The sequence below is a fragment of the Acomys minous genome, assembly GCF_964271855.1.
Source record: "Acomys minous genome assembly, chromosome: 5".
Lineage (NCBI taxonomy): Eukaryota > Metazoa > Chordata > Mammalia > Rodentia > Muridae > Acomys > Acomys minous.
Genome location: NC_140494.1, coordinates 15,745,564 through 16,033,921, shown reverse-complemented (window position 1 = coordinate 16,033,921; position 288,358 = coordinate 15,745,564). Strand labels below are relative to the sequence as shown.

Sequence of the window (288,358 nt, the reverse complement as noted above, 5' to 3'; positions counted from 1 at the left end):
GACATCATGACAAATTCTCAATTTTATTCAAGATTTATGTTTTTTTTTTTGAGTAAAATTTTATTTATATCATTTATTTAAAAAATGATGATTTCTCACATATACCAAACAGCCATGAGTATTAGTTTCTCATGATTGTATCCTCCTAAACACCTGTTCTCACAGTCTGTTTGCATTTGTTCTTTTTTAGATTTTTCTGTGTTTCTCTGCTTTTTAGGCTTTATCCTCCCATGCAACATAGTGGCTCCTTCCTCTTTTCTGCTATTACATTATGATTTTATTTTCTCATAATACAATAGTGGCTGATGCTTTATTATATCTTTACAGTTTATCACTTGGAGATTTCATACATGCATACGATATGTTCCAATCCCATCTAAACCCTGATGCCCCAATCTCCCACTCTATTTAAACTCCCTTCCAACATGGATTTTAATTACTTTTTTAATTCATTTATTCTCAACAATGAAAACATGTAAGTGTTCAATTTTTCATTAATATGGTTTAAAAATATTCTATACTTCTGAAATAGGACTTGTAAAATGTTTGCAATAAATCTTGTCATGAGCAAACATGTAGTGTTTGCTGAATTGGTGTCAACACTCACTCACTATTCCTCGCCTGCCACCCAACATTTATTATTCTCTTTTTTGTTCTAGGGTTCACAGCAATGCCTCCAAGTTTTAGTATGGGTGAAGAGGAAGATCAGTTTTCACAGATTTTATTCAGTAAACTTATTGTGATTTATAAATTAACCTACCAATTTATTTTAGTTTTCAAATCTCTCTCTCTGTGTGTGTGTGTGTGTGTCTGTGTCTCTCTCTCTCTCTGTCTCTCTCTGTCTCCCTCTGTCTCTGTCTCTCTCTCTGTCCCTGTCTCTCTCTCTCTCTCTCTCTCTCTCTCTCTCTCTCTCTCTCTCTCTCTCTGTGTGTGTGTGTGTGTGTGTGTGTGTGTGTATGTGTGTGTGTGTGCATGAGTTTGGGTGTAGTACAGGCCATAGGTTGAAGACTATTATCTTCCTCAATTTCTCATCCCACTGAGCTCAGTGTGTTAGCCACTCTGTCTCGTAGCCAGAGAATTCCCAGGATCCTCCTTGCCTGTCCTGCTGGCATTGTGGTTATAGATGCACACCATTATATCTGGATGTTATGTAGATGGTGAAGATCCACACTCAGATCTTTGTCTTTTCTTACAAACACATTTGACCCACTGAACCATCTCCACAGCCTCTAGATCTTCTTTATAGAACCACTGCAAATTAATTAAAGGAATGCCATCCAGGGCAAACTCTGTTCGAGCTGTTATTAATTAAAATTAGCTGACTGACAACCATCAGCAGCTTAATATTGGGACAATTTTTTATTATCCCTATCTGTGTGCTACTAGTTAGTGGTGGCTATCCAAAGTATAGAGATCTAGAAAATCACTTGGCACTCACTCTCTGATTGCCTAGAGCTGTGAATCCTCTAAATGCCGCTGAGGGTCAAAGGAGATAGTTATGGAAAACAAATCCATTATTTCCCAAAACACTGGCCTACAAATGACATGAATCCTTTCCATTGTACTGAGAAAACTGGCCATGTAGCCATTCCTGTCTGCAATGAAGAATGCAAGAGTGACAAGAATAGTCTCTGTGTGGACATGCAACACCCTTCCGTCGTAAGGAGGCTATCAGATGATGGTTGACAATACACAAACTGAGAGAAGCTATAAAGTCTGGTAGAAAGCCATCAGCCAGACTCTGGGAGGCCCTCTTTAGTTATTTTTCAGACCGACCCCAGCAGGAGATGGCATGGAATACATACGTAGGCAACGAGCTGTAGCCAAATGGCCCTGCTTTTTCAAGAACGAGAACTGCTCCCATGGAAGCCAAGGCTCTCACATCCAGAAGGCATTCATTCTTCTACTGAAGTCCACCGCCAGCCATAATTTTGCCACTTCAATCAGCGTCTTTGTCTTCCCAGGAATATGACAGGGAGGATGGCTTTTGGTGAAGGAGGAAATGAGGCCCAGCTGAGGATGCCAAACATAAAGTCCTTTATGGTGAGCCGTAGACAAGCAGAAGCACGTGGCAAGATGATGTTGCTGAACAACTATTTGGCCTTGGGGTTTTTGTTGTGGTGGTGGTTGTTGTTATTCTGAATTTCTTGTTATATGAGAAAATTATTTCTCTTTTTACATAAACCACTATTGCACCATTGTTTTGGAGTTTCGGTTACTTAGAGATGCAATCCCAACTGACAGAATTAATGCTATTTCCCACATTCAGGTCACAGTTTCTTGGAACAAGAGTTCCAAGAAACATACTCTTATGTTTTGAGGCAGGGCCCCATGTAGCCCAGGCAGGCTTCGAACTTGCTATGTAGCAGAAGATGACACTGAATGCCTGGTCTTTCTGCATCTACTTCTCAAGTTCTGAGATTGTAGGCCCTACATCACCATCCTTGTCTAGAATGACATTCTTAAAGTAACCATCTTCAGCTATTCAAAAATCATTAATTAACACTGTCTCACAAGACCCCCCAAATAGCAATATGTACATTTAGAACCCAGCTATTTCAAGAAAGTTGTCACAATAATTTGGTGATTTATCCTCTAGAAACTTAAAAACTAAACTTTGTATCATCGGTAAAAACAACAGGAAAAATACACAAGAAGAAAGTAAAATTTAAACAACATGTGATAATGTGGCCATTGTATATAATCAAAGGAAGTATACCAGAGGCAGGGAAAATAAGTATTTAATTGAATGGGAATAGGAAATGTTACATTAAAAAAGCAGACTATATTAAAGAGAAATGTAAGAAATTTAGCACACTATATTAACTAACTTTCTCAGTGCTGTGATCAAATACATATAAAATGTAAGCATGGAAGGAAAGAAAGAAAGAAGTAAGGAAGAGCGGGTTTGGAGGGTGGACCGGCTTGGAAGGGATACACTTCATCATGGCAGGAAAGGCATGGCTACAGGAACAGGAGGGGGCTGCTTACGTTGCATCCTCAGTCAGGAAGTAGAGTGGTCGCTGGTGCATCTTCTCCCTTTCCCCTTCACGTTAACTCTACACACAGAATGGCACCGTTCATTCGTGTTTATGCCGTGCCCTCCTTTTTCTGCTGGGCTTTGGAAATGTCTTCACAGACATGATCAGTGGAGTGTTTCCTGGGTGATTCCGAACCCTGTCGAGCTGGGGAAGACTAGCCATCACACAGACAAGTGGGAGAAGATCAACAAATGAAACCATAAGGTAACTGACGTGCCTTGTCTAGCTAGCAGGTAAGGAAGTGATACAGCCAGGTGGGAACCCAAGAGTGACTTTGTGAATAGATTTCCAATAGACTCCCCCCTAACTGACTTCCTCCCCCACCTTATGAGCAGAGAAGAAATAAGACAAATGAGAATCGCTTCCAAAAATTCCTCAAAATGGATGCCACAGATACATTTCCAGGCAGTGTCCATTTTTCAATTTGGGGATTTGGGTATAATTTTTCCACGTCTACTGTAGGAAGAGTCGTCCCCACTCCCTTTTATTTCTTGTGATGCTGATTCATTGGTTTTATTTTGGGGCCTCATCACTTACAGACTGACAATATGTGGAAAAAAGAAAATTCATTCCCTTCTGATTTCCCTGGCTCAGGGGGCCTTCTATAACAACATAGAAATAAAGCATGTATTGCAAATATATTTTTAAAAAGTCAATACCATGCTTCCAACAGCCTCTCATTAGTGAAGATAAGTCTATAGTTTGGATATTAATTTTCTGATAGTATGAGGTGAATCAATTCTGTTCTACTTCTTGCAATTGTAATTTATGACATTCTAAAGTTTAGAGCCTTGACGATCCAAACTCCAGAAACATGATTGGTGGGAAAACAGGAGTTCACATAATGAAATGACTACATTTTCCTGATGTATAAAGTTATTAAACATTTTATTTTTTTTAACTTTTCACTTAAATAAGCACTTCTGCTACCAGTGGGATAAAGTGTAGCTTCTTTGCCTACAGAGCTGCTTGTTAAAAATATGAATAAATGTTACCACATAATTAGAATTAATGCATAGAAGTATCTTTGGCATATAGTAACTTGAGGAAATAAACTTCAGGTGTTGCTTGCTCAATAAGAAATTTGTGTTTCCTTTCTCTTTTCTGTGAGATTTAGATAGATAAAAGAAATCGGTCCAATTTTTTTTTAATCTTTGTGAACTTCACTGATATCCACAGAGTCTGATTAATAATATGGAAGGGGGGGAAAACTGGAAGGACCAACAACGAGTTTGAGTGATCCTTGGCAAAATTAAAATATAAAGTTATGCTTAAAGTTGGGAGACAAAACCTTAGACAAAGTGTTAGAGCCAAGGTCACTTTATTTATTATTCACTTTAGAATGAATGGAAAATAATTGAAACAATATTTAAACACATCCATAGACACACACATACTTTTTCAAGGCAAATCCACAGATTACATGCAACTGCCACCAAAGAAGATAATAAAAATCTTACAATATATTTAATGTAGAATCAGAGAACTTATATAGCTGATAAACACCTTCAGCAAAGTGGCTTGATACAAAATTAACTCAAAAATGTCAGTAGCTCTTCTTATACAAATGACTAACAGTCTGAAAAAGATTAGGGAAAACACACCCTTTACAATAGCCACAAATAATATAAAGTATCTTGGTGTAACTCTAGCTAAGTAAGGGAAAGATATGTATGACAAGAACTTCAAGACTCTGAAAAAAGAAATGGAAGACGATATCAGAAGATGTAAAGACCTCCCATGTTCATGGATTGGTAGGACTAACATAGTAAAAATGGCCATCCTACCAAAAGCAATATACAGATTCAATGTGATTCCCATCAAAATACCAACACAATTCTTTAGGGAATTTGAAAGAACAATTCTAACTTCATTTGGAAAAAAACCAAGATAGCTAAAACAATCCTATACAATAAAAGAACTTCTTGATATATCACCATCCCTGACTTCAAGATGTACTACAGAGCAACACTAATAACAACTTCATGGTATTGGCATAGAAACAGACTTATTGATCAATGGAATTGAATCAAAGACTGAGAAAAAAATCTACACACTTACAGACACCTGATTTCTGACAAAGAAACCAAAACCACACAATAGAAAACAGCATCTTCAACAAATGGTGCTGGTCTAAGTGGAGATATACTTGTAGAAAAATGTGACTAGACCCTTACTTATCAGCCTACACAAAACTAAAGTCCAAGTGGATTAAAGATTTCAACATGTAAGTAAGTATATACCATTTGAGTCTTTCTGCTTCTGGGTTAACTCACTTATTATGATCATTTCCAGTTCAATCAATTTGTGCATAAATTTCGGGAATTCCTTGTTTTTAATGGATGAGTAGTATTCCATAGTGTAAATGTACCACAAGTTCTTTTTAAAATTAATTTATTCATATTACATCTCAATTGTTATCCCATCCCTTGTATCCTCCCATTCCTCCCTCCCTCCCATTTTCCCCTTACTCCCCTCTCCTAAGACTGTGACTGAGGGGGACCTCCTCCCCCTGTACATTTTCATAGGGTATCAAGTCCCTTCTTGGTAGCCTGCTATTCTTCCTTTGAGTGCCACCAGTACCACAGTTTCTTTATCCATTCTTCTACTGAGGGACACTTAGGCTGTTTCCATGTTCTGGCTATTCAGGACACTAGCCCAAGGGGCATGTCCCAAGAAAGTCTTCACTTGCCAGGAAAGTGGGACAGAGGGAGGACATCCTATTTGGTCTCTAGGTGAGAGAAGCATGGGAGAATGGGGAAATAGAAGGATCCAGAGAGTCCTAGAAACCTACAAGAAGAACATTATGATGGGCAGATCTGGATCCAGGGGCCCTGCTCAAAATACAGCACTAGCCAAGGACAGTACATGCAGTAAACTTCAAACCCCTACCCAGATCTAGCCAATGGACAGGACATTTTCTACAGTTGAGTGGAAAGTGGTGCCCCATATTTGACCATGTCCCCATGATGGGGAGGCCTGGTGGCACTCAGAGGAAGGATAGCAGGCTACCAGAAAGAGACTTGATACCCTATGACCATTTACAGGGGGAAGAAGACCCCTCAGTCACAGTCATAGGGGAGGGAGTAAGATTAACAATTAATAAATTGGATATCATGAAACTGAAAGTCTTCTGTAAGGCAAAGAATACTGTCAACAGAACAAAATGGCTGCCTACAGACTGGGAAAAGATCTTTATCAACCCTATATCCAACAGAAGGCTAATATTCAAAATATATAAAGAATTCAAGAAATTAGAAACTAACAAACCAAACAATCCAATTAAAAATGGGATACAGAGCTAAGCAGAGAATTTTCAACAGAGGAATCTCTAATGGCTGAAAAGCACTTAAAGAAATGCTTATCAGGGAAATGCAAATTAAAACAACTCTGAGATTTCATCTTATACTCCTGTCAGAATAGTTAAGATAAAAAAAACTTAAGTGACAGCACATGCTGGCAAGGATATGGGGAAAGGGGAACACTCCTCCATTGTTGATGGGAGTGAAAACTTGTACAACCACTTTGGAAAGCAGCCTGGTACTTCCTCAGAAAACTGGGCACAGTTCTACCTCAAGACCCAGCCATACCATTCCTGGGCATATACCCAAAAGATGCTCCAGCATAAAACAAGAACATTTGCTCAACTATGTTCACAGCAGCTTTGTTTGTAATACCCAAAATTGGAAACAACCCAGATGTACCTTAACCTAAGTATGGATAAAGAAACTGTGGTACATTTACACAATGGAATACCACTGTTAAAAAACAAGGAAATCATGAAATTTTAGGCAAATTGATAGAACTTGAAAAAAAACATCCTGAGTAAGGTAACTCAGACTCTGAAAGACAAACATGGTTTGTATTATCTTATAAGCAGATATTAGCCATATACTACAGGATAAACATACTACATTTCACAGACCTAAATAAGCTAAGTAACAAGGAGGGCCCAATGGAGGATGGCTGAATTTCACTCAGAAGTAGAATAGGCATCAGAAATGGTTAAAGAGACATAACAGGATAGGAGAGGGAGTAAAGAAGGAAACAAGGATAGTGAACAGGTGTGTATGGGGAGTGTGGGAAGACAGAGGGCTTAGAGAGAGAAGAGAAGCTTTGGGCAGGGGCGTTTCTGAGACAAGCTGGAGACTTGCAACCGGATAAGCACCAAGGAGGGTGTGGGGTGACTCTAGCTGAGACCTCTAGTAGCAGGTGCCATGGAAACTGAAGAGGCCACCCTCTAACTAGACAACTAGACAGGACTCCCAGTGGAAGGAGGTAGAACACCAACCCACCAACAAAAACTTCAACATAAAAATTACCCTGCCTACAAGATATGCAGGCATAAAGATAGAGCAGAGATGGAGGGAATGTCCAACCAATCTCTGACCCAACCTGAGACCCTATGGGAGAGAACCAGCCTCTGACACTAACAAGGACACTCTGCTATGTCTGTAAACAGGATCCTAGCATAGCTGTCTTCTGAGAGGCTCCACCCAGCAAAGGTTCCAAACAGGTGCTGAGACTCACAGACAAAGATTGGTCAGAGTACAGGGAGTTCTTATGGAAGAGCTGGGGGAAGCATAGAAGGACCCTCCAGAGGGGATGGGAGCTTCACAAGAAGACCAAAAAGCCAACTCATATGGTCCCAGGAGGGCGTGCAGAGACTTAAGCACCAACCAAGGACCATGCATGGACTGGATCTAGGCCCCCTACACATATATAGTTGATGGACAAGTTGGTCTTCTTATGGGTCCCCTAGTAAAAGGGAGCAGGAGATGTTACTGACGTGGACTCTTTTGCATGTTTTTCGATCACTTTCCCCTGGAAGGGCTGCCTTGCCAGGCTACCATGGAAAAGGATATGCTCAGTTCTGATGTGACTTGAAGTGCTGGGGTGGGTTAGTGGAGGGGTGAGGGCTTTCCTGATGGGTAGGGGATGAGAAAAGAGGGAGGAAGGGTGGGGCCAGAAAGAAAGGAGGATGAGGAACTGCGATCGGGATGTAAAGTGAACAACTAAATAAATAAGGTTTTTTTTTAAATAGGCATTTTGTACTAAAAAAAATGAATGAATAATAAAGATAAGAATAAGATTATTTTGTCATTTTTCTCTATCAAGTAGTCATTTAGTAAAATACATCCAAGAAAGAAGAATTAGTACTTCTTATTCCAGAAAGGAACAAGATTATAATATTGTTGGTTTTCTATAGTGTAATCTACCATTTACACCCATACAAGTTGAGAGCTTTAAGGTTGAGTAAATTTTTGAAGGGCTCTATTTAGACAATAATTTCTTATAGCTCCCATGTTGATGTTGCAGCAATTAAATATAAAATGTGATATTTTTACAAGAGAGAAATCGACACTTAGGAAAATAACACACAGTCCAAGTCTTGGGATTATGAACTTCCAGATCTTTGTCATGAATATTAGAAAAGTCTTAATGACACTTTTTACTGTAGTGTGCAAAAGTGGTTATAACAACAATCAACACAGCAGGCTAATAATGTAAGAAGTATAATGTTAATAATCTGGAAGTACAATTCAAAAGTAAATTCACTGAAAATTCTCATTTCAAACGACAACATTTCCTGCTTTTACTTTTATTGTCTCCTTGCTTGTCACCAGCTGTATTTTTCTATTTTTCTTTGCCAGAACACAAAATATATATACGTGTTATAATATTTATTGAATAACAAAAAGAGAAATTGTACCAACTTTTAGATCAATTCCTCTTTTCTAAGGTCCCAACAATAATTGGCCATACTTTCCCTGGAGGTTCTGACCCATCAGTTATTTGAGTTAAGCCCCTTAAGTATTTATGCTAAGCAAACAAGAGTGTTGCTTAACTAGAGCAAAGTGGCTCAGCCATTAGTTTTGATCAATTGCTTGGTGGTCCCTTTCATTAGACTGTTTAATTTGAACCACAATTAGAGTTTATCCTTTTAGAAGATAAAGTAGACTCCCCAGCTATTAACTAAAGGTTCTGACTACAGTGCATCTCAAGATGGATGTTACATACCTCTACTGATAGTCCAATTCAGCAAAAATGGTCCAGTTCTCTTTGGAGAAGCTGTTCTTGCAACTTTAATATTGAAAACTTAGGTTTCTTTCTGAAGAATGTAGAAACCCATGAGATACGTGTACATGTGTCTCCTTAGGATACAGATCACCTAAATAAAAAGGATATAAATACATACATAATTTACAAATTGGGGTAGGAATATTGAGCAATGCTTCGATGTCGCTTCTTTACTAAAGTGATGCAAAGCAATATCAGCTCTCAATTTCTCCAGCTCTTAGTGACCTATTCATCTCAAAGGCAATGAGTGTAATCCTGTGCCTTGCAATTACTGATGGTACTGGGGATATATGAAATGAAACATGCACAGAACAGAAAGTATCAAATTATTTCCCTCACTTATGATATCTAAAATGTTGATTTCATAGACATTAAGAATGAGAGGTAGTCACCAGAGGGTGCAGAATATGGAGAGGGGAGGAAGGTTTTGTGAGAAAGTGTTACATTACAGTGACAAAGGAGCAAGAATGTCCAGTGCGCTATTGTGAACATAGGTTGCAATACTGTACTGCACAGTCCCCAAAACTACAGGCAAGCCATAATTTATATGCAAAGATACAAGAAGTATGGATAAATCTGACAGATTAAAAGTTCCAAGTGATTATAACTGGACACCTGCCCAAGGGGCATGTCCCATGAAAGTCTGCACCTACTAGGAAAGTGGGATAGAGGTGAGGACATCCTATTGAGACTCTAGGTGAGAAAAATATAGGGGATAGGGAAGTAGGTAGATCCAGAGGATCCTAGAAACCTACAAGAGGAACATTATGATGGGTGGATCTCAGCCCAAGGGTTATGCTTGATCTAAGGCACCAACCAAGGACAAAACATGCAGTCATTATCAAACCCCTACCCAGGTCTAGCCAAGGGACAGAACATTTTCCACAGTTAAGTGGAGACTGGGGTCTGACTTTCACACGAACTCTGGTGCCCCATATTTGGCCATGTCCTCTTGATGAGGAGGCCCAATGGCACTCTGAGGAAGGATAGCAGACTACCAAGAAGTGACTTGATACCCTAGCACCATATTCAGGGGGAGGAGGTCCCCCTCAGTCACAGTCATAGGGAAGGGGGATTGGGGTGAAAGTGGGAGGGAGGGAGGAATGGGAGGATGCATGGGATGGGATAGAAAATGAGATGTAATATGAATTATTTTATTTTTCAATAAAAATGTGTTAAAATAGTAAATACATATTTTAAAATAAAATAAATAAGTGAATTGCAAAAAAAAAAACTCCAAGTGATTTCAGATGGTGTTGAGAAAACAACAGCAGCAGCAGCAACAACAACAACAACAACAACAACAACAACAACAACAAAGTTAAAAACCTACCAACCTAGAATCCTATGCCTGGCAACACTGTTCTTTAAAAGTGAGGGAAGAATAACCACCCTTTCTGACAAAAGAAAATAGAATGTATCTATAGTAGACTCACATTTCAGAAATAAAAGAAATTACTTAGAGAGAAAAAACATAGTACAGATCAGAAACTTGGATCTACACAAAGAAAAGAAGACTGCAAAATGGTCAACTGGAGATAAAAGAAATCTTTTTCTTATTTTTAATTGATCTAAAAAGACAATTTGTTTACAAGGTAATGGCAAAATTTTATTAAATTATATATATATTTATAATCCCATACAAGTAAAATCAATGACAATGACACAGAGTTAAGAAAGAAAAGTTTTGATTACTGTGTTAGTGTAAAGAATTATAAAGTATTCACACTGCCTGTGAAAAAGTCTAGTGTCCTTTGAAGATAGAGTCAGAGTATTTGCAAATTTATATTAACAATTCTAATAAAATAACTTAAAAGGTCTGTTTTATAATTTTTGACAATTTTGCACATCCATTCAATATATTGTGAACTTTCACCTCGCTTAGCCCCTTCTATTTGGTCCACACTCTGTGTCCCCTTATTCTCAAACAATGTCCTTCCTATTCTTTTATATTGTTTCTGTGGAAGTCTTCTACAGGTAGCCACAGCCACTGTGTGTTCACAGATACACTGGCCATGCCATTCTCAGGAGAGAGTTTTATAAGAAACACTTTCTGATTGGATTGAGGCCCTCTCTGTGGGAACACATACCTGCCCCAGCAAATCTAGGCAAAAGCCTATGACTGGAGATTTCATGGGACCTTTGGAGGAATTTACTACTGAGCTAAATGGATACATGACCAAACTTCTTTCTAAATATATATATTGACATTCTAGGACTAATGCAGCTATTTGCTTGGCCTGATATGATTTTTTAAATGGGCAATTGTAAATAAAAAAACAGATATTTTTGCATCAATGTCCAAAAGAGAAATTGGTCTGAAATTCTCTTTCTTTGTTGGGTCTTTGTGAGGTTTAGGTATCAAAGTGACTGTGGCCTCATAGAATGAGTTTGGTAACGTTCTATCCATGTCTATCTTTTGAAGTAGCTTGAAGAGTCCTGGTATTCGCTCTTATTTGAAGGTCTGATAGAATTCTGTGCTGAAACCATCTGGCCTTGGGCTTTTTTTTTTTTTTTGGGTTGGGAGACTATTAATGTCTGCTTCTATTTCAATTTGTTTATCTGATCTTGACTCAATTTTGGCAAGTAGAATCAATCAAGAATATTGTCCATTTCATTTAGATTTTCAAATTTTGTGGCATGTATGCCTTTGAAGTAGGATCTTATGTTATGGTATTTTGTATTCCTTCAGTGTCTGTTGTTATGTCTACCTTTTCATTTCTGATTTTATTAATTTGCATAGTGCCTTTTAGTTAGTTTGGCTAATGGTTTGTCTATCTTGTTGATTTTCTCAAAGAACCAGCTCCTGGTTTTGTTGATTCTTTGAATTGGTCTCTTTGTTTCTAATTTATTGATTTCAGCCCTGAGTTTGATTATTTCCAAACATCTGCTCCTCTTGGGTATTTCTGCTTCAATTTTTTAGGTTTCCAGATGTGTCGTTAAGTTGCTTATATGGGGTGTTTCCAATTTCTTTATAAAGGCACTTAGCCAAATATATATTCAATGGAAAAAGGATAACACCTTCAACAAATGGTGCTGGTCTAACTGGATGTCTACATATAGAAAAATGCAATTAGACCCATATTTATGACCATGCACAAAACTCAAGTCCAAGTGGATTAAAGACCTCAACATAAAACCAGAGATATTAAATCGGTTAGAGGAAAAAGTGTCAAAGAGCCTGGAACACATTGGCACTGGAGACAACTTCCTGAACAGAACACCATCAGCCCAGGCCTTAAGGTCAACAATTAATAAATGGGACCTCATGAGGCTGAGAAGCTTCTGTAAGGCAAGAGACACTGTCAACAGAACAAAATGACAGCCTTCAGACTGGGAAAAGATCTTCACCAACCTTACATCTGACAAAGGGCTAATATCCAAAATATATAAAGAGCTCAAGAAATTAAACATCACCAAACCAAATAACCCAATTAAGAAATGGGGCTCAGAACTAAACAGAGAATTCTCAACAGAGGAATATCAAATGGCTAAGAAACACTTAAAGAAATGTTCAACCTCCTTAGTCATCAGAGAAATGCAAATCAAAATTACTCTGAGATTCCAATCTTACACCCATTAAAATGGCTAAGATCAAAAACTCAAGTGACATCACATGCTGGTGAGGATGTAGAGAAAGGAGAACACTCCTTCATTGCTGGGGGGAATGCAAACTTGTACAACCACTTTGGAAATCTGTCTCTTTCTCAGAAAACTGGGAGTAGGGCTTCCACTAGGCCTAGCTATTCCACTCCTGGAATATACCCAGAAAATTGCTCTGCCACACAACAAGGACATATGCTCAGCCATGTTCATAGCAGCCCTATTCATAATAGCCAGAACCTGGAAAACAACCTAAATGTCCCTCAGTCAAAGAATGGATTAAAAAAAACTGTGGTTCATTTACACTATGGAATACTACTCAGCTATTAAAAACAAGGAAATTCTGAAATTTGTGGACAAATGGATAGAACTAGAAATGATCATACTGAGTGAATTAACCCAGAAGCAGAAAGACTCACATGGTATATATTCACTTATAATTGAACATTAGCCCAAAAGAGATGTCCTATGAAAATCTTCACTTACCAGGAGATGGGATAGATGCGAGGACTTCCTATTGGGACTCTAGGTGAGAGAAGTATGTGAGAATGGGGAAATAGAAGGTTCCAGAGGATCTTAGAATCCTACAAGAAGAACATCATGATGGGTGGATCCGGACCCAGGGTGGTCTGCTCAAACTATTGCACCAACCAGGGACAATACAGACAGTAAACATTGAACCCCTACCCAGATCTAGCCAATGGACAGGACATTCTCCACAGTCAAGTGGAGAGTGGGGACTGACTTTCACATCAACTCTGGTGTCCCATATTTGACCATGTCCCCATGATGGGGAGGCCCGATGGCACTCAAGGAAGGATAGCAGGCTACCAAGAAGAGACTTGATACCCTATGATCATATTTAAGGGGAGGAAGTCCCCTTCAGTCACAGTCATAGGGGAGGAAAATAGGGTGAAAGTGGGAGGGAGGAAGGAATGGGAGGATACAAGTGATAGGATAACAATTGAATTGTAATCTGAATAAATTAATTAAATGAAATTTAAAAAAAGAAACAGATAACTAATCAAAATATTGAAAATAAAGCACTCTTAAATTCTCAGTCCTAAGCAGGCCGTCTACCTCATCCCCTGCAAGACCCAAAGATTATCATGGAAAAGGAAGCAAACAGAATATAAGGCCAGAGCTTCAAGATAGGAAAGAGACCTGTGAAACTCTGTCTTTGCATCAAATATAATATTTTAGAGGACATATAACTTAGAGAGGGTGATATAGATGTCATGTTTAATTATCAGCACTCAAAATAAAAAATTCCTCTCAGCACTTTGCCTAGTTATGATCCTCTGCCTTAACTGACTCCCACTGCAAGAAAGAAGTTCCTCTGACCAAGGTCGAGAGCAGTACTGATCTATGTGTATAAACACAAAAATTAAGAAGATAGTTTAATAACATGTCATTTAGCAAAACAATAATTACACTGTCCTCTCTGTCCCCACCAGGATCTATGACATAGGACTTTTGGCAGGGTTTACAGTACCAAGTATGGCTTCTCTCCTGTGGAGCAAACAAAATTGAACCAGAAGGTGGTTGTTTACCTCCATAGTAGTCCTGCCACTACTGTAGAGCACATCTTGCCTGGCATATTAGTACTGTAGCAAATAGAGTCCACATCTGGGGAAGACTATTGATGAATTTTCTCCCCCAGCCAGCTGCATAGCACATTCAGACAGGATGAAAGCAAGCCAGCAGGGAAAAAAGTTGTATCTCAGTTCCAGATTGATTTTTCTCTTCCTTACCATCAACGTATGTGCTATTTTCAGCAATAACATCATCTACTTCTGGCACACAACTTGGAGCAACACAAATACCCTGTATGGTTTTGGGAGTCTTTGGGACCTCTTTGTGGTGTACTAATAGATATAAACCTAATAGCTCATCAAGGAATTTTTAAACATAGGTCATATACTGCAAAGTTGATTAAACTATTAGAAGTAAAAGTAACCAAACATAACATTACAAAGAAAATATATTAAGAGGCTGATATGAATAATTATAGTAACACATTACCTTGAGTTATATGCATAATTTTTAAGAAAATTAAATGTTTAAAACTAACCTGTGAAAAAGTAAAATTTCTAAATGGTAAGACTCAAAAAAAAATCTCTTTCACTCTATTACCACTCATAGATTTGAATCGTGCATATTAATAGTGTTATGTAAAAATATGTAAATATTTTGTTAATATTAAAACAGCACATCTTCATAAAAATAGGAAAAGGTATTCTTTCTGTAACAAATCATTTATTGGTAATACTGTAACTGTTCCTATAAAAGTAGACACAGTGATGGGTGAAGAAGAATAGTCATGGCAAACTATAATTATTGAAACATTGTTGCAAACAATATAAAAGAGAAAAGAATTAACAAAGGAAACATAGTAATGAATAAAAAAATAACCTGTCCATCCTCACTGTTACATTATCCCAGAATGTTAATCGGTTTATTATTAGCATTCTTTGCCATTGTGATTCACTGTACTCATATATTAAATTATTTACTAGCACATTAAAGAAAAACTAACCTGTTTAGTAGATGTAGTAAAAGCACATGATAAATCTCAATATCCATATATGATTTTAAAAAGACACTGTCTATGTGTTAGGAGTGAGAGAAACTAGTAAAATATACCTTAAAATACAAAATTCAGCCTCCAAGAAATGTGTTAAGTTGTAAAACATTTAAAATTCTGCTTGGGCTAAAAATCAGAAGTGCTAGATTTTTAATGTTTTGTGAAAAATTCTAATCAAAATGCTAATTAATGTAACAGGACATGGAAATTTTTAATATCCAAATATTTTTTTTTCTTTTGATTTTTTTAAGACATGGTTTCTCTGTGTATCCTTGGCTGTCCTGGAACTCGCTCTGTTGACCAAGCTGGCCTTGAACTCATAGAGATCCACCTGCCTCTGCCTCCCCAGTGCTGGGATTAAAGGTGTGTGCCACCATGCCTGGCCAAAGATAATAATTTCACAGTATTGCAAATCTATTAGAATGGGTTAAAAAGAAAAATATAGATGTGTGTGTGTGTGAGTGTGTGTATGTGTGTGTATGTATGTGTCTATATGTGTGTGAATGTGAGTTCGTGTGTGTATGTATGTGTGTTTATGTGTATGCTTCTGTACCTGAGTATGCACAAGTGTGTGTGTGTATGTGTAAGAGTATTTGTGTCACATGCAAGTCCCTAGATTCAATCATCAGTAGCACTGTGTTTGTGTCTGTTACTGATGATTTAATCTAGGGACTTGAATATGATAGACAAGCATTCCACCACTGAGGGACACTAAATTCAGTCTTGAGTGGTTTTGCTTGTTTATTGTTCTTGAGACGGAGTGTAGATTTTCTAGAAAGGTTTCCGGCATGGTGATCCTCCTGCCTCAGCTTCACAAGTGGTTATAGGGCTATGATACCAGGACTGGCTGTTAAAGCATTTTGATTTCATAACAAATGAAATTAAAAGGTATTAACATCAACATATAAGAAAATATTTGCGAAGTAATCGATAAATTTTAGTCTTTAATTTGCAAAGCTCACTTAGCAACAAATATTAAGCTATAATAAGTCTTTTCCAATCTAAGGATAATGAGTATAATTTTGATGTTGTCTTAATTTCTTAGTTTCATGCAAAGTAAAGTATTTTTAAAACTAATTGTGTCACATACATTTTCCCTTTCCTGTGTCACGTGTGTGCATTTTTGCTGGTTTTCCTTACTGGGCTGTAGAGCCAGGAAACATTGCTGTGTCAACTAGTTTACGCATTTCCACTTTTAAATACATCTAGCTGTCCATGACCATCTTTTGTAATATTTTTAAAAATAGAAATGCGTTAGTTGTTGTTTTATTCATTATTTGAAATTTTTGTGTGAACACTATGATGTACTTTGATGGTATCGATTGCACAGGACTCACCAATTCCAGTCAGTGCTGCTCTCCTGTGCATGCATGGTGGGCCACTCCTGTGCATGCATGGTGAGCCACTCCTGGGCATGCATGGCAGGCCACTCCTGGGCATGCATGGCGGGCCACTTCAAACTTGATGCTGATGCTTCTTTTGCAGCTTGTTTAGAAACCTTCCCAACTCAAAACCATATTTTTTTATTTTAAATGTTTGATCTTTTTTCACCAAACTTTATTTGCATATTCTTGGTTCTGTCTTTTATCTAAAATTCTGAATGTAAATCAATTTCTATTATATCTCATCTTTATCAACTTAAAACATCAATCTAGACCTAAGAACATCTTAACCCCTAAAAAACTTCATTGTAAAAGTAAACTATCTGATCTTCAACCTCATCAGAGACTTGAGAAGGAATAAAATTAATTACCTGAGTAGACAGGAAGTGCAGGTTAGCAGCTTCCAAAATGAGAAAAGGACAGAGACAATTTCGTGCCTGCTCAGTCACCCCAAATTTTTCTTTTACTAGCTCTCTGCTGTATCCAATACATATATATATATATATATATATATATATATATATATATATATATATAACCTATATATATATATATATAAAACCTATATATATATATAGCCTATATATATAGCCTATATATACATATATATTATTTATCATTACAGCTCACTCTTTCAGTTAGGGTTAGTTCCTGTTCTCTTTCTTTAGGCACCACATTTTATTTGCATATATTTGCATATTTCTGGCTCTGTCTTTTATCATGATTTTTCCAGTCCTCGATATGGGGTTCATGTAAAAGTGGTTAAGATTCTGCTTCAGTTCCCCTCGTTTTTCACGATGTCAAACCCACACACCAATATCAATTTACCACACTTCGCTTTCAGCCCCTTAAATAAAATTTTACAGTTCCTCACATTAAAGTCTCCTTCCCCTTTAAAAATGTCTACAGTTATAGCTTAGCTGTACTGGAGGTCCTATGTCTATTTTAAATGCTGTTTTAACATATACAATTGAATTATTATGTTGTAGATGTGACATGGGTCTTTGTACAGTGACCTTTCCTCTTTTGATTGCTCTGTGACAAAAAAGCACTTTGCTCCTGTTTTCACTGTGGGGAAAATAAATAATGTCTCCATCCTAGCAGTGTTTGATGAGGAGAATGAACCGGAAACACAATACACAAACTATCACTTCGCGGGAACCAAATTATATCTCTCCAAGTCACCTGTATGTAATTTCCTCCTTAAAATAAAAATAATTTTCTAATAAAACCAATAGTTTCAGTAGCAATAAATATGGTAATAAATTAGTCAGTCATTTAGCCATCCCTCTGTGAATAAAGAAAAGCTGGAAGAGAAAGAGGTGATTTGGTTATTTTATATAATCGTTTTTCCTCCGATTGTGAATTATTAAATGTGTTTCCTGAAAGATTGCTATATACTTGGAGCTGATGAAGTAAAAAGTCGTATCTTCATCGTCTGAATTTTTTAAATCCCTTAAGAATATGACCGCTTACTGTGTATCTCATTTCTTTGTCCACAAAGTGTGATTAATGGCACTAATCTGGGGACAATTTACAGCCAAGATGCAAGAGACAGAGCGGAATCTGAAAGGTAATTTTTGCCCCTTATCAAGGGGATCCTGTACAATAAGAGGCTGCGTTGTGCACTTGCTGAATGGCCCTGGTGTTAAACATCACTAGAGGGCACCATGTGCTGCAGATAGCAAGTGGTTCCCTGTGTAAATGCCACTTTTTTTTTTCTTAATTAATACTTTGTTTGGAAGGAGAGACAATTGAATCAGGTACCTCAACATCATCTCCATTATCTTTCACCCACCCTATTTATAAATGCTTTGCTCCTGGCTCTGCCTAATTATCTTCTCAGGATCCTGTGTATTTTTTAATGCCGCTGAAATAATGAGCATATTTCAAACCACTGATTGCTAACCACAGCCTCTTGTTGCCCTTGGAAAAGTTTCTGTTGTACTGAGTGGCTGGTATTTAAATTCCCATTATTTTTCCCTGTGTAGCTAAGCTGCTAAAAAGTAAAACAGAGCAAAGAGGCAATCTCCATCAGATTGATTTTCATTACTGAAAAAAAAAATTGAGAAAGAGCACATGAAGTAGCCCTGGACATGGAACAAACATATACAGATAGTTTTACTGAAGAGGCGGGGTGATGGAGCTGGAGAGTCATCTCTATGGTTGTGAGTATACACTACTGCTCTTGCAGAGGACCAGAGTTGGTTCCCAGCACCCATGCAGGGCAGCTCCCAACTGCCTGTAACTCTAGTCATGGAGAATATAGCTCCCTCTTCTGGCCTTTGCATGTACCTGTATTCATAAGCAAAAATAAATTTAAAAATAAAATAAATCTTGAAGAAATATGTAAAGATGATAGATGTGTCTGTATCCGGTTTTTAGAAGACCGATTAACTTCCAAACCGTACAATAATCTAGATACATGAGTGTTTTTAAGAGGATCTTGAAAGACAATGCTGACTCTTCAATTTCTATCACTTTCTTTCAATGACTGGACCAGCGCAGCTAGTGGTGTTTGAGATCAATCATGTTTCCAGTGTATAGGCATGAAGGAGAGACCAAAATTATTAAACAACAACAGAAAATGCTTGATAGTTTTGAGGATTGAATACATATTCATTAATATATGTATTATCACATATATATATAATTATAACAATAATAAAAGAATATAAGCACATCTGTGTTTAATCACAGTCATCATAACTGCTATTCTTTGGGGGACTTGTATAATTTTAAAAATGTATAATTAAATTAAGGCGTTAAGGATGGTAACTTCTAGAGATTGATGCACCATAACTGTAAGCATTAACTATCATAAGACACAGTAAATGTGGGACTGTTTTTCATAACTACTAATAGGGACCACCTTAAAAACCAGCACTAGAAGTGAAGAAAAACAGCACAATTCTCAATATCTTCATATTTATGGTTTCAACCACATTTAAGCTACAGTAGGGAATTACAACTGCTTCTTTCAATTGATAGAGTCACTGAGTAATTGACCTGCTGGACCATCCTGTGCCAGGTTGTGTTTGCTGTGTTTAGCTTTAGTCTTTTATGCCTGGTGTATAAGAGTTAGCAAATACAAATATCCAATCTAGCTGAGAAAATGCACATTCATCTCATACTGAAATCACTTCTGGTTCCAGGAGCAATACAAAGGGTCAAGTGGAGCTGTAAAACTGATACGCTCTCATTCAAACCCCCAAAGGAACCACAGAGCCGAGTGGGTTTGCTTCATTATCTGGTTGAGCAAAGGTCGGGCATCTTTAATCTCTTACGGCCTCAGGAACTATGGAAAGGATTTGGAATAGGAGAAATTGAGGAGTGAAGTGTTGCAGCTCAAGCAAGAATTAAAGAAACTTCTGCAGGGACTGTACATTGTACAATTCTTAAACCAGAGGAAAGGAAGAGACTATGGCTAAAAATTGGAGTAGTCCATAGGCCAGCAATACTTGAATTGGGAATCAATAAAGGAGAACTCCAATTTCGGACACACACCCCCAAAAAGAGAAAATACAGACTTCAGACTATTGCCTTCAGACTTGAAAGGTGATATACAAAGAGAGTGATCACTAGGAATTCAAAGGACATGGTAGAGGAGTCAGGAGTAAACAGTATAGCACAGTGTAACAGTGCTTAGGTCTCAGTGCCCTTCCCAGGCCACTTCAAGGGGCTGTGTGTGAACCCGTCACATGGCGCCATCTTCAGAGAGAGAAGATGAAGAGGATGAAGCATTTACTCAAGCACATTAAGTTGATTGAACAGAATGGTTTCAACTAGACAATATGGAAACATCTAAATGGCAAGTGCAATGATTTTTCTCCTCTATTTCCAGCTCTAATAGGGCAGTTCTTTGGAGGAAGATCAGGACAGTAGCAGAAAATGGACCATATTTTCTTTGCACACATAATAGCTAGTCAATGTCTTTTACATTCTTTGTTTCCCTTCTTGACCTCCCTTCATCCTCCTTTCTTCTTTCCTTTCTTCCTTCTCTTCTTCTTTCCCTCCTTGATGCCTTTTCTCTTCCATTTGCTGACCCTTCACTAAATCAATAGCTAATACCCTCCTTCCATATGTCTAGTACTTTAATAAGTTCATGGTATAATAATTAAAAAAAAAAACAGCTGCGGGTACTTTCTACAGAGTCACAACAAGGCAATGGAGTGAATGAATAAACTGTACTTTGAAAGGAGTATTAACCAACACTGTAAGAGATTAAACTTCCTGCTCACGCAAGTGGATGACTTCCCAGTTTATTTTTCTAAGCGTACCAAGCCAAACTCCAATGTTTATCAATTGTATTGTTCTATCTGTGATTGCATTTTGGGAAAGGCAATGCTGTAGGTGCAGGAAATAGTTGTAATAGTTTCCACTCATCTTGATGTGTTAACTCACCTGCCTAAATTTGGGTTCTGTCTAAGAGTAAATGTAAGGGGTCAGTGCTGCTGGTCTGATGTCACCTGAAAGATTCTCTGTCCATCTGTGGCCATGATAGCTTAAGCAGTCTCATTCTACTGATTATGTAACCCCTGTTCTAGAAAAACACAAAGCCCAGTTTTATAACAAAGTTTTTCCTTATAAAGGCCAGCATCTGGCCTTTTCTGTATTACCATAATCATTTTCTTTCTTCTGATTTGGAAATAATTCTTAGGAATAGTACAAGCAGTAGACCTGTAAAACTCGCAGACAGGAGGCAAAAACATCAGAGAAAAGACCAAGTGCAAATTAATAAAGCATAAAACACTTGTACCATATAAAAACTGGAAAAACATCATTAGTCTTGCAAATTACTGGAAGAGTAATTATCCCCAAGATGTTTAGGATCTTGCTACATCTCTCTTCACTGCAAAGCAGTGACGTATTCTGGTAAGGAGATAAAAATATTGCCCCTCAATGTTTGGAGCATAAAGGTGGGAACAGGACACAAAATTACATGTACAAATGAATTCTGTGATGATATAATGAAAACGTGTATGTTTGAGGTATGTGTGCTGTGGTTCATGTACTTGAGTGCATGACATAGATGACCTTATCTTTCTCTAAAAGCAGGAACAGAAGATTAGCATTTTCTTCAGATATTTCCTTTTGCTTTTCTTTCTTTCTTTCTTTCTTCCTTCCTTTCTTTCTTTCTTTCTTTTTTTCAAGACAGGGTTTCTCTGTGTAGCCTTAGCTGTCCTGGACTCGCTTTGTAGACCAGGCTGGCCTCAAACTCACAGAAATCCACCTGTCTCTGCCTCCCGAGTGCTGAGATTAAAAGCGTGTGCCACCACGCCTGGCTACTTTTCTTTCTTTTTTCTTTCCTTTGCTTTTTTAAATTTTAAGTCAGAAAGACCCAGGGGCAATCTATGTGTTAGAGGTTTGACTATAGACGTGGTGTTTGGATTGGACTAGCATCCTTGGGGTTAGAGGTTCTTCATAAGCCCCTGAGATGAGGCGACCCGTGAGCCTCCTTGATTCTCCACATTGAATAATCATGTTTGGAAACATACCGTATGTTGTGAGACTCATCCTAACCCCTTACACACCAACTTAGGGCCGGCCGACTGTGGAGAATTTTAATACCCCTTGACCCTATCATGAAATCTCATTTCCATTCAGTTGCATCTGAGGAGCTTTTAATAAGAATAACCTAATAAATTCTGAGGACAGTTATATCATGGTCCTGGTCTTCCTAGTTTTCTAAATCATTTCCTAACTGTAAATTATGGAAACCATACTCTCATTCTGTCCAGTGAAAACCAACTACTCGTTAATTTCTATTGCCTTTAAAAGGTCAGCAATATTACTGAGGTTGGGGAAATGGCTTCTCATTGGATTCGTCTGTTGGTATAGTACAAAATAAGAATTATTAATATTTACATAATCTTGTCTTACACAAAAATTGCAATTATATATTCTCCTTGATTTCTTCAGTCAACACTGAGAAGTTTGGTGGCATTTATATTATAGATGAGGACACTAATGAGCCCAAATCAATGTCCATAACACTAGGACTGGATTCACACCAAAGTCCAAAGTCCAAGATCTTTCTGGTGGGTAAGCCAAGAGCATTTGCCATCTTAATGTCCTTGCATAGAAGGATAGAAGTGATAGCAGGCTCTGAGTCCAGCACATAAACGAGCCGAGTGTCATCCCTGTACTTATGTAAAAACAAAAACAAAACAAAAACTGTCAGGTGTGAAGGCAGGAAGGTCTTTGATGCACCCTAAGCTGCCTCCCTAACTACTTGGCAAGCTCTAGGCCAGTGAGAGACTATGTAAAAAAAAGAAAAATCAGACAAACGATGCGTGAGGAATGCATGTACATCTCAACACACATGAACACACACACACAGTTGTGACCTCAGCCATCTTGTTGTTCCCCACCCCCCAAAAGAAGTCTGAATCATACTTGAAGCCTCATTTTGTGAGGCTTAGAACAAAATAGTCATTGAAAAGTGATGAAAGCCCATTGATGTTGGATGCAAAGGGAGCAAAGAATGAAGGGGAACTCTGAGCTGGCAACCATAAGGTTTGGAAGTCTAGATAAAGATGGAGCAAAAGAGACACAGCTCGACAGGGACATGTCTATAAAATAGTTTTTATATGAATGGTGTTCAGCTGAAAGGAAGACCAATATGTGTGCATTAGCTGCAGCCATTGTCCCCACTACCATGTCACAGGAGAAAACAAAGAAAAGGAGGCTGTCTTCTGCAATGGCTACCCAGTGAGCAGCAAAAAAAAAATTCTGTTGCAGTTTGCTATGTGCTACACAGTGATAAAACATGACATTTAGACTTAAGAACTTTAAATAGTCCCTTGGGCTATGTTTGGGGCACAGAACAGCTGTATGTATAATTAAATAAAGCTAATTTAAATAAATTAGATTTACCAGAAAATCACTCAAAGTTTCCATTCAAGAAAGTTTATTTTTTAATGTAAGGAGCTATTAACGTTATTTGTTAAATTTTTGTATTTTGAAAAACCATATATTCTGGGACCAAAAAAAAAAAAAAAAAAACCAAAAACCAAAACCAAAAACAAAAACAAAAACACAAAAGTAGTAAAAATGGGGAATTTTTTTTTTTTTACAATTTCATCTCGAAGGTGTAATTTTAGTGTGTTTTACACAGAGGAATTGCAGGTGGATGTTGGCAGTACAATTGTACTGGTGCACCGAGAAAGTGAAATTGAATAAAAGCATTCTTCTTTTAGTTTCTCTAACGGTGTGTGTTCCACATGCCACACATGCATTTCGGGGACACTATTACTCTCGTCTCTGAGCACACATTCACATCAGTATTTATGGGAGAATCTATATTCAAGAAATTGGTCAAATGTTATATTTGGTACTCAGCTGAAAAGAGGGGAGTGGGTGTTGCTTTAATAAGGCTGGGAATTTTTTAGAATAAAAATGAGCAACGGATGAGCTTTCACATTCCGGGAGGTGGTGTTGTTATAATGTCACCACCGGGGAGCAGGCGATCGTTTTCATCACAAAGCCCCGAGGGAATATGCCTGAGAACCAAGGTGAATTAAAGCTCGACCTTTCTCAATATTGTCTTGCTCGGCACTGTCTCATAGATTTGTTTTTAGGTTTCAGGAATGGAGCACCACGTTGTTTCTGCTCTTTGGGGTCTGTGCTTCACCAGCCCTGCCGCTGCTCACTCTGTGGTACGCATGACACCAGATGCGTACCAGGTGAGGACGCCGGGCATCACACCCAACAAGGAAAATTGCTCACTTAGTCCCCATTTCAGAAATGAAAGGAGATGCCGTCTGAAATTGGTGAGAGCCCAATATGAAGAAATCTAATATCTAGCCACTCCACAAGAAACAGTTTTCTTTCTTTCTTTCTTTTCTTTTCTTCTTTCTTTCTTTTCCTGGCCTTGTCTGTCTCCCTGTTCTGTCTCAATTCTTTTTAGGACCAGCCTAGTGCAAGTGTTTTAAAAACGGTGCTGCCTTCTAAAGATGGGTTGACATGTTTAGACTGCTTAATCCTATTCTAGAGCCAACTGTCCAGAGGAAACGGGAGCAACTAAAGTGATTTAAGAGAGAGAGAGAGAAAGCAAACCACTTGTATGGTCTCTCGCCAGTGATCAGTGACCAGCATGGTTCCCCTGAAGCAAAACCATGATATTATGTTCTCCATCTTCGTTAGTTATTTTAAGTGTCATGGATAGAAAATAAATGCAATAATTACAGACCAGGCATTTATCAAGACACATCCTTTGTCAATACAGCTCATCCAAATTGAGCTTTCTAAAGTGCTCCTTATTTTATACAGCATTGTCACTGCAGCTGAAGAGCCATCTACCAGTGTGTCAAAAGCTGGGTGCTTCGCGTGATGTGAATAAATGTTTTATATAGGCATAATGTATAGATGTGGACTATAACACAGCATATAGAGAAGCTAACCTTGAGCATCTGATCAGCATTAAATAAAGATGTCTTCCAAGGCTTAGAAATAGCTCGAAAGCCTTTGCAGTCTCTTTTAATTAGAATATACAAGATAGACTTTATTCTGCTCCCCTCAATCTGAATGGAGATTTTCTTTTCTTTTCGTGATTAAGATAATCCTCACATCTTCATTCTCTCCTGGGCTGTGCTTTGTCTCATAACCTGGGGGAGGACTGTCATGCTCCACTTCTCTTTGTGCTCAGTGTTGTTGGAGCCAAGTACTCCCGGTCAAATGTTCTCAGAGAATGAAAGTGTTTACTATCGACTGGAAGGAGACTAGCAGTGCTGACTTCCCATTTCCAGTGTGAGGATATTTGGGCCCATATTTTATCAGACCCTTGCAGCGTGGTGCTCATCCCTCAGTGTGTTTGTTGTAAAGACGTCCATCTCTCATAGGTCGAGGTGGGAGTTGGTCCATGCTCCATCTTTTGGAGGACTTAATGGCAATTTCATTGATTATCAGAATGTATCCATATGTCATGCTGAACAGGCCGATAAGCTTCTAAGTAAATGTCTAATATTTTTAAATGATATAATCAATGCAGCAATTTCAACTGCAGCCATTAACATTTTAAAAACGGGTGTTTTTTTCTTATCTTTAAATGTCTACTCATTTGTGTCTACCTGTGATCCCTGGTCAAGATACAAAAAAATACATTTAATTTAGAAGCAAAATTTCACTTTTGTTCCTGGAAGTTTTAGTTATACTTTGCCATGCTGTCATAACTGCCGTAAGTGAAAAATTATACCTCTATGAGCCAACCTCGTTGACTGGTAGGCCAACACCATTACCTTTCCTTCAGTCAATATATAGACTAACAAGATTTACATTAAAAATAGTATTATTCTGAATGTGGAAATACAGACTGCCATCTTAGCTTGTGGAGGGCTGAGGCAGGAGGATCGTCAGAAGTCTGAGGTTAGCCAGGAATGCATAACAAGATTGTTTAAAAAATATTGCCACAAAAATATTTTCAGCTTTAAAAACTACCAATCTCAATCTCTATAAAAGGCTTTTAAAAAACAGTAAACATTTCTTAATGAGGTTTATAAAACTTCCATTTCACAGGACTCCAGTGGCCTAGAAGTCAAACCCTAGGGACCACCCTTAATGCTATGTCCAGAGGAAGACTCCCCTCCTTTAAAGCTGGGACCCAGAGACTCTCACTGTAAGAGCAAGCCTGAAACAAACTCATCAAAGGAAGAGATTTTCATAAAGATTCTTCTTACATTGGACCTCTGTGTAGTCAGGGACACCAGTCACGTAACATTGCTAGGAGACTTTTGTCACCAGAATTCATATGACTTTAAGTCCCCAAAGTGTCCAGGAAAAAGTGACTGTGGACACTAAATGTCTCCAGACTTGTAAAAGAATTCACCTTCATGCTAAGAAACAACCTTGTTTACCTACAACAAACTAGTCTATGGCTAATATTAATTTCTAGTAGCTCGTGCTGATTTCAAGAGGGTACTTTCTTTTTATATTGCTTGCTATGTACATCATACCATTGGGTAAGTATTTTTTTTACATAGATCTCATTGGAAATAGTGTCAGTTTTGATTTCATAGTGCCCACACCGTAAGACTCTTAAAGATTTTTTTATTATAATCTTGACCAGCCTAAGTTATTGTCTGAAAGAAAGTTCTAAGGAATTTGAGCAATTCACAATAAAATCAAATAAATCAATTCATAACCAAACATACATGAAAACACTCCCATTGTCAACAAATGCTAAAAACACAGTGGGGAGGTCAAGGTTAGAAGTATATTCGACCTCAATGACAAACTCAAGACCGTAAAATATCATGTGTGTGCATAAAAGAAAAAAAAACATTGAAATGTGTAAGGAGGAGAAAAGCAATGATAAAACCCAAGCAAGCAGAGATTACTGATGCTGTAGACCAGTGGTTCCTTTCATAGATGCATCTACATGGGATGACATGAAACAGCTTAGGGCAGCTTCCTTTTGACATGAGTGATGGGAAGAAGACACTGGCATGGTAGCAAATAGAACCCTTATTTGGTGTTTTTCAGAGCACTGTAACAGAGAGTGGGGGAGAGGGAGAGAGGGAGAGGAGGGAGGGAGAGGGAGAGAGGGGGAAGGGAGGAAGAGAGAGGGAGGGAGAGAGACAGAGACAGAGATGGAGAGACAAAGAGAAAGAGAAAGAGAGACAGAGACAGAGACAGAGAGGAGGAAGAAGAGGAAAAGGAAGGGAGAGAGAGGGAGCGGGGTTATTTCTACTTAAAGCTTCAGAGGCAAGAGTCCATCATTGTGGGGAAAGCACAGAGGACCATGTGGATGATGCTAGGAGTAAGCTCCAAGCTTTGTTTACCTCCTGGCTAAAGACCAGGAAACAGAAAGCAGCTGGAACCAGAAGGAAATATCAGCTTCAAGACCAGTCCCCAATGGCTCACCTCCACCACCCAAGTCATGTGCCCAAACACATTCCAAACAAAGTTCCAAACCTCCTCTGTAAACAGTGTCACAAGATGGGGGCCAAGTGAGAGTTCAAGCATATGAGGCTGTCAGGGACATTTCATATTTAAAACTCAACAGACCCTTATTTTAAAATATAGAGAATTAGGAGAGCAGAACAGAATAGAGGGGCAGATGGCCCCCAGACTGTCAGGGCACAGAGAAAATAGGACTGAGACAGAGAAGTAAGAGAGGCCCAGAGGACCCACCTAACACTGGTCTCAGCACCAAGCAGAGTGCAGCCTGCTGAGGAGGAAATCCTGGAGTCTAGAAAACATTCCAACTCCTTGGCAATTTTTTTTTACTGGTGTATTCATGGCTATAGCTGAGACATCATCTTGACAGGGTCTATGATTTTAGGATCAGTGGTCTTTTCATTGAGTAAGTCTCTGGGACCTCCTAGCGAGGATCTGGAGCTAGTATGATCCACAGAGTGCTAGCCTGGAGAGCTGGTCCGGCAACAGAGGAAAAATGATGCTGGAGTCACAGGGACTGTGGGAACTGCAACCTGTGTGAAGCCATCAAATAAGACAAACAGCTCCAGGCGAGGCAAGTGATGGTTAGGTAGACCGTCTAAGCTGTAGAAAGTGAGAGACTTGGAGGCTTGCACAGCAAATGTTCTGCCTTGAGGCAAATTCCTGCCTCAGGGCTTCTCCTCTGAATAACCATGCAGGCACTTAGGGGACTAGCTGTTGGAACACCCACATCTGTCCTGTCTGGTCCAGGCAAGCAGGAAAGCAGACAATAACTGCAGCAGGCTCTGCCCAAAAAAACCATGCCCTCTGGTTGCCAACTATACACCAGGGAAGAACAAAGGGGCAATCTGACTGCCCACAGAAAGCCATGGCCGGTGGTACAGGACAGAAGCAGTCACTTTAAAAAAGAGGCAGCTGGCATAGATTGGGGTCATTTGTTGCTTCCCCCTCCCCCAAAGAGTGATCTCAGAATGCAAAGCTGTATTCTGTTTCTAAAAATAAATATTTTCTCTTATTGAAACAATGCTGGTTTTTTCCCCCCACACAATATATTGATTACAGTTTCTCCTCCAATTTCTCCAAAATCCTCCCACCTCCCTTCGCATCCAAATCCACTGCTCTCCTCTTAGAATACAAAACAGGCATCTAAAGATTAATAATAAAACAAAACAATAAAAAGCAAAACACAAACAGGAATAAGCTGAAACAGACAGAAAGAAGAACAACAACAATAACAAAAAATCACAAGAAACAGTATAAAAACACAAATCTGGAACCCATAATATATAAACAAAAGACTTATAAGGTTTAAAAGAAAAACACTGACGAAATATTATGAGACAGAAACTGCGAAATTGCCACTGAATTTGTTTTATGTTGGTCATCTGCTGCTAGACGTGGGACCTGCACCTGAGAGTAGTTTGTATTCCCAGTGGGACAACACGGGAGAGAACTAATTTTTCATTCGAGTAGCTATATAATGGTGATAGTTTCTGGGCTAGGGGAAGGGGTCACGTGTTCACTTCTGTCAGCACAGGGATGCTCTCCGGCCTGGACCGCTGCAGGGAACTGTGCACACCGCTACAATCTCTGTGAGTTCCTATGTAGCTATCCCTGTTATGGCTAGAAGGCCGTGTGTGTGTGTGTGTGTGTGTGTGTGTGTGTGTGTGTGTGTGTGTGTGTGTGTGTGTCCTCCATCCCCTCTGGCTCTTAGAATCTTTTTGTCTCCTCTTCTGCAAGGTTTCCTGAGCTCGGAGGGGAGGGAGTTGATGAATTCATCCCATTTAGGACTGAGTATTCCAAGGACTTTCACTCTTTGCATAGTGTCTGGCTGTGGGTCACTGTATTGGTCCCCATCTGCTGTAAGAGGGAGTTTCTCTGATGATGGTTGAGCAAGTCACTGTTCTATGAGCATAGCAGAATGCCATTAGAAGCATTTTATTGTTTTTTTTTTTTTTTAAAGAACAGGAGTATCTGATTTTTCCCCCTAGGTCTCTGTTCTATCTGGCTTTCTAGTCCTTGGCTACCCAAGCAGTATTGGAGAATTGGAGATGGGGGGGGAGGGTCCATCTTGTGGACTTGGCCTTAAATCCAGTAAGATAGTGATTGGTTACTGCCCAAAGCTTTGTGCCACTGTTGCCTAGAAAATCTTACAGGCAGGTTCGCATTGTAGATCTAAGGCTATAGCTGGGCTGGGTGTTTGCCTTTCTCCTTTGGTAGCATGTTGGGTAACTTCTAGTACCTAGTACTAGTAGGGGTTAAGGGTCTAGGTGTTTAGTGGGTTGTGTGGATGTTATTTTTAATAGGGCCTTACTGTCAGTTTGTGGAGAGCAACCAACAGCCTTGGCGATAGCCAGAGTTGTTTGGTCATTCCCATGGGGCCGCTTTGGCCAATAGCCCTATTAGATGTAACCCATTCCCAGTATTAGAAGCTACATTTGGTGACAAGAGATGTCCAGTTAGGGCTCTGTTTCCCCCATTATTTGACATCTTCATTGTGATTACCTTCATGAATGTGTATATGTTCGGGAAATTCTACTGCATTAGGTTTGAACCCTTCAAATGGCCCTTAGCTTTAGCTGCCTCTCTCAAACTCGCCCCCTTGTCTCCTCCATCTTGCATCCCCCTCCTTGTTTTAGTCTTTCTGTCCTTCTTTTCATCCTTCCATAACTATTCTGTCACCCCTTCCTAGGGAGATCTACCTTCTCTCTAGCTCCTTACTCTACACCTAACCTCTGTGGTCATATGGAGTGTATTCTGTTTATTGAAGACTTAACAGCTAACATGTACATCTAAGAAATGCATAGCATGTTTTTCTTTCTGGGTATGGGTTACCTCACTCAGGTTACTCTTTTTTTTTTCTAGCTACATCCATTTATCTGCGATTAATTTTACTTTTTTTTAAACACTTGAGCAATATTGCTGTGTAAATGTAGCATATTTTATCTACTCATCCATTGACAGGTATTTGGGTTGTTTCCCATTTTTGGGTTTTATGAATAGAGTGGCGATGAACACGGTTGAATAAGTCTTTCTATAGTAGGACGAAGCATCCTTTAGGTATATGCCCAAGAGCAGTATTGCGAGATCTTGAGGTAGATCTATTCTCAGCTCCCTGAGGAACTGCCACCCTGATTTCTGTTGTGGTTGTACAAGTTTATGCCTCCACCAGCAATGAAGGAGCATTCCCCTTATCCCACACCCTAGCCAGCACGAGCTGGCACTGCTTTTAGTTTTGCATTTTGTTTTTATATAGGGACTTTTTGTTAAGACCAATGTTAAATGTTTGCCAAATTTTTTTAAACTTTGAAATATTTTTTAATCTATTTCCTTTCATTTTCAGATATTGCTTTTTCATTCTTTCCTTCCATTTTGTCTTGTTTTGCGACATAGACCCCTATCATAGTTACCAGGCTGGCCTCAGGCTTAAAATCTCTCTGCCTCAGCTTCTTGGGTGTTGGGATTGGAGTCATCAACTACCACATCCAAGTTCAACTTGTAATGTCTGAAATCTAATCTTTTATTTTCTCTCTCCTTTGTCCTCCTCCTCATTTTTATTCATTAATCATGTAAATTTTGTCTCTCTGTTGCTCCCTCTACCTCAGCACTCCCTCCCTTTGGAGTTCCCATGACTTTTCCTCATTTTGTGAGCCAGTTGTCGTTCTCTGTAGTTGGATCTTCTCTCATTTTTCTGCCTTTCCCTCTTCCCACTCTATTTTTTCTAGCATTATTCTGTATTTTCTTATTTTTCTACCTTTACCATTAACCTTCTAGTTCACACATCATTTCTTCTAAGGTTATTGGAATTTGATAATAATTGCTTTTAGTAGGCCAAAATGAAGGTGTGTCTTCATTACCGTGGCTATCGATTTTATTTATTGAGAGAACTCAGATGCATCACTCCTGGATATATTCATGAAGGAATGCAAATTACTGTATATAATATCTATGTGCCATGTTATTGCAGAACCACAACAGCCCACACGTGACATCAGCCAGGGTGCCCGTCAGTGCAAGAATGGATGAGGAACATATGGCATATATTCACAATGGCGTACCATTTAGCCAACAAGAAGAAAGAAATCAGGCAAGTGTGTGGCACATTTTATAATCCAGGATTTCATAGGATGCTAGCAGTAGTCTACATAGTAGGATTCTTTCTCACACCTCCTCCTGCCCAGCCAAATAAAAATAAAAATGACATTAATAAAATTCTGTAATTTGCTTGAAATAAATGTGACTAGAGACAGTCACATTAAATGAAGTAAGTTGGATTCAGGAAACTAAGCATCAAGTATTTTCTCTCATATAGGAAAATAATAATTTTATGAAAGTAGAAGGACTTGTAGAAAGCAGAAAGGGCACCACAAGGCTGGGGTGTCGGTTTGGTGCTTGCCACATACTCAAGCAGGCTGGAGTCTGGATTCACAGAACCCATGTACAGGCAACATGATAGGCAAATGATCTGTAATTCCATCCTCAGATGGCAGAGCCAGGGATTCCCCTCAGCAAGCTGGCTAACAAGATGAGTGATGCCTTCTACTACACAGCATAAATCAGGACAATTGAATTGACTACCTCTTCCTGGAGACAGAAGTCTATCAAGCCTTTTTATATACTGTTTTTTTTTCTTTTCTGGGAATTTTCTATATTGGTTTTCAGCTATATTTACCACATTTATTTAAGTCTAAATCTATATTTATCTGACTGACATGGTTCCACAGTTTCCTCTTTTAAAACACTTCCTTCTGGACTCATTTTTTGGTTTACTAGAGTATAAAATTTGAGTAAGATTCTTTTTAGGAAGATGTAAGGGTTTTTTTTTATTTCAGGCCTTAAATTTCCAATAACATCTTTCTTTTCCTTCAAATGGGTATCACATGTCTGTGTAGAATTCTTGAATAGCAAACGTTCCATTCAGTTTTCTGCTCATTTTGGTTATCCTCTGATAGCAACCTGATCATTGTTGTAGGTACTTTTTCTTTCTATTATATCTATTGAACTCTTTAATTTCGACTATACAATTTCCTTAGCTAGATTGACATATAACTTTTTTATTTACACATCTATTTATTTTTATTTTCCTGTTTATTTTTTGTAAATAGATTAACATTTTGATATATGACTTTAAGTAATTTCTTTGACCTGGAAAGTCTGTTTTTAAATATATAAGTGAAAATGTCTTCTCATCTTTTTCATCTGATTTCCAAGAAAGCCTCTACATTGTAGTCACTACTCTATCCTGGGCTCAGGGAAGCTGACCTTTAACCACACAGATTGGTAAATATTTCACTCCCCCGCTGTGAGTCCAGTGCATTTTTCCAAATTCTATTATTAGCTCTACCTCTGTGCGGACTGAAGGAAGATCTTAAAACTTAGTGCTGCTCTTGGATCTCATCAAAGAACCCCCTTTATGCCATAGGCAGTGAAAATACAGCTAATCATACCTGTACAGAGAACACATGTCTGTGGGTCCCTCAACCACAAATGAGACAACCGTATCACTCTCTCCGTAAGGCTCAGAAACCGTCCTTGAAGAGGAGAAAGAAATACTGTCAGAGCCAGAAGTTAGGGAGGGCCAAAGAAAAATGGGTCTTCTGGACATGACAAGATGCTGTACTCTTGAACGCACAGCGCGGGACTTGCACATGATTGAGCCAGTCAGCCTGGTAGCACACAGAGAGATGAGGTTTGTCATCTAACTGAGGAGCATGGAATTAACAGCTTCTAGAAGGAGAATGTCTTCTCTAAGTGTGCAGCCCCAGTAGGTCTACCATGCTGCAGTGGATGGCCTCACACCCAAGAGTATGTGGGCAATATTATTTGGACTTGATGATTTTTTTTTTAATAAGACATGAAATGGGGTAGGGAGTTGAGAGTAGATCAGGGAAGGATTAGGGGGAGGAATAGAAGATGATGACGACACAAATACATTGTATGCAATTGTTAATGAAGACATTTTTAGATGTTGTAAAATGCATAAATTACTATTAAAGCGCACCATTGAAGGATGGGATATATTTTACTTCTAGGACAGTTACAAATTATTAATAACTGCCCAACTTTAATGAAATGGATAAAAACAAAGTGAAGTTTTCTGCAAGGCTCAATGGGGCAATTCCTACAGATCTGCAACCTTATAATGGTCCATCACTGGTCAGTAAGTGACAGAGTATAATGTCCCTCCAGTAACCAGTTGCCAGGAAGTTAGAACTAAATCAACAAGTGTGTGATGATAAGAAAGTTCCTACTTTGAGAAACACAAAAGTCACTTTACTGATGGAATTAGAAAAATGTCTCAAAAAATTAGGTTCATATTATGTATGTCTTCTAAAATAGTAGAACACCAAAGACAATAAATCTTCAGGTTTTTCTGTCTTTGATAACACTTACATGTGTGGGCTGGGAACAAAGTTCATGTCCTCAACAAATCAAAAAAATAAAATTGAATGTATAATTCTGTGCATGTAAAAAAATATGTGGGGGTGTGGGTTGAGGTTAAATATATGTACTTTTTAAAAGGTTTACAGAGGACTCAAATCTCTTAGACCTATGTGTTGAATTATGCTTTTAGTGTTTCTCCTTCAGTTCTAGAATTCTTAATTTTCCTCTAAAACATTGCCTTTGACATTACAAGTGTAGCTTTTCTGGCAAACTCAAACTAATGCACCAGCAGGGGTTTGTTCTTCAACCCCTTTCAGCTCCACGCAGTATCCCACTATCAGTGTTTTCTGCTGTATTTTCTTGCATCACATAGATAGCACGCATCAAGAATTGTCCCCTTGTCCATGTCCAAGCAAGGCACCTCCATTTTTGCTCCAGGCCTGGTAGCTCACGCATCTGGCATCCTTACAGCATGAGAGCTTCTGGCTTATAGCTGATTTTGACACTGAAACGGGATCTGTCGAGTACTGATGTGGCGCTCTGCCCAACTCTTTCACATCTCCTCAATGGGATGTAAAGTGTCATCACCAACTGACAATACAGCAGCCGGAGGAAGCAGAGCGGAAGCTGAAACCCTGGGCAGCCCCGGGCAGGCCTGAGTCTTGCTGCTATTCACCTTGCTTAGGAAACCGGCATGCTGGGTCCCAGCCCTGAGGATAACATTTCAATTTGGCAAGTCCAGGCCTCCGTATGAACTGCAGCGGTGCCTGGCTACAGTCATGGCCCACATCCTCTGGTGCTGTCATTGGATTTGCTATAGCCTTTCTTTCCAAGTACAAATTCAAGAATCACTCCCAGTAGTAGGCAGTTCCTCTAACAAACCGCATGATACAGGCAGAAAGCCGCCATTGCTTCACCTTTGCCCTCCTCTGTTTGACACGATGCTAGTTGGTTTCGACCAAGAGCACCTCACTTGCTTTACTGAGATGCTGTCCTTAGAAAGAAGATTTTCAGATTAGTTTTCCACAGTGTCTCCATTATATTTATTTAGTTGTTTCCATGGAAATCTGGGAAGTAGCATTAAGAAAAATCTTTATTTCTTTTTTACTATTTTACCGAGCTATAACCCTATTAAATTCAACGCTGGCAGAAATGCCAAGCTACATAACCATGTGGGAGCTGTGGTATTTAAGTGGTGGCAGGTATAACCATTGCCTGGAAGGTGGGGCCCAGAGCCCACTCTGTCAGAAGCACTTCAGCACCCCTGGAGAGAGGGGACATGGTCTCCATGTCCCCAGCCCCGTAGAAGAAGGTTCAGTGCAATGACTGCTTTGAGCCTGTGGCTCAGTGATCTGGTAGACAACTTCAGAGTCAAGGAAGGACATGTCTCAAATCCAAGGGAAGTGGGCTCCTGCCCTGGCTATTTCCCTTCTGGCTTCAGTGGCCCTTGGGTAGAGGTACATGACACTAAAACAGTAAGTCACTCGGTGCAGGACACTGAAGCCTTGCTGTTGGCCTGTAGCTTGTCATACACCCTGACTGAGGCCATACCTCAGCCACAGCAGCACTGTGACCTGAGGTCACTGCCACGCCTTGTTAGACAACACCCGTAGACTCACTTAACACTACTTTACTGCTTTATTGTCTTTTAGACAGGATTCTCTTGCTCCCTCACTTCCAAAAAATCCCAGAGGCTGACAACCACCAATAGGGACTGACTGTTCTTGCCAACAGGGCCAAAGCCTCAAAGCCTCTGGTGCAGGCAGCCTTCATGGGGACCCAACCTCTCCCAGGTGCCTTGAGGCCAAGCCAGCACCCATGGGCTTCCACTCCTCGGTGCTCTTGTCCAGCAACTCTTCCTGGGAGGTCCATGTCATTCCTGCCAGGGCCAGGACATGAAGCTATCTTCTGTGTGGGCTGGGACATGATTATAATTTAAGTGATTGTTTTAATAAAAAATTCTAAGCTGAAAAAAATCCAACACTGGCATCAACTTGCTGTAGATGTCATTTGCTTTACTTTTGTTCCTTTTTTTTTTTTATCTTCCAAGTACACCAAAATTTCTCTAGAGACTTGAAATCAAAGCACATTGCCCTTAGAAGCCAAAAGACCAGAAGTTAAAAAATTATCACATGAATTCCTGAAATAATTATGACAGCTTTTAACAAGCACACTTTGTCCTTTTCATTCAGTTTTCCATGCAACAAATATTTAGTCAACACTAACTACTCAGGTCACACACTAGGAATTAGGACTCGCGCAGTAAAATATCAAGCCTTATTAAAACATCATGAAATCAAGGTAGCATATCAATAGACAGTTATTATTGAGAGTATAAAGAGAAATAAAGGGTGTGGTTGGAACTGCTAAAAAGGGTGGTCCTGGCAGAGTGGTCCGGCACAGGACTGCCATAAGGCAAATTAACACAGAATCTTTGCATCTTTGGTTGTTGGAGCAAAACTGTTCACTACAGGGCCAAGAAACAAAAGAATTAGGAAGGAGGTACATGTTCTACCTCATCCATTCAGCCTCCCAAACCAACTTATGTAGAGAACACAGACAAGACAGTTTTTTTTCAAGGTTATTCAGCTACTAAACGTATGAGTCCAAAACCCAACCTAGCCCTGCTTGACATCACAGCCCAGTTTCTCCTACAATCTGTCTATCTGCTTCAAGACATAAGCTGTGTGGATTCCGTTTACAGCAAGGCCCCTTTCTTCATTGACCGTTCTAAGCTGAATCAGACTACTGTCTTCTGAGTGCCATTAGAAGTATTCTGTAACTATGAGGCAGTCACAGACCCCTACTAGGCACCTGTGATCTCAGTTTTACATAGAATTTTTAAGGAAAAGCTTGTCTCTTAGAAACTGAGGATGGAACAGTAGTTACAAGAGGAAATAGAGAGTAGAAAGGATGACCTATGTCAGGTTCTGGCCTAATTCTGTACTTAGCTAACCACATAAGGCTTGTCAGTCTAAATTAACAGTATATAGTAGATTATATCATATTTTCCCTAACATATCCCATCTCCATTCAAGACCTAAGGCTCCAGTATGAAGAAAATGGAATATATTTTCTAAAATTTGGAAATGTCAATTTCCCCAGAACTCTATTTCAGATCCCCCAGAGCAATGCTGAAGACCAAAGGTTCCCTGAAGTTTCCAGAAATAGTGATACCCTGTAGACAGACAATGAGACCTCCCTGCCCCTAAGACAGCACACCCTCCCTTATATAGACCTAACTCTGTCCACCTAAGCAGGAATGATCCCCTCATGAAGGACCAAATCACCAATTCTCTGCAGCTTTCCAGAAACAGAAATGAGACAATGATCACTCCGCCCACAACTGGACCAGAGCTGTTTATTATGCACACTTCTTGTACGCACCATGATTCCTCCCCCTTTTAACCTTGAAGCTCTTCTTGGTACACCCAAAAGAAGATGCTGGCCCTGACTTGCCAGTTCTGCTGTCATAACTAAAATCCCCTCCTGCCTTTATCTCTGATCATCTCTGTCTCTGGCATCTTCAGGTGAGCGGCAGAGCTTTGCCTATTGAGATCCTCAAAGCTGGAGCCTTTAAAGCCTAAAGCTCCAATGACAAGATTTCATCTGCCAGAATGACCTTTTACCTAAAGGATTGCTAGCAAAGAGCCTACCAACCTAAGGGAAAGCCCAGCCTTGTGACCTTGTGCTAACCCTTTTAATTCTCCAGCAGCCGAGTAAGGGGGAAAGCTCTTTGGCTTATGGTCATCCATCCATGCCTTGGATTACAACGAGACTATGTATGCTTGCGTAAGACTTCCTCTAGAAGCAAGGGGCTAAGTGACAGGCAATGAAGACATCCAACAGCAGGTGGTATGGGGGCCAGTCCATTTGTTCAGAGCCACTGGGAATTCATGTGAGGGGTCTGCTCTTCTGTTCCATCTTAGAAAGTGGGGGAAGCTCTCTTGAATAGTATCAACCGATAATGGTGTGTGTGTATGTGTGTGTGTGTGTGTACTAGGTGTACACACCTGCTTTATGATGACTTTCTTTTTCCCTTTGGTGCTATAGAATGATTTGCCACATACACAGGGGACTGTGCTCTGGATTTCTAGCAATCAGCTTATCAGCCTCCCTTCCAGCTCCTATTAGAACTTCTTGCTTTCCTATGGGAGTCCAGAGAGCAGCGAGAACAAACTGAGCATCCATTGAGGACAGCTCAGAGGCTAAGGTCACAGTCTGAAATCCATGAACAAATGTATCTGGATGCTCAGAATAACTGCTCAATTTCTCTCTACGCTGCTGGATGTCTGCCACCAACAAGGACACTTGTGTCCTATTTGACCCATTTGTTCCACTTGCTTCTCTTCAGTAACACTTGTTTTTGTTCCCGGATATGGGGTTGTACTGCAGGTATGCTGGGGACTTAGAAGGACAGGTTCAGCTTTGCCTTGTGAGCTTCAGAAGGGACATTGAGAGGTGCTGAGGAGGAGGCTGAAGTGATTGTTCAGAGAGGCAGGGTAGAGAGAGGGCTGGTGATGCTCCTGACAGAAAAGGAACTTTGAAGTAAGGGATCATCTAAGGTGTGTGTAAGGGATCATCTAAGGTGTGTGTGTGTACTCTTTAACAATTTCATATGTGTATACAGTATGCCCCATCTTTTTAAATATATTTTATTGATTTATTCATATTACATCTTAATTGTTATCCCCTCCCTTGTATCCTCCCATTCCTCCCTCCCTCCCATTTTCCCCTTACTCCCCTCCCCTATGACTGTGACTGAGGGGAACCTCCTCTCCCTGTATATGTTCATAGGGTATCAAGTCTCCTCTTGGTAGCCTGCTATCCTTCCTCTGAGTGCCACCAGGCCTCTCTCCAACCAGGGGACGTGGTCAAATATGGGACAGTATGCCCCATCTTATGACGACATTTAAACTCTGCATTCTAGTTTTCTCCATTGCTTCCTTAGGTCTTCCCTTCCTAGCCTCGTGTGCTGCTTGCTTGACATGTCAGCAGCACACAAGGCAGCTCTGAATCTGGGGCCTAGGGAAGAAAGTGTAAGAAGTTCTGCAGAGGTTCTGGGATCTGAGTTTGTTCAGCAAGCTGGTGCACCACGAACTGGTCTCATGCCAGGAGAGGAAGAGCCTCCTGTGCTGTCTTTTTCCACCTTGCAATGACACTGTGCGTTTTTTTTTTCTGCCTTCTCTACAGCAGACCATTCTTCGTGGCACTTCCCAATGCTCCTTCTCCCCCAAGGCTCTAAGAAGGTCTATGTGGAAGTCATTGTGAATTCAAAACCACAAATAATGCACATGAGCTTGAAGTTGTCTATAAATATCATTTAAAGACAAAACCATTAACTTTAGACCCATCACCTACGAACCACCTTGAAAGGACTGGTCTGGAATTTTCCTAATCTGAGATGGTCTTGACTTAAAGCCGTTCCAGTTTATATTTCCTGTCTCTTTGCTCTTTCATTATGTAACTATGAATATCGATCACCTTGTATTTCTGTAACTATTAGGTAGTCACAAACCCTGGTCAGGCCCTTGTGATCTTGGTGGGCCCTGCTCTGCCCCCAAGGCCTTTGTGAGGAAGAGTGGGAGAAGCCTGGACAGGAGCTGTGTGTCTGAATTTAGAGGTCAATGGGGTGGATAGTCTGAAAATTTCACACTTTCCTGACAAAATCCTCCTTGAGAGAGACAAGCGTAGGCCCTTCCAACTCCCACCCTGGGCTCTGTGGCTTATCCAGTGTGGTTGTTTTCTTAATCCTCTGATGCTTTCCACACTGTGCCCGAGAAGCAAACTTATTTTCAAAAGAGACTTAAATGCCATGAACAGAGGAATAACAGGATAAACATCTCAATGTGGGTGGGCAACCAGCAGTGGCTGCTGACTGGTCCCTGATAGTACCGCTATTTGGGAAAGGCTTAAACTGAGAGAAAACTGGTTATGAAAACTTTGAGTGAGACAAGACGTGGGCTGTGAGATTTATCTTGTACATCTCTGTTTAAAATGCAACTTTGTCACCTGGATGGCGATAGCCATGTGCCAGCCATCAGTTTGTTAATGAAGTGGAAGACTATTGAGCCAAATGATTGAATAATCACGTTTTATACAACCAAAACAATATTGCTTGTAATCCCAATCTCTCTTCTCTCTTCTCTGTCTCTGCATCTCTTTCTGTCTCTCTCATTCTCTGTCTCTGTCTCTGTCTCTGTCTCTGTCTCTGTCTCTCTCTCTCTCTCTCTCTCTCTGTCTCTCGCTCTCGCTCTCTTCTTTTTTCCCTTCAGTATCTGATTTGAACTAAACTATACCCTCATCCAGTGCCCAGTCTCATGAATACTGAAGCTACCGTTGGAACTGGAACTTGTAGTTGCAGAGGTTTCCAGAATTTGTGCATGATAGCTCTTGCTCCAGCTCTTTCTTGATTTCAAGAAGGTCCCTGTACTCCCAAAAGTATAAATTTGTGAAATAATTATAAAAAAAAAATTTTCTGTCCTTAGAATTAATGTTCCCAAGGACATAATAACCCCTGCCTATAGAAATGGGTAAACGAAAGGTTGAATGTCAGTCTGTGGTCTAAATGCTTCTATGCACGTTATGGACTAGACACAGCTTATTGGAATATCAAAATAAAGTGTTCCCTTCCAGTCACCCTCTGGCCGTAACATGTTGACCAGACTCTGCTGCTTTCTTTGGCTCACACACTTACTTGAGACTTCTTATTATATTACTTACATTGCAGGAGAGTTGGCTTTAAACATTCAATTCCACACATGCAGGTTCCTGAAAGGGCCACTCTCCACTTCTCAGGCTTCTCACACGGGCAGCTTCGTCCTCCTCACAGAACCCTCGGCTCAGGCAGGTTTTCCCATGGCTGCTAACAAGGTATCTCAAGTGGAATTCCAGGAAGTTGTCTCATAGCACAAATCTCAATTTCAACTTCACCTGTGAAAAATTAAACAGCTTTACCACACCATAATTAGTGGGGAGGCAAGCTGCGGCCATACTATACTCATCACCGGAATCGCCCCCGGCACCTTCCAACCCCGCCCCCACTCCATCCCGACCCCCGCATCGAGAGAGCGCACTGAGGCTATAAAACAGACCAGGTCAGTGGAACAGAGGTGAGCCCAGTGTGACTTAACAGCACTCCACGTGGCTTTCCTGGAGCTGGCTTCCCAGGCCTTCAGGAAACAGAACGTCTTCTTTTTCCTCTGAAAGGGGCGGTGACGTCAGGATTTATATAAAACTCCCTGAAGATCATGAGTGTCTAAGGAAAGCCTGAACGGCTGATTGTTTTTCAGGTAGGAACAAGAAGATGAAATGGTAAGGAGAGGTGAGAACACATAGATTTCTAGTCATAACCAGAGGACAAAGTCTCGCTCCCGTTGTACTGGTTATTTCAATGTCAGTCTGACCAGAAGACCTGACAAGAACAAATCAAAGAAGGAAGTGCTTATTTTGGCTCACAGATTTCATAGTCGGGAAGGTGTGGTGGGATGGCTCAGTGCTTCCTGTCCTCAACTTGAGGTGGTTTGTTCACATGGAAGCAGATAAGAAACAGAGAAGGTAGAGCCCAAACCAGGATACCTTCGTAGGCCTGCTCCACCACCCAGGCCCTATTCCCCAAAGTTTTCACAATGCCAAGCAACATTTCAGATTTAAGCCACAATACCCTCCAAACCCTTTTGATGTTGTTAGCAAAAATCAGTTATTCTTCTACTGACAGATGCCATCCTTTCATTTGACGGAAAGATTTTCAGAATTGCCCTGGCCACTCCCTGGTTGTTAAAAACTTGATATGTTCACTATGTTCCCAAGCCTTGCTGCTATTTTTGTAGACGCTCTCTTTGATGGCATGCGTTAGCGTTATCATTCCCACACCTGTTTACTTTCCAATCCCAACAATGTGGTTCTCTGTGCCTTCTGTGGCACAAGGGACTTTGGTGGATGTGATTAAGTAGAGGATCTTAAGGTAAGGTGACTATCACAAGCAATCGGTCAGACTCAATGCCATCACAGGGATCCTCTCAAGAGGGTCGCAGGAGGCAGTCACCATGGAAGCAGAAGTTAGAGGGGTGCTCCTCTAAGACTAATGACATTGTAGCTTCTAAAAGCTGAAAAGACTAATGACATTTGTCACCTCTAAAAGCTGGGAAGAAGTAAAGAAAGTATCTGACACTACAACTTCAAGTGGCATTTATGGTGGCTCCCTGACCCCTGCTTATTCCTTGTAATTAAATAAAACCAGATAAGAGGCCACCTCACTGTGTCCCCACAGATAAACACCATCATCGCATTGCATGTTCCCAACCAAAGCCAAAGCTCTAAGTTGCCTGTGTAGAGAGGGCAGAGGAAAGGCTCAATGCTCTCTCACACTTAAACTAAAATTCCGCAACACAATGGCACACTTTGTTTAGATACCTCAATTACTCTAAGAAATATGTATGTGCGTACATATATATGCAGATCGATCAATGCATCAATCAGTAGCTACATTCTTTTGTATATTTAATTAGACAATACATCAAAGCTATGAAAATGAATACTTTGGCAGTGCTTTTCAATTTCCAACGCCGCTCAGATTCCTACAGAGGACTCCCTCCCTTCATAAATACTGTTGAACTTGGGTGGCCACCCCCAAATTCATAACCTTTGACAGATTAGCAAACTCTGGCAATTTGTCCTGATAGCTCAATCAAACTCCTCTTCTACTTTCAGTCTGAAGATGTTTCTATCACTCTCAACAGGAACTCAGAGTCCACCACATGTGCTCACTCGCCCGCCTGTGCTCACTCGCCCGCCTGTGCTCACTCGCCCACCTGTGCTCACTCGCCCACCTGTGCTCACTCGCCCACCTGTGCTCACTCGCCCACCTGTGCTCACTCGCCCACCTGTGCTCACTCGCCCGCCTGTGCTCACTCGCCCGCCTGTGCTCACTCACCCGCCTGTGCTCACTCGCCCGCCTGTGCTCACTCGCCCGCCTGTGCTCACTCGCCCATTCTATGGACTTCATAGTTTAGCTGTAGATTTGAAGGGTAAAGGAGAGGGGGTTGTGATCTAGAACATAGTGCCTTCTTGTTTTACTTACGGTCTCCTTGCCAGGATTTCTTTTCTGCTTTTACCGCCTTTCTTCCTAATACTGCTACAAGGTTTCTCCCTTGCCCTTGGGAGCAAAGCTCAAGCCTTGTGTTATCCCATGATTGTATCATGGTTGACTTAACATTTTCTCAAAATGAGCATGGTGCCTTCCCTCAGAAGAGCATGGGCTAGTGGAGACATTCCGTTCTGCCTTTGACACACACACACACACACACACACACACACACACACACACACACACACACAATGTAAGAATCAATCATACATCTACTGATGTAGGAGAGAAGCTGCCCTTTCATTTCCTTCCCCTTAATTGCTATCGTAGACAAAGATAGATGGCCAAGTCCCAGCCATGGAGACTGCGGTGCAGGACACTGGATAGGAAGTGCAGAGATCTGTCTCCACCATCAGGTGCTTCTTGGCTTTGATGGATTGTGTAGCTTCAGAGTCCCAGGGCATCACAGTGTTCCTGCAAGATCCAATTATCTTGTATGCATGGAAGAATGTTGAAAAATGCACAACTATTCAGGTGTGTGGGGACTGTTCCTGTGCTGCCCATGTAGAGCAAGAAGCAGACCATGTATGCTTGGACACAGTGGTGGGAGAAGACAGAAGACTCCCAGTCTGCACTTGATAAGCTTCCCAGACTTACAAATAACTTGGCTGCCTGTTCAGCCAGGAAACTCTGAAAAGATCTGTTTTCTGGGGAGAGACTGAGGACTTCCTTCTCTTTTTAAAACTCAAATTAGTGAGACTGTCCTTTCTGCTTTTTTTTTTTTTTTTAACAAATCCACCTCCAGTCCAGATGGCATAAGGAAGCACAAGTTGCAGGACAAAATAACAAACAACAGTAATTACACTTTTCAAATATTCGTCCATTGGTATGCAATTCATGAGACTGGGCAATGTTTGAGGACAACTTCAAGGATAAACAAGATGAGCAAAGTATAAGATACCTGTGATTCAGAGGCAGGGGATAGGGAAGTGACACTTATTTATGCAGGGCTGGGACAAATCGGTTTTAATTTTGAGTTCGCTCTGCAGCTTCCTTTAGCTGGGACCTGCAGGAGAAAAGCAAAGGGGGAGCAGCGTCTGGACGAGAAGTGTGAATTTGGAAGGATGCCAGCATCAGAAGCAGCCAGAATGGGCTGAAAGGCTGACAGCAGCTGACAGTGACAGTCCAGGAAGCAGTGACTTGGTTCTGTCCCTTGATCCTTTCTGCATATTTTATTAGTCAGGTCATTGTCCTGATAGCCACCATGATCTCTCCTTCCTGAGGTCATCAGAAACCTGGTGGCTAAACTCAGCTTTCTCCATCCTCACACTCCTTTCTCCACAAAGTGGAGCATCAAAGATCACCACTCTGTGCCATTTCTGCTCCCACGGGCTTCCAGACCAGTTCCTCTCTGGACGTTTGCTTGCTTCTTCTGCTCTCCTCCTCCTCCTCCTCCTCCTCCTCCTCCTCCTCCTCCTCCTCCTCCTCTTCCTCCTCCTCCTCCTCCCCCTCATTCTCGTTACCCTCCTCATTCCCTCCTCCTCCTCCTCCTTCTTTCTCCTCTTGCTCCTACTCCTCCCCTTGCATTCTTCACTGATTTGAGATCGTGGCAAATCTATAGACCCACTTGTCAAGTCTATTGCTCTCAAACACTAGAGCATCAACCCCAACTCCCATCCCGCCCTGCTTTGACCAGTTTCCACTATCTACTGATGCCCATCACCAGACTCTTGTGTCTCAACCCAAACTCACTGTGTTTAAAACTTAAACTCCGTCCTCTTCTCTATGACCCTCTTGTGATTTATGTCTGTTTCTACCTTTATGCTCTCCTTTCCATGCCTACTTCCACCCAACCACTCCAATGTCCTTTTTTTAAAAATTTTTTATTAATTTATTCTTGTTACATCTCAGTGGTTATCCCATCCCTTGTATCTTCCCATTCTTCCCTCCCTCCCATTTTCCCCTTACTCCTTTCCCCTATGACTGTTCCTGAGGGGGATTTCTTCCCCCTGTATATGCTCATAGGATATCAAGTCTCTTCTTGGTAACCTGCTATCCTTCCTCTGAGTGCCACCAGGTCTCCCCCTCCAGGGGACATGGTCAAATATGAGGAACCAGAGTTCATGTGAAAGTCATACCCCACTCTCCACTCAACTGTGGCACTAGCCAAGGACAATACAGGCAGTAAAGTTTAAACCCCTACCCGGATCTAGCCAATGGACAGAACATTCTCCAGTGTCCTTTTTGACCTAATATTAATGTATGGTTTTATCTTTGATCTTTTCACCTATCTTCCTACCTCTTTTGCCTTTCCTTCTTCTCCTTCTGCTCCCTTTTCTGTCTCTCTGTTGTCTCTATCTATAACTTTTTCTCCTCTCATTAGCTAATCAAGTGCCAAGACATCAGTTTATGCCATTTTAGTCTCTTGAGTTGGTTTCCATTGATCTATTAGAATCATCATTATTCTTCTCCCCAATTATAAAATATTTCAAACAAGCAAAGGTGGAAAGATGAACTTAATATTTGTGAAAACATCCATATATTAAAATAACAATATTTTATCATGCCACTACAGATTATTCTAAAGAACATAAAACATTAAAATGTGTCATCCCGTGCTACATCCTTCAAGGCTTGGCCCTGGAAAGCTGACTAGGGCAACTAGGGATTAAGAAAGGAGAGACACTAAAAAATAACAGACACATATACAGAAAAGCTATGATGGGGCAGGCTGTGCTCACTCTGATGGAGGGTGCCTCCTATGAATCAACACAGAAAGTCAGCATGCTTATGAGGTACAGCACTAGAATGCAGACTTCGCTAATCTCAGTAGAAGGTCTTTGTAGGACATCAGGTTAAAGCTGCAGTGATCAGGAGGAGGAGCTGAAACTGCAAGTTTTGCACACACACGAAGCAGAGGAAGTTTTGCTAATTCCCTGAGCATGACTCTGGGAAGGCACTGTCAATTCACACAAGACTGAGGCAGTGAAGTTTTTGACATGGCCATGCTCATATCAATAATACACATCCATTTACTCGTCATCTGCTCCCTGTACTCTCTACAACCAAGCATTCTCTCCATTCACAGAAGTCACAACAGCATTCTGACTTTGAAAATTGTAGCTATTTTTTTTTTACAAACCATTCATAAACATGGGAACACTAATTAAATAGAGTATGGTTGTATTTTCTTTCATTTTATGAGTGATGTTCTATACCTATTGTTTTGCAATTTTCTCTCATGGAACTGGAGGTTGAATGAAATGCCTTGCTATGTCACATTATTCCTGGGAAAATGTAAACAAAATCTACTCCCTTCAGACAGCCAGATAACAACAGATAAAAATCAACTGTGAAAGTCAAACTTGGTAAACCAATGAGTATATTGGTGTTAATTATAGAAATATGAACAAGAGGCTGCTTACAGGAGTGCAGATAGCTCAAAGGCATCAATAAAGCTCACCCCAGCATGGGTGACAACTCACTAAATCTATAACCTTGAAGTTCTCTGTACAGTATAAAGGCAGCTCCATGGGTAAACGTGTTTTTTTTTTCTCCATAAAAGTCCTGACTATTCACATAGCCTTGCGATGGATGAGCATTGTACATTTGATCAGTTTCAGGGACTTCCTTAGATTTGTGAGTTGTTTACTTCCTGAAGCTTACAAATCCTCCCTTTAGAACTTCTTGAGTTCATAAGAGCCTCTTCCAAGAATGGGGTGTTTCAAATCAAGGAAATTTTCTCTTCAACATTTTTACACCTCAAGGGTAAGCAAAGCAAGCACTTTACTGTTGAGTTACATCCCAAACCCACGTAGCTTTCAAAAAACCTTACATAATACTAAGCATTGAAATAAGTCTATGGTTATTCTTCTTAGTTGATGTTATCTATTTCATTGAATAATTATACTACAATTTATTTGTTGCTCTACTGATGGCATTTAAATTAACTCCAGTTTTTTCATCGAAACAAGTTCACACTAAACAACAGATGGTATTGTTAGCGTTCTGAAGCATGTTGATTTGATGAATGCAAGATTGAAACTTTTCATGATTCACATTACATTTGTATGGCCTCCCAATGACAGTCAATATCATTTTATACATTTATTGGTCAGTTAAATATTCTTTTTACATAGTTTCTATAAGCATCACTTTTTTGAATAGGTTTCCTATAATCATCACTTGATATTTTTATTGAGTTATATGTGATCTTGATTTTAGACTTATTTCTTACACATTCCAAGTAAGAGCCTCTTTCGGTTACATGCTGATGTATGTGGAGACTTTATGGTCTATTTCTGTTCTTGATTTTTTAGCTTAATTTGTTCTACATTAAAATATTTTTGTGTGATGTTTGTTCTCATACATTATTTTCTTCCATGGTGCAAGATGCCTCCCTTCATATCCAGATCTCTCTGAAAAGAATTATCATTTCATGCTAGTGAGTGGAAGAGGCTAAGTGCCCATTATATTATATCATGTTTTATGTGTTTCACATAATTCTATGTTGACTGTTGACATGTTTCATTACTCAGAGAGAGCAAAGTCTCCCAAAATTTTGAGCATGTGCATTTCTCTTATGAATATGTAGAATTTTGTTTAGGTTGTTTTGCTGCACTGCTTTAGGTACCTACTTGGTCCATTGCTCTTATATTGTTGAATAACATTCTTCTCTTTATTTCTCAAAATATTGATTTCTAAGAACTTATACCTGTCTCATGCAATAGTCAGCTTGTCCTGGTTGTTTTTTGAATGAATGGCTTTATAAACCCCTTTCTTTTTTCACTTGTTGCTTTTCATTTACAGTGGACTAATTGTTATACATTGTTGAGGCATTTAACTTTAGTCCAATATGGCAATGTCTATTTTTAATTAATAAACAATATGGTTTGGCTTCAATGTAATTGTCAATAGCATATAATAAAATGTGCACTCATCTAGGTTGTTTTCTACATGCCTCACCTTTTCTTCAGACTTTCTTCTCCTTTTCTTACTCCATATTGGCATGGGCACTTTATAATTCTGCTTTTATCTTCACTATTAGCTTTTTAATTTATGATTCTTTTTTTAAAAGGTTTGTATTATGTTAAATTATGTGTACATGTTGTATCTTCTTTCCTGCATTCAGGAAAGATTATGATTTTATACTTTACAAGTTTTGGTTATAGGGACAATAATCTTATTCCTTCCAGCTTTCCATGTTTTATGCTGAAATCTCTGAATGTTAGACATGCAATTTTCTTTTAGGTTATAAGATATTTTTCCAGAATATTTTGGAAAAAATGCAGAGATAGGCTAAATGCTACAGTTTGCAAATTCTTGCTGAGTGGCCACGACTCCTACACCATGATTTAAAAGGCATTGTAATAAAACATGGCTGTTAGGTAAAAGGTAATGATTATGGCTAATATTTATGAAGTAGTTAAAGTGTGAGGCGTTGTACAGTGTGTTTCAAGTCTACTCTCACTTAGGTCACTCTTTCTGTCCATGTGATGAAGGAGGTGAGGTGACTCCCCTGTACTTCAATAAGAGACTGACATTCTGAAAGTCAGTGAGTGACTTCCCAATGTCACACAACTGTAGAATCTTCTGTCATGTTCCAGATGTCCCAGTCTTTACACTTTGCTATACTGTTTTCTTCTAGTATCCCAGGTTATTCTTTCTCTTCTTAAGATAGTCTCTTTCCTTATTTTTCAGTGTTTCTTCTTTTTAAAAAAATTTTTTTAAAAGAATAAAACTGTTAAGAACATGGTGAAGGGTAGGCTGCAAGTATGGCTCTGTGGAGATCTGATGTGCAATTGTGAGGGCTGGAGTTTAGATCCCAGCACCCATGTAACAAGCCAAGTGTCCAAGGCATGCCTGTGAGCCAGCTCCAAGATGCATAGAGACAGGGGGATGGCTGAGGCTTGCTGGCTGTCAGCCCACCAGAGAAAACACAAGCCCCAGGTTCAGGGAGAGACCCTGCCTCAAAGGAATCTTATGCTGTATAAGAAAGGAGGACAGCCAACGCCCTCTACTGGGCCCCACACTGTGTGCACAGGTGCAGGCACCACACACAAATGTGCATACATTCATACATGGAGATCGGGCCAGAGGTCTCTCTACCACTGGCTTAATTTTTACTTTCCTGCTACAGAAGATTGATGGATGGTGTGTCTGCCTTTTAAACCTCACACATCAGTTGCTGTATGGGTACACTATACGAATCGGCCATAAAGGTTATAAGGGTTTTGAAACAGGGGTACAGAGAAACTCCCTGATTTTACTCCAAAACTCATGCGTTTGTGTCTGTTTTAGGAGCGTTGGCTTACTCATAAATCTCATCACTCTCCCGATGCTATTTCTGCCCAGCAAATTATTTCTTTATTCACAAGGCAATAAAAGGTCACTGGAAAGAAGAATGTAATATTCACTCTCATAAAATAAAGTTAAACAGTATTTAGCATTTATATCTTTCCAGTATAGTAAACAAAATATGCTTTATTGGACTCCATGAAGACCTATGATATCAAAAAAGATAAATGTAATGATTTGCTTGAACACAGGAAGATAAATCTGCCACGGCGTGCCCTCGGTGGTAACATGCTGCCCTGCCCTACTTTCTGTGAAATTAGAGAGAAAGGCACAGCTGGGCTGGATTTGGGTCCACAGCATCCAGCTACGGCGCCAGGGTGACAGTCTGAAGAGCCCGGCGGAATAAGTCAAATTCGAGTTTTGTTGGCTTGCTTTGTTTTTCACACTACTTACTGAGACAATATTGACATGGTGTTTTATACTCACACTAGAGGATACGAAAAGTAAAGGTCAATTGCTCTTTTTAATTTGCTTTAATTTCAGGGGGTGTCAGAGAGAATGTAAAGTTTCCTGACCTTTCTTTATGCATATTATGAGATAATTATTTCCATTTTTCTAGACAATCAGATCTTTGGTGGAAAATTTAGGCAAGTGTGTTATTAAAACTCAGTTGGGATTTAATATAAATGCAAATTTCTTATTCTTATAAAAGTTCTATACATTTAATTTGTTAAAAATGTCACACAAAATCATGTTGATAAAATGCTTCTTTATAGTTTCTAATCAGTTTTGTCTCCATAATTAAAATCAACCAGCGGTAGTTCATTAAATTAGTGTTTGTCCACAATGTAGACAAAAACCAAGGTTTTTCTTGCCGTCAAATGCATGTGTTGAAATCTCCCCATGCAAAATTCTTCCTCAGAGGCAGACAGTGAGTATGAAATAGAAAAGCCAAGAACCCAGAGCCAAGTGATGGATACACGTACAAAATCTATTTGAGTGAGTTATTATAGCCTAAATCAGGTCATTTTCAACAGGTTTTTATGCTTTTCCACATCAAAAAATATAAGTTTCAATATGTGCTTGTTTCTGTTGTGTTTAATTTATCAGTATGGCTTAATAATATTTATTATCAGCCCTATAATTATTATTCCAGCGGTATTTTCTAACCTGCTAGCAATCAATGAAAAACAGACACCTGTTATATTTTATTTATTTATTTTTAAAGATTTATTATATATACAGTGTTCTGCCTACATGTATGCCTGCACACCAGAAGAAGGCACCAGATCTCATTATAGATGGTTGTGAGACACCATGTGGTTGCTGGGAACCAAACTCAGGATCTCTGGAAGAGCAGGTGGTGCTCTTAACCACTGAGCCATCTCTCCACCCCACCTGTTATATTTTAAAATAGCCTTGCTTCACCTTGGGCAGGGCATATATTAATTCCCTAAACTACCGTCTATACCTGCCCCAATCCTATGCCATCTGGTTCTAATAATTTCTTTCTAGCTACCTCCCATCCATAATCCCAAATACTTGCTAATGTTCTTCATCTTGGTCAAACCCTCCATCCACACTGGCCATGTGCTTCTTACTCCACCTCACCCATGGCATCTGCCTTCTTCCTCCTCTTCCTTCTCTAGTCTCTCCGCACAGCCCCAGAACCTTAGCCATGCCTATCTGCTCATTAGGGCAGCACCCAGACCAATCTCCAACATTGGTTCCTCTAAGATTATTTACAAAATAAAACAGTCTAATTACATTATACCACTTAGTCTTTTTTTCAATTTCTTTTCTTTCTTTCTTTCTTTCTTTCTTTCTTTCTTTCTTTCTTTCTTTCCACAATTTGTCTTACTTATCAAATAAGAGTCTAACTCCTGTTTTTAATAATCCATTTATAAAAGATTCTTCCTTGAACAACAGAGTCTGGCTTTTTCTTTTCTACTGCTTTAATTAAAACTTTGCAATATGGGGGAGCCTCTGGTTAGTCCTCAGCAAATGGCATTTATTTTGATCTCCTTTTGTATGGCAAGACAAATGATGAAGAGGACAGAAATGTCCTGGTCCCTAAAATTAGATATAAATTAACTAATATTCAACCTACAGGAATCTTCTGGGTCTTCACAAATGACACCTACTAATTTATTTTGACATAAATCAGCTTGTATTCAGTGTACTGCTCAATTGTGCTGGGCTCCTGTTTTGAAGGAAGTTATTGGTTCGAAATTGTTCATGCCTCCTGGAACATTTTCTCTTTTTACTGACTCTTTGAAGTTTGAATCAAAGACCGCGCATCATAATATAGCTCTGCAGCTTAGCAGACTCATCCTTGGGGCTGCCATTTGTGTTCTACAGCTTAGCGGGCTCGCCATTGGGGCTGCCATTTGTGTTCTACAGCTTAGCAGGTTCACCATTGGGGCTGCCATTTGCGTTCTCCTTCACAGTCAGCTCAGCCTTTTTGTCAACATGGGAGTTGGGATATGAAGACTTGGGTTTCATTTTGTAGTGCCATCTTTTGTTTTTGCTTTGAATACAGTGTCATGTGCTCTGTTAGTAAAATGGCAATCAGGAAATTAAAAATTGGGAACTCCGAATATTGTCATGAGGTACAAGATCTTCCTGCACACACATGAGGGCCTATGTTTGAACCCCTAGAACTCTTGTAAACAAAAATGCAGGGTGTAGCCTCATGAACACCTGTGACCCAGCACTGGAGGACACTGGATCAGGAGATCTCCAAGCCAGGTTCAGTAAGAGACCTTGTCTCAAATAAAGTCTAGAATGATGGACAAGACACATGATGTCTTCCTCTGGCTTTTGGGCATGCATGTACGCAGGCACACACACACACACACACACATACGCACACACACGGGGCGGGGAGAGAGAAAGAGAGAGAGAGAGAGAGAGAGAGAGAGAGAGAGAGAGAGAGAAGAATAATTGGGTTCAGATGGAAGAAAGATAAGGAGAGATTGTATGATTATTTTATGATCTCAAAAAATAAAAAATTGTATAAACGAGTATTTTTAGGTTTTTTTCTGTCTCTTTGGGCATAAATGAAGCCATAAGTAATGGACACACTGACCTAGTAATAGCTTTATTGTTTAGATGAGAGATATATTTGGCAAACTATATAGTTAATATATGTTTAATGAGTATTTATAAATATTATGGCTGCTTGAGTGTTCATAGGATAATCAGGATGAGATTTTCAGGCCATTTAATTTCTAATATAAGAAGATAAGCCATTCATATATATTAGATATAGATATAGACGTATTTAATAAGTAAGTGAATATATGTGCATATATATATATTGAGCATTAGAATACATGATAGCATCAGATGACATAACACTTGTGCTACGGATGGCTTGCCTGCCAGTTAGTAGCTACTGAAGAAACAGTCTCTCCAGGACTCACAGCCCTACCCCTAGCTGACACATGACTGGGAGTGATGGATGCTGGGGAAGAGAGTCAGTTTTCATTAAAAGTGTGGTCTGTGGTGATGAACGGAGTGAACAGAGTTATGTGTGTGGGTAGCACAAACTGGACTCGGTGGATTAATTTTGAAAAAGAGAACCACGAAGTTGGGAGGAGAATGGGTGGTGGAGTATGAATTAGAGTGGCCCGGAGAAGTTGAGGGGGGGGGTGTGAGGCAAATATGATCAAAACATTTTATATGCCCTCACGGAATTCTAAAGAACTAATTAAAATATTTGCATCAAAAATAAACAAACAAACAGAAACAACACTCTCTTACAAAAGTTAAGGATTAACGCAGTGACAGTGGACACTGTGGGATTCAGGGGCTCACCATGTAGCAGACTTTTATGGGTCAGGATGCAGTTTGTTGTCGAAAGTAATAACATATGTAACAAAAGTAAAAGGGAAAAACACAGAACGGGGGGGCCAGAACAGAAAAGATGCCTCAGTAGTTAAGAATGCTGCTGTTGCAGAAGACCCAGGTCCAATTCCCAGCACAGACGTGGTGAGCCACGCATCTGTAAGTCTAGTTCCAAAGCCTGACATCCTCCTAAAATCCTAGCAGTATATTTCTCAGAAAGAGGAATCCTGTCACCCTAAAATCATACAGAACCAGAGAGGATCCCAAATAAAGAGTTCCCTTAAAAAATAACTAAGCTGGAATAATTCCACCCTTGACTTTGACCTATGTTCTTCAGATCTACAGAAATATAGCCCTACCATAGAGGCTCACACATAGGCCAATAGAACAGGAGACAGATCCCAGACCGAGCCTCCACATGTATGCCTGGAGTGAGAATTTGGGGATTTTGGTTCCTTTAAAAACAATGCAGAAATATAAGAATATGTTTTCATAAGATTCCACAAACGCCACCTAATGTTTGGCTGTGGGTCTCCAAGAGAAAGCATGTGATGGATCTACACCCCCTCCGCCACATATGTAGTAGATGTGCAGCTTGGTTTCCATATGGGACCCCTAACAGAGTATGGGGCTGTCTCTGACTCTGTTGCCTGCCTTTGGATCCCTTTCCCCTAACTGGACTGCCTTGTCTAGCCTCAATAGGAGAAGATGCACCTTGTCTTACTGCAACTTGATATGCCAAGGTGGGTTGATACCCATGGGATGATCAACTTCTCTGAGGAGAAAAGGAGAAGGGAGGGAGGGATGGGAGATGAGAAGAGACTGAGAGGAGAGGAAGGAGGGTAACCTGTGATCAGGAGGTAAAGTGCATAAATTAATATAAATAATAAAATATGTTTTGTTTTCATCCCAGGTGTGGGAATATGGGACTGTTTCACAGAAGCTGACTATGATTTGCCCCTTGCTCCGGTAGGGGTGTGATTTTGCCGGCTGCAGACAGTTTCTGCAATTGTACGATATTTGGAATTCTGTGGACTTTTCAGAGGGTGCATAAATGCTCAGGGCTCCCGAGAGAGGGGAGTTTGTTGATTGGTTGTTAGTTGTTGGTGGGCACAGTTTGCTAAGTAGTCGTGTGCAAAGAAGAATCAAGAAGAAGAAATTAGATATCCTAATGGCGAAGATCAAACTTGACCCTCCTAATCAGCAGGGAGTAGTCTCACAATAAGGTCGCCCCTTTCCATCTCTTTCCTTTCCTCTCTATCCTTTTTCTCTCTTACCTAGCGCTGGGTGTTGAAAGGGAAGAAGAAAATGGGTGTGGAGAACTGTGGAAGAAAGAAGAATCCACAAAGTAGCTAACTACCGGCTACATACACTCAAACAAAACCTCTGCGATTTCTAATGAAAAGGGACAGCCTCTTCAAAAGATGTCCTTGGAAAATCTGGAGAGCCAAAACCAAAGAAACAGGAAACTGCCTTATACAAACTGTCAATTAGAGTGGACTAAGAACTTAAAACTGGAATCAGAAACTTACAGGAGAGACGGGAGGGGAGTTATGACACTGGCTTGGAAATGACTTCTTCTTGTGCATGACCCCCAAAACAGGAGCCACAAGTAAAACATAAACCAACAGGATCACACAAATCAAGCAACCATCTTCCTTGGAAGAGAAGTGCTCAATAAAGTGAAGAGAAAAACCTAAAAGTGAAGGGAAACATTTGCAAACATGTCTGCTGAGAAGTTAGTATCCAAAAGATACTATGACCGTTCTACAACATGATAGCAAAAACATGAAGCCAGTTTGTTTTTAACTAGGCAGAGGATTCAGATAGGTATTGTTAAGAATACATCTATTCAGCAAGAGGCATATGAAAAGATGCTCAACATTACTTTTTGCATGAAATGTGAATCAAAGATACAGATTTCATCTCACACTTTCAGATGGCTCTCACCAAAAGCGACAAATGCTGGTGAGGATGTGGGTAGGAGAGTAGACATGTAAAATTACGCAGTTACTGGGCACATGGATGGATTTTTTAAAAATTAATTCTCTGGTAGATTGCTCATGGACCCATGTCCATGGACATATAGGCTGCATTAGACTTTGCAAGTAAAAAGAAAAAAAAAGTTAAGAAAAAGTTGGAAAGAGGCCCAGCATGCAGGGAGGCAGAGGCAGACAGATCTCTGATTTGGAGGCCAGCCTCCAGTGTTTCAGGACAGCCAAGATTACACAGAAAAATCCTGTCTCAAAAAAAAAAAAAAGTTGGAGGAGGATGTGGTGGGACATCTGGAAGGACTTGAGTGGGAAAGTAAGGAGTGGATATGACCAAAATATATTGCATATTTGTATACATTCTCAGAAAATAAATTAAAAGTATTTTAAAAATCAAAAAGTAAAAAAAAAAATATTGCCCTGATCTTATGACCTCGAGATAATCTCAACAGAGGGTGTGGTTTGAGTATGCATAAAATTGAAATCAGTATCTTAAAGGGCCGGCTGGACACCACGGTCATTGTATTAGCAAAGAAAGGGAAAAAATTCAAATATGCATTGATTGGTAAGTAGATTAAGGAGATAGCATGCACAAAGCACTGGAATTTGCTTGGCCTTTAGAAAAGAAGAAAATTCTGCCTCTTACAAACATTTAAGAACGCGTTGGACATTGCTCAGTGACACAAGTCACAGAGAGACAAACCCTGTTGACTCCGTTTGCACTAGGAGGCTAAAGTAAACTCCCAGAAACAGATTAGAATGGTGAGTCCAGGAGATGTAGGAGGTGACTTTTTAGGGAGGGTAAAAAAAAAAAAAGTGACTCCTTCCCAAACTAGAAAAAGAACTCCAATGTTCCATCAACTGTATGTATATGTGTTGTCTATATACATGTATATACATATATGTTGCATGAACATATATACATGCATATGCATACATATGAATTAAAATCAGTATAATTGAGAAATGCATATGCTAATTATGCAAACTTTTCATTACAAGGGATACATAGTGCAGTGCCATACAACACACAAAGAATATGTAAAATTATTTTATTTCAATTAAAAAATTTTAAGAGAGCAAAAAAGGAAATATTGGGCCCTTGCTGTATTTATTTATCCATAAATAACTAAGAAAAATCTTGTATTTACCTGTAACTCAATGCAACTGTCCACCTATCCCAGCCCCTGATTCACGCCCCATCTGTGTCAAAGACCTCCATCTACTCAGCAGGCAGTGGCTGGCAGTCAGACTGGAAAGAACTCTTGCCTATCTCAATGTTGCTCAGCTGAACAATTGAGCGCGTCTGAGGAGGAAATGAGTCACAATATGTGGCTGTTAGGAAGTCTTTAGGGTTCAAGAAGGAGGCCACCCGTGAAATGTCCTGATTGCTCATCCCCACGTGTGGTTTCTCACGGGTCCCTGGGAAAAGATGCTGAGGTCACTGAGGCAGGCTTTGCTGAGATTGTTTTAAAACAGGTGAGCCCAGTCATCCCAGGGACAGTATGTGTAACTTTCCTGGTGCCTGATTAAATTTCCCAGCCTTTCCATTCATGCCTGGGAAAGCACAACTTGAAGTAAGAGCTGCTGGAAGGTGCCTATTAACCCTGCTAATGAGCAGATAGAATTTTTGTCACTTGCAGATGACACTCAATATGGCTCCGGGCTTATATTTTGGAGAATGTTTCCACATGAGGTTCATTGTAGCTGAAACAATACTTCGCGACTGTTGACCTGAAGGACTAGCCAGGGGGTGCGTGCTCCACAGCAGATGTGAAGGTGGCCTCCATCCATCCTGGGGGGGTTCATGAAAGCAAATTTTCTAGCTGAGAGACTAATCTTTTGTGATGTTTGACCATGCCTAGATGTGGCAAGGGCATCGATGTTTCTGTCTGTCTACAGCTCGCTTATCTGTAGTCTCACTTACCCAGAGAGAGAGTTTTGGGGAACAGATTGGTATAGACCAATAGGTTTCATGGAATACTGAGCTATTCAAACTTTGCTACAGAATTTGTGATGCTGTCAGCACTGATAGTGTTGACAGAATACACTATGACAGATTAGGGTAGCTTCAGAGGGAGTGAAAAATAGAATTGATAAGGATGTATCATCACTCAGTCATGGAAGCTCTGACCCTTATTAAAGTAAAATATTCCCATGCTATTAATGAAGCAATGACCTTCTCCTCCCCTCCTCCTCTTTCTCCTTTTCATTCCATTCCAGACCCCAGGAACATAGCAGAGTTTAAAAATGGGCTTGTTAGCGTTTGTGTTTTTTATAATTGCTGTTTATAAATTCCTTGTTTAGTTAGCATACAAAAAATTAAAAAAAATCATTGTGGTGTCACTATACTTTGTTCTTAATCATCCCCTACCCAAACGCCCTCACCCATTGCCCTTGTCCCTTTCTTTCTGGTCTCTTTTCCTTCTGAAATAGTCTTTCACTCCTATTTTCAGGTCATACATGTTCTCATTATTATTATTTTCTGTTCTTCTAAAATGTCTTCTTCACCTCTCATGGTTCCCTTTTTACTAGTGAGACCTGACAGACAGACAGACAGACAGACAGACAGACAGACAGACAGACACACACACACACACACACACAGAGAGAGAGAGAGAGAGAGAGAGAGAGAGAGAGAGAGAGAGAGAGAGAGAGAGGACATTTTATATAATCATAATATATTACTTCACATATTATAGGACAGACAACAGTATAACATATATTTTAAATACAGAGTCTGCATAGAAAAGAAAACATACAGGATTTGTCTCTCTGCCAGGCTTATTTTGTTTAACATGATTTTTTTCTACAGGTGAGATGATGCCTTTAGAAACAGGACAAATTACTTTCCCCAGTAATTTGAAACTGGAAACAAAGAAATGGAAGGGACAATCTAGACCGTGACTGCTGCACGCTCGTGCAAGCATTGGTTTTCCTGAGCAGCAAACATTAGAGAGCAGAATCCAAAAGAAAGGGTCTCTATTGTAAAACAGAAAAGAAAGATAATACGGAGAACAAATTCAAAGAACCCAAGGAGTCTCTTATATTTTGTAAATGCTTAAGGATCTGCACATTCAGGGGAGGGCTTCTTGAGATGTAGTCTCACTGTAGGGCTAAAGAGATGGCTCAGCCATTAAAGGCTAGGCACACAACCAAAAGATATAAGATGCAGTCTCACTATATAGCCTTGGTTGGCCTTAAACACAGAGATAGGGTCTGCATTTTAAATTGCTTCCCATGTTAAATAACGGTGAGTTTTATTCATCATAATCCTTATTTTTTATACAAATGAGAGACACTCTATGCTTAAGAATTAAAATCATCAGTTGAATCAGCGGTAGTTTCAGGGGCATGGTCATCATGTATAGACGTTTAGATACAGAGTGAACTAACAGCTTAGAACTTGATTCTAGACGTGGTTGATTAAAGCACTCAGATCAGCCAGCAGTTACTCAACACATATGGACAATGGATCTGGATCAGATCCATTCTCAACTTACATCTGACTTACAAATACCAAAATATCCTCAACAGAAGGTAAAATGTAGCCAGTGTCTGCGAAGGTAAAAACACACTCCTTTCAGACCACAAAGGCAGGAAACTGCATCGTGTCCAGGAGAACCCGGGCAGTACTTATGAAGAAGTGGTGATTGAGTTAAGCCTTGAGGAGTGGCTACGTTACTTAGATGGAGGAGAGTGCTATGGTGCGCGGAGTCGGGTTTCTGGAGTGGAGATTTGTAGAGTAAGAAGAACGAGAGGTGTAGCCAGGAAGTACATTATCACTATCTCGAAGAAATTGTCCTGGAGCCTGTTAAGCACCATGACCTTTATAATACAAGCACTAAGGAGTCACTGGGAACTATTCAGCAAGGGAGGGACTGGATCGGAGATGTAACCTGTGTACAACGTAAAACTGTGTGAGGCTTGGGACGCAGAGGCCCTAGGACAGAGGCAAGGCAAGATGTCACAGACACAATGAGACCAAACCAATCAGTGAAAACATTAAGAGTCGTTGGGAGCCAAGGCTGCCTACAGGGTGAAACGCATTCGCCTGTGTTTAATGTATGTACACTCATGTATTAAGTCAGTGAATATTTACCGAACAATTGCTCAGGGGGAGCCATTCCAGGTAAGAGTGCCGACTTGACCATGCAGAGCTGTGTGGTCTTTGCTCCTATAAGCTTATAGTATAGGACTGGGTAGAGGCAACTGGATGTGTTGTACCAGTAACTCTGTTGCTTAATCCTGATTGTCAACTTGAGAGATGCTCTGAGATTAGTAGAGTGCGTCCCCGCGTGTGTCAGCGCATCTTCAGAGGCAGTTCCCTCACGAGGGCGAGGGCTCTGGCCTATGAAATGGGCTAATCCACCAGAGGTGTCTATATGTGCATGGGATGCTGGGAAGAATTCCAGGGAGTTGGTGCTTAGCGAGAGAAAGCAGGCTGCTGAGACATGCCTTGAATGGTGTATCTCATTCCCAGCCCCTTCCAGTTGGTCCTCTCGCCTTTGTGACACTATGTGATGAACCATGCTCTTCTCTCGAGCCCTGTTCTGCCATGAGGCTGCCTCCCCACCATGAGCATAAAAAACAAGAGAGGCAGCCCACCTTCCCAGGCTTGAAGCATCTGAAAGCACGGGACAGCGCCAACCTTTCCCATTTTAAACTGTTCCTCTCAGGTATTTGCCATAGAAACTAAAAGCCTGACTAATGGAACCATGCACGCATAAACAGATCAATGATTTAACTACAGAGACAGGATGCTTCAGGAAGAAAGGCGTGTGCAAGGGCCAGAGAGGAAACAGAGTGGAGAAGCCTGCATGGCAGACAGCAGAAACTGTCGTAAGGAACAGCCTGTGAGCATGAGACACAGGATTAGAACTTTTTAAAATTTGTACGTGATTTAAATCTGACTATCACAAATGTGGTGGCTACCACCGTGGGAAGTGAAGCCCACTGGATTGTTTTTAAGTGGCTGCCTCAAAGTAAATGACAACTTCTTTTTCTTTGAACTGTCAAAGACTGAGTAAATTTTTTTCTCATTTTTGGAACAGTTCACTCATCTGCATGTTTTACCGTGAAATAGATTTAGGATGGACAGAAGGAAGGAAAGAATAAAGTGCTGGTACGTAACTCAGTAGTTAAGACTAAGTATTGCTTTTACAAGGGACCAGAGTTTAGTTCCCATCACCCATGTGAGGCAGCTCAGAACCACATGTAACTGCAGCTCCAGGGGACCTAAGGCAAGCACTCACTGTCATATGCATGCACGCATGACAGCCCACATACACATATAGGTAAAAATAAATTTAAAAATTTAAAGAGAATAATGCAATTGTAATAATAATAATAATAATAATGAGATATTAAAGGAATCTGGCATCATGAGAAATGCCACCACAGACTCTGGGGCTTGAGCTACTCACTCGTGGCAATGAAACAGAATGAGGAATGAGCCTTCACTCACCTAAGCTGTCTCCCGGTTCTAGCGATACGTGTGCTGTGCTCGGTGACAGATCGCTATAGAACCACAGAGCTATTTAATAAGTACAGAAACCCCAGGGAATTCTACTAGAAATTGTTGGTCTATTGTAAACACTGATCTGGATTTTTTTTCCACTGCTCCATTCTTTCTGACTTATAACTAGCCTTTGAACTTCATTTTACACTTGTTTCTTAATCGTGAATTATGTTATACATGGAAAAATACTGGAGGCCACTTTACACATTCCGTTGAAGTGTTTAAAAAAAAAAAGAATGGCATTTCCCTTTTTTTGGAAATAGAAAGCAGGCAGGTGGCAGAAGTCAGCCAGAGGCCACAGTGCTGTGGTGGAAGACAACTATGGCGCCGCTACGATGAGCAAATATGTGGTAGAGAGATGAGAGAGGAAGAGGAACAGAGTTGTTTGTGAGCTATGAAGAGAAGCAGAACTGGAGACGCTAATGTGGTGAGGAACAGCCTGATGTGAGAGGCCTGTGTTGCCACCTGATGTCCGGCCCAAACTGCCACTGAGAGTCATATCTGGGTCTGTGATCCTTCTGCAGCTAGGGCTTGTGTTGTTGACTGTGGTCTCTGTTACCTCCAAAGTCTATGCGGATGTCCTTGGCCTGTACTGCTGCCGGAAGCCATGTTGACGTCTAAGGGTTGCACTGAGCTGGATCCACTTCTCACTGGCCACTGCAAGATGGTGCCAGCGAGACCTGAGCTCTGGAGAGCTGGCCCTACCCCTCACTGGGGTGGCTGGGAAGGGCTAACCCCAAAGGTATGGGCATGGAAAAGTGGTAGAGCTGTCAGGTTGGTGGATTTAACTACCACCCAGACCCAGATCCATGACTTTGAGTTGGTCCATCCCAACATCTACCCCATCTACCAGCTGCAGGAACACATGAAGGGGCCAGTCTTGTGGATCCATAGCCACAGGATACCCACCAACAGCAGACTATCTGAGAGTCCCTATGAGGGTCCAGTATTGATGGTGTAGCAGAAGCCAGAGGCCTTGCGCTAAACTAATGACACCTTGTGATGAAAATTGAAAGTCAAGCTGTTTAGGCAAAGGGTACACTTGGTGACACACTGTCAATGCCACTGTGACAAATGAATATTTGATGGAAAACAGAGAAAGGTGGAAGAGCAGGATGGTACATACATAGACGACTTTGGCTGGTAGAAGAGCAAGTCATTTCCCAGAAGGGCCAATGAGGTTTTTTTTCTTTTCTTTTCTCTTCTAGTCTTTATTTTTTTATGTTCTTTTGGGAGTGAGGTTACAATGGCGAGGGCAAAAATGGAAGGACTAGGAAATGAGTTAGATGGGGTGCATGATGGGAAATTCCCAAAGATTCAATTTTTTAAAACTATATTTTTTAAAAGGAAATACAAAGCAACTAAAACCTTCGGAGTAGCCTGTGTGGGCCTCTCTAACTGTATGCTCACATGTTCCCTCTGAAGTAAACAATATTCCATGCTGGTTTTCTCTGCAGTGTTGTTTCTTGGGTGTATCATTGAAGCATTTTTGTTGTTTCTCCTTGCTTCTGAACTGTGATAAATGCAAACAGGTCTGTTTAGTTCTTTCTCTTAACACAGAGTTCAAGCATGACTGCGAGAGCGCAAGCTTGATTCACTTTTAACCCATGCATAGTATTTCTTTGCTCCAATACTCTACATGATGCTTACCCGGGCTTCTGACCTGGAGCCCTCTGCTTTGGTTTTGCTTTGTTATTATAAAGCATGTTGTTCTGAGCTGTTGGGCTCTATTACTTTTCTCCATTAATCTCTCTCTCATGGTCAAACATCTAGGCACTAACAGCAATTTGCTCCAGTCCCATCATTTCAGGGATATTTGCTTAAGATAGCGATAGTCATTTGCTTATGACCTAATTTATTTGCATTCACCAATAATAAAGACAGACGTATCCCCTCCAAAGGCATCTCAGAGTAGTAAAGAGAAAAATGCCTCCATCTTCTCCCTAGAGGTCTCTGCTCACATCCCTTCTTAATAGCATCATGCCACTCTCAAGCCATGGGCAAGTTTGCCAGGAGCCTCCACATTAAAGTAGCATCTTCTATCTGGTCCCTCTCCACAGTGCACTTCCATTGCTTGTGCAGCCCATACACAGCATGAGTACTCACCAAATCAGAATCAGGACCCTGGAGCTACAATGCTACTCAGCCTGTCACTTCTGCTGTCAATAATGCATGGTATCTTCTTACACCCTGAAACCCTGTGTCTTTCTGCTAGCATCTAGGAGACCTCTAATTAATCTGCCATCTTGTAATCAGGATATAAAATCAGATGACTCTGCATAAGCTTTCCTGTTTGTGTCTCTTGAACATTTCTGTCTTTATTTGTTGTGAAGAGACTCTATGACCAAGGCAACTTATAAAACAAAGAGTTTAATTTGGGGCTCACATTCCAGGGAGTGAGTCCATGGCCATCATGATGAAGAACATGGCAGCAGGCAGCAGACAGCAGGCAGCAGACAGCAGGCAGCAGACAGCAGGCAGCAGGCAGCAGGCAGCAGGCAGCAGGTAGCAGGTAGCAGGCAGCAGGCAGCAGGCAGCAGGCAGCAGACTGCAGGCAGCAGGCAACAGGCAGCAGGCAGCAGGCAGCAGGCAGAAGGCAGAAGGCAGCAGGCAGGCATGACACAGGAGCAGTAGCTGAGAGGTTACATATTGAGACAACATCCAGGAGGCAAAAGAAAGATAGAAAGACCTAATTGAGAACGGCATGGGCTTTTGAAACCTCCAAGCCCACTCCAGTGACAGGCCTCTCCCAACAGGCCACACCTCCTAATCCTTCCTTGCACAACTGAGAACCTACAGAGGATTCTCACTTAAACCAATACAGGTTGTTCAAATTTTTCTTAGGGGATACATGTAAAAGCAGATTCTCCAACTTTTGACTTTACTATATAATGCCATGTTACTCTTCTAAGTGAAAGAAATATATATAAAGCTCACATCCCACTTCAATATTAGAGGTTTTTGTTTATCAACAATAGATGCTTTCAGCTTATTAAATCATCTTCAGACATTTTCTTGTGGAATGGAATAATACGGTGCCCTTTCTACCTAACTCCCTAATCAAACTGAATAGTGTTCCCTCTGTGGCCACTATTGTGTCTCTTTACAAAAACAACAACATCAACAACAAAACCTCAGTTTGTCCTTTAGTTCCGTAGCCCTACTATACTGGTCATGTTTGTCTGTTTTGTTTTGTTTTTTTTTCTCATTTCTAACCAAGATGAGTTATAAGTATCATGCTTGCCTTGCTTTTATACTTAATTATCTTACCAGGTTCCTTGATAATTAGATATTTACCTTTGATGCAATAAAACTAAGTTCTTGCATCATTTTTCTTTTTGTATCTTTAAGCTTAGAGAAGTATCTTCTACTCCCTGGATTATAAAATTATTTTGTGTATTATCATTTGAATATAAAATCTTGTATTTAAATATGAGCTATCCTGATTTAATTCTATGTCTGGGATGGGAAATACTTCGTTTTTTCCCATCTGCATTAGGCATCATCACACTGGTCATCAGTTCTCCCACTTGCTACAGCGTCAGTTAAGTCAGTTGTCAGACTTTGCATAGGAGCTGTCTGCTCCTAGGCTGTTGCGTTGTGCTGGTGTATTTGTCATCTCTGCCTTCATGCTAATCACTGTACATTATATTACCATCACCACACAGCTGCTGGGCCACCACAGTAAGTCTTCTCAGCTCATATGACAGGTTTCAATCCCTAGCTCTTCAAACATGTTGCTTTTCCAAAGATATTTTAGACTCAGCCTGTCAATTTGCATGAAACAAAGCCACCGTCTTAATTAGATTCCAAGTAGAGAGGTATCCAACCATACATCAATTTGAAAAGAAATGTCATATGCACAATATTGAGTATTTCAAACCACAAGCATCTCCTCTTCGCCTCTTGTTTGGATCTCATCATGACAACATCTTGAGCATCGTTTGTTAGATTTATACTCATGCATTTGTATTTTTATGTTGTTGTTGCTAGAGCAAGAGACAGCTTTTTTTTTAATTGAATTTTCTAATTGGGTGTTTATAGAGAGTACAAATATATTGAATTTTGATATATTCATAGCGCTGGACCGTTAGTAGTTATTATAATTTGTCGATTTCTAAAGAGACTGTTGCGTGTTAGTAGTTACAGACACTAAGGAAAAGGAAGTGTGGGGAAGGCTGGTCGATAGGTGCACTAAGTTCTGGGTAGCTAGGAGCAGGAGCATATGGTGTGATACTGACAGCAAGGTAACTACTGATGACTTTAATGTCCCGTACATAATATACATTTTAAAAAGCTAAAAGGAAGGATAAAAAAAATCTTTAATTAAAATATTAGGAAGCAAGTATGATTGCATGATTGACAAACAAGCAGAGTAGCCACTCAGTAAAAAGGTACAGGTTAAAGAAGGAATACTTATTTTGTAGCAAGTGAATACAGAATTAAGACAATATAACAGAAGGGAAATATGTAATAGTCTGAAGATTTTAAAACTCACTAGGTGAAACACATACACTTCCATTGCAAATTACAGCTATGTGTTTCATGATAATTGTCTTGAGAAATAAATCTCTGATCTTTCAATAATTTGACATTTCAAAGTAACATGGTAACTTCTTTGTAGAGAGTAGTGTCAAAAACCTCCAGAACATTCTCTCATTACTATCTTCTGACTCAGAAACCCTCTGATCTGTGTGGATATTTAAAAATCACAAACCTTCTATAATGTTGGGTATCTTGACGGTGGTAGTTGATCAAAACTAAGAAAACACTGTATGAGGCTAAAATGAGTAGATTCCTAATCTAGCAGCTAGTAGTCCTCTTCAGTGATGTCCACACTGGCTCCTGCAGACACCCACACATGAGATCCCGTTGTATTTACTGATGATGAGAATCCTTAGAGCATTTCAGTGACTTTGGCTGAAGGGAGTCCACGTCACGCTCGATCCATCTGAGTGAGTAATAGTGAAATCAGGAGAAGGCTCCCTCACACTTCTTCATAAATCTGGCCCCTTTGTTTATCCACTGGAGCTCAGTCCAGCCCTTCTGAGGATGGGCCTGTCAGGGCTACTGACTTTGAATGACAAAGCCTTCCCATAACCTTCAGGCAAAGCTTTGGTCCAGGGCTATTGCAGGGAATCCCTTATCAGCTATAAATGTCTCGTAATCATTTTTCACCGGCTAACAGCTTGGCTCCCAGTGTTAGCAGGAGATCTCCCACATCTGTATCACACTTTAAATACTTCCAGTTTTTTTTCTCAATTATTTTTTTTCTTTCACCCACTTATATCCTTTTCATTTCAAACCTCCTAGGTTAAGGCATCCATTATAAATAACTCCTAATTATTTTCACATCCACCTTAATATGAGTTTTATGAAGTTAGCCATCTATAACAAATATATTTATTTTGGCTTTGGGATCACTGTTAGTCATTTGGTAGCATTTTGCCATTAAAGTGTGATTATAGAAATTGTGATAAAATAGTTTTCTCTATGTATGATAAAATGTATTTTAAGAGAAACAGATTTTTGCATAACAAGGTTACAATAAGAAAATACTAAGTTAATATGAGATCTGCTCTGCACCACAAAGATCAATTTTCTGTGGAGAGTTGTGGTGGTATTCAACTTAACTAAGTTATGTTTTTATTTTTCCATGAAAGTCATAATGACTCTGAGTTGGATTAAGAAGTACAAGGCTAAGTATCCTCTAAATGAGCATAATTATACTGAGAATATAATTTTAAAATAAACTCTAAAGTCAAAATACTCTTTATAATAAATTATGATTAATTCACGTGGGATGTTTTAATTTCAGTATGTCTTCTATATAAACTAGGAACACAAAAAAGTCTTGTGACTGGCCCATGCCTAGGTTTGTTATGTAGCAGTTTTCTCCAAGACTGAAATCCTTCATCTTGCAGGAGATCTTATTAAGACAGGAAATAAATGACTCAAAAAGTCCTCCAAGCCCACCAGATCACTTAGGTTCCTCCCTCCCCAAGAGGATATAAGCAGTAAACCTTCACCCATATTTCTGTAAGTAACCCCAATAAAACTCCCTGGTTCACCGAATTGAACTTTGATAGTATCTGTACTTTGCTGTGTTTTCTATTCATATCATCCAAGAAATAGTGTCAAGGAATAATTAATTCTTCACAATGGCTGCACTAATTTATGTTTATTTGCATTTATTTTGATGTTTTTATCAAAATAATTATAACTAGTCTGTTTTATAATTACAACTTGTATGTTACAGATAATTACTGATACTGAATTTACTTTTTTTTTGTTCAGAGGGAATAAAACCCATCTAAAAATTCATATAGATGATCAAAGTGTTGAGCAACAACAGTCAAAACAATATTGCAAGCAACAAAGGTAGGGAGGGATCTCATACCTCCTCATTTCAAAACTTATTACAGAAATAAATTAATCAGAGCAATATGGAGTTGTCATAAAGATAGAAACTGCAAGAATTGACTACTGAGCTCAGAAATAAAACTTTACACCCTTAACAAATAGTGCTAGATTGGGACTTTAGGTGAGAGAAGCATGGGAGAATGGGGAAGTAGAATGATCCAGAGGGTCCTAGAAACCTACAAGAACAATATTATGATGCATGGATCTAGGTCCAGGGGTCCTGCTCAAACTATGGCACCAGCCAAGGACAATATAGGCAGTAAACTTCGAACCCCTACCCAGATCTAGCTGATGGACAGGACATTCTCTACCATTGAGTGGAGAGTGGGGTCTGACTTTCATGAGAACTCTGGTTCCCCATTTTTGACCATGTCCCCTGGATGGGGAGGCCTGTGACACTCAGAGGAAGGATAGCAGGCTACCAAGAAGAGACTTGATATCCTATGAGCATATACAGGGGGAGGAAGTCTCCCTCAGTCACAGACATAGGGGAGGGGAGTAGGAGGAAAGCAGGAGGGAAGGGGGAATGGGAGGATACATCTAACAATTGAGATGTAATATGAATAAATTAATAATAAAAAATAGTGCTAGAGAAACTGGATACTCACAGGCAAAGGCTAAAGACAGTGGCTTAACTAGCTCTGTAGGCCAAAATTGGCTCAATGTCGATCAAGCACTTAAACATGAGACCTAAGTCTAACTTCATCATGGATGAATGGAAAAGCCAAACTCACAACATTGGACTTGAGTGTGATTTCTTGAATGTGGCAACTTGAAGTTCAGTGCCACTGATTATCAGGAAAACATAAGTCATAATTATAAAACATCTCCTTGGGCTAGTTAGAATATCTTTATAAAAATGACAAAATAAGTTCAAATAGATGCTAAAAATAAAACACAGCTTTCCCCACCCCCAAGAAGACAAATTTTTAAATCTGTATATCAAAAGATAGTATCAAGATGTATGAGATTATTAAAGAGCACAAAAGAGGTAAGGAAAAAAGTGTAAACAGAGTAAAAAGACTTACCAATAAAATATTGAATACAAGATGATAATCCAGGCTGATGAAAAGTCTTCAAATTTAACAACTAGAAAAAGATCACATTAAATGGGCAAAGAACTGGAATAAATCCTTCCAAACGGAGCACAGCAATTGCCAGTACATACTTGAAAAGAGATTAGCTGCACTAGTCATACAACAATATTCCACTGTATGGCCATTGGGAAGACACTGGGTTAGCATCTTTCCCTGTAAAAAGTAGTCATCTCACAGGATGAGGCATAGAGATGCAGTTTCATTGTTCTACATGTAGCTATCCAGTTCAGCACCATTTTGTTGAAGATGCTGTGTTTTCTTCAGTGTGTATTGTTTGCCTCTTACTCAAAATTCAGGTGACTCTAAAAGTAAAGGCTGTATGTGGGGCCTCAATCCTATGCCATTGATCAATATTTCTGTTTTCATTCCAACATGATGCTGTTTTATTTTTATTACTTATAAGTTGGCAGGATAAGTTGAAATCTGGCATGACCATATCTCCTGCATAGGAGAACTTCAAGAAAACTAGTTTCTGGACATAACAAGAAATTATACATATGAACTCATAATAGTTGTGGCAGAACACATAAGACCTGCGCAAGATGAAACTGGGTTATATCCCATCTTGTAAATGAGAGCTGGATGAGAAGCCCCACCCCCTAGCTGAAGGGCTTTTAGCAATAAGTAGCTACTGGGATGCGTAGAGTAGGTTTTCACTAAGAGTGCAGCCTCTGATAGTTCATATCAGGCCACATGCCTAAGAGTATATGAGCACCCCCAAGTTGGACTTAGTGTCTTTTTAAATGAGGGTACAAAGTTGGGTGAGAGGGGAAAGCAGGATGGATATGGGAGAAGTTGAAGTAGGGTGATGACCATGATCAAAAACATAGAGTAGGAAATTCTCAAAGCACTAATAAAAATGAGGAAAGAATCCTTATATTAAATAACAGTAAAAATTTTGCCTATGTCAATAACCCTTCACTGAATAAGAAATAAAATTTAGCACCAATGTCAATACAGCAATAATCAGAGCTCTAATTAAATTCATGACTGGCTGAATCGATGGTCTTTGGAAGCTTTAGAGAGTTTCCGTTGAGACAGTAACTTTCCACACAGCTCTCCTGTCCCTGTCTTTGGAATTACCCTAGGACTGACTGAAAATAATTTGAAGAAGGCTTTCATTATCTGCACTGTCATGCCTAACACTGAGGTTCCAGAATGATTATCTTAAAAATTATGCAAAATGATAAAATAGTTGTTGAACTAAAGCCAATTTAAAAAAAATACCCAAAGGAGAACACAAAAGAAGGTCACATATGACAGACAGGGTTTATCATAGAGTATCCAACTGACCTTTCAAGGCAATGTCTAAACACAGTGGCAAATCCAGCAGTATTTAAAAGATTACTAGCTTCTTTCGATCAGCAGCAATATGAATTTTAAGCCTTTTGGCATTTCTGGTAAATGTAGCTCTAAAATGTCATAGTTACAAGAGCTACAAGTTACAAGAGACTTAAGGTCAAGGACCTGAATGATGTCTATATCAAACTATATTTGTTAGAATTGTGTCACTATGACTAAGTACTTCACAGAGCCAAGTTAAGGAAGGAAGGATTACTTTGGCTATCAGTCCAAGGGATTAAGACTACATCTCAGGGAGGAAGGCTAGGTCCATGGCGGCAGGAGCAAGTATGGCAGCTGTTTGTTACAAAGCAACAACCAGGCGGTAGAGATTTCAGACCAGAGGGGGAGCATGGCTATCATCCTTGAAGTCTGACTCCCCGCCATAGTCCTGTAGCTAAGCCTCACCTCCTGAAGATTAAACAACCTCACAAAACAGAGTCAAAATCTGGGGGCGCCAAGCATTTAAACATGTAAGCTTATAGCAGACATTTTACACCTAAACTATAAAAATAGTGTTTTGTATATTATCACTGCTCAGTCACTTTGTGAGATAGGCTGAAGCCAAGGTCATCATATTCAAAAACCAAACAAAATATCTTTTCCTCCAAAAAAGAAAAACTGGAAACTTTGCCTTCATGATGTATGTAAAGTTCAGCATATTTCCTGAAGAAATCAGAAATTAGACATTGAGTTAAGATATAACACTGACAAAAAGAATGACAACTATCCACCCTGAGGGTATTCTGGCAGAGCGATGATAAGACATCTCAATACAACCACAATGCCCTACGAATAAATTGTATTTTTATTTGGTTTTGTTTTTTACTAAATGTAAATTCTTTAAATACAACACATGGGTGTTACTCATGCATAGGTCTTTTGTGTGCTTGGATGAAAAGCATTTTCAGCAACTGTCTGTTGAATGATTAAAAGGAAAACACGACCAGCCCACTTCATAGTGACAATAGGGAGGGTAGACTTAAGATAGCTTATTAACTATTACTTAGAAAGATGTTAGGTAAGTATCTATTGAAAGGATTAATAGGCCTTGGGTAACTTGATGATACATAAATTTCTCAATCAGGTTCTCTCACATACAAAGCAGAGTATCCACTCTGAAAAATCTAAAGACATTTTTGAAGTATTCAATGCTGATAACTGTCACTTCTGGAATAGGATGGAAACCTGTTTTAACATGGAAGAGTGAAAATCAGTAAGATATGGCCCTGTCCTAGAAGCATGCAACAGGGACTCACACAGAGCTCCCATTTCAAACAGCGTCCCCTTCTTGATCTTCCTTTGCAATGAGCTGCTTTAGTTCACCTCAGAGTTGGTTGTTGAAGAAGAGACAACAATTGATCCAAAAAATGATGCATTGAACATGCAAGCCAAGAATTCTGATTAGAATGTGACTAATGCGCTCCTTCCGCGCCCCCCCCCCCCAAAAAAAAGAAAAAAAAAGAAAAACCTCCAGACATTTAAACTGAACTTTTGGAGGAAAAAACAGAAAAATTCAGGGCTTCTTGGATTCACCTCAGAAACTTTTCTGCCTGTGATGTTAAGGTGTGTCCAAATATTCCCTCTTCCAAGATTAGACAGACTGAAAATGGGTATTCAATGGGAACTGCTGGGTCATCTTCAGGGACCTTGAAAAGGGTTTCTATTTGTTTCCCAAAGATGATACATAATTCATTGAACAAAGTAATTTGCAAACCATATTAGCTTAAACCTGTAGAATTTTAGGAATGAGCGTAGAAGCGCTTCAAACCCAGCAAAGTGTGTGTTGGCTTTCGATTCTAGCTGCAGCTGAAATACGGGTTAAATGCATGCCATTGAAGAAACACAAGTACCCACGCCCAGAGTCCACACAGCCAAAAGAGTGAACCAAGTTCTAAGAGGAGGTAGCCTTGGAAATAAGTCTTCAACGTAGCATACATTCACGACTCTTTGTAGCTCAGAGGAGCTATGTCAAAATATCATAAAAGAAGGAGGGAGCAGCTTGATCTTGCAGTCTCATCTTAAGCTTTCTTCACTTTGTGGGACAAACCATTGTCACTGATCCCAGGTTGTGTAGGATAAATCATTGTTATGTATCCAGATTGATCATGCGTGACTTCATAATTTTCTTCATGACAAAAGGGAACAGGAGCTTGAGAATCTGTTCTGTGGGATTTTTGCTGCCTGTGTGAAGAGTCAGCTTATGGTTCTGTGCAAGAAGAAAAGTTTAGGTCAGTAGCCTTAAAAGTCTGACTCAGCCGCTGACATAAGGAGTCCCCGAACGGCAAGACGGTGAGGAAGGAAGATGTAGGCAGGGGTGAGGCTAGCAGCTGGTTGTTTATTAGAATAAAGTTGAAAGAAACAAGGACCAGTGAAAGTAAAGCTCAAAGTTGTTTCCCTGTGTCCCCATCATCTTTCCCTTTTCCTATAATAGAATTCTAGGGCCGGAGTGTTTTTCAGCCAATACAAGAGGAAATAAAGAGAGAAGCAAAGACACTGGGGAAGATATCTTTTTGAAAAAGAGAAAGGGGCAAAAGGGGTGGCTCAGTGGTTAGGAGCACTTGCTATTCTTGAACTGGGTTCAGTTCCCAGTGTTATTCTGGTTCCCCAAGTACAAAGGTTGCCATTTCTGCCTCAATTACTGTGGCTGCTTAGAGATTTCTTTTCCTTCAGAACTGGAACACGGTCATTGCCAGACACTTGTGACCAAAACAGGACTGAACGACAGCAGACATATTCGCTTAATTTTTTTAAAAAGATGTACTTACTTTTATTCTGTGTGTATGTGTCTTTCACCTGCATGTGTGCCTCTATATCACATATGATCAGTGGCCACAGAGACCAGAGGGCATCGGGTGCCCTGAAATTGGAGCTACAAGTGGTTGTTAGCCACCATGTAGATGTTAGGAACTGAACGTGGGTCCTCTGGAAGAGCAATAAATGTTCTTAACCACTGAGCCATCTCTCCAGCCCCAAGAGTTGGCACGTTTCTAAATGCTTACTTGAAGTTTGCATAGTGGGCCAATCTCCCATTGTTATAGCACAGAGACATTTGAAATTTTTTTTTTACAAGAAACAATCTTTTCTTGTTGTTTTTGTTTTCCCTACTAGTCTGAATATTTGGGCATTTAGTTTTTAAAAGGCTTTTCCTTTCATAAATGCAATAAACATATTTTACTCTTTCAAGTATAATTTGAGAAGAACTTTACCACATGAGTTGAGCACCATCCCCATTCCTGAGCATCATCTCAATACAGGAAGTTAAATCTGACTGTGAGCTTTGAGGTTCTAACACCCCATAACTGACTTTATCTTTTTAAAATATATATATTTGGCTCTTCGCATTCTTTGATATGTATCTCTATAAGCAATAAAGAATACAAAATGAAGTATATTAGGAGAGGGAAAAAAGCAGGCTCAGTATTATTAAAGAGAAAAGAACTCTAGATTAGAAGGGCTGATAGGGTGTAATGATGTCCCTAAGCAATGGCGCAGCCACACAAAGATAAGAAGGAAAGATGTTTTCTTCAATAGCCAAAACACTAAGACTGTCACATTTTTATAATTCCGGATTGTGCCATGGCTCTTCTTGCAATAGGTAGTTTGTTTGTATGTATGTGTAATAATAATATAAATATATGTATAAAAAAATAATAAAAAAGAAAACAAACAAACAAACAAAAAGATCATATAACCCACGCCCAGGGCAGTGCTCTGACTCTTCCTACTTTCTTTGGCTCCGGCACTCAGGGAAACATATTTCATAGCTCTAAGATGGGACCTGCAAGCACTCACACCTGTTCATCATGGATGGACCCCAAGGACAAGTCTAACATCCCCGCACCCTGGTATGGGGCACACTCGTCATCCTCTGCTAAATCAAAACAGGTGTTAGACTGAGGTTGGTTTGGCTACCAATATATCCATTGAACACCGGAGACGTGGAATTTAAGTAGACTAGACATTTACAATTTTACTTTAGGAGCTTAAATGTTTTTCTTTTACACATTTGCAATTTTATAAGGAAAATTATTATAAGATTCAGATACGTACTGTTAGGAGACAACCGCCCAAGCCCAGCCACCTCAGGAGCAACCACCATCTTGCTGTCAGCATGAAAACTGAGCTCAGGTTCCCAGGCACTGTGACCTACTCCTGCCCTGCTGCACCAGGTGTTTTACATTTGTCTGTTAACCAGTAAAGAATGTAAAGAAGGAAGTTGCCAATTATCTAATGAGGCACACAAGTCATGCATGTATTGCCTGTCATGACTTAAATCTGACTACGTGCAGCTCGCCCACTCCTCCGTTCCCTTGTCATTCTAAACTTCTGGGCCAGAAGTCCAGGAGGGGACCTGACTGCAAAAGCTGAGTCAAGGATCCTGAAACCGGGCGACCCAGATAAGACTCAGTCACCAACGTTGACTTCCTTGTTCAATCCGTCTGTTAAAATATGATTGGACAATGCTACAGTCACCCCACTCCCCTTTGCATCCATCCTTTAAAAATGCTGTACAATTTCTCTTGAAAGGTTTCTATCCTTTAAAAAAAAATGCCATGCCATTTCTCTTGAGGGGTCACAGGTGAGTTCCCGAGGCTGTTCTCTGACCCTGATCCATCAGTAGTAGACTGAACACAATAAAACTTTGCCCTCTGCTTAAATACTTACTGAGATGAACATTCAAAGATGCAGTCAGTTCCCGAGTCTGTGCTGTTGTCCTTGACTGGTGAGTTTTTGCTGCCTAATTCAAATAAAGATCTTGCTTTCCTGGGTTCTTGTGATGGCTTGGGTTGTTTTGGTTTTTCAGATCTGAACATTAGCAGATACATAAACAAACAGGAAATGTTATTACAATATAAATGTTGATATTCTTAACTATTTCATATAATACAGGGTAATTTTTTCTTTTTTTTATTAAGTATTGAACTCTGGGCCTTGTGTATGCTAGGCACACATCTACTTTTGAGCTATATCAAAACCCTGATTTTCATTGCTGATTGTTTGTTTGTTTGTTTGTTTGTTTCACTTGAAGCCAAGTCCTCACTCAGTTACCCATGATGGCTTTGACTTTTCAATTCTCCTGCCTCAGCTTTCTGAGTAGTTGGGACTGCAGGCCAGTGCAATGAGGCAGAGCAGGATAAGTGATGTTTAAAGATGACTGTAATGGTTTCCATGGAGTGGTGTCTGGGAACATCACCAGGGAGATTTGTCTATGCTGCTCATGCTACACGATACAGGTGAAAGGTTCAAGGTTAAACAAGACCACGGTTTGCCAATAATTCATACGTCATCTTGACCATTTTCTGGTTTAGTTCCTTCCTGTAGAAAACTGAACATTGAATTACAACAGCTTCATTTAAAAACTACATTGTAGAACATAGTTTAAGGGTAAATTTAAATTTGAAAATTTTCCTCACCCGACTTCAAGGGATGAGATGAACTTGTTCATTTGTACAGACATCTGAGGAGGGTCTAAAGGTGCTCTGACCAGGGAACATATGAAAAATCATGGGCCAATAGAAGACAAGTGTTTTGTTTCCATGACGAGGTGTGAGAGGCAATATGGCATAGGACTCTTGAATGCCACCCAATAGAGAAGTTTCTGTGTTGCCCACAGATAAAAAAGATTTTTTAAAAAGCACTAGAAGTGTTCCCTTTACAGTCATCTCCTAAGGCTGTTTCATTACTTGCTTCAACTTCTCCTGGCCTTATGCTGATTATATGATAAAGTTTTATGAGGAAGTATAAAAGTGTAGCTGCCACATCAGTGAGGTGGGCAGGGGAAGCCAATGGCAAGTTGAGCTTCAAATGACCTGTTTAAAATAGTACCACAGAGTTATAGGCAAAGGTCCCTAAAAGATTAAAAAAAAAACCCATAAATACTTTAAGACTACGAGTGATGGACATTTTTGCAGTAGTGTGAGCAATTTCAAAACAGGTAGTATATATCTTTTTTTCCTCTGTAGGTAAAAGCTATTGCTTAAGGCTGGAATGATGGGAAATTCCCATTCTGGAGGAAGATTCAGTGTTGGTTGGAATGTCTGAAGGAAACACATCTTTTGGTGGATCTCACCTAAACAAAATTCGCTGTCATTTCTTTTCACATATTTCATGTATATAACACGCAACTCACTTCTTTAGGCCTTATCGAGGCCTGTAGAGTGAAAACTGAACCTGTGTGTTAGCAATGCAGTAACACCCTCACATACCTGGAGGTCACTAATCACGGAAATCCAAATATCCGGACACACTAACTATCTGACAGTCATAAAAACATTTGAGTGGACAGATTTTTACAATTTCTATACTCACTAAAGAAGTCTTTATGTCTTCACTCACAGGACCTACTTTATAAAGATACAATTTTAGTTGGCTCATTTCTTTTCACCTGCTGTCTATAGCAAATTAGAAGCAATAACGTAGACATCAGAGACACTGAAGGCAATAAATAGGCAACAGGAAAAGTCTGTGATCTACAGCTTGAACATAAGGGAAGAATCTGAAAATATTACAGTATAAACCCAAGACTTCAAAGAGAAGGGCGGGGAGGTGGGGTGGGTGGAAGAAGAGCAGTGCTTGGCATGCCACAGAAGCCCTGCCTGGCTCAAAACAGGAACACTCCATCATTGATAAGTACAACTGATATGCACAATAATCATTAATAACTAGTTATATGAAAGGTTCTGTGGGTAAAAGTACTAAACTCACACATTCCAAAAACTCTTGTGAAATAATCAAAAATTGCAAAGTCAGTCAGTGTTAAGAAAAACTGTTATCCATGACCAGGAGCCTTGAAGAATTTCTGCTCCAACTGACTGGAGTGCTGAAACGGAAGCGAGGGAGGTAGAAGCCAGCTGGGTAGCCCCTCTCCTCAGAAGAAGAGTTTAGCGCAGGAGCCAACATAGCCTTGTTAGCTCCAGAGCCTGAAGAGAGATTGTTTACTTGGTGTTTGGAGGAAATGATTTTTTTTCTCCTAAACCAAACAGAAATAAGTAATCTACAAATAGAAGAGAGCACTGGCTTGGTTGTAGAAAATGGACAAAGCAGTTCAGGACAGAGTGAAGCATCTGTGGGTGCTGCTCAGAGGGCACGGATGGCACCTGGCAGTGTTTAACTCATTTTGCCCATCATGCCTCATTGAATCCATATGTGCACAGAAAGGAAGGGCTTTGATTGATTAAAGAATTACTAGCTGGCGGGAGCTTGAATATCGTGTTTTCAAGCAATAAACTACACATAGGGCTGGAGAGATGACTCGATGCTTAAGAGTACTTGCAGGTTTGGTTCTATTCTAAGTACCCATGTCAGGTAGGTAGGCCACAACTCCCTTTGACTCCAACTTCAACTTCAGGGGATATGGTACCTTCCTCTGGCCTCTGTGAGCACTGCACTCAATGTATTCACACACACACACACACACACACACACACACACACACACGCGCGCGCGCACACGCACACACTTAAATAAAAATAAATGTTAAGCAGCAAGATACACGACTATTGAGAACTATAGACAGGTGAAAGTTTTTATAAATATTTGTGTTATATTTTTAATATACATGATAATGATTCTTAAGTGGGTAAGAAAAAAGTGGCTATTCCATAGAAAGACAAGAGAGGCAAACTGCTCCCAAAGAGGTGAGAAATGGTACACCTGAAACATCGGGGAACTTGCACTGTTCACTGATGGAAAGCAAGCATGCATAAGACCCATAAGCATGCTTATTGACGGAAAGGTTGAATTTGTTCATTTTTTCCCCTAGGAGGCAATTCATTTTTTCTTTTAAAAATAATTTATTTTATATTTTGTAGGGGTTGGGTATTTTGCCTGCACTTATGTATGTGCACCAAGTATGCACAGTGCCCTCAGAGGCCAGAAAGCATCAGATGCACACAACAAAATAGATGGATCCCAAGGTAATTATGCCTACTGATAGAAACAGGCAAGAAGAGCAATACTGTACAATTCATTCATAGGAAATGCAAACAACTCCACAGTGACAGGAAGCACTCAAAGGGCTGTCAGTGGGCTGAACTTGGGCAAAGAGTTAGGAAGGAGTAGACAACAGGTGCTTGAGGAAGCTGGGACTGCAGCTAGCCTGCTCAGCACCCTGACTGCGGTACATAAAACCTCATCTAACTGTGCTTTAAAAATGTGGCTCACTTATTATAGGTCAATTATACCTCAATGAAGGTATTTGTTTTCTTCTTAGTTACTCAGGAAACATTAGAAATTAGGCTGAGCTTTGTGCATTCTAGAAACACGTGTAAAGTCGCAGTGACCCCTGAGACTGACCTACACAGAAAGACACCCTTGAGAAAGTTAACTTGAGTCTAAAACAGAGAGGAGGGGCCAAGTCTCAACCTGTATCTCAATCTCCTGATGAGCACTCCTGTCCAGAAACCCAGGAGACTTGATGTGGGGAACACACGCGCTCCCCTTGGGGGCAGATACATTGTGGTTACTACACAAGATTCCCATGTCTATTAATCTTCTAAAAACAGGTCCATTATAAATAAAATCCTCCTTGCTGGTTTTAGTGAATTAAAGATCTACAAGTCTAAAGGAATGCTAAGCTGCCCTCCCCCCATCCTCCCCCTCTCCCACCTGCCCCGCCACACCTGAGGCTCTGAATCAGAATCTCAGCCTCCTCCCTCAGTCCCCAAACATAACCATTTCTCTGGAAGCAAAGCTTTGGGTTATTTCACAGCTCTTGCTGTCTTTTTCCTCCCCTCCCCCCTCCCCTTTTTTTCCTCTCTTCTTCTTTCAGAACTGTTCATTCTCTAAAGGAAATCCTAAGAGTCCCTCCGCATTTGCATAAGACAAAAACATTCCTTAGCAAGTTGCAGAGTGTGATATTTTTACAAATGACCCAATTACTCTTCTTTTAGAATCTTTAAGCATTTCACCATGAAAGAGTTTCTGGTCACATATACAGACATTTTTTATAATTATGGAGGAAACAAAACTTGTCATGTGAAGCAAAAATACGACTTTTGACTCATAGCAGGCCGAGTTATTTAGGACATACAGTCCTTCTCTGATTTCTATGGAATTTTATATTCTGTTTGTTTGGGGTTTTTGTTGTTTTGTTTTGATTTGATTTTTGAGGGAGTCTGTGAAATTCAGCATGAAGGTACAATTTCCAGACTAAAACTAGTTCTAAAACATTTATAAGTAGAAAATTTAATATCTTTGTATCTTTCTTGCTTCAAAAATGTTAACTAAATCTCTTCCAGGATTTTTTCCTTCAGGGCACAATAGTAGGTACCTATCAAAGTGTATGAAATACTAATGTCCACATCTTCATACCTAAAATGTGTTTAATAAACATAATTCTTATTTACTTTAAAGGTATGCCTGTAATCCCAGCACTTGGGAGGCAGAGGCAGGTGGATCTTCGTGAGTTCAAGGCCAGCCTGGTCTACAAAGTGAGTCTAGAACAGCCAGGGCTACACAGAGAAACCTTGTGTCAAGAAACCAAAACCAAACCAAACGAAAAAGCAAAAAACAAAAAACAACAACAACAAAAAAAAACCAAGCGTATAAAAAGCAAAAGAGTATTTATCTCCACAGAAATTTGACATAATGACTCACCCCTGAGGCCACAGCACTCAGAAAGCTGAGGCAGGAGGATTGCTGGGAGTTTGTGAGCCACCTGGAGTATATATATGAGTCACATGCCAGCTAGATCTACAGAATGAAAACTTCTTTCAAAAACCAAAGTAAAAATAAATGAGGTGGTGTGCTAGAGAAAGGAAAATGGAGGGACACCTCATTATAATACTGCTACCCAGTCTTTTTTTTATATTTTAAGATATTTTTATTTAATTAATTTATTCAGATTACAATTCAATTGTTATCCCATCACTTGTATCCTCCTGTTCCTCCCTCCCTCTTTCACCCTATTCCCCTCCCCGAGGTCTAAGACCAAGGGAGGCCTCCTCCCCCACTATATGGTCATAGGCTATCAAGTCTCATCTTAGTAGCCTGCTTATTCTTTCTTTGAGTCGTCGCAGTCTTACTCTTGTTTTTGTTGTGGTTGTTTTTTCTTGTTAGGGATTTTAGGGGAGATTGTTTGGTTTTTTGTTTCTTTGTTTCTTTGTTTTGCCAGTCATACACCAAAGACTGTACTCACAGAGTCTCAAAGAGTGAGCACCATACTCCAGATGCAAAGGTATATGCATACCATGCTGTTCACAACGTGAGAAGACTAAGCCCATAAGCGTAGAAGAGGTAGACCTGGTATTCACTGATAACTCAACTTCACCTGGATGCTCCCTCCAAGAACCCCTCTCCTAGGATTTAAAAGAGAAAAGTTCACTGGTTAGAAACCATCCATTGAAATAATTTGATGTACAGTCAGCATAGTGTCTTCCCTAGGTAGGGTTCTAAACTGCAGATCTAGAGACTGAACTCCAACAGCGATGGTACACAGAGCATGGCAGATCTGAACATGCCATGCCTCCGCCTTGGTTCATTCTGGTTAGTTCTGCTTGTCCCCTGTGTGTCAGCAACAGAAAGCGAGCTATAGTTTATTCTGGCCAGTTTTAATGGTTAGTAAAGCCCTGTGAATTTCTCTCTTGCCTCTGCCATTCACTAGTGCACACGAACTTCTCACGTGTCACTTGCCTCTCAAACAGCCATAAGAACGCACACCAACCTGACATGTGGCAGAGTGTCGGCAGGTAGATGCTGTCACCAAAATCATTTTCATGAAGGCTTTACTCCCTGACTATTTTTGTGACCCCCAAAACACATCCTGACTTAGTGAACACTTAGAAGTTTCTTTAGATGATTTATATGCCTGTAAAATGAAGCTAGCAAGCCAGACAGCATATTTAAATAAGAGATAAACATTACACGCATAAACTACTAGGAAGCCCTTGATGAGAGCCAGACATTCTGAATTGCTTCCTCCATACTTCGGTGGAAACAAAATGCCACCTTGGGAGCTAGCTTTTTCCCCTCTTTGAAACATGAAACACTCTTCTGTGAGATTTAGTGTGTTCACAAAAGTTTACTTTATTGCCAAGAGACAGTTAAAAGCAACACACAGAATCCACGGCTGAGAAAGCAACCATTGTCACAGATAAAATTCAAAGATCAGATAAACAGAGAAGTAACTGGTTCAAAACAGTTGCTGTTTGCTGGAATAAATGCTTTACTTCGGCACGTTGTTTCACTCTTCTTCTACAAGGACCCAATGATTAAGGAAAATTATTCAGAATTATCTATATTTTGGCAGCCATGTGTGGTGGACAATTCGTTGTGAATAGAAGTGCTTTTAGATGAACTAGTTAAAAACTAATGGCTAAAATAATAAAAAGAAATGTCAACAGGCTCATTTTGTAGTCAGTCTTCCCATGACGTCAGATCAATTCATAAAACATTCAAGCCCTTCCAAATGCGCCTGACACGTGCTTCAAACACATCTTTAAGTCTTACTAAAAATTAATATCATAATACAAAAAAAAAAGAGAGAGAGAGAAAGAGATTCATTAAAAGATTGGGGGCCTAAAGAAGAAAAAGGTTTGCATTTCTTCCAGTTTAAATAAAATTCAGAGCTAACTAAGGAACATTTCTGGCCACCTCAGCCTAATGAGAGGACAAAAGAGTAGAGGCTACAAGCACTGACCTATAAGATTAAAAAGGAGTCTCTTTGTCACAATTTTATCATCACTTGTAAGTGATAAAGTACTGAGAGACAGGCTGGTGGCAGCAGCAATACATTTTCTTTGAGACAGTAAAGCCATCAGTGAGGTGTCTCTACATGTATAACCCTACTTGAATATGAAAGCAATTTTCCCAAGCCCTCTAGCTCACTTCTATTGTTTTCATCAGGAACGAGTATTCTAGCTCATGGGTTCTGGTGAGTGATTGGAACAGACAGAGTTTGACAAATGAACGAGCCAGCTCCCCAACTGATTACAGGACAAGATTCCAATACTATCTACCGCAATATCTGAATTTCTTCAAAAGAGATTAAATGGAACCAGGATAGCTGTACACTGGTGTGCACAACATCTTTTACATTCTTCTGTTAAAGAGAGCACAAGGTTGGGACGCAACAAAAAGTAAGAGCATCTAAGTAAAACAAACCAAGCAACAGATTAAAGAGACATTATACAGTCTATAAGGGCAGGAATATACAGATAACATTGTGTAGATAATGTATGTATTATACCAAAAAAAAACCTGTTCCATTATTTAGGAACAAAACAACTCCACACAAAATACAAATATCAATTACATCAAATTTAACAGGTTCACTTTAAGCAGTTTCGAGGGGGGAGGAAACAAGTTCTTGGTCTTGTTACATAGTCTTTGATGACCTAGACCTCATTGTGTAAACCAAGCTGGCCTCAAAATAATAGACATCTAATTTTCTTTGCCTTCCAAGTGCTGGGATTAAATGTGTGCCACCATACCCAGCCCTTGTTGAAGTCTTAACATTTTACCTTTTAGCATTTAATCAACTATGATCAAAGGCAATTTTAATTATTTAGATTCCTCAATAGTTTTTAATGAGTAATTTTACAGCCATAATTACTGACATAACGGTGTTGTTTAGAAAAGGGTAATCACTTTTATGTGTGAAGAAATAAGTAGGCTGTCAAAAATCAAGTTTTAATTTATCTCTGCTCTTTTGTACCTATTTGTATAATTGGTTAAGCTAACACTCTGGAGAGAGGTTTTTGGTGTTTGTTTGTTTGTTTATTTTTGTTGTTTATCCCTAGGAGACTCGCTTTGCTAGTTATTACCATGTTGGGTATATCTTGGGTACTCTCAAGTCAGGCTTGATGGTGCTCAGTTGGTGGCGTGCATAAGCATGCTGCTTAAGAAATTGGCAGGGTGCTTGAGTGGTTGTTTTAGAGTACACAGGACAGCAGCCAACAGGGAATTTGGGGAGATCGTGGGACACTGGGGAAGTGAAGGACAGAGTACAACAGCCTGAGGACTTCAACCTAAACATGCTGGCAGACACAGGGAAGAAGAAATCATGCTATTCTCAGCCACAATACATGCCATCACTATTACTTGGTAGCCAATAAGGAAATAATACTTTGTAATTCATTGTATTTTTTTTGGAATGATAAAAAGAAAGATATTCAAACAACGACGTTGAAACTGTTTCAAACATGGGGCGTGTTAGTGTGTTTCCAAGCTTTGCTTACTCATATGATCTGAAGGTCTTGAAGAGACTCATTAAACACACCAAATACCACGATAGATGCTGGATCCATGGAGAAATAGCACAAGAAGTTCACTGTAGCTGGAGGAGACCCACAGCACCCCAAGCAGTAGTTACTAAACCAGTCCACAGCATTATCTTGCTTTTTGAGATTTTTATTTCTGGTCTTTTAATAACAAGACTGGGGGAAATGGCATTATTTATTGGGTGTTCCTCTCTTAAAGGTTTTGCTTAGCTGGAAAACATGAAACACACATGATAGTTCTTGCTTACATAGGAAGCAACCATTAATGGGAAGCTTAAAGAATAATACTGGTTTGTTTTATTTTTTTCAAGTCAGTGACTAACATATGAAAACCACAGGATCTTTCTCCTTAAGAATCTGTAAAGCAAAGGATACTGTCAACAGAACAAAACAACACACTACAGACTGGGAAAAGAGCTTCACCAGCACTACATCTGATAAAGGGCTAATATCCAAAATAAATAAAGAACTCAAGAATTTAAACACCACCAAACCAAATAATTAAAAAATGGGGTACAAGAGCTAAACCAAGAATTTCCAACAGAGGCATATCAAATGGCTGAGAAACACTTAAAGAAACAGTCAACATCCTCAGTCATAAGGGAAATATAAACCAAAACAACTCTGATATTCCATCTTATGCCCATTAGGATGGCTAAGATAAAAAACTCAAGTGATAGCACATGCTGGCCAGGATGCAGAGAAAGGAGAACACTCCTTCATTGCTGGTGGGAGTGCAAACTTGTACAACCACTTTGGAAATCAACTTGGCACTTTCTCAGAGAATTGGGAATAGTGCTACCTCAAGTCCCAGCTACACCACTCCTGGGCATATACCCAAAAGATACTCCACCATTCAATAAGGACATTTGCTCAACTATGTTCAACTATGTTCATAGCAGCTTTATTCATAAAATCCAGAATTTGGGAACAACCTAGACGTCCCTCATGCAAAGAATGGATAAAGAAACTATGGTACATTAACACAGTGTAATACTATTCAGCTATCAAAAACAAGGACATCTTTAATTTTGCAGGCAAATGGATGGAACTAGAAATGATCATCCTGAGTGAGGTAACCCAGACCCAGAAATACATACGTGGTATATACTCATAAGTGGATATTAGCCCAACATAGATGTCCTCTGATAATCTCCATTCATCCGGGGTGGTAGATGAAGACAGATGCTGGCACTTGCTGCTGAACTCCAGGTGACAATGGTATGGAGGAATGGGGGATGGGAGGACCCAGAGGGTTCAGGATACCCATAAGGAGACTGTCAAGGCTGGCAGATCTGGACCCAGGGGGCCCTGCACAAACTGTTGCACCAACCAAAGGCAATGCATGCAGTAAACTGACACCCTTTGTTCAGATCTAACCGATGGACAGCGCAATCTCCACAGTTGTGGGGAGAGGCAGGGACTGCCTTTGACATGAACTTTGGTCCCCCAATTTGATCACTTTCCCATGGTAGGGAGGCCCAGTGACACTCAGAGGAAGAGGAAGCAGGCTATCTGGATGAGGCCTGATAGGCTGTGGTCATATGGTGGGGGAGGAGGTCCCCTTCTGTCAGATGCCTAGGGGAGGGGAATAGGGAAGAAAAGGGAGGGTGGGTGGGAATGGGAAGATACAAGCAAGGGAATAACATTCTCAATGTAATCTTGATAAATTATAATAAATTAAAAATTTTTAATTAAAAAAAAAGAATCTTTACAAGACATTGGGCAACAGCCTGGCTAGGCTCATCTAACAATAACCAGGTAGTTCTAGAAACAAAAGAGAGCTGTCAACCCTGCTTTGTGCTGTAAGCCACAGGGCAGAAATTTAATGCCACACAGGGAGCCAGGGATACTCCTAAATTTCTCCTTGTTCACTGATTTCTCACACCATTTCCTCACGTTTGTTCTCAGACTTTTTAATTACACCAAAGTTGGTAGGAGTGATGTCTCCACACTAAAGTGTGGTTCAAAGGTCGAGAGGAAGAAGCCGCCATGTCCTCCAGCCTACCTTTCACTTCCGCCTTCACAGTAAAAGGAAGCAAAGCAGAAAATAAAGTCAGCCTCCTGGAGACAGACCACACAAGGCAGTGCTGCCCGCGCGCAGCCAGAACTTTAATCCCACCCTTCTTCCTGCTTTATATACCTCCTCTTCTTATAAGGACAGAGATTCTGAGTCAGGCTGTGCATTAGAGCTCTGCTAACAAAGCCTCTCCCGGTAAAGAGTTCTTACTCCTTCTCACCTGGATGACATACATACATCCCATCATACTATGGCTGTTCTTTTCACTCTCCTCTCCATGGATATCCCACATCAGGAAGGAAGAAAAATCACCCCCATGCCAACACACCGTGAAGGACTCAACTCTCAGGGGCCAGAAAGTGACTGCGTCCCCATTGCAGAAAGTGACCATGAGATAGGAGGGAGTTGGGACCCGTGAAAGGGAAGTTTTCTGCTTCTAGTTTAAATGCTGTACTGTAGAAATTGTCTATTGCATTTCTTTTAGTGCATTCCTGATGATGTCATTTTAATTATTTTTGTCTTGATATGAGTGCATAGAGTTTGGGAAATAGTGTATCCAGGAAGATCTGCGTTAATGGTAAAAGGACATAATACAACATAAACGTATGTTTCACTTTACCAGTTAGTAGAAAATATGATGAAAAGCACAATCAGATATTAAATATATGAATGAACCTTCCAGGCTCCCACCACACCATACACAGCCAAAAATATTTTGGGGGTTGGATATAAATTGGTCCAGAGTCAAGCATCAATACATGTAAAAGTACTGGAATAGTATAACATATTATAAACAAGTAAATACAATTGGTAAGAAGAGGAAAATTAGTAAATTCACAAATAAATGGAAATTAAACAATATTCTCTTTAATAACCAATATATCAAAAATCTCAGTGAAAATTGGAAAAATATTTTCAGCTGAATGAAACCGAAGGTACAATACACCCAAACTTATAGATGTAGCTGACACCGCACTCAGAGAGAATCTTATAGCTATAAATTAATATAATAAAAGTAAAAATTCTCATATATTAACCTAAATTTCCATGTAAAGAACTATAAAACTAAAGCAACCTAATTTCAAAGTAAGTAGAAGCAATAAAATGGGTATTTTATCTCTAAGATAAAATAACATGTTGCCATTGCCACAATATTGATGGAGCAAGTGCATATTATAAGTGAAACAAGCAAAAAAACAAAGGACAAAAAGACAACAGATGATTTTGCTTACATGTGAAGTGGAAACAGAAGGGGGGACCACAAGAAGCCACTGGAAATGACCCTGCAAGCACTGGCCCCAGGAGTCAGCTGTGGAAGAGCAGTTACCTAAGTCTGTCTTCTGGGACACTGTGTTTCTCTCCATTGTTGTTATCACAAGACAAACACCTTCAGAAATACCAGATTATTCACACAAAAAAGTCACAGCTTCAGACTACCTACCTCCCCATCCTGGTGTAAGAATCTGACAAATTTGCTCATACCAAAATGTACCCATAATGACTTCAAACTCAATGTTAACACAGAGAGAGAGAGGGGGGGGAGGGAGAACTATGTGATATATCTCAAATATGTATATATCTCATATATAGAGAAAGATGAGATGGATAAATAGATTGACAGATGATAGAAAGAGAGACTGATGATAGAATAGAAGAGAAAACTGAAACTACTCAGATACCTTTGCATATTTATTTTCATTATATAAAGTTTGCATGTATATTCATTGATGTTCTAAACACCAGTATAAACATGCTTATTTCAAATATACATATATGTATATATATGTGTATATATGCATACATATATATGTGTGTGTGTATATATATATAGGCATACCTTTAATCTCAGCAGTCAGGAGGCAGAGATAGGTGGATCTCTGTGAGTTCAAGGCCAGCCTGGTCTACAGAATGAGTTCCATGACAGCCAGGGCTGCACAGAGAAACAACACTGTCTCGGAAAAAAAAAAAGGCAGAAAAGAATATACATTTAATTTGTTTCCCCTTTCTTCATGCCTTCCTCTTTGCTCATATCAAACTTCTTCCATAAATAATTCACACTAACAATAAAAATGTTGTCCCTTTTTCTCTGTATTCCCACAGTCCTGTGTTGTTGTGTGAAGGTCCATGCTGGAGATTGTCTTGGTTTTTGTTTTGTTTTGTTTTGTTTTGTTTTTTTAAGGAATGAGATCATACTGTAATTTTCTGTCTCTTGACTTTTATGTTGAAATGCCTTGTAGAAAGCCAGCATGGTGTCCTGACATGGAATCCCATTACCGGAGAGACTGTGTTAATTACATTTCTGGTTTTCTGATAGAGCAGTCTAGTCAAAAGCAATGGAAGAATTGAAAGGTTTGTTTTGGCTTAAGGCTCCAAGAGGACAGAGTCCACCATGCCAGTGATGGCACAACATGGTGCCAAGACAAAGACGCTAGCTGAGCACATTTTATCAGCACACCGGAAGCAGAGAAAGCAGAGTGTGGGTCAAGGCTATAAACCTTCAGAGCCTGGCCAGCACCCTTCTTCCTCCAGCAAGGCTCCACTTTGGAAAACAATTCCACAACTGATCTGAAGCAACTCCACCCAGAGAGCATCAAGGCCAGCCTGGGCTGTACAGAGAGGTCTTATCTCAAAAATTACAACAAACACCTTATGGTAATTCCTTCATGTCACGTGATAGCACCTTTACTTCATTACTTCACAGCTGCAGCCCTAACTCCCCTGCTGTAGCTAAGGTGTCTCCCATCAGCCGTTACCCTACTCCTGGACTCTCATCTTGCTTTTATGTTTGGGCTGCTATAAAAATATATTGCAATAACCAACCTCAATTCTTTGAAATATGTGACCTATGAATGCTTTTGTTCCTAAGCTTTAGAGTCCCAGGCGTGAGATGAAAGCTAATGGAAGCTTCCAAAACCGCTGTAAAGCTTTCGATCTCCACCTTGGTGTGTATACATACTTGTTCCACACTCACTACAATATGATTTTTTTTTTTAATTTAACCAAGTATATATTATCTTTTGAGTTGCTTGAGTCCAGACAGCATAAATTTTATTTTTTATTTTGAATTTTTAAAAATGTTTACATAATACATTTGTATTATTACACATATACACAATAAACTACATACAGCAATAACTACAAAACAATCAGGAATTGTATAAATGTTACATTCGTAGTATTTTGGCTATTTGTATTTGGCAACCTTGATGAAAACATCTTTCCTATCTTGGTGAGTCTAAAATTATGAATGTAAGTCAATAGCTATCATATCTCATCTCTATCAACTTAAAACAACTATCTAGACCTAAAAAATCTTAACCCCTAAACAACTAAGCTTAATTGTAAAGCTCAACTATTTGGACTTCAACCCCTTCAGAGACTTCAGAAGGAATAAAATTAATTACCTGAGTAAACAGAAAGTGCGGGTTAGCAGCTTCCAAAATGAAAAATATAACAGAGACAGCTTGCTGCCTGAACAGTCATCCAAAACTCTCAATAATGTTGGAGCATCCTCTTCAGCCTTCTGGCCCTATGTATCTGACAGAAATATTTGTGAGGCAGAAACTACGAAGGATTTGCTTACCCTGTCTTGGCAGAGTTTGGCCATGAACTCTGCCTGCATCAAAGCTTTCCCATCTTTAGGCAAAATTCTGTCTGTGGCCAAAACAAGGACTTTGTCCAGTGGCTGGTTTGCCACAGAAGTTCTTTGATGCTTATCATCTTTAAGGTAGGCTGGGTGTTCCCAGGAGCTAACCTTTCTTATTGTCAAAGAATCTTTAAAACATCTTTAATTTTCATATTCTGTATGTCTCTGAGGCTTTTGAAGACCTTATCTATTTTACCTTATCTAGCTATAGAATCATATCTATCTATTAAACCTAGTATGCATATTTTTATGACAAAAAATAGACTAGTAATTGATATGACCATGATTTGATCAACTAACAACTAACTTGTATTACTTGATTATGCTAGACAGCCTGCAATAGCACTTTCAAAGTATTGGAAATAAATCTTGTATTATACTTGAGTTGTATGGGTACAATACCACATATTAGAGTAGAAATATATATAATGTATGTGGAAAATAATCTTAATTCTATACCAATGTATCAAAATTAAGCTTATTTTGCTTCAATATACAAAATTCTATACCAATGAATTAGAAATAACCTTGTGGGTAACAGTTAAGGCCTTAAGTTGAGGAGTAGATTCAATAATCTACTTTTTGTCCTGTCATCTCCGTATATTTCTATATTCCCCTTCTTTCATTTCAATCCTTACCTCCAAACCTAAAAATGTAAGATAAAGAAAAAGAGACACATCCATGAGTCCAATCTTGTTTTCTCTCTGAATAGGACCAATTATAACATAACCAACTCCCAATGAAAATAAACATCTACAGTCCAAGAAAGCAACCAAAATCCTACCCCAACCCCCCTTAAGGAAAATAGGGCATTGTTCTCTTAAGGTTTCTTCTGGCTGATTTGAGATGAATAATACCTTTGTAAGGGGCCAAAATAAAATTGGGGAAAATGGTTAAACAAGCTAGGAATAGAATTTGTGGTCCAGTTTCTAAATGTTGAGCAATTCCAGGCTTAATAGAAGTCCTGTGTGGGAGGGTCTGAAATGCTGGACCAATTGGCATCAGAAGCTTTCTTCAAAGCTGTCCCAGGAACTGTCCTGTTCTGACGAATAACAGCAACTGAAGCACTTGGCACTTGAACATAAAGGATGCAGGATGTTAATGTGCAGCATGCTCAGAGGAATGAATCCTGTCAGGTGTGATGCAGCATCAGTGTCCAGTTCTTTTGTTCTGAAAACATATAATTTCTCACAAGCATTATACAGTCCTAAAACCATAAATGTATGAGATGTATGGGGTGCAAAAAACAATTAAGGCTGGTTCTCTACTCTTTGTATGAGCAGAAGAAAGACATCTGTAAATCTTCATTCTTGCTATATGAAGAATGGCATCTAATAATAAGTCACAGGAATTCTGTAACCAGCAAGAGGCTTTATCTATGCATAGACTTTCATGTCTCAGCCAGTCTCGGGGCTATTCCCATGTGGGATTAGCAATATGAGTTACCTGCTTGTTCTGCGGTTTGAATTCTTTACACCCTGATTCTAGCCCCCTCCCTCATCACCTCCTAGTCCCACCCCTCCCTCATCCAGTCTCCCTCCCTCCCGCAGTCCTCCTAAAGGGGAGCCCTCCTACCCTAACATCTGACTTCAGCCTGTCGAGTCACATCTGTACTACCTACATCCTCTACCTCTGTGGCCTGGCAAGGCTGCCCTGCCAGAGGGAAGTGATCAATGTTGGGGGGCCATAGTCCATATCAGAAGTAGCCCCTACTCCCCCATATTATTAGACTCACAAAGACTTACTGCCTATCTACTACATATGGACAGAGGGTTTATGTCCACATCATACATGGTCCTTGATTGATGCATCAGTCTCTGTATTGTAGTGTGGCTAACCTGTATTATGTGGCTAATATCCACTTATGAGCGAGTATATACCATGCATGTCTTTCTGGGTCTGGGTTACCTCACTCAGGATGGTGATTTCTAGTTTCATCCATTTGTCTGCAAATTTCAAGATTTACTTGTTTTTCATAGCTGAGTAATATTCCATTGTGTAAATGTACCGTAGTTTCTTTATCCATTCTTTAGTTGAGAGACATCTAGGTTGTTTGCAGATCCTGGCTATTATGAATAAAGCTGCTATGAACATAGTTAAGCAAATGTCTTTGTTGTATGGTGGAGCATCTTTCAGGTATATGGCCAGGGGTGGTATACCTGGGTCTTGAGGTAGCACTATTCCAAATTTTCTGAGAAAGTGCCAGATTGATTTCCAAAGTGGTTATACAAGTTTACACTCCCACCAGCAATGGAAGAGTGTTCTCCTTTCTCCACATCCTCACCAAAATGAGGTCACCTGAGTTTTTTATCTTACTATTCTGATGGATGTAAGATGGAATCTCAAAGCCATTTTGATCTGCATTTCCCTGATGACTAGTGATGTTGAGCATTTCTTTAAATTTTTCTCAGCCATTCAGTATTCCTCTGTTGAGAATTCTCTGTTTAGTTATGTTCCCTATTTTTAATTGGGTTATCTGGTTGATGGTGTTTAATTTCTTGAGTTCTTTATATATTTTGGATATTAGTCCTTTGTTGGATGTAGGGCTGGTGATGATCTTTTTCCCAGTCTGTAGGCTGTCCTTTTGTTCTGTTGACATTGTCCTTTGCCTTACAGAAGCTTTTCAGTTTCATGTAGTCCCATTTATTGTTGATCTTAGATGCTGAGCTGTTGGCGTTTTGTTCAGGAAGTTGACTACTATGCCAATGTGTTCAAGGCTCTTCCCTGCTTTTTCCTCTAACAGATTTATCGTGTCTGGTTTTATGTTGATATCTTTAATCCATTTGGACTTTAGTTTCGTAGAGGGTGATAAATATGGATATATTTGTATTTTTCTACATGTAGCCATCCAGTTAGACCAGCACCATTTGTTGAAAATGCTATCTTTTTTCCATTGTATGTATTTGGCTACTTTATAAAAAATCAAGTGTCCATGGGTGTATGGGTTTATTTCTGGGTCTTTGATTCAATTCCACTGATCAACCACCCTATTTGTATGCCAGTACTATGCCATTTCTTATTATTGTTGCTTCATAGTACAACTTGAGATCAGGGATGGAGATTCCTCTGGAAGATCTTTTATTGTACATGGTTGTTTTAGCTATTCTGGATTTTTTGGTTTTCCATATGAAGTTGAGAATTGGTCTTTCAAGGTCTGTAAAGAAATATGTAAGAATTTTGATGGGAATTTCATTGAATCTGTAGATTGCTTCTTGTAAGATGGCCACTTTTACTCCTCCAGATCTGTGAGCATGAGAGATTGTTCCATCTTCTGATATCTTCTTCAATTTCTTTCTTTAGAGACTTGAAATTTTTTCACACAAGTCTTTTACTTTCTTGTTTAGAGTTAGACCAAGAGACTTTATATTAATTGTCAGTATTGAGAAGGGTTTAGTTCTCCTAATTTCTTTCTTGGCTTCTTTGTCATTTGTATACAGCAGTGATACTGATTTTTTTTTTTAGTTGATTTTGTATCCACATACTTTGCTGAAGGTGTTTATCAGCTGTAGGAGTTCCTTGGTAGAACTTTTGGGGTCCTTGATGTATACTATCACATCATCTGTGAACAATGATAATTTGACTTCTTCCTTTCCAATTCATATGCCTTTGATCTCGTTTAGTTTTCTTATTGCTCTAGCTAGGATTTCAAGTACGATAGTGAAGAGATAAGGAGAAAGTGGACAGACTTGTCTTGTCCCTCATTCCAATGAATTGACTTAAGTTTTTCTCCATTTAGTTTCAAGTTGGCTATATGCTTGCTGTATATTGCCTTTATTATGTTTAGGTATGTGCCTTGTATCCCTGATTTCTCAAAGACTTTAAACATGCATGGGTGTTGGGTTTTGTTAAATGCTTTTTTGGCATCTAAGGAGATGATCATGTGGGGGGGGGGAATTCTTTCAGTTTGTTTATATGATGGATTACATTGTTTATATGATAGATGATGTACAATATACATACATTACATTGTATATTGAGCCACCCCTGCATGCCTGGAATGAAGTCTACTTGATCATGTTAAATGATACTTTTGATGTTTTTTTGGATTCTGTTTGTGAGCACTTTACTGAGTATTTTTACATCTATATTTCTAAGAGAAATTGGTCTGAAATTCTCTTTCTTTATTGGGTCTTTATGTAGCTTAGGTATCAAGGTGACTGTGGCCTTGTAGAATGAGTTTGGTAATATTCCTTCTGATTGTATTTTGTGGAATAGTTTGGAAAGAATTGGTATTAGGTCTTCTTTAAAGGTCTGGTAGAAGTCTGCACTGAATCCATCTCACCTAGGCTGTTGTTGTTGTTGTTCTGAGAGTTTTGATGACTACCTCTATTTCCTTAGGAAATATAACACTATTTAATTAGTTTACCTGATCTTGATTCAATTTAGGTAATTGGTATTTATCAAGAAAATGGTCTATTTCATGTAGATTTTCAAATTTTTTGATATATAGGTTTTTGAAGTAAGCCCCAATGGTTCTTTGGATTTCCTCCTCAGTGTCTGTCATTATGTCCATCTTTTTACTTCTGATTTTATTGATTTGAATAGTGTCCATCTGCCTTTTAGTTAGTTTGGCTAAGGGTTTGTCTATCTTGTTGATTTTCTCAAAGAACCAGCTCTTGGTTTCACTGATTCTTTGAATTGTTCTCTTTGTTTATAATTTATTAATTTCTGCCTTGAGTTTGATTTTCCAGATATCTACTCCTCTTTGATGTGTCTGCTCCTTTTTGTTCTAGAGCTTTCAGGTGTGCTGTTATGTTGCTAGTATGGGATCTCCCGAATTTCCTTATAAAGGCACTTAGTCCTATGAACTCTTAGCACAGCTTTCATTGTGTCCAGTAAGTTTGGATGTGTTGTACCTTCATTACCATTGACTTCTAGGAAGTTTTTTATTTCTTTTTTTTATTACGTTTCTTACTCAGAATAGTGAATTTTTCAGTCTCTATGAGTTTGTTGGCTTTCTGTTGTTATTGAGTTCCAGCTTTACTCCATGGTGGTCTGATAAGATACAAGGCATTATTTTGATTTTCATGTATCTGTTGAGGTTTGCTTTGTGAGAAAGTATATGGTCCATTTTAGAGAGGTTCCATGTGGTGCCCAGAAGGTATATTCTTTTGTGTTTGGGTGAAGTGTTTTGTATATATCAGTTAGGTCCACTTGATTCATGATATCTATTAGTTTCATTATTTCTCCATTTAGTTTCTGTCTTGATGATCTGTCTTTTGGGGAGAGCTAGGTGTTCAAATCTCCCACTATTATTGTGTGGGGTTCAATGTGTGATTTAAGCTTTAGTAACATTTCTTTTACAAATGTGGGTGCTCCTGTATTGAGGGCAAAGATGTTCAAAATTGAGATATCCTCTTGGGTGCATTTTTCTTTGATGAATATGAAATGTCCTTCTTTATCTCTTTTGATTAGTTTTGTTTGAAAAATCTGTTTTATCAGATACGAGAATGGCTACTCCAGCTTGCTTCTTGGATCTGTTTTCTTAGAATACCATTTTCAGTCTTTTACTCTAAAGTAATGTCTATCTTTATTGCTGAGGTGTGTTTCTCGTAAGCAACAGAATTATGGGTTTTGTTTTCACTTCCATTCTGTTAGCCTGTGTCTCTTTTTTGAGGGATTGAGGCCATTGATACTGAGGTATATTAATGATCAGTGGTTGTTGGCTCCTGTTTGGTTTTTTGTTTTGTTTTTGTTTTTTTGATGCTGATGGTGGTAGAGTATGTGCGCATGTTTTCCTTTTTTGGTTTTGTGGCTATGGGGTTATTTCTTTTGCTTTCCTGGGTAAAGTTAGCCTTCTTTGGTTTGAGCTTTCCTTCTAATGTCTTCTGTAAAGCTGGATTTGTGGTTACATATTGTTTAAACTTGTTTTTGTCATAGAATATCTTGTTTTCTCCCTCTATGGTGATTGAGAGTTTTGCTTTGTATAGTAGTCTGGGTTGGCATCCATGTTCTCTTAGTGTCTGCGTGACATCCGTCCAAGCCCTTCTTGCCTTCATTGACTCTGTTGAGAAGTCTGGTGTGATTCTGATAGGTTTGCCTTTGTATGTGACTTGGCCTTTTTCTCTTGCAACTTTTAAAAATTCTTTCTTTGTTCTGTACATTTAGTGTTTTGATTATTATGTGGAGGGAGAATTTTCTTTTCTGTTCCCAGACAACATAAATTTTAAAAGGAAGCTTTCAGACTGGTTTACCAAAATTGAAATTTAGACACCATTATAAACCTTTGATTTGTCCCTTCTCTCTGAGCTCCCCTTTCTCTGTGTGGACCTCATTCTGAGACTGGCTGTACATACCTGGTCACAAATGGCTGGCAGCAGCTCTTCATGCTGTGTTCTTCCAGCTTTATGTGTAAGCAGGAAAAAGGCCTTGCTATTTTCTTGCATGTTCAGCAACAATTCTGATATACATTGCTGCTTGGTCAAGTGTTGACAGCTTTTTTTTTTAAACATAACACTCTGTGTTTGGGAAAACATGATGCCTTAATTAGCTGGGAAAGGGTGTCATGCTCTATGCTACATGAAGTATTGGGGTCTCAATGAGACTACCACACAGAAAGGGGAACAACTCACCCCAAATAACCAGCCAGAAAACCAAGATATCAACAAACATCCCTGCATCACTCTTAATATGTAAAGTGCTGTGGCATCTTATTCACATTGCTATAAGTTATGATCCACACCTCTAGACAACTTAAAATGTCAAAATGATTTACAATTGCAAATGTGCAATTCTCATGAAGATTTAACTAAAATGCATCCTATCTCAAATAATCATCATGTCATCATATGCTATTACGCCGGTGATATTATCGGGAACCTCTATTATTATAATTATATTTTAATATATTTAAAGCCTGTGAGAGACAAGAAGCTGTTAGACTTGTGGTGGGGGATGGGCCAGTAAGCAAAGCACTTGGCTTGCAGGCACAATGACTTGAATTTGATATTCAGAACCTAAATAAATGTGTTGGATATGTTGGTATGTGTTTGTAATCTCAGTGCTAGGGAGGCAAAGAAAGAGGATCCCTGGGGCTCATTAGGAAGTAAAACTGGTGCGCTCCAGGCCGAAGACCCAGTCTCCAAGGAGGTGATTGACCTTCCTGAGGATGACACCTTATGATGTCCTCTGTCCTTCATGCAGACACACACATACACACAGTGCTTTAAAAATACTTTAACATTTAAAAATATATATATTTAATGATCTTTCCATATTAGTTATTTCTTTCTTTCTCATTTCTTCTTTCCTTGGATACCCTTTATCTTTCTACTTCAAGTCTCTGTATCTTGAAACCTGTCATGTAAATTATGCAAATTGTCATGGAAAGAGACAGCTGGGCCTAAGTGCAAATCTGGGGACCCTTGCATTAGAACAGTAAAGTAACGTCAGCGCAAAGATGCTCAATCAGGCTGTCAGCTCTGATCTCAGCTCTTATTTATTGAACAGATAAAAATTAGAGTACCTAGACTTTCTGATTCTTAACTCCAAAACAGATATTTGAGGTTACTGACTGGCTAAACTCCACATGGGCGGGGTTTCAATGTGTATGAATCCTATTCTCCAAATGGTTGCCCCCCAAAATTCTTTGCCAAGAGGATAACTAGCCAGATCATTCATCTTTTTTCATTCTTCATCCTTCAGCCATGTAAGAGCACAGCAAGAAAACCCATGCCAGATGTTTAATACCATACCTCACAGCCTCTAGAACTGAGAGGAGAAAAAAACAAGTTCAATATAAATTACTCAGCCTCAAATATTTTTATATAGCAGCCAAAAAATGCACTAAGATGAAAAGATAAATGAGATTCTTTAAGTCGCATGCAAACATCTATACAAATGTGTATATACATATATAGACAGACACAAAAAACTTCAATTGAATAATTCAGTAGTGGCTTAATTTCTTTAGTCTCTTATTTTCTGAATTTGGATTATATTTTTTTTCCTATTTGTCAGCTATTTCTTCCACTTACTTATTATCATGAAACAGCACTTCCTCACTTCATTTTGGAGTGAAACTGGTGATGCCTCACTGCCTCACTATGTCCCCTAACGTCGAATTTTATTCTATACACTTAATAAACTATAAGGAAGAAAAAAAGGTACAGAAACAAATATGAGAGAAAAAAAACTAAGATACCCTGCTCTGTTCCAGCTCCTTCCAGTGTAAGGTAAGAATCCTGATGCACAAAGCCTCCCCAAAGTCTCCTCGTGCTGACTGAGTCTCTCCTATGGCAGACCCCATGCATTTAGTTAGAACCAACTTCTCCCACCCAGTAGCTCCTGGCACACTTTCTATGCTAGACAGACTCTATTACAGAGCGAAATGCTGAAGTTAAGCGCACAGACTTTGGAATCTCCCTAGGTTCAAAACCTCTCCTCCTTGCTAGCTGCAAGATCTTGGATGATAAACTAAGCCTTCTTGTGCCTTGAGGCCTCTATCTACAAAATGATGATCATGTTGGATGGCTATAGGAGTATTAAATAAGTGCTGATGTTTGATGTGCTCGGTTAGTAACCATGGCTACCAGTGCCTCTGCCTTCTGACAACACTGTGAGCAGCAGTGCTCTAGTGCCTAGACCAGTGTCTGGCGCATGGCTTGTGCTATGCAGAAAGGTAGAGCTGACTGTGGAAAGTGCTCAGTGACTTTTGTATGAGTTTATGGAGCTACACATGCATATTTATGCCATCTGAAGTGCTGGTGTTAAACATTTGCAGGAATAAGAATCACTAGGTATAAAATGCAATGAGGCTGTATGTCTTGGGTCTATAACAACGTCATCATAATTCCTGAAAATTCCCCAGAGGAGCCCCTGGTTGGAGATCTTTTTGTTGTTGTTTTGTTTCCACTTAAGAGACTATTCATTTTCCTAGTTAAAAAAAAATCTTCTAGCAGTATTTTTGCATAGAGATAGCTTAATTTTCAAAAAGGGGGAAACTAAGAGGGACGGTAATGTTCAATGGTGGACAAAAGAAATATCAGGATTTATTTCATTTGTAAGAGGCTTTTGGGCTCTGATTAGAGTGCTTCAGGCTTTAAATAACATCACCTCTAATTCTCTGGGGACCCCCTCCTCTGATCATGCTGGCCCTGGATGTCTTTGGGGTGTTTCCCACCACATTTTATATAATATTTTCTTCCCCCTGTACCCAGACTTCCCTGGCCCTCAAAAGTGTTACATTTTTTATGCAAAGTAGAAAAGTCAAACAAAAGGCAAATTGAGATTAAACAGATGTGCTAAGGGACCAAGCTTCACCTCACCTTTGAATTCTCTTATTAATATCCATGTCATGACTCTTGTGAAGAGACAGGTTTAGTGTCACTGTCCTCAATCAGGGCTCCTTCGTTCGCTTTCATTAGGGGCCATGTTTTCCTGACAAAGGATAACAAATGGACACTGTTGGTCCCTAATGTGCTTTTGACTACAGATTCTGCACCATTTCTCTGGGAAGCAATTGCAATTATTTGTCATTTTAATATGACTTGGCAAGGAGGTCTGAAAAACACGGCTATTATTCATCAATATGTATATCTTGTACTTATATTAATATTAGAACATCGTTATTACTCTTCTCACATTGCATGAGCAAGATAAAATTATACCATGCAGAAAATGCACTATATGCTCTTCGACTGGACTCATAGCAAAATAAAGGTAATTTAAGAGCTTATACCATTCACATGCTAAAATATAGCATTTATTATTATTAGCAAGGAAACACTTTTACCTTTGCACTTCAAGAAAAGATACCAATGTGTTTTCACTATTAATTAGAACTAATCTATCTAATAGTAAAAAACAATCTTTCTAAAGTGTTTCTACCCATCGTTTTATATCCTGAAATATTCATGTGTCTATTTTCAGTCATATTCACACATGATTTAGGGTTGACAGTCTAGTTCTCACTTCTTTGGCTTTTGCATTCTCTTGTGGGGGGGAGCGGATATTGAAACCTTTGAGGTTCAGAAACCAGATTTATTAATAAGTAGCAATAGTTTATCAGCCAACCCTCTCCCCACAGGTGTAGTTAATATTGTACCATAACCATGATGAATCCAGCAAATCCTCCATCCAATTCTGGGAACTTTAAATTCTTCTGAAATTGTTTTCAATTCTTTTGCCTTTTACCAAGCTAGAAGTATACAGAAATCAAAGGCATTGAAAACAAATATGCAGATAATAAATTTTTAAAAGATCGCTGCCTGCTAAGTGAACAGAAAGCAGGGGAGGTTATTAGAACCTGAGCCTCATGATTACGGCAGAGTTTCATGATTCTGTACAAGGGCCAGGGGATGTACACAGAGCCGACTTTTATGCTTTTCACATAAACAACACTTGTATCATCAGCTTGCCAAGCAAAAGTAAACCTTTAACTTCTCAATAATTATTTACATGGGAAGAAGCTGAGTGTGTGTGTGTGTGTGTGTGTGTGTGCGCGCGCGCGCGCACGCACAAGATAACATAATGAGTTGGTTTCAGCTCCTAAGGCCTAGGGAAGGTAGAGATCCAGCATATAGCCTCTCATCCAAGACAGAACACAAAAGGCAAAGCAGAAAGTCCGGCATCCTTCCATCATCACTCCTGTTTGTTGTTGGGTATAATGAGAAGGAAGGAAAGAGAAGGAAACCCAGACGCCTTGAGCTGGCAGTGGCATCAGCAGCTCAGAACCACTAGTCCTGCCTCAGCAAACAGATGCCCCTCCAGGATGTTGCTGAGGACTATGATAGTTGACATGTGCTCTTGAACTAGCCCGCAAATGTGAGAAGATGTGAGCTTATTTTCTCTGGGAACCCACTAAGGACCTAATCATGTTCCTCCTCCTCATACAATCCCAACTACATAAAGCAAATGCTGCTTCCCCATGCAGGACCGCCCACGGGAAACAAAGGAAACAGCAAAGACAACAGAGTCCAGATAGCAGGACAGCCTGGCAGCCTTGAGTACAGAGCCATGAGCCTATGTGTTAATATCTCACCAGCCATTTTCTTGGTCATTCATAAGAAACAAACAATTGCAGTTACACAGTGAGAAGAGACTTTACAGTTGAACACAAGATGACACTTGTGTCATTGTTTATTATTATTATTAAATTTTCTTGCAAATTCAGGGGCTGGAAATTATTTGGAAAAAGAACTTGGAATGAAAATTACGTGAATGAAAACCCGTCTCTTTCATATGGGAGCCCAGAGCACTGGTTTTCGCTTGATTGTTTCTTATCTTGTGTGTTTATGGAGTAGTTGATGCTCAGGGTTTAATTTTCTCAATCCAGAAACACTCTCTCCCTGGATATTATAACTGTGAGCTCTTACATGTATAATACATAGTAAGATGCCTACTGCGAGCATTTAAAAAATGACCATAGGACTGAGAATGGTTTTTAATGTCTTAAGCTCAAGATATAGAGAACCCAGTGGACCACATGACGTGTGCGGAGAGTGTTAGACCACATTTCTAGTCTTGGTTTTGTCACATGTTGAAACAGGAAGAACATGAATGACTTAACTTCTCAATACTATTGTCATCCCCGTAACACACAAAAGCAAACATCCGTCTCATGGCTCAACGACAAGAACATTACTCTTCCCAGATTCTTCTTGTAGAAGTAATGGAAGTTCCAAAAAGAGAAAAAATCCTGATGCTGTCACCAGGAACCACGAAAGAGCACTTTCTGAGTCCAACAACAAAACTGGAGAATTGCTCTAGGTTTCACAGCACCTTGGTCCAGATTAATGAGATCCTTCCCAGGGCTTACATGGAGCCCTTCCTCAACAGGAGACATCAGGATACTGTGAGGGGAGCGCTTCTCTAAGGGAAACTCTAAAGGGACTTAAGGACCCCTGGATTCAGACACAGTCCACATGGCTATGATGGCAGCCCTGGGCCACAGGCCAGCAACTGCCTAGGTAGTGCAGGGCCCCAGTGTATGCAAGCAGCAGGCTCAGTATTCACACCCACACAGAAAGGAACAATGCCAAGTGGTTTCTCTCTTGTGGAGCAGCATTTTATGTAACTTTGTGTTCAACATTTTAGAAGAAAAAATAAACATTTTTTCTTTTGCTGGCCTACGGTTTCTAGAGATGTATGTGTTCACATATACTTATAAGCAAAGGAGACAAAAAAAGATACACAAATAATATAGACGATAAAGTAGGAAAAAGTAAAAAGATACTTGGCATTCACTAAGTTTAGTTCGTTATAACAAAAGCCAAAGTCTAGCTGCTTCAGCAAGGAAAAGAAGCGTTTTCAGAATGGTGCCTGAGAGCTCACAGGATGCAAGGAATGTCTGATGGACCCAGTGAAGATGGATGGAGGAGGCCATGGCTAAGGGGCTCAGAGGCCAGCGCCATCAGCCCTACCTAGACCCTGCCCTGGAAGTCCAAGGAAGCTGCTGTTTTGCTTTTCATTTCTGGAGTGAGCAGCCCGGGATTTAAAAGCCCCATGGGAGCACCCGACCTAAAGAGAAAATGTGTCTTCTCCTGGCTGACCCAGGGATCCTAGGCAGGACACATCTGAATCTGCTGGGAGGTTGAGTGAGTTGGGTGTGTCAGGTTTGTAAATGGATCGTCATGGGAAGTCTGCATATCTCCTGGTGAAAACATTTCTCAAAAGAGAACCCTGAATCTAAGCACAGAGAGAGGCCCTGAGAGTCCAGGAAAGGACAGATGCCAGTAACAGTTTCTAAGTATGACCAGAACATGGGAGGGGAGGATGTGGGGTGGATACTGATAAACAGTATCTTGGTTAATGTTTACCAACTTGATACCAACTAGAGTTATTTGGGAAGAGGAGCCTCAGTTGAGAAAATGCCTTCAACAGATTAGCCTGTAGGCAAAGTCTATAAGGCATGATCTTGATTAATGATTGAGGTGAGAGGGCCCAGCCCACTGTGGGTGGTGCCATCCCTTGGGCTGGTAGTCCTGCCTCATATAAAAAGCAGGCTGAGCAAGTGCTATCTATGACATGGACTCTGTAGACTGCTTTCAATCATTTTGCCCTTACTGGGCTGCTCTACCTGGCCTCAGTGGATAAGGAGGAGCTCAGTCCTGATTGTGCTGGGGTAGGCTGGCGCAGTGGGGGGCTGGGCTCCCCTTTTCTGAAGATGAGTGGAGGGGAGATAGAGGAAGAGGATGAAAGGGAGGGACCGGGAGGAGAGGAAGGAGGGGGCTACGATCAGGATGTAAAGTGAATATGTAAATTAAAAATACATTTATAAAACAAAAGCAAATATAAGCGAGAGTGAGCAAGCCACAGATAGGTGAGTCAGTAAGCGGCACATGCATGGTGGTCTAAAGACAACTTTCAGGAATATGTTCTTTGCTTCCACTGCTTATTGGCTTTTACCAGCTGAGCTAACTATTGGCCCAGTAAGTATTTCTTTAGGGAGTGATCTTAAGTACTTCCAGTCTTCTTCAAAGAGGAGATAAAAAACAAAGGTCTCTGCTTCAGTTCCACCATCCAGGTTCCATCCTTGCCCTCCCTCACTGACCTGCGAAGACCAGACATGCAATCAAAATAGGCCCTTCCCTCCTCAAGTTGCCTTTGGTCATGGTGTTTGTAACAGAGATAAAAATCTAGCTAAGACCATGATATTTCTGCGTCTAGAGTCAGACTCTAGGACAGTGTCAGGTGTTCACATATATTCACAGACACCTGAGGAAAGATCAGTCATTGTCACCTCTTGGCAATCACACAAGACTGAGGCCCAGAAGAAATTCCAAAGCTGGGCATGGTGGTACACACCTTTAACCCAAGCACACGGGAGGCAGAGGCAAAGGCAGGTGGATCTCTGTGAGTTCAAAGCAAGTATGGTCTATATAGTGACAGGACAGCCAGAGTTACAAACACACACACACACATACACACACACACACACAGAGAGAGAGAGAGAGAGAGAGAGAGAGAGAGAGAGAGAGAGAGAATATCCAAAAGCAAGACAACACGCCAAGCAAAACTGAGATCTAATGAAATGCCTCAAGGTATTTTTTTTAAATGAGTTGGGCTGTGTATTCTGACAATATGTTGAAAAGCAACAAGTTATATAGTAGAGTAAACAAAATAACACATTTCTGTAAAATAATACACAAGAGATAGATACAAAATATACATATACACAAATGTAGTCATTTTACCACTAGGTCTACCACTGGGATGAGAAAAGGTTTTGAAAGCTATGAGAAAAATGTATTTTTTTTCTTTCTCCCTTTTGGATTCTGATATTTGAAATAAGCATCTAATAGTTTTCTGTAAAATTTTGGTTATTAAAAATGTTTATAGTTTTTTCAGTAATTACTCTTTTAAGAAATTATTATAAAAAATAAATTGAGTTATAGGAAAATGACTATACTTTGTGATATTTGTCCCATTGTTGCTGGTAAAATACAGGATTTAGTTAAATTAAATATAGATTATGTGTAAAATCGATCAGATAAAATTGTCTCAAAAGATTATAGTTATGAAAACATTTAAAGTTGTTTCCTAAAAGTATACTTTCAAATATGAGAATGTAAAAATACTTCTTAAGAAGACACTGCAACATAGGTATATCCATGCTTAAACACGATGTTTAGTCAGTGACAAGATTATGGGTGATTTTAATTTTCTCCTTGATACAATCTCATATTACCCAGACTTTCTACAAGGAATATATTACTTTGTTTAAAAAAAAAAGTCACTTAAAGGCCTACTGAAATATTAACTAGAAGATTATTTTTTAATGTGTAGAATTTAAAACTTTTATTTTTACAACTCAATAGTGAATAAAATTATGATTTTTTTCTCGAGTTTATTTGAAAGCTTAAATCTCTGCTAAAGAAACTTCATCCTTCTCTAGGTTACTTGATACATTGACATTTAATATTTTAAAGAGGATCTGTATAAAATCTAAGAAATCATGGAACCTCTGGAAAATGTAAGAAGGATGGTTATTTTTGAGGCAAACAATAATAGCATAATCCAGATTTAAAACAAATTAGGCCAGTCACAGAGTTTTGTTCCTGTGTCAAGTCAGAAATACAGATGGATTCACAGAGTCACAAAGTGGGTGCCAATCTGCTGGTTTTAAATGTGAAAGACATACTGGATTGGAATTCAATTCTTAGATCCTATTTCCTTTATTTAGTGATGTTTTATATGGTACGGGACCAAAGTAAAAAACAACCAAAAAATAAGTAAATATAACACCAAAATGTAAAGCTTTTGTATTTCAAGGAACAACATCAAAATCATAAAAACATAACCGGTAAAATTAAGAAAGGTTTTAGAACGTATAGTTCTGAAAAAAAGAAAAAAAGAAAAAGAAAAAAGAAAGAGAGAGAGAAAAAAAAAACAACTCAGAAGAGCCCATCATGGATTCTCACAGCACACCCCACTGAGTCAGAACCCACCATGGATTCTCACTGCACACCCCACTGAGTCAGAGCCCACCACGGATTCTCACTGCACACCCCACTGAGTCAGAGCCCACCATGGATTCTCACTGCATACCCCACTGAGTGGGAGCCCACTGCGGATTCTCACTGCACACTCCACTGAGTGGGAGCCCACCACGGATTCTCACAGCACACCCCACTGAGTGGGAGTCCACCACGGTTTCTCACAGCACACCCCACTGAGTGGGAGTCCACCACGGATTCTCACAGCACACCCCACTGAGTGGGAGCCCACCACGGATTCTCACAGCACACCCCCCTGAGTCGGAGCCCACCACGGATTCTCACTGCACACCCCACTGAGTGGGAGCCCACCACGGATTCTCACTGCACACCCCCCTGAGTGGGAGCCCACCACGGATTCTCACTGCACACCCCCCTGAGTGGGAGCCCACCACGGATTCTCACAGCACACCCCCCTGAGTGGGAGTCCACCACGGATTCTCACTGCACACCCCACTGAGTGGGAGCCCACCACGGATTCTCACTGCACACCCCACTGAGTGGGAGCCCACCACGGATTCTCACTGCACACCCCACTGAGTGGGAGTCCACCATGGATTCTCACTGCACACCCCCTGAGTGGGAGCCCACCACGGATTCTCACTGCACACCCCACTGAGTGGGAGTCCACCATGGATTCTCACTGCACACCCCACTGAGTGGGAGTCCACCATGGATGCTCACTGCACACCCTACTGAGTCAGAACCCACCATGGATTCTCACTGCACACCCCACTGAGTGGGAGCCCACCACGGATTCTCACTGCACACCCCACTGAGTGGGAGCCCACCACGGATTCTCACTGCACACACAACTCAGTAGGCGCCACCATGGATTCTCACTGTGCACCCAAACGTGTGGCTAAAATGATTTTTAAGGCAATAAGAAACTTCCATACTGATTTTAATAATGTCTCTACTATTAAATAATGAAATTGTTGCTTTATATACCCCTCCGCCCCCCAAAAAACCCTGAAAATATAAGGAGTGTTGAACAGAAAAACCTATAAAAGTGTCAGCACTCCAGAACTCTTAACACACTACTGATGGGGTCTCAGAGTGGTGCAGTAGTCTTGACAAACAGCCCGGGATTTTGTTAAAACACTTTTCATAAAGATATTTTATATCTCAGTAACTCGACTTCTGGGAATAAATCCAAGAAAAATAAAAAACTGCACACACAAAAACTGCCTATGAGTGCTGATAGTAGTGAAATTCCTAAAGCCCATCAGTTTGTGCATGGATAAATTAAATGTGGCATATCCGGACAGTGGAATAGTGGTAATCAACAGAAGGAAACAAGGTACTGATGCATGTAGATGCACATGCAGATCATCACTCTACTTGCATGAGATGGCTGGTGTCTCTAACAGTAGCACCCAGAAGGCAGAGGCATGAAGGGCACCTGTCAATCAAGACTAGTACATGTCTTAACATGCTAAGATCAAATTAACAAAAACCAAAAACCAAAACTAAACAAAAAGTCTTGTACTAAGTGAAAGAGGCCATGTAAAGGGCACATACATTACCTAACTACATGCTTATGATGCATCTAAATAGATGAGTCTCCAGGAACAAAACATAGAGTAGTAATATCCTGGAGTTCTCTAGTTAGTAATATAATTTCAATTCAGTGAGGATAGCATTGGTTAAAAAAAAAATCTTCATCTGACCTTTTTCATCCTGACAGCAGGAGTCCTATATATCTGTTTAAAATGCAAGTTAATTAAATATCTAAAGATCAAAATATAAGGCCAATATGTAGAAGGAAATGATAGCACATTTTTTGTACAGCAAAAAAAAAAAATCTTTGTAAAATAAGAGACAGAACCAAAAAATCCACAGAGAAAAAAATATTGAAACAGTGCATTGTGTAAAATTTCAAGTGGTGAATACAGCATAAACTCCAGTCACAGGCAAATCAAATGACAGACAAAGAGACACAAGCTTCATATATAATTAGCTGTAAATCAAGAGTGCACAATGACAACCCAGCCTGGCCCAGTGGTGAACTCTTGTGAGTCTAAAATAATGTGGGGCTGAAGCAAAAAGGATCACAGACCTGCCTGTGAGCTTAAGGCAAACCCTGCACACTTAGTGACACTCAGAAAGAAAATACAGCAAAGTTATCAGAATGCTCACCTGGCATGTGTGAGGTCCAGGGTTCAAAACTCCCATACTGAAAAGCAGAACGACAACATAGCAGAAAACTGAAGAATAAAAAGAGACATCCATAGAAAAGTAAACACAAAATAGAACATCAAAAGTAAGAGACATAAACGTCTAAAGCTGGAGAGGGCAGATGGAAGCTAACAGATCCAGCAAGAGTGACAGGCTTCAAACCCTGATGACGAAGCCATGACTTACAGCATCCATTTGCTTCTCCATGGTCTTTTCTAGCCCTGAAAATCCAAAGATTATATTAAGGTTATTTCTAATATTGATCCTGTCTCAAGGACACACAAGACACACAAAAGACATAAGTCTTCCATCTCTGAATAATATTAAGCTCGTTCTACACTGGTTGTGGCTGAAAATAAGGTACAGACTTAGTGCTGGGATTTAAAATGTGCTAGCATCACATTCAAAGACAATTGGAGCATTGGAGCCTTTTTAAGGTCTCTCTGTGTCTCTGTCTCTGTGGTGTGTGTGTGTGTGCGTGTGTGTGTGTGTGTGTGTGTGTGTGTGTGTGTGTGTGTGTGTGTATGTGTGCGCATGCGTGTGTGTTGAGGGGGTGGGGTATGTGACCAATGTGCAGTACCTGCAGAGGCCAAAAATAGTGCAGATCAGATCCCCTGGAGTTGGAGATGAAGGAAGTTGTGGGCTACCAAACATGGGTGCTAGGAACTGAACTTCGGTCTTCTCCAAGAGCAAGACACACTCTTAACCACTGAGGCATCTCTCCAGCCCCAGGGGGAGATTTTATTACTGCACATGGTCTATTAGTGTACATGGTCTATTCAAAGCAACTTCTAAGAGGAAAATAATGTTTTGATGAAGTTAATCTGTTTCTAGTAAATGTGTTTATGTGGGGCTCGGGGCGTGTGACTGCTATGGCACACATGTAGGTTTCAACAGACAATCTATGGGAGTTCACCTCTCTCCTTCCACAATGTGGGTACTGGAGGTTGAACTCAGGTTGTCAGCTTGGTGGCAACTACCCTTCCCCATTTGAGCATCTTGTTTTCCTTAGTAAAAGTATTCCCTAGCATTTTTAGGGCTTCTGGAATTGGATGGGAACATCTTATTAAATTAGGTGATAGTACTTGGACCTACGCGGGGAATAGGCTTAATAATTTTCTGTGATAAAAGAGGTCATTACCAAAGGTCTAATATCCAAAATATATAAAGAACGCAAGAAATTAAATGCCACCAAACCAAATAACCCAATTGAGAAATGGGGCTTGGAACTAAACAGAGAATTCTCAACAGAGGAATATCAAATGGCTGAGAAACACTTAAAGAAATGCTCAACCTCCTTAGTCATCAGGGAAATGCAAATCAAAACAACTCTGAGATTCTATCTTACACCCATCAGAATGGCTAAAATCAAAAATTCAAGCGGCACCACATGCTGGCGAGGATGTGGGGAGAGAGGAACACTCCTTCATTGCTGGTGGGATTGCAAACTAGTATAGCCACTTTGGAAATCTATCTGGTGCTATCTCAGAAAACTGGGAATAGGGCTTCCTCAAGACCCAGCTATTCCACTCCTTGGAATATACCCAGAAGATGCTCCAGCACACAACAAGAAACTTTGCTGAACCATGCTCATAGCAGCCTTTTTCATAATAGCCAGAACATGGAAACAGCCTAAGTGCCCCTCAATAGAAAAATGGATAAAGAAACTGTGGTACATATACACTATGGAATACTACTCAGCTACTAAAAACAAGGAATTCCTGAAATTTGTGAACAAATAGATTGAGCTAGAAATGATCATAATGAGTGAGTTAACCAGGAAGCAGAAAGACTCAAATGGTATATACTCACTTATATCTACATATTAGCCCAAGGGGCATGTCCCACGAAAGCCTTCACTTACCAGGAAACTGGGACAGAGGGGAGGACATCCTACTGAGACTCTAGATGAGAGAAGCATGGGAGAATAGCAAAGTAGAAGGATCCAGAGGGTCCTAGAAGCCTACAAGTAGAACATTATGATAGGCAGATTTGGGCCCAGGGGTCCCGCTCAAACTATGGCACCAGCCAAGGACAATACAGGCAGTAAACCTTAAACCCCTACCCAGATCTAGACAATGGACAGGACATTCTCCACAGTTGAGTGGAGAGTGGGGTATGACTTTCACATGTACTCTAGTGCCTCATATTTGACCATGTCCCCTGGAGGGGGAGACCCAGTGGCACTCAGAGGAAGGATAGCACGCTACCAAGAAGAGACTTGATACCCTATGAGCATATAAAGGGGGAGGAAATCCCCCTCAGTCACAGTCATAGAAGAAGGGAGTAAGGGAAAAATAGGAGGGAGGGAAGAATGGGAGGTTACAAGAGATGTGATAACCATTGAGATGTAACAAGAATAAATTAATTTAAAAAAGAGGTCATTACTTGACCTGTCATAAAGGCAAATTCAGAAAAGAATTTGCCTCTTGATAAGGATTTTTCAGATAGATTCAGTATCACTTGAGAGAAATTTAAAACATCAACTGAGATGTATTCTAGACATCCAATAAAATAATGCTGAGGGTGTGTCTTCATGGTTTATGTGGAATCATTAAAAAAGGGGGCTCTGTTAAAATATTTAATGTAGAAGCATAATACATATTGTATTGGAAGAATTATACAATTTTTAACAAATGTGTCACACTTAGCACTAAAGTCTTCTATCCTCTTAATGTTAGATTATTTTACATATCTAAAATATTGATGAGGATTAACGAAAGAGTTCACTGGCTCATTGGTACAGTGTTTGTCTAGCATATGCATAGAAGAGGGCTTAGTTCTCAGCACCAAAAAGTTAATTAATAAAGTACTAGTTAGGAAATATCAGCATATAAAGTGGATGGCCCCAGTGGAACACTGCCCGAGTGTTCACATATGCACACTTGCCCACACATGCACATCCACACAGATCATTTCATACAGCACTGCCTAGTCGAAGGTCCTAATTGAAGTCCTCATGTGTTCCTTAGAACTCTCGATGTACTGTTGAAGTCTTTACTTGGGTAACACTCAGGGTTCCTGTCCCAGATCACCTGCCCAGCATGCTTGTATTTAAAGAGACTCCACATACTCAACAGGACACATTTTAGAGCAAGACACATTTCTTCAGTTCCTCTGAAGATATGAAATTGTGGTTCCATCTCAGGCCAGGGAAATAATCCCTCACTCTGTACAAAACAAAGGCTTGGCTGGTGCAGTCAACTAAGTGATGTTACCATGGAAGAAAAACTAGCGATCAATTTGAGCAGCTTAGACTTCAGTTATGAACTTAGAAGGATGGGGGTAGGGGTAACATCCTAGCTGAAGCTTGATCCATAGCGTTCATGTGAAGGCCAGGTGGGCGTGGCTGCCAACCAGGAATCCCAGAGCGGGGGTTAAAGACAGGGCTTGCTAGGCTGGGTACGCTCTGCCTTCTGTCGAGGGTCCCTGTCTCCACATATTAACAGGGAGAAGAGTGATCACGGAACACCCCTGATGTTGACCTCTGGCCCTTCCACACATATATTTACATTTACACTTACACATATATATGCCGACACACAAGAGCACACATACACAAGTGCACACACCACACAAGTAAACATGCAAACACATTTTGGAGTCGTGTGTTTGTTTTTTTCATTACAGAGGAAGCAGCTTCTTAAGAACGCTCACTAGTCAAATATCACCAAAAGAGCTGCGTGTGGCTCACAGGGAACGTGTTCCACCACCGCTCCTCTGGAAGAGGTCAGAAGGAGCGACAAAGAAACTTTTCATTTCCACTTTATTTATTTAATTTTATTTTTTAAAGTTCAATGCCATAAAAGAAATTTACCACCTGAGTGTCCTTTGCTCCTCTTTAATCAAATGCAATATAAATCTTATTTTAGCTGTACTGAGATTGTTCTATATCCTTGTGGAAGATCATTAAATCCTAATTAACTTTTAGGTTATTTTTTAAAGCACAGAACAGAGGAATAGCATTTTGTATATATAAATATGGATTGAGCTCCCTATAACACTTTCAAAACCAACTGTATATATACAATAAAACATACACATGTAATTTTGTTTAAGAAAATTTTTACACTATAAAAATTAAGATACATGTCAAAGTTCAGTAAATGAATTTACTCCATTTACAATTAAAAAAATAATGACAGGTTAGTTCCCTTAGAACATAATTAATTCTCTTTTCAATCATCAGAAAATATAACCTGTAAAAATAGAAAAACACAAGAACATAAACACACAATTCACAGAAATAGGCAGCTGTCCCCATAGAGGCACTGGGCATTAACAGCATGTATAATTTAAAAAATGATTTGTGTGGACAAGGAAATTTTCCATTTAAATTAGCAAGGATAAAATGCGAAGACTCATTGCTGGCATTCAATACATCTACCATCAGTGGGTTGTTTCCTCTTATTTTATTGGCAAATTAAATCTATACCTACTTGGGAGGAACCAATTGTAGAACTTCAAATCCAGGTAGGTGTCTGCTCACACATGGGTCACTCGTTTGTGCTGAAAAACTCAAACTGCTTCCTGCTAGCTTTCATAGACCACTGTCTTCAGCTACAATTGCCTTACTGTGTAACCCGGTGCCCATTGGCCAAACACTCTCTTCTTCCCGCCTACCCCTTCTCAGCACCTGGTAAGCTCTGATGTTGGGTACGCGTAGTTTAAATCCTTGCAGTTGCACAACTGAGCTAAGCTACCAAGTTTCTAATGGGGTTCTGACAAGTTACCTTGAACTGGCAAAGCTAACTGGGAAATAAATGAACGGCATTCGTTCTATGTGTTTTCTTCAAAAATTACTGCTGTCACTAGAGTTTTCTTCCATTACACAAAACCATTTTTGTCTTATCAAAATGATTTTTTCAGAAGAATTTAAATGCCAAGCATAGAAGGAATTAAATATATTTAACAAACAGACAGATGAGAGGGGAGGAAGGAAGGAAGGGGGAGGGTGAAAATGAGGCAAACAGGAAATGGAGGAGGGAGGGAAGAAATAGGGCAGGATGGCATGGTGGATGGATGGATGGATGGATGGATGGATGGATGGATGATGGATGGGTAGATGGCCATCTAGATAGACAAAAAGATGGATAGATGGTGGGTGGGAAGATGATTGGCTGAAAAGATGAGTGGATGATGGGTGGATGGATGAATAAACAAGTAGATGGGAGATTTACAAATAATTGAATAATCTGATGTGTTTTACTACACTCATGTCCTCACTTAAAGTTAGTGTCTTTTGATTTTGGAATCTTAGATGAAAACAAATTCTGATTTTAAAAGACAACACTAGAAGTCAGGGTAAAATATTAATGTTAACTTTACGTAAAAACAGTCTTAGCTCCTTTATCTGAAAGTGAATATAAAATTAATATTTTAAAAATAAAACTAGTAATAGCAGCTGTACTTTCCTTTTCACATTAAAAAAAATCATGTGCGATTAAAAATGCAAATATTTTCAACATATAAGATTTCATTTAAGTAGGACCTAAGTGGACTTCCATATTAATAAATACTTAAATCCATTTATATCTCAGTTTACAATGTCCTCAAACATAATATGGCAGGGTTCAAGTACTTTGATGACTTTTCCTGTACTAAAGGAATTTAAAGTTTTCTCTAGAAGAAACAGTCAATAGGCTCTAAAATAAACCATAAAAATGCAGGCAACCTTTGGATCCTCATGGGCATAGTTTATTTGACCTTGAAAAAATACAGCAATGTACCTTTCAGGATGATTTATTAGGGGTTATTGTTACAGTGTTCAATATTGTTCAGTACTGAACTAGTATACCGATTACCACTCTCCGCTCTGTGTTAGTTCTATCATGTGCTTTTATTTACCTCCCCAGGCAAAAACATCTTAATTGGGTTAGAGAAGCTTGAACTCTCTTTTATCAATGACAGATTTCATCAAAATGGACTTATCCCAGGAGCTGCAGTCCCAGAACAGGAAAAAATAATCAAGATCTGTTTGGGGTTTCCAAGATTTAAGACTTAGAAACCAACAGTGTAAAAACACAAATAAATCTCAGTAAGCTGAGACATCTATCTGCATATATACACATTCGCCATCTTAAAAGTCCCCAAAAGGAATGTGCAGACACATGTGTCCCGTGTCTATATTTAAACACTATGTGTATGAATATACAGCTGTCCACCAGTAGAGTGGGCTAGTGGCTCCAGGAACCTTGGGTTAACTAGTCTACAGAAGCTCAAGTTCCTTGTATAAAATGTTGTAGTACGGATTGGAGAGATGGCTCAGCAGTTAAGAGTGAAAACTGCTCTTGCAGATGGCCAGAGGTCAGCTCCAAAAAACGAGCATCAGAAAACTAGCAGCAACCTCTAGCTCCAGCTCCGGGGGCTCTAGCTTCAGGGCATTTGACACCCTTTTCTGTCGTCTGTGGGCACTGCACCCACATGCTCTACCCCTACCCCACCCCACACTTCTAAAAGTAAAAATGAAAACAAATCTTTAAAATAAAGTTGTAGGGCTGGAGAGGCAGCTCAGTGGTTAAGGTCATTGTCTGCTCTTCCAGAGGTCCTGAGTTCAACTGCCAGCAACCACATGGTGGCTCACAACCGTCTGTGATGTGATTTGATGTTCTCTTCTGGCATGCAGGTGTACATGCAAATAGAGCACTCATATACATATACATAAACATACATACATACATACATACATACATACATACATACATACATATTGTAGTACTCTAAGGCAGGCATTGTGGCTCATGCCTGTAATCCCAGCACTCGGGAGGCAGAGGCAGGTGGATTTCTGTGAATTCGAGGTCAGCCTGGTCTACAAAGTGAGTCCAGGACTCCAGAGAAACCCTGTCTCAAAAAAAAAACAAAAACCAAACAAACAAACAAAAACTGTAGTATTTTCATATAACCTAAACACATGTTCTCATACACTTTTAATATTCTGGAACACATAAAATACTGACACAATGTAAATGAACAGTAAGCAGTAAATATTAAATGTTTTAAGAATAATGACAGGAAGGAAGTATATATATGCTCACTACAGAAGCAATTAAAATATTTTCAATTCTCATTTATTAAACTTCCATCCATGCCATGGACACATAAGGCCAGCTATAAACTCATATGCACCAAATGCATAGAGACATGTATAGAGCCCAAATATAACTTTGATAAATGTTAATTTGTATGAAGCAAATCAGAAAGTCTATAAAATGTGTAACACAGTTAAGTTACCTAGTTTTTAATACTAATTTAGAGAAAGTACACACACCTGCTTTGCACTTCTCCTGTTTTATTTTGTTAATAGGCTTGTTGCCAAATTATCCACAGATTAATTTATGGAACTCTGCAGCCAGTTTTGTAATGATTAGCAGCTATGGCAAATCTTGCTAACTGCATAAACTTAGGCTAATGGTGCATTATTTTAATGGGACTATATTTCTTTAAGTATTCATTTTACAGTGTTGTAATATTTATGAACAATACTCATAAAATAATTTGCTATGTCACAGACATTGTATTTACTTATTATGTTTTAGTTCCATACAGGCATCACTATTTCAAAGCCAGAAGTTAACTGCGAAGTTCTTTTCCCCCCAAAAGCCAAACATCTCTTGTCATATAAAACAAATATTTACCAGAATGATAGATGCCCTCCTTGCAAGTTTCCTTGTAATAATAATTGGCAGGAGATCTACTCTTTCAACAAATATTCAAATGTGCAAAGCAATATTATAAGGAAAATAACAAGTGTTATGGAGGGTGGTGGGAGCCATTGTACACTTGCTGTTGGTAGGTTTGCCAAGTAATGAAGCTGCCATGAAAACACACTGTAGAGTTTCCTTAAGCTCTACAGTGAGAATAACAACTCAGAAATAACAATCCCATGTACCAGTTATCCCAGGGAACTGAAGTTGAGATCTTGAAACCTTGAACATCACTCATGATAGCCAAGATATGAGACTAACATAAACATCCTATGACACGTGGCTGGCTGGCTATCACTGTTGCCAGGCTATTTGACAAGAGTTGTACACATGAAAACCAATACAGAAAAAGCCAGGCTGCAGTGAGGGACACAGCTTCCCCTTATTCTGAATTCTAATGAGGCTGGCAATATATAAATTCAGTGGACATGTGGCATATATAGAAGGTAACATGAATTGCTTAAGGTGGATACTAGCCATCCTTTCCCAATAAATCCTCAGCCTAAGATTAGTGACAGTTCTTCATAGACTTAAATTGTGGACAACATTTCACTGCGCTTTCCAATATGGGCTCATTTTTGTTTTAATCTCTCTTTTATATTGAGCAAAACTCCCAAGAACCACAGATGTTGACCTTCGTGTGTCGTTCCCCACCCCGGAGAAGTGGAGGCTTTTTCGACACAGGAGGTTCATTCTAAAGACAAAAGGCATCGCATTTCATCCAGTTTTGTTACAAATAAAGCTGCATTTTTTTTTCCTCAATGGGTTGGTAAAAGAAACCATTCTCTTTTTAAACTGTACATAGGCAGAAAGGTAAGGTCGTTTCTGCAATACAATATGAAGGATACAAGTAACGGGCCCTCGTATTAGTGACTATGTTCACATATCCAGTGTATTCACCTAACACTCCAATGCATGAAATACATGTGTACATTTCACACACACACACAGAGAGAGAGAGAGAGAGAGAGAGAGAGAGAGAGAGAGAGAGAGAGAGAGAGACAGACAGACAGACAGACAGACAGACAGACAGACAGATAGACAGACAGACAGATAGACAGACAGACACACAGACACAAGAGACAGAAACAGAGACAGACAGAGAGACAGAGACAGACAGAGAATCATTAGTAGCTAAACCAATCACATATTTATAAAATGAATACTCTGCTCACCTGCCTACCCAGGCATTATGAAACATGCACAGACTAAGCAGCACCAAGTAACATGGATTGAAAAACAAGATCAACTGAGGCTATTGGCTTGCTGTATATTGTCTTTATTATGTTTAGGTACGGACCTTGAATCCCTGATCTCTCCAAGACTTTCATCATGAAGGGGCATTGGATTTTTGTCAAAGGCTTTTTAAGCATTTAAGGAAATGATTGTGTGAGGTTTTTTTTCTTGGAGCTTGTTTATATGGTGGGTTACATTGATGGATTTTTTTTACATGATCATGTATTGATGTGTTCTTGAATTTGGTTTGTGAGTATTTTATTAAGTATTTTTGCATGCAATATTCATGAGTGAAATTGGTCTGAAATTCCCTTTGTTGAATCTTTGTGTATATCAGGGTGACTGTAGCTTCATAGAATGAGTTTGGCAAAATTCCTTCTGTTTCTATTTTGTGGAATCATTTGGGGAGTATTAGTATTAGCTCCTCTTTGAATGTCTGGTAGAATTCTACTCTAAACCTTCTGTCCCTCGGCTTTTGGGGGGGTTGGGAAGAAGAAAATTGCTTCTATTTTCTTTGGGGTTATAGGACTGCTTAAACTGTTTACCTGATCTTGATTTAACTTTGGTAAGTGAACTCTATCAAGAAATTGTCCATTTCCTTTAGATTTTCCAATTTTGTAGAATACAGGCTTTTGAAGTAAGATCTGATTTGTTTTTTCCTCAGCGTCTATTGTTATGCTCTTGCTTTTCATTTCTGATTTTATTAGTTTGGATGCTCTCCCTATGCCTTTTAGTTTGGCTCAGGATTTGTATATCTTATTGGCTTTCTCAAAGAAACAGCTCTTTGTTTCATTGATTCTTTGTATTGTTCTCTTTGTTTCTAGTTTATTGATTTCAACCCTGAATTTGCTAGTAGCAGGGGTCACAGAGACTGAAGAGGACACTCCCTAACTAGACAAGTCTCCTAGCAGAGGGAGGAGAACACCAACCAACCCACAGAAATTTCAACACAAGACTCACCCTGCCTATAAGATGAGCAAGGATAAAGATAGAACAAAGATTGGGAGAGCCTCCAACCAATGCCTGGCCCAAGACAAGGTCAATCCCATGGAGAGAGCCAACCCCTGACACTGCAGACAGGAGCCTAGCAGAGTTGTCCTCTGAGAGGCTCCACCCAGCAGTGCTTCAAAACAGATGCTGAGACTCACAGCTAAACTTTGGGCAATATGTAGGGAGTATTGGGGAAACAGTGGAGGAAAAGGGGGGAGGGGGAAGACCTGGAGGAGACAAGAGCTCCATGGGAAGGACCAACAGAGCCAACTAACCAGGCATCAGAGGAGCTTGCTGAGATTGAAGCATCACCCAGGGACCATGCACAGACTGGACCCCCTACAAAGATGTAGGCAATGAGCAGCTCAGGTTTCATGTGGGTCCTCTAGTAATGGGAGCAGAGGCTTTCTCTGACACAGACTCTGTTGCTGCTGGTTTTTTGATCAGCTCCCCCTGGTGGAACTGCCTTGTCAGAACACAGGGGAAGAGAACATGCTCAGTTCTGATGTGACTAGAGTGGATTGGAAGTGGGGCTCCTCTCTTCTGAGGAATAGCGGAGGGGGAGGGAGGGAGGGTGGGACTGTGAAGAGAGGAGGGATGGGGCTATAACCAGGATGTTAATTAAGTAAGCAAGTAATTAAAAATAGAGACAAATCTACCTGTGAAACCACATCAAACAAACAAACAAAAGAGCATGCTACTTGAAATCCTACATCCCATAGTCACACCCAGGGGACTAGTAGACTTTTTCTCTTTCTACAGCATACACCATTAAACCTTGCACATACTAGGCAGGCTCTTTGAAATTGAGACTACAGCCCCAACATTTACTGTCAGCAAATTTTATGTAAAAAGGCTATATGATAAATATTTTAGCCTTTGTAGAATATTGACCCCTGCCAAAGCTACCCGATTTTACTTCTATGCAAAAGTAGCCTTACACAATCCTAAATGAAAGCATATGTCTGTTTCAATGAAACGTTATTTATTTAAAAAAAAAAAAGCAGTGGCATGGAAATAAGCTGAAAAGATAGTTGACTATCACCAGGTCAATTCTGTATGTTTTTAAAAATTAGGTTAGCAATATTATTGGGAAAGGAATTGTTTGATTCAATTCTGTTATGGATAACAAGATGACTCAGAAGGTTAAGGTACCTGCAGCCAAGTCTAATGATCTGAGTTTGATGCCTGGGACCCAGGTGGCTTTTTAATTTCACAATGTCTCATATGCTACTGGGGTCTAATTCAAGAATTTCTTACGTCCAAGAACATGAGAGGTCCTTCCACCTCCTAGTGTTTTAATTTAATTTCTCTTGAGTGTTTTAATGTTTTCATTATAGCGCTCACTTGCTTCCTTGTCTAAGTTTATTCCAAGGTATTTTTAAAGTAATTTTGAATGATATTGCTTCTGTGCCTGTTTCCTCAACATGTTTCTTACTGGTATATAAGAAGACTACAGAATTTTCTAAGCTAATTTACCTAATTCTAAGCTAAGCTAATATCCTCCTACTTTGTTGAAAGATTTTAGTGAAAATTTCCCTATTGGCAAAAAAAAAAATTTGCTCTTTGAGAGTAATACAATAATATGGTTGCTGAATAGTTAGCAAACCATAGAATGTGTTAAAATCCGTGGATTCAGGAGAATAATTTTTTGAAGTGAAACACCTGGAAATATCATCAGCAACATGTTTAATGTTGAATTACCAACCAATTTTCATGGAAACCAGAGGAAAACTACACACAGATATCTCTGACTTGCCGTGGGGCCAGTGCTTCACAGTGACTAAATGATGCCTGCCAGTTCATGATGGAGTGCTTCCAGCCAACCCTAGTGACAGGAGAAATTAATTAGAAAGGAATCATTATTCTGTAATATCTAATGAAATTATATATTCAGGCAACAATTGCAAATTGGTTAGGGCCATGACATGAGTGACTGGTTGAGAACCGAATACATAACACCCAAGGACACCACATGGGTTTCTCAGACTTGTAACAGGAAATGTTAATGTACAGTGAGTAAAGAAGGCCGTTTCTAACACCCTGGCCAATGTTTTAGTGCTTTTCGGGGACCACAGGACATATGACATGTTTCCTGATTTTCACAATAGGACATCCACATCATTTTTCATACAGTCCACTACATACTTAGCATAATCAAGATTTTCAGGACCAAATTCCAGGGAACAGAAAATGCAAGGCATCAAATTATAAGTTAAATAACATTGTGAGAAAGAAATGGGACAATATCCTGGGAAGTTGAATATTCCTCAAAACAATTGCCCAAGTCTCTATGTTATGAAATGACTTGATCAAATGAGAGTTTTGTGAGAGACGCTAAGCAGATGAACTGCCGGGCCCTGGATTCAATAATGCTTGTGGTAGTCAACACACACACACACACACACACACACACACACACACACACACACACACAGGACATTTAACCAAGTATGGGACATTTAACCATGAATTGACCATTAGATAGCACTTAAAATAATATAAATTGCATTAAGCACGATTCTAACAGACTTTTAAAATGATTAATCTTGGAAGTCACATACCTGGGCAACATGTTGACAGTCTTTCATTACCTTTTCAACAGATGGCATCTCTGATTGAGGCTATCTAACAGGTTTAAGAAGCTGGGTAGCAAACAACTCACCCTACCTTTTAGCAGAAACATGCTGTTTTCTATATCTCCTGGGCCTGAGGTGAAGGTAGCTTATTTTCTGTCTTTCAGCTATCTGGAGAAAGGGGACCTTTCTTATCATTATAATTAAGTGAAGAGTTAACTATTCTCAATCAGCAATTCCTCATCAGTATTTCCCTAGATTCACAAGGTACAGAACATCCCAGTGAATTACAGATGAAAGAAACCCATATCTCAGAAAATCTGATTACAATGCATTTGTACCACCCTTGATGCCCACCTAAATCACTACGTTTCCTTACAATTCCTTACACAGCCTTTGTATTTCTAACACCCAGGGAACATGGTCTCTTTATAGCCTCTGTAGCCTTCAGTTTGCTAGATTTTTAAAGAAATCTTACCTGTTGACCCAACTACTTGTCCTTCAAACATTGACTTTGAGTAGCCAAGCAATAAGCCTAGGATCATGGTTACAACATCAATTATTTCCTTTAAAAAAAAACTCTTTATAATAACGAGATTAGAAAAAAAATACTGTCTTCATTCCAACTACCTCACACTGTACAATGCTTCCTATAATAATTCCATTCTTGAGTACAAGCTATATTGTGTTCCCCAAGGCAGTTTTAACTAACTGAAAAGACTTGAGCTGTTTGTTGGTATGCTGTTGGTTGGTTTCTCATCTGCCAACTCCAGAATAAAATCTTCTTTGTTGTAGTCACAAATGTCTGCTTATCCCTTGATAACATGCATGGTGCATAATAGGTGCTTCGTAAAATGTTAATTTGAAATATATATACATATACTTACATTAAATCACATTTCATATTGTATTCATAAAAATTGTGGATGGAAAAATCTGTTTTTCTTCGTTAGACATATGGCTTCCTGTGGAAATGTGTTGACAAAAATCGGGAAGGGGACACTTTTCATTTTCCATATGAATGCAGCTTCCACCGTGCAGTGTCAGTTAACAAAGAGAAAAAGCAGATGGAGAGGTAAGGGATTCTAACTCACTGTGATTTAAAATCACATGTGAGCATTCTGCTGTGCGCAGCTGGAAGACACCCCTGCGAAGTTCAGGGAGCTGAGTCTTGCAGCACCTGTTTCTGAGCTATAACCTGTTTACACTTTTCATAATAAGATGAAACTCGATGTTTTCAGAAAGCCAGTACATGAATGTTCTAAACATATCCTGTTGGAATTAAATCTTCAGTCCTAAAAATAAAGCTTGCTGTGTTCCGATGAAAGAAAATTAAAACATTTTATTTTTAAAAATGTGACACTGGAAATCATAATCCAAAGGAGCTGTTCTAGTGTGAATAGGAGCATCTTCTCTATCTACAGGAGGCATATATGATCTTAGGATCAGATTTAAATTCGCAGACTACAGAAGCTCTGGCTCAAGAAATACTAGTAGCAGATTTTTATCATATATAGAGATTATATCCCCTAATAATACAGCCATATGCTTAGTATTTTATTAGTTAGCATTGAAAATTTCTATCTTAAATAATAAAGGCCATTCAAAGAAGTCCCCAGGGTGATATGCCTAATGGCTTTGTATCTTTTGGATCCTTCAATATTTCTTTTCATATGGGGTGGTGTGTGTGCGTGTGTGCGTGTGTGTGTGTGTGTGTGTGTGTGTGTGTGTGTAAGTGCACACATACCAATGTCATGGTGTATGTATAGAAATCAGAGGACAACTATAGTGTCTGTTCTCTCTTTCCATCTTTACGTGGGTTGCAGCGATCAAATTCCATTCACTAGGCTTGACACCAAGCACTTTTACCCACTGAGCTATGTTGCTAACTAAGTGCTCTTCATGCTATTCAAAACATGGGGCATGATGAGCAAGTATCAGGCATAGCAACATGGTAGCTTTTCTGTCGACAAGTTACCAATTTTATATAACCAGAATTCTTCCCTAGTTGGGTTTTACTTGTTGTTCTTAAGCTTAGTTGTCTAAGAAATATAGAATCTATCTTCTGATCCGTACTCAGACGCGTTATCCATTGCGCCACTTGAACATGTCCCTTGGACGGAGATGCCTGGTGGCACTCAGAGGAAAGATAATAGGTCACCAAGGAGAGACTTGATACCGTATGAGCATATTCAGGGGGAGGAGGTCCCCCTCAGACACAGACTTAGGGGAAGGGAGGGGAGTAGGGGGGAAGTGGGAGGAAGGGAGGAATGGGAGGATACATGGGATGGGCTAACAACTGAGATGTAATATGTATAAATTAATAAAAATGTATTTAAAAAAAGAAATATAGAATCATATTCAAGGGAAAACCTGCACACAGTTGGGATGAAAACAATCTATCTCTTACAGTAGCTGCATCCCATCAACAGACTGGCTGTGTGAGCCAGGGAGATGGCTCAAGGGTTAAGGTACTTGATGCCAAACCAGATGCCATGAGTTTGATCTCCAAGACCCACCTGGTGGAATAAGAGAATCTATCCCTGCAAGTTGTCATCTGAAATCCACACCCACAAATGCACATGTACACACATGCACACACAAACACACACACATTTCAAGGTACATTTTCAAAAGAAGTGGACACTGTTGGAAAACTTACCTAAAATATGTAAATGCAAAAGAACAAATTAAAGCAATAAAAACACTAAAGGCAAAGAGGATCTATTCTAGAAATACAGGGAGATCTTAATTTAATGCATTGCTTTCAATTATATGGTTTTTGAGTAGCCACATTACCCTTTTAGCATGAAAGACATTTTCCTGACTTAAGAACACAACAAAACAATACTGAAGTTTATGAGTTTTCCCTATAATGTTTTCTACATGAGCAACAGTACCTATCTTCTAACTTTATCATGAGAATTAGATAAACTAATATTTAAAAGGAACTTATAATAGTGGTTGATATACAAAATAATTTAAATTTTTATACCTGAAAATGCTAAAAAAATTAAAAATAAAAACATTCTTAGGAGATTACACCAAACATGCCAGTGACCAGATGTAGTCCATGGACCACAGTTTGCCAACTCCCAGTCTAGAACTCCATTTCAAATAAAAAAAGAATTTCCATTAAAATTAATACAGGATTCTGAGAAGAATGGAAAGCAAGAAGCACTAGAAACTGCCTCCTCCCCATTGTGGGGTCAGGTCTCACTGATGCCCCCCAGACGACCATTGTGGGGGCAGGTCTCACTAATAACCTTCAGACGACCCTTTCGGGCACAGGTCTCACTGATGAAACCACTTTGAATCTCCTGTATCCACTGAAGGAGGCCACACCTAGAAAATGTCTTGGACAGTAAGTGTAGCTAGTTTTTGTCATGTCAGCTCTTGGCTCAACTGCATCTACTTCACCCCCAGCACCAGGAAAGGCACTGCTGGAGCAACCTATACCCAGCATGTGGCCGCAAACATGACCCTATCTACAAACGTGGGAGACTTGTGATTGCACCATCAGTTACTGCTATTGATGACAGGACAGACAAATGGGCAGGCAGCTGCTGGGGTTAGAGCTCCCATGATATTGTAAGCCATTTGTCTGACTATTTATTTCCAGGAGATTTAGAGTACCAGCTCCCATCTCCCCCACCTTAACTGTTTTCTCCTTTTGCAGAAGCTATGTATTAAACACAAGGACAGTCCAACCAACAATATAGAAGGAGAAAAGTAGGAAGTGACTACATATGCCCATGGAAAGAGGATCGATTGATTGATTTTATACAAGGTCACGTATTATTTCAAAGTTGTCAAGAATAGAACAATTGCCATGTCACATGAAAATTAATTTAAGTTGAATCATAAATATAAAATCTGAAACGATAAAGTCCCATTTTATATTTTATATATTTATATAATGCATATTTATAAAACAATATATTCACAGCCAATGACAGGAAAGATTTTTAAAATATGGAAAGAATTATGACAAGAAATAGCTTACATATAATCAAAATTTAAATTATCTAATTATCAAAAGGCATTAAGAAACTAAGAAATTATAAAACCGTGTATTTAAAATTGAGTAGAGAGAGCACTTCAGTTGCAAAATAAGTTATTAGTACATATATCTGAAAAATTAATAACCAAGAATTACTAAAGGATTCCAATAAATCAACTAGAAAAAAGTGTCATCCATCTGGATGTAGGAGAAAAAAACTTGAGAATTTCACAATAATACCGATAATACCAAAACCAATTGTCCATAATCAAAGTTTCTAAGACTCACTAGTCATGAGTGAAAGGGATATTAAAGACTAGATCCCCATTCTTAGCCTCAAAACGTAGAAGCTTCGAAGAAACAGCCAAAATTGAAGACCGCCAACACTCTATGGTTTTAAAGAAAGAAAAAAAACCCACATTATTCATGGGACAACTCAGTTGGCAAAGTGCTTTTGGGGTGGGGCGGGGCATGAAGTTCACAGCACTATAAGGTGTTGGGGGGGGTTGCTCCGGTGCTCTGTGTATTCAGACGCTAGATACTGGCCCCCAGGATTTGGTTGCTGTCCAGAGAAGCACGTTCTCACGTACACCAATGATGTCGTGTAAACTTTGATCGCCGATGTTCTCTGACCGGTTAAAATAAAGAAAGGCTGGAGCCTGGACCTCGGCAGAATAGAGATAGGCGGAGCTTCGGTTCAGGGCTGGAGAGGATCTCAAACAATTATGATGGAAGAGCAGACACTTGTCATTGCATGTACGTTGGCGCTGTAACAGCCACACCGGCTTTTAGAGGTAGAGATCAGAACAGCGGTTGTTTTCCAGACTCTAGATCAGAAAAAAAAAAATAATAATAACCCGAGTTTTCATCTGGGCTAGCCCACATTTGCTGCTATGAGAGAACAGACTGGGTAAATTGTCAACAATGGAATTTGGTTTCTTGCCCATCTGGAGGCAACAGCAAAGTCAGTGTTGGATGGAAGATGTGTCTTTCTGTCTTCAAATGCAGAATTCTCACGTGAAAAAAGAAACCAGCCCTGAGTTCACACAGCGAGCAAATGTGCCTTAGCACAGTTTAAACGGGTGTTTATCCCACTCATGTAACCAAGTCAGCGTGACTTAATCATTTCCAAGTGCCCCGCCTCCTAATAGGCCAGCACTAGCGTTTAGAAATAAATGAAATTTCAGAGACGATAGCAAAGTCTAAAACTAGACCAAAAATATTGTCAGTTTTCTATCTTAACACATTCCCTTTCTTCCTCCTCTGTCCTATGTAGATCTCGGCTCATTTGACCCTCATTTCATAGCTTGCAGAGATAACAAATCTATTCATGGTACAGTCATCCAAACACTTGACACGGGTTTCCTAGGCAGGTTATTCAATGGAGAAGGAGACATGGTTTACTATCCCTTAAAAAGCTTTAAGACAATGCAAACCCTCAACGCTTCTCTATAGTGCTCAGGACCCTTTTTTTTTTTTTTCTGGGATTCTATGACCCAGTTTCCAGATGTGCTCTGGGCTTCTTCAGTAATCGGAATTTGCCTCACATGCTCTTTTTTCTCTCCTCTTCACTCCCCTCAGTCCTTTCTCCTCCACCACCTTGATTTCAAGCACATTTCTGCCCTGAAAAGAACAAAGCCTCTGTAACTACCGTGGAAAGAGCAGATCACACTTGAATAACCCAGCTGGACAAAGCAAGAAGAGGTGAGGGCAGACAGACATACAGGGTAGTTACGCAGTACAATGAACGGGAGTATAGGTCATCTGACTGGGAGAAAGGAATTGCTTTTCTTGGGACCCTGCATGTCACGACTAAGGGTGAGCTGCAGGCAAACAGACCCTGTCAGGAAGTCCAATCCACCTTAAAAGCTTGTCAGACTCTGAAATTTCCCTGAGATGATCTCCAAGAGTAGAGCTCCCAAGGACCTGGCAAAGCCCATTCTTATGGGCTGAAGAGATGGCTAGGTAAGTGAGATCCTTTGCCCTGGAACCTACAGGAAACAAGCCTGGTCCCATGGTATATGTCTGTAGTCCACACACTCCTCCAGGGGGATGGGAGGTGGAGACAGGAGAACGTCTGGAAGCTAGGTGGCCGCTCCTATAGTAGGAAGCGTGGCAGAAAAACTAGAAAGACCCTGACTCAACCAAATGGGAAGAAAGAACCAATTCCCAAAAGTTGTTCTCTGACCTCCATATGAGTGCAATAGCACATGCTCACTTGCACTATACACACACACACACACACACACACACACACACACACACACACCTTATACACACACAATAATAATATAATAAAACCCAAACAAAAATGAAAGCCCTCTAAATAGAAAAATGATACCTTATTTTCAGTATTTTTTTCTTAAAGCAGTCCTGTGATTTCTAACACCCGGCCTCTAAATAATACCTAAGATCCAATGAAAGCGTGGCGCCTGAGAGAACACAAGCAGACGTTCATAGAACATATCCCTCAGCTAGAGACAGAACATTTTTAGCGTTCAGACCCAAGTGTATCACCATGGATTTGGCCTTGGAGGACCATCCCTGTCAACCTGACCTAAGACTCTACTGTAGCTGCCATGTGGTCTCTGTTAGCAGTGTTCCCTTCAGTGGTTATCACGGCACCGCACATTGTCTAGAGGGTCAAAAGATAGTTATTGGACAAATAGACTCACTGATGACTTAGGTGAGGCATTGAACGAACTTGGCGTTAAGCAGAAATATACTGATAATCAATAAGGTACATAGCCACATAAGTCAGTGAATAAAGTGGTATTTAATTTAAAATTAATAAGAGCTAGTGGAGCATTAAAACATACGTACGCTGTTCTGAGAATACACAGACTTTGAGAGCTCTATTTGGCCTTATTTTGATGTTGTCTGAGAATCCCTACTCCCACAAATAAGAGCACCAAAGCACAGACACACACAACGGTTTCCTTGGCTCCTGTGACTACTCAGGGTATAGGACGAGGATTCAGACGTGTGAAGTCAGGGGCCAGTGAGATGGCGCTGCGCCTATGGATACTTGTGAGCAAGCCTGATGCTCTGACTTAGATCCCTGGGCCCCACGTGGTGGAAGGAGAGAGCTCACCACAGGAATGTAGGAGGTTCAGATTCCAGAGGCCAAGCTTGTGGCCATTTCCTCTGACTATGTGGATGATGGTGGTGGATGCAGTCTTTAACCTCATCCTTTCAAAATGTTTCATTGGGACATAGTTCACTCTAAGACACAGCCAGCTTCTGTGCCCCCTTTGATTAAATGTTACTCTCCTTGAAGAGAATCTCATCTTTTAATTTTAAAATTGGTTTCCATAGCTACCTAGTTACAGCCTTTAGTCTTCTGTTTACTTTTAACCATATAAAAGTATTGATGTTCTGAGTATAGTATATTGATATTAAATGAGTTTCTTGTTAGTGGATTCCAATCAGTCCTACTTGTGACAAAATTTAACCCAGCTATGACACAAACTACTGAAATGACAATATGCTTTTTCACTTAAGGCTACTTAAGGTCACTCACATAAAACACATTAGCTGACCACACTAATATTTTCCATACAAATCCCACATTTTCAAGTTTAATATTCTACACTATGCAAAGATGTGACGTTGTTTAGAGTAACATAATCGTTGGGGCCTATCATTTCTGTGCATGGTCTACTGCTTTTTTAAACTTTTTTTTTTCAACGTGTATGAGTGTTTTGTCTGAAATATGTGCACTGTGCGCAAACCTAGTGCACTCAGTGCCCAACAGAGGGTGCTCTGTACCAGGAACTGGAGTTAACAGACAGTCATAAGCCACCATTTGGATGCTGGGAAGAGAACCCTGGTACCCTAAGCAGTGCTCTTAACTGCTGAACCATCCCTCCAGCCCCAAGTTACCTGATTTTTAAGCTATTAGTTTCAGTCAAAAGTCCACTTAATAGACTTTCTTATTTGATGACCATGGTTTCTTTGTCAGAAAACAAAGCTATGCTTTCTGTTCTATATACACATGTTTTTTATGCCATTCATTTGTTCCAATTTTAGGAATCAAAAGTATACTTCATATCTATTCTGTGATAAAAATCAATGTATATAAAATCTTCTATTCTCAGATTTATTTAGACATCAATATTCTCTTTAGCCAGATATGTGAAATTTTGTTATCTATTTAAGTCCAATAGAGATGATATAGAGAATTTCCACAGAAGTAAAGCATGATTTACTTAGATTTAATTTGAAGGTGATAAACTAAGATGATACGGCATTTTAAAGCATGCACATTGTAGACAAGCCACAATGGATTCTGTTGGGGTACTCTCTCCACATTATTTTTTTTAAAAACTAATGCAAGATTTTAGAGCATTGAGAAATGCATTCCCTTATTAGATGAAATATTCAGCTAGTAGAAATGTGTCCTGGACTCTCATATGAAGGTAGACCTGGCGTCAAAGAGAATGCAATCCAGGGTACACAATTCACCCCCAACTGAGCTAATATTGTACAGTTAGAATCTCTCATGGGACTCCCATATCTTGCCATCCCATATAGGTCCTAAGGACCAGTTTTGCTTTCATTTCAGTTAAAAATAACTACACAGTAAGTCCAGCTACAGTGGGTATCTGCTTGCTGGCTCGAGGCTCTCTTACAGCAGCATGAACATCTTACAGAGGAAGCACCTTCCCTTCCTTATACCGACCAGTCTCCTCAATTTCCTTCCAGGTCCCTCTCCAATCTTCACTTTGCCTTGGGGGGGGGGGGGAGGGGAGGGAAGGGGAGGGGAGCGTCAACAGATAAGGCCCACAGGATAGGTAGGTTCTCCTGCTTCCCATGAAGTTTGTTCTTGGCCAATGAGAGACAAGAGTACTGTTGATGTGCCTCATGATTGTCACACTCTTCCATGAAGGGTGACAGTTTTCAAAGCATGTTTTCTCCTTCTGCTTTCCAACACCTTATTTTCACTCTTCCCATTGGCCCTGGGGTGACCACAGTCCTTCTGTTATTCTCTCTCTCTCTCTCTCTCTCTCTCTCTCTCTCTCTCTCTCTCTCTCTCTCTCTCTCTCTGTCTCTCCCTCTGTCTCTCCCTATTCTTCCCTGCCTGTCTTCCTTCCATGTCTCTACTGCCTGTCACCATCTTTATGAAATACTCACATAAGCACGTGGATTAATGCACCATCAGAATGGTCTTAAAGCTGGAAGATACTCAGACCTGACATAATTTAGAAGGAAGAAGTGAATTCCTAGAAGAGATGCTAGCATATAAAGTAAAACCCACTAAGGGTGTCAAAAAACCATCGCAGTGATGACACCTGTAATCCCCGAATTGGGGAGATGAGGCAAGAGGATTGCAAGTCCAGGACCAGCCTGAGCTGTGTATTGAGTCTGCTTCCTAAAAATTGAAGTCTCATAAACCAATAGTTTATCTTGTATAAAAAGTAAGAAATATCTTTTGTTTAGTTGGATGATGTAGGTAGAGTATTTTAAATTATTAAAATCAGTTTCTGGTGCTGCAAGCCAGAAGGGCTCCATCTCCACCTGAGAATTTATTACCATTCAGCCATCTGTGACCAATAATCCCCACAGAATTGTTCCAAATTTATTCTTCCAAGTTAAATCTATGAAAGAAGAAATCTGGCACCTTTTCAGCAGGTGAACAGCTGGGTTCATTTTGAGCAGGTAAAAACCAGATACCTGATATTTTAAATATTTAATGACCACAAGGAATAATGTCAAGATACATTATCCTATTGTAATAAAGTACAAAGAATTAGTTACATAAATTGGAGGAACATGGAAAGTGGATGGAAGGCCCAAAGGTCTACAAAATTGCACGTGTATAAGGGGGGAAAAGCTGCCATGGTGTGTTGTGCAATCTTGGATTAGAAGTCCTAACTTTTGTTTGTATTAAAATTTTATTGATCTAAAATTATTTCCCTGAAGGTGCACATTTAAATATCTGTAAGTTTGAAAATATACACAAGATACGGTTAAGAAACTGGTAGCATGGACCTCATTCTCTGCGAGCAAAATATATATTTTAAAACTATGGTAATTAACCTCCTCAGGCCATCAAAGCAGAGGAGGAGGAGCAATCAGGAGAACTGTGTTGAATCTACTACCGCTAGCGGTTCTGCAGCTAGTGAAACGCCTCACAGGTGTCTGCTTTCCCAAGATCCCTTTGTTATTTGACCACCCTGGGGATCGGTGTGGGTAGACACGGACTGTGTAACCTCTAAAGTTTCTATCTACCTCAACTCTTACTTGGACATAGGGTGGAGGAGAGGAGTCTGTCTTGCCAGGCTGCAGGAACAGGATAAGTGCAGGCCTCCTCCACAGAGGACTATGGGCCCATGAGACCATATGCAGAAGAGGGCAGAGTGTGGTGGAAGAGACCAGATCTCAACCAGATAAAACAACTCTCACCAGGGTATTGTCTTAAAGAGGCATGCCAATAGTATCTGAGGTACCACCAATATCAAGTAAGTACTTTACACTCTCAAAATTCTTATCTAATTGATAAAACTAAAACTACGTAGTGGTATGAATTGTATTTCTTTGTCAAAAGTGAAGTCCAAATAGTTTTAAGATTTGTAAGTGACTAATTAAAGTCACAGTTTTATGTGTGTGTTGCTCACTGAAGACTGTTGTTCTTCTGTTTGTATTTATTTATTCTAAGTGTGAATATTAGTGTGAGGGGAACACATGTGAGTAAGGCTGCCCACAGAGGCAAGAAAAAAGCATTAGACCTGCCCCCCTCGCCCCAGATCTGAAGTTACATGAAGTTTGGGGCCATGGTAAGAAGGCTGAAAGCAAAACTGAGGTCCTGTGGAATAGCAGCAGGCACTCTGAACCAGTGTGCCATCTCTGTAGCCCTGTGGCTCTTTAAAATGGACTGTATATTTTCAACTCTCTCTTTAATACCAATGTCATGTCATGATGCTTATGATGGAACTTGGCCATGAGTCTGTGTTCCTCAAGACTTCCCACTGCCACTGGAAGGCTTTACCGGTGGTGTACTATTCACATGTTGATAGGGAATCTGTGATTGGTAGCTGTATTTTCTTTTTCGAGATAAATGAGTGAAAATGCTTAAGAAATTCATGGAGAAACTCAAAGATACAGCTTAGTGACTGTGATGGCTTGATGAGAACGGCCCCCTCAGGAATGTTTGCACACTTCCTCCAAGTTGAACTGTTTGGGAAGGATAAGAAGGTGTGGTCCTGTTGGAGTAGGTGTGTGCTTGTTGAAGGTGTGTCTTCTGGAGGCAGCCTTTGAGGTTTCAATAGCTCATGGCAGGCCCAGTCTACCCCTCCGCCCGCCCCCCCCCACCTCCCACCCCACCCCCCCACCTCTCTCTCTCCCTCTCCTGCCTTCACAGCAGGACATAAAGCTCTTAGCTAATTATCCAACACCATGCCTGCATGCATGCGACCCCACCCTATTCCATGATGAAAAGTGACTCACCCTCTGAAACTGTAAGCAAGCCCCCAGTTAAATTCTTTTATATTATATTCTATATTTATTTATTTAGAGTTGCTTTGGCCATGTCTCTTCACAGCAATACAACAGTAGCTAAGACAGTGAAAGAGCACTTGCCTTGCAATCTCAAGACCTGACTCAATCAATCCTTGATCCTGCAAATAAAAGCCATGGAGCTCCAGTGCTGCCTTATAGTAACTGGGCTTGCAGATATTTACAATTAAGTATACAGAATAGATTTATTTAAATGGGGCTGTATTAGGGCAGTATTTTCTTCTTACTTTCCTTTGTGTCAAAGTAACAGGATAAACTCATTATTTTTAAAAATGTATAGTACTGGTAGCATCTTTTTATAATTTTTTGTCTTTTTTCATACATGAAACATCTTTTAAAACCATATATATTTTTTCTTCTAGAGGATCCATAATCATTTTTCAAGAGAATTTTCTTAACCTGCATAATGTTTCTTAACAGCTCAGGGAGATATTTTAAGGCACATAAAAATCTTTTGATGTTCCCTCCAATTTTTATATTTAAATCCTTAAATTTCTACTTAGTACACAGTTCTTTCCTTCTTTCTTACAAGGGCTTTCTTTCTTATTCTTTTTTAGAATGAATAAAAATTCACTATCAACACAATGATGCAATATTAATGCTACTGATTCAAAAGAAAATGCTGCATTTAAAAATAACTTAGTCCCATGTCACAGTCTGACCCTTTGATTTATTGAGCAACCATGACAAAATGACGCAGCGTTCTATGATCATGATATGAACAGGACAAGAGTCTGTGGTCAACGTGATTATAAACAGCTATCAGGCTTACCAAACAAAGATGCAAATGCCCAGTTAAATATGAATGCTAGGTAAACATATGTTCACATAAGCATGTCTCAACTATTTCAAGGTATATACCTGTACTAAAAAACAGCTCTTTATATGAAACCCTGTAGTTCATCTGGAAGTTTCAGATGAAGTATCTAATAGAATATTGAAATCCATTTCTTTTTCTAATGACTATAAGACAACAGTAGCATTGAGCAATGAACCTAAGCATACTGTATAGAAAGGCAGAAGACCAGAGACTCTCAAGTAAACAAGGATGATAGTATTTTACAGACGGTAGTCATCAGCTGTCTCCAAGAAGGGAAAATTACAAGCAATGGGCCCCATATAACCTGGAGTGCAATCCATTGAGCTGGGAAAGTAACACACACAAGGAAGTTTATAACAAGGCATAGCATAACCGTTTATTATTCTCAAGTTTAAATTGTGAGAGAAAAATACACAACATTACACTTCCTTTGTGTTAATTACAAGTCTAAGGGTTGTAAGATGTGACATTATTTCTGGTGGAAGAGCTATTTATGGTAAGAGCTATTGCTCCCTCTACTGGTGATAAGAAGGAAAGGCTTCCATTGATAGGAAAGACTGGTATAACATTTCATTATAAAACATTCGCTATTATTCAAATTTTTCTTGGAATACATTATTTTAATCTGTATAAGCGCTCCTTTTATAGAATCTACAATTCACGTATTAATTAGTGAGTGAAAATATACAACAAATTGAGGGATACATTTAAAGTCGTTACATGTTACAAGTCAAGTTGCCTAAATGAAGCTCATTAGAATCCTGGATTTTCTCCCCAAGGCTAGATTTCCTCCCTGTATCATCCAACTGAAATTCCCTGGAGAGAAAAATGTAAAAATCTGTTACTGAATACATTTTCTAACTACCTAGAATAGAGCTATGTATACATAAATAAGACTCATCCTATGAGCTTGAGTGGCGGCAGGGGCGGGGGGAGGGGGGCGGTGGGAGGTGGCAGGATGGGTTAACGGGGCGACTTGTTTCTAATCTCAAACCTGAAGAACACAAGCACCTCAAGAAGTGCTTAGCGATCCCCACTTGGAGCAGGTGCCCCCCAAGCGACTGTTATCGAGCCCGCTTGGGAAGCGCCTCTCCTTTGCCAGCGCTCCTTAATAAATTAAAGCTCCTTAGCTGCCAACTTGTTGCTGAGTGGCTGATTGACTCCTAAGTACCCTGAATTCATTAGCACCACCTGTTTGACAAATGGAAATTGTTCCCTATTGTCTATTAGATCAACTCTAAAACCTCTCTCTGTTGGAATCTTATTCCCTCCACCAGCTGGGCTTTTCTCTCAGCTCACATCCCTACACAGGGTCCTGATTTCAGAAATGCGTCCCTCTCATTGGCACCTTCTCTGTCATGTGTCTCCTTGCAGAAAAAAAAATGTGATTTCATCTTTTCTAAGGCCTTCCTCAAGTTTCAACACCTACCATACTAACCTCTCTACTTAGCCATGACCTTACTAACTTGCTACGTCCTGCACGTTCTTCGTAGTTTGGGCTTGTTCCTATAAGCTCTATACTAGTTCCTTGAGTCTTGTGAATTTATAGGCTGGTAATATATGCACGTATGAGGAGGGCTTACCACTGGCCACCCTCCTAAGCCTACTGGTTCACTGTTACTTCAACATGGATGGGTAAGACAGATGAGCAAAGTAAGAAGACCACAGAAGGACCACAGTGACTACTTCACAATTCCCCAAACTTACCTACCACACTCACCCTTGATGCCATCCCTACAATGTGTCCTCTAAAGAGAGCATCATCCCTTTCTGATCAAGGAACTACATAAAAAAAAAAAATACTCACTGAAGCCACACAACACACACCCCCTCAGGGAAGTTTTAGAAGGATCTTCTTGGTCTTGCCTTTTGATTGATGTTTATCACAAACTACACCTGGTGTAGACAGAGTTGTCTGTCTAGCATACTCCACGGTCAGATCTCCATCTATTGGTAGATCTTAGCTCTCACCTAGAATCCATATTCTGACCTTCCATCCATCCCCTGGGTTCTCACAAGTCACTGTATGATAAGGCTCTTGATGGGTATGTAGCGAGTTCACTATCATCATAGACAACCACTTTCAGGTTGCCTGATATATCTGCTTCAGAGTATTTAAAATGCTGTAGGCTCAGCTATTAATTACACTGTATTTCAGTTATCAAGATGCTGGGATATAATTCCTCTCAAAATATATCATCACATCAACAAAAGCATGATTTGTTAATGTTTTCTTAGAAAATCAGATGTTAATAAATCCATGAGTTACGTTTCTAGACTTGTGATGGACTAGCTAACTTAATAATAGAAGCATAAAATCATTAGAAAAGATAGTCATTAACAAACATATTTTGAATACAATAAATAGAATGTGAGTATATAGAAGAGAAAAAAATCAAATAGCCTTAAAAAGTCAAAATTTGGTAAATATTTAAGAAAGAATCAAGCAGAATATTAATTTGAAATGTATATACTTTCCCCTGCAACTTTAAAGCATTCTGACTTTAAAGCTATCATGTTCGCCTTTTGACATATATTTATCTCTGTCACTATGTCTCTGCTATTTATTACAAGATATACTAAGGTCTGACTGTCAGCCTGAACCCAGCACAGAGCACCAGACATGGACTATAAAGAGTAACAATGTGTGATTTGATTTAAATTGACTGCCCTAACCTGGTTAACAAGCATCAGTTTGACTTAGGAGCAATTATAAATTTAAAAAGACAAGTAAATTATCAAAAGGCAAGAGAGCCATGTTCATATAATTGATTTAATGCCTTGTTGTAAAGCAAGTTACTACAAACAGCAGCTTTAACGCTTTGAACATTTGTTTTGTCCCAAGTCGGTGGATCAGAAATCTAGAGTGACAAGGCTGAGGTGCTTCAGATCTCCGAAGATAAAAGCAAGGTGTCAGCAGATCTGTTTGGTATTTGGAAAGTCTGGAAGGATCCATGCCCAAACCCATGTGGGATGTCCCATTCCAGAAGCTAGCAGTGCTGGTTGTCAGGGAACCATCTTGACTCTGATGGCATCCTTACCGTCCAGAAAAACAGCAGAAGCCCCTCCACTCCTACCCCTTCAACTTTTCTTCTCAGACTGTTTCTCACCAGCTAAACTTTGCTTGCACAATACTCCTACTCAAGATCATACCCACCCAGGCAATTTTCCGTGTCAATATAAGATAGTCAATAGTTAATTTTCTATCTGTAAAATGAGAATGAAATTTAAGCCTACGCAGAGACTTCCCCAAACTCAAAGAGAAGCAGGTGGTACAGAGGCAAAAGTGTGATCTTTCAGAGACTTGTGCCTGGTGCACACGTCAAGCAGATTATTTCGTTGGTGGTGATGGTTTGCTTAAAAGGCTGAGCATCTATCAATTAACTAACAGCTCCAAGTATGTCCCCCATGCTACTTTTGAAAACTATGCAAATCATAGTCACACAGGCAACTTATTAATAACTCTTACTGCGGTAATAGGTGTAATACAGATGTGTAACCAGAGTAGTGATATAAAGGAGGGAGGAATGGGTTTGACTCTTAACATAGGAGGTAGGTGAACGAAAACAAAGAGACAGCAAGGTTCAAGTGGTGGGTCAGACGGCTGAGATTTTACTTCATTCAGTAATTGAAAAACACAGTGATTGTTCATTACTTAGCAAGAGAAAGACTCGAGATTTCTGCATACATCAGAAAGCTAGATTTAGCATTGTCAGTAGCAATAAACAGTTCAATATCACCTACTATCCCTGGTCCTGCACTGGGAGGTGAGAATTTGATAAACCTAGTAGCCAAACACGTTAATATAATTTTACCATCCCAAAGTTGCTAGGAAATCTGACTCAGCCTGGCATCTCTTCCATCAGTCCTCCCTGACAACTTCCTAATTTTTCATAATCTACTGTGTCACACTTCCAACATTCTGAGAGCTTCCCACCCACCCTCTGCCAGACTTTTCAACTACTCACAAAGAGTTTTCCTTTATAGGCCAGAGCTGAGGCTTTGCACACATTAAAAAAAAAAAAAAAAATTAAAAAAAAAAAAAACTCTGCACCTTTTATGCCTGCTGTTGCTTCCTGAGAAAAGGTTACAGGAATCACAAGTAAATTGTAATGAGTGAGCTTTTAAGTTCTCAGAACTGATTTATGTGGGGAAGAGTTTGAGATTTTATAGTTAAGTGCATGGTTGGCGTGAATTATCATGTAGATGTGCACCATTCCACAGGCATAGTCCTCCTGCTTTAAAGAGTAGCTCAGAAGAATTTTTAAATATCAGTGTTGGGTCTCTGCTAACTACAAAGCTCTAAGCACTTAGAAAAATCAAGTCCTACCCTTAATCCCAGCACTCGGGAGGTAGAGGCAGATGGATCGCTGTGAGTTCAAGGCCAGCCTGGTCTACAAAGTGAGTCTAGGACAGCCAAGACTACATAGAGAAAGCCTGTCTTGAAAAACCAAAAAATAAAAAAGTATACATGTGGAGGAAAGCCCACCCCCTGATTGACATGGAGGAAAGCCCACCCCCTGATTGACAAGGTGATCACGTGACTGTTTGCATTCCTTTCCCTACTTTGAATTCGCCTCCTGTTCTTTCTGCTCACGGACAAGTGCGTGCGTGCGTGCGCGACACCTGAGATTCTATTTGACATTTTATCTCAACCAGTCCCCTCCCAGAATGGAGTTTTCCGTCAAAATCCATGAAAGGAGGGAAAGAAGAAGCCTGAGTTCTCAAAGTTCCGGGTCGCTGAGAAAATAAATGAATCACTGTATATAAAAACAATGATCAAAATATGATTAGTAACTTAGAGAAGCACAGTTTCATCCCTCTAAGTGGCACTAATAAACAACTGGATCGGTAAATTAGTTCAAGAAACTTTAGATCTATAAATTCATAAAAGAAACATCTGAATTTTTTTCTCAAAAAAAAAAAGTTTGCTTTTAGTACTATTGTTTTTAAATTACATGTATTATCAGTAGGCCTGGCTAGCAATCAATTAAGACACAGACACTTGTTATATTTTAAAATAGCCTTAGTTAACCTGGGGCAGGGCAGATAACAATCCTCTAAACCACCTCCCAGAGTGGGGCGGGCATGGGATCTCTGTCTCAATCCCATGCCATCTGTTTCTAATAACGTCTATTAAGCTACCTCCCATCCATAAGCCCAAATACTTGTTAACGTTCTTCACCTGGGCTGGACTCTCCATCCACGCTGGCCGTGTGCTTCTCCTCCATCTAACCCATGGCAGCCTTCCTCTCTTTGCTTCAGGTCTCTCTCCTTTTTCCTCTTGGCCTTCCTTCTTCTTCCCAGAATTCCTCTCTCTCTCTCTCCTAGCTCCACCTATCTCCTGCCCTGCCCAGGTGGGATAGCTTTTAATTAAGCAAAAGTTGGGTCAAAGAGACAGCAAGCTGTAATTTGCATCAAAATACATCAGACCATTCCCCCAACAGAGTACCTACTGTGTGCATAAACTGTCATGGACCTAGGTGGTGAGATGGTGAGGAAGGCACCTACTGTGTGCATAAACTGTCATGGACCTAGGTGGTGAGATGGTGAGGAAGGCACCGTCTTAGACTCCACTTAGAGTCCTCAGCCATGGAGTGTGTTGGGAACCCACACCTTCTCCTGTCTTCAAATATTCACGTCTCAATCCACATGTGGGAACTATAGTAATCTTTCCTAGGAGATATTATGATGTCCTATAGTAAGTAATCAAATTTATTCGTGTCTCTTTTGAATCCATTTGTTCATTTTTCTTTATATTCAAATTCAAAATCAAAAGTCAGTTGTCTTTTTGTCACCATTGTCATCCCAACACCATTCACTATACCTTAACAGTCCAACGTCATGAACGCTAAAGCTTTCCAGATAAAGACTGTTCCAGATAAAGAACAGGAGGAGTCTACATCCGCAGAACCAACATAAAGGTAAAGTGATCATGGCAATTTGCCTATAATTCCAGCTTCAGAGAGCAGGGACATGGGATTTCCAGACAAGCTGGCTAATTGTGAAAGACTTGTGCAGCCGTTAGTGCACAAGTGTCTTCACGTTTGTGGAAGGGTGCTGGTCAATCTGAAATGTCCTTGTCCGTTACATTCAGCTGTTCACAAAAGCTAAGGCACAGTGAAGACCCAAAGTGCATGATATGGAGGAAGGGGCAAGTTATTTAGGCTTTCCTGAGTCTCACACACTGATTCCTGTGATCTTGTAGACTCATTGGAGAACCTACTACTTTCCCTTTTCCAAAAGTACCCCAAAACAGAAAGGTCATTGGATTGTGCAAAAACAAGATCCTGTTTTGTGATAAAATAGTATAAAATGTATTTTCTAAGATTTAAAGACTAGCTTACTGTTCCAAGAATACCTCTCCATCAGTTGGCAATCACAAATGCCAAGCCAACTTCTGTGTAATAAAACCCCATGTGCAATTTTGCAAGTTGAAAAGTTGACTCCTCCTTATCTTCAAAATACAACATTTAGATCATTTTGATCCACATGTATGATAATATTGAAGTCTAATCTGTTGGAGAAATAGGTTAATAAAGGAAATGCCTTCTGAAGCTCTGAAAATTTAAATAACAGCCTTCAAAATTAAAAATCGATTAATTTCATCTACCCACAAAATCCAAATTTATACACATGTGTGGAAGGGTGTCAGGCGTTGCCTCAGGTGAGGGCGGTCTTGGCGGGCTTTGCCCCTTGGAAACACCTGTCATAGCCCACTGAGATGGACATTGTGAGGAACTGAGAGGGGCCATCCTGGGTCCGGAATTGAAAGAAGCAGAGATGCCAACCCGGCTATTGTATTGCAAATCGACCATGGAGGGGAGGAGGGAAGTGGAGGAGAGTCCAGGGGGTTGGGCAGAGAGCCTAGAAAGAAGGCTGAGGTGGTGCGGATTGCTTCCTTCTGGCATTGAATCCGCTTACAGGCCAGGAGACCCTAAGGAATTTGCCCCGCGGAACTGATTCCTAGAAGGTTTATTCTAGTTCCCCTCAACCTCTTTTCCCTCCTGTATAGCATAGTTGGGTTGTATAATAAAGTCTAATTAATAAGAGCCAACACTCCCGACTTTGCTGGAAGCTCTATTACGGGGAAAGCAGCTTGTACTTTTTCTGTCAGGAGCCATGCAAGCTGGCTTGTGAACACTTTTCTTGGTTATATGACCCAACCTTGCATTTTGCACATAAATGTGGACATAGTGAAAGGATCCTTTGTGTCTATATTACGGATTCCGGTTTTGTGTTTTCAGGGGATTCTCAAGTATACAAACATCTGTGTCTCTGCAGCTGTTTCTGGTGCCTTTTCTTTGGTTCTTTTTTCTTCTGTTGTTTTGTCCTATTCTGGTTGTTTTGTTTTATCATTATTTAGATGCCTATTTGTTTTCAAACAAGAGAAAGAAAGGCTGTGGGTTCTGATAGAAGGGAAATTGGGGAGTTAGAAGAAGGGACTCTAATCAGAATATATTATATAAAAAATCTATTTTAATAATAAGAGGAAAATAACATAATTACCATTGTCAAACATACTATGTCATTCTAATATTTCAGAGTTCTCACTGGATCAATAAGCTTTTTAACAATGTTCTATTTTTACTTTAGTCCATTATTATTAATTATAATTAACATTTTAGAAGAAAATCTACAGAGCACACTGAAACAAAAACCTGATTCTCCAATGCCTAGTATCTGATATTTTCTCTTGGAATAGAAGTAAGCTATACATCCTAAGGCTCTGCTAGGATTGCATCATAATAGCTAGTGTCAAGAAGAGAAAAAGTAGGGCCAAGCAGAAGGCTCCATAGTTACAGCATGTGAGAACAGGAGGAGTCTAGATTCCCAGAACCAAGATAAAGGTAAAGTGATCATGGCAATTTGCCTAAAATTCCAGCTTCAGAAAGCAGGGACATGGGATTTTCAGACAAGCTGGCTAATTGTGAAAGTAACTTTTACTATCCTGATGTAATTGACATCTCAGAGGCTCTCTGCCTCCATCTGCTAACGTAGGCCTAGTTCTAGAAGCTTCTATCCTCCATACAATCTAATCTATGCCTATAATGTTTTCAGCCTCTGAGACTTACTGCCTGAATAAGCTCATCCTTTTTAGCTCTCTCTGAACTCTGGCTGCACGGTTCTAAAGCCGTCTCGCTCAAAACTCCTCTCCTAGCTGACTGACACAGACTGGCTTCTCTCAGCTTCTAGCTGAATTGCTCTGCTTGGACTCTAACTAACTCTAGCAATCTTTCCTAATCGTCTGGCTCCTTCTGATTCTCCAGCTCTTTCTGTCTCCACCTGTGTCTAGCTTGTTCTCTCTTTAGCGTATCTCTGTACAACTCTCCTGGTAAAACTGTCTCCTCCCTCCTTCCCCCTCCCTTCCTCCCCACCCCCTTTCATCCTTCTCTCTAAGTGACCTCCCTTTCCTGTGCTGTTTTTGTAAGAGCTGGGCACGTCCTATTCTGTTAAACCTTTCTCTGCTTCATCACTTGTTCTGCCCCTCAAACATGGGTACTTCCTTCTACAAACTAACTTTGCCTTCATTTTTTGGGGTTAAAGGTGTGTACTAAGGGCGTGTCTGCATTCCAGCCAGATCACACAGGCCTAGAAGGTCTTTGGGTGTGATCAGAGCAGCCATGTTGCTAGATGAGGCTTTAATGTCAGCAAGACATCCTTTGACTGCGAGCCCCTGCCTCCATGAACACAATCGGAAGAATGATAGAGGATGATTCCCCACATCAACCTCCAGCCTCCGTCTGCATATTCCCCCATGCTCATACACACAAAACACTCACACATGCACAAGGACACCCTAGGCACATAAATATGGAGGGGGATAAAATAGAAAAACTACTCTTGTATCGTCGTAGCCATTGTTTAATAACTTGACTTGAGGAATAATGAAGAGGAACAGTTAGTAGCTAAAATGAAGGGAAAAAAAAAAAACAGGGGAATGCAGCTGTTAAGGATAAAGAAAATCAGGCTGGAGAGATGGCTCAGAGGTTAAGAGCACTGGCTGCTAATCTAAAGGTCCTGAGTTCAATTCCAAGGAACCATATGGTGGCTCATAACCATCTATAATGAGATCCGGTGCCCTTTTCTAGCATGCAGGCATCTATGCAGGCAGAACACTGTGTACATAATAAATAAATCTTTTTTTAAAAGGATAAAGAAAATCACATGTTTCCTTGGAATATGGTGAAGCCCTTTAATGCTTCCCACATCAGGTAGTATATGTAAATTCTAAATAAAATAATAAAATCAGCTTATAACAAGATGTGTGTTGACCCTTTGTTATTGTGACAAATAACAGAATCATCCACCTTAAAGAAGAGGGGTTATTTTGGCTCACAATTACTGAGATGTTAGTCTGTGATCAAGTGGCTCCTTTGCTTTTAGTCTGTGGCTAAACAGCATGCCACAGCAAGAGCAATTCTTGCTGAAAACCACTTACATCGTGGCTATCAGGTAAAAGAGGGAAAGATTGAAATCCCACTGCTCCCAACAACCACTAGGCTCAAGTTCCAGAAGTTCAGCCTCCTCCCCAAAAGCAACAAGCTAAGAACTAAGCCTTTGACAAATGTGCCTTTAGAGGTGACCAAAAGTGCAATAAGCAAGAGTCCACAAAAGCATTTTTGTTTTCTTTTGTTTTGTTTGTGTAGCCTGGACTCACTTTGTAGACCAGGTTGGCCTCAAACTCAGAGATCCTCCTGCCTTTGCCTCCCTGAGTTCTGGGATTACAGGCATATGCCACCTCGCCCAGCTCACAAAAGCTTTTATTTCAGTACTTTTGTTGTTCTAGTAATTTGTATCCTACATGTGGCATATGTGTGTGTATATTTCTATGCACATGTGTATACAGGTAGAGTTATATATGTGTAGATAAGCTTATTTGAATGTATAGTGCAAATTACATCAGTTTGTTATGTACTAACATAGTAGATTTTGTTACACATTTATTAAACTCCATTGATTGTCAAAATTTTATGCAATGATGGAATTGCTTCCTGGTTGAAATTATGGACTGAAGAGACAGCTCAGTGATTAAGAGCACATACTACCACTCTTGCAGAGAGCCCAGGTTCAATTCCCAGCACGCAAATTGGATGGCTCATCACCCACTGTAACTCCAGCTACAGAGAAGAACTAGATGGCTCTGGCTACCATGGGCACCTGCATTTATGTGCATATATACCCGCCCAACACACAAAAACAAAATACACCCCCCCAAAAAAGTAAAACAAAAACATCACTCACACACACACACACACACACACACACACACACACACACACAAAACAAGCTTTTAATTAAAAAAAAAAGTTATCAATTTCCTTTATTGGTTACACCAGGCTTTTCTGTAATTGGAAACAATAATTAGGGTTGGTTATATGACAGCTACAGGCCTTTCTGGTTTTGCTTTCTACGTAAACCACAGCATTGCTTTTGTTTTTATGTATCATTGGATTTTTTTTCTCTTCTTAACATGATTATTTAAAACCACTACTGTATTTAAAGTGATCTGCTAAGACATCATAGAGTTGTGGTTTAAAGGCTTTAATATGCTTAAGATGAAATAATGTTACCACTAGTAATGAGTATGGCTTGCACAGGAAAAGTAGGTATTTATTCTCTCTGCCACATAAACTTTTTGCTTAGCAATGCATGCATATGTATTTAAATAAATAATTTCTGGTGTTAAGTTGTACAGTACTATACCAGTAGATAACCACAATGTACTGTGTCCTTCAAAAAATGAAAGAAAGGGTCTTGAGTGTTTTTCCACAAAGAACTCTTTAATTTGGGCAGATGGGCATGCTGATCTTAATGTACCCTTCTACTGAAATAACATTCAGGCTAAGAAAGAGCAAAATGTGTATTAACTTTCACAATATTTTTTTCAAGCAAAATAGTAGTGTTGATAATAAAGATGGAAAAAAAAGCCGAATTGCACTCAGAAATGTGTATAATTTTATGTGTCATTTAAGAAATAAATAATTAAGCCAGGTGGTAGTGCCTTATGCCTTTAATCCCAGCACTTAGCAGGCAGAGACAGTCTGATCTCTGTGAGTTTAAGGTGAGCCTGGTCTACAAAAAGAGCACAGGATAACCAGGGCTATTACACACAGAGAGAAACCCTGTCTCAAAAGACAAAAACAAAAAAACAAAAAAAACCCAAAAAATAGTAATTAATATCACATTTTCAAAAATATTGATGAAGAAACAAAAGCGAGAAAAAACAAACGAGACAAATATAGTCAATTTTTAAGTGTTCCATAATTTTACTTTCTGGGTGATAAGCAATATTACGATTCTGTTTTTTATATTTTTACCATTATTTTCACATCTGCGTAAGTGAATCATACATCATGGAGACAAATAAAACATCTTCAATTCTGTCTGTCTGCAGACTGTCTGGTGCGTACTGTACTGAATGATATTCTAAGAAATAAGGAGTAAGGACAGAAATAGCTTAAATGGCTTACATAGGAAGTGACAACAAAGGAGAATAAAATAGATCTGGGACATGGAATAAAAAGGAAAACTAGCAAAAATGTAGATAATCTAGAGAAAAGGAGTAAGCTTTAACTGATAATTTGACAGAGCCTGTGGCCTGTAGCCATATCTGTGAGAGACTCTCTTGATGAGGCTTGTTGTGGGAGGGCCCAGCCCACTGTGGGCGGCACTGTCTCTAGGCAGTTGGGCCAGGGCTGTATAAGACAGCTAGCTATACAAGAGCCTGAGAGTGAGCCAGCCAGCAGTCCTTTTCTATCCTTTCTATCTCCAAGTTCCTGCCCTAACCTCCCTCTATGATGGGAGTATAAAGGGAGTAACCAGGAAGTATAAAACAAACAAACTCTTACCACCACCACCACCACCACCCCGAGTTGCTTTTCGTCAATGTTTTATCACAGCAACAAAATGGAAAGAGGTGAGAGAGAAAATAGGGCATTGTAAAGAGAAAGACAGACAGAGAGAAAGAAAAGAAAATTTTCGGTAGGTGTTCAGCATGGTGACACATGCCTCCGGTCCCAACACGTGGAGACTAAGACAGGAGGATTGCAAGTTCAAGGCCAGGTAGTGTGCATAGTCTTTGTTCAACCTGTACAAGCGTGGGTTATCCGTGAAAGAGGGGACCTCAATTGAAAAAAAAAAATGTCTCCATGAGATTAGCCTGCGTGCAAGTTGGTGGGGGCATTTTCTTGGTTGATGATTGGTGTGACCAGGCCCACCCCTAGTCATTCTTCCCAAGCGGCTTTTGGTCCTGGTGTTCATCACAGCCATCAAAAGCAAACTAGGACAGGTGAGTTCCCAGACCACCCTTAACTACATATGGCCCCACCCCCACCTAACCCCTAAAATAAAATGTTAAGGAAACTTACTGCAAATAAAGATTTCAATGTCGTTCTCTTTACTCGACTGATGACTACCAGCCAGTTCAACTGTATATTACTATGTTTGCATGTGTATAAGATCCGGGGGAGCTATGTCCTGCCATGCTTATTCCTTATTTTGCTAGTAACAGCATAAACTCCCCCAAATCTACTGGGTATCTAGCAGTCCCACTTGCAATGGCAAAACTATTCCCGAGGCCTTGGGACCCTGAGAACAGGCATATATTTGTGTACCCTCACCCCAAGTCACGCCAAGAATACAGGACTATAATTTACAGAACGCCAAGTGGTTTCTGTCATATATAATATAGCTTGCTGTCATATATAAAGCTGGAGTCCTGGTGTCAGCATAACTACCACATGGATCATGGAATTAAACAGAGAAAGAGCATTGGGCGCCACTTACTGTTTTTTTTTTTTTAAGTATCTGTATTATCTGTAGGCCCAACTATCAATCAATCAAAACACAGACACTTGTTATATTTTAAAATAGCCTTAGTTAACCTGGGGCAGGGCAGATATCAATCTTCTAAACTACCTTCCATAGTGGGGCAGGCCTGGGATCCCTGTCTCAATCCCATGTCATCTGTTTTTAATAACTTTTATCAAGCTACCTCCCTTCCATAATCCCAAATACTTGTTAATGTTCTTTACCTGGGCCGGATTCTCCATCCACGCCGCTGGCCATGTGCTTCTCCTCCAGCTAACCAATGGCAGCCTTCCTCTCTTCCTTTCAGGTCTCTCTCCTTTCTCCTTTCTTGTGTCAGTCCTTCTTCTTCCCAGAATTCCTCTCTCTCCTAGCCCCACCTGTCTCCTTTGCCTTGCCCAGGTGGAATGGCTTTTTACTAAGCAAAAGGTTGATCACAGAGACAGTAAGCACTAATTAGCATCAAAATCCATCACACCATCCCCCAACAAAAGAGGAATGAAAGAGGAAGAATGCTGACAATTTTTTAATATCGTGGTTTAGTCCTTAAAAAAACAAACAAACAAACAAAAAGTCTGTGTGGTGTTGGAATCTCAATTATTTGATTAATTGTCTTTCTTCCCTTTCTTTCTTTCTTGGTTTGACTAGTTCAATTTGCCTTATTTACAAACACATTCTTAGTCTCTCTCTCTCTCTCTCTCTCTCTCTCTCTCTCTCTCTCTCTCTCTCTCTCTCTCTCTCTCTCTCTCCACACACACACACACACACACACATATACATGAACGGGAGGCAATCATGCACATGTTTAGCAAACTGAATTTTCTCATCCTGTAATATATCAGAAATATTTTATATTAATAAATTAATCCTTATATTATCTGCATTAATTATTCCAATAACTTGTTCTACATTGATAAATGGTCCATAATTTACTTAAAGAACCCCTACCCTGTGGGCTTTCTCTCATAAACAATCTTTGCACATATATCTGCATGCTTATTTGTAACTTTTCTTCAGGATAAATTTATAGAATCCCACATGCTGGATCTAAGGGTACGCACATTTTTTAAGGCTTTTGAGACATGGAGCCAATTTGCCCCCAAAATAGGAAATAATTTATCAAGAAATAGCCACATATATTTAATAGCTCATCAGGACTGAAGATAAGTATCTTGCTTTAAGGTTCAATATTTTAGTCACTAGAGCAGGACAATATTTATTCACACCTGAGTTACTTAATTTCTTTTGTAGTTGTAGTTGTGCATTTATATTCTGAATTTTTTTTATGAGGACACACAGCTTTTCATCATTATTGTAAATGTTATCCTAAATATAAAAGTGATACTTGCTTACTTAGGTATTGCACTTCTACAGTTTTTAGCAGGTTGATTTAATGACATTTGTTTTTAAATTTTTGTGTTGTTATAATGAAGCCAATCTTTACTTCTACATTTCTGCCTCTGGCCATCAAATTAGAAATTCTTCATGGCTTGGGAAAAGCTCAGCCCATAAAGTATTAGCCATGTAAACCTGAGGACCCAAGGGTTACCCATAGAATCCACTTAACAAACCAGATACCACAACCAGCTCTATAATCACAGTGCTGGGGATGCAGAGATGAAGGGTGCCCTGTGGCTTGCTGGTCATCAAAGGCAGCCAAGTCAGCAGGTACCTAGTCCTAGTGAGAGATCCTGTCTCAAAAAAACAAAGTGAATGGCTCCCAAGAGGCAACACCTCTTTTTGATCTCTGACCTTATATGCATGCATATGCATCTATGCCCAATCATACATGCACACACAGACACACAGACACACACACACACAGAGACACACACACACACACACACACACAATCACAATTTCCCTTGAGTTCCAAGAGTATACAACCATTCAGTGAATCCTGTTTAGTCTGTTTAGGAAGATATTGTTGGACTTTTGGACCACGCTGTTTATAACAACAAAGTGACTACTCTGTCCGGGGTTATTTAATGCACACTGGAAAGTTAAACTATTCTTTAGTACGTTTCCCCAATAGCTTGACCTATAGCAAGGCCTCATCTAGAGGTGGGAGAAGATTTAAGATGAGCGCCCTGGCAGGCAACTGTGGTTTATGGGCTTTGCCCTCCAAGTAGATAATAGGAGCACATACCCATCCCCAATTTTCTTCTCATCCCCAGGGTGAGTGGGTTTGCTCTCCCTCAGAGTCCTCTGATGAGGTGCCCGCTCTAAGGCCCCAAAGCAGTAGAGTCATTCTATTATAGAATCAAGAGCCGTGAGCCCAACCCAACTTTTGCCTTTTTGAGCTGATTAATACATCTTGTTCAAAGCATAGCTGTAGTTCTCTTTCTTCTTATTCTTGGACCTATTGATGAGGTAAATTATATTAACTGATTTTCTGATATTGCACCATTGTCAAAAATACAGTAATAACAGTATTTATTATCATTTTAAGAGTACTAAGACTTTTAATAAATGATACTGTGATTCAGATTATACTGTGGCTGTGACTATTTTTCAGGCTTATGGATATACTGGCTATAAGAAAAAATTCTAATATCACCAGTGGAGCCCTGTAACACGAGTCATCCACCCTCAAAGACAGAAATCACCTCTCTTTTGTTCTTAAACTTATGGTTATTATAGTGGGGAAGGTTCTTTTCATTTAAAAAATGAGTTTTACTTTTTCGTACTAGAAAATTTTAAACATACACAAAAGTTGATAGAAGTCTAGACTGAACACCCTGAGCCCTTCATTATTTGAAACTTCAAAAATGACCCTTTTCCCTCTTTTATTGAAAATAGATTCTTTTCTTATACAATATGTTCTGGTTATAGTTCGCCCTCCCTTCACTCCTCCCAGCTCCCCTGCATCCAGAACCACTCCCTTTCTATCTCTCCTTAGAGAAGAACAGGCTTCTAAGAGATAATGACAAAACATAACAAAATAAAATATAAGATAAAACAAAGACCATCACATCAAAGTTGGACAAGGAAAACCAACAGAAGGAAAAGAATTCTGAGAGGACAAATAAGAATCAGAGACCCATGCCGGGCCAAGTGGCGTAAACCTATAATCCCAGCACTTAGGGGGGCATAGGCAGGCAGAGCTCTATGAGTTTGAGGCTAGCCTGGTCTATAAAGCAAGTCTAGGACAGCCACAGCTACACAGAGAACCGCTGTCTCAAAAAACAAACAAACAAAAGAAAAAAAAAAAAGACCCACTCATTCACATATCCCAGAATCCCATTAAAACACTAAACTAAATTTTATAATATATATGAATGAAGAGGACCAGGTTCAGACCCAAAATAAATGGAGTCTTAGACAGCCTTGGTGGGGGAATGGTGAGCATGAGAGAGCAGAGGGAGGGAGGGAGGGAGGAAGGGAGGGAGGGAGAGAGAGAGAGAGAGAGAGAGAGAGAGAGAGAGAGAGAGAGAGAGAGAGAGATAACAAAGCACCAGCCTTTGTTTATAAACCTTGGGCAGTGGGGAGGGCTTTGAGGGTGAATGTGTCTGATTCATTGGGTCTAGAAGTGCCAGGATACTTACTTGATGTACTTGCCATGGGACAACACCTCACCTACATGCAGTAGCATGGGGTCCTACCACAAGAAGGAAAACATAGTCCTTAATTATCCTATGAATGAGGGAATAGCGTCTAGGTACACTTGAAGGTCATTTGCTGGAGACTAGGATCTCCTTAGCATAGGGTGGGTATCTCCAGGTGTTCTCTAAACTGGTTTCTTATCAGGAAAGGGTAAGGCCTATAATCTTCCCTGAGGGCTATGCATCCCTCCCTACAAGACCAGGCCACAGGGGAAGAGGATACATTCAGCCCTGATATGACTTGGTGAACCTGGGGGAGTGGGATGGGAAGGGAGGCTCCCCTCTTCTTAGGAAAAGGGGAGGGGATGTGGGGGAGGGATGGGGGGTGGGGATGGGAGGTGAGGAGGGATGGAGCTACAGACCAGGATGTAAAGTGAATGAATAAGTTTTTTTTTTAAAAGCACATGAACAAACAAACCCCCAAAAAATAATAATAAATAATAAAATAAAATATCAGGGTGGGGGGAGATCAGGTAGAGTGAGGCTGAGAAAAGGGAGTTCACCATCGTACACTGACCCAGTGCAAATGGCTAATCCGGAGATGTTGGATTTCAACCGTATCCAGCAGAATGCCATGTCTAAATAATGCAATAAGATGCAAACGTGATATTTATGCTTAGAGAGTTTCTTCAAGAAGAGAACCTTACCTGATACAAAGTCTATGGCCACTCCACTGCCTGAGTACACCCGATCATGTGGTCCTGATGTATGTGGACCAGTCTGTGCTTAGAGCACTTGGCAGAACTTCCTCACGCATCTTCTTAGTCAAACACATCAGAAATTGGTCCTCCAACACACTTTCCCCAACTCTCTTTTGGTCACTGATCGTTAGAGCTCTTAGCACATGCTTGATTTGTTCCTTCAAAACAAATCAGCTTTTCTACTCACAGCTTTTAATTCACTGCTTTCCACTTTTCTCTCTGGAACTTGCCCCATAGCTCTTGGATATATTTAATTATATGAGTTTATTAGAACTCGAATGCTATTTTTAGTTGGCTTCTGCTTGCACTTTCTTGTTTAATAATAAACACCAAAGCCAATAAACACCAAAAGCTAGTGTTTTGTACTTTATCTTAGAAGTTATAGAAAAAATATTTTAAGCAGTTAGCTTTTATTAACATATTATTGCTAATAACTATTTTGTGTCTTGGTTAAAAATATATCTAAAACAGTCTGGGAGGATGGTTTTGTCAGTTGAGTTCTTGGCATGGAAAATATTAGACCGTGGGTTCATTTTCTTGTACTCATTAAAAAAATAAAATAAAAGCCAGGTGTTGTGGCATGAACCTATAGTCCGAGTGATAGGGATGAGGCAGGGAGACAGGAGCTGCAGAGCGTCTCCAGAGCAAGCGGCTTCTGGCAATGTTAGTCATCTCTGAGTTCACTGCACAACTCTGCCTCCAAGAACGAGGTGGGAAGCAGTTGAGGAAGACTCCCCAAGTCAGCCTCAAGCCTCCAAAGCACATGTGCACGCGTGCACTCACAGACATGCAAACACACACATATCCATGCTACACACAACGGAGACACATGAGAGAAAAACTCTACATGCTAAAGTCAGCATCAAAGCCTGCTTCTCAGAAAACATTATATAACAATGGTATGGCCAGTACTGGACTCATAAAAAAAAAATGGGTAAGGGATTGAAGAGCAGGCATGTGCCATTGGCTAGCAATGTGGACCTCCTCACTAGTGGCAAGAAAAGCAAGGATAATCCAATAAATTTCATCAATGACAGACGAAGATGACATATTCATATTGTGGCTCACAGCCACCTCTACCTCCAGTAAGCATATTGTGCACATAAACTCATGCAGACACACACACACACACTGGAATTATTAATTAGTGAGTTAGTTAATTAATTTTAATATTGAAGGTCGGGTCTGAGAGAGCTGCCATGCCGTCTAACAGCCGAGCAGACAGTAAGGAGGCTGATGGGGAAACTACATGAATGGTATCACCTTTCTCTTGTGCGTGTACAAATTTTTCTTTAGAAAAAAAGAGATCTAAAATTATGTCCTTGCAAAGCTGAAAATTTCCTTCATTATACAATTCCTGAAAAAACAAGTAGCACACCTCAAGGTAAAACTATTTATTACAAGCTTATGACAACACAAAAATATCATGTCCTTGTAGCATTAGCTGTCTCAACCCTGTGCTTCATGCGCTGTGTCAAGATCCTGTGTCCTCTCAAAAGCCACTCTGCCACCATTCTGTAGTGAGACACCAAAAAGAATTAAAATCCTTATCTCAGGGTCACTGAGGCAAGGTTTTAAGAAATAGTCTTAAAGGCCTGGAAACAGCAGCAGGGAGGGCCGACCTTGCTCCATGCCTTCCAGCCCACTGGAGGTACAGTTGCTAAGAGGCCAGCCTGAAGTCCAGAGCCCTTTGTTTGTGATTCTGGCGCCCTCTCTTAACCTTATCGTTTTAAAACACAAGACACCCTTATGTATCTTAACCAATAGGCGACTGACAAGCTGGGACACCCGCCTGCTTCTGAGGCATTGGTGGAGGTAGGGGAGAGGGTGGAAGGGGGCCGGGGCACAACCTATAAGTTACCCTGAGACCAGAGTGCAGCGTAGACTCCGGATACCACTGTGCTGGTGACAGTCGTGGCCAGGCTCCAGGTACGAATAAAGATCCTTGTGTCTTTGCATCAGTTTCAACTCCTGGTGATTTGGTAGGTACCATAGTAGCAGCAAAGTGGTTGCATCAACTGGCTTAGGCTCCAGGTAGTTTCTAATTTATATACCCTAGTTCTCATAATCACAGAATCTCTGCTTACTTACTGATTTTTGGTTCAAGTCTAAGCCAATCAGAGCATAGAGAATCTCTGGCAAGAACTAAGGCTAGGGAACTCAGCTAAATTACCCAAATTATTAAAAACAAACAAACAAACAAAAAACTTGTTCACAGGCTGAAGAGGTGAAGGAGGAGGTGTCCTTCATTCCGTGACAAGAAACAGTTACTGAAGCATATGTTATATATACCAGATCGGGGGTGGTAGAATAGAGCTCAAGACATGGCGTCCAGTGTCTGTAAACTCGGCACTCAAGTGGCCCGAGGAGGGAGCATTGCCAGGATATCAAGGCCTTGATTACACTGTGAGTTCCAAGCCATTCTCAGGCTCAGTGTGAAACCCTGTCTTAACACGCATACCTACCTCTGGGGCTGGAGGGGTGGCCAGGTGGCTAAGAGCACTTGTTGCTTTTGTGCACAATCCTGGTTGGGTTTCCAACACCCACATGGCAACTCACAATCATTGGATCACTGCAGTTCTATAAGGAATCAACTGGCCTCTCCTGTCCTCTAAGGGCAGCAGGCTCCCATATGATGTAAATACATACATTCAGGCAAGCACTCACACACACAAAGAAATAAAAATAGATCCTTAAAACATATTGCATCTCCCCAAAGGAAAAAAATAATAATACATTCATTTTTAAATGACATTTTGAGTCATTAGATTAACTCATCCCAACCTAACAAACCATTTCCTATTAGTTTCAGCCACTTCACATTGATGTTTTTCTATGACTTGTAGGTGAAATCATTGATGCAGCCAATTATTTATTAACTTTTAAATTTTCAAATAAAAATTTCAATAATACCTAATGAGTACTTACTATGCCTGTACCATCCGCAATGTTCCAAGAAATCATTTTGGTACCTTTGTAGATCTTTTTTTAAACCTTATTGGAAATAATTTTTCATACATCTAGTGTGACTCTGGTTCCCCTCCCCAGTCTTCTACCAGATCCACCTCACCTCCTGACTCATCCAACTCTACGTCTTTTCTCTCTTTACAAAGCTTAGTCTTGGCAGTTACCTTTACTTTCATTCTTTATTCTTTGTCCACTCACCTAACAATGCTTTGTGAATTGCTTGAATCTTTCGTCTGCATTCCAGAAGGACGGCTTCAATTGGCCACTCCAAAGCTGAGCTGATTTCCTACACATCAGTCTCACACCTATTGCTTATGTTTCTTCCTATGATGTTTTGTCTTATTTGTAACCCTCTCCCTACCTTCCCCTCTTTTGTGACATGTCCTCCTTATTTTTTCATCCCAGTTGAAATTTTACCCAATATTTCCCATTCTTACGACTTTTTCCCTGTACAAAAGGATGCTGACGATGCCCTGAGATTCGTTTCCTAAATTCTTTTCCAGTACAATCGAATTGCCATCCTTGTAGACCCATAGGGCCTTCTATGACCTTCAGCCAGAGCACATGAAGCCCCCTCTTTTTATCTTTTGCTTAAGTTACATAAATTCCAGTTATTATGTGAAACACGTGTGTATTCCTATAACCACTTAGCTCAACTGTTCTGTATTAAAGAAAAAATGAACTGCATTTTTTCATGAATTAAAAAAGAATGTTTTCTACTACCAAAAAGTCAAAAAACAAAGGTTTGATCTAACTGAAAATAATTGTTCACTTCCTTACATAAAAATAAAAGATGAAACACAGACTGTGTAGTGTGTGTGTGTGTGTGTGTGTGTGTGTGTGTGTGTGTGTGTGTGTGTTGCATGCAAACAAGTGTTTGGGTCCATGTGCCTGTACATACACATACAGAGGCCTGAGTTCTGCCTGCATGTACACCTGCAGGCCAGAAGAGGACATCACATCACATCACATCACATTACAGAGGGCTGTGAGCCACCATGTGGTTGCTGGGGATTGAACTCAGGACCTTTGGAAGAACAGGTGGCGCTCTTATCCACTAAGCCATCTCTCCAGCCCCGAGTCTCTGTCTCTTTCTGTCTCTGCCTCTGTGTCTGTCTGTCTGTCTGTCTGTCTGTCTGTCTGTCCCTCTCTCTCTCTCTCTCTCTCTCTCTCCCTCCTTTCCTCTCTCTCTCTCTCTCTCTCTCTCTCTCTCTTCCTCCTTCCCTCCCTCCCTCCCTCGAATTTTCGAGACAGGATTTCTCTGTGTAGCCTTGGTTGTCCTGGACTCGTTTTGTAGACTAGGCTGGCCTCAGACTTACAGAGATCCACTTGCCTCTGCCTCCTGAGTGCTGGGATTAAAGGCATGCGCCATCACCACCAACCGGCTACAAGACAAAGTCTCTTGCTGAAGCAGAAGCTTACCGTTTTCACTTAGGGTGACTAGTCATGAAGGTCCCGGGATCACCCTGCTTCAGCCCCACAATGCAGGGGCTACAATGCATGCAGCCACATTTGTCAGTTTATAGAGGTCCTGGTCCCCCAAGCTTTCGGAGTGAGTAGTCTTACCCAGTGAATCATCTCTCCAGCCCTGGGTGGATGAATACACAGTCTATCACCCCAAGCAAGATGGTTTAGGGGCTGCACATTAAGAATATAGCGACACATGAGAATTGAATGTTAACAAAAGGCATCTGGGATTTTCTGTCATTCTCTTTATGTCAGGTAAAAGTGTATTTCCCTCTCTTTATATGTCAATTAAAGTAGATAGACAGACAGACAGATAGATAGATAGATATAGATATATAAATCCAGATCTGAAAGCCAAAGAGATACTGCTCCTGCATTTCAGTCCAATGAACACAGAGCAATATTGTGGCAAGGCCCATAGACAGCAACACATGATCTTTGGTGTCACTGTTTCCTTCTATTGTCTTTTTCTTTAAATTCCTTCCCTTACTCTGGCAGAAAGTACGCATAGTTGGTTAGAGTTAAAATTCAGTCTTCCCATGCATGTTGTGTGACAGAAGAGTACACGGCTTAGAGAGACCATTAACGGGTGTTCTAATGTTTCCTGTGAGTGCAACTTCTGAAGATGGGAAATGAGGGCTTTCAAAGAGCTCTACAACAAGAAAATTTGAAAATAAATCCCAAGACAGCAAAATTGAAGGCAGTGACTTTAAGATTTGTGTTGATAATTACATTATGTAATGTATAGTCTGTAACTTGGGGTTTTGACCCCTAATATCTCTTGTTCATCTGTTTCAAGACTGAATTTTCTATATTCTGACCTGTCCATGTAATTGATCCAAATGCTTCGAAAATCATTTTGGTTCATGTCTTGGCATTTGTACAGTTGACAGTTCTGGGATTGCTAAAGAACAATATTGGTTTCAAATACCCCAAATCAACAACACAGTGCTTATTAACTTGGAAGAGCTAGAGGTTTCTGAATTTCCCAAGGCTAACCACTAGCTAATCTCCCTATCTATGACTTGTACCAGCTCTTTCTCACCACCTTCTGTGGTCACACTGTGGCTTTGAAAATCTGCCTTAAAACAAACACCATTTCCTGTTTATGTAGGGCTGGGGGACGCAGAGCCCTGAGCAGGATAGAGCTGGTGTACTTTTCTTTGGGTTCTCTTTATGACAGGGAAGATGGGGGTCAGGAGTCCCAAGCTATCCCTGTGTGACTTGAAACAACATGAAAGTGTTATTCCTGGGAACACTTGACTACGAAGAGTTGTCTGGCAGAGCTAACACAAATATTATATTAAATAGCATTTGTAAAAGAAGAAATGTAAGTATGCATAGGATAGATTTTTTTCTCACAATGGAAATAGCACACAGCAATATTTTAAAAATCATAAGAAGAAAAATATGAGAATTATTATGACCTCTCATTATAATATATGAGAATTATATTACAGCAAATACCTGGCTACTTAACAACTTACTAAAATCTGGTTTTTGGTTGTTTGTTTGATTGGACTGGGTTGGGTTTTGGCTATTAATTTCTCTTTAGACAAAAGAATATTCACATATCCCTGAGTTTCTAGAATTATGTGTTGGGAGAATACAATTATGTCACAATATAATTTAGGCACACACATTTTCAAACTCTAAAATCAAATCTTGTTACAGAGTAAAGGCAGTAACTGAATCCTCTTTAAAAGCAACAGACTCCATTTTCCCCCCACAAAATTCAAATATAATCCAATGGCACCACCTGTTGTTAAGATGGCAGAACTGACCTAAATGGCAAGATTGCAAATGGAAACACAAAGTCAAAAGAAAGCATAGTCCTTTGCTGGGCAGATGATGTAATGAGACAGTTACATGGTGACCGGTCCATTCAGATGCTTCTCTGACCTTAGCTTGATGTAGAACTGAACAGGATGTCTTAAGTACCCATCATTGTATGAGCATAAGAGAACATATGATTAAGATTACTTGCCTCTTGTATATTTAAATATAAGCCATGGAAGATAATTATTGGTAACATTGATTTGTGTTTGTGCACGCATGTGTGAGTTGACATCAAGAGTCATTCTCTCTCATGCTCCATCTATCTTTTGAGACAAAGACTAACAAGCTCTGGGATCCGCTTGTCTCTCCTTGCTCCCAACTGTGATAGTACACACACACAGATTCACATAACACACACACATACACACACACACACACACACACACACACACACACACACACACACACACACCACAGAGACACACTAAAAACAAAAGACAAAGCAATGAATCAATGGGTCGAATTTTCCTCAGCTGTTCTGGGAGCTTGTGGGATGTTGCCGGTGGAAACTGACCTACTTTAGACCATACAGCCATGATGGAACACTGAAGAGAGTTCCATTGAAGGTGAGTTTCTGTCTGAAAATATTTACAAAGCCAACAAGGACACATTTTATCACCAGTAAGTCAGGAAATATCATAAACCCTCAGGCACAGTCAAAAAAGTTAGATAAAACTTATATCATCCAAAATTTATTGAAATTTGAAATTCTGTGAGTTGGGGATAATGTGGGGATAAAGAAAGCTAAGCAGAGACTTAAAGAAAGACTATTAAAAACAACAAGGGCAAAGAAATAGAAAATATGAATGAAATTGGTACATGGAAGATGGAATGAATAAACACAATGAATTATATTTCTAAAAATTAGCAGTAAACTGTATGGTTGAGGTAAATTACTAAAATTAAAATGGTTGATTTCTCCCAAAATCAATGAAAAACATGAATCTTGTCACAGAAAATGCCAAACTGCCCTCTCCTTCCTTACATGCCTCCCTTCTTCCCTCCTTCCCTCCCTCCTTCCCTTACTGCCACCCTGTCTCTTTCTCTCTCCTTTCTACCACAATGGGGAAAGCAGCTTTGCCCTACTATGTACTTGCACTATGGTGTTCTGCCTCACTGCAGGCCTCAACAGTGCAACCATGTGAGCCTGGACAGAAGCTTCTAAACTGGGCAACACAAATCTTCCCCCATTTGTGAGTTGGTTACTCCACAGCTTTCACCAGGGTGGTAGAAAGCTAGCAAAAACAACATATTTCCAACCTAAAATAACATATTTCTGACCTAAATATATGAAAGAGCAGCAGCAGCCTTTGTGTCTTGCTATTGCTGGCTTAAGATGACACTTAGGTGAGCTGGGCCATGTCCATCTGTCCAGGCTTCAATCTCACTTAAAACTTTTCCTCCTAATACTGCAGAGTGTGTGGATGAGAAGATCCAAGTGCACTGAGCATTCATCACCTGGCAAGCATGGCATTCTTTAAACAAAGGCCATGGTGGTGACCATCACCCCCACTGAACAGGGCGTTAATGATCACAGGCCTCTCTCTTCTCTAGTTTTTCAGAACATGGTCCAGCACCAACGTTGAGCCAAGTAAATTTGGCCAGTCCCATGTCAGCTTTTGACTGCATCAACACATAAATACTTTAGTTATCAACTTAAAAAGAGAAACTGTGTTTAAGAGATTTCTGGGCATTGTTGACTCGCTCTATTGCTTGCAGCAGAGTAACATATTATGCCGGAAGCCCAGAGAAATACTGCTCACTTCAGAAAGGTAGGAAGGAAGGAAGGAAAGAAGGAACAGAGGAAGAAGGAAGGAAGGAAGGAAGGAAGGGATGGATAGATGAATGGAGGGAGGGAGGGAGGAAAGAAAGGAGGAAAAATATACAGTATCCTAATGACTTAAGAATGTTGAACTAAGCACATTACCTAAAGGTTCCACTCTGTCCCCAGAGAACAATATTGATGACCAAACCCATCTAATGTGTTGGTCACTGGGACATTTAAAGTCTGAACTGTAGTGAGCTCCTACTTAACAGAACCAAGGCACATAGGCAGACAGGCGGAGAAAAGGCCTCTCAGTTAGAAGAGCAGTATTTGTTTCCAGCTCAGCGCTTGTAGAATATCATCTTCTGGCTGTTCAAGTCCATCCAGGTTCAGAGGCTGTGACTAGCGGAAATCGATATTCCTCCTCTGGACTATGGGAGGCTGTGTTACCACGCAGCTCAGTTCCATACATATTTAGTGAATCTTTAACCTGTCCAGAGAGGATGAGGTGTGAGGGACTTACACAGAGACAGTCCCAGCAGAAAGCATGAAAAGCAGTGGGAGAGGAAGCCCCTGAACACCACAGACTAATGAATGACAGAAACATGGAAGAGAGAAGCTGGGCAGGTGGCTCAGTGCTTGGAAGCATGCGCTGCCTCTGCAGAAGACCAGTTGGATTCGGAGCACCCACAGCAGGTGGCAAACAACCACCTAATAATTCTAGGTCCAGGGGTTGCCTCTTGTCCCGCAGACAGCTGTATTCCCATCCGTGTACCCACACACAGACACTCACAGCTACACACATTTAAAAAGAAATCTGAGCAGGAATACAGAAGAGGTACTAACAGCCAAACTGTGACATAATTTTAACTATATTATTATCACACCCATAATGGTAACTTTCTTTCTTTCTTTCTTTTTGATTTTTGTTTGTTTGTTTGGTTGGTTTTTTTGGTTTTGTTTGGTTTGGTTTGTTTTTTTGTTTTGTTTTGTTTTTGGGGGGACAGGGTTTCTCTGTGTATCCCTGCCTGTCCGGGGCTAACTTTGTAGACCAGGCTGGCCTCGAACTCACAGCGATCTACCTGCCTCTGCCTCCAAGTGCTGGGATTAAAGGCGTGTGCCACTATCACCTGGCTAATAATGGTAGCTTTCTATCTTGGTGTTATTTCCCTTCTTCTTCTTCTCCTCCTCCTCCTTCTCCTTCTTTGCCTTTTTAGGCTTCTTCATCCCCTTCATCTTCATCTTCCTCCTATCATCTACAATCCTCCTAACATTTACAATGTTAAAACTAAGTGAGTACTATGGACATCTTTATTTTTGTTGGTGGTCAAAAGGGAGAAATGGAATGTGGTGCTATCTGCCTTTATCCCAGACCCTGGCAAGCAGAGGCAGGCAGATCTCTGTGAGTCTGAGGCTAGCCTGGTTTACACAGCAACTTTTAGACCATCCAGAGCTACAGAGTGAGACCTTACTTAAAACAAAAAATATAACTTAATTAAAAAAATAATCTAAGTTTCTCCTTAAGTGTGACTTTGCCAATGTTTTACAAAAATTCCTTGATGCCTGTGATAGAATCTATGACTTGTCACTTGTCACTTAGAGTCCTCTCACTGATCCAGGCAGTCTATCCAACCCAGGCTACTGTAAGTTATTGACCATTAAAGTTTGACAATTGTTCATTTCTACAAAGAGTTACTCTTGAACAAGTTACAACTGAATGCTTTAACATTCCAGCTCAGTATTGGCTATTCCTATGACCTACGGATCATTGTTTTATGGCCTGTGGCAAGGTAACAAGCACAGTATGGTGAGAAAGAGGCAACCAGTTGATAGATGCTAAGACCGATAACAAAGACCATCCACTTCCTAAGGTTCAAGGAGATGTTGTCAGAGATAAAATGATGGGTTTGTACTTAGTGATTAGCATCCTAAGACAAAGTGTGAGATTTAAAATCTCCTTGGTAGCACCTACTAAGAAATGAGGAAAACTTTAAATTCATTTCTTGCAATAAAAAGGGTGAACATATAGGCTATAAAGCCAGCCAGAATTTACTTTTCAGGCTAGGAAACTATCAGAGAAAACTTAACTCTCATTGCCTAGGTCAGACAGGGCTCCATTAATCAAGCGCTCTTGGGTGCTGGAATGTGTATTTCTACCCTTGGCTCTTCTTCCTATGTGACTTCAGTGACCTTATGATATGGAGTTTGGATTCCAGCAAAACAAAATAGTCAAACTGTTAGGCAGAAGTTGCAATGTCTATAATGATCTTTTTCTAGAAGTCTCTTCTCATGGTTCTTTAGTATTGCACTGGTCGCATCATTCAGTGTCCTTATGGGAATAACTGTCAAAGTCATGCATCACTAACTTCCAAACTGAAGGTTGGGTGCCATGGGCCACCTGTTGGCCTGTAATTATTCAGATTCCATAATATTGTTTGTCCACTGCCCAAGAATCCCAAACATCTCATATTATTAATGTGTCAGCTTTAATTTGTTTTCCAAGCCAGATACAAACATGGATAAGCACCCTCAAGGGCAGTTTCTTAAAGAAGAGCCACAAAATCCTGTCTGCATGCCTAGCATGTTGGTAGAGCCGATATCTCCTCATCTGATCTTAAATATAGAGCATCCCATGGTAGCTGACGCTCACTGAAAGCACAAGTTCTTAGGACGTAATGGAGAGCAGTGGGAAAGGCTGGAGGGATGTGAGCTTACAAGGTTGCAGCTCACTTTTCTAGCCATCTTTGTTTTGTCTGGTGGCTACTAAAGAAAACACCTAAACTGGTGAGTTACAAACAACAAAACACTATTGCTTCTGGCTTTGGGGACGGGAAAGGACAAGACCAAGGCACTGACAAATTTGGTGCAATTATTAAGACATATTCCTGATTTATAAGTGGCATGGTCATTTGTAATTACATGAAAAGGAAGAGCAAGTTCTCAGTCCCTCCTCTTTCATGAGGACACCAATGCCAGGCAGAAGAATGCCACCTTCATCACTAAATCACTTCCTCCCACCCCCATCTTCTACTGTCATCCTTTGGTGGGGTAAAATGTCATCAAAAAAATTGGAGTAAGGATCAAATGAACATTAAGGTCACTGAACTAGCAGAGGAAAAGGTGACAAGTTAAGAGCTGCAGGAAGCCTTTTGAGGCTGGAAAAGAAAAGGAAACTCATCTGTCTTTTTAAAATGTAATAATTCAAAAAATTTGAAATTATACTTATATCATTTCCTTCCTTCCCCTTTTCTCTCTCCAACATCTCCCATGGATAACCCCTTGCTCTGTCTCAGATTCACGGCCTTTCTTTTTCTTTAACTGTTGGCCTATACATAGGCATGTATATATATTCATGATGTAAATACAACCATTGCTGGGCTTGTCTCTGAGGAGGACTAGTTCTCCTGCTTTCAGCATTCCTTCCTTCTTTGACTAGGTAGGATTCAGGCCCCGGGAGCTCTCATGGCCTTCATGTCTTCCTGTCAGGTACTGTTATAAAATACAAACATGATCTTCTCATACCATGGATTAAAAACTCTGCTCAGGCGCCTGTTATCTTTTTAAATGAAGTTTATATTAATAAACAAGTGTCGCTAGCTTGTCTATTGGTGTCTTCCTTGTTCTGGCCTTGTTTATGCAGGGAATCCTGGGGCAGCCTGAATGGGGGGTTGGGTGAGGAGGACCAATAGGGAGGGAATAACAGGGTACAGTGATTTAAAGGGGGAAGTGGAAGAAATTTGGGGCTTTAAATAGGGAGTGAGGAAGGGGTGAATCAGAAGGAGAGAGGCGTATAAGATAACAATAAGGATGTCTGAAAACATCATATGGAACCATTATCTACCTAAAGTCACATATTGGAGTGAGAAGTTTGGCTTCTTTAAAAACCCAGTTATGTTATGTGAATATGTTTTTGTTTTAATCCGAGGTGTCGGATATGGCGCTGCTTCAGATTGTCCACAGCCCCTATCTATGATTTGTCTTGTGTTCGGTGTCTGTGGGGAACATGGTTTTTGCCAGCTGCAGATAGTTTACATTTGGAATTTGGGGGGGGGGGGGGCTCTGGAGAGGGTATAAATAGAAGAGCCCTTAGAGAGCCTGGGGCGACTGCTGTCGTCCCCCGCCCCCCAGCTGCTGCCCTTGCTGCTGCTGGTCCCTGCCGATGCATTTGCTCTTGCAGCATTCCCGAGTTGCTGGATTGCTGGCTGCTATTTGCTGACAATGATTGGGCTTGCCCCAAGGAACTCGACCCCTCTAACCAGCAGGAACTAGTCTAAAGAGGTTTATGCTCCTTTCCCCTCTCACCTTCTTTCTTGCCTACTTAGTGTTCGGAAGTAGGAAGGGATTGGGATGAGCGGTAGATATAGGAACCCAAGTAAAGTAGCCAAAAGGCCTGACTGCAACATATAATGCACACAAGTCTGAGAATACATACAAGTCTGAGTATACATAGACATATATAGTTTAGATGAAATTCTCACATTTGGGCTAGCAACGCTTCCCCAAAGAGCCGCAGACTGGCTAACGAAGACACCACACGCAGGCATGAGCCTCTCCAGTCGGTCAGTCTGAAAGCCCGCAGAAAGCAGCGTGCACAGCGCTGCGGCTACACGGACTCCATATCCTCTCCAGGCCTATAGGTTTTCTTTACTTTCTCCTGTATTAGGATAACAGCGTCATGCAGTTCTCGTAGCTCCCCTGGCTAGGTTCCAGGGCCAAGAGACCCACCATAAACCTCAGCTTTCACACTGAGGCTTCAGTAAACATCGGATTTCAGAAATCCACGATCTAGTCGCTCAGTCCTATTTGCACACACGGAACCAGACAGGCCTGTCTATGTTCATTCCCATATCTGTTTTTCTGTCAACAGAGATGTTAATCATACTTTTAGGGGGAGTCATGTCTCAACTTGTTAATTAGCCCACAAAGGTCATCCATTCTGCCTCCAAAACGCCTGTGGAATTTGCCACTACCTAAAATCAGCACTGGTACTGGTCTAATGCAAGCCCTAAGCTCTTCTCCTGGGGCATTTCAGCCACTTCCTGACTGGCTTAGCGATTTCCCCACTCCCTTCTCTTCCTTCCGTGTCTGCACTCCTCCTGGCCAGGCAGCTTTATAGAATGTACGTATGATTGCCTCACTCTGAGGATCAGAACTTTTCTTAAGCTCCTTTTTAAATACAATTTACATTAGAACCAAGCAGTATAAAAGCAAACCTCCTGTCTTAAAACATCTCATGCTAGACCTGGGCATAGTACTTATACTTTCAAGAGAATTAGTAACTTACATCACAGGATGTGAGAGTTATGTATTGTTTTCTATATATGGATGTAGTACAGAACTGCATAATACCAAGGCAATAAATAGTAACTTCTGATATTCTTTAGGACAGTGTGTGTGTGTGTGTGTGTGTGTGTGTGTGTGTGTGTGTGTGTGTACACACATTAAGATCCTGACTCCTGTAATGATCAGCTAGCGATACCCTAATGAAGAATTTCTAACTAGTTGGCTTACACAGACATTATTTTCTTCTTACAGCACTGGAAGCTGGATTTCTAGCACCAAACAGTGCTAGGGATTGGCTTAGAGCAGTGCTTCTCAACAGTTCCTCATGTTATGGTGACCCCAACCATAAAACGATTTTCATGGCTACCTTACAACTGTGAACTTGCTACTGTTATGAATCATCATGTAAATATATGTGCTTTCCAATGGTCTTAGGCGACCCCTGTAAAAGGGTTGTTACATCCCACCACCACCAAAAGGGTCATGACCCACAAATTGAGAACTGACAATTTAAAGTGAAACTTCCTTTCTGGATCAGTGGTGCCTGACTGCATTATGTAGTTACATGGTTTTGTCTCTGTGAATAGGGAGAGGGAAGATGAAAGAAAAGAGGGAAAGGAGGGAGAGAGGAAGGGAGGGAGAGAGAGAGACAGACAGACAGACACACACACACATACACACACACAGAGAGAGAAAGAGAGAGAGAGACAGAGACAGAGACAGAGACACAGAAAGACACAGAGAGACGAGACAGTGAATAAATAAATGAATAGATGAATTCTGAGGTTTACTTGAAGAAAATAGAATGCTCATCCTGTTGAATTAAGGGTCAATCCTATAACCTCGTTGAACCAGAATTATCTACCAACAGGTCACATCTCCCAATGCCTGCATGTCTAACCTAAGCTTTAAACATGTAGAATTCAGAAGGAGACAGTTCTGTTCCTGTTTTTGTCTTTCTAGTTACAAAAAAAAATAAGAATTTTTCCACAATAGTATTTCACACCTAAAAGGCACATACATTATCCTATTATAGATATATATGCACACACATGTGTGCATATGTGTGTGTATATGTATAATATATATAAATAAAACTTTTCCTTTTAAAAATGTTATTGTATACATATTTGATGTGTGTAGAAGTGTGCGTGCCACAATGTTATGTAGACTCGACTCTCTCCTTTACATGAGACCCAGGGATTGAACTGAGTTCATCGTGATTGCAGGCAAGCATCTTTAGCACTGAGCCATCTTGGCAGCCCTTTCCTATTCCATAGTCAACATCATCTCTGGTCTGAATTTTTTCTGGTCTCCTCTGATCAAAATGAAGAACTAATTTTTATTTCAACTTTGATCCTTCTTTTATGTTGTTTGCTAAGTCGATAGGTTGTACAAGAAGGGTATTCTCACTGTTCATGTTTTTCCACTCAGTGTTCACTATTACCTATCACAATAATTTGTTTATCTCACATTGTTTCTCAACGTTCTTTTTCCATATGCTTTAAGTCAAACAGAAACAGTTTTTAGAATCATATTAGTTATAAAATCTCAAATGGATGAGAACCTGAGAAATTATCTAAACACAGTCTTTATTTTGTAGATGAAGAAAGCAAGAGACAGACAGTGAGGTGACGTAAGCAATACCACAGCTGGTGCCTTTAGACTTTCTACATACACTCTAAAGCTTCTTCTGCGACTCCACTGATTCCCTACGAGACTTTTCCAGGACACAAATTGTGCAAGAGATGTGACTCAAATGTGTCCCTTCAGTGCTGAGTGCATTTGCCATTCCTGGGGCCTTGCAGTTAAAATACTTGCTTAAATTCACTGTTTAGCAGCTAATGGCAACATTCCTTTTCCATCATGTAGCTCCATTGGTAGAAAAATGCTGGCATGTTGTGTTTCAGTATGTACCTGTGTTCCTTATCTCTCCAAGACTTTAAACATGAATAGGTGTTGGATTTTGTCAAATGCTTTTTTGGCATCTAAGGAGATGATTATGTGGCGTTTTTTTCTTTAGTTTGTTTATATGGTGGATTACACTGATGGATTTCTGTGTATTAAACCACCCCTGCATGCCTGGGATGAAGCCTACTTGGTCATGGTGAATGATATCTTTGATGTGTTTGTGGATTCAGTGTGTGAGCATTTTATTGAGTATTTTTGCATCAATGTTCATAAGAGAAATTGACCTGAAATTCTCTTTCTTTGTTGGGTCTTTGTGTGATTTAGGTGTCAAGGTGACTGCCTCAGAGAATGAGTTTGGCAGTGCTCCTTCCATTTCTATTTTTTGAAATAATTTGGAATGTATTGGTATTAGGTCTTCTTTGAAGGTCTGATAGAATCTTGTGGTGAAATCATCTGGCTCTGGTTTTTTTTTTTTCTTGCGAAACTTTCCATAGGGGATATAAGACTACTTAATTTCTAGACTCTAGGTGGAGGGTTGAGAGTCGTATGGAAAAGTGGGGGTGGGGTGGGGAATGGTGGAACCTGGAGAGGTCAGATGCTCCACAAGGAGACCATCAAGGCGGTGGACACAGGGGCCTCTGCACAAATTGATGCACCAACTAAGTACAGTACATACAGAGAACCGAGACCCCCTGATCAGATGTAGCTGATGGTCAGCTCATTCTCTATGTGGAGGGGCCAGTGGGGAGGAGGGAGATCGGGGACTACCTCTGGCAGGAACTCTGGTGCTCAGGATTTGATTACTGCCCCTTGGTGAGGCGATCGTGTGGGCCTACAGAGGAAGGAGATGCAGGCTACCCTGTTGAGTCCAGATAGGCTGTGGTCAGATGATGGGGGAGGAGAGTCCCCTCGCCCCCATTAAAGGACTAGGGGATAGAAATAGGGCAGGCAAGGGAGGGAGAGTGGTTACAGGAGGATATGAGCAAGGGGGGTAACAATCGGATGTAACAAGAATAAATTATTAAATAAATAAATAAATAAATAAATAAATAAATAAATAAATCTGGGGAGGCAGAAGGAAAGAAAGAAATGCTGGCATAATGACACCATACTTGAATGTGACCATGAGGGATCTGAAAGACTCTCATGCACTCAATATGAAAATTGAGATGAGTAAAGGCTAGGATTATGCAAAATAACATTCATTAAGATTTGTGGCTTTACGAGAAGGGAGAGTGTGGATGGAGGAATGTCTTGAGTGGATGTAACAACTGTCAAAGCACTGTTTAGCCGATCAGCTGGGCAGAAGGATAGGAAGTGGAAAGCAAGCGGGACTTCCTGCAGAGGGGGCAGAGCGAAAAATTGACAGTTGGAGGGGATAGAAGGCGGTTGACAGTTGAAGAGAAAGGAAGAAGAAGTGGCCCGAGGGTCAGATTGGCAAGTGCTTGGGATATATGTATGTTATGAGGTTTAGAACAGTTTGTTTTAATTTACAAGTAGATTAGATTCTGCCAGGCCGCAGTGATTGCAGCTTTAAAGTGCGCTTCAGTCTCTCTGTGTCCGTTTTCAGCTTCCTAGGCCAAACCGATACAATTTGTTGTAACAAATTGGTGCTCAATGTATTTAGTGTATCCACACCCTTGAAAAAGGATACTTTGTTATAGTTTGGTGGGGGAAATAGACTACTATGTTTCCCCTCCAACTCACTATGGCAGAAGGCTCTCTTGGATCCTTTTTGGCCTTTTCTTGGCTGTTGTTCAGGAAGAAAGGCAGAAAGCTGAGAGATGCCAGAAAGCTAATTTACCAACAATGAGAAGAGAAGAAGGAACCAAACTCTTATCCATAGAGTTGATAACGTCTGAAATTCAAAACTTATTAGCTGCAAGGTGTTTGTCAGCTCTCTCTGCAAAGGGTTCGCCTATGTGAATTAGCAATAACTAAATTCAAAAGAATGGTGGACAGGGCTTCACTTACTGAAGCCTAAATTGGCACAACTGACCCAAGACTTAGAATTCTTTGTTAACTTTTGTATATTGAGATTTTTGTAGATTTTGACTGTAATTGAGGTGAAATATTTGTGCAGGGTGGTAGTGGCACACACCCTTAATCTTAACACAATGGAGAAAAAGACAGGTGGCTCTCTATGAGTTCTAGACCAGCCTGGCCTTCACAGGGGGTGACTCCTCAGCTGATAAATTACTTGCAAAAACAGCCTAGGATTGAAACTGACAAATTTTTCATGAACAGACACGCAAACTGCATGCCTCCCATGTTGAAAGCCTTTGTATGCTGAGTTGAGGTGTCACTGCTCTAGCAGCTGGCTTATCCCTCTAAACATGAGCTATTTTCATGGGAGGGGGGGGAACAGGTGGTGGTCACACCAGATGCAAAAAGACACCAAGGACTTACAGGTGACAAAGTACAGGTCAGCCTAGTAAGGTCCCAAAAACTCAAAGGCTAAAATTCATATACTTAAAAGGATAACCTTAATGTCTTTTCTTTTGCTCAAGGCAACCAGCTTGCCTCCAAAACGGGATACATTTTCTTGGGAGATAGGTTAAAGAGTTTTGAGTGACTGTTCAGGCAGCAAAATGTCCTTGTCACTTTTTCATTTGGGAAGCTGTTAATTTGTACTTCCTGTTTACTCAAGTAATTAATTTTATTACTTCTCCAGTCTCTGATGGGGTTGAAGACAGCAAAATCTTACGAGTATAACATGAATATAACAACTGTTTTGTGGTTCTTGTGTATGTATATTGGTGTAATAATATAAATGTATAGGTAAAAGTTTTTTTTCTTAGGCTAAAAAGGGGAATTGTGGAGGAATGTCTTGAGTGGATGTAACAACTGTCAATAAAGTGCTGTTTAGCCAATCAGCTGGACAGAAGGACAGGAAGTGGAAGGTGGGAAATCCTGGAAAGGGGGTGGAGCGAAGAATTGACAGTTGAAGGGAATAGAGGATGGTTGACAGTTGAAGAGGAAGGAGGGAGAAGCATCCTCAGGATCAGATTGGCAAGTGCTTGGGGTATATGTATGTTATGAGGTTTTGAGTAGTTTGTTTTAATTTACAAGTATATTAGAATCAGTTTAGATTCTACCAGGCCATAGTGCTTGCAGCTTTAAAGTACTCTGTGTCGGTTATCAGCTTCCTAGGCCGAACCGATAAAATTTATTGTAACAGGAGGGAGTATATGAGCAATCTTTATCAATGAGGTGAGGGTGAGACCTGTATAGGATTTATTAATATTGTTGCAGGGTAGGTTTTTAAAGTTTTTTCTTTTATGTTAGTGTAGTGAAATACACTAACTTAGGATATAAGGGATCCCATTGAAAAAGTGCTCTTCTTGTAGTCATTTTCAAACAAATAGAAAGCAAAAACTATTGTTCTTTTATTTTAAGAGAAACTTGGAAGTAAAACAAGGAAAGCAATCAAACAGAGTTAGTACATATTATTAAATTATTGAATAAGAAAAACTTGAATAAATACAGCTTGGTATTTTTATTGTAAAAGAAGTTCACAATTTAGATATTATAGTTAAAGAATAAGTAAGCCGATAAATAATTTAACATTAATCAAATATTACTTGATAAAATATGTGCTGCTAATTAAAAAATGTAAAACAGCAAAAATAATAGATACAGTATAAAAGAAGTAGCAAGGGCATGTATCAGTGTCTGCTTGAAATCTGCCTCTTTCAGTATAGATTAAAATTCAGAAAAAAGAAATCACAGGTGAAGATATTTTCTTTTTCTCAAAACCCACTTTTTACATTAAAGCCACTAGAGAAAAAAAATAGACAATACTTTACAATATATAAGTGTGTGTGTGTGTGTGTGTGTGTGTGTGTGTGTGTGTGTTAATGTGTTAATTCTCTCCTAAGAACCAGAGACTACTAACAAAGTCCCCAACGCCGGGCATGAGAAACTTTCCTTTGTTACTCATGGGAGTCCAAGAGTCTCCCCAAACAATGCTAACTATTGTCATTGTTCTGGGTTTGCCTCCTGAAAGTAAGACCTTGCTTCTGAATACTCCACACACCTCAGATGCTGGACTGAGAAGAATTGAGCTGGAACTGACCTGGAAACCTCCTCGCTGAGGACTAGTTTTCATATAGAAAGGAAGAGAAGCAACCAACAGTCCTATAAATAGTCCTGTAAAGCCTACAGAGCATAACACCAACCAGCCTGGCAATACAAATCCCTAATGGTGCATCAGTGGCACTTTTATTTTGAGGGGAAACAATAGTGGGAGAACTGGACTTAAGGTTCCCTCAATAAATAGGAGGGAGTTTATTTATCCATGGTTGGAGAGATCATAGACTCTAGAAGAGAATCTATTACTGTCATTTTCCTAAAATAATTTCAAACTATATGTTAAATACGTATCCTTATACTCTTAAATAAGTGTAGCTGTCACCACTCATCAAAGAAGCTACTTCTTTTATTGCACATGGAAATTATCACACAGACACACACTTGGTCAAAATATGAAGAATAAGTAGCCACAGAATAGCCAACTACAATAGATACATAGGCAACCAGACCCTATATTCTTCAGGCTCAGGGAAAATGACAGAAGAAGGGGCAGAAAGTTTGTAAGAGGCAGAAGACCAAGTTTCCTGATGCTAGATGATATTTTATAGACACAGGGGGAAAGCTGTGTCCATGAAAGCTTGTAGGCAGTATGGCTGCCTACAGAAATGTCTTCACAATGACAACCCCAGCTGTCATGCTGGTGGGGACAGGGGAAGTCTCACATGGTGCCACTCCTACATGAAGATCTATAGGCAAATAAATGTCTGTTCAGAGAGGGAGAATCAGTTTTCTTCAGGGATGAGTTCTACAATCCCAAGTAGCTCTAAACTACACATATATTGAAATTAGACAAAAGCATGCTTTTAAAATATAGCCTTTTCTCTCTGTATTGGTACATAGCTGACCAAATTTATACATGTAACTACATATGTAACTAAGCCCCACACTAAATAGATTCATGCAGAGCATGTATAAGGAGAATAAAGAAGAAATCATGAACTCAAGAGGAAGTTAAGAGGCCATGGGAGGAGCTTGAGAGAGAGAGAGAGAGAGAGAGAGAGAGAGAGAGAGAGAGAGAGAGAGAGGAAAATGATCTAAAAATAATGTGGTGGTTTGTTTGAGAATGGCTCCCACAGGGTCCTAGCTTGAATACTTATACCTAATTGATGGAAATGTTTCAAAGGAATTAGGAGGTATGGCCTTATTGGAAGAAGTGTGTTTCAAAAGGAAGGCTTTGGACTCGCCATTCCCAGTGTTCTCTCTGTTCTTGCTTGCAGTTTGAGATGTGATCTCTCAGGTGTTCCTGCTGCCACTCCTGCACTCCACCACCACAGACTCTAACCCTCTGGAAGTGAAAGCCCAAATAAACACATTCTCTTATACATTCCTTAGCCATGATGTTTTATCACAGCAACAGAAAAGCAGCTAAAACATATAGTATCATGTATGAAGCTTTAAAAAATACATTTAAATTAGACAAAAGATGCTTTTAAAATATAGCCTTTTCTCTCTGTATTGGTACATATCTGATGAAATCTATAATAACCATCTCTATGTTATAGTGAAAAAATAAATATATTATATATAAAATATCATATATTATGATATAGATTATATAATTTTTAAAGTATAGTTTTTTAAAAGAGAAATTTGGACTTAAGTTACATCTTCCCTTTCAGATATGTATGTCTTAAGAGTTGGCAAAGCTGCAATGTTGGCTTATCACAGGAAGTAAATTTGAATCCTTAGTTCTACAAATAAGTTTCATCCCTTTGATTAATACTTATTATAATACTTCATGCATCTGTATTTTAAGGAAAAAAGTAAATAGTCCTTTGCAATTTTAAGGATAACAATCATGGTCATAGAGTTACAGATGAAGTACTGTGAAAGTTCACGAGTTATTCTTGGTTTAGACTGGAATGACTAAAGAAATCTTTATACAAAATATAAACTAGTTAAGATTCAACATGTAAAAATAGGGTAAAGGAAACTCTAGGGCCAATAAGACAGTGCAGTGAATTAATGAGTTTGCTGCCAATGCTGAAACATGCCTTCCATCCCTGCGACACATGGCTGAATGAAAGAATCCTTTATCACAAGTTTTCCACTTATCTCTACATGTGTGCCATGATAAGCTGAACTCATATGTGCACGTGTGTTTACATTCACGCGTGTGCACCCCCCAAACACAATGTAATTTTTTAAAAAAAGGATAAAAGGAATTCAAAAGACTGTTTTTAAAAGCTCAGGAGGAAGGGCATGCCCGCAACAGGCACTTTCAGCAATCCTCTGGTACTGCAGGGAAGAAGAATAAGTACAAATTAGGAAAGCCTTATTTTCAAACTGAATGATTTAAAATAAAATTTTATTTATCTTACCTAGCTAATACAAGAGCAATGTTCTATAAAACATTTGTATTTTGAAATCAGTGAACTATGTGTCTTGATTTTATCATTATATTAAACAAAGTGCCTAAAATGCGGGTCAAAAAGTACAAAAACATTACTGCTGTATCGCATTCCCACAAAATATATTAAGTAATAAAACCGCTCTTGTTTTGTGAATACATTCCACATGCCAGAAAGTACCGGGATCATTTGCATACATTTTTCTTTTACATCTTACAATATGTGAAGTGTATGGCAGTTCCTAGTTTAGGGAACAAGCCAAAGGGTTCGTGAAGCTAACTTGATAAACAACACAGAAAAGCCTGGGGTTTTCATGACTCAGAATCTGACCTCCAAATAACTATGAAATGCTGCATCCCAGAAACAAACAAACAGGCAAGCAAAGACTCTAAACCCCACAGACTTTATAAATGCACATTTTCCCTTTCCATTTAATTGTCAACGACAACCAGCGAAAAGTCTCTTTTAAAATGTCACAAATAGTTTTCATATTAAATTGAACAGAATGCTAGTGCTGGAATAAAACGCTGGTCTTTAATCCCCGTGCTGCCAGCGTTCTGGTCTTAACACTTGGGTGATGAAATCTGTGCTATTTATCAGCAGGTTGCTTAATAGGTCAGCTTAGCTCCAATTAGCTTTGTAATGCTAGCGGTGCACCTGTAGAGTTACTTTTAATACACAAGTGCATTTACAGTTGTAACCAGGTAATGACTTGGTTTATCAAGGGACAGTGGAAGGCAGCTTCTCAGTCAAAGGCTTAGCCATCATCAACTCTAGTTTTGTGCATTATTTTATATTTTTAGGACCAGGTAGTAGAGCGAGGGTATCAAAGCCTGGTACAAAAAGTAGAGCAGAGTCCAGGAGAGGAGGGGCGCTCTCAGCCCTCTTAACAGTGCCGTGCAATATCCAACAGTCTAAACACCCGAGTCCTAAGCTCTTCCCACTTCCGCTTCCGGGGAAGAGATTCCCAAGCGCTCCGCGGGGCGGGGCGAGAGGAAGCCGGAAGCCAGGCCACTTCCGGAACGGGAAACTCCTGGCTGCGGCTTTGCCCTGTTTGACAGGTTGGGTTTCTGCCGGCGGCGCGCTGACTTCACCTCGCTCGGCCTCCCGTTCGTGCCCGGCTGCCGCCGTCCCGCTGCCCCTTTCTCGAGTCTCCCCTTCCTTATGTTCCGGGGCCGGAGTCCGGGAAGCAAAGACCCTCTTGCCCAGTCCCCATCATGTCCGAAGTGACCAAAGAGCTTCTGGAGCTGGTATGGGGCACCAAGAGCAGCCCGGGAGTGTCGGACACCATCTTCTGCCGCTGGACGCAAGGTACCAGGGCAGGGCTCAAGATTTCAGGCGTTCTGCCAGGGCTCTGGGAGTCGGGCGGGGACGCCCTCTCGGTCCCAGTACCCGCGCTCCACCACCTCACCCCGGCCCCACCACCTCGGTTACCTGGCGTTTGGTCCCAGTTCCCTGTACTCTTTACAAGTACCCTTTCTTGGTCCCAGTACCCCGCTTTAGGTACTCTGGCACCCGCGTTCTGTCCTAGTAGCCTGGCTTGGTCTCGGTATCTCAGCTTCATCCCCTCACTCTGTGCTCCCGTCACCCCCGCCCCCCCCCCCCCCCGCAACGTACTTGGCGCTTAGTACCCCGGCTTCAGTCCCACTAGTATCCGCACTCTTTCCCTTTTACCCACCCTTGGTCCCAGTACCCCAGCTCCGGCCCCTCTGCTTCTCGCACTCTTTCCCAGTACCAGTGGTTGGTCCTAGTATCACAACTCCAGTCCCTCCGGTACTTGCACGCTTTCCTACAGAGCTTGATTCCAGTACCCCTGCTCTGCCCTCCCCTCCGCCCCCTAGGACTCTGCGCTCAGTTCTAGATCCCGGACTTGGTTCCAATAACCCAGGTCGGGGCACCCCCAGGTACCCTGTCTTAACCTCCATTGCCCTGGTAATGTCCTGTTGGATACTCCGTGGAGCTCGGTCCCCTTACACATGCCCCAATCAGTGGTTCTCAATTTCCTTAATGCTGCGACCCTTTAATACGATTCCTCATGTAGTGGTGACCCCCTAATTATAAAGTTTTTTTGTTACTACTCATATCTGTAATTTTGCCCCCCGATATGACTCTGATATACGACCCCCTCAAAGGGGTTGCGACCCACAAGTTGAGAACCACTACTCTGAACGGAGTTTGATGGGGAGAAATTGGATGGGACAGTGTTTCCCCAAGTGCTAAGCGCCCCTGCCACTCTGGGCGGACTTGATGCAGGGTGAAGGCGTGAAAGGGCCTTGGTGGACTGCAGTGTGTGAAGCCTTAGGGGTGCCACCTCCCAGGATCATTACACCTCCAGCCTCCAAGTGAGCCTTAAGTTATCAGCCTTTGATTTATTTTGTGGGTAGGGTGGGGTGGGGTGGTGATCTAGGTGACTAATGCCAGAAAGCAGCTTTATGTTGTAATTATGTGGTTAGGCGTGGCGCTCCAAGTGAAACATAGTATCCCTGATTTTGACACGGTGTCTGATACTGTTTGTTTGGGGTGGGTTTTTTGTTTTTGTTTGGTTTGGTTTTTTTGGTTTTGTTTGTTTGGATTTTTTTGTGGGGTTTGTTGTTGTTGTTTTGTTTTTCGAGACAGGGGTTCTCTGTGTAGTTTTGGCTGTCCTGGACTCCCTTTGAGTGCTGGGATTAAAGGCGTGCCACCATGCCTGGCTGTTTGTTGTGGTTTTTAAAAGGAACGTGGATCACAGCACTTCCTCTGCCAGTCTAAAGACTTCAGAGTTACCTTTAGGCCGTTGCTAAATGTTGCTTTGGTTGTCTTTGGGGACCAGTGGAGTAGGCATAGCACACTGACTTGCTTGCATTAGTAAAGTGGCTTGATTTTGTGGTCGATAACTGCAATGAATTGGCAACTGCAACCTCAGTCTTCTGAAAATAAGATGCAGGTGTAAAATGATGGGTGTAAAACAAATTATACCCAGAGAGATTCCACATATGAAGTTACATTAGCCAGGCTACTTTGCTTTGCTTATTAAAATAAGTCAACAGAGTAGCACATAATTGTTTTTCACTGCTATGGCAGTTTCAGTTACTTCTTTTTTACTTAAAGAAGTATCCATTTTGGGTTATTTTTGAGCAATCTGTACTTAACGATTTATTTTTTACTTAGAAATATGTGTATATGAGTGTTCTGCTTCCCTGTATGCATATATACCACATACATGCCTTGCGCCTACAGAGGCCAGAAGAGGACATTGGATTCCCTAGAACTGAAGTTATGGTACAGATGGTTGTGAGCCTGCATATGGATGCTGGCAATTGAACCCCAGTCCACTTCTCAAGCAATCAGTGTCTTTTGCCACTATGCCATCTCTCCAGCTCTCCAATCTTGTTTAAAGGCAATACGCCTTTTTAATAAAAGGCTTGACCTTAATTTTGATTTTGAAACAAGGTCTCACCATGTAGTTCTGTCTGGCTTTTTTAAAAAAATTTTTTTTAAGTTTGAAATTTGTTTGTCTCGTTTTTCTCCTGTTCATTTGCCTACCCTATTAAAAATGATTTTTTCACATTTTTAGTTCATTAGCACCATTTTTTCTTTTTTTTTTTTTCCTGCAAACCACATTGATGTCCCCAGTTCTTGCAGCTGAAGCCTGGGATAGTGGAGCAAACGTCAAGTGCCTGCAGTGGCGGTTATTAGGTGAAGGGACAGAGTCCGAGAAACACTTGGAGCCCCTGGAGCCAGTCATGTAGGCATCTGAAGAAAGTGTTCCAGACAGAGGGGATCACCTCTGTAGAAATCTTAGTGCCAAATGTTCCCCAGACTTTTGATTGGGGAACAGGAAGGAGGTCAGTGTGGCTGGAGAGGGACAGTGTCTGTGTGTGGGATAAACATTCTAAAAGTCATATAGCCATATATGGCTTTCTAACCATTGTAAAGGAGGTTGACCCACATTTCTAAATGAACTAGGAGCCACTGGAAGGTTTGGAGCAAAGGAGGCACAGGTTCTGTATTTGGAAGGCTGATTTGGCTACTGAGGTTGAGGGCTGACAGTGATGAGACAGGAATTAAGATCAGGTAGTCTCCCTGGTCCAGGAGGAAAGATGTGCCGATCAGGATAGTAGCATTGGAGACAGTAGGAAGAGATCAGGTTGACCATGTCCCTGCAGAGCCCAAATTGGCTCCTTCCTGTCTGACAGAAGTAATATCGATCATCCAGATGGGAACATTTGATGTACTAGGAGTTCAATTTTTGTAACTAGCAGGGCTGATTTCATAACTCAGTGTTTGGTAGACCTCTTGCAAAGAGCCAGTGTCTTTTGTCTTTCTCAGTGTTTCTCTGGTACTGCTGAAAAGCTGCTGTGGGTAGTGTAGGTTTTTTCCAAAAGCTCTTTTATGAAGCATTTGGAGACTGTGCTTTCCCTGGCCTTAGTTTAAATTTCAGGAGCTAAGGATCCACACTGTCCTTTCCTCCAAACGTCACGTTGTTTTATTGTGTGACCTGGAAAAAAGAGGTACTATCTATAGCAGCTTAATGTGACTTCTATCTTTTTGTGATGGGGCAGGGTTATATTTGATTAAAATCAGATTTTAGGGCCCTAGGTAATAAGGGACAGTCTTTATTAAATAATATGAAAAATAGGATTTTTAACTTAATGAAAAGTGAGGGATCATTTAAAAATATAAAATGGGCCAACAAGAAAGCTCATCAAGGAAAGGTGCTTGCCCCCACGCCGGACCACCTGAGTTTGATCCTCAGCACGTATAGGCTTGAAGGGGAGAGTCAACACCTGCAAGTTGTCTTCTCACAGCTGCATCCACATCCACACACGCACCCACTTCTCCCCTAACCCCCCTCTCTCACACACAGACACACACACATCATTAGTAGATCATTTGTGTTAAAGTTTGAACTTACGTTTTTCTTTCTTTAACAAAACTAAATTGTTATTTATTCACCTAACAAGCAATTAAAACAACCAAAGTTGCAAGCACATGAGGGGGTTAGTTACTTGGTAGTTTCAGTATGCACTGTAGTTTCTTTACTTCAAAGATTTTAAATATCTATTATATGGCATTATGCTGTCTGTACAGGGTTTTGAAACCTTATTTGACTCTTATCACAACCTTGCAAGTTAGCAAAGGATAAAGGTCTCTTTTCTAACATTATTAGCTAAGGAAGTAGGACACCATGCAGGTATTTGTCTTAGCTCCGAGCCTCTGACTTATCTCACCAAGTCTGTTCCTTGGTTTTACAGTGGCTACTACGCTGGTGGCCTCAGTTGAACAGTTTGTTGGAGGAATGTGTATATATGTACAGGCGAGGCTTGAGAATAAAAGACTGGAAATTTGCACAGAGGTTCATGGCTCACATCTAAATTAGGTGCTATAAAACATGAAACTTAAGTATGGCCTCACTGTGGAGTACGTGACAAAGCAGTGTTTGTCAGGCCAGTTATTAGATGCCTAGTTTTAGATTTAGTCAGAAACTTATTCTTTTTGTGACAAGCAGATTTCTTTTAAATTTAGGAAATAATCCAAGTGAAAAAAAATGACGCCTGACAAGAAAAGTAGCCATATATTACAAATTCATATTCAAGGTAGAAATGAAAACAACTCACTGTAGTGTGGCTGTACTGTGAGCAGCACTCATGGACCTTGATAGCTGCATTGTAGCCGTGGACTTTTTAATAATGCCTTTACTTCTTTGACTATTGGTGGGACTTTTAAGGAAGGCTAGGGCTCACCCTTAACTCACTGCTTATTACATGAACAGAGGGATTGTGGACCCTCGTTGCCCCTCTGCACTTACACGCAGTACCAGGACTTCTTCCTTACTCACCTCGGATAAACAGTGAAGGGCTCTTGGCATCAGCTCTCTTATCCACGCGCTGACATGATGCGTGCTGAACAGATAGAGCTCAGCAGAGGAGAAGATGTGGGGACAGGTGGATTCTCGATGGTATGGCCTCAGACTCTTGGCTTCGATCCTCATTCCTTGTTTGGACCTGAAACTTGCTTTCTACCATGATAACCAGCACTCTTAGTTGTCACTGTCCTTATTAAGTTTTTTTCCACCTATCTTAACTACTCCCAGCTCTCCATTTACTGTTACCCTGAACTCCGTGGTGTAGTGTGCTAGATAACCATGTGCCTGGCACCCGGACAGACAGTAATTACCCCTTAGCCAGGTCCTTCCTGCTTCTATCCTTCAGCCTTGTCCACTGTCCTTGTGCTTCTCAGACTTAGCATCTAGAGAGTGCCTCATTCCCGGGACTCCAGCCAGTGGCCTCGCTTTACTTTGCTTTAGAAATCTTCCAAGATTTCTATCTATTAGGACACCAGCTTTCATGTTCCCGGAACACTCTTAAAATTCAAGGAACTCAACATGAAGGCAGATAGTGTCTCGGTAGTATTGTGTAAACTGCTTTAACTTCAGATGGCTCCTTGCATCAGCCTCTGGTACTATAAATATGTAGGAGGCTGGGGGTGGGGGGGGGGGGAGGCACGTTTGGGAACCTCTGGCTGCTGCTATCACTATTGCTGTGTTGCATTTTCTCAGCTCTTGTAAGACAGGACTTGGGTTTCCTTTTTCCATATCAGTCACCGAATCGTCTGTCTGTCTGTCTGTCTGTCTGTCTGTCTATCTATCTATCTATCTATCTATCTATCTATCTATTTATCTATCTATCTAATTTGTTTGTTTCTTTTGAGACAGGGTCTCACTGTGTAGCCCTTGCTGCCCGGAACTCACTAAGTAGACTCAGGTTGGGCTCAAACTCAGAGCTCAGCTGCCTCTTCCTCCCAGGATTAAAAACATATGCTTTTTTTTTCCTTAACTTTTGCTCACACCCTTCATCCTTTTGGCTAACATCAAGTGCCAAAATAATTCTTCATGCTCCCATCCTTTTTCCTTCTGTGACACTTGCATAACAGTTTGCTTTTGCTGTTTCTCCTGTCATTTAAAGTCTGGCTGTTCTCTCTAGCTCTGAGTTTTCTTTTGTAGTATTTCCAGTGGCACTTTATGTCTAAGCACTTGTCCCAGCTGACTTCTCTTGTGTCTAATTGTCCTTTTCCTGAGCCTCAGCTACTATATTTCTGTCTTGCCTGTTTTTCTAAGCTGTTACCCTGCGCTGCTGACCCAGCCTTTGCTCACTCTTTTAATGTTCTCAGCTTTGTTACTTTTGCATGCTAGCATTTGCTTCACTGACCCATTTCAGATGGTTGCAGTTCTATCTGTCGCCCCAAATCCTGCCCCGAGGTCCAGCATCTCCTGCTTCTCAGTGGTAGTAATGGGCTGCTTCACATGTTTGAAACTGACCTGTTTTACATCCTTGAACCAAACACCCCTTATTGGCTTCCCTTTCAGAACTTCAACAAACATTAATAAGCAGTGAGTATACAGCATATGGGGAAAAAAGCGATCAGTTAAAGATATGATACCCATATAATAAATTAATATAAATGTAGATAATGATAAACGCTGGTTCTGCTGAGGGATGGTAGACTACTTAGACAGGTTTGCCAGGAAGTCTCTGTAAGGAGTTAACATCTAAATTGAATCATGAAGAAAATGAAGACCAGAGTAGAAGGAAGCATTAATAAAGGCTTCATTGCTAAGCAAAGGAAAGGGAAAAGAGGGTCCATTGGCTTGGTCTTTAGACCAGAAAAGGGAGCTAAGGTTTTGTTCTGCTTGCAGTGCGAGTCCATAGAAAGATTTTAAGCAGGCTATGACCAAATCTAGCTTCCATTTCTGAAATACTCTCCAGGCAATACTGATGAATAGGAGGGGTTAAGGAGAGAAGGAGCAGGGAGGTGTGGTGGAAACTTTTATTCTAGATGAGAGGGCATCTTGGTTTGAACTATGAGGCAGATGAGATATGGGGTAGGAATTGACACAGTCAAGGTAATGTTTCAGAGCCTTGGGCCAAAAGGAAGGAAGACGTGCAGAAGGTGAGCCAGCTTCTTCCGAAAGGCCAAGCATGTGTTTGAGGCTGAAGAGCATTATGTACAAAGACATGCCGGGACACACCTGTGACCCCAGGCGTGAGAGGTGGATACAGGAGTGTTTGAAAACCTGCAAGGATCTCAGCAGTGGGACTGGAGCCACTGTGCAGGGCCACAGATGCTCTGTCTGGTCTGCACTTGGGGATTCCTTGGTCCTAGTCAGTAATGAAAATTGAGGGAGTAGATGAAATTATTAGGGATAGATAAAGTTCTGCATATTACCAGAGAGAGCACACAGGAAGGAAACAGTATAGTCCAAGGCTAGGGGAGCATCAGCATTGAAGAGGTGCTGCAGCCACACTGAGAACACGCAGGTGAAAGTGTGCAACACGAGGGACAAGGATGCAGGAGACCAAGTTTTTCCAGGGTTTGTGCTCATGACTTTAGTGACTCTGAAAACTTAGATGAGCCCTTAAGAGCACCCTAGAGAAAACAACAGTGACCTCGGTGAGAGCGAGCTGGGTGCAGCCTGCAGCCAGGGTTGAAAGTGAGCATGTGATGTGAGCTGAGGAGACTGCAGTGAGAAAGGTAGTGGGCTGTTGCATATAGGTAGCCAGGGTGGTGCTGAGAGGTCCAGGATAAGAGGACGTGGGGTGGATTTCTTGGTGGAATCACTGATTTAAAAAACAAAAAACAAAAAACTATGTGAAATACACGTTTCAATGCTGTCTGGAAGAGAAAGGCTAAAGGAGAGGCGTGGTGAGGAAGCTTGAGACCTTCAGCAGTTTTTATTCTTTTTTTTTCTTTTTGTTTTTAGAACTTTCAGAGGCAACTCTTCTGTATCAAGCATGCTGCATTTACATATAGTAATCAAAGTTTAATTTCACTTTAGAAATACCATTTGAAAATATCTATTCCTCTCCATAAGGAAAGTAGTTTTTATCAGGTCAGCTCAGTCTCTGAGCCTTCCTATTTCCATCTTTTCAAAAAGAAGAAAACTGTATAGCCCCCAAAAGACCAGAGCTGCTTCCTCAGACTCATGCATTAAACTTGCCTTTGATCTATTATTTTTTGCTGCTCCTACAGCCCTTTCCCTTTTAAGGCTGTGATTTCCTTTGCCTGACCATCATTTGCCTACCCTTGCTTCCCAGGCGCACATGATCAGCCCCCGGCTCATCTGCTACAGTCTGACCCAGGCAGAGTAAGCTGTTCCTTTCTGCAGTCAGGGCACCCACAGCATCCTTCATTCTCCCACTATCTTAGCACATTCATTTCGTATTACCTATTTCCATGTCTCTTCAGCTGGAGTATCAGCTCCTTTAGACCAGAGACTGTAGGTGTCTTGTGTGTGTTCTGAATTGCAGGTAGAAGATCTGGTGTTTATGAAATATAAACAAGCCCAGTGTGCTGTTTGGGTTTCTGAATTTAGCTATTAGTGAAATTCAGTAGATCCCTAGCATGTTGTAGTTGAACGTGAACATTTTAAGAAATGAGACCAGCGAGCCTCATGGAAGTGATGCCTTTTCCAGGGTTTCTAGTGGATTGTGGATTCTGACGTCTGACGTCTGTTCCAGGGCCATCTGCACAGCCTCAGCTGCTGTCAGTTAATGTCGATTAGGAATGTTCAAAACAAGATGGAGCCAGTGTGTGAACACTTAACTACCTTACTATCAAGCTGCTTAGTCTTTAAATTACAGAGTGTTACTCAGGGATTGAAACGAAGTAAGCTGATAGGCAGGTACCCTGGCTACTGCCTAGCCCACTGCTCCCGTACAGTGTCCCCACTAAATTTTTTCTTTAAAAAGGGTGGGGCAGAGCTTGACATGAACAGCAACAACAAAAATACTGTTTGGAAAAGGGTGTTTGGATTTCTAGTCTTCTTACAAGCAAATTGAATTATGAAAAGTAAAGAGATAAGGGGTTGGGGTGTAGGGTAGTGCTGAGGATGCCCTGGGCATTCATGAGCTGAATTCAGTCCTCAGACCAAGAAATACATGAAAGTCAGACATAACATCCTCCCAGTGAAGCCCCGTGTGAAATTGTGTGTGTGTGTGTGTGTGTGTGTGTGTGTGTGTGTGTGTGTGTGTGTGTGTGTGAGGGAGAGAGAGAGAGAGAGAGAGAGAGAGAGAGAGAGAGAGAGAGAGAGAGAGAGAGGGAGGGAGAGAGAGATTGATTTCATGAATTTTTCTGGAGGAAAGCAGTAGTTGTGTAACATTTTCCGCACACTGGTCTCCTGAACGACCGAGTCATTCTCTTCCATAACTGTGGATATTTTTGTTGTTGTGAAACATGATCTAAAAGCTAAGTACACAAACAATTCTCTTGTAGATGGATGCTACTGGAATTATTTTTAATCCTTGCTACTTGCTTTCATTTTTAGGGTTTGTGTTTAGTGAATCAGAGGGATCTGCGTTAGAGCAGTTTGAAGGTGGCCCCTGTGCTGTTATTGCACCTGTCCAGGTAACACAGACTACTTTACCCACTCCTCAGATAAGGGACATGGTGGAAAGTTGAGCACTTGCCTTGTTTTCTGTTGTCTGTATTCTGTAGAACAACCAGATATTGCTGTCCAGCAACCCTTACACAAGGAGTTGTAACTATCCAAAATGCAAATGAGTAGCGCATGAGTGAGTCCTTACAACAGCAGCATTTTGACCGTTTTCAAGGAAAAATAAGAGGTATTTTCTGATTTTAGAAGATTAGGAATTAGAAATGAAGATCCATTGTGTAATGTAATGGTCATATTGATTCTGTAAGATCTGTACATTGAAATGATACAATAACAGCAATTAGACCTTTGTCATACATTCCTAATACAAAGATGTTCCAGGAAGTTGGAGAAGAGCGCATAATTTCATGGCATAAAACTTTTTAAATCTTTAACATAAGTTAGCTTTATACATTATTTTAGGCTATAGACTGGCCTTTCTAAGTGAGTTACAAACAATTACAAACATGATTTAAAGAATATTTTTTCATTGCACAAAAGGTAGTTTTATTTTGTTTTCAGAATTTTCTTTTGTAGTTAATCTTAATGGTTTTGAATTTCTGAGCTAACTAGTGCTATAAGCTGTTAATTGCTGGACTGGACAGCTTCTGTTTACTGGTGCGTGTGTGACTGTCAGGGTAACCTCAAAACCGATTGTTTACATTGCTAGTCATACTCTAAAATGTCTGTTTAGTAGGAAATGATGCCGATCAGCCACTGAACATGAAGGGCACGTTTCTAAACTCTTGGTTATATAATATATGCAATAGTATTGGTTACATAATAGTATCCAGCATTACCTTCCATATGCTAACATCACTCAGTGAAAAATATGCTTCTCTCTAAAAGAAAAGCCATCTAGGAATGGAGAGGTTGCTCGGTGGTTTAGAACACTTATAGCTCTGGCAGAGGGCGCAGGTACACACAAAAATGCAGGCAAAATATTCAAACACAAAAAATAAATCTAAAAATCTAAAAATAAAAATGAGAAGCAGTCTCCTTCTAACATATATCCTTGTAGGTCATCCTGTTTTTATTTTCTCAAAGAATAAAGCTATTTTTTTCACATTGGTAAAATGATTAAGAAAAATTTGAGTATCTAAATCGTGTTTCAGTGTTGTTAAGTATATAAAGTGGAAATTTAAGTATAACAATAATTTATATATTCTGTGTGATTACATATATTTATATAATAATAAACATACTGCTACTAATTATTATTATATTTATGTTTCTGAGTTAGTGGAGGCAACTTTCAGGTACCAATAGGAAACTTGTCTGAATTTGAAGACTGTTGTCCTGTCACGTGTATTAGATTTAGAAATAGCGTCTGTGGTCAGCAATAGTGCTATAGGATTGAAGGTCTGTGAAATGGGTAAGCAGAAGATAGACAGAGTACAGGCATTTAAAATTCAGTGCATATAAAAAATAAACAAGGGATAGCTTTAACATTAAAATCCGGTTGTCTTGTTACAGACCTTTAAGGCAGTAGGTTTAGTTTGAGAAACATACCAATATTTTCAATCAATAAAATTATTTTCTTTAGCATTTCTGCTTAAACATCAATATTAAATTAAGGGTAATGAGAGAACTGAGTATGTCAAAATACTAATAGCAACCTTTTGAGCTATTAACTTTAGACCATGATGCTTCTAGAAAATAGACGTGGGAAAAGCATTAAACAGACAATTTGTTTATTAAACAAGGACATACCAAGACCTTATCACACACTGCTATAACAGAGCTCTGCTCAGTGATGACGTAAATTTAAATTTCATAAACAACCACCAACATGACAAGCAGTTCAAGGGGTAAATGATTCTTGTTCATCTCCTACCATATGCCAAACACATCTATAACAAACCCAAATATTAATATACTAATGCTCTAAGAAAAAGGATTAATTTAAGCTCAGAAAAACCATATTCTCAGTAGTTGTTATTATCAAGGGATCTTGTCTGTCTTACACAGGGAATTAGAACACATTGGATAAGAAAAACACTCCATCCCCACTGGCAAAATGGGCATCACAAAGTAGTTGTTAACAGGTAGAAGGATGCTAGACAAGAAAAGAGCACAGACATTTTCTGAATGTAGGCCAGTAAAAATCCAAACTACAGCTTAATTGTGTTTCTTTCTTTTTTCAATTCTCTAGATATGAAATTGTTAAGCCATGTGTGGGTGGGATGGTACTGGCACCCTTGACTATTGCTGTCTAGTACAGATTTAAATAAGATTCTGTAAAGGTGTTTTAGACTGTGGTTAGAGCTATGATAATATAGATTCTCGATGCAATAACGTGCTTCTGTGAATCTCTTTAAAAATAACCCTTCACATGGAAAAACTCATTTGGAGTAGCAATAGTTGCAACCACCTCAGTGTATTGTAACAAAATTTAAATGTGGAAATAACAGGTTGAGAATTTAATAGAAGTAGTGATTATAGCTATTGATTTCTATGAAAAACAGAAAATGTAGTGCTTAATATATTCATTATAATTCCTTATTACAAACCAGTTATTAGGAAAGAAATATGTCAACAGCAGTAATACTAGCAGTAAGCTGTGCCCTTACTTTACCTCCAAAATTTGTATTGTAGATAATTACCCAAGGTAGTTAATTTATGTTGATTGTTGGTGATAGTGTATACTTGATTGTAGTGATTGCTTTATTTCTGTGTAAGTACAGTAGAATTTTACCTTTGGGGGTGGGAAAATTCTATGAATTGTTGGCTTGTCAGGTGCCAGGTAGTATGCTGAGCGCATTGCATACATTTTCTCATATAATCCTTACTGAAATCTTTGTAGATTTGTCCTATTGCTTTTGATTAATACAGTAGTAAATCAAGACCCCAAGCTTAGGTCCATCTGACTAAAGAAATCTCCATCCTGCTTTCTAGTAGCATTGGAAGAGTCCTATAATACTTCCAGTTCTTAGACTCGCCCTACATAGGTTCATATTCCACAGGTGGAGCCCAAGCACCTGCATTTATACAAGTCAACGGCACTGTACCTTAAGGAGGCATCGCCCTGTGTCTTACAGCTTTCCATCACATAGCCAATAAAATATTAGGAATCATTTGTTTTTCTTTCTAATCATGTAAGTTGATGACTCACATCATGAAGTTATGAGTTCTTGTGAGAAGTGATTATTCTAATAGTGAGGTTGTCCCTCCCTCCCTCCCATCCTCCCTTCCTCCCTCCCTCCATGTCTCCATCCTTCCACCCCTCCTTCCCTCCCTCTCTCTTCCCTCTTTCTCTTTCCATAGTACTGGGCATCTAGCCCATACTCTTACCATGGTAGGCAAGTGCTCTACTAGTGAGCTTCATCCATAGTGATACTGTATTTTAGCTTAAGATAGGTCTTGCTAAGTTTTCCATGATGGCAGTAGTGGTATTTGATTAACAGATTGGAGCTGATAGGAAAGAAAAAAAAACACTGTTGTATTTAGATGTCTCTTACCCCAGAAATCCAAGGGAAATGTAGAGATGTTCCTGTAGACATTCACTATGTGAGCTGAACACTAGGTTTCTGTAATTTCCAGTTACCTGTCTATGATATGAATTAATTCTCTAATAAGAAAGTGTGTGCCTGAGGTGGGTAATCTGTGAATCTGGGATAACATTTATATTACTATTTTCTAAGTAAATAACTGTATACATTGACTTTTGACTATGGGGGAGACTTTGAAGTTTTAATAAAACTACTCAAAAGATCAGAAAGGTGGTATTGATTTTTCCATTTTTAAAAATAAAAGAGCTGGAAAAGTGTGACTAGAATGCATTCTAACTGTTGCTTTAATTGTGTGAAGGCATTCCTTTTGAAGAAGCTTCTGTTTTCCTCTGAGAAGTCATCCTGGCGGGACTGCTCAGGTATGCTGGCTGGCTTTGCAGTGTTTAGCCTGTCTCCTCTTTTTACCCTGCCCTACTCAGCATTTATTGTTAGTCATTCATGTTTGAAAAGCCTATCCTCAATTGGAAACACCGATGACATAGTATTTCTTGAATGTTTCAAAAAGTTTTATAAACAGTGACTTTGTTTTAAAATAATCATTTTCAGATTTTTCTTAATAAGAGATGGAAGACCATATTATGAGTAAGGGAAAACACTTGCCCTCTTTCTGAGGTGGCTGATTCTCTTACCCTTTAGATTATAATATACCATAAAGAACACCCATATGCTCTGGTGTTTGACAGGGTCTTGCTGTGTGATAAGGCTGTCCTGTGTAGGCCAGGCTCTCCTCAGACTCAGGATGCTTCTACTTTAACTACTTGTCACCAGGATTGCATTCTGCACCACCATGCCTGTTTGTTGTTCTTTTTCCTCCTTGTCTTTCCCATTTTTCCTCCTCCTCCTCCTCCTCCTCCTCCTTTTTGCCTGACTGAGCTCTGATTAAGAGCTCAGCATTGTTGACTTTTTATTCTTTTACCTTTTATTATAATACATTATTAAATGGGAACTTTGAAAGTTGTTATGTTACAGACGAAGCTATCAGTGTCCGCAGTTTGAGTAAGACAGATACAGGAGCTGCCTGATGACGAGCATTTGTATTCCACTTGTCAATTTACAAAGATCTGTCCTCGGATACAGAATTTCTTGTGAGCCTCATAGTCACTTCTAGAAGAAGGCAGGATATTACAGTGCCAGCTTTGTGCATGAGAACACAACAGCTGCCATTCTAACCCATGGCCACAGAATCTCGTCATGATTTTGAACTGAAGAGTTAAAGATGTCCTGATCATATATTTAGTGTTAATACTAAATGCGCAAGTTTAGTAAAGAGACTTTTCAAGAGAGTCAGTTACTAACATGACTTTTAATCACTGAAAATATAAACATTCTTCCTAAAAAAAAAAAAGTCTTTTTGACAAGATTGGGAAGCATTGTCATACGTCATGAGGGCTGCGATGCAGTGAATGGAGCTGTTGCTGACGATACAGAACTTTGACTCCATTAGAAAAGACAGAAGCTTCTTTTATCATAAATGAGATGTAGGTGCTGGGGAATGGCTCAGCCGTTAAAGGCCAGGCTCACAACCCAAAGTATAAAAGGAGATATAGGATGCTGTTACACAGGCTTCATTTGGAAGTTTGAGTGTGATTGTGCACCTGGAAAGGGGCACCACTGAGGCAGGGGGTTGAGGGAGGGAGGGACTGGCTGCCTGTGGCATTTCAACAGAGCACCAGTGCTCAGCTTCCTGTGGGATGGTGCAGTGCCTTCTGGTTTCTGCAGAGTGGTCACTCCTGCTATTGTAATGGATTGTGGGTTTTGTGTGCTGACAGTGTCTTATTGCCTTGCTTTTATTCCTGTAAACTGGTCAGGATTAGAATTCAGAAGATGAGGACAAAGGTCTCCAGGGCCCTGTGGCTCCCTAGGCCTGATTCTGCAGGAAAGGGAGCCTGAGTGCTCAGACGCTCCAGACAGATGACTGGCATATTAGTTCTCATCATGTTAAAGTCTGCACGTTTCAGTATTCTTCTTCTAACTGATGCCACTATTTAAAGTGATAATATTTTAATCTTCAGGCACATTGTTTTTCTAAATAATTTACAATCTCCTGTTTATATATGAATTTTCCTAATTTTTATGAAATACTTATTTTTCATTATTAAGTCAAGGCATTCTTGCTATTTCTCATGATTGGATTTTCTTTTTCAGACAAACCATTATAACTTATATTTGGTTATTTTTAGAGGAAGAGCAGAAGGAGCTCCTCTGTCATACCTTATGTGATATTTTAGAGCGTGCTTGTGACAGCTCCAGGTCATACTGCTTGGTTTCATGGTTGAGAGGAAGGACAACAGAGGAAACGGCGAGTATTTCTGGGAGTCCCGCACAGCCTAGCTGCCAAGTGGAACATTCTCGTAAGATAAATTTTTATTTCACGAAATAATTTCTTGTTCTTTTGTTTTAGTAACTACTGAAAAATTTGAAGAGGAAATATTTTGTTTTTTATAGCGCCTTTTCTATCTTAAATTTAATTAGTAATCTTTAATATTTTCTATTTCCTTTTCCATTCTTTTAATCACTTTGCAAAAGAGGTTACATTTATCTTTTAAGCATTTTAAAAATGATTCTAGCTAACTTCTGCTTGATGAAATCTCCTTTGAGTAGTAGACCTTATCTAAAAACCATACATTGTATGTTATAGATCCAGATGCGCAGTGTCCTTTAGATGAGAAGGGCTGGCTTTTTACAGCATTAAATGATTAAATAGCCTTAACTGCTTTCTAAAACAAAAATGGAGCTGTTTCCTTAATTTCTTATATTTTGCTCCTGAACTTTTTGCACATTGTTATATATTTAGACTAAGGTAATTTTAGTTTTGTCTTACTTATGTCTTAAGTTTTCCACATCTTGACTGTAGTTTTTCTTTTTAATAATCTAAATAATATCTACTCTTGTTCATAAAAATTACACACTTGAACATTCTTAAAAGTGACTAGTAAGATGAACTAGTAAATTAGAGACTTCTGGTGGTGGGAAAAATAAATAGGAGTTGCTTTTCTGATGTACATTAGAGGGATCATCTTGCTAGGAGGTAATTTTCTGATAGTTGGTAATCTCAAATACATAGACTGAATAAGTGACTTATTCCATTTCCACTGCAGTGCACTCACTACCTTCTACATAAAAATGGTGTTGTAAGAATTAGCTGCCTGGCATTAGGAAGTACATAATTGGTTGTGTGTGATGTGTATCACTTTCCATAGAGAATCATCTATGAAACAGTGTTGCCTCCCCTGAGCTGAGATGACCCATTGTTTTCCACATCTTTTTTTTTTCCTACCTCTGCAATTAGAACACCTCGTGTTTGGCAAATTTTAATAGCACATTTGCAAGGAATAATTTAAAAATGTAAACAGGTGTGTGATGTTTCTTTGCAGGCCTTTAAAACATTGGAGTTGGTAATGACATTTATTTTGGAGTTGGTAATGACATTTAAAGACAAATGAAAAGGATGACAATAAAACGTCACTAATTTTTAAATGTTTTGTAAATTTTACTGTGTGGTATGTGAACATGCTAATAATTCCATCTGAGATACTAAATTTTGAGAGAGGGATGCTTAAGCTACTCAAAGGGCTTAAGCTCACTTAGTATTTTGGTTTGATTATTGCATACCATATGCTTACTAGGGATTAAGTGGTGCATTTCCCCACTGACAGGGTGCTCCAGAGTGAAGGGCCTCATAGCACAGTTAGTCACACAGGTAGTCACCTTAGTAACTAATTTAGATGGGCATGTTATATTGAGTCCCCCTTCAACAAAAGACATGCTGTAGAATATTCTAGTTTATTTAATAACTCATTTTAAATATAAACATGACATAAAACCATATTTGAAATATGCTTTTAATTTCATTTACATTTAAGACATTTTATTAACTGAAATTTCAAGAATTTATCTTAAGTACTGAACTGAACTTACATTGAAATATTTATTCCATATAACAATTTGTTTTACCTGTGTTTCTTTATTTCCAGCTGCGTTCCACCTCTTGTGTTTTGTTTTCCATCATTTCTGACTGCTAAGCTTTATTTTATTTTATTTATTTATTTATCTTGCTTGCCTCTTTAAAGTATTCTCTTTATGTCAACCTTGCAGGGCAACATAAGCAGGCATTATAAAACAGTATAATTTAGACAAGGTTAGATAGAATTATTTTATCCTCAAAGTTTAAATGTGAAGTGCTTTCCCTCATTAATATTACATTGGACAGGCATTAATTCCATTGGCTTTTGTGGTGTGTATAGTTTTTGCTTGTTAGTAATGCACATTTGTTTGCAGTAGTGAATTCTTGGGTTCAATTTCAGTTTGTTTCCCACATAAACCAAAAAATAAATTAATCCATTTGGACTTCTAAAGATTTTAGAAAGTCATTTGAAACACTGAAAAGTTAAAGCAAGGCCATATAAAACCAGTATGATGTATAATTTAAAATTGTAAATAAAAATTTTAATTCTGATTTTATAATCATTTTAATCACTACTGGAAATCTGTATGTATGATTTAATACAATATGCTTCATGAAATTAATTGCTCATTGCAAGAAAGTAGGCATGTTGATAGGCCATGAGTCCATATTCAGTGCTGATTACAAAGTGATGCTCTCAGGACTACTGTGTGGACCTCATGTCCCTCTTGTACAACTAGAGATGATGAGGCCATGACCACTAAATGAGATCAGGCCTGTATCCCAAGAGTGTCCAGCATTTAGGAACTGTCATTTTGGTTAAAATGCTTTCTTTGATTTCTTTAAAAAATTTAAAACTTGTAATTTATTAATATAACATTAACAGTTATTAAAAACTATAAATGATTGCATGAATAAGGAAACAAACTTAAATCTGTCCTTGAACCCGTGATTCAGTGCTATGCCTCTTATACACATTTATCTAGTAAGTGAGCACCAAGCCTAAGATTTTATATGGAGAAAGATTAGCTCTGATGGTTGCATCTGTTCATAAACTGGGGTGTTATTTTGAGGACACATGACAATGTGTGACAAACAGGCAGTCGTGCCTCCTCTTTTGCATGTTCTCCCAGCTGTAGCCAGATTGTACAGAGATGTTCGTTACTTAGTAATCCTTCTACATTCTCAGTATTGTATCCATTTTAGTTATAACCATAGTAACTATGATGAGAAAGTATAAATTCATGTTATTATAAAGTTCAGAGTAAACTGAGAATTGTAAGGGAATAAGAAATAGGGAATGTTCTGATTGCTTGAAAGTATTTACAGCCTGCTGTGTGTATCTTGTGTCATTTATTTGCCATGTGTAGTGCTGAAAAGTGTCTTTTATGTATAGCTGCCTTGGCTGTCGAAGAGCTTGGCTTTGAGCGATTTCATGCATTAATTCAGTAAGTAACATTGAAACATTTAAAATACTTACCTTGTGGACACATTGCCATTTTAAGTCTAGTCATACTGTGGAAAGGTCCTTAGATTTACATAGCATGTCATAACATATACATGAGTCTAAAATACCTTGTTTGAGCATTAATTTACTTTCAAAGTTAAAAAATGATATATACATATGTATGATTCTATGTCCTAAAGTAACTACCCAAGTACACTTTTTTAAACACTAAATTAAATACCTCTTCATCATTATTAGTAAAAAACAAATTATGGTGTTTTTCTATTCTGAATGAATATAAAGCCATTTTTAGAGAGACAAATACTAGGATTTTTTTTTTCTTTCAAAATATGCTTCCTATAATTTTCATTAAAAATATCCATATTTCATCAAATCCAAATAAAATCCAAAAACTTTATTATAAACTCAAAAGGAGTCTGCAATGTTGACAGACTTATGGGTGGCATTTTGAAATTTAACATTAACGTCTTTTAAAAAGCAGCCACAAATGTCTACTGCAGCTTTAGCCCTCAGATGTTTGTTGAAGAGTTTCTATGCTTTCTATGATGGTTCTTTGGTTATTGACTACCTCTTTGAAGAAGGCCAGTCTGTTGTCTACATAACACAAAAACCCACAGAACTGGTGCCAAGTACTGTACCCAAGAGAGGTGGAGGCTCCCTGCCGTCCACTCAGGTTATCTTAGTAGACTGGGTCACATATGGTAGGAGCTGTCAGTGATAGTTTTTGCTTTCCATGACTTTTTTTTTTTTTTTTTTAGAATTTGAAGATACTTAATCAAAAATACTTTTTTTTAATATTGTAAAGAATAAGATTTTAAATTTGTTCTCAATTCATGAATGGAGTAATCAGGATATTAATACTTAATTCTTCTTCCCCTCCAGAAAAAGATCATTCAGAACTGTATCAGAATTAAAAGATGCTGTCTTGGACCAGTATTCAATGTGGGGAAACAAATTTGGAGTCTTGCTTTTTCTCTATTCAGTATTGCTGACAAAGGTTTGTTTGCTGTCTTAGCTTAGTGCTGTTTTTCCTGTGTGCTGTTAGACACTGTGTGGCTGCTGCTTGTACTTCCAGGATAAGAATCTTGTTGCTGACAAGGAGTTTGCCTCTGACTCCATTCATTCTTCAACCGCACTGCACCCCTCTGCCTGCATGGGTTGCAGAGGGACTGATAATGCTGTGATCATAAACGTTGTCAGTTCTTCCTAATTTTGGTTTCCTTTGATCCTAGCAATATCTAGCACTTGAACTTTTAGTACCTGTAGAAACTCTGAGCCCCGGTCTTCTGGACTTATTAGTTAATCATTATGCTAGTTTCTCATACAGTGTCTCATGCTTTTAAAAACATTTTCTTTAATAATTTTGTTTACTTCTGTATGTGTTCTCACACTCTTTTCTCTTCTGAATTTTAGAATTCTAGAAGAGTCTCTTCCTGGGTCCTGTGGATTCTTATTTTTCTTTAATGAATAGTTATTTCTCTCAGCTCACCTCTCTGCAACTACTCCAGTCTGCAGACTTCTCATTCTCATTCTCTGCCCTTTTTGCGAATGACAATTTCTGCTGCTTGTAGCCTTTCAGTCTCCCTTGGAATGTCTTGGTGATTATACCCTATCCTTCCCCCCCCATTTTACTAGTGTTTTTTGAGCATTGACTTTATGTATGATATGTGTATGATATCCTTTTTTTAGAAGGGGTTTCTAGATTTCATTATAAAAATGGCATTTTAATAATTCTATTATATTCATGGTTTGGAGTATTAGTTTTTAGATGTTTTATTTATTACATGGAGAAGACATCTTGAGAAACTAGATATGACTTAAGTTTGACAACAGGACTCAAGAGCAGACTCTGCATGTAAAGACTTTATAGATGAGAAGAATTTTACAAACAGTATGACCAACAAGTCTAAAGAGGAAAGGGATTGTGGTATAACGCAGGTTTGGGGGTGCGGCGTAAATATTTCAGTCCTACTGCAGTGTGACATATCTAGGGACAGCTGTGAAAGGTGATGTTCACATCTTTTATATAAGAACTCTCTTGTGAATTATTCAAAATATGCTTAAGGTTTCATACCAGATTTGGGACATAATACAATATTTGTGGAAATGTAATTTAATATGGAAATGACAAGTTTTTGTGGATAAAAGATGCCTAAATTGCAATGAAAACTTGTGATGAAGATATTTGGTAAATGGAATACTAGAGTCAAGGAATCCAGGAAAGCAGCATTTATGTAGTAGAAGCCTAAAGCAAAATGGTAACCATAGAAAGGGAACATAGTTAGAGTAAAGAGTAAGTAGTGCAAGAACTTACCCAAATACTTACGTGAGGTGAGGCAGCTGGGGTAGCAGTAGTGACAGTGGCTAAGCTGTTGCACCCTCATGAACTTTTCTTGACTGTTCCATCTCACCCAGGACTTATGCCTCAATGTCCGATTCTTCCAGCATCCTTTGATCCTTTTGCCATTATGCTAGCTGTTCCCTTGGGCACCTTTGAACTGTTGCTCTCTGAATTGGCTCCCCCTTCTGTCCACTGACTGTGCCACTTGTTTCCAACGAGCATTTTGAGTTTGTGTTGTTGTTCTCCAGGATGACAGGTCAGGATCACACACCGCTCTTTCCTCCTGTTTTACTTAGACAGCCCTTTAACACTTTGGCTGCTGCTTGTCTATATTGTCCTTAGATCAGTGGTTCACATTAGGTCAACAGAGCTGTGGATGTCACCTCATGCTATTTCAGGGTCACGAGGTTGAGCCCCCTCGCTCTTCCTGTGGTTCTCCCGCCTCCTGTTTATAAGAGTGAAAAGTGTCAGGTGATTGCTTTTAAGAAATTAGGTACTTCCTGCTCTCATAAAAGATATTTTATTACTCTATATTTGAGTTACCAGTTTGGGGCAGAAAGTACAGTCATATGTAAATTTTCCATTTTCTTCTGTGCTTATTAAATCTTCTATGTATTTAACCTTATATCTCTATCTAAACTCAAAACTCTATGACTTTACTATAAGGTTTTTTTTTTAATGGCCTAAAGTAAAATTAGTTTTCTCAGTAGGTATATTAGGTTTCAGTTTAGTTTAGCCTGAAGTTAAATAAGTATTAACTTTATTGTATTAAATAATTACCTCTTTTCTCTTGAAAATTGTTATCTCTGTCCCTTTAACCAATATTACACTTACTCCCTCTGAGCCCTATAGTGTTCTTTATGGAACCCATGAAAGGAAATGGAGAGTAGGCTTTAGTGAGCTACTTTTTACTGTCTCACATGTACCCTCACTTCAGGTCTGGGTAATTTGAATAGTATTTTATTAACATATAGTCCAAAGTGGTCATACTGCATACTTTAGTTTTAAAATTAAGTTAATGAATTCTTGGTCTCTTTAGGGCATTGAAAACATAAAGAATTCAATTGAAGATGCAAATGAGCCTTTGATAGACCCTGTGTACGGGCATGGCAGGTAATGGCTGCTCTGTGCTATCTCTTACTAAACTATGGCCATGGGAGGCTTTCTGATAAGTGCATCAGCAGCACAAGTCTCTGCGCTTGCTTAGCCCAGTGCCACATGCACTGCACTGCGCTAGCCTGTGTTTGCTGTGTGTGGTCAGGGCTGTTTCCACATGACTGTCATTATGAAAAGTATCTTGTTTACATTACCAAAGACAAGATATTTTAATAAAGTGTCCTTTACATCCATTTATAGCTTTTTTAAAAGTCTTAATTTATTCACATTGACTTAGAAATAAATATTTTCTTACCTCTCTGTGTTAGGTTGTTTGAGTAAAAAAAAAAATCTTTCCTAGTTTTTTGTTTTTTGGATTTTTTTAATCTTTTTTTTTTTTACCCAAATCAATAAAATAGTGAAAATTAGTCTATTCTCACACAAGTCGTTCCTTTTAGGTATGTCTGTCTTAATTGTTACGAATCACCTATCTTCTACCAAAAACTGCATGTTAAATATAATTGTTACAAAGAGCAGTTCCTTTGGTGAGGGGTGAGAGTTGCATTTGTAAGGCTAAGTGTGCTGATTTAGTAAAGCGGCTTTTGTAGGTTCTCCTCCAAGACCCATGACTTCACTAGTCAGGTAGTAAGGTTTCCAGTCCCTGTTGGTTCTCTACTACCATGTAGTCAGCCCCAAAATCATGCAAGTAGCATCATGTAGACTGAGCAGTTTGTATTTATTTAGGAGTATGCATGCCAACATATATATAACAAAAACTAAAGGAAAAACTGCAAAGGAGTATATGGGAGGGGTTGAAGGAAGGAAAGGGAAGGGAAAAATTATATGGTTATAATTTTAAAAGTACTATATATAAAAATAAATGTAAACATTAAGGAAACAGACTAAGTTTTATTCGTTTAAAGTTGCCCAGCTTCTGAAGTCACAGCCACAGGTGCCATTGAAGCAAAGAGCTAATGCCTGTACCTAGGCCAGACATAGGAAAGCGAATTGGAGGTTTCCTCTTATTTTGTGTTTTAACATAATTTAATATAAAAAGTTATTTAAAACTCTTATTCTAGGAATTGCTTGATTTGAAGAACTAGTTTTGTGCCCACTGTAACTGATATTTCATTTGTGTTGATAGCCAAAGCTTAATTAACCTCCTACTGACGGGGCATGCAGTATCCAATGTATGGGATGGTGATAGAGAGTGCTCAGGAATGCGTAAGTATGTTCTTTACTGTGTTCCTAGATGATTAATATGTCAGTTACGTATGAGAGGTTCTTATTCTTCAGTTTAATGGCTCTGCATTATGTGCATGCTAAGGTAAGTGCTTCTGGTCCCAAGTCAATGTGCTTAGTCAGGCTTGATTCCAGGGCTTTGGTTTTCTCTGATGGCAATCTGTCTCTTAGTGGTTGTAACACACGAGTACTTATCCAGGGGCAGGGCCACAGTCAGTGCTCAAATATGGGAAATTATATAGAAATTGGATTACTTCTTTTGACAGTACCCTGGTTTTTCTACATTACTTTTAAAGCACACTTTAATATGCTAGGCAGATTTGGTACTTTCAGAGGCTTTACATCTGCTCCTCCTCCATCAGCAGTCCCATTTCAGAGGCTTTACGTCTGCTCCCCCTCCATCAGCAGTCCCGTTTCTGGTTTCAGTCATTTTGTTTCAGTAGCTTCTTACATTGTCACAAACATCAAGTGAAGCACACCGGCCAGTCCGCTCACTTAAGCCAAGCCAGTGCACGATTGTTAAGAAAGTATTAACTTTTGTGCTTATCATAGAGAATTAAGAATAAATAACTATGCCTCAATTTAAATTATATGAGAAAAAATGTGAAGGTTCACTTTTTGCCCTAGAGTCACCTAGGAAGAGAGAAACTCCAGAATTTTCAGAACACAGCACAGCCTTCCCCTGTGCTATTTGGAGATTAAGAGCCTGACCTGCACGGTGATGATGCTGTGACACTCACTTAGTGGGGAAGTTAGAACAAGAGCCCAGCTGTGCTAACTGCATAGATAAACACATCCCGACAAGGGATGTATTGCTCTGCACTCTGTGTTCAAGCACATCCAAAGGACTTTCCATTATGATTTAGATTTAAAAGCATGTGATCCTGCTAGTTAAAGTGCCAGTCTCTCTTGTGCAGCTTCTTTGATTTCTCCATGCTCACCTTCTTCTCCCTCCCCCCCACCCCCCAAGCTTTCAGGTCTCTGAGAATCCGCTGTAATTTCAGATAACTAGGTAAAGAACTGTGGCTCATGTGTCTCTTCCCACCTGGCCTCGAACACAGCTACTTCCTATTGCATTCTGGGCCATAGCTGTTAGGCTCCTGTTCATTCCTAAGTCACCTGGTCTAGTTTCCTGTGCACTCTACCATCTCTCTCAGGTTATCTTACTGTAAACCCAGATTAGGTACAAGGTTCTTATCATTTTGAGGGCCTTATCTCAGCTATAGAATTTCTCCATCACTTATATAAGCTTTGGTTCACGATCTGTGCAAATTCATTCTTTTCTGATTCTTGAAATACTGCCATTCAAGGCCAAGAATGTCATTTTACTATAGGTAGTTTAAAGTATAGTTTAAGAATAAAAACTAAGTAGTGGCTAAAAGATAGAGTTGTCTTCAGAAAGAGAATCACCCAAGTTTATTTAAATTCTCCCTTAAGTCCTTAGAAATGTTGATTTGAACTTAATTTTGCATCCAGATGTTTAAGAATAAAATAAAATACATATAGTTATTCAGCATTTCCTGTGTGTATTTCTGGCTTGGACAATATGGTAGTAAGTGTGGAACATAAATGAAAATTTATATGGTAGTTTTCAAACACCCAGACAAGTCACTCCCTCTAAACTGCCATTACATACTGCATTTCAGTGCTGGTCACCCTAAAAGGTAGGTGCTTGCCCACATAAAAAGAAGTTAATCCAAAGGTCCTTGTCCATAGTATAGATCTGGAAAATGATCATTTCTTCACAGCAGTAGAACACTGACTAAGCCGGCCTGTGGCTGTGTGACTGTTGACTGATGGTTGACGTGGAAGGGTCTAGCCTGCTGCGGATTGCACCACCTCTGGACAGGAGGGCTTGGGCTGTATGTACACAGACGCTAGCTGGGCATGGGGTTCCAGGGAGTGAGGCAGCAAGCTCTGCTTGAGTTCCTGCCCTGGCTTCCCAAGTCATAGCTTGTGACCTGGAAGTATAAACCACTCAACCTTCTTTCCTCCCCTGTGTTGCTTTTGACAGAATGCTTTAGCACTCCAACATAAATGCAGACTAGAACAAATGGGCCTCCAGTTTGTGTTTTGTTTTCATTAAATCTAGCAGCTCTTACTATCCAACACTAGCAGACCAGCTTCTTAGTAACTCCCCAGGCAGCCCTCAGTGGATTTAAACTAGGCCAGCCCCAGTGATGCCCTGCCTCCAAGGCCACACCTACTCCAAGGCCACACCTACTCCAAGGCCACACCTACTTCAAGGCCACACCTCCCAGTCCTTCTAAAACAGCTCAGCAACCAGTACGTAAGTGTGCAAACATCCGATCCTATGGAGCCATTCTCATTCACACTATTGCACAAGACAACCTGATTTGTACTGCTCCTTAACTGATTGAAATTCTCTCTTCCTAGGTGACTCTAGGGCAAAAAGTGAACCTTCACATTTTTTCTCATATAATTTAAATTGAGGCATAGTTATTTATTCTTAATTCTCTATTATAAGCACAAAAGTTAATACTTAAGTGATTTTGGGGAGAGAATCACCACAAAGATCTTTTTAAAAAACAGATTTTAAACTTAAATTGCAGGTATTTTTCTATAAGTGAAATAATCAGGCTTTTCAGGTGCTTTATTACTTTGTATTTTAACTGTTTTTAAAAATAATTTATTATTTTATGTGCATTGGTATTTTGCTTGCTTGTATATCTGTAGGAAGGTGTCAGATCTTGGAGTTACAGACAGTTGTGAGCTGCCTTGTGGGTGCTGGGAATTGAATCCAGGTCCTCTGAACGAGTAGTCAGTGCTCTTAGCCATTGAACAATTTCTCCAGCCCAAAGTCTTTTTTCCCCTGAGACAGGGTTTCTCTGTGTAGCCTTGGGTGTCCTGGACTTGCTTTGTAGACCAGGCTGGCCTCGAATTCACAGAGATCTGCCTGCCTCTCCTTCCCTGAGTGCTGGGATTACAGGCGTGCACCACCATGCCTGGCTATTTTAACTATTGTATGTTTTTTTTTAAGGTCCTTTTCCTTTTCTATATTTAAATATGGATTTTTAAAACCTTACTCAAGACCCTGTGTAATTTCCTTCCAGCTCATGTTTTCTACACATAATAAACCTGTGCTTGAACAAAATACTACTGTTCTTGTGTCTGAGGATCTGGGTGTCTTTCCCATCTCTGCCTCTCTAGTCCTTCATGCTCACTTCATATGTCACCTGTTCAAGGACACATTCCAGTTTTCACTGCTGAAAGTGGTCGTAACCTCATCTCTGAGCATTTTACTTTTCTGGCACTTTCTACTTCCTACTTGTCCTCTGCTGCCCAAACTAAACTGCTCTTGAGTTAATCAGTTATCTTTACCTCTAAGCTTTTGGGGGGGGTTGTTTTGTTTTGTTTTTTAACAGTACTTGACAGTCAAGGTGTGTTTGCTACATATAAGGTGATTATCTGGTTTCCAAAATAGCATCAAATTTGAAAAGTCTAACAAGACTCCTGCCAATTCCCCAACAGTGGTGAGAGGTGGCAATTGGTAGTATAGAAAATAACAACCTGAGTCAGCAATCCCCAAAGGTAAGCTTATAGAAACAGAGTGTAAAAAAATGTGTGTTTGTCGGGGGAGGGGAGCAAAGTGTGCAAGGATATAAAATTTCAGTTAAAAGTAATAAGATTAAGAAACCTATTGTAGCTGGGCATGGTGGCGCACGCCTTTAATCCCAGTACTTGGGAGGTAGAGGCAGGCAGGCAGATCACTGTGAGTTCGAGGCCAGCCTGGTCTACAAAGTGAGTCCAGGACAGCCAAGGTTACACAGAGAGACCCTGTTTCAAAAAACAACAAAACAAAACAAAATCTATTGTAAAACATATTGACTGTAGGCAATGACTAGTCTGTGCTTTAAAATTGCCAAGAGTGGACTTTAAATATTGTCTCTCCTCGTGTGTGTGTGTGTGTGTGTGTGTGTGTGTGTGTGTGTGTGTGTGTGTGCGCGCGCATCTATGTATGAGTTTCCAAATGTCTACAGTGGTACATTTAAAATATCCTGTGACTAAATACAGAAAATTAGACCTTGTTCTCTCTTGGTGATGAAGTATTCAGAGCTAGTTAAGAATCAAATGCCAGGTGCCTGGTGTAGGCAACATTTCATTCTTTTTTTTTTCTCCTGAGTTTTGAGACAATTATGTATATGGTGTTAATTAGCTTAATTTAGCTAATCTATAATAAATATATATTTCAGGACATGTTGTGTACTATATACAACTTTTATTTGTGAATTATAGATAAAATTGACTATTACCTTTCAGCCAAAGAATAGTTTTATTTTTCTGCTATCAAGCTAAACAGCAGACTTGAAAATTCAATCAGGAGTTTAGATGACCTTCAGCACTCGCTTATGAGATAATAGAGGCAAAGAAAATAGTTGTAAATTACCAACTTCATGCAAGCAAAAGGTAGACTTTGAGACTTTTAAAGAAAATGTAATGCAAGTCAGTTCTTGAAATGATATGAAAATACTGTTGTGCTTCTTGATATAAAAAGAAATTAGGTATATATTAACAGTACTTAAAATGATATTCTTAATCTAAGAAGATAATATTAAGTTTATGTCCTGTTTGGGGGTATGAGAATAATGCATTCTGAAGTATTATCGTCCAGTGCTAGTCACACTGGTGTCCTCCTACATCCCAGAACTTGGAGGATGAATGCAGGAGGGAGAGGCTGGAGTTCGGGGCCACCCTCGGCTCCGTAGCGCACTGACGCAGCTCTGGGAATGTGAGAGCTTTGCTCAACAGGCTTTTCTCAGGAGGGAAAAAGGAATGAGATGTCACCTATGCCAGGCACCTGAGCGTGTGCTTCTTGACCAGCTCTGGATACTCCATCACCAAGAGAGACCAAGGCCTAATTTTCTGTGTTTAGTCACAGGATGTTTTAAATGCACCACTGTAGACATTTGACTAGACCAAAGGAACTAGACAGTGTAGTATCTAGTTGTAACACTAGGTGGTAGTAATCGATTTTAGAAATAAAATGTAGGCCCTGGTTCTCAACATGAGTGCTTGTTTTTGAAGGAGAAGATTTGTAACTGCTTACATTTCAGAGGAAAGGAGTCGGGATGTTGGCTCACTGAGGAATATCCTTTCTCCCAACGCCTGCTACTGGCTGTGCTCCTATTCCCTTAGATGATGCAACCCAAAGACGAAAACATTTTTATTTCATTATTTTAATATTCCTAAAATTTATTGAAGATTCCAAAGAGATTTTAATCGTGGAAAAAGTAACTTTATTTGTGGATAGTAATATTTTTCATATTGTAAACTGTACCTGAGAAAAAGCTTTTAAGTCTATGTTTCTAGTCCTGATGTTTTATAGTCACCCTTACTGTATACCAACTCAAACTGATAGGCTATGAAAAGCCCTCACTGCGTCCCAGGTCCGTGTGTAGTGGGTGTTGTCCTAGCTCAGCATTCTCTCTGCTTTGGCTGCTACCTCGACTCTACCTCCCTGAGCTTAGATTTATGCTGGTGATCCATCAGTGTTCAGCCAGGCAGCCTCACCTGTGTTTCTGAGCTGCGCTGACAGGAGCTCATTGCCAGTTTGAAGCCCCCAAAGTACCTCAGGCGTGGTTTATAAAACAGCAAAGTCATGTTCAGTCTTCACACAAATCCAGCCCCCGTGTCTTGAATTCTCCCTTTCAGTTAGTCACTGTTATCAGGTTTGCCATGTTTTATTTGTTGAGGAACTGGGTGTGGCACAGAAGAGGTTAAGGTGGAAGGACCCTTGAGGCCAAGGGTTTGGGGCCATCCTGTGCAACATAGTAAGACCCCATTTTGAAAAAGCAGGAAGCTCTGACAATTTTGCATTTTTTTTAACTGGGTCAAGAATTTTATTAACCTTTTTCAAACTTATTCCCAGGCTTCTTCAGCTTGGCAAAGAATGAATTGTGTATAAGCAAAAACTGAAAAGAGTTGCAGTGTCCAGGGGGCTTGGGCTTAAAAAATATTAGTAATCTAGATTTTATCAGATCCATAAACAAAAGAATGTTAACATGTTTAATTTTTAAATATGTTCGCCTCTTCAAAACCAGAATTTTGTTTGCCCCTAACTTCTATAAAGAGAACTGTACTTTTTTATCATCTGCTGTGGCTGTTCTGTGAACCACCACCTCCTTTCTGTGAGCAGTTCCTTTCCCACCAGTGTCCACTTGTGCCTGCAGTTTGGCCAGTTTTCCCTGGTTTGTGATTGTTTCTTTCATTGTGTTGGAGTAGAAGTGGAGTTGCATGGGGGTCTAGGGTTTGCACTCAGGGGGTCTCAGCCAGACTAGCTGAGGTAAGGTGCACACACTCTGGGACGCAAGATGGCAGCTAAATTTTCGTCTCTTACCTTAATAATTGACTTTCATTCTTCCTTTATATTTCTTGGTTTTAAATGTTCTTATCTTTTCTAGCTTTGAAAGTTTCTACATATGGCACAGGATTCAATTCAGATGTTGCCATTCCTTTAGGACCGCTGAGACACAGAAACAGCTTCTGCCGCACTCTGTGCTAGTGTGTGCATGCATATATATGGCCGTGGAGAGTGCCCATTGCTTCCATTTGCCCCTCAGTAAACTCAGGCTTTATAAGGCACAGACTGTTACCCCAGCCTAAAGCATACTGCCTGGTTCCATTGAGAGTAGATACGGATAGCTTGAAACATCATGTTTTGCTGGGCAGCAGAGATGCACACCTTTAATCTCAGCACTTGGGGCAGAGGCAGGTAAATCTGAGTTGGAGGCCAGCCTGGTCTACAAAGCACATTCCATGACAACCAGAGCTACACAGAAAACCCTATGTTGGAAAACAAAAACAAAACCCAAAAAAAAAAAAAAAAAAAAAAAAAAAAAAAAAAGAAAGAAAGAAAAGAAATTAAGTGCTGTGTAGGTATGTAGGTATGGTTCCCATTTTCCATGATAAATACTAAGACTTAGGAATTAACATACTAATTTTTCTAAATCAGGGTCAGTTCAAGTTAGCCGCTTAGATAGATAGATAGATAGATGTTACAAACTGGTTTTTCTTTAACTAAAAAGTTAATATTAAACATAGTTTTATAAATACTTATAGTGTATATTTGAACGATTACAATATTTACCAAATGCAAAACTACCTAATGTCGTTTTATGATAGTGATAACATGATTATTTAATGTGGCTTTTTTTGCTGTATTTTAGTATAATTTACTTTTCAAAACTCTCTCCTATATTACATTGTGACCGCAGTTTCCTCTCTTTCTCTATCTCTCCAGTCTTTCCCCAACTCTCCTCTCCCTTAAACCTCCCCAACCTGCTTCTCAACCAAACATGGCACAATAAGCTACAATAAGACCAGGCACATGCCATCATTGCTGTGACACATTAATAAATATAGGCAAAGGTTTAAAGATAGTTTTAGGTGAAAGAAAAACTTTTGGCATGGTTTGCATATAACTGTATTTATGCACACATATATACACACAGACTACTCAGACTTACATACACTAATGCAGTGTTAAATTTGGTTTTGCTTATTGTTTTGCAGAACTTCTCGGTATCCATGAACAAGCAGCTGTAGGATTCTTAACATTAATGGAAGCTTTACGATATTGTAAGGTAAACTGCCTTGAAGGATTTACGTGTGTCCATGCTATGAGCAGCACTTTCATTCTTATGGTAACTAACTTCACCTCCTGGCTGTTAGCGCCCCTCACTGTCTTACTTCCTTGCTGAACTCCCAACCCAGACTGGCAAAGCGTTAAGAAGTTAAGCTGGCTGATCATACTCATCCTCCTGTGAAGGGGATAGCTGACAGAGCACCGGACAAAACAGTATATAAAATCATACTCATCCTCCTGTGAAGGGGATAGCTGACAGAGCACCGGACAAAACAGTGTATAAAATCATACTCATCCTCCTGTGAAGGGAGTAGCTGACAGAGCACTGGACAAAACAGTATATAAAATCATACTCATTCTCCTGTGAAGGGAGTAGCTGACAGAGCACTGGACAAAACAGTGTATAAAATCATACTCATCCTCCTGTGAAGGGGATAGCTGACAGAGCACCGGACAAAACAGTATATAAAATCATACTCATCCTCCTGTGAAGGGAGTAGCTGACAGAGCACTGGACAAAACAGTGTATAAAATCATACTCATCCTCCTGTGAAGGGAGTAGCTGACAGAGCACTGGACAAAACAGTGTATAAAATCATACTCATCCTCCTGTGAAGGGGATAGCTGACAGAACACCGGACAAAACAGTGTATAAAATGGAAATGTATACGGTTGACTACAAAGATGTTTGAAACTGTCTGACCTTGAACCTTCATTATTGACATTGAGACACCTATGTGTATAGTCCTGGGTAACCATTAAATATTGCAAGTGGTTACAAATGAAGTCAGGATTCTCATTTAGAAGATGCCATATTCTTAGGTAAAGGATTATGTAGATTTGTTGGGTATTTTTATCTTAAAATGTTTATTTCATACAGTGGTTCTGATAATGGTGGCTATTTTAATAACATTAATAAGTCTTTTAGTCAGATGATGGTGGCACACATCTTTAATCCCAGCACACAAGAGGCAGAGGCAGGTGAATCTTTCAGTTCAAGGCCAGCCTAGTCTACAAAGTTGCACAGAGAACCCTGTCTTGAAAAAAAAAAAAAAAAAAAAGAAAAGAACAAGTATCTTGACCTGTGTGTTGGTGTGTGTGTGTGAGCGCACACTCATACACATTACTATTCCTGTTATTGTTTGTCAGACATGATTCCTATTTCATGACAACACATGAACAGAGATGGTGTAGATGTAAGAACCATACAGGATCTTTTCTGGCCTTACTTGTAAGTAGCGACTATAACCTATAGTAATACCTTAATTTTTAGTTTTTTTAAAAAATTATACAAATTAATGCTATTCTAAGACAGCCTGGCAATCAGATTTTCAAACTGAGTTCCCTACCCCCAATACTCATCTATCCTGGAGGAAAGTTTACACCTATATGCTTGCTCATGCTCGCTCTCTCTCTGTCTCTCTCCCCCCCCCTCTCTCTCACATACAGGCACACACACACACACACACACACACACACACACACACACACTTTACATGTAACCACATTATAGAGATTTTATATTCTGATATATTTAACTTTTTGTTTAGTTTTCTGTTGATCTGATGAGATAACATGAGCAAAAGCATCTATAGAAGAAAGAATTTACTTTCTAATTTCTCGGGGCACAGAGTCCATCTTGTTAGGGAAGACATGCCGCAGTAGGAGGAGCAGGAAGCAGAGAGCATGAGCAATAAGTGGGCCGACTATAAACTCTAAAACTAGTTTCCAGTGATGACACACCCTTCAGCAAGGTTTAGCCTCCTAAAGGTTTCATGAAATCCCACACACCACCACCTACTGGGCTGAGCTGTCTTTCCAGCCCACCCTCAGTTACTCTTCACAGTATTTGCTAGGAATGACTACTCCATGGTGACTTTTTACTTATTTTTTATTTTGAATTTATTTTCTCTTCTCTTCCTCAATGGCATTACACTCTTACAGGATTATTCTAATGCCTCAATGCACCATTGCTTATAAATGAGAGGTAAAGAGAGCTGACAATGGAGCTACCAGTGGCTTCCACCTGAGGACAGGGTAACAGCAAGCTGGAGCTCTAGGCGCAGATTATACATGGCAATTGGGGTGAAGTTAGCTTGGTTCGCTAGGCTGTTACGATATGCTAATTCCAGTGGGCTCTGTGCTGTAATGTAACTGTTTGTCTGGCACCTGACATCTGGGCAAATAGACTGACCCTGGAGTTACGGACTATGAAAAGAACGGTGCTGTCCTTAAAGGAGACTGGGTAGTTTATAATCAGGGCATCAAAACTGAGCTGTCAGTTTGTAAGATGCTGTATGTAAGTTCATCAGGATGTAAGTTCTCACTCAACATATGTTTACATTTCACCAGATAATTAGGGAGATGGCATAAAGGAAATGCATTATGCTTGTATAGATCTTGTAAATCTTAACATTTCTCCACTCTTTGATAGTTTTTCAGATTGCTTTCTAATAATGAAAATACCCTTTTACTTACTTTGCCCATATATACTTAGGAACATAAATGAAGTGGTACCTGTTTCTAATCCTCCTGCACATATGCACACCTGTGCACGCGCGCGCGCGCACACACACACACACACACACACACACACAATGTTATTTGTAACTGGTTAAAAATAAGAAAGATATAACTTTACACGATAAATATCACTGTTTTGGATGTATATATTCATATAGATTTTGCTATATTATTAAAGCTGTGCAACCATCATCCTTATCTCATTCTGGAAGGTTCTTCACCATGCAAAGAACCTCTAACCTAGCAGTTGCTTCCTTCTTCCCAGCTCTAGATATCCCAACTCTGCTCTCTGGCTTTGTAGGTTCCATTACCTGTGTTTGTACACATTTTGTGTTGAAACCACTCTGTTTTATAGTGTGTCAATTTTGTTTCTATTCATCAACTGATGAATGTTGCAAATTATACATTTTAAAGAAACTGTTTATATTGTAAAACTTTCAATGTATCTTCTGTCATGAAGAAATTGAGTAACAGGAGTCTTCTCTATTCTTTAATAGTTCATATTTAATACAGCTGTTATAAATACCGTGATGGTGAACATTTGTCTGCACTTTTTTTCCAAGAGGCATATGTTTTTTCATTACTGTGTACTCAGGATTGAAATTGTCTGGGCACATGGTAATTCTCTGGTCAATGATTGCAGGGCTGTCAGTTTGCTTCCCAACATAAGGACAATATTGTGTTCTCCAGGGATTGATTTTTATTATAAAATGTACCATTAGTACAGCATTCATTTATCCTTAGTTCCTACTATAAAATATATCCCCCCTTTAACCCTTTGCCTTCTTCTAAGAAATTAAACATTATCTAGACTGTCCACTGTGTGACAGACTCTCAGGCTAGGAGTCAGAGCAACTGCTCTTGGTGCTTGAGTGGAGCCATGCCATGCCGCTCTGCCCCTGAGGCCTCAAGCTGCTCACCTCTACAGCCCCGTCTGACACTGGTGGAGCAGTGTGCCTTTTCTTCTCTGCTGTCCTCTTAGGATCCTTTCTGTTGCATGTTAACCCTTCTAACCCACCCCTGCTTCCAGAGTTTTCTGCCCATGAATCCAAAAGCTACAATGGTGCTGAAGCAGGGGCTGCTGGGTAAATAGAAAAGAATAAAGGGCCCTGACTGCTGCAAGCAGCTTCTTGTAGTTTCCAGTCTGAGAAAGGAAAGGAAAGGAAAGGACACTAGATTGGTAAGATTAGTTGTTTTTATGGGACATGTCCTCATGGAAGTGTGAACTTGACCAATGTAAAATGATGGATGGTGTAAATCTGTTTTACGTATTCTAAATTAAACCTTTTATCTCAATCACAGAGGAAATGCTTACAAGTTTCTTGGCATAATCTTATATATGGATATATAACCTTTTTTGGAACAATCATACACACATATAAACATATATAACCTTGCAAGCAAACTGTAGGCACAGCTTTTTATGTATTTTAAAGATACTATATATATATATATATATATATATATATATATATATATATATATATATATATATCATAGAAGTGTGACCTTTTCATGAAGTATCACATAGCAGGAGGCCTTTATATTCTTGAAGATTTTACTGTAAAGTTTTTGTTTTGTTTTGTTTTGTTTTGTTTTTTTGAGACAGGGTTTCTCTGTGTAGCCTTGGCTGTACTGGACTCACTTTATAGACGAGTCTGGCCTCAAACTCACAGAGATCATCCTGCCTTTGCCTCCCCGAGTACTGGGATTACAGGCGTGCACCACCACACTTGGGTTCCTGTAAACTTTTTTTTTTATGAGAGATTATTATATTACCCAACACTCTTAAGGAAAAAGATGCCTTTATCTTTTCCCCTTATCTTTTTTTTTTTTGATTCACATTATTTGCCTTATAAGGTAATTATAAGTTTATGGCTCTAAGTTTGTGCCAAGTTGAAGTTCCTGAAGTGACTGGTCTATCTGGGAAATGGAGCCAAGCCTGAGAATGATCTCTGGAGCTAGCTGTGACACGTGTGAATGTAAGATGTGCAGTGCTATGTTCTGGTTTAAACATGCAACATACGCTTAGGAACACTTATTGTCTGCACTCAGCATTTAACCTCTATGGGTACGAAATGTTAATTAGACACCTTTGTTATGTGTCACATATTTCTGTACAGATATGTAAGGGCAGCATAAAATTCTCATTTATTTGTTTTACTTTGCGAAATTTGTTCTAGGTTGGTTCTTACTTGAAATCTCCAAAATTCCCTATTTGGATTGTTGGCAGTGAAACTCACCTCACCGTATTTTTTGCCAAGGTATGTTTGTAGAGAACTTTGGGTTTTTTGTTTTTTTAAAGAATGTTATTAGGCAAACAAACAGTACTGTGAATCCTTATTTAGTTTGATCATTAATCTGATGTCAATCCAACCAGTAATAAATAGAATGCTTCTCAACAATCTTATCAGTTCACACTATAGAAAACACTGTGACTTTGCTCTAAGGTTGAGGCCACCTCAGTTAACTCCTTGATGTCAGCTGCCATGTCTCCAGCTCTGCTGACCTCAGAACTCTGGCTTTCAGTTTTGCTTAGAAGTCACTGAAATGTGGAAGAAACAACTTCAGCTTTATTTTAGACTCTTAAGGTTTCTAAATCTTAGGTGTTAGCAAGACGTACTATTTTCCACAGTGAGGTGGTAAGCACTTTGGCGTCAGATACCTTCATGTAAAGCCTAGCTTCTTCCTAGCATCTCTAGGCTTCTTTTCCTCTGTGTTTAATGTAGGGCTTTATAATAGTACCTAGTTCTTAGAAAAGTTGTCAGCCTTAAATCCAAAATATTGAGCAGTGCCTAGCATAAGATAAGTGCTCAGTAACCTTGAGCACTTGTTACCACTGTGGCCCTGGTCATTATTCAGCAAACAGTTATCAGCCATCTTTGACCCTATTAAGAACAAACTGTCAGATGTGGACTAATGAGGGAAGTAGAGAAGTGTGGTTTTGAGATTCCTTGCTCCCAGGGTACTTTCCTAATTACTCTAGGAGACTTTGCCGCATGCTTTTCTCAGCGTAAGTTTCCTTCTGTAAGAATTCTATAAATCCCACTGGACTGGCAAGCTCGTTTTATTGTCTTCTTACTTTTATTGTGGGGTTCAAGGCCCATCTTATAGATATAGAATTAGGTTCCTGTTACTTTTCCTTAGCATAGACAGGCCAGAAGTGCAAGTGTGCAAAAATACAGCCACCCTGCTACATTATTTTGAGTCTGAAAGTTGCTGTTCATTTGGCCTTCAAAGTAGGGAGGATGAAGTCAAACTCAGAACAGAAAGCTTGTGATCCTGAGCAAACATTCCATCAGTATATAGTTCTAGAAAAGATAACAGTGTAAATTTACATGAAAAGTGTGGGTTTTGTTTTTTTGCTTTCTGAGACAGGGTTTCTCTGTGTAGCCTTGGCTGTCTCAGACTCACTCTGTAGACCAGGCTGGCCTTGAACTCAGACTGATCCACTTGCCTCTGCCTCCTAGGTGCTGCGATTAAAGGCGAGCGCCACCACGCCCAGGGAAAGTGTGTTTTTAAAACGGTTCCTTTATCTCCAACCCTATTGTTTAACCTTAGGAAGACTGCTGTGTAACTACGCAGGCAGGCCTGTGGAGGGCACTTGGGTTTCCTGGGACAGCTCTCGTTATATAGCCACAGCCGGCACTGTACAGAAATCTTCCAACTCAAGGGGAAACTGCATAAATAGTAAATGAAACTATTAACATTTATTTGGGTTCAATTTCAGATATTTTAAAATATAAAGTATTTGTATATCCTTCAGTTCCTAAAAAGTGCTGGCAGTTCTGTTCTTGAAACTATAAAAGGAACCACTCTCTATTTGGCATGGTATTTTTAAAATACTTCATTGTGAGCTCTCACTTGTAGCCATATTTTTGCTGGTTTGTTTGTTTGTTTGTTTTTGCTTGTTTGTTTTGAGCTTTTGTCTGCTGTTTTGTGTTACCTTAGTCACTTTGTGTGTCCATTGGCCCCAGAGAAACCTAAGCTTCCCTCCCAGCAGTTTCCTAGAAATAAACTAATGTTACACGAAATTGTCCTATGAAACCATTTCCATAAGACTGGCACTGTCTCATGTTCTGGGATTTTCCTGGTTGGAGTTAGACACCTTTGTTCCTTGCTCATAGGTTTCAGCGGCCTATAAAGAAGCATTGTTTCTTGTCTGCAAGTGGTTGGATACCTTATGCACTGTACATAGGCTGCAGCTGTGTTCACTTATTCCTGCGCTCGGTTATCAGATGTTTTCTAGGGATAGTCTGTGCCTGGACATATGCCAGATGCTGTGAATACAGTGTTGAACAAACATAGACATTGTTCTCACTCTTGCGGAGGTTTGTATCCTAATGGAGGAGGCCGTGGCTGAAGTTACCACTCAGAAATTTCCAAGAGTGGTCTTGACAAAGCTCAGGACTATAATACCATGAGGACTTGCCTGAGTTTTGAAAAGCTGAGATGTTCCCTGGAAGAATTGATGTCTAAAGTGAGCACTGAGGTAGCAGTGAGATTAAACTAGGACTAAGCATTTGCTGCTTGGGAAATAGCTGGAGGGAATACATGTCTGCAGAATGGAGAGCAGATGGAAACCAACTGAGAGAAAAGCACAGGAGCACTCAAAGTCAGGGCAGCAGGAGTGAGAGAGTGCTGGGATGTCAGGACACCATATTACTACTTAGCCTAAGAGAAGCCATAGCCAGCACCCTTGGTAAAAATTTGCCTGGGATAAGTTTAGGGGTGGTAAGAAGAACAGGCTTAAATTTGCATTTTGAAGAGAGCACTGTGGCGAATTGTAGAAAACATATATGTTGAAAAATAACTCAGATGATACATAAACCAGATTGTTTTTATATTTATGGTGTGGTATAATTCTTATATTTGGTCTGGGGTAATTTCTTTGTTATCCTCTGAGAATTTGACACGTTCCTATAATGTATTTATTATCATTATACAATCCCATTCCTTCCTCTAACTTCTCCTGAATCTGTACCCTAGCTCTCCACCTTGTATCCCAATTAAAAAAAAATAATCCAGTGAAACAGTTTGTGCTACTCATATGTGAGTGGGAGTGGGGCTTCCACTGTAGCATGGCCTCTCTACTAGGGACCACACCCCTAAGAAAATAAGCACACACACACACCCTCTAGCAATCCTCAGCTCTATGTAGTTTCTTACCTAGGAGATCTTGTGCAGGTCTTGTGTAGGTAACCATGACTGCTGTTGTTTGTGAGCTCATTGGCCCTGTCATGTCCAGAAGACAACTGTGGGCACAGACCTTCCCAACCTCTGGTTCTCACAGTCCCATTTATGACCGAGCACTTCATAAACACTTATTCTCTGCACTTTGAAACTCCTCTATTGAGGACTCAGAACCACTCAAATCTATGTAGATATATAGAAAGCAGTTTGGTACTGTGTTCATTTAGCAAAATAATAGGCTTAAGTTCACCCGTGGTGTTGTGTTTGTGGGAAGGCATGAACCAACATCTACTCACCACAGATGGTAGAAAAGTAAGAATACCACCAAAGTCCAACTTGGTGAACCACTAAATTTTATTGGGATTACATACTTGAGTAGGGGTGAGGGTTGCTTCTGGGGACTATTGGTAGCTGTAAATATTGTGAACTACAGTCTACATGCCAGGTGTAAGTAAAGGGCAAACTGACATTCCATTTTTGCAGTAACATTAATTTCTATGTGTTTTATATTTTAAAATATTTTAAATCAATGACATTCCAATGGTTGTATGTTGAATCTTTGTACGAAAAAAAAAATCACAAAATTTTCACAAATGCCCTTACAGGGCTTTATGAATGACACTGAAAATATACCAGGGTCAAGTAGTTGATGACTTTGGCTGGTTTTTTTAAACATATTTTTAAATAAGTGTCCACATATTTACATACAAAATAATCAAAGTTTAAAAAAAAAAGGTAAGCAAATATATTGACTCACACATTTTTTTCCCTCCTTCGAGACAGGGTTTCCCTGGGTAGCCTTGGCTGTCCTAGACTCACTTTGTAGACCAGGCTGTCCTGGAACTCACAGAGATCCGCCTGCCTCTGCTTTTCCAAGTGCTGAAATTACAGGCGTGAGCTACTGTTTCCAGCGTGACCCAAACATTTAATGAAGGTAATAGGTTGACCAACTTTTCTATCACTTTTTTTCTAGGAAAAAATTAACTCCATTACATTAAGACTTCAGTTTTACTGCAAATTATAGTTTATATTTATTCATTTTATTATGTTCTCTACCCTTATTTCTAATCTAATTTAGACAAAATAATGGGCTTAGCTTGAAATTAATAGCTTGGTACTTTTTAAAATATATAATAATAAGTCTCTATTTTCTGATTCCAAAACAGGTTATTTATACTGGTAGATTTTACAGTGCAGAGAAATGTGATGCAAGCTGAAGCATCAAGCTTAACCTCACCATCTAAATAATGAGGCTTTCTGAGCAACCCCAGAAAGTGGGTTTTTGCAAATTTTTACCCCAAACAAGAATCCACTTAAGCCTTCTGTATTGTAGCTTATTTATATCTATTCATCTCTTTTAAATTAGAACCTTGGTTTCTTAAATTGAGTTTATTATTTTCTATTTATAGAAAACCTACTATACAAGTGATAATTATTAATTACTTTGAATTAGTATTAATCCAAGGATTATCAAAATCTTCTTGGCTTCATGTAACACTTTATTGTGCCTAATAGAAAAGCTATACATTTTAAGTAAATGAGATGAGGCAGTACAGTAATAATTGAATTGCATAAGTTGTTAGCAGTTCTAAGAGGGCCAGAGAGATGGCTCAGTAGCTAAGAGCACTTGTTGTTCTCAGAGAGGACTGATTCCCAGGCAGCCACATGGTAGCTCACAGCTGTCAAACTCCAGATCTGGGGACCTCTTCAGACCTCAGCAGGTACTGAGCACACATGAGGTACACTCACGTGCATGCAGACACTGAGGTACATAAAATAAAAATAGATTAAAAGATCTTTTTAAAAACACTGTTTCTCCTTAGGTCAGATGGAGATACATAAGATAAAAATAGATTAAAAGATCTTTTTAAAAACATTGTTTCTCCTTAGGTCAGATCATCATTCCATTTTAACTGGAGTACAGAAGACATGAGAGGTGCAGTTCACAGCTGGGGACTGTGGCAGTTTTGGGAGCTGCATAGCCTCCTTTTAAGCCTTGGGCCGATTTCTAAAGCAAGGGCTGTTTGTTAAATGTTTAGGATTTCCCTAAATTGATTGTGGTGTCTTTTAAATAGCAGTTCTAATGCTTGTAAATAACAGAACTTATTTAGCTTAGGTTTTAATATTATTACTAAATAAAGGAACTTTGAAGAGTTATAAATAAGCAGCATCAAAATGCGTATCATAGTTGAGATGCTGTGACTTGAGGGTAGGTGAAAAAAGCTCCCTTTTGAAGTAACCTGCCATCTGTCTGCCTGGATTCTTTGTTCAGTTTTGGTTTTTTGATAGGAACAACTGACCTTTGGGCTGATTGAATCTTTTAACAAAGAACACCAGTGGAAGTTGGTGACTTCAATTTGCTGAACTCAGTGGTTACCATGTGATATTTAAGATACTTAGTGACCTAGAACTTCCCTGTTCAGCTGCTGGTATCTCCTTCTTAACCACAGAAGATTGTAAGATTGTAAAAAATTTTTATTGCAAGTTATTTTTGTTAAAAATCAATAGTAAAGTGAATTTTATCATTTGATGAACACATTAGAGGACAATATTAAAAATGTATTCCATATTCTATGGAGTTTCCTCTGATTTTAGATTTGAACTTTCCACTGTGTTTTGGAAATCGTCTTTTCTCGTATACTAGTGTTCTTACAGCTCTTAGTGTGAGCTGCGTTAAAGCAGAGGTGATACTCCTTCACTGACATGTGTCTCAGGGAGTCTGCTAGAGAAACTCACAAAAGCTGCCTGTGGACCATTGTCTAAGGGAGTGTCACAGGATCTCCCTGCAGGAGCCCTATGGGAACTGCAGAGTAGGCGGTCAGCAGAGTTCCCACAGGGCCTTCTAAGGATGCAGGCAGAAAAGATGCAGGACATAAATGGACCCTTTCAAGAAGGAAACCTAACTCCTATTGCGTTGAATGGGTAACATTTCACTCGAGCTATCTGAGCTTTGGCAGGACAAAACCTTTAGGTCTGACAAAGGGATATGCCCTGGGGTACAGGTCTCCAGAAATCCCTCTGATGGTGTTGAGGACTTGCAAACTCACTGCACAAGAGAAAGTCTTTGTGCAGTAGGTCCTTTGCAAAGGAGATCCTTAAAGAACTGAAACCATGCTCAAACTTTACCTTGTCTTTTTAAATTGTTTCCCTTTAAGATAAAGCTAGTTCTTACTGAACATGGCTGCATCATGGATGCTAATGTATGTTCAGTGAGTGCTTTCTTTGTGGAAGTAACTGCACCATGCTTCCTTAAGCAGCACATCCCTCAAAACCATGTGTGCCTGTTGTCAAGAGTTGGGTCTTTTCACGTTTGCATACTTAAAGGCTGCGGTGCTGGCAGGCTGATTGGCTGGGCACTTTCCGCCTCAGCTTGCTCTTCTCTAACCGTCATTTTTACTTTGTCTCTTTTTCATAGTTGGGTTTAAGAATGAATTATTTGGAACAGTTTCTTCTTTGAGAACTAATTATGAAGTCAATTTGCATTATTAACAGAACTTTATATTTGAAAGTTATGCTTTAGATATTATTAGATGATCTATTTATTGTACATTATAACCTAAATGTACACTAACCATTGCTAATCCAGCATTTAAAAAAAAATGGTACAAACCTATGTACTCAGAGTTGTGTTTTCAAAAGAACAGTCTAAATTCTTTTCAAATATATTTTACATTTCCTTTGAGGTTGCTGTGATTTTTATAGCCTTGGTTTCATTCTGGTTTGGAATTATAATACCCCCCCCATATGTGTGTGTGTGCGTGTGCGTGTGCATGCATGTATGTGCATATGTCATATTTGACCTTTCCTATAATAAAGTCCTTTCCCTCTCAGGTAAGAGCCTAGGAATACACATTACCATTTAAACAGAAAAGACACAAAGCTTAATTTAATGCAGCGGAGAAACAGCACACAGCTGTCCCTGCCCCAGTGCCCAGTGCAGAGTCCTTCTGGGGGTGGGATGCAGAGCAGTTGCTTTCTGTGTGGGCCTCCGTGGACCATTAGGAAGGAGGTCACTACAGGAAAGTGGGCGGGAGAGTCCTTCTTCAGGGGTTGTTAAATTGCCCATTTCTGTTTAAATGGAAAATAAGTTAAATACTATATAGCTTTTAATGTTTTTTATTTATGTATTTATTTATTTATTTTTATTAATTTATTCTTGTTACATCTCAATGGTTATCCCATCCCTTGTATCCTCCCATTCTTCCCTCCCTCCCATTTTCCCCTCATTCCCCTCCCCTATGACTGTTCCTGAGGGGGATTACCTCCCCCTGTATATGCTCATAGGGTATCAAGTCTCCGTAACCTGCTGTCCTTCCTCTGAGTGCCACCAGATCTCCCCCTCCAGGGGACATGGTCAAATTTGAGGCACCAGAGTACGTGAGAAAGTCATATCCCACTCTCCACTCAATTGTGGAGACTGTTCTGACCATTGGCTAGATCTGGGTAGGGGTTTAAAGTTTACCGCCTGTATTGTCCTCGGCTGGTGCCTTAGTTTGAGCAGGACCCCTGAGCCCAAATCTGCCTACCATAATGTTCTACTTGTAGGTTTCTAGGATCCTCTGGATCTTTCTACTTTGCTATTCTCCCATGCTTCTCTCATCCAGAGTCTCAATGGGATGTCCTCCCCTCTGTCCCAGTTTCCTGGTAAGTGAAGGCTTTCATGGGACATGCCCCTTGGGCTAGTATGCAGATATAAGTGAGTATATACCATTTGAGTCTTTCTGCTTCTGGGTTAACTCACTCATTATGATCATTTCTAGCTCAATTAATGTTTAATATCATGAAGAAAATTCACTATTATGTATCTTTTAATTACTGGATAAAACTCGTAAGGATTAAAATACTTAGTTCATGGGCATTTTGTTATAGTTTACTTCTGTATTTTAGTGAAGTTTGGCCATCCGATCCATTTCTTAGATTTTACAATTTCTACTGTTTCCACTTTATAACTTACCCATTACAGAACAGGAATAGACTTATGAAATTAAAGTATTTATTTTTAATTATATTTTTATTTGTGTGACTTAACATCTTTCTTCTAAAATAAATATAACAGATAGTTTTACCTGACATTTCTTGAAAGTTTGATGAGAAGTCTATAGGAAGTAACCATTATGGTATTAAAAACATGAAGTTTTAACTATAAGCTTCCCTAACTGCTTAGAGTATTTTAGGCTAATTTTCTTTAGCAATCTACGATCCTGTTGAGGATTTGTACTTGTAACAAAACAAGGGAAACTTTGTATATTAGTGGGAATCTAGAGTAGAGTGTCAGTGTTCTTGCCTGGAAGTCAGCATTGCGTACACTTTTCTACTCTGGCTGGCTGGGTTGTGTCTCTAGATAACTACACTCTCCATCTCAGTCCACCAGCTTCCTAGAAGCTGTCTACTTCCCTTGCCTGTTGCCATAGAGAATCAAATGATTGCAAAAGAAGTTAAAGCATCCTGGGTAAAAGGGCTGAAAGCTGTTCTGTCCTAATAACATCTGACTTTCTCTAGTCAGTAGTTGAGTGCACAGATCTAACTATTTAATTGAGGGAAAAGATCTAGTCACTAGAGCTTATTACAGGAACTAGATTTTGTTTTATATAAATCTTACATACTTAAAGTATAACCATTCCTAAATATGCTTATTGAAATCTTGGTCCACATTTTTGGTCAAGCCTTGATATCTTTGGCAATATGACCACCCACTCTTATTTTTGCTTTTTCAGTTCTTAACTGGATTATTCATGTAAAATAGGGTAATTTGAAAGTACATTTTTAAAGTTCTCCTAAAGGTAGTCCAAATACAGTAACACTCTTAGTACACGTGAAATCATTACAAAGCAGGAGTCTCAGGCATGAGAGGGGAAGCTTCTGGGCAGACAAATGGCTGAAGTGGATTGCACATGGAGAAAGGCCTACTCCTTAACTGCTGGTGACTAATGACTGTTGCCAGGCGTTCCTCCTGCCCCGCGGACACCCTCCCAGTGCTGTGTGCTTCCACTTGCACATTCAGAGCTTATAGCTGTGTGGAAGCGTCACCTCTAAAGCTCTCTCTACCCTCATGTCTTTGGCTTTGCTGATACAACATGAAAGGTGCCACACAGCAAGCTGCTGTAGAGATAGCCTGGGGCTTTGCATGTTATTTGAAAATGAAAACTAGAAAGGAAAGACCACCACCTGCCTAGCTTCAAATGATACTGTGTGTTTTGAGAACATTTAACGATTAATTAAAATCTATGTCTTGATAGTCCCCAAGTCATTTTAAGTATAATCAACAAGACAGAGTCTGGATGAAATAGATTATGAAGTGGCTTTAGACCTCGCTAAAAGCTGGAAGGTCAGTTGTATTTTATTGTTTGGAGGGATTCTTAATGGCAATAAAAATATCTGCAAACTAAATGGCATTTTTCATAGATGCAGCCATTGCACTGGGGAACCTTTCAGAGGTTCTTCATTATAGTGAAGAAAGGTGTGATGAGTAAATGTAAAGACCGCCTCGGTTACTCCATAGCAGCTCGCCAGCACAGGCCTCGTGTCTCAGTGCACATGAAGAAGAGGTGAAGTTACAGCGTTCTAAGATTTAGTGCAATCAAATAACTGTGCTGATCGTACATAGAATGCTGCGTGAAACAGACACACTATTCAGATTCCTGACTGGGATATTGGGGATTCCCTTTATATGTCAGTCCCTCGCTGCTTTCCTGCTACAGGAAATCACTAGTTAAGTAAACAGAGATGAGGCTAGATGGCCTTAAAGGGGCTAATGTTTATACTAGAATAAATACACAATATAGACAGCTAAGGAATAATAGTATCTCTGGTGTTTACAGTTGCTCCCTGAATCTTGAGAGCTGGGAGACAATCATAGTTTCAGCCAAGAAATAGAGCAAAGGCTGTATTGGTGATGTGAGCTTTAAGAATAATTGTTCAAGAGGATTGTGATGTAGCCCGGTCGGTAGAATGCTTACCTAACATGCATGAAGCCTGGGATCACCCCTAGCCCCTTATTATAGCCTGGAGAGAGGTGCATGTCTGTTATTCCAATGCTCAGGAGGCAGGTGCCAGAGGATCAGAAGTTCAAGATCATCCCTGGCTGCATAGAGCTTGTGGCCAGCCTGGTATACGTGAGACTCTGTCCAAAATAAAACAGTGTTTGAAATAAGTAAGCAAACATAATCCACAAGTCTGCAGTCTACCAAAATTATAAATACATTCTTCCTTTAACCCAGCAACCCACTGTAGAGCTCTCCTACAAATATGATTAAGCCTGCATAAGATAATACCTTCACATTTGCTTGTTGCATTGTTTATGACAGCAAAAGGTTAGACACTGCTCACATATCCAGCAATTAAGGAACTGAATCGTGTATTCAGAACAGCATTGAGAGTTAAACCAAAGACAACATGTGCGTATGAGCAGGAAATGCAGGAAAGATCTCTGTCTAGGATGGGAAGCAGGAAATGTAATATACGTTACTGAGTCATACAGAATAGCAAGCCCTCTTTTCCATTCTCTTATGGAATGCATAAAAATGATAAAGTCGTGTGTGATTGTGTTGTTTGATTCCCATTCCTGATGTTTCATAACAGTGGAACGTGCTGTCCCATCTTGAGGAAGTTAGTCCTCAGGATCAGGTACGAATCCCTCTTACTGGTCTCTCCGTTCCTTCCTTTATGAATGAGGTATGGATGGGTGAGGACAGAGGTTAGAGGAGCTTTCTTGAAAATTTGCCCATAGAACATTTTAAATTTTAACATTTTTCCTCAAAGTTGTTGTGTTTTGTTTTCTGTGTTTGATTTGGTTTGAGATGATCTTGCTGTGTAGCCCTGGCTGAGGTCCTGAGACAGTGCAAAGGGATGCCTGCTCTCTGATGAGGTGCGGCTCACAAATATAGGTGAAAGCTTAGACAGAAGCTATGACCAGTCATCAACACAGGGCCCTCAGTTCTGCATTCTTGTTAGACAGAAGTAAGATTTCACAGTGGCTCAGATAGGTGCAGTGGAGCTTCTGTGCTGCAGTTTTGATGAGCAGTGATGCCCAGTGTGCTGAAGAAACTTGATTTATGTGGGAGTAACTGTGCCATAGCCTGTCTCCTTGGACATGCAGAACCTGATGTATCTGTTATGTCATTCTTTCTAAAGTGGTAACTGTCGTTACACTATGTGTGCAGTTGTCCATATTAGTCTTTGCTGTTAGAAAAATCTGATAGTCTTGATTACTTGTAAACTAGAGTATATTTTGTTATACTTTCTGTCTTAGTTTTGATTCATTGGAAATTAGAGGATATTTTAAGTTTTCTATCTCTTTACATATGCAGTAATATAAAATACACTAGTAGGGCATGGACTTGCTGAAACTGAATTTTATAATAATTGCTTTTATAGCATTGGCATGAAATCCTCTCAGTTTTCTGTGGTTAAAGTCTCATTTCCATCCTTCAGAACTGAAATTAAGCACTAGGGAGAGTTGGTGATTTCTCTGGCCACTCACTTATGCAGCATTTATTCTGATATCAAATGTCATCATTTCTCAACCTCGCCCTAATGTTTATTGTTAATGTTGTTTTTGTTAATGTTGGTGACAGTATTAATTTTATTTTATTTTTTAGGACATGGCTTTAGTTGCCCCTGAAGCGCCTTCTGAACAAGCCAGAAGAGTTTTTCAAACCTATGATCCAGAAGGTAAAAATATCCTCTCAACTGCATTGTATGTCTCGGTGTTTAAGATATATTGATATTCAGATTCTATTCAAATGATATGTGGCAGTTCTTAAAGAAAAAAAAACTTAGGGAAAGTGACAAAAATGGAAAACCAAGACACTAACCAGCAAAGATAGCAGACTGTGGCTCCCCTCAGATTTTGCCACTGAGTAACTGTGTTTCTTGGAATCCTGAGTTAAAGTTGACTTACTATTTTATACTAGATGTCAAAGGTCAGGAGTCTTCCTTATTTCCTGATCCAAATGAACACTGAATAAGCAGATCAGGCTAGAAAGATGGCTCAGCAGTTAGAGCGTGGCTGCTCTTGCAGAAGATCCAAGTGTGGTTCCCAGCACCCACAGGCTGGCTCACCTGTCACTCCAGTGGCCTCTCTCTCTCTCTCTCTCTCTCTCTCTCTCTCTCTCTCTCTCAAGTAATTGAAAAAAATTGTCCTGTGGAATATTATCATCCTGATCTTTTACCTTCTGATAATGTTTATTCTACCAAAATTAGTTTTGAAATTTTCACATTTTTACTTTAAATGTTACTGTCACCTGAGGAGTTTCAGTGGCCTTTTGTTTATGTATTGAGGAAAACCTTGTGCTTTAACCTTGTATTTCCCTCCCTTAAAGACAGCTTCAAAGTGAACACTTAAATCCTGTGGTAAATTACCACATAGAAGTGAAGTCTTAGGCCAGGAGAGTCCTTGGGAGTCAGAAGAGCTTCAGTTGTTCTTGTGTCCTCTTGTCTTCAGCGTTAAGCTCTTTACTCTTGAGAATCTGCCCTTTCTTCTTAGCAAGGCTACTTTCTTGTTTTCTGCTGTCACTGTCCCATCAGAGAGCAGATTTTGTTGTAAGTGACTGAAAAGACAAAAAAGGAAAATTTATTTCAGTGCTAATCCCTAAGCTTGGTTAACCACAGTCAGTGATGAGAAAAGAAAACTTATCTTCACTAAGGAAAACTTGTGTAGAGAGCAATGGCCACCTGAGGAAGAAGAACACATTTTGTTCGCTTACTATTTATTTAATACTTCAGTTTATATAGTCCTACTAAGGCAAAACACATACAAGTTTGGTGATGAAAATATTTTTCCTTAATTTTTCCCTCTAGTAGAAACATGAATTATATTACTTGATATGAATTATATTACATTCTCACCATGATAATCAATGAATGAACTTGCACTTCAGGCCAGCCACCACCACTCCCTCTATGAGGCCACATCTTGCACCTGCTTTGTTTTTTTAAGATTTACTTTTATTTTGTATTTTTGCGTGTATGTGAATGCCAAGTGTGTGGAGGTGGAGGGGGTGTGCCATGTGTATGCAGGTACTCTCTGAGGCCAGAGGGTTCAAATGCCCTATAGCTGGAATTACAAGTGGCTGTGAGTCACCCAATATGAGTCCTGGCACTTTCTGCAATAGCAGCAAATGTTCTTAACTATTGAGCTGTCTCTCCAACCTGTACGTATTCCATCTTCTAAACATAATGGTGACTGTCATTTGTGTGGAATATCACAACTTAGAAAACATTTTACCTCCACGGATGTATTAAAGCCATGCCTTGAATGTGGCTGATGGTAAGGCTCAGCTAGGGATGTATTTGCTATGCTGTCATGAGAACCCACCTAGCCATGGTGGTGTGTGCTCATGGTCCCACTGCTGAGCACTCAGTGATGGGAAGATCCCTGGAGCCTCGCAGACTGACCATCTAGCCAAAGCGAATCATTGGGCTTCAGTGAGAGACCCTTCCCCCAAATAAGGTAGAAAGGGAGTGAGGAAAACACCCAGTTTCCACCTCTGACCCCCATACATGTGAGCACACAAACCTTCATGAATACATGTCACACCCACACCAACAAACACAAAAACTTTGCCATGAACCATGACATGGACCTAAGCATTAGAGAGTATCCCTTCTTCTTCTTCTTCTTTTTTTTTTTTTTTTTTTTTTTGCTGTGTTGCTAAACTAGCTTTGTATGTGTCACTGTCAAAGGTGCATGTGTATTTTTAAGAACCAAGAGTAGACTCTAGGTGTTGTAGATCATCAAGTCTTGACCTCTCCATGCATCACCAATGTCTTTTTTACAGCTAAACTCATAGAGGTGCTGGAGCCACTCTAACACGGTTGACTAAAATCAGACTGCTGCTGATAGTTGGATATTGATGTTCCTTTCGCTTGAGCAATTAGAATAATCTGTATTTTAGAGTCTTCAAGATTCTTAAATGTCTTTGATAGTGCTTTCAAACATGTTATTTTATTCTTTAGATCAAGTTATTTGTAGCTGGGCAAGTTATAGTTCTACTAGCCCTTCATATTGAACTCTGTGCACTTTTACTGTGTCTTGAAAAGGATGAATACTGCTCAAGATGATTACAAATAGGAAAGGCCTTTGTACAGTCCTAACCTCTTTCCTGCCTGGTAGACTATAGAATTAGGCATCCTCAGTGAGCAATGGCTTCCTTTATTCTGTATTTGGTTACAGGCGTAGGACTTTTAGACAAGATTTTTTAGAAAATTATCTGGTCCTTGAAAAAGACCTTATGTTGACTGCTAATTTAAAGTGGAGGCAGTCTTCAGGAATGAGTACTTGTGTACTGTGCATTGAAGGTGATAGCCACTGACTGTTTAGAGCTGCTATCCTTTCTAACTTCCCTACAAAGGGTTCTGCTTGTGTCATTATAATTTTGGCATCAGCAGAGTTTGGGTCACCTTTTTTTTGTTGTTGACACTTAATTTCTTTATAATATTTTAAGCTTATGAATAATCGCATCATTTCTCCTTCCCTTCCATCCCTTCAGGTATCGTCTTTGTTCAGGTCTTGTTTAGGCAGCCATGTTGTTGAGACTTGATGGGTGTAGTTTCCCTGACATTTCTAGGAGGTGAATTCTCACAGCAGACTTCCTCCAGCTCATACAATCTTTCTTTTCCACCCCACCAACCACGCGCAGTGTTTCCTGAGCCTTACATGCAGTGATTGTGTTGTAGATGTCAGTTGGGCTTGGGCAGCATTTTGATAGCTTGTGGTTTTCTGACATGGCTTTTGTTACAAAGAGAAGTTTCTTTGATGAAGGTATGAAAGTTATACTTTCCTGTGGTCATAAAGGTAAATACTTAGAATATAGTTAGAAATTATGCTGGTTTAATAAGGCGACAGTTGTAGGTTCTCCTCCAAGATCCATGATCTCACTAGCTCTGGTTAGTTGCTTAGGTTTCCAGTGAGGGGTGATCTCCCTCTTGCTGAGAGGTCCTTAAGTCCAATTAGAGAGCTGTTGGTTACCAACAGGATATATGTGCCTCTATTACACTCTTAGAGTTATCGTGCCATGCTGACATCATAGCTGAGCAGAGGTACTGGTTGCTTCCCTCTCTTGGAACCTTCAGTAACACCTTCTGGTACCATGAAAGCTAGTCTCAGGGAAGAAGTTTTCAGGTTAGATCTAACTCTGATTCTGTGGGTCCTCTGTCCAAAGTGCATGGTGTCTTCAGCAATAGAGACTTACTTACCTTCAACCTCTGGGAGGCAACCAAGGATAATAACAAAACCCTATAATAGTTGGGAGTCTCTTGAACCCTGGCCAGCAGCTCAAAATGAGGGGGGCCATTTCTCATGCCTGCTTTTGGGGCTTATGTTAGTCTATGAGGAGCATTGTCAACCCATGTGGGGAATTTTCTTGTAAACTGAATATGTATATGTATATATATATTTAATTTTAGGTAAATAGATAATAATATGATTCCTTATGGCTTCTTCAGATATCCTTATCATTACTGTATTATTCTGCCTCCATCTGTATCTATCTCCCTTCGCCATCTTTAATTCACCTCCCCCTGCCATTTTTTCACACTTCCTCTTTCAAATCACTATACCCTGCTATTCCCCTCTCTGTTGCTCTTGCCCTTTCCTCTTCTCCCATGGTCCCTTTTTACCTGCCCTGGTTCTGTGGTTGCTCCAGGTTATATACTCACAACTAGAGACTTAGACATAGGAGCCACAGATGAGAGAGAACCTGTGGCATTTGTCTGAGTATAAGTTACCTTATTCTATGATTTTTTTCTAGTTTCATCCATTTACCTGCTATTTTCATGGTTTTGTTTGTTTTGTAGCTGAACAGTGTTCCACAGTTGTCTTAATCACTGTTCTATTGCTGTGAAGAGACTCCATTACAAAGGCAACTCTTAAAAGAGAAAACATGTAGTTAACAGCTTTCTTAACAGTTTCAGAGATTTAGTCCATTTCATCGAGTTGGGGAACATGCAGGCATACATGTACTAGAGAAGCGGCTGAGAGCATGACGTCCTGATGTGCAAATGGGCAGAGACCACCACCAATGGCACTTCCCCCAACAAGGCCACACCTCCTCATACTAATTCGTTCAAACAGATCTACTCCCTGTTGACTAAGCATTCAAATATCTGAGCCTATGTGGGTAATTCTTATTCAAACCATCACAGTAGTGTATATGTACGAAGTTTTCATTCATTAGTTGAAGGACAGTTGGATTATTTCCATTCCTAGCTATTGTGACTAGAGCAGCAATCAGTATGGTTGAGCAAGTATTTGTAGAGTAGGATGCCACTTGACTAAAATTGTTCATCATTTATAGTAATTTTCTGATAGAATTTTGAGGTGTGTTCCCTCTAGTTGTACTCTCTCTAGGACTTTCATTATGAAAGCATATCGGATTTTGTCAATTTTTCTGCATCTATTGAGATGATCATGTGATTTTTGTCTTTAATTCTACATGACTTATTACATTTGTTGACTTGCATGTGTTCAACCATCCCTGCATCTTTAGCATAAAGCCAATTTGGTTATGGTAGATAATCTTTTTGATATATGCATTTGGCTTGCCAGTATTCTATTAAGGATTTTTTAATCTATATTTTTTGAGGATATATCTTAGAGTTTTCTTTTTGTGTATGTCTTTACATGACTTCGGTATTCAAGTGATACTGCCTTTATAGATGGAGTAAGAGTTTTCCTTCTAGGCCGGGCGTGGTGGCGCACGCCTTTAATCCCAGCACTCGGGAGGCAGAGGCAGGCGGATCGCTGTGAGTTCGAGGCCAGCCTGGTCTACAAAGCGAGTCTAGGACAGCCAAGGCTACACAGAGAAACCTTGTCTCAAAAAACCAAAAAAAAAAAAAAAAAAAAAAAAAAAGAGTTTTCCTTCTATTTCCCTTTTTCTTTTTATTCTTTCTCTCTTTTCTTTCTTTGTTAAAATAACTTAAGAAGGATTGATCATAGATCTTTGATGGTCTAGTAGAATTATGCTAGGAATCCCTCTGGTCTTAGACTTTTTTTTAGTGTGAAGACTTTCTGTTACTGTCTCAGGCTCGTAATTTGTTATGGGTCTGTTTAGGCTGTTGATCTCTACTTAGTTTAATTTTAGTGGTTTGGATTAATCTAGAAATTCATTCCCTATATTCATATTCTCTCTCTCTCTCTCTCTCTCTCTCTCTCTCTCTCTCTCTCTCTCTCAATTTAACAATATAATTTTGTTTGTTTGTTGAGGTAGGGTTTCTCTGTGTAGCCTTGGCTGTCCTGGACTCCCTTGGTAGACCAGGCTGGCCTCAACCTCACAGAGATCCACCTGCCTCTTAGAGTGCTGGGATTACAAGCATGTGCCACTGGGTGTAGCATCCAACATAATGTTGTAGAGGAATTTTAATCCAGCAACATTGCTGCTTTGGCAAGGGATGACATCCAAAGCCCTAGGTCTATGTGATCTGGCTGGGATACAGACACACCCTTAGTACACACCTGTATTCCAAAACAGTGACATCTAATAGAGGGGCAGACAAAGAGATAAATCAGAGAAAGATTTGACAGGATGAGGCAGAGATTGGATAAGCCTAATTCTCACAAGAACAGATAGAAAAGAGAAGCTACTTTAAGAGCACTGTGGAGAAAGCAAGCAGGAGAATTCATGGAGACAGTACAATAGAGTTTGGGAGTACAGAGTAGTTCAGTTCAGTTTGGTGCAATTCAGTTGAGTACAGTTGAGTTCAGATGCAGTTTTTCCAAGCAGAACGATTCAGTGAGAAGTGGAGAGAAGCTGGTTTGAATCAGTCAGCTTAGGAGTTTTGAGCCAGAACAGCTAAGTTGAACCAGCCAGCCAGAGTTTAGAAAGAGCTAGAAAGGATAAGCTTATTCAGAAGTAATTCTTGGAGGCTGAAAATATTCTAGGCTTAGGTTAACAAACAGGCAAGGCTGGAAGCTGAAGCCTTCAAGGTCTGGGCTTACAGAAGATTAGATTGTTCAGAGGCTAGGCCAAGGGCTATTTAGATACAAACCCGCTCAGCCCAAGCCATGGATTTGTTGAGCTTAAGTATGGCTCTTACCTTATCCCATCATCTGAGGAAATAAAAAACTACATTTACATAATGCAGTACACGTTTTTAAAGCATTCCTCTATGATCTGAATTTCTTTGGTGTTTATTGTAATATTTCCCTTTCTTATTGTGTTAACATCTTACTCTGTTAATTTGGTTTTGTCTGTCCTTCCTTCCTTCTTTCCTTCCTTCCTTCATTTAGTGGAGCCAAGTGTCTGTCTTGTTATCATCTCAGAGAACCAGATCTTGGATTTGTTGATTGTTTTCTATGTTTCTATTCAAATAATTTCTTGCTGATTTTTTTTCCTTGCTGTTTACTGGTTTTGAGTTAGGTTTGTTCTTGATTTTCAAATTTTTGAGATGTATCATTAAGTTATTTATTGGTATTCTCTTTTAAATTTAGGTGCTGAGGACTATAAAGTTCCCTCTTAAAACTGCCCTTAATGTGTCTCAAAGGTTTTGTGTTTTCATTTTCATTTAGTTCCAGGAGTATTTTTATTATCTTATTTCTTCTTTGACTCATTTATTATTCAGTAATCAGTTGTTTAATCTTTATAAGTTTGGGTACTTATTAGAGATTTATTTGGTGTTTAAATTTTGTTGTATTATGGTCAATTATTTCAGTCTTTCTAAATTTAAGATTTGTGTCCCAGGTCAATATCTATTTTAGAGAAGTGTCTGAGGGCTGCTGAATGGAATGTGTATTCTTTGGTATTTTGGAAGAGTATTCTGTAGGTATCTGTTAAGACCATTTGATGTATGATGTCATTTAATTCTGATGTTTCTCTGGAATTTTTTCCAAATGACCTGTTTCTTGAAGAAAGTAGGGTTTGAAACTACATACTATTAATGGATTAAGGCTAATCTCTGTATTTAATTCTAGAAGTATGCTTTATGAAATTGGTTGCCCCAAAGTTTGATGCATATACATTTAGGATAATAATATCCTCTTGGTTAATTATTATAATCAAGTATCTTTCTTTAACCTGTCTAATTAGCTTTAGTTTGACTATTTTGTCAGACATTAGAATATCAGTGTCTGTTTGCCTAATTCCACTGATTGGGGTACTTCTGTCTGTCCTTTCTCTCTAAAGTAGTACTTGTCTTTAATGTTAAGTTTTCTTGTAAACAGCAGATAGATGGATTTGCCTTGATCCATCCAGCCAACTTGAGTCTTTTGATTGGAGCATTGAGGCTGTAAATATTTAACATTTTAATGAAAATTGTATGTCGAGTTTAATCATTGTGTTGTTAAATTTTGTATTTTTATTGTTGTTGATTGTATTCTCCTTAGTAATTTGTTTTTAGTAATTATTTACTAAATTTCTTTTTACTTATTCCTTTCTTCACTCCAAAATATTTTTTGTATTTGCTTAGGCTTGGTCTGCTGGATGTATGTATTTTAGACTGTTTGAATCAAAGAAATTTTTTATTTCTCCTTCAGCTCTGAAAGATAGTTTTTCTGGGTACAGTGGTCTAGTTTGGCAGTCTTGGTTCCTTAGAACTTAGAGTGTGTTGCTCCAAGCTCTTCTGCCTTTCCAAGTTTCCTCGGAAAGATCAGCTGTTGTTCTAATAGGTTTCCCTTTATATGTGATTTGTGGTTTTCCCCTTTCAACACTTTAAGTATGGTATGCTCTGAGAATTTTCTTTCCTCATCTTGTCTATTTGGTGTTCTATGTGCTTCTTGTATCTGTATGGATATGTCTTTCCTTAGTTTGGAGATGTTTTCTTGTATAATTTTGTTGAAAAATCCTGTATATGCCATTGACATGGGATTCTTCACTCTGGTCTTTGTAATTCAAAGGTTTAGTCTTTTTGTGTGTCCTACGTTTCTTACATGTTACTCTCTTGTGTGTTGGGGGAGTTGTTGCTTGTTTGTTTGTTTTTGTGATTTTTATCTTCAAGTTCTGATTGTCTATCTTCTGCTGGGTTAATCTACTTGTAAGGCTCTCCCTTTGGTTATTCAGGTTTTCAATTCCATCCTTGGTTCAGCTTTTTTTTTTTAATATTTCTTTTCATTGAATTTATTTTTCAGCTCCTATATTATTTTTATTATTTCTGTCAGCATTATGTATAATTTTGGGGGGGGGACATGCATTAGTCATGTGTCTATTCTTTTAAGTTCATTATCTCTAAGTTCGTGGAGATGGGTTTGCTTTTGTTTTCTTGGGGGTTTTGTTGTGGTAGTGGTAAAGTTGTTCTTAAAACTACTTCAATTTTTTAAATGAAGTTTATGATGATTCATTAAAATTCTGTGTCCTGAAGTTCAGGTAGCTAATTATCATTGGAGAAAATCTCTATATGACTGCTGGATTTGGTGACATAAGTACTGCTTTGCTCTCTCATATTTTGTTTTTTTGCAATGAGATCTGGGTTAGTCAAATGAACTCCTGGGGCCTGGGCTGGCACACAGGATGTGATTTCTCATCTAAGTCTTGAGATGAAGGCAGATCTGGAGTTGGGAGAGATGCATGGAGCAGACCCTCAGGGGGAGTTCCTGGCTAGACCCTCATATGAGATGGATAAGACTGGCTGGGCAGAAAGGTTAGATACGGAGTACAAGGAGCCTGCAGATTATCGACAGGTGGCATCTTCCTATGGGAGCCTCAAGTTTGGGGGCAGCAGAAGCAGGGGTGGCCAGATGAGGCTGGGCACTGGATACGGGTTACAGGCTAGACCTGTGGGTTGGGGAGGTTGAAGCAGACTCACTGTTCTAGACTGTAGCACGAGATATACAAGCTTTTGTGTGGATGTGTTGTTGCTATTTTGTTGTGTTTAGTTTGAACTTTTCAAAAAATTGAATCTGTAGTTATTAGTTAAAACCGTTTTTTGTTTGTTTGTTTTTTGCTTTTACACCATCAGTTATCTAAATAGGACTAGATCACTACATTTTAGTAAAATGAGACTAACAAACAGAATTTATACCAGGCTTTAATCTCATCACATGGGAGGAAGAGGCAGACAGATCTTTGTGAGTTCGAGAGTAGCCTGGTCTACAGAACAAGTTCCAAAACAGTCAGGGCTACACAGTGAAATCCTGTCTCAAACAAACAACAGAATTTGTTGTAAATAATTCCTTTGGCTAGATTTCTTCATGACAATTTAAGGATTTACCTAATTACTGAATTATGTTGTCATTTTAAGTGGAAAGAGTCTTGACCCATTTGCAGGTTTGTGAAACTGCTTTAAAAGAAAATAATTTAAATTTAAGCTTTAATTGGAGTTCTTAAGTAGTTCCCCCACCCCTTGCAGATAAATCTCTGCCTGTGTGCCTCAGAAAATTTATCTGAGTGAGTACCTAGGAGTAATAGGCTCTGTAGTACATAAGAACATATGTAGTTCTTGAAATCTTGACTCCTCTAATATGTTCCCTTCCTCCCCAGACCCTGGTCACAAACGCTCTTATTCCAACTTCTCCTTAATGTTTTTTTTTTCCAGATAATGGATTCATAGCTGACTCCCTTCTAGAAGATGTGATGAAAGCCTTGGACCTTGTTTCAGACCCCGAGTAGTGAGTGGAATTGGAAGTGTTATTTTGATCACTCAAAAAGATTCCATCAAGTTGAAACATTATATACATTTTTGCCCTTTAAAAAAAGAAAGAAAGAAATTATATATATATATATATATATATATATATATATATATATAGAGAGAGAGAGAGAGAGAGAGAGAGAGAGAGAGAAGGGCCTAATCCAGTCTGCCTACAGAGGCAGACATATCTACCATAGTCTTGCTTCTTGACTCTCCATTGATTGTCTTGCTTTTAAAAATAAGTCTTTCATTATTAATTTGATTTTTTTCCTCTCTAGAAAGACTTCCTTTTTTGAGATTTTATATATGCAGTTTTGTTGAAAACAATGACTTTGCCTTTGTTTCAGATCACACTCACGGCCTTCCTCAGGCCTGCTGAACCTCAGGGCTTTGCATAGATCACTAAGTGCCACCAGGGCTCGAGGGCCCGTGCTGGTCATGCTCCAGCACCTCCTAGTGCTGAGGCCACGTGTCACTGAACCGGCCTAGACACTTCACACAGACGTAACTTTCATAAAACATTTTTTAAAAATAAAGTTTTACCCCTGAACACACCACTTGGATCCCATTTCTAATGAAACAAACAAAAACCCCAGAACTTGACCTAGTCTAAACACAGGTAGAGGAAAGGGGGAGACAGTTAGACAGATAAAGACACCCACCAAACTCCGAGCATGGCCTCCTGCACAGTCCTCGACCCCCTGTGTCTGGCCACTGCTCCAGCTGTCCATCCCTTACAGCCTGAGCCACAGACTCCACCGGGAGCACTGGTGAAGTGTCCTGGGGAACTTGATCAGCCACAGTGCATCGTAATTCCCAAATATGGTGCTTTGCTTGTTACATAAGAGGCTAAGTTTAACCTGGCATTTAGATGGGGGAAAAACACCTAAAAACACCATTGACAGTTTTGAAACCCTTTAAGCTGCACTCCACTTTTCTATGCCTCCTTGTTCTACTCATCCGTGACACTCTCCACCTGCCTCAATTGCTCCTAAATGGAGAGGGCTGTACTGAGCCTGTTCACTTTAGGTGGTCACTGGGCCAGCAAGGGCCATGCCACTGTCTGTAGCTTGCTGGACTCAAGCCTTACTGCCTGTAGCCTTGTTCAAGTGAGATTGTCCAAGAATGTTAAGCATCTATCTCATTTATTTCTTACATAACATTTTGAAAGGCATTTTTTCCTATCTGATGTACCATTGCCTCTTGCCTTGTTTCTTTCTGACTCCTGAAGCCTAAAATAGTTTTTAGAAAAGTAAATGTTCCATTTGATTGTTGAAATCAGCCATACCTAGGGAGCAGAGGGAGTCTGCCTTTGGGAGTTTACAGCTTGAATTTATAAGCCTTAGTTTTTAAATTACTTTACCTAATAAGGAACAATAGTCTAAAGTCATCGTCATAATTTAAATTTTAAATAGTAACAGATTACTCTGATTTAAAAATAACCAAGTTTTGGCAAATTAAATGTCATTCCTGTGTATTTGTCATTAAAGTTCTAAAAAGAACAGCTCTTAGGGTTTTGGCATCCAAATGGGTAGTGCCAGAAATTTAATCATGAAAGAACAAAATAGTTTTGTGGGGTTTTGTCTCCTTTGGTATTCACTGTTTTTCTTTCTTCCCCCCTATAGTATAAATCTCATGAAGAATAAATTAGATCCAGAAGGATTAGGAATCATATTGTTGGGTCCATTTCTTCAAGAATTTTTTCCTGACCAGGTAACATATCCAAGAGAATATATATTGATTCATATGTTATGTTGATATGATCATCTTTGAACAGGGATTTATTTTTCCTAAGATGTATATGTGAGACTGAGAAAACACTATTACACAAAGGCCTTTCCATACAGAGTTCAGAAAGATATGTATGCGTGTGTACAGCTGTGTAGTGCTCAGAAAACATGTACGTGTCAGTACCCAGAGTGCCCAAGGGGGTGTGTGTTTCAGCACAGCGGTGAAGTGCCCTGACAGCATATATGCTGAGACAGGGATACAGGCAGGGCCCAGAGGGTATGTCTGTATTCCAATACAGCTTTGCAGTGCTCTGACCTGGTAGGTGCCAGTACAGTGTGTGTGTGTGTGTGTGTGTGTGTGTGTGTGTGTGTGTGTGTGTGTGCTATACAATGGGTTTGTGTCCTGGTACAACAATGTAGTCCTCAGAGTATGCATGTCAGCACAGTATATATGTGTGGCATGTGTGCTGGTGTAGCCATGCGCCCCTGTGCTGTGGAAGTTTGATGTTACTGCAGTGATGCAGCTCTCTAACGGCGTCAGTGTACTGTGAACTCTGATGGGTGGCAGAGGACAGTGTAATACTACAAGAAGGATTAAATTAGAAGTGCGTGAAATAAAGAACAAGAGCACTGTGCTTCCCCCCATCCCTGAGTTCATGCTCCAGTGAGCTGCTGTGGACTAGCATGCATCTTAGGACACTGCCGAGCAAGAGAAGGGCAGGAGGCTCCTAAGAGTGAGCCTGAGTTCCACAAGAGAAAGGTGAACGAACGTCCAGTTTTTGTTTTTAGTGGAGCTGCCCTGACTCCCCTGGGGACATGTCTTCTGTTGGGCTTTGGTGCCTCAGGTAACAGGGCTCTGTCTGTGCTCACACCATCTCTATATCCTGCACCTGTCTTTTTCTTTGAGCTAAGTGAAACTTGCTTCACCACTGACCAGAATTATTCAGCTTAATAACCATGGTCACATCATCAGCTATCAGCAGTTTAAACTTTCCCACTGGAAATGCCAGTTGTTCAACTACTTAGAGAAGTGTAGTTATTTACTTCTGATATGCTTGTTAATTTGAATCTTGGGTACAACCCTGACTTGAACAGAGTAATCAGTATTACCAGCATCCAGTCCTAATAGTCGAAGACATAGGCTTCTTATGGTTATGATGAATGAAGGAAGTGAGTGGTAAAATACAGAAAGCAGTCAATACTATAATAGTACAGTAAAAAATAATAATAATAAATAGAAATAAATAAATAAAAGCAGAACAACAACAATAAAAAAACAAAACAGAACAAAGTAACCCTTTTCCTAACATTGTTGGACTTTACCATCCAGTGCATTAACATGCCAACTACTGGGCTTTTCTGAAAACTCCATTTTTGAATCTAGCATACTTTGGCTATATCCGTGGGTGATTGATTATAGCATTGTAAAGTTCTGCAATATTTGAGGCCGTGGTTATATCCCAAGAAGCCGATGCCAGTACATTATTAGTAATACTGGTTGTTAGTTTTAAATATGAAACGCTCATATTGCAGTGGGGGTTGAAACTGCCTGTCTGGTATAAGACAGCTAACCAGTTCTTTTGGCTGTGACTGTGTTAATTACAAGATGATGATTAATAATAATTTAACTTATTAGCACCAGGAATTGATAGCTTTCATATTTTATTAATTCTTTGAGAATCTCATACAATATCTGTGATCATACTTACCCCAGCTCCTCTCCTCAACTTCTCCTAGGGCGCCCACCTGTGCGTCCTCCTTGTTGTTTTATTTAATAACCCATCGACTCCAGTAATAGTTACTACCCTTGAGATGGTAGAGCAACGTCCTAGTCGCCTTGTGTTCTACAGGAACCAGCCCTTTCCTCCTAACTGGGTGTACTGTGTTCTGAGTCCTCTGACTATTTGCATACTTCCCTGTGGTCTGAGCAAGGTCTGCATCCCAGCCTGGCTTTCTCGTTGCCCCATGGGACACGTGTGAGCCTGCCACCGTTTTCCTTTAGAGCTGTAGGTTCTCAAACTGTAGTATGTAAGAGCTGGTTAGAACTGCAGATGCTCAAGGCTCTCCTTAGATCTAGTGACTCCTCGGGCACTTTAGAGACAGAGCACAGCAATGCTGCCGCACCTCTGAGTGACTCATGGAGTCTGACTTAGAACTGCTGCCTCACAGGAGACCTTTCGCATTTCTACCTGGTCACATCCTATGGGAACTCAGACTGTCTCTGTCACATTTACCTTCCCTTCTGACCCACGCTGCTGGTGCCCTGTCTGGACCCAGAGTGCATTCCAGCACCATTGCTCACTTTGCCACCATACCTGAAGGATGACTACAAGGGTCACTCAGTAAACATGTGCTCAGTTACCTAAGAGTAAGTGAAATAAGTTACAAAAAACAAGTTAGGACAGCACGGGAAATATTTAAGGCAGTAATCTTTGCATGCTTCAAATGGCGGCAGTGCAAGGATGCCGCATTATGAATGGCAGGGCAACTGTTTACAGTGAGAACAGCAGATGTCTCCGTTTAGCATATCCTGTATGCCTTGTAAATTGAGAGCAGTTATCCACCCGGTTTTGGTAGTGAAGATTAGGAAATGTAAGAGAAGGGTCCAATGTCACTCAGCTGATAACATGGCTGCCAAGAGCCCAACCTGGGTCATGCAGCTACAGAGGCAAAGCGACTTCCTAACGTTGCACTGCCTTTGTGGTGCTTCTGTGTGCCAATTGACTGGTTAGCCCCCTCAATAATACAAATAGCACTGATGTAAGGAAAATGTTTATTTTTTAAGTTAAAACAGATTGTGAAAATCAAGACCCAAATTTCTCAACTAAGTAATCACAGTGACTCATGTGTACAATTAAGGAAACGATCATCTACATTCAGTTTATGACAGCTTAGGTTTTACTTGGGAAATATTAAAAGTAAATGTAAAAATGTAAAGTCTTCCAGAATAACATCCCAATCATAGAAAGTCACAGGAGGCTTACTCTCAAATTAATTGAGACAGCTTTTACTTAAAGCTCACAGAGAGGTAAGAAGTTCAGCTGGTGTGGTCAGAGAAAACTTTACAGGGAAGTAAGATCTTAGGAAATAAAAGATGGGGAGAATTTTAGAAAGAAATAAGAGTTAGATGCAGTGGCACCTGCCTGTAATCCCAGCACTCAGAGGCAGAGGCAGGCGGATCTGCCAGCCTGGTCTAGGATAGCCAAGGCTACATAGAAAAACCCTGTCTCAAAAAAAAAAAAAAAAAAAAAAAAAGAGAGAGAGAGAGAGAGAGAGAGAGAGAGAGAGAGAGAAAAGGGAAGGAAGGAAGGTGTCATTCTTGTCTGAGGCAGAACTCAGAAGCTGGGGGTCAGACTGAACAGCATATTGAGACCTGCGTTGTTTGGAGATCTGTGCTTGCTCTTAGCACAAGTGGGAAAAAAAAACTCAAAAGGGAAGACGTAGCTCACAGGAACTGAAAGCTTGGGGAAGGGACACTTTCTCTTATTAAAGCCGCGCCCTCTTAGCCCATCTTTTGCTTGGATCTGAAGCAAGAGCTGCCAGCAGCCCACCTCCCACCAAGTAGAAAAGATCCTGTGAGGGGCTGTGGCCCAGCTTAGTTCATGCCCATTCTTACTTAAGTCAGAAATGGCTAGGAATACAAGCTGGAGGAATGGAAAATTGCCTGCAGGACATTCAGCTAGGAGCCCAGGCACTGTGAATGGGAATAAAGTCTTCTTAGGCATAATTGATGTGTTTTGATTTCTGTGAAATGGTATTTTTTAATGGAAACTTCTGATTCAATATGGTGGACCAAACTGAAGATATTGGTACATGTGTATTTGTGGTTGCAGTAGAGGTGGGGTTGATGTGCTGCGTGCTGAGGAGCAAATGTTTAGCAGAAATGTATTTTAGGAGATATTTGTTAGGATCTTGTCTTGTTTTAATGCAATACATACATCTACTTAGAGACATGAGCAAGCACAAAAGAGCTTTTGCTGGTCGGGACTTCTCTGCTTCCTGAGGCAGCTGTTTCCTTTCTCAGCTTTCCTGGCAGTTGACTCTATTCAACTTGTCTTTAGCAAGTGATTCCCCAATAACAAGAGATTTTCATCTTTATATTCATTGTTCATTAGAAATTGCCTGATAAAAAGATATAACTTTAAAGTTTTAATAGTACTTTATTTATAATAGGGCTCCAGTGGTCCAGAATCTTTTACTGTCTACCACTACAATGGATTGAAGCAGTCAAATTATAATGAAAAGGTATGAGAATTCCCATAGTAATTTGTCTTGAGCTGGGTTGATGAACTACATGAGGGCCAAATATGTCTGAGTCCCCTGCAGCTGCTACTTAAGGATGATGTTCCAGGAGTCTCTACTGCCACGTGTGTGTTAGAACTGGCTGGCTTCAGTTTGACTGAGACATAATCTGCCTTCAAGCTGTACATTGAACAATGGAGTGATGACGTCACTGTGGCAAAATAACTGTGTTACTCTCTCTGCACTGTGGAGTTATTTCCAAATCAGCAATTCTGGGTAATCCACAAAAGGTTGTTTGTTACTCATCCATTTAAATACTGAAGTAGACAACACTGATTTTTTTTTTTTGAGAATTTTTTTTTATTTGCAAAATGGCTTTATTGTGCATTTACCTAATCTTTAGTTTCATACCACTTTCTGAGGTCAGTATTGTCTGTATCTGTCTGTGTTGCAGAGGGGCCTAAGCGCAGGTAAGCAGCTTGTCCAGGGCCTGGAAGTGACAGAGCTAGCGTGGAAACTTGTCCAATGTAGCCCAGAGCCTCTGCTTTTAGCCCTTTTGCATTGTCCCTCTCCTTTCCAAGCCCTGTGTCCGAGTGCACCAGCCTCGGTCAAGGAAAAAGTTAGTCTGAGCACTTGACTCTTTTGAGTGAAAGGCCACTTTTATGTTCTTGTGGCAAGTCTTTTGTCTTTGCATCTACTCAGGAAACAGCCACAGTAGGTGTGGCCAGTAGTAGAAGAAATAAGTGCCTTTTCAGTTTGATCTCAGGCTGGTTCGCAGAGGGCTCCAGAAAGTAGGTGGTAATGTAAATTAGGTACACTACGTCAGTAAAACCAAACTAAGGGGCTACATTTTACTTTTATTTTCACAACAAAAATAAAACCCAAAACCTTTCATATATCACAAATCTTTTCCCAGCCTATTGTTCTCCGTAACAGTACAATCATCAGGAAACCTCTGGTGCTATTTCTTACTGTTTGTGTCAATGAGTCTCATCTAGTTGTTGCAGTTTTGCCTAGCTTCATCATCACTAAATATTACTTCACTGCCACAATCCCTGCAAGGTAGTCAAATATTATCCATATTTTACAGATGAGGCCTCTGAGACAGGGAGATTAAGTGACTCAGCCAGAGTCACACAGCAAGTCCTTGACAGAGCTGGGGTTGGGACTGCCCTCCTGATTCCCAATCCTGGCCACGCTACCTGTATATAGTAAGTTTTCAAACTGTGCTTGTGACCAGCGTCTGACATACTAACACAAGAGCAGCAGCGGAGGCATACAGACTATTAACGTGACATACAACATAACAACCCGACAGCACGCATGCATGCCATTTATGCAAACGTATGGAGCCCTGCAGTTATGCACAGGTTAGAAACAGGGCTGAGTACCCAGTCAGGGACCACCCAAGACACAGGAGAATGCTCGTCCAGGCTGCAATGCAGCAAACACTGTGGAGACCACAGAATAGATCGCACTGCTCTGCCAAGGGCTTCCTGCTCTGATGCTGTAAGCAACTGGAGAAACAGGTCCTATCTTGACTCATATTCCTTTCACACAACCTTTTAGAAAGTAGCACTTTTGTTTCGAGGTTGAAAATGTGAGTTGTAATTTTAATATGAAAAAAATGAATTTCACCTTAATGCCTTTGGACTTCCCTAAAAAGTAAAATTCATAAACCAAATTATGTGACCTAATATAAAATATTCCTTTCCTGCATCAATTGCGTTTTTAAGGGAACTCTTGTTGAAGATGGATGAACTTGTTTCTTTTGGCTTTTTGGTCACATTAGCTTATGGCTTTTATGTTAGAACATAGTTGCCATCATGTGTATCAGCCGCTGAGTAGGTAAAACTACATACTTTGGAGTAGGGCAGTTCATAGCCACTCCTTTCAGTTACATAGTGCTTAATATACACAGTGAAGCCTTGATAGTGAAGTAGGGTTCTACTGGTATGTCAAATAATTTCAAGTGTTTTATTTTTACAAAAAAGGCAAAATAGTGTTTGTCTTCCCATCAAATTTTATTAAATGTGATCATTGCCACAGGTTAGTTTGCTCTGCCACTCTTCCATGACTTTTGTGTCTGTCCTCACATCTTTTGTGATTTTTTCCCCTCCATTATTTTCACATAAAATATACTCAAGAACTGCCATTTCAAAAACATTCAGTCCCGAGACAGCAGAATCCATTAAGAAGCATGCAAGTCATCTTCAAATCTGAACATGCAGTCTGTGCACTGAAGTAGAAGAGGAGGTGCTCGAGTGCACGGCATGCTCGTTGAGTAGCAGGAGCACCCGGCTGCCTCAGTAGCCTGGCCAGAGGGAGAACAACAAGCAGTCTGGGCACTAGGAAAGAAACGCCCTGTTGTCCATCATAGAAGAATGATGTTTTCTTTATCTAAAAGTTTATGGCTTGTGATTTCACCTATTTTTGTTCGTTTTAGTTTGATCTTGAATTCTAAATTTTACACCAGTTAACTAACAATTAAGATTTGTGTCACCATCTCATTCACAAATTTATTTTGCAGATGCAATAGTTGCGTATAATTCCTACCAAGCAATTAGATGTAAAGTTCCACATAACGAGCTCTTAGACACATACTTGCCTGTGAAGCTGTCTGTAGCCATGTGAGAATTTGCTGTGAACATTAACTGACCTTACTGGCTTTTCCTCTCAACAGGTAATGTATGTTGAAGGGACTGCAGTTGTTATGGGTTTTGAAGACCCCATGCTACAGACAGATGACACTCCTATTAAACGCTGTCTCCAAACCAAATGGCCATACATTGAGTTGCTGTGGGCAACAGACCGCTCTCCTTCACTCAATTGAGTTCATAAGTAAGATGGTAAAAACAGGTGTTGAAAGGGGGAATTCATGACTGGCTACATAAAGCTAAACACTGGTATTGTTGATTAACTGTAAATAACAATTAAAAACACATTTTCAGTGTTTAAGATATGTTTAAATTATTTGTTCTAAAGCTTTATGTTAAAGGTTATCCTATTTTAATCCTTTCTGTGAAATTTACTAACAAAATTAAGCTTTAATTAAAGTTCATCACTTCTGCAGTCAGGTAATTGGCTGTTACCGGATTACAAACGCAATATTATAGCATTTTTATAATGAGAATCAGTCACAAAAATCTGCCTGGGATTTCATTTCATTCAGGTTCGTTCTATTGTATTATTTTTAGCAGCCTCCACACCGAAATGCAGAAGTTAATTTTTGTTATTTTTGTTTTTCATTGCTGAAATCTGTTTTCCATGAGAAATGCTAATAAATATCAAATTATCAGCTCTTGTCCTACTAGCATGTTTACAAAAAAAAAAAAAGGATAATTTGTGGGAACTTCCTGTTTGCTCAGAGGTGCACTGTATTTTTTACAGGGATGGGGAAAGAATCTGTTTGCTCGGTGGTCTTAACACTGTAACTTTCACTGTACTGCTAAATACACTTCTCCACCTTTGTTCCTGCAAGCCAGCTCTCTTGTAATGCTTATAAGCGTGGTAAATGCATGAGAACAGCTGTTGTTACATTAGCATATTGCATTATTTATTATGATCCCAGTTAACACCATATAAATAAAGACTTTCCTTTAATTACATGCTTGCCCTTTTATGTTAGTGGCTCATCATGATCAACAAATGCTTATAAACACTTCTGCCTTCCACCCTGTAAACTGCTGCTCACGACGTCTTCTTACTGCTGCTGCATGAAGTGGCACAGCATGATACTTTGGAGGAATCTTACAAATTGTTACTCAGCACTTTGAGTGAGGGCTGAGGATGTAGGTTAGTAGTAGGTAGGGTGCCTGTCATACATGAGCCCTGTGCTCAGTATCCAGCCCAGCGCAAAACTGGGCACAGTATCCCATACCTGCACAGAGTTGAAAGTAAAGAGCAGAAGTTCAGGGTGAGATTGAGGCCACATGAAACCCTGTCTTTGGAAGGAAACATTGCACAGTACAGACGGAGCGTGCCTGCTGCTCATCTGGAGACTCAGCTGAAATGCCCAGAAGCCATGGCTGGCATCATCGCTAGATGTGTTGACACAGTGACAGGTGTGACTGGGCCAGTCATATTGCTGGAAGTAGCTGAAGTAAGTTTTTGTGAAGTGTCTACATGTAAGTCATCGAAAATAATGCATATTGCGAGATAAAGGTGGTCTAGAAAACTCCCCCAAAATTTAGAAATTAAACCACACATTTTAAGTAGCCCAAAATCCAGAGGGAATTAGAATAAATGTTATAGTAGAACATTTAGTGAATGCTATTGGAAGTATGACAGGGCAAGTTACTAATGTCATGCTTAGCAATGAATATCAATTTTCAATAAATATAGAAAAAAGGGAAAGCTTATAATTGGAAACCTAAAGGAAATATCAGGAAGTAAAAATGATAAAAGGCAAAAGATTGAATTTGGACCCCTACCTCACACCTCACTTGAAAATTAACTTTATGTGATCATATGTCCTCTTTTCAAAGCTAAAGCTGTGAAAGAAACTAATAGAAGTCATGGGGATACATTTTAGTGACCCTGGATTTGGCCAAAACGAAAAGGTCTAGTATTCATCAAAATTTAAAATGTGTCCAGACACCACCATCAAGACAGGGAAAGAATGACCCATAGAATAACAGGAAGTATTTGTAAATCATAGCTCAAAGGAATTTTTATAGCATGTAGAAAAACCTCATAACTCGGGTTTTCAAACGATTTGCAGAGATATTCCTTCTAACATGGTGTTCACATGTCCAGTAAACATGTAAGATTCTTACCTAAAGTGGGCATTAGAGAAATACATATCAAAATACTTATCAAAGCCATGATACACTCAACACTTGTTAAGCAAGCTAAATCAGAAACACAGCTAAACTGGACAAGGATGCAGAGGCAGGAACTCTCACATACCCCTGAGGTTATAAATGATAAAGCCACCTTAGAGAACAGCATAAATATCAAGATAGCATATGGCCCAAGAACCACCACCCCCCAGCCAAAGTATGTTCCCAAAAGAAATGATGAAAATGTATATACAAAGGTTCTATGATAACTTACAGACCAGCATTATTACCATGGGGGGAAAAATGGACTCAGCCTAAATGTCCAACTGATGATGGGTAAACAAATATAGTATAAAGACACAGTGAAATACCATCTGCAAATGTGAGAGGATGGTGGTACATGCTAAAGCATAGGTGAATCTTGAAAGCCTTGCACTAAGTAAAGCCAGTCACAAGGGCCATAACTCCAGTTTGCTTGAAATGTTCAGAACAAATGACCCACACACAGAAAGTGGGCTAGCAGGCGCTAATATTGGCACAGGGGTGCACATGGTAGCTGGATTGGGGACTGACTGACTGCTACTAGGTTTGGGGCTTATTTGAAGAGTGACAAAATGGCCTAAAATTAGATTGTGGTCAGTCATAAAATCACTGACTGGAAGGCTCAATAGAAAGGGCAATGAAATCAGATACTACAATAGCTAAGGCTGCTTTTTAAAAATGAGAAAAAAAATGAAAGACAATAAATATAGCATTTATATTATACTAAACATTAAAATGATTTGAGGGAAATGACAAGTTATCGTCTGCAAAAATTTTAAGTTAAATGCCAAAATAACAGAATTGGCACCAAAAATGCAATGTTGGCTAAAGAAAATCAGTAGTTGAGTACATTCCCTACAAGGAAACACCTAACCTGGATGAAATCATTGGCAAATGCTCTTAAATACTTGCTTGTTATATGTCCTAAATGTGTATGTATACATGCATATACATATATACACACATAAAGCAAACTACTGAAACACTTGTGTCTTACATTATGTATATTTGTATACCTACACATCGATATTTCTAGTTTATCCAAGCTTTTTATGTGACCTATGTCTCTCTCTCTCTCTCTCTCTCTCTCTCTCTCTCTATCTATCTATCTATCTATCTCTCTATCTCTCTGTGTGTGTGTGTGTGTGTGCCTGGTAGATATCTACATACATGTGTGAACACATATATTTGCTCTGGATAGACTGTATATGTATATATGTCTGTATACACACACACACACACAAAGTTTGTGCAGAATAACTCCTGTCAATCATAAAGAAAGGGGCAGCCAAATTGAAATTGTGCAGACTTTAATCAGCCCTAAACTGAACTACTTTGAACCATGTTAATGGAAGCCTTGAGAACAGTTAACATCACCCATGCTGTCTGTACTGGCTACTTTTATGTCAACTTGACACAAGCTAGAGTCCTCAGAGAGGAGGGAGCCTCAATTGAGAAAATGTCTTCATAAGATCATGTTGTAGCCAAGCCTGTAGGGCATTTTCTTATTTAGTGATTGATGAAAGAGGGCCCAGTCCATTGTGGGTGGTACCATCCTGCGCTGGTGGTCCTGACTTCTGTAAGAAAGCAGACTGCGCAAGCCAGTAGGCAACACCCCCCATGGCCTCTACATCAGTTCCCGCCCTCACTGCTTTTGATCATGAACTGTTATATGGGACTGTGAGTGAAAAACCCTTCCCCTCAACCCCCTCAAGTTGTTTCTGGTCATGGTGTTTTATCACAGCAAGAGTAACCCTAACGAAGACGCTGGCCAAGGCACAAGGACTCTGTACACATTCAGCACAGTAAAGACAAGGCCTTGTCTCAACTCTGACCACTTGCTCCCAGTATACACATGAGCAATTCACTTACTGTAAGACTCCTTTACATGTAAAGTGGTTGAAAATAAACATCCCTGTCTCAGAAAAAAAAAAAGAAAAGAAAAGAAAAGAAAGAAAAGAAACCTCCCCTTCAGTCCCAGGAATTGATGGGACGGGCTGCACATACTAGGTAAGTACCAAAAGAAGCATTCTAGCATTCATTAGAGGATGCCTGTGCCCTCTGCTTGCCTCCTCTTCGCTGGGGAAGCATGGATCTTCACACGCACACATCCAGCCACACAGAGTCACACCAGCTCAGAGTCAGGTAAGAACTCAGTTGCCTACTTTTTCTTAACTATTTTATCCACATCAAAGTTGATAATGTAAAGTTTGATTTGCACGTGACTTGCCAGCACTTGAGTATGCCCTGTATCTACATAAAATATAATGTACAAATTATAAGTGCCACTTAATTGAAGAAGTCCACATATTATGGCCTGTTGCAATTTGATGTTTCGTCACCCTATGAGTAGATGTAACTTGCAACAGTTAACCTAAGCAGGACAAAATTTCCACCAGAAATTTGTCTCAGTATAAGATAAACGAGCTTCTCACTACACCCAAATCAGAACTAATACTTCAAACGCCCACTGAAGAACACTCACTCCCGTCAATGCAGTTTTTACACTTTGCCATGGGTTTTCCTTGCCTGCTGATGCCCTTCTTGTCTTGTTTGCACTACACGGATGTTACAAATTAAAACTATTGACTAATTCTCAACATATTTTGAGTGGCAGAGCAAATATGAGCAGTTCCCAGCTGCCTTGTGGAATTAAAACATTTTGCCTATAAATACACAGTTTTAGTGAGGGAAATATACCGTGTCAAAACCACTGTGCTCTGGGGAAACAAAATAATGCGTGTCTGTTCCACTTCTTGTATGCCCACTCACTGCCCACACTGTGTCTTCCCACTAGCTGAGTCCCCAGGTCCTCACCACACTGCACAGCACTTCTCAGGTATTACAGCTGGGAGACAAACCAGGGATCCCTGAAAGGGTCGGACCCTCAAGGGGACTACCACTCACCAGCTACAGAGCCTTGGATTCCGTACTTGTTTCTGTCCTGTTATCTCCACCTGCAAAATAAATTATTCTGGCTCAAAGTAAATACTCAAAAGTATCACCTTTATCAAAAATGATCCTCACTGAAACTGTGATGTGGCACGGGGTGAGGCGCTCCTCTGTAAAGGAGATCATACACATATGTATGGTGCAGTAGACAAAAAAAAAAAACCCACAATATTTAAAATAGTCAAGTCTAGAAGTGGGCTCTAACATCACTGACTGTTAATCGCTGGTAAATTTGGACCTTATCAGAGGCAAAAGCTAGACAGATCTTAGCTGCATTTATAGTTCTGGTAGCAGTTTATGGGACAAAGCTGGGACTCAACAGTGGTATGTTGAACTCTTATTCAACATATAACCCATTTGTCAGCCTTTATAATCTTCACCCTCTTAGCGAGGCAAATTATGTAAAGTGATTTTTCTTTCCCTTAAATGCTAAGATTCAAAGAGTTTCTCTCCATTGTCCTCAGGAAGGCAGTAGCTAGTGTAGCCTGAGGACAGAGATGGAGTGTAAGTGGAGGTCCCCTACTGAGACTAAGCTGATTGGCATCCCACCTTCCCTGAGTGATGCTGCTGAGGGAGGTGGAGAAACACTGATGACATCTTAGGCAAGGCTGGTTGCTAGATTAAGGCAAAGCCCCTGGCAACAAGCTGGGAAGGAAGGCTGAGAAACAAGCTACTGCCCCCCCACACACACACACACTGCATCCCCCGGTGCAGGACCCCAGCTTTAGTGATGGGGCAGGGTTTTCTATTGCAGCAGGCTTCTGTGGTGCAGGAGGGTGGGCTATAGCAGTGAGGCGCTTGAATAGTATAAGCCTGTCCAGGTCCTTCATGCCTCCAGGAAACTATAGAAAGCAGGTGCCTGCTGGCGTGAAGAGGAGAGATCAAGGGCAAATACTCCGGATATTGTTAACAAAATGAGGCATCACAGTCAGAGCAGGAGGAGTAGCTGGAGTGCAAAACCAGACACCCCCAAAGAGAAGGATGAAAGGACACCTTCCTAGCAGTCCACAAGAGAGAACATCCCAAAAGAGATGGGCGGCACTTAGGAGAGGTCATGTGCCTTTGCTACAAAAGACAGAAAGCAGCACCTGATGCTGAGACAGCAGGGACTCCGATACAAGCCTGTCCTTGATCCTTGGCTAGACCATCAGAGAGTCTATAATATTCATGAGTAGGACAGGAGGGTATCACCCTTTCTGCGTTCAAATATTCTAGCCGGGGATGCCAAGTTCAGGTCTGTTTCACAAACTATTGTCCCACCACTTCCCGCCTCTCCTGCTTTTAGAAGGAAATGAAAGGGTCAGGCTGTGGATACAGCTAAATGGTGGTTGTTGCCTGGCAACCGCAGGCCCTGGAATCTACCCACTAGAACCTACCTACTTCTTTCTGAATTTAGGATGGATAACAAACCACAAAGCACTCTTCCAGCAGCAATTAGCCTCCTGGCACTTCTTCCAGTCACCGTGGGATATTTTAACCTCAGGACCTTTGCATCGGCTTTCCTGGATATCCCGTCTCACTCCCTGCTATGGTTTGGATGTGGCTTCCTGATTTTGTGTGTTGAACGCTTGTTTCTAATCATGGAGATTGGTGGATGTGTGACCTAGTAGAAGGTGATGAACATCTTGGGTCTGCCACCCTTGTAAGAGACTTTTCACAGGCATCATAATACAGCAAGCCTGACCCTCTATACTCTGGCTTTCTGTCTTGCCATTGTGGTGCCTGATGCCACACTGTCTGCCTATGGACAGTGCCAGAACTGTGAATTGTTTAATTCAAATGTAAAAGTCTCCTTGGAAAGATTCAGTTAACCTTGCCTGTAGAGCTGGTGGTAGACCCTGGCTGCTGATTGGAAGTCCAACTGAGGTATGATTATCAATTCTTCTCTCCATCAGAGCCTGAATCTCCCCACTGTACAGAAGCTGGGTTCTTGAACACAGTATTCTCATGAGACAAGTCCCAAAGGATAAGAGTCAGGTACATCATGGCAGCTTGGGCTGCTTTAGCTAATGTTAGACATGTTGGCCAGAACTTGAGTACCAAGAAGAGCAGAGAGCACTGGGTCAGCCAATGTCATAGCCACCTCAGGAAGAGCCTGTACCAAGCAGACTTGGCATCCCAAATCTCAAACACATCATTCTGTCTAAGTATGAATTAATCCACTTCAATGAACTGCAAAATTACTCAGAAGTGGAAATGACAATCTCTTAATTTTGTGTAGGTAATACACTCTATCAGGACTCAGCACCATGAGTGTGCACACATCATCATGAAAGCTGGAGTAGACACAGGACACCAAATGCAGGCTGCTCCATCACCAAATGCTCCTCCATCAGCAAACAGAAAACACTAGACAACTCAGAACCAGCAAGCTAATAAGACCTAGTGTGTCACCATTCTCCATGTCAGAGGACATCCCCTCTCTGTTGCTGGAATTCTCCATTGCATGATACCAGACAGTGAAGACTACATGGCATCTGATCTTTTCATGTGTGAGATGTCTGTGAGGGTGTACAAATCAAGGGACTTTCTTTATTGCTTTATTACATTTTTATTTTACTTTATTTTTAAGATAGACTCTCTCACTAAATGAGAAGATCAGCAATTCATCTACACTGACTGGCCAGTGAGCTCCAAGGATCTGCCTTTCTCTGCCTCCTAACACTGGGATTCAAGATGCGTACTGCCATGCCTGGCTGGAGTGCTGGGGATCTGAACCCAGGTCCTTGTGCTTGCAGAGCAAGCATTTTACTAAGTCATGTCCCCAGCCCCCTAAATCTCTTCATATGAACCAGGTGGACTACATACCTACAATTCCAGCACTTAAGAGACTGAGTCAGGTAGACTGCTGACAGTTCAAGGCAATGTCTCTCCACATGGGGGGAGGGGACTGTTATTAAGACCGGTGCAATTATTCTTTCAGAATTAAATACCACCAAGCTACCAAGGACATATTTTCCACTAGTTTAAATTTGTGGTTTCTGGATGAAATTCAAGGATACTAGTTTTAGCAGCAAAATATTTACATAATACATATTAATTACCCAAATGACTAATCACATGGCCCTCATGGTGCCTCTTAGCAAAGGCTATAGAAAGTGATGCCTTTTTGGCATGTCTCTAATTCTCAGGAGTGTGCCCTGAGTGGGGTGGGGAATGCAAACCAATGCCTGATATCTTATGTCATAATATTAATAAAAATAGAAAGATGAAAACAAACAATGAAGAGGTCATGATTAGGGAAAAAGAAAGAGAATGGCTAAAGCAAAGGAAGGAGAGTTATGAAGACTTGGCTGAAGGCAGCATTGGCTATACAAAAAGGAAATAAAGATGCTACCAAAAGTTTTACTTCAGAGGGCCGGGGCCAGGGGAGGAGCTCAAGAGGGAATGAGTTATTGGGAGGACATGCTCAGTTTTGAAATACTTAGCCAATGGGAGTATTTAAATTCTCATTACATGGCAGGAGCAGTACTGAGCTTTGAGGAACCAGTTGCAAATAAGGATGCTATACTCTGTTCAGAAGAGAAGAGTACCACTATGGAAACAAAAACATGCAAGTACTCTTTTTTATTTTTAATACATTTTTTATTAATTTATTCATATTACATCTCAGTTGTTAGCCCATCCCATGTATCCTCCCATTCCTCCCTTCCTCCCACTTCCCCCCTACTCCCCTCCCCTCCCCTAAGTCTGTGTCTGAGGGGGACCTCCTCTCCCTGAATATGCTCATACGGTATCAAGTCTCTCCTTGGTGACCTATTATCTTTCCTCTGAGTGCCACCAGGCATCTCCATCCAAGGGACATGTTCAAATATGGGGCACCAGAGTTTGTGTGAAAGTTAGATCTCCTTCTCCACTCAACAGTGGAGAATGTCCATCGGCTAGTCCGGGTAGGGGTTCAAGGTTTACTGCCTATTTTTTCCTTGGCTGTTGCCACAGTTTGCGGAGGACCCCAGGGCCCAGACTCGCCTGTAGTTTTCCAGGACCCGCTGGATCCTTCTATTTCCTCTTTCTCCCAGGCTTCTCACACCTAAGGTTTCAATAGGATGTCCTCCCCTCTTACCCACTATCCTGGTAGGTACAGTTTTTCATGGGGACGTACACCTTGGACTAGTGTCTCGATATAAGTGAGTATATACCATTTAGCTCTTTTTGCTTCTGTGTGAACTCACTCATTATGACAATTTCTAGTTCAATCCATTTGTCCACAAATTTTGGAAATTCCTTGTTTTTAATAGCTGAGTAGTATTCCATAGTGTAAATGTACCACAGTTTCTTTATCCATTCTTCTATTGAGGGACACGTAGGTTGTTTCCAAGTTCTGGCTATTATGAATAAGCATGCAAGTACTCTTTCAGGAGAAAATAATACGTTGGATACTTAATGAATGGAACCAACAGGGTGGATGATTAATAAATTACCATGATGGTTGTAGATATCAGCAAAGCCCCTGAGAACTGAACAATAAGAATGTGTTAGCCCAGGGCTGGTGAGATGGCTCCATAAGAAAAGGTGCTGGCTGCCAAGCATGAATATCCAAGTTCAAGCCCCACATCCTACATAATAGAGAGAACTGACTCCCATAAGTTGTCTTATAACCTCTACACACTCACTGTGGCATGTACGTGCCCCACCACACACACACACACACACACACACACACACGCAAATAAATACATAAAAATTTACAAAGAAAATCACTGAAGAACAGACTAGCTTAAATGGTGTCTTGGGATAAAGCATTGCAGGTGTTAAAAAACAAGTGGACAGGCCCCAAGGTAAGAACCAGTTTAGTATGTTTGAAAGCTGGAAATGAGATATATAGGGACAGGATTCCTTTGGGGAGTGTTGGGAGATCAGTGTACATGTGCTTTAAATCATGGTGCTTTCTTCTTATACAGATAGCATGGCACTGGAAGATGTTATACAACAATGTGCTTGGGTCTAATGAAAAACCATGGGATCTGTACCATAAATGGCAGAGTAGTGGTAAGAGGAAATCAGGGGCTTCTCTCGGCTGGGGATGTGGGTGTGAACCGGGTGCCAGCAGCAGAGGCATTGAGAACTGTCTATTTCATAGGCATGCTTCAGCGGAAGAGACTACAGTACCAACTTACAGATCCAAGCAGTAATGTGAGGAAGAGGATATCCATGAAGACTAGAACCTAGCCACTCCAAAGAGAAAGTTAAGAGATGTTGAGGGAGGCTCATATATAGACATATAAAGAAAATCTGACAGCCCCACCCCCACCCCCCGGGCAAGATCAGCTAGCCTTTCAAGACGGAAGAGCTCCCTAGACACCTAGAAAGGGTCAGACATCCAGAAGGGTTAAGATGGGGCATTGCAGTGCGGGGTTGGGATGAGGACTGCCCTCCGTGGGCTCAGGTGTTTGAACACTCAGTCCCCAACTGGTGGCCCCATTTGTAGAAGTAGGATGGTCTTGTTGGAGGAAAAACCTCACTGAGGAAATCTTTGAGGGTGAGTAGCACAGCTCCATATCCAGTTCACTCTTTCTTTTTCCTGTTTGTGATTAAATGTGACTTCTAGGCCTCCTGCTCCAGCACCCATGCCCCCTCCACCATCCAGGGCTTTCCCTCTGGAACTTTAAGCCCACATATCCTCTTGCAGCAGTAAGTTGCCTTGATCATGTGTTTTATCACAGTGACAGAAGAGTAACTAAAACAAGCATTCTAACTTCGATTACCAAAATCTAGATGTTTAGGAAACATCCTAAAAATGATGGTTGGGATGTTCACACACTCTGATAGGCTAGGCATGGAACAGAAACAACAGGTCATACAAAGGAGAATAGTCCTTAGCAACTAGCAAGATGACACAGAGCCAAGGGACTCTTTCAGAGAGAAACAATTGGCGCGGGAGAGACTCAAGCCTGCAGAAAGACAGACACCACACCGTGTATCAGAGAGTGTCTCACAACAAGCCTAACTGATGCCCGAGAGAGAGGGTTTTTGGCAACTAAAAGGGAATCCCAAGGGCCTGAGTGATCTGACCCGGGATAAGGATGGGGCCAATTAACTTCTAGAAATTCCTAGAAAGCAGTGGAAATTGGATCCATTAACAAGGGGAGGGAGGTACAAGGCACTCACTACAGAAGCCTGAACACGCGAGTTCATCCTCTGCCCACAAAGGTTGTTCTCACACCTACAGAGGTGTGCTGCACATGCCCTACACCCAGCACACATGGAATTGCTATTTTTCAAATGAGGTTCCAGCAAACACCATTAGAACGGATAAAACACGTCACCCGGACACCAACCACTTGCTGCTGCCAGTTATTGCTGGTAGAACTGCAAATGTTACAGTCATTCTGGAGGATACAATGACTTATCCAACTAAACACAGACTGGCCATCTGATCTACCCATCCCACCTCTTAGCACTACTGTGTGTCATCAGAAAACCCAGGGGATGGTTTAAGCAAGTTCACTCATAATTACCAAAATCTAGACCCAACCATGAAGCCTTCAAGACACAAGTGGATGGGTCAATAAATCCAGACAGCAGAATATTACTCTACTTCCTTTTTTTTTTTTTTTTAAATCTGTTAAGGGGCTGGAGAGATGGCTCTGCCGTTAAAAGCATTTACTCTGCAATAACGAGCATCAGATCCCAGCGCCCATTCAGGCATACCTGGAAAGGCCTGTAGCCTCAGCTCTGAGGGAGCAGGGACACAGAAGTGTTGCTGAGATTTGTAGGCCTCCTGTTTGAATCCCCAGTGCAGGGAGAGATCCTGGCTCAAAGTAACACGTAGAGAGTTATAGAGGGCTTCCATTGCCTTTCTCTGACCTCCACATACACATAGAAACATAATTCCCCTTCACCCCCCAACGCACACACACGAACATACTCTACTCACAAAGACACGCATGTATACATGCAAACTAAAATAAATAAATAGAATGAAATAGCAATCAAGCCATGAAAAGATGAGGCGGAAACGTTAATGAATACCATCGAGAGGAAGAACCCAGATGGCTATGATTCCAACTATATGACATTGATTCTTGAAGAGACGAAAACTATGGGGACAGGAAAAAGATTGGAGGTTGTCAAGGTTGGGAGGTAGGTGCACTGGATGAGCTCACCAAAGATATTTTAGGCACGATGCAATTATTCTATGTAAGAGTACCATGGTACATGCGTTCACATAAAGTGTGCACCGCCATGAGTGTGAGTCCGAATGTAACGTGTGGACTCTGAGTGGTGAGGATGTGCTGCACTGTCGAAGGCTGCTTTGAGCTAGGAGGTTCTCTCACATTCCTCGTCCAGCATGCCAGTGGCCGTCTCTGCACCCGACACCCACCACTGGCCCCCATATTCATGGCTCAGCCTCTTCGTCTCATCAGGTCACCACTGTAGTTTCCGTTAAGTCCTTGGGGGTTTATTCTTAATATAGAGGTTACTAAGTTAGCTTCAGTGTGTGGCGGGTGTGTGTGTGTTAGTGTTTTCCATAAGTCAACTCTTCTTCTAATCCTCCCAAGGCTCTCCATCTCATTCAGGGTAAAAGAACACCCTGGCTTGGTGAAAATGGCCCCACACTGTGGCACCCACTCCTTGGCTCCTCTTGTCAGTTTCAGTCCACATACTGTCCCTGTCTCAGCACCAGCCATGCCCTTCCTCGCCCCAGCTTTACATTCCTGCTGCCATGACACTACATCTCACTCTGGCCTGGAGCAATGGGCACAGCCATGCAAGGCCTGAAACCTCCATAATGGGAGTCAGAATAAACCCTCCTTCCTCTGAAACCGGATCTCAGGAATTTGTCATCTCAACCAAACCTCTTACCACCAACTGACAGGCTAGCATCCACAAAGCCCTTCACTGTAGGCCTCTCTCCCCATAGCACTTTATAGCATTTGTTATTTGGTGTCCATGTTGATTTACTGCTTTACCGGCCTCCTCTCTCTTCTAGAAGGCGAGCCTCAGGAGACAGGGTATGCTACTTGCTCGCTCCTGTGACTTCTCAATACCTGCTACCTGCCATCAAAACATTTGAAATTTAGCCAGCAAATTACAAATGCACTCATAGAAGAAACTTCCAGACTTGTGAAGGTGAGCATGGAAAAGGAACAGGAATGTGGGACAAGGAGGCAGCTGGCAGTTTTCCTAGTCCATTCTTTGCCACAAACCTTGAGGACGACGAACGGCACATTCCACCAATTTGACTGATTAAGGAAGTTCCCGTCTCTTCTGATTACTGTGCACTGCATGACCAAGCTGATGTGTGCTCTGCATCTTTGACTTACACTCGACTTTTAAAGCTCACTTGCCTAATGCAATCTTTATGAACCAAATTAAGTTGCTAGCATGCATGGAGTTGATTACAAGGCCCAGTGAAGCCTGACTCGTACAAAGGCCCTGTCTTCCTGTGGGCTGTCTCGGGTGCCTTAGCTTGTTCACTAAGATGCAGCATCTGAAAGGAGATACATAAACTCTGTGCTCTCAAGGACTCGATGGCAAGACTAGAGCCGTGTCTACCGAAGCTCGATAAACGCTTCAAACTGCTCTCACCAGTTTACAGCCAAAGCAAATTGCGAACAGGCCAGCCAGGCTTTTAGCAAGACATCAGATTGCTACCACAAAGATGTGATCAGCACAATGACAGTCCATTTGTCTCTTCTCCCAGTGCTTAAATAAAAATATGAAATCATTTAAGCTACATTTGCTGAGCAGATTAACTACCTAAAGGCTTTTTTTTATAGTGTCGTTAAACAAGAAGTGTGTGTGTGTGTGTACTTTTTCAATAAAGCAGTACCAGTGATAATACTTTCATTTTTATTTTTAACCACCAGACTCATGTTCAAAAAATCATGGAATATTCCAGTAGGTGGGGTCAGTAGAATTCAGACTTTATGATACCTTTCAAATTGTAGCTATCTCTTTTCTGTAATCTCACCATCTTCCTTCAAACTTCAGTGTCTTTCCAGATAATAGAAAGAACTCCTCCCAGAAAACAATAAAAGTGCCCGGAACCTTCAACACAAAAGAACAATGAGAGTTGCCTTCTGTGTTGTGCTGGGTAGCAACAGACAGAAGGGCAAAAGCTGAAGCTGTCTGTCACCGCCATTAAAGACTTCACAAGGGTGGATCTCACTGTAGTGTCATGGCCCATAGTGTTTCTTTGGGAGCTGGAAAACACTAACACAGATGTCTCCCCCTCCACATTGATGCAACCAGCCTCGGGTACAAAGTCACTTCTGCCTACCTTAGTATCTATAGGGGCATCTTTGCTCTCCTATTACCTAAATCAACGCCAAAATTAATTCGTAATTTCATCTTTGAATCCCATCCACCCCTAATGCTCAACAATTCATGTAGTGTGGTACAGTTCCAGAAACAGAGAGATCAGTGGGGTAGACTGGGGTCTAGGAATGGGACCACACACAAGTGGATGCATGTGTATCCAGTTGTGTTTTATTCCCGTGGGTTTCACATTAAAAGTGGAAGGATGATTTGTTTTCCCATTGTATCCATGGAAGAAAAGTAAATTATTAGACCCCTACCCTGTCTTATACCCTGTACCAAATGCATGCCCAACAGACTGGACACCATAAGGGTACTGCTAAAAGTTCTAAGTTACTTTCTATATGGCCTCGAAGGGAAAAAAAATAATTCCCAAACATTGCACAAGTAGGGGAATGGTGGGACTGTTGTATGAAAACTTTCATAATTGTTATAGAGAGAAAATCATAAAAATTTAAAAGGAAATGACAAGGTACGAAAAAAAATGCTTAACAGTGGCCAACAGAGATTTCACACCACTGCTCAGGCAGAGGACGGACTTCAGCTTAACCCTGCATGCGTTATTGAAAGGTCCACTCTAAACCTGGCTTTCCTCTTGAAGAAAGGGAATGATGAAGTGCATATAACGAGGTGTCATCCCCTCAGCAGAAGCCCTTAGTAAGAAGGATTACATATGACTACATCTGGGAAGAAGCTTGTGCTCTAAGCACGAAGACCTGAGTTCGAGTCCTCACCCAGGGAAAGCAGCATTAACTCCAGCACTGAGAGCCAGGCAGGCAGATCCTGAGAACTGGCTGGCCAGCCAGCTAGCTCACCCAAAAGAGTGAGGATTTTGGGTTCAGTGAGAACCCCATCTCAAGACAATACGATGGGGAGTGACAGAAGAAGACAGCTGTCTTGCTCTAGGCTCCTCATGCATGCTCATGGGCATACATGCATGTGCCACACCCACAAAAACACAAAATAAGGGAGGAAGGAATGATGGAATGCATTACTATGCAGCATGCATGCGTCCATGTAACAAACCAATTCTCAGCTTGCTCAGGGCTATGTGGTGGGGAACTAAAGCTCAGTGTCCCAGGAAGTGCCCTGCCCTGGGCAAGCTGGGATATTAGGTCAGTTTAATATGCACAGTTTAATAGCAATAGACTTGAAGGCTGTGTATCAGCTCCTTAACAGTAATAAATTCTGGTAAGGAAGGTTCTAGAGTCCCTTATTTTTTTTCTTTACTCGGTTGTATATTGCAAGTAGTCCATAAATAGACATGTTCCTTTTATGAGAACACATTTATTCCACTTAGAATGTCTTCAGTTCATGTAGGCCTAGGATATTATTCTATGTAGAAGATTTTCCAAAATATAGGCTAAGTCAAATATTAGAAATTCATATAATATAAGAAGATCTTCTGGCCCTTAGACATGGTGGTAAAAGTTGCCAAGTTTTTACAAAGTGCTGCCTGGGCCTATTCTCTATGATTTGATAATCAGTCTGGGAAATACAAGTGGGCTAATAGAAGGTACATCGTATAGTTACACTGTCATGCAAAATTTTTAGTGCTTTCAAGAAAACCTGAAGTCCCCCCCCTCCCCCCCATGTGTACCTGGTTCACTTGATGATTACATTCAGAGTGTCATGGCGTCAAGCTGTGACTTAGGCATTCAACGCTTGCCCATTGCTTGTCAAGGCTGTGAGCTAAAATTGGCAACAAAATATTAACTCTTGTGAATTTATTAAATTAAGACTTTCTTAGCTGGGAGCGGTGGTGCAAACCTGTAATCCCAGCACTCAGGGAGGCAGAGGCAGGCGGATCTCTGTGAGTTCCAGGCCAGCCTGGTCTACAAAGTGAGTCCAGAACAGCCAAGGCTACACAGAAAAACCCTGTCTCAAGGAAAACAAAAACAAAAACAAAAACACAACAACTTTCTTTTTATATTTGTTAAGGAAACAGTAAATTTCCTTGAATGTCTATCCCATCATTTCAGCAGCATGGAATTATTCCTTGATCTTGTGTTTTATTTTGCTTTGTTTTGGCTTTTCCCCATTTATTTATTCACTTTACACCCTGATTGCAGCCCCCCCTCCCTCTTCTCCTCACAAGACCGGCTCACACCCCCCTCCCCCCCCCATTCTCCTCTCCTCTTCAGAAAAGGGCGAGGCCAAGGCCTCCCATTGGTACCATCCAGGCCTGGCACATTAAGTCCCTGCAGGAATAGGCACATCCTCTCCCACTGAGGCCAGACCATGCAGCCCAGTTGGGGGACAGGATCCAAAAGCAGGGATCATTTTTTTTCTAATGAATTCCTTACAGTTTTAATTTTTTGACAGTTAATACTTGTATATAATGAATTTTGGTCATGTTTGCTTTCCATCAAATTGTAACTTTATCTAATATTTGAAGTGGTGCTAATTTAAGCCTATACACAGAATGAGCACGTGTGTGTGGTGGGGGAGGGGTGTAAGAGAAACAGAGAGAGCCAAAAAACTTTGGTGAGAACAAAATGAATTATTTTATGGTTCTTTCAATACCCAAGTCTCATGGGGGCTGTCAGCTGCATGGATCACAGATGTGACAGGAGAGAACAAATGGCAGGCAGCCTTGCCTTGTGACTAGGAAAAGCTTTTCCATCCACACAGAGTACCAGCCCTATCCTCCTGCCTCTGTGTTCTGTGCTGGCAAGCTGCTAATGGCTTCACTAAGGTCTTCCCAGTTATTGTATTTTTGAATGCTTCCACATGAGACTGAGTTGTACAGAGAAAACCATACTTTTTTTTTTTCAAATGCCAAAAGTCTGTGGCAGCTTCTAAAATCCTGTTTCTTAGAGCAAGCTCTTGCTCTCTCTTACACACAGTCTCTCTCTCTCTCTCTCTCTCTCTCTCTCTCTCTCTCTCTCTCTCACACACACACACACACACACACACACACACACACAAACACGTGTGTGCACTATGCACACACACATACAAAGAGGGAGGGAGGGAGAGAGAGGGGGAGAAAGAGAGAGAGAGAGAGAGAGAGAGAGAGATGTACGCGCGCACACACACACATACAGAAAGAGAGAAAGAGAGAGACGTGTGCACACACACACATATACAGAGGGGGGAGAGAGAGAGACGTGTGCACACACACACACATATACAGAGAGGGAGGAGAGAGGGAGGGATTGAGGGAGAGAGAGAGAAGGAGAGAGAGAAGTGCACATGCGTGCGCGCGCGCGCGCACACACACACACACACACACACACACACACACACACATACACACACACACATATACAGAGAGGGAGAGGGAGAGAGAAAATGAGTGTGTGCACAGCTGGCCAGGGCCTCATGAGAACTCAGACATTCAATGCTACCCAGGAATCCAGACCTTCTGATTTCAAGAGCTCACCATATTACAAGAACACATATAGCCGTGCAGCCAGTTCTGAATGTAGGATCCCATTCTGCCCATTACACATTATCACCCCAGCCCTAAAGAATCGCCGGTGTTTATCACCACTAAGGTTTCACTAAGGAGCCCAGATCACACATCAGGGATTGCTTTACTATTATATAAACTCCTCCCAGCCTTTGCCAGAGACAAAGGGTCTCTTCAGCAATTGTAACTAATCAAAAGCAAATTGAGCTTCGGGTTTAGCTGCTTAAAAAAAAAAAAAAAGCCAGCAGCACCCCAGGGAATATTCCTCTCCTTTCCACTAGAGAAGGCGCCTCTCAGGTTGCCCTCCCTCTCACTCCCTTATTCAATGTGCCCATCCCTCCCCCCACATCTGCAAACTGAAAGGGAGTACCACAGGTAGGTATGTGTTTTAAAGAATTCAAGATAAGCTCACTTTCAGTCCGCTCGTACGATTCTAGAATCGTGATGAAATGTTTATGGGACATCACCATATAGAAGACCCAGCCTCACAGCACCAGTGTTGTGCCATAAAAAAAAAAAAAATCGTGTACATCCTTGAAGCTACCCAGAGGCAAAACAGAGTTCTGCCAAGGGGAGGTAGTGGCGGCGCGGGGCGGAGGGGGGGGGGTTGTGAGGGAGTGGAGTGGGGAGAAGGAGAGAGGGTGGTGGTTGGGGGGGGGGGGGAGTCTGACATGAAATCACCAGACAGCCTGCACCACAGTTATGCTAACTTAGAAACCCAAGACTAAGTCACTCATAAGCCAATGAATGTGGACTGTTTTCCTGCTGTTAAAAAGACTATTGATCACACTTGTGCTTAGATCTCCCTGAGGGTCGAAAGTGGCACCAATATTCTTTGGGGCTTCCAGTTACTTCATCTTTCTTCCCTCCTTCCTTCCAGTCTGTTATGCAAGCCTAGATATTTACTTTCCACCAAGTTTTGTGGCTGTCAGACCTAACTGCCCCCTGTAGTGAGACTTCTTGCTGACCTTCCTGCCTCTGCCGCCTCCTGAGTCGCTTTACTTAAATGTTATTCACATCCCTTTCCAGGCCCTCAGACATGATCCCTGGCTCTAAAGTAAAACATATTTATTGTTTTCATCGAATCAGGGGCTCCTGTTTATTTGGGATAGCGTATCATACATCCTAAGGTAGCTTGCAAAGTATTGTGTCATTGAGGATGACCTTGAATTTCTAATCCTCCTGTCGTTGCCTCCTTAGTGACAGGATCCCAGTCATGCACACACCACTACACCCTGTTGACATGTGGCTGGGGACTGAACCTGGGCTTCACGCATGCTAGGTAAGGGCTCAGGGACTGAGCTGCATGCTCAGCACCCAGAACAGGGATCTGTGTTCTTCTAGCGCCGAACAACCTTCCTTTCCAGCTACAAGAGCAGCGGCACCCTCCTTTTGCTGCCCTCCCACTAACCATGCCGCCCCCCACCACACACACACATGTCTGCCCCCTTCCCCCCCCACCCCCCGTGTCTGTCGCTCACCTTGAGGTGAGTGGACAGTGATAACACCTGTTTTCATTGAGTGACACATGGAGGGTCACAGCTGCACAGGAGGAGAATCACTCTGAATTCAGACTACAGCAGGAAGTGATCGCTTCCACCAAAAAGCTGCTCAGACTTTAGCAAGCTGCCCTAAGAGATGCTCACTGGCCACAAGAAATAAAACATGCAAAGGACACCAAAAAAACAGCTGAGATAAACACTTATTCAAGGCCACTAACTGCATTGTGCAAAACATACTGAGAGAAAGAAAATCTTTTCTCAAAATCTCCTGAAAATGGTCATCCCTCAAAGAATGGGCTGGGGGCAAGTGCATAAGCAAAGACTGCAGTGGGTTTGGTTTCCTTGCTGAGTTCTTCAGACTTTGGAGGAGGGAAAGGCATTCGAAGTGATGTCACTGCACTGCTGGCTGAGGCAAAGCAAGGCCCAGAGCCTGGGAAAAGAAGAGTCTAGACAGATGTCCCATCCGCTCTGATTAAAAATATCAGACTTCATGATGAGAAAAACTGAGAAGTGCTTTCTCTGCAAATCTCACAAACTCTTTGATAATGACTGAAGGTGGCTGTCAAAGCCCGCTGTGTCTCTGTACAGTTCTGAGGGGCAAATCCAGAAAATGTTATGATGAACACACCAGAGTGGGAGTGCAGCCATTTTCAGTCAGTCCTGTGCTAAGTCATCATTGTTTCTCCCATTGTGAGTGAAGGCTGAGAGACCCTTCCTAGCTGTCACTGACCCCTAGAGCCCTCCAAGTACTCAATCAGTACATTTTATCCAAAACTATGGAAATATCTATAAGACCATCACATCTCTGTCTGTGCACAAAGAAAGCGCTATTAATGTATAGTTCCATATTTCTTAGTGTGTATACATTTGAAGTTTATTTCTTTTCTTATTTCAAGTAAAAAAAAACCATACTAGATATTCTCAGAAAGCAAAGTATGTATGCCACAATATTAACCTCAAGAGCTAACAATCTAGTAAGGTAAAAACGTCCTAAATTAAATAATGATACGGCAATTAAGAAATAGCTTGAGCAAGCACTAATGGGTTAGAGGAAGCAAAAGGAGAAATCTCAGTGGCACAAGCTAGTCTTCTGTGCTTTTTTCATAAATGTAAAAAAATGGATCAAGTTTTGAATCTGGCTTTCCAACAAAATGTCGCTGAATGTGTGGGATCTACGTGATCGACGGGGATGTGGGTGTTGGGCCTGCTTTATGATGCTCTACAAATGAAGTAGGGAAGGTGTCCTGGGACATTAGAGGATTGCTAGAGACTCAGAAATCATCACCTCTAGGAGAAACTTCAGTCAGATCCCTATAGAATGACCAGTCAGAAATCCATTCAATACGCATGGCTAGGACTGGAGAAAGGTGGGGGGGGGGGGGGGGAGGAGGGAGGGGGGATGGAGAGAAGATAGAGATTTTGGAAAGAGGTCACTTGTCAAAAGCAAGGAACCTGATTAGATAAAAGGCTCAAACAGAGGTCAGGCAGAATGCTGGAACATTCCCCCAGTCAAAGTAGTTGCAGCAGCTTCTGTTGGAAAGAACGTCACTGTAGGACTCAGGGAGAAGAGTTATGAAAGAGGCTCCCTGGGCTCAGACACTACCTCCTGCCAGGTCAGACTGTTTCCTCCCAGAAAAGGAAGGCTGGCAACTCCTAGGCTTACTCCCTGCCAGATCCTAGCAGTCCCTAGAACATTTTCTAACCCCATACCTTCTAGTGGCTAATGTTGATATCACTGGGTTCTCAGAACCTTTTCCAAAACCATGCTCAGGGACAGAGAAGGTGGAGCAGGAGTCCCAAGTCTTAGGAGCCTTAGAAAGACGTTGGGCTGTGAAGACTCAGAAGGTAGCATCTCTTATAACCTTGAAACGTCTGAAGTTGTAACCTTCCAGCAGCTGGCACGAGTGCACAGTGCACTGTGTCTGGAGGCAAGGCCAGAACTCACAATCGCTTCCCACCCCAGACCATGTCCTCAGCCTATGAGGGTCCAGCACTAGTCACTGAACTCCATATATGTATATGGTGACAACTTCCTTAATCCCAGCCAGCTGTTATGGCAACAGTGGTGCCAGGATGGCAGGGGGCCAGCAGAAACGGAACACTGATTAATACCAAAGGGAGTGTTCTGGCCAGGAAAAGAGGGTGAGTCATCACGACTGAATTCTGTTGGCTACATGGAGCATTTGCTCTGGTTTTTAGAAAGAGGTGTCACTCTGGAGTTATCATCTGAGTGTGAATGGAGGCAACCCACATGGCCGATAGTCTGTACTCAGCCGGCACTGGGAACATATGGAAACAGACTTGGAAGGTCAAGAGCAGCCTGCTTGTTCTGACAGTAGTCATCTGCGCAGTCAGAACTGCAGCCCGCTGTGCCTCCTGGGTCTGCTGAGCTAGAATACTCAGAGGTGGAATGTTGCCACAAAAGAATTATTTTTAATGCTAAAAAACAATTCGGAAGCAACGCCAAAGATGTGAACCCTCTGCTTTAGAAGGTTTTTTTTTTTTTAACACTGAGATGCAAAATGAAGGTTGAATTCTAATGCTATAGTTAGTCCCGGAGTAGAAGAGTTGAGTGATGAATAAGGATATCCGAGAGCTAGGACATCTGGAGGTGGGGTGTGCTTGATATTTAGGTGGGGGACAGGGAGGTAGTTACTGACACAGGAATTGGTGGAGAATGAATCAACCTTCCCCATGATGCGAATATGCAAAGGCCTCAATCTACGTTTGAGCTTCTGGACTTTAGGAAGTACACGGGAAGGCTGAGAAGATAGCTTGGCGGGTAAGAGCAGTTGTTCTGTAAATACGAGGACCTGAGTTTGAGTCTCCAACACCCATATTAAAAAAAAAACAGGTATGTCTGTGAATGCCTGTGACCCTAGAATTGGAGGATGGAGACAGTTATATTCTAAGAACATGCCTAACCAAACCCATGAGCATCTCATTCAGTGAGAGAGCCTGTCTCAGGGCAACCAAGCAAAGAGCAATGGAAGAAGACACCAGATACCCTGCTCTGGCCTCTGAATGCCTCTAAATGGGTGTGCACAGCCACATACTCATAATCATGCACCACACACACATGGATGCCACACACCTACCACCCCTCACATACAGATATGAAATAGATACAAGGGGGATTTGTCTGTGATCAAATATTTCCCAAAGAACTAAATATCCCTTTTGGGCAAGAATTCAGAGTGAAATGTTTAATGTTGTACATTGATATTTTAAGCAAGATAGCTCAGCAGGTAAAATCATTTGCCATGCAAGTTTGACTACCTGAATCTAATCCCCAGAGCCCAAAACTTATCCTCAGCCCTCTACAAGCAAGGCATGGCGCGAGCACATCCACATATTCACGTGCATCAACAATACACGTACAATAACACTAATAAGCAAAGTGTAAAACATACAACTGACCAGAGACACTCTCACTCTGGTTTGAATCTGAAATGTCTCCTCCAAGCTCGTATTTTGATGCTCAGTGCCTCAGTACCACTCCTTGGAAGGCTGGGAGGGCTTTAGGAAGTGGGACCGGGCTGATGAAGCAGGGTTTTAGGTGGAGGCTTTGGAGGAGGCTGTGTTCCCTTCTGGTTTTCATCTCTGTCCTGTCTGCTACCATGTGAACAAGCCACGGCCTCGTTTACCACCTCCATAGCCGGCCTGCTCAGTCCTGACTTCCCCACCACCTTGGAACATGAACCATAACATACCTTTCTTCTCCCAAGTTGTTTCTGTGAGGGTCAGAATGAGAAAAGTCAGTAATGCGTTCCTAAGAACAGACAGGCTCTGTTAATGAGGATTTGGCTCACAGTGTTTTTAACCTTGTGATGAAGAGGATGTGACATCTCTGCTAAATAGAAATTATACTTGGAGAATTTAAATTCTGATCTTTTCTGGCGTATGTTCTCCTGTGTAGTGCTAGGCAGCGGCAGAGTGTTGCAGCTCCCGCCTGTGCTCTCAGGGGACTGGAATGCCAGCAGGTTTGGGATATTGATTCCTGTTTCATATCCCATCATGTCTGCAAAATTCCTAGACAACGTATATGAGTTAGTTAATATTTCATATACCATTTTTGTGTTAGGCAGTTTTGCCCAACTGTGCACTAGTGTAAATGTTCTGTGACCATTTAAGGTAAGGTAAGGTAAACAATGATTTTAGTAGGCTGGCTGGATGTATTAAATGCATTTTAAACTTACAATATAGTCAACCTAATTAGATTTATTAGTACCAAAACCCACTGTTAGTTGTGGTGCCCTGGTATCTAACTTAGCCAAGTTAAAAAGGACTGCATTAATAGTAAGATTTGAGTCACTGATCTTTTGATAGGATTTTAACAAATAGAACAATATTCATTTTTAAATTCTTTTTTTAAAATTATGTTTCTTTTTTAACATATACATTTATATTATTACACATGGGTAAAATAAACTACATACAGCAAGAAGAACCATGAGACAATCAGGAATTATATAAATGTTACATTCATAGTGATTTGACTCTTTGTATTTGGCACACTTGGAAGTAAACATCTTTCCTATCTTGTTGGGTCTAAATTTCTGAATGGAGATTAATATCTACCATATCTAACCACTATTAACTTAAAATATCTATCTTGATCTAAAAACATCTTAACCTCTAACATACTAGGCTTAATTGAAAGACCAAACTATCTGGTCTTTGAACCCATCAGAGACTTGAGAAGGGATAAAACTTAAATACAGAGTGCAGGTTAGCAGCTTCCGAAATGAAAAAACTGACTGAGATAGTTTACTGCCTGAGCAGTCACCCAACACTCTCTATAACGTTGGAGCATCATCTTCAGTCTTCTGGCCCAAAATATCTGACAGACATATTTGCGAGGCAGGAACTATTGAGGACTTGTTTACCCTGCCTTAGCAGAGTTTGACTGCCTGCATCTAAACCTGCCCATTTTAAGGCAGAATTCTGTCTGTCTGTGGCAGAAAAGAGATAGAAGATGAACCAATGGCAACACGGCTCTATTCTGACAGCAGTTGGAGAGGATGGTGGACACTATGGAAAAACATAGCCCTTTGAGAAGTGGGACCACTGTAGGGGGTGGGGCATGCAGATTTTCCCATAGACAAATCACTCAGAAGAAATGTCATCTTACAGGCCAGCAAGCCAGGATGATGGGGGACTGTCAGCGTCATCCATGACAAACTCATCCATTCCTCCATGAGGATGCCCTCCCTAGTAGCGTTGGTAGGAGAATAAATGGTAAGTAGGCCACACTTCATATTAGGGTTCTTGATGCAGAAGGCTAATTTCATCAAGACAATAATGGGTGCCAATGGTCCAAATTCCTCGAACGAAGTCAGATAAATATCCTATAGACATGTCCATTACTTGGCAGCATAATGAATTTCATCACAGATACAAGTCTACTGAAAGTTTCTTTGCATCACATTTATGTTTTGGAGGGACCCAGGAGTCAGTGGGGCAGTGTCTTGATATAGGTATAGTACATGGGCTTGTGGCACTATGTACAAACTATGTACAATGTACTATGACCCTCTGGAGAGTACATAGCCGCCATCTTCCCATGCCCTCTCCTCTGCATTCTCTACCTACCATAACTGATGCCTCATTTCAAGTTTGGGTCATTGCATATAAGCTATCCCTCTGTAAGTCAGCACCACCACACTATCTGGGAGCTAAAGAAGTCCCTATGAAGATTGCTTGGTTGCCCAGACAAAGGATCAGGCACTGTGCTGAGTGATGCCCCTAGACAGTCTAACAGACCACCTCAAGCATCAAAGAGCAATTGATAGGTACAAGTGGCATCAGAGGTACCGTTCTTTACCTAGCTTGTAGTAAGTAGCTGAAAAAACTTGGCATATAGAGACCCAAACTCTGTTAGAGTGTTGCTACAATTCAGTATCCTTCAGTAATTCATATATTGGAAACCGAGTCCCCAGTGCATCAGTGTTGCAAAGTGGGAACTTGAGAGGTGACTGGAATGGATTGTTCTGGTCATCATAGGAGTTTTATGATGTCACATGAGTTATATTTACCTCATGAATGTGTTCCTGTTAAAAGCCAAGTTCAGTCCCTCTTCATACACTCTTGCATGTCTGTCCCTCCACCATGGGACAATGCAGCAAGAAGATTTCATGAGATCCTCAGTCTGGATCTTAGTCTACCCATCCTCCAGAAGTGCATGAAACCTCTGTTCCTTATGGAGTAGTCTCAGCACTCATTCATAGCAGCACCACATGGTCTAAGACACACACTAATCTGGCTAGGAGGGTATTGGTTCATTCCTGTCAAAAATATAGTATGGGAAAGGTAAAAAGACCACTTTGCAGAGTTTCCAGAGTATGTTTGTATAGGACTCCAAGTGAGAGTAGAGAGACATATGTCACATGTCGGTACATTGGTGTAGAATGGTAAGCTGATAAAAGATGGAATCTGATAGGTAAACCTTACCCCGGGATGGGTAGATGGCTCAGTGGGCAAGAACACTTTTAGTGCAAGCATGCATGAAGACCTGAGTTTAAATCCCAAGAAATCATGTAAAAGATGGGCACTTAAGTGTGTGCCTGTAACCCTACTGCGTTGGCACAGAGACATGTAGATGCCAGAGAGCTTGATAGCCAACCAGCCTAGCTGACACTGTGAGGTTCAGGAACCTTGAGACCCTGCCTCAAGAGATTAGGCAGAGATTGATAGAGCTAAACACCCAATATCCTCCTTGACACACATGTACACAAGCATGCGCATCTATACATACATGTGTGTGTATAGTGTGCATGCATGTGTGTGCACATGCACGCACACACACACACACACACACACACACACACTTTCTCTCCTTTTAAAAAAACTCACTCTTGTGCCATATTTCCTTTGAAGTATTTTAAAGCTTATGTCACAGGGGTTTGCAGTGGAAAGATTACTATTTGTTTTCCCCAAAATAAGATGAAACAGCTTCTGGAAAAACCCTTAGTAATAGCATGGATCCCACCCACCTTTATGACTTTCACAGAGGTAGACATGGAGGGGAGACAGTCTGTCTTGTGGGAGAATTTGGCAAAAGATGTCATTGTGACTTAATCTGGTGCAGCTCAGGTTACAGTTGCTGTAGAAAACTGACTCCACACAGCTAATGAAGCTGTGTTAGTTTCAAGCAAGCATCACTGCTACTGCTTTTGCGTGAGCCTCTTTAAGGGGTCCTACCACACCCTGGAGGCTCTGAAGTCAGGAATTCCAAGTTCCTTTCATTAAGAAGGTCATCTTTTTATAGAACTATTTAAGACCACTAGACCAGACATAAGACGAGTCTGGTTAAGAGAAAATGGAGAAAGCATATGCTCCTGCTCAGCACATTACAAGCTCCCGAGGCCCAGGGATTTATTCAGCTTGTCCACTGTTGTGTGCTCAGTACTCACTGATTATCCACCTAAACTCAGTACACACTTCATGGCCAATTAAATAAAGGCCAATACGATCTTCTCCCAAACATTGATACATCCTCATAGTGATAGGGGAAAAAAAAAGGACTTTGGGGTCAGTTATAGAAAAACTAGATTATTGGATTATTTTTTGTGTGATCCACTGAGTACAACTGTGGTTGACTGTAAAGACACAAAGAAATATATACAAAAGGGGAGGGTGGTGGAGAAGAAGAAAAGAATTATTGGCCATAAAAGCAAAAAATATTAGATTAATTTTTGGAGTGAGTTTATTTGTAAAATGGTCACCCTCTTTACGTCTGACTGTCCATGGGACTGGACAATAGTATAAATACCAAGCACCCACACCATGCAGATAAATGTGACAGAATACTCATTCCACTAGACCCTCTGCTTCATAGCCAAGTGAGAGGAGTCTGGGAGGGGAGGGGACACAGGGCTGTTTGATCTTTCTGGATTTTCAACTATCTGAGGATGAACATTGTGTAGCACAGTACTTGGCATCAACAAAGCATGCTTAGAAGATTCTTACAAGTGTCTATGTTCTCTATTTGTTGTGTCTTGAATATGATGTGTCCCCTTATAGGCTCACATAATTAAGCACAGGGTCTTCAGGGGGTAACACTGTTTAGAAAGGTTATGGGTCCTTTAGGAGATAGGGCTCACCACTTTCAATTTCCTATCCCAGCCCCATTTCCTTTTTATTCTTTTCTTCCTGACTGTGGTTCAGTGTAACCCGCCACCCTACTACCATGTCTTCCCACCATGATGGGCCGGATCCCTCTGGAACTATGATATGAGCCAAAAGAGACCGGCCCTCCCTTAAACTGCGTTTGTAGAGTATTTCATCACAACACAAAGTAACCATTCTTTCTTGTTGAATAAAGATACTAGGATAGGGGAGAATTGACATTTTCTATAACTAGAAAGCAGCAAGATGGCAGGAATTACAACGATGTATCAGAGAGAATTAAGGCAGAAATTCAAATAGTGCCGAGGATGTTGACAAAGGGGAAAACATCTAAAAGAACTTCTAAAACATCAGTTCTCAACCCGTGAGTCACAGCCCTTTGGGGTTGAATGACCCTTCACAGGGGTCACCTAAGGCCATCGGAAAACACAGACATTTACGTTACGATTCACAATAGTAGCAAATTACAGCTATGGAGTAGCAATGGGAATATTTTCGTGGTTGGGGGTCACCACAACATGAAGAACTGTATCACATGGTAGCGCCTCTGCTCTAGGATATCAGGTAGATGGAGAATTACCAACACTGTACGTGAAGCTAGACCTAGTAGCACACAACCATAATCAGGAAGCCTAAGGCAGGATGACCTTGAGTTTCAGACCAGCACGCATTACACAGTAAGAACTTCTCTCAAGAAGGTGGGGGGAGGCACAAAAGACAACTAGACTAACAGTGTATATTTATCTTGCTTGAATGCATAACAGATTATGATTATATATATATATACATATATATATATATGTATATATATATATATATATATATCAAGAGACTAGGTTTGAAAGAATGTAAAAGATAGCATGTCCCATTCAAATGAACATTTAGCACATGCCCTTTAACTAATGATAACTTGGTTTAAGAATCATAACAAGTAATAATCAGGGTTTATCATCAGTTCTGGCTATATATTTATGTATATTTAAATAATACCTATATATATATATATCATATATTTAAAACTATATATTTTCTTAATAAATTCTAAGGCATGAAGTTAGGAACCCAGAGGTACATTCAGATTTTGCTTTTATCATTCCAAAGGAAGAACGGAAGCATTTGGCTCAGACAAGAGATTCCCGAAAACTACAATTTGAGGTGCTGCTATGAAGTGGGGAATGGGAAATCTAGGTGGGGGAGATGAAACTGGAAACGAGCTAGAGGGCAATAAAAAAAGGACAGGAGGGATTAATAACACCGAGATTGTTTGAAGAAAACATATTTTTAGGTTTACTTAACACACATTACATGTGTGTTTGATATATGTATAGTTTTAATGAAGCTATGTCACGTGAGGTAGTAGTGCTTCCCCCAAGAGTCCTAGACCACCTGATAAAACTCCAGTGCCAGGCATGGGAACCGCCCCTTCCAATTGCTGGTCAAGGATGTTGAAGAGACTCCTCCTCAAACAACCTAGGCATTGCCATTCCCCTTGGCAGCCTCCCAGACTTTGAAGATAGAACCCAATAACCGAAGACACCACACACTTCAGACACAGGACTTAAAAGAATCAGGCCGGAACTGACCTGGGAGTCTTCTCTCTGACTAGCTCTCACAGTAGCCAAAGGCGCCATGCAGTCTACACTACCCAGCTGTAAAGCCTGCAAACCACAAAAACGACTGGGCAGACATGCTGTCCCCAAGGCTGAAACAGTGGCATTTGTATCTAGACTACCAGCTGTCTTATTAGACTTAAGGTCTCCTTGATAAGAGGGAATTCATGTCTGCCACTGGAACCTACCAACTACCTATGTCAGGTCAGGTCATGGACCCTGGAGTAGAACCTACCACTGCCAGTTTCCTAAACCTGTATGCCTGCTAACTGCATTCTAAATACGTATCCTCTCACCCCTTATCAAAACAAAACATCTTTGTGTAGCAGGCACAGACCATTTCAGAAAGCCACACATGGCCAAAATCCATAGAACAGCAGACCCTGGGGTGCTCACTCCCAAATTGATAAATCAATAACCCAATTCCTATCCTTAAGGCTCAGGAAACATCACAGAAGAGGAGGACAAAGCCAGAGGACCAGGATGCCAGGGAAAAGATAGTATCTTCTATATATGACAAGAAAGCTGAACCCATCACATCTCAAAAATATGGTTCCCTAAATAAATCCTGAACACTACCACCACCACTTGCCGTGCCAATGTGAGTGAAGGAATCTCACAAGGCCCTACATAAAGAACCACAGGCAATTAATGGCTACTACAACAGGCGGAATCCGTATTCTCCATGGACAAGGCCCCTGGTAAGTTATTTAATGCAAAGTGAGATCAGTCCTAAACAAATACACCTAGGAACAAAACTAAATGGACTTAGTAGGCTCTGGATATATACACATATATATGCATATAAGTATATGTGCATATATGTGTGTATCTAAATAAATAACATTATATATAAATATATAAACATATGTAATGATAATTAAAGAATAAAAAGAAGGCGAATAGATCCATATTAGTCACGCTGCACAAAACTAAAGTCCAAGTAGGTCAAGGACCTCAACATAAAACCAAATACAATGAATATAAGAGAAGAGAAATGGGGAATAGCCTTGAACTCATTGGCACGGAGACAATTTCCTGAACAGAAAACCAACTGCTCAGGCTCTAAGATCAACAATTAATAAATGGGACCTCATGAAACTGAAAAGCTTCAGTAAGAGAAAGGACACTGTTAACAGAACAAAATGGCAGCCTATAGATTGGGAAAAGATCTTCACTAACGTTTTACCTGACGGAGACCCAATACCCAAAATACATAAAGTACTCAAGAAACTAAACACCAACAAACCAAATAACCCAATTAAAAATGGGTTGCAGAGCTAAACAGAGAATTCTCAAGAGAGAAATCGTGAATGGCCGAGAAGCACTTAAAGAAATGCTCAATGTTATTAGTCATCAGGGAAATGCAAATCAAAATGACTCTGAGATTCCATCTTACACCTGTCAGAATGGCTAAGATCAAAAACTCAAGAGACAGCACATGCTGGTGAGGATGTGGAGAAAGGAGACCACTCCTCCACTGCTGGTGAGAATGAAAACTTGTACAACCACTCCACTTTAGAAATTAATCTGGAGGTTTCTCAGAAAATTGGGACTAGTTTTACCTCAAGACCCAAATACACCATTCTGGAACATATATCCAAAGGATGCTCCACCACACCACAAGGACATTTGTTTAACTATATTCATAGCAACTTTATTCATAATAGCCAGAAACTGTAAACAACCTAGATGTCCCTCAACCAAAGAACGGATAAAGAAACTGTGGTACATTTACACAATGGAATACTGCTCAGCTATTAAACAAAAAACAAGGAAATCATGCAATTTTCAGGAAAATGGATAGAACTAGAAAAGATTACCCTGAATGAGGTAATGCAGACCCATAAAGACACACACGGTATGTACTCACTTCTAAGTGAATATTAGCCATATAGCAGAGGATCACCCTACTACAATCCACTGACTCAAAGAAGCTAAGTGACAAGGAGGGCCCAACAAGGGAGGATGCTTGAATCCCACTCAGAAGGGGAAATAGAATAGACATCAGAAGTAGATGAAGAGAGGAAACTGTAGGGAGAGGCTGTGGGAAGGGGAAGGAAGGTAAGGATGAGATGTGGGCAGAGTGGTGGTGGGAGGCAAGAGAGCTGGGAGAGAGAAGGGAAACTGAGGGTAGAGGGCATCTCTGAGACAAGCTGGAGGATAGGATAGGCTCGTGGGAGGATACGGGGATGAGGCTACCTGAGATACCTAGCTGGGCACTGGGGGACATGGAGACTGAAGAGGCCACATCGTAGCCAGGTAGGACTTCCAGTGGAGGAAGGGGAACACCAACCCACCCACAAAGTCTTCCACCCAAAATTTACCCTGCCTACAAGACATGCAGGGATAAAGATGGAGCAGAGATTGAGGGCCTGGCCAACCACTGACTGTCCCCACCTGAGACCCGTCCCATAGGAGAGAGCCAACCCCTGACACTATTAATGATACTCTGCTGTGCTTGCAGACAGGAGCCTAGCACAGCTGTCTTCTGAGAGGCTTCATCCAGCAGTGGATTGAAGCAGACGCTGAGACCCACAGCCAGACATTAGGTGGAACTCGGGTAGTCTTGTGGGTGAGTTAGGAGATAGACAGTCCTGGAGGGACAAGAACTCCGCAAGAAGACCAACAGAGTTGACTAATCTAGGCCCAAAGTGGCTTACAGAGACTGAAGTACCATCCAAAGAGCATGCATGGATTGGACTTATGCCCCCTACACATATGTAACTGATGGTCAGCCTGGGCTTCATGTGGGTCCCCTAGCACGTGGAACAGGGGTTGTCTCTGACATGGATTCTGTCGCCTGGGGTGGGTTTGTATGGGGAACTCCCCTTTTCTGAGGAGAAGGGGACAGAGGAAAGTGGCAAGGGGATGGAAGGGTAGGACGGGGTGAAGGGGGGAGGAGAGGCTGCAATTGGGATGTAAAGCGAATGAATAAATCTAATAAATATAAATGTGCATATAAATAAATACCATTTTATATATAATATAAATATACAAACATGTATAACAATAAAGAATGAGAGGTTATCAATTTGAGAGGGACTAGAAGAGACAGTGGAGTTACAAAGGCAAAGGGAATGGTGAAATGCTAGAAATACAATGCTTATGTATTAAATTCTCAAAATTTTTAGGAATCACCACCTCTTCTAAAAATCCACCTGTCAGTCCATACGCATAATATAGTAATATATTTTAATTTACTAACATATAACTATAAATAGGTACTGTAGAGCAGTGAATCATGGGCTCTTTAAATAATTTTTATTACTTTCATTTAATGAGTGTGAACAATGGTGCCCATGTAGACGCGAAGGTCAGAGGACAACTTGTGGGATAGTTCTTGCTGTCCACCATATGAGGCAGCTAGGGTCCCCAGGCTTGGCAGCAAGTGCCTCTACCTGCAGAATCATTTCCCTGCTCCTGGATCTTGAGTTTTTAGGGTCACAAAATCTCTGAGAATGTGATGAAAGCTATGGCCCTCCTCTGAAGAAAAGATGTATTTTTACTTTATTTCATTTTAAATGTTTTTTTTATTCCTATACATAAAATATACCAAAAAAGTGTACTTCCTGAGATATGAACTCAATTGAAAGTCACAGTAAAAGTCAAACTTCCTTTGGCTCAACAAATAAAATTAAATTATAGCTTTGATTTGTCTGCCAGAGTGATACAAATGTGTGACATTTAACACCTAGTCTCTTTTAGGTGAGGTTTGAACCCAGGGCCTCACGCACACTAAGGCAAGCAAGCATTCCACTTCTAAAGTCCACCCTGACCTCCAACATCTTCTCAGTCTTGACTTTTCTTTTAAATGACCATGACTGCAAAGGACTCTGTGTGCACATAGCTCAGGGCCTCCCATGCTCTGAGATGAACTAATGTCCACCATGTCTATGGCCAATTCAGTGATCCCAGATTAAGGCTGCATCTTTGATGTTGTCCTTAAAGATGACAAGAGTTATCTAAAATGATACAATCACAAGCAGAGGCTTGAAGCCCGACTCGGACAGGAAAGGACTTTCTTCCAACTTGCAACTGCTCTGTCCCCTGTTTTCTAGTTCCTCCCATGCCCACGTCCTTGTCTACTCCCAGCCACCAGAGACCTTCGCCACCCTTCCGCATGGGACCGCCAAGCAGCATCGCAAGCCTACTGCAGCCAGGCAGAAGGGCAGCAAGCAATGTGAGAAATCCAACCATTTCCATCAGAAGCACCTGCGAAGATGGCCGTTGGCTCTATGCTGCCCTGCTTCATCACCATTACAGCCACCCTGGTTCCAATCACAAAGTGTGGTCCAAGTACTACATAGTCTGTAAAACCGGCTTTGGCGTGTATTCTCCTGGTACAGCCAGTGCCCAGTCCGCCATCACTTTCTGAGAACAGATCACAGATCTGGATGTCATTTGTTCCTAAGAGGACACTGTACGGCATATGCCAATCCACATTTCAATGTCACAGACAGTCCTTAGTGTTAGGAAAAACTAAAGGTGGGCTACAAAAATCATATAGACGCTTTTGTTTCAACCACTGCCAAGCCAACCTTGATTTTCTTTGCTTTTCTTTTCTTTTTTTCCTAGTAGCAGAACAGAAAGCTGGCCTATTAGCTGTGTCCTCAGAGCCATCTTGGGACCACAAAGCTACAGAGAAGCCAAAAACATAATGGACTAGGTCACATTAGAAACTTGCTCCTGGTCAGACCACATCTTCCCAATTTGGTCAAACTTGAGCTTAGTGTGAGACATCCCAAGTACTTGTTGATTGCAGCTGGCCTTCTGACCAGCAGAGAACATTAGACAGGACTTGGTAGGAATGCCTTGGCTATGCGCGCAGCCTTGTAGGGCAACTTCCCACACGCTTTCAAGTCCAAACCGTACTACCATCATCTTCCCTCTTAATTGCCGGCTATCAGGAACGAAGCTGTACTTTTAAAACTACAGAGTAACTTGCAGGAAATGGAACGTGTATAGCCCAGTGCCTTCCCTCTCACATTCTAATAATCTAGTAGTCTCCCTCGGTCCCGCTTAAGCGCACAGATCTCCACCACAGCGAGCTGTCTGTGTTTGCCAAGGCAAGCCTCCAAAAGGAACGGTTGTTTTGGCAAGAACAGGACGTGTATTATAGCAACAAAATCCAAGACAATTGTGAGCTACAATCCGAAACCAGCGTAACGTGGGCCAATTAAGTGTGCAGCTGTTACATCCGGCCCCTCGCTACTCACAGCCTCCGCTGCCTTCACATGGGAGCAGAGTGTCATTGGGGTTCTAGCGATATTTTTTTTCTCCACAAATGAGAGGCCCAAGTTTGTTTGTGAATAACCTCTGCATATCTGGAACCCTCTAGATGAAAAGAAAAAGCTTCAGAGGATCAGGCTATGTTATCCCAGGTTAGCTGCAGGCTCGCTCTTCTCCTGATTTGGCCTCCTGACTGCTGGAACTAGGAGGGCATGCCACAACACTCAGTCTAAAGTGCTTTTTAAAGTTTCCCGTGAAATTTATTTTTAAAACTCCACTTAAACGCTTAGTGTTTACACGCCTAAAAATAACAGACTATTTGGATCAGTATGATATGAAGTAGACACAAATAAAATTCCAACGCAAAAGGACTTAAACAGGGTAGTATAACTCACATATCAGAAATGTCCAGAAGGAAATGAGGCACACACTGGCCTTTGTCCATCCTGTGAGAACCCTGACGCCATCTCTCTGTATTTTGCTCATTTCTTCTCTCTAATGGCTGCTGTCAGCAGTTGGCACTATATCCTTCCTCTTTCCCAGCCAGAAAGAGTAGAAACTTCACTCTCTACCACGATTACTTGAGCCTGAACCAATTAGGTGACTACTTGAATATCCGGCATTGATTGGTTTATGCCTGGCACGCGAACAACATCCCTGCCAATCATCGTTCACGGAGGGTGGTACAACGCGTTTGGCTTATGCCAATCAGAGCCTAACCACGGACTGCCTGGTGAGTCTACCTCACTTGGTAGTAATTGAGGAATGAAGTGGAGGAGGAGGTGAGCTTCAACACAGACTAGGAAGACAGGTGAACGCTGACAGGCAAACAACTTGTAAATATCAATAGCACCACTTCCCTTAACAAAGAACTATCTCTCTTGGAATTGTAATGGGCCACTATAGATGTTTTTCCAGTTTCATATGGATTTTGGAGGCAAGCAACAGAGATAGAAATGAGACAGAGAGAGGATTTCTCCGCAGGGGCAATTTGATTGCTAGTATAGTGATTAGAATCTGGTAGTGTGAGAGCCGAGTTCTTGAATCTGTGCTGCCTCTCCACCACTAGGCATTTGCGTGGTACTCCTTGGGTGTCAGGACATGAAGAAAACCACAGTGCCTCCATCGTAAGGATTGTGTTAAGTCATTCAAGCAAAGAGATCTTGTAAAGCAATAAGCACGCGTGGTTATGACCCCCATCACTGCAATGTGACTGCTCAGTGGACAGAGACATCACCTGACTTTTTTTTTTTCTTCCTGTTGTGAGACCTCAGGACCTTGCCTGCCTTGGACAGCTAGGGAACGCTTGTGAGAAGAGTGAACATGTCACTTCCTCTCTATAGCTGACCCTCAAAACCAGCTTTGAGGAAAGGAAAGAGTTAAAGACCCAGGGCCAGCACAGCTGGCAAGGTCTTGGTTAGGAGCCCATGCTGAAGTTCAGGAGGGATGGGGTTTGGACATCTCCTCTGAGTGCTACTGCGAAAGTGCAGCTGACAAGGGCTGGGGAAAGAGAGGTAGAAGTGTCGCTTAAAGCCCACAGCAGGGCACTTGTTTCTTTTGTTTTTGTTTTTGAGCCCGAGAGGCAAAGGGCCAAGATGGATCATCTGGTTCAGTCTCATAATCTTAAAATGAAAAATCTGGCAATTTCTCTGTGGGAAAAGACAGCAGAGAACTCAAAGGAAAAAAAAAGACAATAGACGATTTAATCCAAAACATCTACAAGCAAGTGTTTTCATGAACTTCTCAGATTCTCTACCGAGGGAGAAACTGACCACTGATGGAAAGACAATAGGGGTGTGTGTGTGTGTGTGTGTGTGTGTGTGTGTGTGTGTGTGTGTGTGTGTGTTAGGATAGAACATAGACCCTATGGGCTGTCCAGATGGGCAGGCCTTCCCTAAGTTTTCCATGACACGCTATGGCAGAATATTAGGTGCAAGTATGTACCCTGCTTGATGCGGAAAGGCAGGGGGCGGGGCAGGGAGGAAGGCAAACCAACAATTAAAAAAAGCAAACAAACAAAAACCCAAACCCTGTATCCATTTGAGGCTATGAGTGCTCTTTCTGGAATATTCAGAAAATAATGCAAAAAGAAGTAATAAGAAAGATGCTTTACATTTTGTTGTAAACGTTTTCCATGAGAACAGCTTTACATTTATAGAAAATTGGCAACATACATATGTCCTCTTTGTATCCGTGGCTTCTGTATCTATCCATTCATCAAATGAGGAAAATGCATTTGCTTGCAATTGTCCAGTGAACAACAGAGTATATGGCTTATTTGTGGCATTCACATTGTTTTAAGCATCATGGGTAACCTACAGAGTAGTTGGAGTACACAGGAATTACATGGGTCATATGCAAATACAAACCAGTTCATGTGAGAACCTTGAGTGTCCACAGATTTTTGATACCTCAGTGGGATATTCTGCAACCAGCCTGCCAGAGATGTGGGAGCCAATTGTCCATGAAATATGTACATATATTTTGTAGCTAGTGTGACCTGTTAAGACCATAGACTACTGTACCAGGCGGTGGTGGTGGCACACACCTTTAATCCTAGCACTCAAGAGGCAGAGAGAGGTAAATCTCTGAGTTTGAGGCCAACCTGGTCTCCAGAGTGAATTCTAGGATGGCCAGGTCTACACAGAGAAACCCTTCTCTCCCCTCAAATCCAAACCAACCCTACACTACTATGGTGTACATTTCACAGTTAATATTTTGTAATGTGTTGTGATCCCCAAAGCTGATGTCTTACTAAGATGACTTTAGTATCCTTTCTGTTTGAAGGTCCCATCTAGAAGCCTAGAAACTCACGTGGTGTAGAGTCATCTTGTCTCCTTTGCCTCTACCAGGCTGTGACAGCTTTCAGAGCCCACTTCTTTCTGATGGCCAGGGCACTTCTGGAAAAAAATGCAAGACAGGCACTTTTCTGGGTGTCTCCGATGTTCTTTTTCTTTGTTTTTTAGACTACAGTTATGTGTTTGTGGAGGGAAGCTACAAAGAGAAAAATACCACCTTCATTATCTCACACCGAGGGACAATAGTCATATAATAGTCAATGGTGACTTTAAGCTTCATACATTTACCCCTGTCTATACGCTTTGCAGGAAAGTCACTACAGAGCTCAGCCCTTAAGACTACTTATAGTCAAGCTTGTCCTCTGACCTACACAGTGCTGTGGCACGCACACATGTATACATGCACACACACACACACACACACACACACGCAAATAAATAAAATAATAAATAAGTTATTAAACATCATTAGGATATTCCTTTTTAAAATTTGTTTCTGTTACATCTCAGTTGGAGCTTCCTCTCCCTCCTCTCCTCCCAGCCCCTTTCTCTCACCTCTCCTCTCCCTATGTCCCCCTCTCTTTCTCCTCAGAGAAGGGGAGCCCTCCCTTGGATATCAACCGGCTTGGCATATCAAGTTGTAGTAGGACTGGGCACATCTTCTATTGAAGCTGGACAAGGCCATCCAGACAGGGGGAAGGGTCCCAAAGGCAGGGAACAGAGTCAGAGACAGCCCATGCTCCTGCTGTTAGGAGTCCCTCATGAAGACCAACCTGTACATCTGTTACATATGTGTAGAGAGCCTAGGTCCAGCCCATGCATGCTCTCTGGTTGTGGATTCAGTCTCTGTGGGCACCTATGGGCCCAGATCAGCTGATTCTGTAGGTTTTCTTGTGGTGTCCTCTGCCCTTCTGACTCTTTCAATCCTTCCTCTCCCTCTTCCACAAGATTCTCCAAGCCCCACCTACTGTTTGGCTGTGGGGCTCTGCGTCTGTTTACATCAGCTGCTGTGTGAAGCCTCTTAAAAGACAGTTATGCTAGGCACCTGTCTGCAAGTATAGCAGAGTATTATTAATGGTGTTGGGGATAGGCTCTTGCTCACGGCATGTGAATTCAAGTTGGGCCAGTCGTTGGTTGTCCATCCCTCCACTTTCTGCTCCCTCTTTAGCCCTGCACCTCTTACAGTGAAGACAACTGTGGGTCAAAGGCTCTGTGGCTGGACTGGCGTCCCCATCCCTCCATTGGAAGTCTTTCCTGGTTACAGGAGGTGGCTATTTCAGGCTCCATATCCCCTATTGCTACAAGTCTTAGCCAGGATCACCTTCTTAGATTCCTGGGAGTTTCCCTTGTCCTGGATTTCTAGCTTGTCCCAGAGATGCCCCAACCATAGTCAGGTTGTCTCTCCGAGTACTCTCTCCCACCGTCCTCCCCACACTCCCCTCCACCGTCCTCCCCACTCTCCCCTCCACCGTCCTCCCCACACTCCCCTCCACCGTCCTCCCCACTCTCCCCTCCACCGTCCTCCCCACTCTCCCCTCCTGTCCTCCTCCCCACACTCCCCTCCACCGTCCTCCCCACTCTCCCCTCCACCGTCCTCCCCACTCTCCCCTCCACCGTCCTCCCCACACTCCCCTCCACCGTCCTCCCCACTCTCCCCTCCACCGTCCTCCCCACACTCCCCTCCACCGTCCTCCCCACTCTCCCCTCCACCGTCCTCCCCACTCTCCCCTCCTGTCCTCCTCCCCACACTCCCCTCCACCGTCCTCCCCACTCTCCCCTCCACCGTCCTCCCCACTCTCCCCTCCACCGTCCTCCCCACACTCCCCTCCACCGTCCTCCCCACTCTCCCCTCCACCGTCCTCCCCACTCTCCCCTCCTGTCCTCCTCCCCACTCTCCCCTCCACCGTCCTCCCCACTCTCCCCTCCACCGTCCTCCCCACACTCCCCTCCTGTCCTCCTCCCCATCCTCTCTCCCACACAGTTTCCTCCCTCCCTCCACCCCAGATCTCTGACTCAGTTTCCCTTCTCAGTGAGATTTAGGCATCCTCCCTTGGGCTCTACGTTGGTTCTGTGGATTGTAGCATGGGTGTCCTGGACTTTGTGGCTAATATCCACTTATAAACAAATACATGCCATGTGTGTCTTTCTGGGTCTGGATTACCCCACTCAGGATGATATTTTCTAGTTCCACCTATTTTCCTGCAAATATAATGATTTCTTTGTTTTTAATGGCTGAGTAGTATTCCATTGTGTAAATGTACCACAGTTTCTTTATCCACTCTTCAGGGATACCTAGGTTGTTTCTAGATTCTGGCTGTTACAAATAAAGAGACTTGATACCCTATGAGCATATATAGTGGGAGGAGGTCCCCCTCAGTCACAGTCATAGGGGAGGGGAGTAAGGGGAAATTGGGAGGAAGGGAGGAATGGGAAGATACAAGGGATGGGATAACAATTGAGATGTAATGTGAATAAATCAATAAAATATTTTTTACAAAGCTGCTGTGGCACATAGTTGAGCAAATGTCCTTGTTGTATTGTGGAGAGTCTTTTGGATATATGACCGGGAATGGTATGATTGGGTCCTGACATAGAACTACTTCTAATATTCTGAGAAACAGTCAGATTGATTCCCAAAGTGATTTTACAAGCTTGCACTTCCAATAACAATGGAGGAGTGTTCTCCTTGCTCCACATCCTCACCAGCATGTGCTGTCACTTGAGTTTTTAATCTTAGCCATTCTTGCGGGTGAAAATGGAACTTCATTTTGATTTGCATTTCTCTGATGACTAATGACACTGAACAGTTCGTAAGTGTTTCTCAGCCATTCAATACTCCTCTGTTGAGAATTCTCTGTTTAATTCTGTACCCCATTTTTAAATTGGGTTTTTGGTTTGTTGGTGTCTAGTTTCTTGAGTTCTTCATATATTTTGAACATTAGGCCTCTGTCAGATGTAGGGTTGGTAAAGATCTATTCTCAATCTTCAGACTGCCATTTCCCCCCTTTGGCAGTGTCCTTTGCATTATGGAAGCTTTTAAGTTTCATGAGGTCCCATTTATTAATTGTTGATCTTAGAGCCTGAGGTGTTGGTATTCTGTTCAGTAAGTTATGTGTTGTGCCAATGAGTTCTAGGCTATTCTCCAATTTTTCTTCTATCAGATGTAGTATATCTGCTTTTATGTTGAGGTCTTTGAGCCACTTGGACTTGAGTTTTGTGCAGGGTGATAAGTATGGATCTATTTGCATTCTTCTACATGCAGAAATCCAATTAGACCAACGTCATTTATTGAAGATGGTTCCTTTGTTCCATTGTAGAGTGTTGGCTTCTTTTGTAAAAATCAAGTGTCCTTAGGTGTGAGTTTATTTCTGGGTCTTCAGTTTGATTCCATTGATCAACCTATCTGTTTTTATGCCAACACCATGTAGGTTTTATTATTATTGCTCTGAAGTACAGCTTAAAATCAGGGGCGATAATACCTCCAGAAATTCTCCTGGCATACTCAGGTAATTAATTTTATTCCTTTTCAAGTCTCTGATGGGGTTGAAGACCAAATAGTTTAGTTTTACAATTAAGCTAAGTTGTTTAAGAGTTAAGATGTCTTTAGGTCTAGATAGATGCCTTAAGTTGATAATGATGAGACATGATGAATATTGATTTACATTCAGAATTTTAGATGCACCAAGATAGGAAAGGTGTTTTCTTCAAGGCTGCCAAATACAAATAGTCAAAACAGTGAGAATGTAACACTTGTGTAATTCCTGATTGTTTCATGATTCTTCTTGCTGTAGGCAGTTTATTGTATATATGTGTAATAACAAATTTATATGTAAAAATAAAAAATATTTAATAAAGAAAGAATAAAATAAAGTAAAATGGTTTTCAGACAAATCAAAAGCCAAGACCATTCATTATGAAAAATTGCCATGGAAAGGTCCTAATGTGTGTTCTTCAGGCAGAGTGGGAATGGCTATAAAGAGATGTGTGTATGCATGTGTGTATGTGTGTGTGTGTATGTATGTATGTATGTATGTATGTATGTATGTATACTATGTGCATACAAAGGCCAGAAAAGGGCATCAGATCCCCTGGAACTGGAGTTACAGGTGGTTGTGAGGCACCATGTGGTTATTAGGAACAAAATCTGGGTCCTCTGCAAGAGCAGATAGTGCCCTTAACTGCTGACCCATCTTGTCAGACCACTAAGATATGTTTTTAAAATCTGGATTGTAGTTCTGAGGACAGAAGCAGTGATTGTAAGTGGCCAGAAGAACTTGTGGGGATGTTTGTACTATTTTCTTCACTTGCATGATGGTTAGAGGATGTTTTGCTTTGTGATAGTCTATTGCATGGGTTAATTACATCTTATAACTTTTGTTAAATTTCAATTTTTAGCTTTAATAATTTCAAGCCTGCTGGTGAAAGCCTGTAATCACAGCACTTGGGGGAGTGGAGGCCGTAGGATCTTTATTTGCAATAATGAGACTTTGTTTCAAAAGCCAGTGCCAGGGATGTTGCTCAGTGGCAGAGCTCTTGCCTAACACATGCATGGCTCTGAGTTTTATTCCTGCCTGGAGAAAACCCTCCAGGTTATTTCCCTGTCGTTCCTGCCAGCCAGCCAGCCACACAGTTGGGTTGGCTGTTGCTCTGTGTCTAATTGTGTCTGTCTATCCCTGATTCAGTTCATTACTCTAACTCTGATGCTTTATTTTTACCATATGGACTAATCTAAATGTGTAGTAACTACCCTCCAGTTTGTCTCCATTTACCTGCTAGATTAACATTTTTGAATGAAAAAAAGATGAACACGTAAACGCATAGAAAATCTGGGATCTAATGAGATGTGTTCATTTTGATGGTAAGTCCTCAGCACTGTGGATGTTTAGGGTGTTTATTGTGTGCTATTGGACAGCAGGTTATTGCATAGAGCTGAACAAGGAGACAGGGTTATTGACTACAGATCAAATAGGAGTCAGGGTTACCTAATCTTGTAAAATGCAGTCTCTCTATAGGGGAGCTGTCTTCAGGCAGTAAGTATCCAGGGAGAGAAATCTATAGTGGCTACTTCCTGTATACATTTTCACTATCTGCACAGGGGCCAGAGGAAGGCTTTGCCTTACATTGTCGCTCCACCTGTGAATAGCATTAGTGTTTAAATAGGATCATATTGTGCCTAGACTGGCTATAAGATTAAGGACTGAAAAAAGAAATTTAACTATGCTTGAATTTTTCATTCAAGCATAGTTGTGTGTGTGTGTATGTGTGTGTGTATGTGTTTGTATGTGCACTCATGTGGGTTAAGGAGGTCATACACATGCCACGGTACACATGTGGAGGTCAGAGGACAACTTGTGAGATTCACTTCTTTCCTCCTACCATGTGGGTCCCAGGATCCCAAGGGTCAAGTCATCAGGCTTGGTGGCAAAGATCCCTACCCATTCACTGAGCCACCTTCTTGGCCTTGATATTTTTCAGTCTATCTCTTATGAGTCTATTGCTCATCTCCCAAGACTGAGGGAAAAAAAAACAGGGAGAACACACAGTGCCTAAGTCCTGGACAAATGATTGGGCAAAAGAGCTATCATTTAGAACTTCCCGGGATAGCCATTGGTTCCCTGGTTTGCCCTGGGAGTAGGCGGCAACAAATCATTTTTTCAGGGATTTTATATGGAGTCACTCCAACATCTACTTTGAACAAATCTTTCTTGCAAACCAGTTGAGGAACAGGCTAAGTGTAATCCATTTGACATGTTTCCTTTTCCTTCCAGTAATGCCACCTGGCAGCTTGAGTCCTTTATGGCAGGATTTTAACTTTCATGTGCTGGTTTTAATTTAACTAGTCGTAGTTCTGGTTTTCTGAGCATGTGCCCGGGGGCCTTTGGGAAAAGCACATATTTTTAAATAAGTTAGGACAATAAAAACCAGAGAGATCATTTTAAGTCAATTAGTCTCATTTTAGGTAACCTAAGTAGAAGGCAAGACCCTCACTTCCAGTGTTCAAACTGTTCTTTCAAAGCCTGTGACGGCTGGCAGCCATGCCTCCCTCACGTAATGGACTGTATCTCTTCTTAAGCCATGAGCCACAGTGCATTTTCTCTTCTGTAAGTTGCTTTTGTCATGTGTTTCGTCACAGCAATGGCAAAAGTAACTAACACCGCACACACATGGATTTGGTCTTTGCTAATGAAAAGTACCTCAGGAGCGCCCTCCTCACTCACCGCCAGCCTCACCATTCTCAGATACCCATCAGTTTTTCTCCAGGCAACCATTCACTTAATTATATTCTCCTCTGCTTTCTTACTTCTTTCCCATCCACAGCTTAAATAGATCACAAGTTCTATTAAGAACTGCTGGCATCCCTCAATATCTGTAGGGTTAGGTCTAGAGCAACCCAGGGATGCTCAAACCCCTTATAAGGTGGCATAAGACTCTGCGCGGGCTCTTGCATTCTCACATCACCTCTAGATTACCTACAACAACAGCATGAGCTGTAAACAGCTGTTATAATGTATTGTGTTGAGTATTATGACAAAAGGAAGAAAAATCTACTATGACAAAAGACACTAAAAATCTACTTAGTACAGACTCTGTATTTTTTTTTTCTGGATATTTTCATCCCTAGTTGGTTCAAAACATGAAAGCAGGACCTGTAGACATTGGGGGAGGGGGGCGGCGGTGATGGTGGCTGTGTTTCTCTTTAGCTACATGTATCTCCTGTAGACACAGAGGGATGGCTGTGTTTCTCTTTAGCTAGCTGTATCTCTTATAAACATGAGGCATAGCTGTGTTTTGCTTTAGCTAGACAAAACAGCTTGAGGAGGCAGAGATGTAGAATGCTTGATGGGAAATCTGATTTAAATTTGCTATTCTTGGGAAAGTACTAATTAATTTTTTCATATTCACTTCCTTCTCGGACTTCCTTCCTGATCTCTATCCTGTCTTTTTATTTGTTTAACTATAATGATGAATGAAGAGATAACAAGGAAAGTATATGAGGGATCACCACAATTATTTATTTTGAAAAACTTCTAAAATTATAAAACCATTAAGTCTATTTTCAAAGGTCACCTACATTGTAAGGTTTCACAAAAACGACTCACTGTTCATGGAAAAACACATACACTTGAATGAGCTCACAGACACTAGAGGGTAGTTCTGGATACCTGCAAGATAAAACAATGCAGCATCCTGGTCTGGGGGCTCCCGCAGACTCAGACAAGTGTATCAAACATGGCAGGCTTCTGTCCATCCGGTGATGGGAGGACTTCCTTGCCTGTCTGGTTTCCAGTGTCCTGTTGAGTCCTTTAACCTCCAGCAAGAGCATCCAACTGCTGTCCCAAGGGCTTCATCTACTGTTGTGCCGTTGACTATTCTGTACCTCTTGGTTCACAAGCAAGTCCTCTACTACTGAGCTAAATCACTAAACCTCATCGTAATTGTATCTATGGAATCTGGTGATTGGAGAGGTTAATTCCCCTACTCTACTACCCAGGGCTCATATTTAAGTCTAGTACAAAGGGGCATTACAGGAATGTATTCAAGGGTTTCTCTAAAAGTCTCTCCATGTCCTTAATGTACTAGAGTTGGGAATGGCACTTAAAATGAAAAGCCTATTGTTCTCCCAAAGCCTGTATACCAGGACTAGAAAGTTAGATGCCCTACTTAGGCCTGGTGCATGATTTAATTCTGTGTGTGCACATGCACCACCACCATCACCACCACCATGAGATCACACACACATACACATACACACACACACACACACACACACACACACACACACACACACTGTACACTACAAACATCACACATACACATACCACACACATGTATACACACCACATACATACACTATGCATATCACACACACACACACACACACACACACACACACACACAGAGGCACATCGCATACACATACCACACACATGTATACACCATACCCACATATACATACCATAGATACACATACACCATACACCCCCCCCCACACAATTTCCATTTAGTTCATTGAACAGGCAGTAAAAGGCATATCCCACCCCACGCCCCAAGACTTGTGGAGGGTATTCCAAATTCTGAAGCAAAAGGAGTTTTCTTTGAAACCTGTCAATCACCACTGAAGACCCTCGTGGTAGCCTGGAATTCCCCAGGGCTGGGCTCTCAGGAAGATTTGCCCCAAGCCTCACAGCTCATGGAATCACAGCTTCTTCCTGAGTTCCGTAGCCTGTCGGGGAAGAGTCGCCTTAGTAGCCTTTGCTGGAAGAGCACAGCTGTTTGCAAGGGCGTCCTCTGAAAGGGTCGAGTTGACCAGTGGAGATTTTCCTTCAGGAGAACCAGCTCTTGGCTGTGCTTGGATTTCCACCAATATCAGGCCATCCTCCAGCACTTGTAACTTAGAGGTGGCTAATAAAATCATGAAGGAAAATCATAAAAGAAAATGACAAACAAAATCATCAAAAAGAGGAAAAATGATTTGACTATGATGAAACTCACCCTCCAGAGACCAGAATAGAAAATTCACAGACATAAGCTGATGTCAGCAGAGACACTTGGGATTAAGTTAAGTTTAACTTCCTACTAATCATTTCCTTTACTAGAGTGGGAAAACTGAAAAAAAATAAATAAATTGAGCAAAAGTAAAGCCCATCATTGCTGTAGCTTCCCAGATTACAAGAAGAGATCTGGAACTAAATGTCCCTTCTCCATTATTTACTTTTATACTTATTTTTTACTTTTTACCATTTTTTATTTTTTACATATACATTTATATTATTACATGTATATACAATAAACTACCTATAGCAAGAAGAACCAGGAAACAATCAGAAATTACACAAATGTTACATTCTTAGTGTTTTGGCTATTTGTATTTGGCAGCCTTGAAGAAAACATCTTTCCTATCTTGGTGAGTCTAAAATTCTGAATGTAAATGACTCTCCATCACATCTTGTCATTATCAACTTAAAACATCTATCTATCTAGACCTAAAAACATCCTAACCCCTAAACAACTGAGCTTCATTGTAAAACTAAGCTACCTGGTCTTCAACTCCATCAGAGACTTGAGAAGGAATAAACTTGATTACCTGAGTATGCCAGGAGTGAGCATCAAAGGTCGGGAGAGACATCTCAGTAGAAAAGGCACTTGCTGCCAAGCCTTTCGCCCTGAGTTCAAGCCTCAGAACCCACTGGATCAAAGGAGAGCACTTACTTCCACAGGATGTACTCTGACTTACACACACATACACACACACACACACACACACACACACACACACACATACCCGCATACAATAGTAACATAAACATACAAACCATAGTAAACATGCACACACATCATAGTAAACATACAAACACAAACCATAGTAAACATACACACACACCATAGTAAAACACACACACACACACACACACACACACACACACACACACACACTGGGTAAGTAAATAAATTTAACAGTTTAAAGGCTAGGGGGTCACTTAAGAGAATACTGTCTTCACATTGGCTTATTTCTTAAATGGTTTAGTGAACATGTTGAAAGTGTGACTGTGTTACTGAAAATAACAGCATCAGAACTCTCAGATTTCTTGATGATAAGACTTGACTACATTCCATCAGATAAAGAAACAGACTTAAACACAATCAGACACCATAATTGATCAAGCTAGGTATATATTTGGCCATAAAGTTGGCACTCGCTGGATAAATGTTACACCATCTCTATTTTTAAGCATTTTGTACATGGCTGCAAATCCAAGGTCACTTTTCCCTCTGGTACTCTTTACTTGTTTATTTTTGGAATGTTTGGGCCAAATCTGTTCCATCTTTGACCTTTGGGTTCTTTTCTTTTTCGGGAAACAACTATGTATACCTTTCTCAGTATTAAACATACACATATACACACATGCAGGATAAACAGTTCCCAGACTCACTTTTCTGACAAATAAATCAGTGCCATGAGGTCTTTAAAATGTCAAACTTCTCACGGAGCACAAGGCTTGTCACTGTCCATGTGTGCCTTTGACAGGACCCAAGACCTTCCTGATTGGCATGGTTCCCAAGTGCCAGAAGGCTGAAATGTACAAGATACTTATTCAGGCTTGTCCCTTCCCCACAATCTTCAAAATTCCCCCTTTTCTGGATTCTTGTAAGATTTACTACTATGTTAGGCTCTGGGCCTCTGAGAAAGGTCAAAGGTCTTTCATCCCCTCCACTCTCAGATAACAAGGTAGGTGCCATCAAACTGTTGCCCACACTTGCCTGGAAAAGTGCATAGCTGTCTTGTGCTACCCAATAAGCAACTCTCACAGCCTTGCTCAAAAGGTCAGCCCCAAATAGCTTATGCCTGGAAAAAGATAATTTTTCATATTTATCTTACCTTTAAGAAGGTATTCTTTTTCTTTTATTTTTATTTTTGAGGTTATAATATAATTTCAGCATTTCCTCTTTCTCTTTCCTGCCTCCAAACACTCCATTGTATCCATCCCTGCTCTTTCAAATTCATGGTCTCCTCCCCCACCCCCTAAATGGTGTTACATTCATATGTATATATACACACATGAATGTAACACCAATATATATATATGTATATACATATTCATATACACATATGAATATTAACATTGATATATATGCATTATTATGAATACATGCATACATATGAATACATATATATAAATATATATTCCTAAATATAGCCTTTTCAGTCATTATAATGTTGCTTATATGTATGATTTCAGGTCTGACCAATTGGTATCAGCTAAACAATTGGTGTGCTCTTCCCTGAGGAAGACTATTTCTCCCACTCTCAGCATTCCTCAGTTGCCTGTAGCTCTTTGTGTAGGGTTGAAGTCTCAGGTCTTCTCCCATCCACATTGGAGTGTCTACTGTGGTCCTTAATCAGCGCATATTTAGGCAGTCATGTTGGTAAGACTTTAAGGGCATAGCTTCTGACATTACTCAGAAACACAGTCTCATAAACAGATCCTTACAATCTTTAAGCCTCCTCTTCTGAAATGATCCCCGAGCCTCAGGTGTAGAGGTCATTTTTGTCGATGTATCCATTGGGGCTTGGATCCACAACTCTGCATTTTCATTGGTTTATGGTTTTCTGTACTGGTCTCCAACTGTTACAAAGACAAATTTCCTTGATAAGGAATGAGGACTACACTTATCTGTGGATATAAAGACAAATATTTAGGGTATAGCTATGAGTTATGCTGGCTTAGTAAAGTACTGGCTCTCCTCCAAGATACATGATGTCACTAGCCATGGGTAATTGGCTGGGTTCTCAGTGCCAGGCATGATTCTCCTCTTGTTGAGCTGGTCTTAAGTCCAACTAGAGAGATGTTGGTTACTGCCAAGGTCTGTGTGCTACTACTGCACTTTAGGGCTATGGTGCCATGCTAGCCATTGTGGTTCATAAGCATCATAGCTGGATAGGACTGCTGGTTGGTTCCCTCCTTAGGCAGCTTGAATGCCTTCTTCTGGTAGCATAAAAGCTAGACCTCAGGGAGGAAGCATTCGGGTCCGTTATAGCTCAAGTTCCTGTGTCTGAAGTGCACAGTGCCTTCAGCAATGGAAACTTACTACCAAACTCTAGGAGGCACCCAAGGGCAATAGCAGCAGTCTGTAATGAGGGCTTCTTGACCAACAGCTTCTTCTTGTGTTGGGGTTTGTTTAGGTTGGGGAAATTTTCTTCTATGATTTTGATGAAAATATTTTCTGCATATTCAAGATGGGAACCGTCTCCTTTTTTTTTTTTTTCTATTCTTATTATTTTTAGGTTTGGTCTCTTCAAGTGTCCCAGATTCCCCAGCTATTTTGTGTCAGGAACTTTTTAGATTTAACATTTTATTTGACTGATTTATCAATTTCTCAATCATATCTTCTACGCCCGAGATTCTCTCTTCCATCTCTTGTATACTACTGGTGATGTCTGTGCCTGTAGTTACTGTTCTGTTTCCTAGATTTTTTATCTTTAGGATTCTCACAGTTTGTATTTTCTTTATTGCTTCTTGAACAGTTTTGTTTATCTCCTTCACCTGTTTTATTGTATCTTCCTGTATTTCTTTAAGGGATCAATTCATTTCCTCTTTAAAGGCCTCTACCATCTTCATAAGATTTGATTTAATGGCATTTTCTCGTGCTTCAGCTGTTTCCTGTATCCAAGGCTTGTTGTAGTATAATGCCTGGGCAACGCCATATTACTTTGGCTGTTGTGGTTTGGGTTTTTTTTTTATCAGGTGGTCTTTGGCTCTGAGAAAAGCATTGTCATCCCAGATTTGAAAAAAAAAAAAGTATTCCTTGGAAACCAAATAGGGCAAAGTATTCTTTGGGAATTTGATAGGCCTGAACTCAAATCGCACTACTTTCAGTCCTTTTAGGCCTGCAAATATTGTACTCTCCTCACCCTGAATCTGGGGTCTCATCTGTAAAGTGGAGAATGGTAATATTAAGAATATACTGTACAGGGGCTGGAGAGATGGCTCAGAGGTTAAGAGCACTGTCTGCTCTTTCAAGGGTCCTGAGTTCAATTGCCAGCAACCACATGGTGGCTCACAACCATCTATAATGAGATCTGGTGCCCTCTTCTGGCATGCTGGCATGCATACAGACAAAACACTGTATATTCAATAAATAAGTAAAAGAGTATAAATAAATAAGTAAGAGCAAGTCTGTTTTAAAAGAAAGGAGCAGAGAGTCATCTCTGTGGCAACAGAGAATGAAGACTGGGGAGACATCTCAGTGGGCACAGGGCTCGAGGTAGGAGCTTCAGAACATGAGCTCAATTTCTTAGCAGCTGTAAGACATGGACATGGCAGGACACACCTGTAACCCCACACTGGGGAAACAGAGGCATAGATATTGCTGGGGTTTGATATCCGGTCTCAAAACAGAAGAGGAGTGATTGAGGAAGATACCTAATATCCATTACACACACACACACACACACACACACACACACACACGAGAAAGAGAGAGAGAGAGAGAGAGAGAGAGAGAGAGAGAGAGAGAGAGAGAGAGAGAATGTGATCTCGTTACCTGCTTACGTGAAACAAGAAGAATAAACAGCTGAGGGATATTCCAGGGAAATAAGCAAGTGGGGACAATAGGGACGCCCTGGTGATGAGCTGGTCGACATGAAGCAATGTATACCATGCTAGTTCTGTGCGGACAGCCTGTCCATAGCCAAGTACACATGTAGGGCCATGCTGCAACTTTCTACCCTCTTAGACTTTCCACATAAAACTAATATTTTCGTGCAATATGAAAGCCCTCAAAATTGCCGTGTACTGGTGTTAGGAAATGACCAAGTTGTGGTTAATCCCCAGCCTCAGTGACCACCAGAGCTCTGAGCGGTTCCATGTGTGTGTTGCATGTAAATTTCTCATTCAAGCTCACACTGGGGAAATATCACTTTTATTATTAGCAATAACTTAACCAATGTAGCAGATTGTATCTAATACAAACTGACTTTAGGACAAAGAAAGAAAAACTGTCAACTGGTCTACCATCTACTCTTAAGTCCTTATGTCTGGAAAAGACAATACAGTTAGGAAATGATGATGTGATAATTTGCCAGGGAGCCTTGTGACAACTTGCTTATTTTGATTTTTTTAAAAAATGGGGACAAGTAGAAACACAAAATTGAAAGCATTCTGCAGAGTGGGTTATGATGGAAAGGGGATGAGAAAATGTGTTTATTTTTCAGTAGACTGAGATTTTTGTCTAGTCTACCCAAAATGTATCAACCTACTGATGGCTCCCCCAATTATAGGGGGTAGTACTAATTCCACACAACTTGTCATCTTATTCATCAACTCTGCATTTTTTTTTCTGAGTAGGTAACTTTAGACTCAGCTTGGACTCTTCCTGTCTTTCCACCTCCCCCAATCTTTGGCTTTTTCCTTAACTTTCATGGCCCCTCTCTTCTACCCTGTTAACCAGATTGGCACTTCCTGATCCATCTCTGTTTTCTTTTCCGTCCAATAACTTGCCACTGAACGTCTGAATCTCCATTGCCTATCATATTTCTTTTCCTTTCTTCCTTCCTTCCTTCCTTCTTTCCTTCCTTTCTTGTTTTCCAAGCCTTTTCTTTCTTTTTTTTATTAAATTGTTTATTCACTTTACATCCTGATCACAGATCCCTCCTCTCCTCCTAGCACCCCCTCATATGGCCTTCCCCGTTCTTCCCTCTCCTCCTCAGAAAAGGGGGAGGTCCCCATGGGTACATTAAGTCCTGCAGGAATAGGCTTCTGCCACTGAGGACAGGCAAGGCAGCCCAGTTAGGGGAATGGGATCCAAAGGGGGCCTATCATATTTCCACTCTGGTTCCTTTTGCCTGGATCCCTGGTCTCGGGATCCATCCCGCCCTATTTCACACCACTACCAATCTACGTGATCATCTCATACTAGGTGTTTAGTGTCTTCAATGTTTCCTTTATCTTCTTCTCCCAGGAGGTCCAAATCTAGGTTCCTTATTCAAAATCTTGCCCACATCTACATTTTCCCCAACTCTCATGAAAATACGCAGAAACTGCTTGCCTCTTCTGCCTCTCTCTCTCTCTTTTCTTTTAATTTTCTGTTTGTTTGCTTCAACACAGTCATCTCAGGCTGGCCTTGAACTTGTCAGGTTAGCCCAAGCAGTCCACAGACTCTGGATACTCCTACGACAGCCCCACTGTCACCAAAACAAACCGGTGTTGGAATTTCAGGTATGTGTCACCACATCCCACACTTCTTTTCCTATCTTTAAATTCTGCGCGACCTCAGCTTCCTGTTGTTTTATCACTTGTCTATGTCTTGGAAGTTCTTACATTATGCGTAGCCATTTGTACCACATTTCTCTTCTCCCTTCACCTTCAGGTTCCTCTAAAGATCAATAATTGATACTTGCGGTGTAGACTTCCTGTTGTTTCCAGCTTTCACCCCCAAACCCTGCTTTCATAAACTGTGACTTTGCGTTCTTCACCAAAACCTCACAGGATTGAGGTTTTACTACCAAGTCATACAGTATGCCAGAGATGCCTTTGAAAAGTCTGCAGAACACCTACAGGATATTAGTATA

The 288,358-nt window shown here is 40.4% G+C and overlaps 1 protein-coding gene and 3 long non-coding RNA genes across 8 annotated transcripts; 3 read left to right on the top strand and 1 right to left on the bottom strand.

The window, feature by feature from the left end:
- The first annotated feature begins 170,724 nt into the window (after positions 1–170,724).
- MINDY3 (MINDY lysine 48 deubiquitinase 3) lies at positions 170,725–237,162 on the top strand. 5 transcript variants are annotated; one of them, XR_014779558.1, is made up of 16 exons: positions 170,725–171,042; positions 180,035–180,114; positions 183,953–184,013; positions 185,835–186,005; positions 188,955–189,006; positions 189,909–190,023; positions 192,407–192,480; positions 193,607–193,686; positions 201,238–201,308; positions 206,017–206,097; positions 217,624–217,696; positions 227,489–227,561; positions 229,210–229,297; positions 233,488–233,559; positions 234,647–234,767; positions 236,240–236,376. XR_014779558.1 is itself a non-coding variant. In XM_084783669.1 (15 exons), the coding sequence occupies exons 1-15, from the start codon at positions 170,949–170,951 to the stop codon at positions 236,387–236,389; spliced, it is 1,335 nt and encodes a 444-aa protein (XP_084639795.1). In that variant the 5' UTR covers positions 170,727–170,948; the 3' UTR covers positions 236,390–237,162. The 5 variants fall into 5 exon arrangements, 4 of the variants coding, with proteins under 4 accessions (XP_084639796.1, XP_084639795.1, XP_084639798.1 ...); XM_084783669.1 differs by lacking the exon at positions 234,647–234,767 and having other exon boundaries at positions 170,727–171,042; positions 236,240–237,162; XM_084783670.1 differs by lacking the exons at positions 233,488–233,559; positions 234,647–234,767 and having other exon boundaries at positions 236,240–237,162.
- On the bottom strand, positions 218,014–274,227 carry LOC311598538. Its single transcript, XR_014779559.1, has 3 exons — positions 274,062–274,227; positions 273,305–273,390; positions 218,014–218,574 (listed from the first exon to the last, which is right to left on the bottom strand). It is a non-coding gene; the product is annotated as an uncharacterized lncRNA (long non-coding RNA).
- Positions 243,029–246,628, top strand: LOC311597442. Its single transcript, XR_014779237.1, has 3 exons — positions 243,029–243,200; positions 246,236–246,323; positions 246,415–246,628. It is a non-coding gene; the product is annotated as an uncharacterized lncRNA (long non-coding RNA).
- Positions 247,068–249,990, top strand: LOC311597218. The gene is made up of 3 exons (XR_014779140.1): positions 247,068–247,484; positions 248,072–248,417; positions 249,268–249,990. It is a non-coding gene; the product is annotated as an uncharacterized lncRNA (long non-coding RNA).
- Positions 274,228–288,358: the final 14,131 nt, after the last annotated feature.

Bases quoted from the DNA above. Each gene is read 5' to 3' on its own strand.
- MINDY3 (XM_084783669.1), top strand. From the start codon at position 170,949: ATGTCCGAAGTGACCAAAGAGCTTCTGGAGCTGGTATGGGGCACCAAG. The intron at 171,043-180,034 runs GTACCAGGGCAG...TTTCATTTTTAG, and splicing joins CTTCTGCCGCTGGACGCAAG to GGTTTGTGTTTAGTGAATCA. The intron at 186,006-188,954 runs GTAAGATAAATT...TTTTATGTATAG, and splicing joins CTGCCAAGTGGAACATTCTC to CTGCCTTGGCTGTCGAAGAG.